General features: G+C 47.7%; 2 protein-coding genes across 2 annotated transcripts; one reads left to right on the forward strand and one right to left on the reverse strand.

Moving 5' to 3' along the window:
• Positions 1-22,297: 22,297 nt before the first annotated feature.
• Positions 22,298-84,172, forward strand: Pgbd5 (piggyBac transposable element derived 5). Its single transcript, XM_005064670.4, has 7 exons — positions 22,298-22,640; positions 68,971-69,398; positions 72,515-72,649; positions 77,465-77,645; positions 79,246-79,443; positions 80,905-81,010; positions 82,562-84,172. The coding sequence occupies exons 1-7, from the start codon at positions 22,313-22,315 to the stop codon at positions 82,755-82,757; spliced, it is 1,572 nt and encodes a 523-aa protein (XP_005064727.1). The 5' UTR covers positions 22,298-22,312; the 3' UTR covers positions 82,758-84,172.
• A 19,679-nt stretch (positions 84,173-103,851) lies between these two features.
• On the reverse strand, positions 103,852-232,593 carry Galnt2 (polypeptide N-acetylgalactosaminyltransferase 2). Its single transcript, XM_005064669.4, has 16 exons — positions 232,410-232,593; positions 162,642-162,735; positions 154,263-154,416; positions 130,127-130,225; positions 129,834-129,901; positions 129,577-129,642; positions 123,389-123,510; positions 121,560-121,647; positions 119,696-119,783; positions 119,197-119,300; positions 116,206-116,332; positions 113,784-113,876; positions 113,484-113,567; positions 112,026-112,152; positions 108,832-108,951; positions 103,852-106,350 (listed from the first exon to the last, which is right to left on the reverse strand). The coding sequence occupies exons 1-16, from the start codon at positions 232,530-232,532 to the stop codon at positions 106,195-106,197; spliced, it is 1,713 nt and encodes a 570-aa protein (XP_005064726.1). The 5' UTR covers positions 232,533-232,593; the 3' UTR covers positions 103,852-106,194.
• Positions 232,594-288,358: the final 55,765 nt, after the last annotated feature.

Raw genomic sequence — 288,358 nt, forward strand, 5'->3', positions numbered from 1 at the left:
TTCATCTTTTTATTAGACCAATCAGGTGCTTTAGGCAGGCTAGGTGAAACACATCTTTCCATAATTAAACAAATGTGGCATAATCAAATCTAAACACCCTCACCTACTTAAAGTAATATTCAGCAGCATAAACAAATGTAACACATCGTTACATAGTTAAAGTAACATTACACAACAGGGCATGAGGTGACCAGTCCATTTGGACCCATTCTGGGTGTCCGGGAGCTCTCCCCTCAATTCCAGTCTCATCCTCATTTGTAGCTTCCAGGCAAGGGTAAGAGACGAGGAACCAATAACTAGAACTCTCTTCTGGCATTCCCAGCCTCCAGCAGGGACCTTGTCAGAGTCACTGCTTTGGGGTCCCTGTCTTACCTGACCAGTTGTTATCTTGTTTTTAATCCCAGGCTCCCCTTCAGCTTAGCATGACCTTGAAATTCTGATCCCTGCTGCACCTCATCTGAATGAGTTTGGGGGGAATTGGGGAGGTCTGTGTTGGCATGTTTGGATTTACCTATGGATGTCCAGTTATTCCAGAACTCTCCTCCCTGAAGTTTACTGCTTTTGCTTCTTTGCCAAAGGTCAGCTGACCGTATCAGAGCGGGTCTGTTCTGGGCCCTCTGTTCCGTTGACTGAAAGCTGTGTTCCCTCATCCAACCATCTATTCTCTTGCTAATCCCAGGTGGTCTCTTGGTTACCGAAGCTACGGTAAATCTGAAGTTGGAGAGTTCTCTGAGTTGTCGTCTCCTCAGTGTTGCACTGGCTCGCCTGTGTCTTTTGCCTTTCTAAATGAACGTTAGGATCAGTTTGTCATTCCACAATCATTTGCTGAGGTTTAGATGGAGACTACACCAAAGCTGCAGCTCAGTGGGCAGATCTCCCCATCCATGAACATGGGATGTTGGTCACTTGTTTTTGCTCATCAGATCTTCGTAGTGTTCCAACATAGGTCTTTGTAGGAGTAACTTTCCTTGGTGCTGTAACTAAATACCTAACAAAAGCAACCTAAGGGAGGAAGCATATAATTGGGGTCACAGTTTGAGGGTGCAACCCATTAAGGCAAGGAAGACAGACATCAGGAGTGTGAGGCAGTTGACCACACGCCATCCACAGTCAGAAAGCAGAAAGAGATGAATGCTATGCTCAGCTCGCTCTCCCCTTTTTTGGGGGGGGGATTGAAGACAGGGTTTCTCTGTGTAGCTTTGGAGCCTATCCTGGCACTCACTCTGTAGACCAGGCTGGCCTCGAACTCACAGAGATCCGCCTGCCTCTGCCTCCCGAGTGCTGGGATTAAAGACATGTGCCACCACTGCCCATCCCGCTCTCTCCTTTTTATTCAGTCTGAGACCACAGCCCATAGGATGGTGCTGCCTGCATTTTAGGGAGGGCCTCCTCACATCAATTACCTCAGTTTTGATATCGCCTCACATATTTCCTCGGGGGTTTGTTCCCTAGGCAATTCTAGATTCTGTCAAGTTGGCAGTCAACTTTAACCATCACAGTCTTGTACATATTGTTAGATTTATACACAAGTATTTTGATCTTTTCCCTTTTCTTTCTTTTTTTGTGCTAAAATTATTTTTAGAAGAAAATGAAATTAGAAAGCTTAGCAATTACAAAGAACTAAAGTAAAAGGGGGAACATTAAGCTGCATAATTGAAGGCATAATTCCAAAGGCAGAATAGCACAAGAGCAGAATGCAGTTTGTTAAGAAGGCATAAAGAAAACCCAGAGGCTTCTTCAGTGGAGCAAACGTGGGAACAATCTGAGGCTCACAAGAAGAGCCTGGGAGCCTCAGGGGCAGTGCTGACTGTCCACAGAGCCGACTTCACCAGGCTGCCCCCAGCCCTTCACAGCACCACACCATACTCTAAAGGCGGAGACAGTGTGTGTGTGTGTGTGTGTGTGTGTGTGTGTGTGTGTGTGTGTGTGTAGCAAGCAAGAAGAGGAGACAGGGAAAGCAGAGCTCAGATACTGCATGTCTCCTCTGTTGGTCCCAAAGCTACCATGAAGAGCTGAGACACCACCTGTTCTGAGAAGGCACAGGCTGTCAGACAGACCCAGGGGAGGTACCAAACGAAGAACTCGGTTTGGCTGATGAGCTATAGATTGGTCAAGGTTGAACTCTGAGAGCAAGGGTTTCAGAAACGGAAAACAATGGGAGTTAAGCTGCAGTTTGGTAAAAAGAAGTGACATCCCAGGTGGTGAGTGCTGAGAACAATGGGCAGGAAGCTCAGAGGAAGGTTTAGTTTTGTCTCCGGTGGGGCAGACTCCAGTGTAGTATCCCGTGCCATGGTGTTAAGGGCTGGTGCAAAGGCCGTGGGGCTCTTACTTAAGCTGTATCCTCACCTCTCACCTAACTCATGAGAAATCAAAACTTGGGGTAGAAATCGAGGAAGGGGGGCTGAATTCCATACCCATGCCAGCCCCACCCCCCAAAAAAGGAAGGAGTCACAGGAAAGACAAGAGTGATCTCATCAGATCCTTCAGAAGTGATGTCTCAAACAGACCTACCCAGGAGGTTACGAGTCACCGGGAACACATAGACTCTGTGCACCAATTGGCTAGCTGTGAGGATCAAGTACTCAAATGGATCACATAAGAAACAAAGCCTGGGGCTGGAGAGATGGCTCAGAGGTTAAGAGAACTGATTGTTCTTCCAGAGGTCCTGAGATCAATTCCCGGCAACCACATGGTGGCACATGCCTTTAATTCCAGCACTCAGTAGGCAGAGGCAGGAAAATCTCTGAGTTCAAGGTCAGGTTGGTCTACAAAGTGAGTTCCAGGATGACCAGGGCTACACAGAGAAACCTTGTTTCAAAAAAGAAAGCCCAAGTCTCAATTTGTGTAGCTTTGACTGTCCCAGAGCTCACTTCCGAGACTAGGCTGGCCTCAAGTTTACAGAGATCTGCCTGCCTCTGCTGGGATTAAAGGTGTGCTGGGATTAAAGGTGTGCACCACCAATGCCAGGACCCAAGTCTCTTTTCTTGTCAAATGTGTATGTATGTTTGCCTATGCATATTTGCATGTATGTGGTGCACTTGTATGTACCTGTGGGGGTTCAGGCTTTACACCAGAATCTTCCATGGTCACCCTCTTATTATTCATTGAGATAGGTTCTCTCAGCAGAACCAGAGCTCCCCAATTTGGGAGTGTTGCTAGCCAGCTAACTCTGTCTTCCGAATGCTGGAATTACAGGTGGACCACCTACCCACCTGGCCTCTGATACATTGCACTCATGTGAGCACTGCACTCGCCTGGCATTTGTGTGAGTTCTAGGAAGCTGAACTCTGGTCTTTGTGTTTGTGGGTCAAGTACTTTAACCACTGAGTCATTTACCCATCCCAAGTCTCTCTTTAAAAAAATGACAAGAACAATTTACAAGTATAATTTTCTTTGACCTTACAACACAGTGAAGTTAGGACTATGTACTGGTGTGTGCCTTCATGTAAGTGCATATGTGTGTGCAGGTGTAAATGCACATGTGTGCATATGGAGGTCAGAGGTTAACTTCAGTTTCCTTCATAAGAAGTTGTCCACCTCTGTTTATGAAACAAGATCTTTCACTGATCTGGGACTCACCAACTAGGATGGCCAGCCAGCAAGCCCTAGGCATCCTCTGTTTCCACATGCCCAGTGCATCATGGGATTGCTGTGTATAAGTAGGTACTGAGGATCACACTCAAATCCTCATGCTGTGTGATAACTACTGACTGACAGACTGACTGACTGACCGACCCATCCCTCCAAGTGCAAGATCAGTACTGTCACCTCTATTTTTTCTCAAAATTGGAAAATTGGAGCCTAGAGCAAGTGACAACTTGCCAAAGGCTCAGGGGGACATAGTGACAACAGTATATGGCACAAATTATTGGAGAGATACAGAAGCCTGTGCTAGCCCACAGCCCCTTTGTGTGTCCTTAGGAGTATGCCATAGCCAGCTCGGAGGTCTCTTGACAAGAATGCCATTTCCCCACCATGAAATCTAGTGAGCTGACTTCTGTGTATGCAACAGCAGAGCCCAGGCTCTTTTGAAGAAAAGATAATAGTGGGACACTAACAGTCCACTAACCATGTACTCCATGTTCTCCCCACCTTGGAAGCTTGCTTTTCCCTGCAGCAATTACTGCGTTTCACATTCTGGATTTAGGCAGTTCATCTATCTATGGTGTCTTCCCCAGCCAGCTGTCTCCAACAGCAGAGATTTGGTTCTTTCTTTCTGAAAAGCTTCTTGATAATTGTTTGTCACATGAGCCTCAGTATTTAGTCTGAAGAGGACAGTACCTCAGAGATGTACTTGGTAGTTCCTCTAAAAGCAAAGTATCAGGCACAGGAGAGACAATAGCTCACCTGGTGAATAGAGTCCATGTTTGCTCTCCAGAACCTATAAATAATTAGATAAAGCCAGGCTTTGTGGCAGATGCTTGTAATCCCAGCACTGAGGACCCAGAGACAAGCAGATCCTGGGGCCCATTGACCAGCTTGTCTCTCCTGTTTGGTGAATTTCAGGCTAGTGAAAAAATTTGTCTCAAAAAAAGAAAGGAAAAAGAAAATGTGGAGCTGGAGAGATGCTCAGGGACCAAGAGCACCTGCTCTTCTTTGTCTGGTTCCTGGCACCCACATCAGATGCTCACAATTGCCTGAAACCACAACTCCAGGGCATCTGATACCCTTTCTGGCCTTTGTGGGCTCTGGTGTGAACACACACACACACACACACACACAGGTGCACATGCACACATATAAAAAATAAAGTCAGTATTTTTTAAGGTGAGGGATTATACTTGAGGTTGTGGTCTGGCCTCCCCATGCTTATTCACCTTTCTCCCTCTGTCTCTCTGTCTCTCTGTCTCTGTCTCTGTCTCTCTCTCTCACACACACACATACACACACACTCACACACACAGAGAGAGTTAAATGAACATCTACCTATGACATACCTTCTATGCCTATGTTTATATCTAAAAGAAAGGAAAACATATGCCAGAAAAGGCTCTGTCCAAGGATGATAATAATATTCTTGTTCCTGATAAATCCAAATGCCTATCAATAGAAAACGGGTAAACAAAAAGTCTCTTAAGTGGAAATGAAATGCAACAATAAAAAAGAACCAACAACTATCTAAAAAGCAGTTTTGGGAAAGAAGTTGGACACAAAATCCTATTTCAGATGACTTCACATAATCAGAGAGCTGATCCACAGTGACAAAAGCAGAAATGCTGTCCTGGGTGGGTGTTGCTCACCACAGGGCTGTGTCGCTTCTTGGGTATGAAAGTTCTTTGTCTAGTTTTGGATTAGGGCCCAGAAATATGACTAATGTTTAAATTAACAAATGGGTCATTCAAGACATGGGCATCATAGTGCGCAGAGATGAAAGATAAATTTTTAAAAAACTTTTAAAATGTTAACCAAGGGCTAGTGATATGGCTCCATAATTAATAGCACTTACTTCTCTTCCAGAGGACCTGGGTTTGGTCAGTGGCTCACAAACTGCCTGCAACTCCAGCTCCAGAGGATCCAATGCCCTCTTCTGGCCTCTGCAGGCATTGCATTCACATACACACACACACACACACACACACACACACACACACACAGAGAGAGAGAGAGACAGAGACAGAGACAGAGACAGAGAGAGAGAGACAGAGAGAGAGAGAGAGAGAAATAATTATGTTTAAAAAATAAAACATTAGCCCTCATGAGTCAGAGAATTCTTTCTTTTCTCTTGGAAAGCAGCACTATCTAGCCAAATGGATCCATTTTCTAGCTGGGGGATCTTGACACTTCCATTTCCTTGCGTGTTAGCTAAGAAATAGAATGTGTCCCTGATGGAATTTTCGTCAGGATGAAGTTAGGGAAGGTAGGAAATATAGTTAGTCTCTTAATATCTAGCACAAAGCAGGTGTTCCCTAAGGTCGCCATCGTGTCTCACAACTAAAAAGTAAGTTCTTCATTGGGCTTTGTTTGCTCCTACTCAGGTTGAGTCTCTGATCAGGCCTCTGATCTGTGAATGTGGAGAATGTTGTTCCATGAGACCACAAGTGCTTCTGACCTTGAAGCAAAACAAAACTGGGTCAAACTGAATCAATTTTGATAATGGCAAAGTTAGCCTTCGGTTCTGAAGTCTATTCCCTGAACCTCAGATCTGTCTTTTCTCTCACACAGAATTTACGGGAACCACTCATTGACAAAGCCCTTTAAAGCCATCGTTTTGATTCTCAGAGTAAATGTCTGCTAAAGGTTACGGATATGGTTGGTGCTGTCATTTTATTATCTCAGAAAATGAAAGTCATTATTTCTTGATTTTGCATTATTGACCTGGATAATGATTTCTGTCGCTCTAGACAGCTGGGCTTGCTCTGGGGAGCCTATGATTGCTGGCTTCATGCTGTGTCTCTCTTTATTCATTCCTCCCGGGACACCGTGACACAGAGGGGTTAGGATGTCAGAGCTGGCTCAGGCTGTGAGAACAAGCAGCTGTCTCCTATGGAGTCACATCAGCTGAGGCAGGACTCTGAGAGCTTCTGGCCAGCAGCCCAGTCTCCGAGTTATAAGCCCACATCTGAGAACCCAAGACATGGGTGAGGTAGGAGGACCTAGGATAAGTCAGAATAGACCCTGACTGCCCTGTTGTGTCCTGAACCCTGGCTGTAGAGAGCAGGTGGTAAGAGATAGACACAGCTCCACCCCTAAACTCTGAGCCTGCCTGCTACTCTGCTCAGGAGTTCCCCTACGGTGGCCTCAGCTCAGGGCTTCTAGAAGGATGGATATTCTTGTGAGTTACAGCAATGACCACATCTCAGTCGATGATAGAGGGCATGCACAAAGTAGTTCTGTATGTTTACATAAAGCTAGAAAGTACAAATGACTAGAAATACTGTAGCTAGGGCAACATTACAGATGGTGCCTTGGCTCCTTGGTATCAGCAAACCTACCATGCTGCTCCATCCAGCACATATAAGGATAAGGCCTAGCTACAACAGTTTGAATGTAAAATGTCCCCAAAGGCTTATGTATTTAAATGCTTTGTCCCCAGCTGGTGGCCTGTTTGGAGAAACCTTTAAAAGGTGGAGTCTCACTGGAGTAAGTGGGTCACTGTGAGTGGAACTTGAGGTTTGAGTGCTACATACCCCTTCCCACTTGATTTCTGTCCCTCTACTGTGAACAGCCTCATGTTCCTGGCACTAGGATGGAACATATCTCCTAATATGGGAGCTCAAATAAACCTGCCTGTCTTTCACATTGCCCCTTGCCAGGTATGAGGTCCCGGCGATGCGAAAAGCGATGAATTGACTAGCTTCTGTGTTTTCTTTCCACATTATTTTAGTGTGTGCTCCTACTTAGAAAATGTAAATTTACTGTAGAGCAATGTGTCACATCTCAAGAGCAGCTGTGCATGTTTCTTTTTTATTTCTGGGATCAAGACACCAAACCAGAACAACTGGAAGAAGAAAAGGTCTGTTTGGCTCACTGTTTCAATGTTTTAGTTCCTAGTGATGAGAGGGTATGGTGGAACAGAGTAGCTCAGACTTGGGTAAACAGGAAGGCAGGTGGGGTCAGGACAAGACGTAGGCCCCAAAGCCACACCCTCAGTGACCTCCTTCTTCCAGCCACGCCTCAGTTTCCACAGTTCCACCACCTCCCTACAGTCTCTTCTAGACTGCAACCTGTCAATCTAGATTAATCCATTTGTGAAGACAGAGCCCCCATGATATAATCTTCCCAAGCCTAGGAGCTGGTGACGAAGCCTGAAAGGACACCCTGAGTGCAGGCTATAACAAGTAGCCCTGATACACAGCATCCCAAAGTCACTCGACTTCCTGATCCTTCTGCCTCTGTCCTCTGAATGCTGGGACTGTAGGTGTGTGTTATCATCCCTGGTTTATATGGTGGTGGGGATGGAACTCAGGACCCTAACATGCAAGCAAACACTCCACCCACTGAGCCACATCCCAGTCAACCTTGTCTCTTGATCATATGCTTTTCTCTTGGGTGTGATTTAATCTCACACTGTTTCAGGAATGTAGGTTTAGGAGTCATTCATTGGCTATATCATATATACACTGTGTGGCTATGTGCATAGTTGGATATACCTTCTAGGTTTAGGATCACATGTGAATGAAATTTGTCTCATAATGCACTTCTTAAAGTGATTCCTGTGTATCCTGTCACTAAATGATACATGACTACTCTCGCTGACTATAGACAGTGTCTTCTGGCACTGTTCCTATGTGCCAAGGAGGCCATAGGAAAAAACACTGGCTCCACTACTCAAAGGGAAAGCTAGAAGTTTCCAGGCTGAGGAAGTGAGGAAGTGACTGCCACCCCAACTGTGACGGCAAAGAAATGATCTCCTGACCCAATGGCAGGGCTGAAGCTGTGGGTATCCCTTCCCAATGGCAGGGCTGAAGCTGTGGGTATCCCCTCCCAATGACAGGGCTGAAGCTGTGGGTATCCCTTCTTTCCCGGGAAAGTCCTGGTCAGAGCTGAAAGGAAATACAGGGGGATACAGGCTCATCTAAGTTCCTGTGATACTAGAGATGAGGCATGAGGCTGCTTCTCCCACACAGCACTAGATTACTATATCACCATTTCTCAATAATAATAGTGACCAAAGTCCAGTCAATCTGCAGTGTTTGAAGATGAAGTCACCAAACACAAAGTTACAGAAAGTCTGTATTTTAACCACAGTAATTGCAAACACAATATCCAGTCACTTGAGGTCACCAGACTGCAGAAGAATTACACATGTCACTTTCCTTCAACATTGACATGATGGTTTCATCTTTTACTGCCTCGGTTTTGTTGTGAGCCTCAAGCTTTTAAAATGCATTTTAACTCTGAGAAACTACATTGGCAAGGTTAAATATATCCTGAAAGCTCCAGAAGTAGACAAATGGCCTCTGAGAAGCTATTACCATAGGTATACTGAGATGCACTTACAGAACCATCCATGTCATCCGGGCTCCACACCCAGCCTGAATGTTTTATAAATCTGTGTTCTCAATAATCCTCAAACACAACTAGATCATTGCCGGCAGGCTATGCTGCTCAGTGTCAGAAACCTGTCTTTTAAAGACTGTACCTCTGTAACAAAAAAAGTAAGTTTATTTTCAAGTTATAGATTTGAAGTGGTGACATGTGCCTGTAATTCTAACACTGATGAGACAGAGACAAGAGGGTCTCCACAAGTTTGAGGTCAGCCTGGACTACATGCAGAGACCCTGTATTGGTTACTTTTCTGGTTACTATGACCAAATACTTGACAAAAGTAACTTAAAGAAGGGAGGGTTTATTTTGGCTTATGGTTTGAAGGGTTACAGTCCACCATTGGGGGAAGGCATGGCAGGAGGCTTGTCAGGCACATCATCCTATCCACAGCCAGGAAGCATAGAGAGGTAAAAGCTGGTGCTCAGCTCGCCTTCTTCCTGATGACAAGATAACTAACGCTGCCTACGTTCACTGTGGGTCTTCCCATTTCACACAAACCTCTGTAGAGACAAGTACACACTCAGATGAATCCAGAGGTGTGTTTTCACGGCGATTCTAAATCCAGTCACATTACCATAAAGATTAGCCATCACATCTTATCCCAAAAACAAACAACAAATTAATTTTGAATCACAGTTGGCTTAGCTGAGTTTTCATGGCCTGTTGTTCTAGTTCGGTTTTGGCAATGAGAAAACCATGACTAAAACCAACTTGGGGACGAAAGGGTTTATTTCATCTTACAAGTTATAATCTGTTATCCAGGTAAGCCAAGGCAGGAAGGAACTGGAGGCAGGGACTGAAGCAGAGACCATGGAAAAATGCTGCTTTTTTGTTTGTTTGTTTTTTTCAAGACAGGGTTTCTCTGTGTAGATTTGGAGCCTGTCCTGGCACTCACTCTGTAGACCAGGCTGGCCTTGAACTCACAGAGGTCCTGTGCCTCCTGAGTGCTGGGATTAAAGATGTGTGCCACTAACGCCTTGCTGGAAAAATGCTGCTCAATGGCTCATATTCAGCTGCTTTCTTACACAGCCTAAACCCACATGCCTAAGGATGGTACTGTGGGCTGAGTCCTCCTACATCAATTAACAATCAAGGAAAAAACAACACAGAAACGGCCACAAACCATCTGGTCAAGGTAAACTGGGTTATGTCATTATGTCAGGTTGGCAAAAACTGACCAGCTTGCCTCTTTTCTTGTATTCCCACTTTGAGAATTGGGCACCAATGTACAGATTAATCCTGCCTCTTCACTTTTCTTCACATTTCTGAATCCCCTAATGCTTTCAAGAGCATTATGGACATCCAGTCTTGGTTGCTGTGATACTTTCCTAATGATATTACTTTTATTTAACACACCATACAAAATGAGAGATGAACAACTAAGTTGAAAAGTAGATTCTTAAAAAAAACTATATCTTTGGGGGAACCCTAGAATCTTAAACAAACAAAATCAGGGCTGGGGTTGGAGAGAAGGCCAACAGTTAAGTGGGTTTACTTCTCTTGCAAAAGACCCAAATTTGGTTCCTATAGCCCCATATTGACTGGCTCACAAGCCCTGTAATTACAGTGCCAGGAAATCCAGCACCTTCTTCGGGTCGCCATAGGCACCTGCACTCACACACATATTTGTGTGCATACTAACACATACACACACACACACACACACACATTTAGAGTAAAATATGTCTTATCTAGGTGTGGTGGCACACACTTTTAATCCCAGAACTCAGTAGGCAGACACTGTGAGTCTGAGGTCATTTGAGGTCAGCCAGGTCTACACAGTGAGTTCTGGGCAAGCTAGGGTTACATAGTGAGACCCTGTCTCAAAGAAGAAGCAAAAGCAGGATGTGGTATCTTAAACCATAATCCCAGCACTCAGGAGCTTAAGGCAAGAGAGTTAGAGGTCAGTTTATGCAGCAGCACAGTCGATTCTGGACTAGCCAGGACTTGGGAGGCTGGAACTTGAATTTTTATTGAATTTGCCTGTGGGGCTAATGAGATTGCTCAGCAGTTAGGAGTATTTGTTACTCTTCCAAAGAACCCTGCTGTGAGTCTCAGCACCCACACAGCAACTCACAACTGTCTGTAACTCTAGTTACAGGAGATCTGACACCCTTCCCTGGCCTCCAGGGGCACAGGCACACACATGGTATGCAGATATACATGGCAGGCATATATAAGAACATAAAGATAAAAATAACTTTAAAAATGTGCACATATACTTTCCAGTGTGTTTCACTTTCTTCCCAGTGACTTACTTTCTCTTGACCCTTGTGCTTTTAAATCTGTATTAAGATCCCTTTTTAATAAGTTCCAACACTATTTCGTACAGTCTCACCCTGAAATTCTTCTCTAGATTGAAGCTAAGGATCTGTTTTTACCTGAGTTGAGGTCACCAACCTCAGGCTGATGCAGGTGACAGCATGGGGCTGTGGCTCTGTGTTTTCAGCAACACTGGGGGGAGGAGGGGTGAGCACTTTATAAACATTCTGGATTCTTCCTGGAGAAAGGTTCCCAATGGAGACAGTACAGAGAGATGGGCTCATAGGAGCAAGCAGATGGCTATTATTTTTTTAACCAATTAAAAGTGTATTGGTACAGAAGATGTGCAGCAAATATCTTTCATTTGCTAAGTTTTGGATTCTGAACGAAGTCTGTCTCTTATGTGTAAAAATCACAGAAATACTAACAGTAATGAAAGAGACCCACAGTGGCTAGTGACATGTAATTACCCTCATCCTTGCTCTGTGTAGCCAGCAGCTAATTAGGTTTGGACGACTGCATCAAGTAGGATTAAAAACAAACTCCACGGAGATGCCCAAATGTTCAGTTTTCCTCTCCCTGTTAATTTTATGCTAGAACAAAGGAAAAGCCCCAGGCAGGTGTTTTCTGTCATTGAGCATAAGGTGGCCAGATCCCAAATTAGGGGCCGCTGGCTTGTTTTGATTGTGGACATGTGGAGTTATATGAAAACACTCTTTGTTCTTCTAAAGGAGGTTTCACTAGGAAGCTATAGGTATGTATTAGTATAGACCTGAGGAGCACAAAAAATGTAATATTATTTTTTAAAGGCACATCATTAGTTTCAGTGTAATTTGCCTGTTGTAAGCAGCTGAATAGTTACTTCTACCCCCACAACCATATGCTGAAGTCAGAACTCTTGACATTGCACAAAGTATTTGGAGACAGGAACTTTATACAAGTCATTAAGTAAAAGGGACCAAGAGCTGTAGCTCAGTTAGTAGGGTGCCTGTCTATCATACATGATACCCTGGGTTCAATTCACAGCACTATATAAACTGTGTGTAATGGCATAACTCTGTAATCACAGCACCCAGAAGAAGGCAGAGGCAGGAAGATCAGAAGTTCAAAGTCATCCTTAGCTATGTAGCAACTTTGAGTCCAACCTGAGCTAGAGAACTTGTCTCCTAAAAACAGTGGGGAAGAGTAATTAAGTTAATATAGGAGCAAATGTATAGTCAGGGTTCTCTAGAGTAGCAGAACCTATAGAATGAATCTCTCTCTCTCTCTCTCTCTCTCTCTCTCTCTCTCTCTCTCTCTCTCTCTCTCCCTCTCCCTCTCCCTCTCTCGTATATATGGAATTTACTAGAATGACATAGGCTATGGTCCAGCAATGGCTGCCTATGAATAGAAGGTCCAAAAATTTAGTAGTTGTTCAGTCCTCGAGACTGGATGTCTCAGCTGGTTTTCAGTATATGCTGGAATCCTCAAGAAGTAGGCTCTAATACCAGTCAAGGAATGAATAGACTTGCTATGGAGGTGAGAGCAGAGCAAAGCTTCCTTCTTCCATGTCCTTACATAGGATTCTATCGGAAGGTGTGGCCCAGATCAGAGGCTGGTACATCCACATCAAAAGATCTGGATTCAAGGTGTGTCTTCCCACATCAAAGATCCAGGTTAGAAGTGAACCTTCTGTTGCAAATTAAGCAAAAATCCCTTGATGGAGGATGTCCTTCTGAATATATGTTTCTCTTATTGGTTGGTGAGTAAAACACTGATTGGCCAGTAGCCAGGCATGAAGTATAGGTGGGACTACCAGAGCAGGAGAATTCTGGGGAGAAGATACAGAGGGTGAGCCACCAGAGAGACACCATGTAGCTGCCAAAGGAGTAACATGCTGGAATGTTCTCTGGTAAGCCAAGACCACGTGGAAATACTTAGATTAAAAGAAATGGGTTAAATTGATTAAATTGGCCAAAGAGTTTATAATTAATAGCCTCTGTGTATTTATTTTGAGTCTAAACATCTACAGGACCAGGTGGGACAGAAACTCCACCTACAATCCCTCACATGTGTGTCCCAGTTTTGGGGTCTTAGTTAATTCCTGATATAGTCAGGTTGACAACCAAGAATAGCCATCACAGGGCAGTAGGGTGGGTCCTGATCAAGTGTGACTGGTCTTTATAGAGACAGAGCAGGACATAGGCATGGATAAAGGGACGGCCACATGAGGACACAGAAAGAAGTTGCCATCAGCAAGGAGGAACCAGGTCTGCTCACACACACCTTGACCTGGAATTTCAAATATTCAGGCTACATTTCTGTTCTGCCTTTTTTGCTGTTGTTATAACAACAAATACCTCTTGGAAAAGAGAAGGCTGGGATCTGTCAATGCTTACATCTCCCTTCACCCCTTGCACGTGCCTCCCTCAACACTGGATCATCAACCTCACTGAAATGACACAAGCTCAAAGTTAAAATGCTTACAATTGCAAGACAAAACCAGCAGAGCACCACCCCAGCCCCTGCCCATCTGAAGGGTAGACCTGAACCCCCGTGAAGTTGATCATGAAGCAGGATAGAAAGACAGGGAAAATTATGGGGACATGAGGAGAGGAGCCCTTTCCCAGGACTATTTTGAAGCCTTTAAAGTAGCTGAAAACTCAAGAATTCCAACACAGTTAGCCCTCTCCCCTTTTCAGCTGTCAGCCCACAGTTTTCTATAACCTGGATTGAAATCCCTAATACTCTTGTTCTGGAAGCTAGGGTCCTAAGCACATGACATTTGAGGAACACATTTAGACTGCCGCTCATGCCCTGAGGTGATGGGGTACATTAGGAAGGTGCCCGGGCACTTGGAAAGAACAGGGAAGTGGACTCTGAAGTCACCATCCTGTATGCTGTCATTATCTTACTACACACGTGTCCCAAAACCAATGGGGATGTCCTTAACAAAACATATTAACATCTGAAAAGAATACTATTTGTTTATTTCAAAGGACAGTTATGGAGACAAGTGCTTATGTTTCAACCTGCAGTAAGATTTCAGCTTGGGAATGGTAGCGGCCTGGGGAGGAGGAGGTCAGTCATGTAGCCTTTTAGGATCCAAAACCCTGCCACTGACACCTTTGATGGCACTTTTCTTCACAAGAGGGACTTCATGTGCTGAGAGGCCTAGATCAGACAGCCAGTATGCTGTTAAGGAATGGCTGCGTCTCTGCTTTGGTGAGAAAGTACTCTGCTCTGGGCATTCTGTGCCCTGCAGGTCTCCCAAGGCAGCATAGGATTCACCCTCAGTTGCTGCTGGATATTCAGCTACCTTAGGCACTATCAAGACTCATGGAGGTAGAGAGGGGTCTTGTGATGAATATAAAGACATTTGTTAATTTTTTAATATGTTATCTTTGCACATATACTTTTATGCCTATATTTACATATATTTGCATGGGATTTGCATGTGTGCATGTAAAGTATAACAAGTATCTAAAATACTGATTTGCCCTCCATTTTGATAAGATGGGACATGTGACAATTAAGAACATGTGGCATTTTCCCCAAGTCTGTGATAGCATCCCTACCTTTTGGATACTATAATTACGGTCCAATCTCTTGTGCCCAGCAATTATCAGTATGTGGCTTCCAGTTTTTTTCTAGCAGACAATACAGGGCTTCTAGCCAGGCAGCAGAGGACAGGAGGAGCAGAGCTCCTGAGCAGGAACAGAGGTCTTGGTTGAGGGAGTCTTGATTTGTCTTCTTGGACCAAGTATAGTATGTATAGCAAGAGTGTCAAAACCAAAAGAAGGAATGGTCCCACTGGTCCTGCTTGTCTATGGGGGGCTGTGGGAAGTCTAGGGATGTATGTCAGTGGGGAACACCAGCTTTCTGTTCTAGAGGGATTGTACCTGACTCCCACCAGAGCCTTCTCTGATACTTGTCACTCTGTCCTTAAATGGCTTTCACTGAAAAAGGACAGTGAGTGCATCCAAACAGTGGAATTTTGGGAAGTGGGGTGATGTGCTGATCCGTCCTGGGAGCACTAACTACATCAAGGCTGCTGTTTGTGACCCCAACACTAATGTTCTTAAAAAGTTATCGGGAATGACGCTAGGAGAATGGGCAGAAATCGAACTAAATATTATGAAAGTCCCAATTTGAGTGTTTATATTTCTTCTTTTTCTCTTCCATGAGGGTGCAGGTGGAGGGGAAGGCCCACCTAAGCTTGGTGGGTGTATTTTTGTAGGTGTCTGGCCTTTTACCACAAGTGAATATGAATTGCAGTTCAGTAATCAGCATGGGGGTTCCAGGTAACATAAGGGCTGCTTAACCTGGAGTTTCTTCCTAATGTCCCTTATCCTTTCTTCTCATCTCCTAGTGAATGCAATGCTCTCTGGCAGTTCTTAAGAAAATATGTATGACACAGTACACTGAGGGTGACCCCTGCAACTTAATTGGTTCCTGGATAACAATACTGTTGACTTGAAAGAAAGTTCTTTTCCCGGGCAGAGCCAAGCTCTGAATCAGAGTGTAGGGGGCAGCCCTTCCACTCAGGACACAAATAATTACTATGGGTAGTCACCTTTGCTGCATGATCCCTCCTTAACTTAGGTACTGGGAAGGGAATGAGGTACAAACCACACTTAAATAAATCATAGGTAGCCACCATTAAAAGTGTACTATGAGGAGATGGCTTAGCAAACACCTTCTGGGGTTTCCAGGTTCTTGTGCCCAGGAACAAAGGATTGGCCAGAGACGTGTATACAGTAGAGAGCAAAGAGACCCCTTTTAAAACTAAGAATTTCATATGCATGTATAACGAGGTTTGGCCAAATCCCCCCAACCCCTCCCCTCCAATCCCTTCTCTATCCTCCTCACTACTACTTTTCTTGTCAAACTTCACGTGTTCTTTTATTTGTTTTTGAAAACTCACTGTGTTCATGTGTTAGTGCCCATGTGTGCATGGATATATGACCATTAGGCCTTATCCCTGGTGAGAGAACTTTTTGTTTGTTTTTTAGACAAAGTCTCTCTATGTAGCTCTGGCTGTCTTGGAACTTGCTATTAGACCAGGCTGGCCTTGAACTCACAGAGATCCATCTGCCTCTGCCTCCTGAGTGCTGACATTAAAGGTGTGAGCACAGTTGATGGCTTCTGGTATATGTGTGGGAGGACTCGGTTATCTTTAAGGGGGTGACCACTGGGAATTTGACCATGCTCCAATGAGTATATGGGCAACATAAACTGGACTTAGTGATTTTTTTCCTTTTGCAGGGAGGAGGGAACAATGGTGGGAAGGTTTATTGGGTGGAATTGGAAGCAAGTATGATCCACATGCATTGTGTGAAATTCCCAAATAATCAATTAAAATATTATGGTTTTTTTAAAGGTATGCATCACCACACCCAGCCCATTAGAGAACTCTTAAAGGAAAAGCAAGCAAGCAAACAAACAAACAAAAAAGCACTTCCAAGGTAAGAAGCTAGCCAGAGATGGGCAAAAGCTTAGCAGCTCAAATGGGCATTCTGTACAAAGAGCTGGGCTTTTATGTTACCGTAGCTAGGTTTTTTGGCTTCTTTGCATAGTAACACAGACTTTCTCAAGCATGAGCCACTGTCTAAATCTAAGATTCTATTTTTAAACTTTTATTTATTTATTATTTGTTTGTATGTTCACAGGTGCTTGTACACACACAAACCACATGTGTACAGGTGCCTATGGAGTCCAGAAAAATGTGTTTGACCTCATGGAGCTGGAGTCACATGCACTTATGAGCCACTAGGCATGGGCTCCTGGAACTGAACTCATGTATGTCCTCTGGAAGAGCAGAAAGTGCTCTTAACTGCTGAGCCATCTCTGCAGCCCTCCGGTAATTCTAGATATAACTTCCTGCATCAGATGCTTAATTAGCGTTTTAAATATCCACCCAGTGTGGCTACCACAGTGAGATAAAGATTGCATTCAGAGCTCTAATGTGCCTCTGTGCCTGGGCCAGCAGCTCCAGAAAATAGACAGGGAGTTTTCTAGCTTTCATCTTTTCCAACTTGTGTTTTCTCAAATGTTGATTCCCTAAGTTCTGTGTGAGGCTTTCTGGACCTTACTCTTCACCTTGTTTATCTGTTGTAGGAGTATTACTAGGAGTTCAAGGCCAGCAGCATGGGCTACATAGGGTGATTATAGCTTAAGAGGAGGAGGAGGAGGAAGAAGAGAGAAAGACTGACAGATTTACATCTAAAATCCAACATGGGCAACATAAATGACAGTAGTGATGTATTATTTATGACGTATTAAAGCTTGCCTGAGGATTCAGAAAGCAAAATCAGTCACAAGCCATAGAAACTAGGCACACACCTTTAATCCCAGCAGCCAGAAACTAGGGGGTGGTGGCACACACCTTTAATCCTAGGATTCAGGATTAAGAGGTAGAGGGATCTCTGTGAGTCCAAGGGCACTACACAAGATCAATCCAGTCCTAAAGAGAAACAGCTCACACAAAGATGATCTCAGCACTTGGAATGAAACCCCTTTAATCCCAGCACTAGGGAGGTATATAAAACAGGAGCAAGGTCTCAGTATCAGGCATTCATTCTCCAGCCACGATGAGAATAGCTCTGTTAGAGTTGAGAGTTCTCTATAACTTGGCTGCTTTGCTTCCCTGATCTTCAGCTTGAACCCCAATATCTGTCTCTGGGTTCTTTATTTTTCTTGTTACAAATGGCTTATCTAAAAACAAAAACAAACTCTACAGAGTTTTGGAATCAGCACAGATGCTTCAACTCTCTCTGTTATCGGACAATATAAAAACCAAACTTGGCAATATTTATTTTTTCTTCATTCTAAGCATTTCATAATATTCACTTGAAAAAATGATTTCAAACCCTGGATTAAGGAAAGTGGGTTGAAACACTAATCAGTTATGTGTGCTGCCTGGCAGGAGTCTAGCTGCCTGAGATTAGGGCATGGATATGTAAATTTAACAACTCAAGGAGAAAAAAAGCTACTTCACCACCTTTTTCATATCCTTCCCTGGATTCTTGCTACCAGCCTCACTGGTGTTAACCCTAAACTCCCAAGTCTGAGAGGGTATCTCTGTAATAAAAGAGCTTATTGATTAGTTTGGGTGCTGCTCAGAAAGGAACCTGGCCCTGAGAAAGGTTCCCTCAACTCCTATCAATTTAGCTCTATCCAAGGTGAGTGGAGGATGCAGCAATTGATCAGCTAGTAAAACGCTTGCTTTACAAGCATGAAGACTTAAGTTTGATCTCCAGAACCCTTATCAAAAGCTGGGCATGGTGGCACTTAGCATGTGCTGTCCCTTAAACTGTGAGCCAGAATAAGCCTGTTCTCCCTTAAATTGCTCCTGTCAGACTATTTTATTACATCAACATGGAAAAAAATAACCTAAGGAAGTGCACTATAAAAGGAGATGGATGCAGGTGCTGGGAATGGAGCACAAAAGCAGAGCTCTTGCCCTGAGTTCAATCCCAAGTACTGCAATCAGTCAACCAATCAATCAAAAATATAAAAAGTAAAAGAAGAAGGCTCACACACAATAAAAATGACAGGTTTTTAATTTTTTAAAAAAGATTTATTTATTTTTATGTTGTGTATGAGTGTTTTGCCTGGATATATGCATGCCTGTTGCCCCTGGAGGGCAGAGGAGGACATCAGATTCCCTGCAGCTGGAATTATAGACAGTTGTGAGCTACCATTCGGGTGCTGGGCACTAAACCAAGTCCTTTACAAGAGCAAGTGCTCTTAACCATTGAACCATCTCCCCAGCTCCATTATGGTTTTGACATAAACACACATACCTTTGGTTTAACAAAACCTAAGAAGTCTACTATAGATTAATTGCTTTCACTGCCTGGAACTCTTTCAGAAACCCTAAAACTAAAAATTCAATGTTAATCTAAGATTAATTAGTTTTGAAGTTGTTATTTGGAGGATGTTTTCAAATGACCCAAAGGAAAACAACCTCTGTGTAATATCCTACAGTTATGCTCACAAATTATGTTCCAACTAAAGGTAATGACAAGGAACCAACAGTGGCATTAAGCAGAGGGTACTGGACAAATGAGAACTTCTTTTTCCTTAACTGTTTTGTCTTCCTCTCTCCTATATTTTGTATAAGAAGCAGTTGTCTGCATCCAAAGGTTGGCATATTGTCACTTTTTCTTGCTTGGAGAACTTAACAAAATAACATGTTAAGTGCTTGACTATAAGCTGAAGCAGTCATCTAATTTTAGTTTTTTTAAATGTATTTGTTTAATGCTATAGGTGTGTGGTAGTTTAAAAGAGAGTGGCCTCCACAGGCTCAGGCGTTTGGTTATTTGGTCCCCAGGACGTAGAACTGTTGGGAAAGATTAGAAGGTTTGGCTTTGTTGGAGGAGACAGAGGTGGGCTTTGAGGTATGAGAATACTTCAGACCTTTCAAGCTAGTTCTCTCTACCTTGTGCTTGTGGCTTGAGATGAGAGCTATCAGCTGTCCCTGCTCTGATGCCTTGTTCCACCATCAAGAAATCTAGCCATCTGGAAATGTAAGCCCAATTAAATGATTTCTTCTATAAGTTGCCTTGGTCATGATGGTTTATTACAGCAATAAAAAAGTAACTAACACAGGTTGTTTTGTCTGCAAGTTGGAGGACAGCCTAGGCACATCAGACATTGTCTCAAAAAGAAAAAATAAAGAAGAGAGAGAATATAGGGAACAATAGTTTATTGAATAGAAATTAGATAAGGGAGATGAAGAGATTTCTCAGCAGTTCAGAGCAGCAGGTGTTCTCCCAACGGACACATATCGTGTGAGTGCCTGCTGCCTGCAGAAGCCAGAAGAGTGCATTGGACCCCTTGACACTATAGTTAGCCAGTTTTAAGTTGTCATGGAAGTGCCAGCAATTGAACCTGTGTCTTCTGGAAGAACAGGTTGGCCTCCAACTTGCTCTCTCACTATGTATCTGAGGATGTCCTTGAACTTCTGATTCTATCACCTCCATCTGCCAAGTGCTGGGATACAGGACCGTACCACCACAGACAGTTTGTACATTCCTGGGAATCAAACCAAGGGCTTCTTGCATGCTTGGTAACAGTTTGCTAACTGAACTGAATCCTCAGGCCGGTAAGCCTGTTTCTTTCCTGACCATGTAATCCTCTTCCCTCTGTTACTCCCCAAATGAGCTACTGGAAAGCACAAAGGTCCTGTATTTCCTTGGTGTGAGCACCAATGAATGACTGTGCTTTAGCTGTTAGTGTTTTGTCCAACGCTCCCATGCTGACAAAGCAACCAGAACCATACTCATATATTAGCTGCTTTTGTCATCCTTGACTGGGGAAGGATAGACTCTTTCTTTAGACTGTACCCTCTAAGTCACCCTCCCCTTTGGGGGGGTCACTTCATTATTTTTAAGAGATATATAAAATCTTACAGGAGTCTTGGCCAGGATTTGAATTTGATCTATGAGGTCTTATTTTGTTCCTTTAACCTATAATTTCTCATGGCACTTTCTGATTAAGTCTGCTTATAGGCACCCTATTTTATCAACCTCCCTTTCCTGCCTTATTTTCCCCCAAAAGTTGTAATGCTTTGCAAATACTTTCTTATTTATCAGCTAATACACACAGAGGGGAATGATATGTAAGTCCCTTCCTTTTCCCATCCTGTCTGCTTGTGACTATCAATGGATTCATGCCTATGTAGAGACCTGGTTTGGAGGTCACAGGATCTGGGGATAGGAAGACATGAGTGAAAGGTTCAGCTGGTGGCAGATTGGTCCCAGCACCTTCATTCCATATGCACACTTAGAAATAGCTAATACACTTTTGCTTTTGTGTAATCATCATTTAGTATACCCAGTAGGGTTTTCAAACCTTTCATATCTCTGTGGATTTATTTTATTTCAGAGTGAAAGTGACTTTATGACCCAATTACCATTAACGTGACTTATTGCATCATGTTAGGGAGGAGGAGGGGAGAAGACATTCTGATGAGGGGAGGCTGGCTGGTCTCATGCTCCTGCCCCAGAAGAGGGGAGACCGAACTCTGCTCCATTGTTATAGCGCTGAAGCCCTGGCGACCGGCTGTTTCTTTCCTGACCATATAATCCTCTTTGAGATTGCGTGTTCCAGATTCTATCAGGTGTGTGTGTGTGTGTGTGTGTGTGTGTGTGTGTGTGTGTGTGTGTTCAAGGCCTGCGCAAGCAATACCAGAGCGCAGGTGGTGATAAATCTGGGAGCAATTTTGTGTTCGGAAGGTGTCAGTGTCAAGGACTGTGAGGAATGACGAGCCACTTCAGTTCAGTGTTGTCGCCCTTACATGACAGTTGTTGAAGGAAACTGTTTTAGTGTCTGACCGAACAAGATTCGGGGAAGCCAGGAGAGTAGCCTGATCACAGGAGCGCCCGGCCCAGCCTGGCGGGCTGCCCACCTGGAGAGTGTTCACTGCGTGAATTTCAGAACCGCTGGGCGGACAGCTCCCCCGCTCCGGGCGCGGCTGCGCATGGGGCGGGCCAGAGCGCACGGACCATGAGGACCCGCCTCCCTCCCCACGCCCGCCGGCGGCTAGGAGCCTGTGGGATGTGATCCTCGCGTCAGACTGGCCGCGCGCCACGCCCCAAGAAGGTGGGGCGTTCCACTATCCCCGCCCTCGCGAGCCCCGCGATTTCCATTGGCCAGCGGCTGGAGGTGCTGGAGGCGGGCCCGGTCCGCGGCTCGCGCCCGGGAAGGTCGGCGGTGCAACGCGGCTGCCGCGGGGAGGGCGCACGGGGACGCGACAGAGCCGGGCGCGGCGGAGACGCATCGGGCGGGGGCGGCGGCGGCGGCGGCGGCGGCGGCGGCGGCGGCGGCGGCGGCGCCGGGCAGTGGCTGAGTCTCTTCCCGCCGCGGCCGCAGCTAGCGGCACCCGAGCTCCAAGGCGCATCCCGGGCTCGCGGCCCGAGCGGCCAAGACGGCGGGCCGGCCGGGCGCGGGGCGGCGCGCGCTGTGCTGCGGGCTGCGCTGGTGGGGAGCCGCGGGCCGCGGCGGGGGTCCCGGGCCCGGCGTGTGCGGCTGGGAGGCGTTGTGGGGTGTGGGCACGCGGGCGGCGGCCGGGGCCATGGCCGAGGGCGGCGGGGGCGCGCGGAGGAGGGCTCCGGCGCTGCTGGAGGCAGCCCGCGCACGGTACGAGAGCCTGCACATCTCAGACGACGTGTTCGGCGAGTCGGGCCCGGACAGCGGCGGGAACCCCTTCTACAGCACCTCTGCAGCGTCGCGCTCCTCCTCGGCCGCCTCCTCGGACGATGAGCGCGAGCGTCCCGCTCCTCCAGGGACCGCCCCGCCACCCCAAGCCGTGGATCCTTTGGAGCTGGAGGAGGATGAGACCGGTGGGGGCTGGAGCGCCGCGCTGCGGGATCGCCCGCCCCCGCACTTCGAGGACACCGGTGGTGAGGATCAACCGGGGACACTGGGATGCAGGGGCGCAGGGTGCGGCCTGAAGGCTAGAGTATGAGCCGGGCAGGTTCCAGACACTCCTGACCCACACCTGTGATTTTTCTGGAAGCAGATGGTTAGGGAGCAGGAATTTAAACAGATGGCCCTACCGCCCATGGGGGTGGTCCCAGGTTTCTCGTGGGTGGAGACCATGCGAGCACTTTGCCAGAGGTTTTCTGTCATCTGGCTGTGTCGCACCTGTGGGGTCAGTAAAGTATGGCCTTCCTGGTGTAAGGGATCCAAATGCATGGCACGGCTGAGACAGGGTCATTTGCAGTACACAGGACCAAGGTGCCAGGGGTGAGGCTGGTCGCAGCTGAAGCGTAGTGAGAGCCCGGTGCGAGGCCATCTCAGCATCTTCACTGGGCTGTTTTCCTGAGAAACTTCCTGTGGTGCCAGTCGATCTCTCACTGAGAGGAACGAAGGGCGATTCCTCTGCTTTAGGGCGCATGCTCTTCTTAGTCCGAGTTACTTTCAAGGTGTATAGACCAGACCCAGATTATCTGGAGATGACTGGAGTTGAGTGCAGTGACTGCTACTCCTGGTCTTCAGGCTGTTCTTAGCTTCTGCAGAGTCGAATTCTAAAATACCGCTGTTTCGCAGCAGCTCAGCCCTCTGCTTTCTGAGGAAGTGGAGGCTGCATTCCCATTTGACCCCCGGTGCTGTTGCTTAGACTCCATGATTTCATGGCAAGCAGATATTACACCATGTTATTCTGTGAAGTGCATACAAGCAGTGTGGATGGGCGCCAGGGGGGCGTCCTTTGCATGATCGCCCCCCCCCCACACTTTGGATTAATCCAGGGTAGTGTTCGCTTGGTGACAGTAGTTATTGTTCAACCCAGTAAGAATGAAGGTACACAGGAGGCAGGCCCCAGGGACTGGATCTGGAAACCTTGCTCCAGGGAGCTGGAGATGGGAAAGGTTGGCCCAGCCCTGGAGGGAGTGGTCTGCAACCTTGCCAGGCTGCGGTGTCTATGGGCAAAGTTGCAGCTGGTTTGGGGGTTTACCATCGTCGTGCAAGGCTCTAAGTGGGTATATTTTAGATGAAATCAGGCGCGTTCAGGGTGGTATGGCCGTAGACTTAAGTGGGTATATTTTAAAGCAGGGCCATTTGGCTGTGATTAACCATACTCTAAATTGTGTTCTGTACTATCCTACATTTCCCAGTGTGCCATTAAGGACCTCCTGCCCTGGACAGCTGCTTTCCATATTGACTCTTGGGACTGTACCAGCCCAGTGCCCTGGTTTATGCTGGGAGCCTTTGTGATTCCCATGTTGTAGCACTTAAGCTAGAAGTCTACAGAGGAAAACTCAGCAAACTCATAGATGTCAGGGCAAAATAAGGACATTGTGCTGGGTTGGGCCTAGTGTGAGAATGATGAAGATTCTGGGTTGAGAAGTGTAAACACGCCAATGTGACTTTTTATACAGTAGTTTACCTCTTAGTAACCTGTACTCAAGACTCTGTGCACTCCCCATCATGAAGATGAGTATTGCCTGCCTTTGGCATTAGATTCAAATCCTGCTTCCTGTCGGTGCCACAGAGTTTGAACCTAAGGCAAAGGCATTAGTAACTGTTTGCTGGTATTTGTGGCCAGTGTTGTTTTTCTGCTCTAGGAGTGGTCCTGTCTTTTAAATTTAGATCCAGTTTAGAAGTTCCCCTTTGTGGAACTGTCTCCCTGAGGGAAACACAGGGAAAGGGTAAAGGGGCAAAGTTGATAGCTTCTTAAGCACTGGGAATGTGATTTATCAGGGCTTAAAATAGATACTGATTTCCAGGATGGTCTGAGAAGATCCTTGAGCCCAGGATTGTGCAGAGAGATGGATGTGTTTATTAGGAGGCCAGTTGCTGCAGCTCTCAGCCAAGATGTTGAGCTACCCACCTATAGGGACACTCCAACAATTGCTCTGCACTCCAGGAATGCTGCCTGTGTCTCTCTCCCTTCTAGGCCATCCAGTTTCTTAACAGATGGGGGGTAGGAAAAGAGTGGCATTTGATGTGTCACCTGGTTTCATAATGGAACATTTGCGATTGCTATGGCTGCTGCAGTCTAGTGAGGACTGCATGGGACTCTAGGTTGATATGGAACTTACTGGATTGTCCATTGTACAGTTGGTTGTATCTGTGCATAAATGTGAGTATGCAGATCCTGTGTGGAAATGTACGCATTGCCATTGCTGATTGAGCTGGGGAGAGTTTCTTTTCTTGGGTAGAATGCAGCTGTTTGTTCTCTTGACTCCTTTGATAATCCGGAGACCTTTGCTGAGGCTTTGGTTAGGAAGGAGGTGCATGATGGAGGCCACTGTACATTGAGTACTGTCAGAGCGGTTCTGTGGCTCTGTGGAGATTGTGCACATAGTGGAGAGACAGAGGTGGTAAGCTGAGAAGAGGGGAGGAGAGATACCCGTGGTTACTGGCGAGAATCCTGACGCTTCGGGCTGTTCAAGTTGTCTTGGCCTCACCCTTGTTTTCCGTGGCTTCAGCTTGCTGGATGGAGCATGCTTGGGAAGCACAGCCAGCAATGGCGGGGGAGTGACTCTTTCACCTCTCAGGATCTGTTCTGAGGTGTGGATCCCTTGGGAAGACTTAGATATACACACGGCTGGCTGTCTGGTTGGCACACTTTAACCCTGGTGTTGATGGGAGAGTCTTCCTGGAAACTGAACTGCTTTCTGGGAGCACAGGGTCCAGACTTGCCACTGATACCCCTAAAATAGCCCAGCAAGCTGTCAGCCTCACTTGCCTTCCCACCGTGCTGACCACCAGCAGTGTGCCAAGGCTCCCCGGAGCAGTGGGAAGTTCAGGCAGCCTGCGTTTGGGGCCTTTGACCTTCAAGTTTCCCCTCTGAGCAGGCCTTGGATCACACCTTAGAGGAGGCAGAGGAGCAGGCAGTACCAATCTTGGTTCTCCTGTTCTAGCTCTGTTGGGTTTTTGTGGTGACTGTCTGAGGTCGGGCCTTTCGAAGGGAAGTTCACAGGCAGGTCCCTTCCCATCCAGGATACCCTGCCAAAAACTGCCTGAGACTCCCGTAGGAGCCTGACCTTGGGAAGATGAGAGCAACATATGGAGGTAGAAATTAACATTGCTGAATTTTTGCCCTTAGAGTTTACTGCTAGCTTATTTTATTATTATCACTACTATTACCTATGTTTATTGTTATTATTATAATTATTTTCGAAACAGGGTTTCTCTTTGTAACAGACCTGGTTGTCTTGGAACTTACTTTGTAGACCAGGCTGGCCTCCAATTCACAGAGATCCACTGCCCTCTGCCTCCCAAGTGCTGGGATTAAAGGTGTGCACCACCACACCTGGCTTACTTTGGCTTATTAATAAAGTCTTTTATTTTTAACTTTTTTTGTAATAATTATTTGTTACATATATTTATTCTTTGAGAGTTTCATGAATGAATGCAATGTATTTTGATCATATTTATGCTCTTTCCCTCTCCAACTCTTCCCAGACCCTCTCCCCACATCTGCCTCCTAACACTGTGCTCTCTCTCTCTCTCATAACCTACTGAGTCTAATTTATGCTGTCCATATATACAGGGATGTGGGGCTATCCACTGGAGGGTGGTCAACCTAGCAGATACCACAGCCCTAAAGGAAACTCTCTTCCCTAGCAGAGAAGCAACTCTCTATAGTGTCTTAGCTAGGGATGGGGCTGCTGTGCCCCACCCCCATCCACCCTGCAGTGTAGACTGGCTTGCTCTTGATCTTATGAATTCCTGACTATAGTGGTTCTGTCATGTCCAGTAAACACTGCACCACCCAGTCCTCCCCAACCTCTGGCTCTCACGTTTCTCCACCCCTCTCCTATAATGTTTCCTGAGCCTTTCTGGCAGGGGTGTGATGTAGATGTCCCATTTATGGCCGAGCACTCCATAGACATTCTTTGAACTCTAACCATTTGTGAGTCTCTCTAATAACACCATCTAGCAAAGCCCTTCAACTAATGAGTAAGAAGAGAAAAATGTTTCTTTTTAAGGCTAGAGTTAAGTGAGGTCTATGACCCGGGAGAGCGGGAGGCTATCCTGTGGAATCTGGGAATCAGGGCTTTCTGTCTTGGCTCTGTGCCAGGCTGTGTGGCCGCGGGAGGAGCCTGGGACTTCGGGAGCTCCAACTGCAATCTCAGGCAATGCTGCCTACCAGCTGAGCAGCCATGCAGGGTCAGTGCAGCAGCTTCCTGGGAGCTCTATGACCAAGGCTGCCCAAGATGGGGAACTTGGAGCTTCTGGTGTAGTGCACATCAGAAATGGCTCATCTGTGAATCGTTATCCGTCATGTTCACAGACTCTGTGGTAGAGAAGTTGCCATTTCTGCAGAGGAAGACAGGCTTAGCTTCCCAGCTGTGGCGGCAGGTGGAGGGACTTGGCCATGTGGACACGAAGACACCATCCCCGCATAGCTCCGGGCAGGCAATCCAACACCCGCTTTTGTTACTAGAACTTCCTTCAGCCCTGCCACCATGCCTGGCTTATTTCCATGTTACTACATAGAACTGCTTTTTCACTGGGTGGGGTTGTGGGTTACTGTTCTGTGAATTTTAACACATTAATGTACTTTTATAACCAACTCTTGTCAGGGTAGAGCAGGAAGAATTTCTACTTTCCCTGGGAAGATAGGGTTGCTTTTCAGGAGGTGGGACTTCCTGTGTCAGGAGGTGTGGCTATGGATGTTGACAGGACCTGTGTAAGGTTCCTCACTCTTTCTAGAGTGTCAAACTCACCTTTATTTCTAAAAACTGCTTGTATATTTTTCCTTTTTTTTTTTTTTTGGATTTTGGAGGCAGAAATTCTCTGTGGCTTTGGAGGCTGTTCTGGTAGTAGCTCTTGTAGACGAGGCTGGTCTCGAGCTCACAGAGATCCTCCTGCTTCTGCCTCCCAAGTGCTAAGATCAAACACCAACACCCGGCCTATGTTTTTCTTAACATCATAATAAACATCTTCACTTTAGAAAATAAAAATTTATTTAAAAAATTTGAATCCCACAATCTTCCATTATCTGGAGAAAACCACTTGTGATGCTAAATACATAAGCTGTGTGTATAAGATTACTTCATCATGGGTGAACTGAGTTTTAATTGCAATTAATAACTTGTGGGCATTTTCCATTAAGTTTTAAGGTTGTAAAATTTCAATGGATATGTAATACTCTGATGATCTCTCTAATTAGCCTTGAGCCTAAGGCCTTAAAAATTATTATTGTGCATGTGTGTGTATTTGATGTGTTGGGGGAGCCATGTGTGCCGAGGTGTGCATTTGGAGATCAGTGAACAATTGTGTGGAGTCACTTGTTGACTTCTACAGTACATGGGTTCCAGGGATGGAACTCAGGTCTTCCTGACTTCCCTACTGAGCCATCTCAAAGCTGTGATGACTGTTCTCAAAACTTAGTTTGTGGACACATCCTTTATTTGACCATTAATGTAAAACCAGCACAATGGTATCAAGGGGAATGTTTTTGTACATTTTTGAGCTTCTGGTACCTGTTGTCAAAGAATCTTCTAGAGGCATACCTGTTTACCCTCTTGCCAGCAGGGAGTTCCTGACTTGTCTACGAGAAGTTTTGGTCATGTGACAAGTCTCTCTGAGAATTTAAATCCAGATGTATGTTGACTCCTGGTTTCAGAGGTTTCAGTCCCTGCCTGGCGGTATGAGGTGAGACAGGCAGGGCATTGTAACAGAGCCGGTGGTGGGATTAAGTATCTCACCTCAGTAACATCTGGGACGCAGAGAGGGGACAGAGATGTGTGGGCAGGAGACAAGAAACCCTTAATGGCAGGCCTCCAGTGCCCTACCTCCTTCAGCCAGGATCGTCTCCTGGAGTTCGTATCACCACCTCACTAAAATGCTATCAGCTTGTGAGCCATAAGTGGATGAAGGCTGCTTGCCTTGGGGTCCATGTCTTCATATCCAAGCCTTTGGGGAGGCACTATTGTAGTTTTATTCAGTTGCAGTGATGAAACATTCTGACTAAAAGCTAATTGGGGGGAAAAGTGTTTATTTTCACCTTACACTTTCAAGTCATAATCTATCACTAAGGACAGGCCTTCCAGGCAGAAAGTTGTCAAGATAATATCCCCATAGGCATGCCCACAGGCCAGCCTGGTCTAGGCAATTCCTCAGCTGAGGGTCTTTTCTCCTCGATGACTCCAGGTTGTGTCAAGTTGACAATGAAAGTTAATCAGGACAGATGCTCAGCTCTAGAGTGATTAACAGTTTTCTTTCAGGACAGCAAACCAGCATGTGATTCTGGGGATGTGCCTTGACCTGTGGGGAGTCTTGCACTCAATAAAGTATATATAGAGGGTGTAACTCACATGGGGTACATGTGTCCTGAATCCCCAGCACATGCAGCATTCATGCACCCGCACAGATAAAAGTCAAGGGCACCTTAGCACCTAAAAGATCCTCCTGCTCCTCCTGGCCAGTGCCTCCCTCCTCTAGAGTTTTATCATCTAGAGTAACTTTGCTTATATTATGCTTTCAAGACTAAGTCACATTATTGCATATCTCAACTTTTTAAACAATTACTTGTAATTTTAAAGACTTATTATTTTAAATTATATGTAAGTATGTGCATATGGGTATGTGCACATGAGTACAGGTTCCCAAGGAAGCCAGAGGCATCAGATCCCCTGGAGCTGGAGTTAGAAATGGTTGTGAACTACCTGACATGGGTGCTGGAAACTGGACTCTGCTCCCCCAGGAGAGCAGCAAGTGCTCTGAACCACGGAGCCATCTCTGCAGCTACCTGCATGTGTTTTAATGGCTCTCTATCCCTCCATTTCTTTTGGGCACAAATACCTAAGACTAGATTGCTGGGCATAGTTTAGATGTCTGTTGAGATTTTAGACTAGATTATTCTTGATTGTGAGACGTCTGTCCTGTGCTTCATGTGACGTCAAGCAACATGTCAGGCCCACTTGCTTTTCCCTTCTCCATGGTAACTAGGCAGGTTTCTGGACTTTGCTGTGTGTCTCCTGGGGGACAGGATGACTACATGCAGAGGCCCACTGCTGTAGTGGGTGGTGACAATTTTTCTGTTTACTCTCCCTCAGCAGGGAGTGAGACATGTCGGGTATTAATTCATCAAGCACATTGAGCCCTGCTCGGATAGGAAGATAAGTAAGTTCAGTCTTCTGGGATCTGAGGGGGGGGGTGACAAATGGAGGAGAAAGAGATGAATCTTGGTGTGTGGTGATTAGGGGAAAGAGATTTACATGGGATTCCAGAACATGGTGTAAGAACAAGTAAAAATTAGTCAGGGATGAAAAGTCTCAAGAGAGACACCACAGTGGTTAATATCCTCTTGCAGAGAGGATCCAGGCCTGATCCCAGCACCTACTTAATGGCTCACAATTGTCTATAACTCCAGCTTCAGGGATCTGGTACCCATTTCTGGCCTCTGTGGGCACTGCGTGCATGTGGTGTACTTACAAACACACAGGCAAAACACATACAAATACAAATGAATGAACATTTTTTGTTTGTTTGTTTTGTTCTTCAAGACAGGGTTTCTCTGTGGCTTTGGAGGCTGTCCTGGAACTTGCTCTGTAGACCAGGCTGATCTTGAACTCACAGAGATCCACCTGCTTCTAGCTCCTGAGTGCTGGGATCAAAGGCGTGCGCCACCAATGCCCAGCTGTAAATGAACATTTTTAAAAAGAGAGAGAAACTGGGAAGTGGTGGTGCACACCTTGAATCTTAGGTAGAGGCAGGTGTATCTCTGAGTTCCAGGACAGCCAGGGCTACACAGAGAAACCCTGTCTTGAAAAAGGAGAGGCGGGGGGGGGGGGGGACGGGACTCCATCTTGCTGTGAGTAGCCTCCTCCAAATGACACTGAGTTTCCCCAAGTGAATGAACCCTGGGTGAGAATGCTTTGAGTTTGTGTAGCTGTATCTCAAGTAACCTTGATGAGCTGAACTCCAAGTTGATCCTGAGAAGCATAGGGCACCCCCATTGGGGGTGAGGGGGGGCATTCAGAATGTTTGTGGGAGTGAGAGTTTGGAGAGGGTGGGTGGTAGGGGCCCTTCCAGGAAGATGACTAGGAACAGGTAGTGTGGTAAAATGATCACAGTATACTGGCAGCACCAAGGTCTCTGCAGAGGGACTCTTGCTCTCTAAGCTGTAGTGTGCTGTACTGGTCTTTGGTTGATGGTATTTTTCTGGGGCTCCTTTTCTGCTTCTCCTTAGCTCTAAGAGTTTTGTTGATTGGAGTTTCTTCATTTATTTTCTATTTTGGTTTTGGAGACAAGATCTCACTCAGTACTTCAAGCTGCCGTGAAACTTGACATGTAGCCCAAGCTGTATGTACCACCACACCTGAATGGTATCATTAAAAAAAGTTTTGGCCAGGCATTGGTGATGCACACCTTTAATTCCAACCCTCAGAAGGCAGAGACAGAGACAGGTGGATCTCTGTGAGTTCAAGACCAGCCTGGTCTATAGAGCAAGTTCCAGGATAGGCTCCAAAGCAATACAGAAAAACTCTGTCTCAAACACAAAACAAAAAAACCCAAGACAACAAAAAAAGTTTTGAATTTGGGGGTATTTTGAATTTTACTTTTAGATTACAGGTACTCAGTTCATACTACATTATCTGTTCATTAGTTAATATTTGTTTGAGTTGTATCTACATTTTAGAATAAGAACCAAAACCTTAAATCTTTGTGTGAATGTAGTCTTCCTCCTTCTTAGGTCTGTACCTCAAGGGTAGAGTTGCTGGTTCCTACAGTAACATTTTGGGGTCTCCCTGACTATTTTTCTTTGTAGCTACGCTGTGTGCAAGTCTCAGGAGCAGTTGTGTGCAAGTCTCAGGAGCAGTATGTGGCTTGCTGGGGGCTTTTTTTCTTGTTCTTTCACACTTGTTATAGGGTTTGATTTTAGTCAGTCTGCTGAGGACAGAGTTGATCTAAGAAGGTCCTGGTTTGGGCTACCCCAGTGACTCATGGATCTGAGCATCTTTACTCCTGTTTGTTATCTTTTTAATATTATTTGTGTGCATGTGTACATGTTCGTGTGTATTCCAGTACACATGCCTGTTTGTGAAATGCATATGGATCCAGAGGTCAGCCTTAGGTGTCTTCCTTAGTTCCTCTATATTTTTTTAAAAAGATTTATTTATTTCTTATGTAAACAATGTACTGTCTGCATGTATGCCTGCTCATTATAGCTGGTTGTGAGCCACCATGTTGCTGCTGGGGATTGAACTCAGGACCTCTGGAAGAGCAGCCAGTGCTCTTAACCTCTGAGCCATCTCTCCAGCCCCAACCATTGTGCTTTTTCTAGATAGATCTCTCACATTTACCTGGATTTCACTGGTTCAGCTAGACTGGCTAGCCAGTGAACCTGAGGAATCCTCCCTTCTCTGCCTCCTCAGTGCTGAGATTACAAGTACACACCACTATGCGTGGCCTTTTTTATATGGGTTTGGGGAATTAAACTCAGGCCCATATGCTTGTATGACAAACTTTATTGACTAAATCATCTCCCCACCCAGCCTGCTCTGGACAGTCTAGTCCAATCTTTTCTTTTGTTTCCTTGTTTTGTTTTGTTTTTTGTGATTGAGTTGTAAGAGCTCTTTATATATTGTGGCTACTTGTTTTCTAGTAGAAAAATAACTTTCAAATGTGTCCTTAAAAGTAGACATTCTGGTGATGTCTCCCCTGCCTGTCTTATCTTTGTGCTTTTCATGTCATAGCTAGGAAATAGTGACAAGGTCAGAATCACTACACAGTGTCCCTGTGTTTTCTCCTATAAGTTCCTCCTACTTTTCCTGTTGTTCTGATAAATAACCTGGCAAAAGCAACTTAAGGAAGGCTCATTTGGGCCAAAGTTCAAGGGTTCAGCCCATTATAGTAGGGAAGTCGTGGCAGGTGGTCACATTGCCTCTGTCATCGGGAAGCAGAGAGGTGAACACTAGTGCTCAGCTTGGTTTTCCCTTTTCATGCAATCCAGGGCCATATTTAGAGTGGGTCTTACCCCTGCAAGCAAGTCTTCCACAGGCGTACCCATTGCTGGTGAGAGTCAGTATAAGGCATCACAGAACTAAATCCTTTTAGCTCTTATGTTTGCAGCCATTCCATTCTGAATGATGCTCAGAATGACCGATGTAAGGTACCTGTTTGTCCTTCCACATGTGGCTATCTGCCTTCTCAGCACTATTCTTTGGAAAGACCACTCTTTCTCCTTTGAACTGTTTTGGCACCCTCGTCAGATATCAGTTGGCTGCTATTTATAGTCGTAATATCTCCCCCACTTCTCTGCAGAGATTGAAGCCAGGCCTTGTGAATGCTAGGAATGTGTCCCGCTACTGATCTAGCCCCCATTTTCTATCTTAATTCTATTTATGTCTCTTTTTCTTCCCATACTTTGAAATGAAATGTCTATTTCTCCACAGTAATTTGAAAGTAATGTGTTGATTCCCCAACCAAGGTCTTTTTAGGCTGGTGGGATGTAACTTTCTGATAGAGCACCTGTCTACCATCTACAAGGTGCCAGCTTTGGTCCCCAGCACTGAGAACGTTTTTTTAAAAAAATAAGACCTTCTGTATCAGAAACTTTTAACTTTCTGTCATACAGTTTCAAGGTTTATAATTTACAGTCTTTTCATGTCGCACATTCATGGATGTGATCGCAGACACTCCTACACACACACACACACACACACACACAAAATAGATCAAATACACATTTTACCCAAATGGCTAAATGTTTGCTTAAGTCACGACTGAAGCTGACTGTAGATTGAACTTGTAAGATAAAAAGAATACCTTCTGAAGTTTTGTTTAAAAGCATTTACATTAAAACCTGTGAGTTTAGTGTTTAAAGGATCAATGGCATAGCTCAGAAGTAATAATTTTTCACCCCATCAGAGCCTGGATCTTGCCTGAAGCTGGTCTACTGAGAGCTCATGAAGAGAGAGAGAGATGTTCACTTTCAGCGGGTTCAGGGAGGTCCCCTCATCTGGGGTGTGCTTCCTTCCTCTGCTGGCTCCTTTCACAGGTTTGAGTGTAGATGTAAGGATTTGCTCGGTGGCATGATGCCATTTCATTCAAAGCCGGGAGTGATGAACCCTGTACACGGCCTCAGGGTGGTGTGTGTGTGTGTGTGTGTGTGTGTGTGTGTGTGTGTGTGTGTGTTTTAACTCAAGTTTCTGCACATAGTCAGTATTCCTAGGATCACTTGGAAAATCCAGGAATGTGGCAGTGGACCAATGTGCTTTTTTTTCAAGCTAACAAAATCATCGGTTTCCTGTCTTCCTGCAGAGATAAGTGGTGTGCAATGAGGAAGGCCTGCCTGCCCTCCCATGGCTGATCACTTGTTTCCCAGGGTTCCTGGGGGCAACAACGGGGCAACAAGGCTGGGAGCCTCCTTAATCTAGCAGGCTGTTGGCCACAGAGGCCTGTGTGCTGCCATGTCCAAATGTCTGCTGTTCAGGGGCAGAAAATGCACATTAACCTGAGGAAATTTTCTTTCAGTACCACATTTTCCAGGAAGAACTCAATAGCAATGAGTCATAGTCAGCACGGATCTCAGCGAGCCGTTGTCTCTTGGTGGACAGACATGTTGGCCTGTCTCTGGTGTTCACATCAGCCCTCATGTAGAGTGGGGCTTTAGTTTCTAGAAATGAAAATTACAAGGACTATTCCCGCCCTCCTTCTTTGACAAGGTCTCAGTGTGTGGTGTAGGCTGGTCTTGAACATAGGGCAATCCAGCTGCTTCAACCTCAACTTGCATCACAGATGAGAATCATAAGAAATTGACTTCATTTCACATTCCTATGGTTCCAAGAGTGAGGGCAGTTTTTCTCTAGGACTTTCTCTTTTTAATGCTTTGTGTATTCTTTTCAGGTCTAGACTGTTTGCCATGAGTGGTGTAATAAAGAGTACTGGAATTTTGACCTGTTTCTGAGTTTTCAACTTTTTGCTATTCTACTTTTAAAACCTACTCGCTAGATGAATTCCCAGATAGGACAGTTCTCTGAAATAGTTACATCCCAAATGAAATTAAATGACTATGAAATTACAGTAAATTCTTAAGGGCTATTTAGCTCAGTGTTATGCATTTTAATACATAAAACAGTTCTACAAAGATTATTTTACAATCTAAGCTATTTTTCCTACCTTGTATCATTGTCAACTCTGAAAGGATGTTCTTTTTAAAAGAGTGTGTATGTGTATGTGTGTGTGTGTGTATGTCTGTCTGTCTGTCTGTCTGTGTGCATGTGTGTAGTTCCCCACAGAAAGAAGCCAGAAGAGGGTGTTGGATCCTTTGGATCTGGAGACTTAACAGGCACTTGTGAGCCACCTAACATGGGTGCTGGGAACTGAACTTGGGTCCTCTGGAAGTGCTCTTGATTCTTGAGCCATCGCTCCAGCCCTAAGGATAAATACTCTCTATAAAGTTTATCTAGGCTTTGGGGCTGGAGAGCTGGATCAGCAGTTAAGAGCACTTCTGCTCTTCCAGAGGACCTGGGATCATGCCCACATAACAGCACATATCTGTTTGTAACTCTGGTTCTAGTGGATCTGACTCTCTCTTTTGGCCTCCAAGGACATCAGGCACACACATGGTTCACAGCCAAAACACCCATAGACATGCAATAGTAAACAAACTTAAAAGTTATCTGGGCAACATACTTATTATACTCTTGTATTGACTGTCTAATTTTCAGGTATGGAACCCTTTTTAGATTCTCTGTTTTTTTTGTGTGGTGTGTGTGTGTGTAGTGAATGTGGTGTGTGTGTGTTTGTGGGTGTGTAGTGGATGTGGTGTGTGTGTTTGTGGGTGTGTAGTGGATGTGGTGTGTGTGTTTGTGGGTGTGTAGTGGATGTGGTGTGGGGGTGTGTGTGGAGTGGATGTGGGGTGCGTGTGCACGCATGTGTAATGAACACAGGTGCTAAGAACCTGTTAAGCTCTTATTTCTGTTCTAAATTCAGCAGTAATGAAAAATTTTAATTATTGAGAACTTCTCCTTTGTCGTTGAGTACATTTATCCCTTTAAAAATTTTATTCCACTTAAAAAAGCCAGGCATGGTAGCACACACTTTTAATCCTAGCACTTGGGAAGCAGAGGCAGGTGGATTTCTGAGTTCGAGGCCAGCCTGGTCTACAGAGTGAGTTCCAGGATGGCCAGGGAACACAGAGAAACCCTGTCTCAAAAAACCAAATAAATAAATAAATAATGTATTCCATTTAGTGTGTGTGTGTGTTTGTGTAGGTCGGGGCAACCTGTAGGAGTCAGTTTTCTCCTACTGTGTAGGTTCCAGGGATTGAACACAGGATGTCAGGTTTGGTTGCCAGCTCCAGCTCCAGGTATATTCATTCTTTCAGAATTCCAGTCTGTCTGGAGCTTGAGACTGTCTTCAGTTTGAGTTATGTCTATAGTGCTTAGCTGTGTGTGAAATTGAACAGCCAGATAGTAGTACAGGCCTGAGTTAGTTGTCAGTGTGTGCTACTGAGGTAGGTTAATGCTGAGGCATGGTGGGGGGCTACATGGTTAAGTGACATTGATCCCCCATTAGGTAGGCTCCTGCTCAAGCCAAGTCTTGGCTCCTTGATGGCCAATTTCCTCCTGGTTCATCTTGTTTTCTCAGGCATGGCTTCTGCTGTCATGACCTTCCCTGCTGTTACCCCTAGCAGTGGGCCTGGGGTGTACACACAACTCCAAAAATACATTTCCTGCCTTGAGAGCTGTGGATTTGTAGAGGGAAGCAGACCCCGGGCATGCAGTTCTTGTCATCTGCCCAGAGCTGCCCTGGCAGAGACCTGGCAGGTCCATCCATTTTCTTTTAGGTTTGAGTTCACGCTGCCTGAGAGATGGACCTTGTTTCCCTTTAATCTTAGATCCAGAAGTGTCACCAGTGAACACCCCATGTCTTTTCTTGTCACCTCTGTGCAGAACTTGCCCCTGTGTTGCTGCTCCTTGGTTGTCCCATTCATCCCTGCATCTCAGAATGAAGGCCTCCTTACCTTTGTGCTGCTCTCTTCCTCCACCCCTGCTTTGCTCCTCTCAGTCTTGATCCCCCAAGTCAGTCATTCGGTAATCATTGTGCCCACCTTTGCTGGCAGAGCTGTTTAGTGGGGAGGTCAGCTGTCATTGCGGTGTTTCTGTCATGACACACACCCCCCCATGTGTTGCAGGGGAAACCCTTTGAGTGTTGTGATTATTTTAATTAAAATTCAAGCTACACCTGTACCCTCCAGCGGCTCTTTCTTCCGGGTGTGTGGTCTGTTTCTTCTGAGCAGGTTTCCGGCAGGCCTCTGTTCCTGAGGCTCTTAAAGTCAGCACTTCCTGCAGGCCCCTGGCATCTAGGTCTGGTAAGGAACTGGCACCGTACTCCCGTGAGACTTTGCTTCTGGCAGCGGCTTTGGAGTTAGGGTTCTGCTGCTGTTTGTTAAGGTAGATGGGTATCCTGTGCCAACTCTGGTTCCTGTCTACAGTCTGTGCACCTCTAAAAAGCTTCATTCTAACCCATTCCAAGTATGGTGAAAAGGTGGGGACCACTGAGGTGACTTTAGACATCTCATATGTTTCTTTGAAGAAATATAGTGAATGTATCTACGCATGTACACATGTTATGGCATGGGTGTGGAGGTCAAGGAGTTGGGTTTTTCCACCATGTGGGCTCTAGCGATGGAACTGAGGTCATCAGTTTAACTAGAAAGCACCTTTACCTGCTGAGCTGGCTGAATGGCACCTACTTGGGGTGTTTCTTGGCTGGTGAGGGAATCATACAGGTCTTGAATACTGATCAGTTATAACCATGACCTGATGCTTTGCAGCTGATAGGCATCTCTGATTCCTTCTGTCAGTGGTAAAGCAGAGAATGTCACAGCTGCATTTCCCAGGGAGCTGTGGGCTTTAGAGTGTAACATCACTGAGCCTGGCACTTGGGTGCCCCCCCCGGGGAAGCAGCTGGCTCTTTCCTTCACTCTTCTGTACCTGTGTGGTGTGTGGAGACGCACATGAAGGTCTTGCTTCTGAGTGCATTACATCTCAAGTACTGATCCAGGCTCTTGGGACATACTTTGAACAGAACCGAGGTTCTCCTGGGTGAGGCATGTGCTCCTAATGGGACCATCGCCAGCAGAAAACATGATACGTTGATGGCATGTTAGAAGGAATGTTCCAAAAGAAGCAGCGGGCAGGTTCAGGGTCTGGGAAGCGACACCAGGGGAAGTATCACCATAGAGTTAGGTGAACGGCAGGCCTTCCTGAGATGGCCACACTCACAAGTCATGAGGGAGTTAGCCAAGCACCCACGCAGGAATTGGACTTTGTGCCTACACAAGCAGGCTGAGTTCTTCCTGAGGCCTGGCTTACAAGCTCAGTGGCAGGAAGGCCCCAGGGGGGTTAGGAGCAAGACCAGGAAGTGGGGACATAGAAGAGGGAGGTCAGGGAGTTAAGGAAGGGGAGGTGTGAAGGGGCCTAGCATGGATATGAGAGAAATGTGTTGAGTCAAGAAGGTACCACAGGGCCTGGGTGTGACTGGACACTTGTAACCTGGCAATAGATGGTGGGGTAAGGAGTGTTTCTGGGTGTGTTTGGAATTCTGATGCCTTGATGGTTTGAGAAATTGACCTTGAGAACCAAGTAAAGGAGGGATCACCAGCACCATGGGCAAAGAAATAGTACCATCTTGGCAAGATTTGGATTTAGCAGAGGTTACGGATGCCATCAACAGCATACATCATGGATGTAAAATGTCTTTTTAATGACCAGGGGATGGTCTTGTAGGTGACTTAGATCTTGTCAGTTTGACAGTGTTAACCATCACAAGCTTATGATAAGGCTGGAGGAAGCTGGGTCTAAATGAGACTGTTCAGACTGAGTAGCACTAGTGTGACTCACCCCAGTAGCATAAACAACCTCTTAGTTAAGTTTGTCCCAGATGCTCCTCAGGGGCACACATACATAGGCAAACATAGACTGCTTATCGGATATTTAAATTGAACTGGGAGCTCTGCACTAAATCTGGTCCCTCTCCCTGGCAAGCTTTTGTTCACTGCACATGCCACCCTTGTAACCTGTCAGGTTGCTAAGTAACAGGACTTGACTTCGAAAGAGCTATTTGATTTTTGTTGGTTCCACTGGGCTCCCAGGTCAGCCTTTTTAACCAGTTGACTGGGCTGCATGTCAGAGAGTGGGAGTGATCCACGTGTCCTGACCACCCTTAGCCTCAGGCTCTTCTTCATGGACAAGCTGTTGGCAGGCCCGGAACTGGGTCCGCCATCCTGCTGCCTGTGACCGTGCAGGCCGCAGGGAGGGAGACAGGTGGAAGAAGAAGCTGCAGAGTCCTTGGTGCCTGGAAACTGACAAGAAAACCATGGAGACAGTCCCGAAGCACGGAGGCCTTCGGTGGGCTCTGCGTTGGGAATTCTGTCCTCAGCATTTGGTCTGCTTATGGTCAGCTCTTGTCCATTGAGGGCTGACCTGTGTGCGTCATCCTGTCTCATCACACACACACACACACACACACACCCCCCCCCCCGACCCCCAGCCACCGCCACATTGAAATCTAATCTTTATTTAGAGACGGGGTCTTTATTTAGAGTCAGGGTCTTAAAAGAGAAAGTGATGAAGTTTAATTGGGGTCATTGGGGGGGGTCCTAGTTCAGTCTGACTGGTGTCCTTGGAAAAAGGGTGCATTAGAAATAGACACACAAAGGGACGAGAACATGTGACCACACAGAGAAGATGGTTTGCAGGTCAAGGGGAGAGGCCTCAAGAGGACCTTACTTTGATCTTGTACTCCCTCCAGGACTCCGGGAGATTTCTTTGTTGTTGTTGTTGTTGTTTTGTTTTTTCGAGACAGGGTTTCTCTGTATTGTTTTGGAGGCTGTCCTGGAACTCGCTCTGTAGATCAGGCCAGCATCAAACTCACAGAGATCTGCCTGCCTCTGCCTCCCGAGTGCTGGGATTAAAGGCGTGCGCCACCAGTCCTTATGTGCAAGCTACCTCATCTGGGGGACTTCTTATGGTAACTAGGCAGTTGTCGTGTCATCCATGAGAGGAGGTGAGAAAGGTCAGATAGGTTTGCAGAGGGTTGGCTGACTCTAGGGCTTAAGAAGAGATGTTTTCAAGGGAGTGGGCCCTGGCCATAACCTGCTGGGATCACACTGCCGGGAACCTACAGACTGGTAGGTGATCTGGTGCTGCTAGCCTGCAGCTCCTCTGGAACACAGAGCCTGCACAGAGGATCCTCCAAATCCAAATCCGGTGTATAGGGTGGGGTGCCACCCGGAGTGACTCTGCATTTGCATGTCCACAGCCTTGGATGTGGAACCTCCCCTGGTTGGATCACATGAGGAAAATGTCACCCTACTCAGAAGCCCCCAACAATCTGTATGGGCTTTTTGTTTGTTTTTTAACCTAGGGAGAATGTTTTTTAACCTAAGGGAGAATGTGCAATCTGAGGTCACAGCTCTCACTGAATCTGCATGCGTATCACCCATGGTTTCCTGGGGAGGTTTGGAAAAATTCCCTAGAGTGATCCTTACAGCAGTGACATCTTTATGTCACTGTTTTAGGAGTCAACTTGATAAATATCTTACTTCCCTGGTGTTGCTTGGATTGGCATGCCATTTAAAGACGTGTCTTTCTCTATAAAAATGCCACATCAGATTCAGAAGCAAGACTTAGAAGTTAGGGTTAATTGGAGAGGACACCATCGAAGCTGGGTTCTGGATTTCCGGTTGGCTGTGCTTAGCTCTTGTGATGTGCTAGTCATCCTGGCTAGCGGAGGGCTGCTGAGGAGGTTTTGCTTTAGATTGCCTTTTTAGGGACTTGGGCTGAGAGATTTGACCAGTGAGATTGGAGCACCACTTGATAGACATGGAGGCTTGCCAGGTGGGCTTTACCTCACCGGTCTCAAGCTGGGATCGCGGAGGGACTCCAGCTACAGTGACCAGTTCAAGGCTCAGAGTGAGTGCTCACACAGGCGTGCATGCACATGTAGGCACTCCTATGGTTGTGCTCATGCAGGTGTGTGCTCATGCAGGTATGGACTTGTACTTGTGTGTGTCGGTGCAGTCGTATACCCCCGCAACTGTGTTCCTCGATGGGCTGGTGTGAATCATGGCAGACCGGGATTCCTGGCTCCTGGGACCAGAACAGACATCTGGGGTTTTGGCATACAACAGCCTGAAACTCTGACCCACAGATATGCGAAATTGCACGGAACCACTAGGTTTACAGAAGATTATTAAAACATTGGGGACCATTTTACTTGATTGGTGCAAACAGACTTGTGACATTCTTTTTTTTTTTTTTTTTTTTTTTGGTTTTTACTAGACAGGGTTTCTCTGTATTGTTTTGGAGGCTATCGGTCTAGCCCGGCCTCGAACTCACAGAGATCCGCCTGCCTCTGCCTCCTGAGTGCTGGAATTAAAGACGTGCGCCACCACCGCCCAGCGACTTGACTTGTGACATTCTTAAGTCTGATCTGACCAAGACCTCATGGGTAGACTCTTTCCTTTGGTGTTTTATGCAGGGAAGCAGGGCTCTGAGAAGGCGGTGACCTGCTTGAATTCTCAGGACAGTGAGAGTGTAGGCTTAGGGGTAGAGTTCATTCCTGTGGGCACTGACTGGGCCCTGTGGGAGGTGACCCCACAGGGCTCGCTCCTCCTGGTGGTCCATGTGAGGGACACCTTCCATGCCTGAGTGTGGAATGACCCTGACCAGGGGTTGGGTCTCCAAGGCAATTGAAAGGTAGTAAGCTTGTTTTGTTGAGCCCCAAATGAAACTGAGAGGCATTTGTTGAGGAGCTGTGGGTGAGAGAATCTGGTTTTCTGCAAGGTTCTCAGCCCACTCACAGAGTGATGAGCCAAGAGTGGGAGAGAGGTGGAGGCAGCCCAGACATCCGTGGGCCCCAGGGGCCTGTGGAATCTTCTTCCTCTCTGGGTTTGGGTTGGTCTGCTCTAGGAGGGACAGACCTCCTGTCCCTCTAGTCTTAAAGGTCTATGGTGGAAGGTCCCAGATGGGCTTCCCATTCTGTGTCTCCCCTCCTCACAGCTTCCTGTCCTGTCCTGTTCCCCTCTCTACCCAGCTGCCCCTCTCCTGCTGTTCCAGGTGCTTGACTGGGTGGACGGACCGTGAGATGGCCGCCATCAGTCTCCTTCCTTGACCCTCCTTCCTGCCAGCCGTTACTGTTCCCTGTAGCTCTGTCTTCCATCCTTGACCCTCAGGCTTTGTTTGGCATGCCCCTGCATCGACTTTTAAACCTCATCAGGAGACTGGGGGAGGGGCAGGAGCTAATAAAAGCCACTGCACTAAGGGACCATGTGGGCTTCACCTGGATGTGTGGACCAGGAGGATGCAGGGCCAAGGATTTGGAGCTAGGAAATATAGACAATTTTCTGGCTAGGGATGTGTTTCCATGGAGCTCAGGATGCAGCCATGTGAGCAGATGCAAGGGTAGGACAGAGCCACAGTTCCAAGGTACCCCCCCCCCAGTTCCTGTGAACGGAGATAAAGTGACAGCTTTGTAGCTGGGCTTTGGTGGGGGAAGGCGCCACCTGTAACTCAGTGACATTTGAAGCATTTGTGACTGAGGCTTGGATGGTGGCCTGTCTTATAAACTGACATCAGGGCTTTGCCTTTCTGAGCATTTGCTCCTACCCAGTGGGGTATAGGGAGAGGAAGAGGCTGCAAGTCTCTTGGAGGCTTCTCAGCCACACCCAGGTCCCCTTGTGATATGATGCCAGTTCCCTCCACCCCCTCAGCACAGTCCAGGTGTGGGGTGGAACCAGAGCCAGCTGGGATCAATGTCACAGAGGCCTGACAATGGAGACACACGCATCAAAGGAAGTTAGGTATCCATCTGCACATCTGGCTGGGAAGCTTTGCAGCCTTTAAGCCTCGAGCCAGCTCTCCCCTTCGAGACGTTCATTTCATCTCCTGCTCCTTTCTAACTTCATCTCTCCATGAAATGAGCGCATGCCCAGCAGGATGCGTGTCTGGCTCCCGGCACAGAGGAAAGCAGCTGGGTCCTCTCAGCTGGCTCTCGCTGCCACTGAGCACCGAGAGAAGGGGCATGGCGGGGACTCATTGAGTCTAATAGTGTCTAAGAGACGAACATCTTGAGCATCTGCCTTAAGCCTCTTCTGTTTATTGCCATTGGGAATGGCACGGGTGGAGATTATCTCTAGGGACAATGCATTGTCTTAATTGTACTCCAAATACCATGGAAGTGGGATTTGTGTGTGACTAGTACTGCTCTGTGTGCACCTGGGGCCTTAGAAACTGTTCCAGCTCATCAACGGCAGGTGTCAAGGATTATCTGCTGTTACATTTCTCACTGACACCAGCATTGGTTAAGGTATACTGTTATGTGACAGTGTACCCTGGGACAGTCTCTATTTACACAGATTCCATCACATCCTTGTGATAAAGCAAATTCATATTTTCCCTGGGACAAAATGAGGGGCACAGTGGGAAAATTGCTAGATTGTTGTTCCATGTGCAATTTCTGACTCCTTCTCAAGTGCTTCAGTGACTAAACAAGAGTGAGTCAGGGCCCACCCTGCACCTGCACTTTGAGCTGCTGCAGTTTCCAGGAGTTGAATGTCGGCCACCCCACCCACACCCATGACACTCAGGAACACAGTCTTTGGCTATGTCCTATGCCTTCCTGATAACTTCAGCATAGTGGTTAGTCAGTATGAAACGAGATGGACAAGCTGGCAAGCAGCCAAACCACTCTAGAGTGGGCCCTTTGGGCTGCTGCAGGCAAATGGCACCTTCCAGCCACAGGATTTATTTGTTTGTTTGTTTGTTTATTGAGACCCAACCTCATGTAACCCAGGCTGTCTTCAAACTTGCTATGTAGCCAAGGATAACCTTGAACTTCTGATCCTGCTACCTCCACTTCCCAGATGCTAGAACGATAGGTGTGCACCAGCATGCCTGGTTTATGCAATACCAGCAGGTAATCTGCCAGCTGACCTACATCCTCAGCTGATTCTGAGCTATAGGTACAAACCAGGCAGGGAGGGAGGGGAGGGTGGAGTCTGAGAACACCACTCTGGTGATCTTGACATCACATCTATGCTCCAGGTGTGAGGCCTGGGCATGGACTTGAGTTTGTCCCCCATCACACCCTTGCTCCAGGTAAGAGACCTGGACATGGACTTGGGTCTGTTCTCCCCAAATTTATGTATCTTGTGTGTGTGAGTGTTTTGCTGGCATGTATGTATGTGTACCACCTATGTGCTTGGTACCCACGGAGGTCAGAAGAAGGTGTCTCTTCCCTTGGAAATGGGAGTTACAAATAGTTGTGAGCTGCCTGTCATGTGGGTGCTGGGAACTGAACCCAGGTTCTCTGTAAGAGCAGTAAGTGATCTTAACCCCTGAGCCCACTCTCTAGCCTGCTGACAGACTGCCGGGAACATGGTGTCTCAGACATGCCTGGATTGGTTTTGTTTGCTGTTTCAGAAAAGATGTGTTCCAGACGAGCCAAGAAGCGGTTGAGAGGCTGGGACTTTTGCTGGGCGACGTCAGGGTCTGTGAGGAGGCTGAGGCCAGGGACAGTGGTTCAGGATGTACACGCAGGGTGTACATGCAGGTGTGTGGTGGGTTGTGTGTGTCTGGAGCTTTTTGCTCTGAAAGGCAGAGGGAACACAGACCTGAGTTAAAGACTAGTGGTCACTCAATTACGATGGATGCAGGGAAGGGTGTCTTATTGCTCTTCTCTACTCTCTGCCTAATGCTATCCTGTGACAGAGTGACCTCTAGGGTGGCTCGCTACATTACGGGGCATTGTTTGTGTTCAGCTGCTTCTATCCTAGCTTGGTCATTAGCTGCTGACTTCTGAGCTGAGGCTATCCCAGCTTGGCTGTCAGCTGCTGACCCAAGTAGTTTTCATCTTCTCATCCTCTGCCTCCTTGCTGTATGATTTGAGCAAGTCACTCTTCTCTGGGCCTCAGTTTCTCCATTTATTTATTGTTTATTTATGTATATGCTTGTTTGTGTGTATGTACATGTGTGCGTGTATGTGTGGAGGCCAGAAGACAACTGTGGGCATCATTCCAAGGGAGCCCTCTATCTTGTCTTTAAGACAGTGGGTCTCACTGCTCTGGAATTCACCTGGTGGGCTAGACTGGCTGGTCCCTGAGCCCCAGGGATCGGCCTCTCTCCACCTCTCGGTCATTAGGATTATAACCTCAAGTCACCATCCTGGCCTATTTTTAGACCTAGGCTCTGGGAGTTGGGTGCAAGTCTTCTTGTTTGTACAGCAAGCATTTTACCAACTAGCTGTCTCCCAAGCCCACTTTCCTCTTCTCTTAAAGGACAGGGTAAGGACAGCTTTCCCACTGTAGGTACCCCCTCTTTGGGGCAGGATAATGTCCTAAATCATTGCAAATGAGTTGTATTTTCCCACATCCCAGGTCACAGGTGAACCCTGTGAGTTGCTCTTGATTTGGTTTAGCGACTATGACATAATACCCAAGTTAATGACCTGTGAGGAAGACAGGCTTGTTTTGTCTCACAGTTTCCATTCATGGTTGGCTAGCTCCATCGCTTTGGGCCTGTGGTGAGGAAGAACACCATGGGAAGTACGTGTGGTAGAACAAAACCACGCACTTCAAAGCCAGGGGTCAGATCACTGGGGCAGGGTCTTCCCTTCTAGGACACAGCCACCAATAGCATAACTCCCACTAGACCCACTCCCTAGAGGCAAGCACACTGCCTAGAGCATACAACCCTCCACACAAGCTTTCATGAGACACTCCAGATCCAAACTGTAGTGTGTCTTAAGGCTGAATCTTGTGTATTGTTGAACATAGGATAAATGACTTTTCAGTCCCGTTTTTTTTTTTTTTTTTTTTTTTTTTGGTTTTTTGAAACAGGGTTTCTCTGTAGCTTTGGAGGCTGTCCTGGAACTCACTTTGTAGACCAGGCTGGCCTTGAACTCACAGAGATCCGCCTGCCTCTGCCTCCCGAGTGCTGGGATTAAAGGCGTGCGCCACCAACGCCCGGCTCAGTCCCTGTTTTTAATAAATCCTTTTGCAGAACTTGTACATTTCCACAGGTCCTTCTAAAACTCCAGCTTCTGGGCTCTATGCCCCAAGCCTGTAGGATGAACAACCCCCCCACCTCCAGATATCCTGAAGACCGTGGTTCTTGTAGGTGGAGGCACCCAGCCTGGGGAGTCTTGGCAACATTTATTTGTCATGGAAACGGTACCCATGAGAACACCATGTGTGTTTCTTTGCTTATTTTTTTGCATGTATGTATTTTACATGTGTATGATTGTGTGTTTGTCCATGTACTGCAGATGTGTGAGTGTACATGTGGAGGTCCCAGGTTGACATCGAGACTTCCTTGGTCATTCTCCACCTTGTTCATTGAGGCAGGGTCTCTCAGTTGAACTCAGAGCTCCTGATAGAGGCTAGCCATTGATAGCCAGCTGGTTTCAGAGATTCCCGTCTCTGCCTTGTGAGCACTGGAATTACAGGTGGGCCCATAGCCACTTGTCCTTTATGTGGGTTCTAAGGATCTCAACTCCAGTCTTCATGCTTGGGCTGCAAGCGCTTATCCCCAGGTCCTGTTTGTTTGCTTATTTCCTTTTGAGACAGGGTCTCATGTGACACAGGGTGGTCTAATATAGCAGAGGATGGCCTTGAACGTCCCGATCCTCCTCCTTTTACTCCCAAGTGCCAGGATTGGTGTTGTGCTCAGTTATGTGGTGCTAGAACTGAGCCAAGGACATTGTGCATGGTAGGCAGCACTGTTAACAACTGAGCCACAGTTACAGTCCCGAGCAGATATATTTATATGAGGAAAATTCCACTCACTTCCCAGAGCCACCAAAGGTTTGGAAACATCACTACAGACTTTTAGTGATGCCTCCTCTTGTGAAGGAATTTGCTCAGCAGGGGGCTCACCTCAGATTCCTTAGCTTCCTCCTAGCCTTTCCAGAAACCTGGCTAAAATGGATAGAGAACTGCTTGACAAGGTCTGCATAGGCGTGGGTACCCAGCTGCAGAAGTCCTTCCTTCCCATTCTCAGGTCTGACTCAACCACAGCCTCAAGCTGTAGATTCCCTTTGCTCCATTCTCTGCTAGAACAGTGACAGGTGGCTGGATCCTCAGGAGGTCTCATATTCTCCTGCTAACTCTGCAGTTTATTCCTGGGCCGATGTGGGTAATAAAACCAGAGGAAGCTGGGGTGTGTGTTTGAATGAGAGAGCGATGCTGGGCTCACTAAGCCCTGCTGTAGATGGCTGGCCCACTATATGCCAGAGTCCTACATCCAACCACACTGAAATAATACTCAGACTATATGGAGGGCCTAGTGTATCTGTCTCAAGGGTCCCAGCCAGTCTCTGTGCTTGTTTTTCTCATCTGTGATCTACAGATTTGGATGTATTTATACTTCAGCAGCCATGGTTGGGCAGGGATACTGGAGCTTGGTTCTGGGCAACAGGTCCCTGTGACCATTTTACTTCCTTCACTGAAGCTGTGGACCCACTGAGCCCTGACTGTCCCCACTGTGTGCCTCAGCTCTCTCACAGTTTCTGATAGCCAGAAAATCACGTTGAGGGCCAACCCATCAAGTACCCGGGAGAAGCAAGGTGACTTCTGTCTCCCTACATGCCTGACCCAGCCACCTGGCCTCAGGGCCCCTGGCCTGTTCACTGCTGATAAAGAAAATATTCCTTCCCTCAGGGCCACAAGACAAGCCCATCTCGTCCTTTAATTTTCATTGGGAACCACACGGATGACATCTTCACAAGAAATTGAATCAGGGTCAAGACAGAAAGGTGTTCTTAGTAAAACCTCATTTATCATTGACTCAGAAACACTGGGTCTGGAAATGAGGTCAGAAGACAGGCAGAAAGCTTACAGTGCGGCTCCTATATGGGTCTCTGCTCACCTTTCAGAAAATTTAAAATTTCATTAAATGGCTTTCTACATTAGACTGCCGGTCTGCCGGGCTGTGAGGTTATTAAAAAACAGAAAGTGTTTCAGGCACTTGCTTTTAAAACTGTAGCACCTGAGAGTGAAGAGGAGACTGTGTTTCTGTAGGGCAGTGAGGTCCTGCAGGCCCCAAGTGGAAAGAATATGTCTAGAGCTATCTCTAGATGAAGGGACTGTGTTTCTGGAGGAGAGCGGGGTCCTGCAGGCCCCAAGTGGAAAGAATATGTCTAGAGCTATCTCTAGATGAAGGGACTGTGTTTCTGGAGGAGAGCGGGGTCCTGCAGGCCCCAAGTGGAAAGAATATGTCTAGAGCTATCTCTAGATGAAGGGACTGTGTTTCTGGAGGAGAGTGGAGTCCTGCAGGCCCCAAGTGAAACCTCAAGCTCACCTTGATGTTTTGTTTTTTGATTCTGGGGATTGAACCCAGGACCTCATGCATGCTAGGCAAGTACTCTACCTACAGCCCCAGCCCTCTTGCCAATTTTATTTTGGGACAGGTTCTTAATGTTGCTGGCCTTGAACTCAACTGTGTAGCCCAGGAAGGCTTTGAACTTCTAATCCTCCTGCCTCAGCATCCCAAGTAGCTGGGTTTACAGTCCTACAACACCAGGCTCAGCTTCACCTTGATTTTTTTCAAATTTATGTGTGTGAGTGTTTTTCCTGGATGTTTGTTCAACATATGCACGTCTACTGCCCACAGAGGCCAGAGGAGGGCGTTGTATCCCTTGGGACGGGAGTTAACAGTTTGCAAGCCACTGTGTGGGTGTTGGGAATCAAATACATACACATGTATAACACACACACTCACACACACACACACACACACACTCACATACACACAGTGGGGGGGATAAGAACTTACAGCAATGTCTAGCACAAAGCTTTAGCAAAGCCATTTTTAATTTTTCAGCTCTTCCTCTTTGCCAGCTCTGTGCCAGGTGCCCACTGCCCTTGTTATCACAGGAAGAGTGGCCAGTGGTCTTAACTGCTGTACCATCTTTCTAGCCTCTTCAATTGGATTTTGATGCCAATTTCAGGAAGAAAGGCTCAGGAGTGAGGTGAACATGGCCTCCAGTTCAGCCTTCCTTCATAAAACTACTTCCTGACTTGGGGATATAGTCCAACACTGGGCAAAATGCCACATTTGAAATGTGTACTATATTTGTAATATTTCAAAAACATGTGTTCTTAATACATAAAAGCATCTTACCAATTCAAAAAAGCTAGTGACAGTCATCTAAAGGAAGAGACAGTGGCAGGCCTGAAGACACAGCATGGTTGAACGGGATTGGGTTTGGCCACCCTGGGGATTCTGCAGTTAAACATTCCCGATGAGCTGTTCTTGTGTCTGTCAGAGAAGACTTACAAAGAAGGTGGCTCAGCATGGTGGCATCCTTCTGCCATATTGTCCCTGGGACCTCAGGATTGTGATTCTGAGTCTCTATACTCCACATTAGGAAGGTAGATACTTACATCCTGGTTTTGTTTTTCTGGCACTAAAAGTGTCTAGCCTGGCTCTTTAGGGCTCACAATTTTCCCTTTAAAGCAAGACAGTGACTCGCCAGTTTTCCACTGTCTGGAGCAAGCCTGCTGATTACCAGGCATCTGTCTCTCTATTCCAAGTCAAGGACCTGTGAGCAGAGGCACCATGATTCAGCAAGCAAAAGGACAGGGGGTTGTCGGGGAGAGATGGGGCTGTGGAACCTGGAGGCTGAAATTCCAGCCTCAAGGCTGGGTGAGCATGTGGTTGGAGAGGAAGGAGCCGACAGTACATGAGACTGGCTGGCAGAGTCAGAGGCTTTCACTGTCTGTTTTGCCAAGGGCAGAGCTATGCTGAGTGGCTGAAAACACATTTATATAAAATCAGTTCTTTAGCCACTAAGAAGAGTAGATAAGCCAGCTGCCCAGGGCTGAAGTTTCATTTCTGGTGCCAGTGTTTTAGAGCAATGAGTGGACCAAACAGAGGCAGGGGAGTGAGAAGGGCTGCTGCTCAGTTCTGCTGGAGCCAGCTCTGTTGGAGCACGGTTCTCTAATTACAGGTTCCCATGTTAGGGAACAGAAGCGAGAAGTGGCCAGGCATCCTGGGAGCCAAACTAACCTCTTTTTGCCTCTCTGCCGAGGAGCCTTGAACAAGTTACTGCTAGGCTCTTTCATTTGTAAGACTGCACAGTTTATGAGACTAAGGGAAGACACATGTAGAGATGCCCAGCGGAGTGTCCAGACTCTGATGGCTTCTTAGTAGATGGAAGGCTATGAGAATCGAGGACAGCAAAGGACACCAGTCCCACATGTCAGACCTGGTTTAATCGGGATGGTGTCAGTCCTGAAGTCTCCATGCACCACACTGAGCCATCTAGCCAAGCTCCAGAAACATTCTCAAGCTCTTAGCCTCGCTGCTTTCCACTTCTTGTCAGAACCCAATACCCCAAACCAGAGTATTGGAAGGATCTACATTTATTTCTCTCTCCTCCACTCTTTTCTCAGCACAATACTCAATAACCTTAAACTTAGCAGTGCACCCTGCAAACCAACTCACTTAACACGGGGCGGGGGGCTTTGTGGTGTGCATAGGGGGGTCCGGCAGGTACACTCTTGTACACTGAGTCCACCTTCTCTGCTTATCTCTGATGTCATGGGAATTATCCTGGCATGCTCTGCTCATCTTTGTCTTGGCTTCTCACCATCTGGCCTCTGTCCCTTTCTCTGCTTGCCTGGCCAGCCCATGTAATCTTCTGTCCCCGAGGTCTGAGACCAGAGTTTGGGGAGCTGGAAATAGAGGTAGGAAAAATCAGCTAGGGGTCAGGCTGGACACTACAAGTATAGGGTCCTTCAAAGACTCCCCAGTCCCAGGCACCGTATCTGTTGCCCCAGGCTCAGACACCGTGAGTCAGCGGACTGGCACGCAGCCAGAGGGCACTGTGAACAAGGGTCAACACCCTTGCCCCAGTATCCAACATCTGACACTTGAAGAGACCTGGAAGCCTGAGACACACCTTCACACCAGACTTAGCACCTCACACTGAGCATCCTAATTCGCTCTGATTGTCCCGATTTCAGAGCTGAAGTCCTGGGGCCAGGAATATCTCTCAATCCTTTGCAAACCTGAATCTGGATAGGTGTTCATCCTGTGACCCTCCCAACAGTGACGAGCCGACTCAGTGCCATCATGACCATGCAGGGTAGAGGCTGGAGTCCCCACCTGCCATCAGGGACACTGCAGTGCTGTGCTGCCTCAGGAGTGGTCAGCTCTGGATGCCTCTTACCTGACCATGCGAAATATTGTCACTCAAACACAGGGTACCACATGTTGCTGATTGGTTGCTGCTGGCCTAGGACCCTCAACAGGAAGTGACCACTTGGTTACAAGGAATGGACTCATACATAAAAGTATTATGTTACAGTTGGAAATCAAACTTCATAGGAGAAAGACACAGAAGATGTGGCCTTTTCAAGATGAGGGCACTTTTGAGGTTTTTGAGAGCAAATGGCTGCTGAGTGAGGTTTGCAGGCTCCTTAGATGATGAAGAGCAGCATAGGGTGATATGGAAGGGGAAACGTTAGGTTGAGGCACAGAGTGGTCACAGGGATCCTCTGAACACTGAGGCTCTAGGAGTAAAAGACAAAAGAGGGAGAGGGGTCAGGTCAGCTCCACTCAGTCCTGTATGCCAACAGGGGGTGGCTCTGCCATGGACTCAGAGAGAGGCAGGGGTCTGGCCTGCCTGCAAAGGGTGCCCAGCTCACACAGCTGGGACTCAGGTCAGTGGCCAGGGAGGACTCTGACAGCGTAGAAGTTGATGGAGGTCTCACTTGCTACAAGGTATCTGCTAAGGCAGTTAACCTCCACAGAACAGAACAGATGTTGGTCTCTGCTGAGTAGAAAAGGGTAGCTCCCTCCCTCGTGGTATAAGTCTACCGCTGGCTTGAGAAGCCCTGAGTGGGAGGTGCTACTGTTCCTGTCATGGGCTTCCTTGGAAATGGCTGAGATTTCAGTGGCTCCAGGGTCCAGTCAACAGCCAAGTTACCTTTGCATGGAGATAGCCAAGGAGTGGCTGGTGGCTTCCACAGTCAGTCTGCTGGCCTTGCGTGCACTGTCAGGGTTTGACTGTGGCACTGCCTCACGGGCCAGGGTGGGAGAGCAGGCACTCTCCATTGACAGGTAGAAAACATGGCCAGTGTGGGTGAACCCTGCAGCCTGGCGTAGGCTTCTGCTTCCTTACCTAGTACCTGGGCAGAAACTTACACATTTTAAAGCCTGGCCATGTGAATGTAAACTGTAAGGCTACGCGAACAAAGAAGGAGCCTGCCCCACTCTCCCTCTTCCCTGGGGAAAATGTGGCAGTGCATACTCGTTTGCCCCACTCTGCTCTGCTGGAGCTCCACCTTCTGTGACCAAGGGCTGTGGCGCATTCCTTGCTTTTGTGTTTTTGAAATGGGCCTCACTATGTAGACCAAGGGGGCCTTGAACTTGTAACGGTCGTCCTGCTTCTCCTTCCTGGTGCTAGGATTGCATGGTGCATACCGCCATGCCCCGTCGGTACCCGTTCTGACTCTCCCTGTTTCTGCTGACTTGGCCCTTTGCTCTTTTGTGTCACTGCAGCTACACACTCTTACTTGGGACAGCTCAGCTCTTTGGTGCTCAACACTCCTCACTCTGCCGGCGTTAGTCTGGTGGCTAGGTGCTGAGAAGCAGGGTCTCTGCAGATGTGGCCTGGTTCTGCACAGTGCCTCCCCTGCCAGGTATGCTTTTGCTTGTAGGGCTTTCCTGGAGTTCTGACCCTCCCACTCCTACCCCCAGCCCCAGCAAAGAGCACTCACAGCTCTTCCCCCTTCTGCGGGGGCACAGATGAGCAGCAAAGCTTATATCAACATGTCCAGTCAGCCAGATATTTGTGGACTTCCACCAAGAGAGGCTGCTAGGTCCCTAGTTGGGGACACAATAAGCTCACAAGGTGACACCTGAACTGTGGAGGACATGATAACTGGCTATATATAGGTGCTGCGTGTCACATTAGGAGTAGCTGACCCTATAAGGTCAAATATAGGGGAGCAAGCCAGTCTTTGGAGCAGATGGGAAGGCTGATCGTGGACTGGGAATGAGCTTACGGGAGATTGGTTAACAGATGAGAGCAAAATTGTCCATTGCTCTGGTGAGCAAGTATCTTTGGCGTGGTCCAAACCATGAGAAGACATGTGAGCAGTGGGATGGGCTATGGAAGGGTAGAACTATCCCTCGAGACTCAGAAACTGAGGGTTCTTGATGCAGTTTGCAAAGGGTGCCCGTAGAACACTTGAAGCAGGAGAATGACTGAAAAGGATTGTGTTAAAAACCATCTCTGGGGGTTGGGCTTATGCTCAGTTGGCCCAAGGCCCTGGAAACTGGAGGCAAGAGACTCAGAATTTAAAGTCGTCCTTGGCTATGCATCAAGTTTGAAGCCAGCCTATGTAACACGAGACTTTGTCTTTTAAAGAAAATGGCAAACAACAACAAAATCATGGGGTTGTGGGTATGGCTCAGTGGGAGAATGCTTCTCGAGTATGCACAGAGCTCTGGGGTTGATCCCCAGCAGCTTATAAACTTGGCGTGGTGGTGAGCACCTGTAGTCCCAGGACTTGGGAGGTGGAGGCAGGAGCATCAGAATTCAGTTTCTCAGCTGCAAAATGAGTTCGAGCCCAGCCTGGGATGCCTGAGCCCTTGCCACAAACAAACCTGGGCCCAGAGAAATGACTCAACAGTTAACAGTACTTGCACTCCAGCAGAGAATTCACACTCAGTTCCTAGCACTCACATAGCTCAAAACCACCCAGTTCCAGAGAATTGGGCACCTTCTTCTGGCCTCCACAGGTACCAGGCTCACGAGAGGTACACATGGAAATATGCAGGCAAAACATTCATACTCATGAAATAAATCAATCTTTAAAACCAAACCCAAAAAGCTAATAATCATATAGGTGGAAAATTGAAATTCCAGCACTGTAGCTTCTCCTAAAGGTGCAGGACACCCACTGAGAGAACAGGAGTTCGGGAGAGGTAAATGAGGCCTGTTGACAGCAGCTAGAATATGGGTAGGAGACACTGAAATCATGGATCTGGGAGGTTAGTGGTTGGCGGAGAGCCAAAAGGTGGAGGGCTGGGAATGAGGTCCTTACACTCCCGTGGGTATGTCAGGGTCAGCTCAGGATGGCGCTAGACTTGAATGGGCATCAGAAATGACTGTAAACCATTTCTGTAGGCTTCCTAGACTGATGCAGAGTTTCTGGTCTTTAGCGTGGCTGTATGGACCAGGAAAGTTTTTTTTTTCCCATCGGTGCTGGTATAGCCCTGCAGGCAAATGATGCCATCTTGAATGTGTAGGATGTTGCACAGCTGCTCTTCCCATTGGGTTGACTCATGTAAAGGACGATAGCATCTGGTATGGTGATGCACATCTGTCATTCTAGCACACAGGAGGATGGAGAGTTGGAGGGCAGCCTGGGTTACACAATGAAGTTGTCTCATAAAAGGGAAGAAAAGGGGCGGCGGGGATGAGGAGGATATTGTCCCTGTTCACAGTACTGTTGACATGCTGCATAGCCCAAGGCCTTGAAAGGGCATTTTTCTCTTTTGGACACCACAGGCTGTGTCCACTTCTAGGAGGTGATGTGGCCTTGCCCGGTGCTGGTAGGTGTAGGAAGTGATGTGCTAGACTGTGAAGCTGCACAAGACAAGAGTATTTCTGCCCTCGTAGGGTGGTATGCAGGAGACAAGGTGCAGGGCAGTGGTTCGCAGGACTGGAGAGGCGTGGCAGCTTCGTGTACACAAGAAGAGTCCCAGCTCCAGGTCATACACCACGCTTACCTCTCTTCCAGGGTTCCAACCTTCTTAGGGCTGTGTGGGTGGGACAAGAAGCCAGCCCAAGTGTGGTCCAGGTGCTGAGAACTTGGATGCAGGGAGGGGAGCAGTGGGAGGTTTTCCTGTGTGCTTAGTGGGTGCTGGAGAGCGGAGCCTTTTGTGGAGGTGCCTCCCGGCCACCAGCTTGTCAACCAGCACACTGCTGCTCCTTAGTGCTGGGTGAGGTCATTTTAATACAGAGAACAGGAGGTGGAGCACAGTCAGAGACTGGAGGCATCCCCCAAACACCTTCTGCCCCCCAAATACCTTCTGCCCGTGTTGATGTTGGGACATGTGCTTGGTGTCTGTTAACCCCTGAGCCCCGTGCTTGAACTTGGAGGATTAGCCAAGAGACCTGAAGTGGGTATGTCTTTTGTTATGGGTTTGTCAAAACAGCATCCCTTCTCCTTGGATGCAGAGTTGGCCCTGGAGTGGATACCTAGTTTTTCCATGTAGTGAACCTTAGACAGAGTCGCTGTATGTGTGCTGAGGCAGCATTTCAGCAGATGACTTTCATAATAACAATAGCTAGTGGTTAGTCCTAACCAGTGTAAACCTCATGCTGCACCCTGTTGCCTGTACAGTGTTTTGCTTTATTCCCAAGACTGCTCTTTGTGTAGAAAACTCTTACTCTGCAGACGGCGGATGAAGGCTTTGTGATTTCTGTGCCCTGTCTAGAGAACATATTTGGAAGTTAGGGGTGCATGACTACAGACCTGGGAGCTCTTCTTACAAGATCGTCTTAAGGCTCTGCAGGGCAGCCTGAGCCACTGTGGTCAGCCTGGTGACCTAAGGGATCCACTCCAGGCAGCACTGTCTTGGCAAAGCCAGGACTCTGCATTCCAGGCCATCTTGTGGGTTGGCATTGTCCTGACAGCATCTCTGTGAGGCGTTTGTGTGTGCCTGGCACTGCAGGGTTCAGCACTTCACCCCAGTTGCTATTTCTTCTCTGCTTCTGTGGTCTTCAGATTCAGCAACACACAGTATTGGAGTTGGGAATTAGCTTCCAGGGGGTTGGAAATAGTACCAGTATTTCTTCAGCCTCTGCTTCTGAGGGCTGCTTGTACCCGGAGCTGGGGGCAGTGAGGGGGACTGCCCTCCAGGGCCTTTTGTATACCTAGAGTGGAAGGAAGGATCCAGAGACTTTGTGAAACTGGTGTCAAGGAGGAGAACCTCCAGGGACTGTGTGGACTTAAAGTCAGGAGAACCTGCAGGTCCTTGTACTTGGAGTCAGGGGCCTCTGGAGTTGGGGGACTTTCCCATCCTAGGAGGACTGCCAGGTCTTGTCCATAGATAAGTTGTGCCTTGGTTGGCTTTTGGCTGCTTCCTAGTCATGTTTATGACTGACCTTCTTTGAGAATGTAGTCTGTGCCTTCACTATGCTAGCAACTACTTTACAGGGACCATCTAGCCTTTCTCCTGTGCCCTACTGGTGGGGGACATTTTTCCTTTCCCACAATGAGAGCAGCAGCAGTGAACTGAGCCCACTGACTGATTGGAGTAGTTGTTCAGAGAGCCAGAACAGGCACGTTTTCAGCTTTTATTCTGTAGAGGAGGAAATGAAGTCCTTTGCCTGGCATCTGCACCGGGACTCAAACCCATCTGCCCATGTCTCCAACCTACTCTGTCCCTCTGCCATCTGAGAAACAGCTCTCCTCACAGCCCCTAGGTTTTGGCATGATGCCTGGGTTCTGCAACCTTAGAGTCAGAATGAGAATTCTGAGCAGTGGTGAGGGGAACAGACCATTAGGTGATGGGTGTGGCCAGGTCCTCAGCTTGCTTGGGGGAAGATGAAGCTGCTGGATGACTCTCTTCTAGATCCATTTTGACCCCAGGATGCAAGGATCCTGCAGCCTGAAAAGACAATAGAATCCAGCAGGAAAGATGGGTCAACCTGGCGGAAGGGCTGCTCCAAGGACTGTTAAGACAAGTTTGGGCTTGAAGGATATCCAGCCTGGGTCCTCCCCTTAGCAAGATATCCCCTCTCTAGACTTGTCTCGGAAATATGCCTTCATAATGGCACACTCAGTGCAGTCGCCCATGGTACTCTGGACACAGTGCTCTTGGTTGACTCTGGAGGAAATAAAAGTAGTAACACTGGCAGGTGGACCAAGGCAGACACCATGGTCAGCTGGGCCTCTAGGTACCAGGAGCTGTATTCACAGGCTCTCTAGTCACTGGGGAAGAATGAAGGAAGAAAGAAACGGTATCTGGGGGCTGGGAGACAGCCCAGCAGGCGAAGGTGCTTAACTTGAGTTTCTAGGGACACATGGTGGAAGGAGAGACTTGACTCCCACAAGTTATCCTCTAGTCTACACATGCACTCCATGGCATGCTCATGTCCACACACACACACATGTATACATGCGTGCTCACACATACACAAATAAACATAAAAAAGAAATCAACACGGTATGTGGGAGCTGCTGGTCCTCAGAAGAACTGTAGAGGAAGAGAACTGCCCTATTTGTGGCCTGCTACTTTACTGTGAATTTTTTCCTATCTACAAAAAGGGCCAGGTGTGATACCTCCCATTTGTGATCACAGGCGCTTAGGAGACTGAGGTAGGGGGGTTGCCATAAGTTTGAGGCCATCCTGGGTCTATGGAGTGAGTTCCAGGCCAGTCTGGGCCACAGGATGAGATTCTGTCTCAAAAACCAAATAAAATAGCAACAACAATGCAAAAAGTACATAGGGAAGGAAAGCTAAACTGAGCTAGAGTTTCAGAAAACTCAGTCCAACCTGATCTTATAGGCATTTGCAGTAGGGTCCAGGGTGGTAGAGTTAGTATTTTCCGTGGTACATCTAGGACATCCATGTAGACATTTTAGCTTGCCTGTGGGTCTGGGACCAACTGACAATCGTCTGGAAGCGGGTGTGTGTGAGGTGTGTCTGTCCTTGGCTGCCCCTCCCCTCACGTGCTCACCCATGTACAGCCCTCTCTTACTCTCACTTGTATTTACCAACATCTGCTAACAGTTAATATTTTCTTGCCTGAGTTCAGCAAACAATACCCTTGGTTATTGAGAGGGCTATTTATAACCAGTGGAAGGCATAAACAAGTATTTGACTGCCATAGTAACGTTTTTTGGGCTCCTTTATTTTTCTATAGCCTCATTAAACATGCATCTTTTAAGGTTTGTTGCTTTCAGTAGGCACTTACACATTTGGGTGATTTTACTTTCCTTGTCTGCTGTTTTATTCGTTTCTGGAAACTTTGTGCAGGAAGGAGAAACCAGAGACGTTATGGAAGCCTTTGGAAGTCTGAGAAGAGGAAAGGTGGTGAGCACTGGGAACAGTGGTTTCTGAAAGCTGTCTGGGGCTAAACACTGCATCTGCTCCCCGTGGGGCTCTATGGCTCCTGTTAGGGGTAAATGGGGACCCAGAGACAGATTGGTGGCAACACACAGAGTGCCCACTCTGGAAAGGATGGAGATCACAGCCTCCTGCACAGCTTTTGCAGGTAGAACCAGGCAGAATATCAGGAATTAGGACTGCCTGAGCACTTAGATTACATCGTTGGCTTGTGTACTGGTCGCTTTTCTGGGCACTGTGACAAAGGGCCTCGCAAAGGCAACTCAAGGCTTTATGTTGGCTCATAGTTTAAGGATGGAGTTAATCATGGTGGGGAAGACACGGCAGCAGGAACATGTGAGGTGGCTGGTCACATTACATCCACAGGCAGGAAGTAGAGAGCAGTATAAATTGATACTTGGCTCATATCCTTTTGTTATCCTGTGGATGGTACTGCCCACATTCAGGGTGGGTCTCCCACTTTAGTTAATCATAGCTAGAAGATCCCTCATAGACATGCCTAGGAACCTGTCTCTTGGGTGGTTCTAGTTTCTGTGGGGTTGACAATATTAACTGTTATACTGTGGCTTAGGGTTCTGGTCCCAACAACAACCCCCCCCTGCACCCCTGCCCGAGACACACACACACACACACACACAATCCATGGGGACTCTGTTGCTACCTTTACCAGACATATATTTAGTTGTCACAATGAGTTGCAAAAATCATAATCCCCTAGGATCCTTCTAGGCTGAAGCACATGTGACTCAGCCTTAACGTTTGCAAACCCACCTTTTAAATTTTTAAGTAAGTTTGGGCTGTTTTGCCCATATTACTTTATAATCTTTTTTAAAAGCTTTATTTTGTGTGTATGAGTGCTTTGTCTACATATATGTATATGTAGTGCATGTGTGCAGTGCCCACAGAAGCCAGAAGAGGGCATAGGATGCCCCTGGAATTGGAGTGACAGCTATAAGCTGCTATGTGGGTTCACCCAGCCATCTGTGATTTTAGTTCCTGGAATCTGGTGCCCTCCTCTGGTCTCTGAGGTCACTGCATGTACATGGTGTGTTTATCAGTGGTACACATAAAATAAAAATACATTGAAAACACCCAGATATTTAGGAAGAAACTCTCCTTCTGATTGTCCCCCCATAGGGAGCATGGCAAGAGCATGGCCCCTAGCACCCTGGTCCCCATAACTAAAGCAGGTATCGAGCTTCAGCCCCAGCACCAGATGGGCTTCAGACTCCTTGTTGCACATGTGTAGACTTGGTGGATTGACTCAAGGGCAGAGGCACATGCCATCCCTGCACAGGGGTCACCCATTTCACCATGGCGTGCCGAGTCCCGTCTGGCTCATCCCTGGAGAGTGTGTCTGGAGAGGGGAGGCAGGCTGACTTGGGAAATGGCTGTGGGGATATGTCCATAGACATCTGGGCACCCATCACAGCACCATGCATTCATTGCCCTCCTTACGTCATAGCCACTGTGTTCTCAGCCTGCCTTTGGATGAAGCCGTTGTGCCTGGAAGCCATTGTCCAAACAAACCCCTCCCTCTAGACTTCATCTGCTGGGCTTCGTTTTCAGCCAACAACTTGGCAGAGCTTCAGTTGGAGCAATGGGGTACTGTAAGGGAGGGGCTGCATCAGGAGATGGAGATTGCAGAGGGCAAGGCCGCCTGCTGCAGGCCTTGAAGTGGCATTGCTGACACCTAAGGTGGCCATGGTGGGACTCTATTAAGAAGCATTTTTTTTGTGCTGATCGGCTCTTGTTAAGTGAGTTCACCTGCACCAGGGCACATGGGGTAAGAAAACAGACCCCTCCCCTCTCCATGACTGTTGACTGACAGGCTGTTAAGACATCTCTGGAGGACGTGCTGGTCACTAGGAGGGGATAGAAGTGTCATGTTCCCGTTGTCCACTTCCATTCACAGGGCTTTACTTGGAGAGGTGTGTCCCATGTCCTTTGTATTTGCGCAAATACAAAGGAGGACCCTAGGACTACGGGAAAGAAGGTGGATGGTGGAAACGTCACTGGGGAGAGCAACACGGCACCACACCACAGCAGCAGCAGCCCAGGGAGTTCTCTTTAGAGATCTCCACTCTGGCCGGGCGGTGGTGGCGCACGCCTTTAATCCCAGCACTCGGGAGGCAGAGGCAGGCGGATCTCTGTGAGTTCGAGGCTGGGCTGGACTGATGATAGCCTCCAAAACAATACAGAGAAACCCTGTCTCATAAAAACCAAAAAAATAAATAAATAAACAAATAAAGATCTCCACTCTGGCAAAACTGGGATGTGGCTTAGACAATGAAATCCATTTCAGGGTGAGCTCAATAGGAAGCAGAGTTGGGTTTGTTGAGAACAAAAAAGGAAAGTGCTCTCAGATAGCGAAGCCATCTGATTTGACAAGTGTGGGCTCTGGAGAGTCCGATTCCTCTGCACATATATGTGGGATCTGTGGCTCTCCAGTTAGATCTCTGAAGGTTGCTAAGAAACCACCTTGTTTTTTTCTAACATTGCCCAGAGAGTGTAATTTGTAACAAGCTTTAGAGTTTTTCTCAGTAAACAAAATTGTGAGTTAGATTTATAAGGTATCTTCTATATCCGAGAGACTGGAATGCTAGCAACAGCATATCCGTAAGTAACCACAGCCTTGATTAATTACAGTCTTGTGACAGTCTTAATCGAAGTGTCTTGGGAAATGCTTCATCTGGCCCTTAAATAAGCACAATTTATTGTCTTTGATAAGACGCCTTTCAGAAAACACACATTGTCTCAGTGAGTCCCTGTCGGTGGAATCTGAAGACTGTCCCTTTTCATCAGTAAGAGCAGATCAGGTCCCAGAGCCTTCCTTCTCTCCCAGCCTTTTCTCCCTGTGTCACACCAGATCTTTCTGTCCTGCCTCAGAAGGAAAGACATCTTGCGTTTGCTATGGCTGGCTCATCGTGTTCTGTACCTCCAGTTGCCTTCCCTTTTGGTCACATGCTAGATGTGTGTATTCTTGTGTGTGAGATAAGCAGGGTGAAATATAGATTGGGGTCTTTCTAGGGTGGGATTAGCCCTAATAGGAATGGAAACCAGGGAAACCTAGCAGCGTGAGACCACTCCAGCCACCTCTAGTAAAGTCCAGCTGGGTGCAGAGACTGGCAGAGGGTGCATGCTCAGTACAAGGTCCCTGCTTTTCCACCACTCTCCTCCAGCTGGCTTCCTGATCTCACAGGAATGCAGCTGTCTTTGGTGTCCTGGGACAATCTCTGCAGGGTTCTGCTATCCTCGTTGTAATGGAACACAAACCTCCCAGTTGCTGTCCTGTCTGTAGGAGCCTTTGTCTGCATCCTCTCTTCCCTCATGTCCACCCAGCCACCTCTCTAAGACTTGGGTAGCTGGTTACAGGAGGACAGTGCCACTGGGAAAGGAGCTGGCCTGGGCATAGACTTTGTCACCTCCTTTAGAGGGTGCTGTGGGACAGTGTGTTCTGAGCCCTGTGCCTGGCCCTCATCTGTAAGTTTCCTCAGGGATGTGATAAGCTCTCACAGTCACTAACTGCCCTCCTGGTACACGATAGGCTGGCTGAATTAAAGCTAGTGTCCCACACAGCAGTCACAGAAGTAAAACGCCTCTCGGGTTGAAGTTACCACCTGTCAGCTTCCTTCCTGACGGGGTGTGAAAGTTGAATAAATTCACTGGGAGCAAAATACTTGCCCTGAGTCTGTAATCCTGTGTTTTTTTGTTTTAACACAATTTCTTTTTGCTTTGTTTTTAAAAAATTACTTATTTTACTTTTTATTTTATGTGCATTGATGTTTGTTTGCATGGGTGTCTGAAGATGTCAGAACTTCTAGAGTTGCAATTACAGACAGTGGTGAGCTGCCATGCGGGTGTTGGGAACTGAACTTAGGACCTCTGAAGAGCAGCCAGTACTCTTATAACCATTGAGTCATCTCTTCAGCCCAAATCCTATGTTCTTTTAAGTAGTGGCATGCATGTAGAGGGGATGGGTAATGGTCACTTTTGCGTCTTTGGTTCTTCAAAAAAAAAAAAAAAAGACTCTGAATTGTGTTGAGTTTAGGTCCCAGCTGGCTGTCCTTCTACTGGTCTGAGTTGGTTCTCAAGAGTGTCTGCATCCCAGATGAAAGCTCCAACCGGGGACTGTCCTCACCAGGGACTTTGTCCCATCTCTGCGTTTGTCTTTGTAAGAGCTCATAATTTGAAGCTTAGAAAAGAACACCTGTTGCCACAAGATGGGGCAATTAGAGAAGCTTTTGTGCTGGAAAGCTTCAATTGCAGTTTAAAATACTTGAGCAGACTTGGGATGTAGCTCCGTTGGTAGAGTGCTTGAATCCCCTGGGGTTAGCTCCCAGCACCACACAGATCAGGCATGGTGGTACATGCCTGTAATTTCAGTACTTAGGTGTGGAGGCAAGAGGATCAGAAGTTCAAGGTCGTCTTCAGCTACATAGTGAGTTCAAGGACAGCCTGGGATATATGAAATTCGTCTCAAAACCAACAAAACCTCAGGGGCTACTGTGTGAATGTCATTGTACTTACAAGCTTTTGTATAAGTCTCCCTTTTGAAGTGTGTGGGGACTGTGCCCTGGACAGGGCTGAGCACCCAGTTCCGTTTACACTCAGAAGGAAAGAGGAGGCCTTGGTTGCATTAGGGGACATGTCACTCTGTATTCTATATCTGCTGAACACGTTCGTCTTGTGCCTGTGGGTAATATTCCTAGGACATGGGGCCCGATCTCAGTAGATAATGGCCTTCAGAGTTGTGCCGTGACAAATACCTGGCAGGAGCAGTTTAGTTACAACAGTTTATTTTGACTCACAGTTCAGAAGTAGATGATCCACTATGGAGGGGAAGCCACAGAGGCAGGAGCGTGAGGCTGCTGGTGACACTGTGTCTCCAGTAAGGAGGGGAAGCAAGATGAATGTTGATAATCACTTTCTCCTTTTTTTGTGCATTCTGGTACCCTAGCCTATGGGGTGGCCCACCCACATCCTGGGGATGGTCCCTGTCTCAGTTAAATCTGCCTTGGAACAGCCTTGCAGATGCTCCAAGGGGCATTTCCATGATGATTTTAATCCAGTCATGTTGACGGTCAAGACTGACCACCACAACCACTACTAGATGCATGACCATGGAAATGTCCCTTACACAACAACGACGTCCCGCTATGACTTAGTCTCCCCTTGAGGTCAATGGGGTTAATAACAGAACAGATTGGAGCTGGTATCCAGGAACAAATAAATTATCATTTGTGAAGCAGACAGAGCACGCGCCTACATGTAAAAGCATGGCAAACGCTGTGTGTGTATTAAATGAAGTGAATTTGACATTCTTATATTTATGGATAAGCAAGTGAAGTGTTCCCTTGGCAATGCTTTTGGAGCTGATTCTCTTGAAGTATGTCGAAATGTGGATAGAAGACAACAGGCTAGATCCCTGCAATCCCAGCTCCTGTCCTGAGGAGACAGGAGTGCCCTACCTGCATCTCTTCAACCTGAGGAGACAGGAGTGCCCTACCTGCATCTCTTCAACCTGAGGAGACAGGAGTGCCCTACCTGCATCTCTCCAACCTGAGGAGACAGGAGTGCCCTACCTGCATCTCTCCAACCTTTTGCCCTGTTGATCTCCTGGGTCTGCTGCTCTGTCCCAGCCCAGTGCTCACTGTCGAACGAGGACACTGAAGTTTGTGCCTTGTCATTCTGAGCAATGGCACCGTCGCCTTGGGATCAGTTTCTGTACCCCAACTCCCCTTTCTCATTTTCTCCTTTCTCTTCTCTCCCAGCAGGATGTGGGTGGGCACACAAGGGATGAGAGGGGTATAGTTAGCACCCAGGGAGAAGCAGCTCCAGCCTGCATGCTTTTCTGGGACAGCAGTATGATGAGAAGGACACGGGTATGCAAGGACCAAACTCTCACTGCCATTGACCCCAGCTATCCTACAACTCTTGCTCCAGTGCATACCCAAAGTCAAAGCAAGCAGAGGGCCTGGAGGTGGGGCAAAGATCTCTGTGGGTCCCAGGAGCTGGGCTGTGTGTCCATGAAGGACCATTGGTCTGTATGAGCTGTGATGGGTTGTACCTTCGGTGCCTTCTAGCTGGCAGAAGTTAGGAGAATGGGAGGCAGCCATTTGTCAGGTGTCCAAGTGGGTCCATCTGGGAAGGAAGTCTGTTTCTGTCTCTGTTGCACACACACAGGCCAGGAGGAAGCAGCTCCCACGATGGGCAGGGAGCATAGGTCAGGTAGAAGAGGAGTTGCACCCACACCTGTCTGTTATACCATGTGATTGCCAGTGACAGCATTATCACCATCACCCTATCTCCCTCAGTCTTGCGTTGCTAAGGAGCTGTGTTTAAATGGGGGTCTGGCCTCAGTTCAAGGTCTTAGCTTTACCCTTTCATTTGGACTGGAAGAACCAGACCTGTTCCTTGAGCCTTGCAGAGCCTCTTGAGGTCAAGACCAGCCTGGGTTAACCCCTTTTTTGATTGTTTCTTTGGACCCCCAGTTATTTTTAAATGGTGGAGCAGGGTTATGAGAGTAGAAATGTGTTTTCTGTGTCCAGCCTGTCCTGTGAACACCTGTCGCCCTCTGGTTAAGTTTGAACATAAGAACAAAGATTTGAAGCCAGGGTTTCAGAGACTGAGGCTTAGACCAAGGGCACTCATGGCTTCTGCACACAGGCCCGCTTCTCTGTCTGAGGGTTCCTTCTGTGTTTCAGCTGACCCCCATCCCAGACTAAATCCCCAAACTACTGACTGCCCTGTTGCCTTCTTCTGTTCCTCATCACTTCCTAAGAAACACCTCTGTCTTTTCCTTTCCTCTCCATTTTCTTCCCCCTTCCTCTCCTTTTCTTGACAGGATTTCACTCTGTAAAGCACAGGCTGACCTATAACTTGCTATATAAATTAGGCTAGCCTTGAACTCACGGTTGTCCACCTGTCTGAATTTCCTAAGTGCTGGGATTATAGCACACAGTGAGCTGCAGGCCTCTTCACCACCCTTCACCGAATGAGATTCCCAGTGTCTCAAGAGAGGCAGTTTGTAGCGATACGGGGCATTCTAGTTATGGTTTTGAACTTACATGAGAAGTGATCCCAGCCTTTTAAACTCAGCGTTTCAAATATGAATTGAACTTCACCTGTGCTGCAAAGCTGCTGACCGTATCTTCCCCAAAACGTGTTCAGATGGCCATCTCTACCCCAGGCAGCCTGATTGCTCCGGAAATACAAGACACTCTTCCATTCCAGTGAGTGGAGCTGGGAATTCGTTGTACCTTTGGGGTATTTATTGACACCCACATTGATAGTCAAGAAATGTGTAGCATGAATGAAGAATGAGCAACCCAGTAAGTCCCTTGTAGCCAAGGTTGGTCCTGCCTGTGTGAGGCTGTGACTCTCCTCTTACTTGGAGACTATAAAGGTTGTATTATCTGCTTTTGGCTTAGTGTTTGAGATGGAAGGAAGGCAGAGGGAAGTCAGTAAAGCCAGGAGTTGTCCCCCAGGGCCTTCCCTAGCTGGAGAAAGGAGGTTGGGGGCTGGAACAAGACTGAGCCCATTGTTGCCTCCAAGCAGGCTATGCATTTACCACTTCCCAACCTACACCCAAAACATCCTGACTTTTCAGGTGGGCTCTTTCACATGCACTGAACCCCTACTTGTCCTGTCAGTCTTCTGTGGCACCCTTAAAGGTATGGTGACATGGCTGACCCAAACCTGTCACCAAGCAGTGACACAGGCACCCTGCTCTTCCTACAGAACTCAGCAAAGATGTCCTTTGCACTTTACGGAGTGTGGTGCCCATTCTCCCCTTTGTTAATCTCTAATGTGTTGAGCCCACCACATCCTAAGCTTGGAGATTCAGCCATGACCTTGGTCTTCTTGCTTCAATAGGAGTCAGAGAGTAGGTGGCATAGGCAGCGGGTCCTGGGACTTGTACAAAGAGGAAAGTCTGTGGAGTTGAATAGAAGACACTTCTTCAGGGGTTCTGAGCTCAGTAGGCTATCAGGAGAGCGAGGGGAAGGAAGCAGTGTTCAGGGGACTGGTTGGTAAAGGCTCGGGGGACTTGGTGGTAAAGGCAGGACCTTAACCTGGTAACCTGTGGTGGAAACTTTTGCTCTGGACTTAGGTCTGCTACTCTCACTAGATCCTGGTGACAAGTGGCACTTCTTCCAGATCTCCCAGCACCCATGCCCATGCCTGCAGTTATCACATAAGGTCTCTGCTTCCTTTAGTTACCCTTTAGGTATCTTTACCCGTTTTACCCCACAGCAGGAGGGTGTCATGGAGGAGATACATGGTTGCTGTTCCCATGGGGGCATGTGGCATCCTTAGTAATCTCCACAGACAACAGGCAAGTCCCATGCAGAGCTACAAAGTCAGCCAGCTATAAGTCACCTGGAGAACATGGGCTATGTCCTTCTAATATTCTGTCTGTATGGGGTCTGTATGGGGGTGGTGCCCCTTGAGGCTAACGTCAAGTTATATGGCCATGCAGAAAGCTAAGTGGCCTTATTGCAAGGCTAGAAGTAGGAGCTGGATCAACCACTCACCTTCTTCATGACAACCAACCTGTGTCAACATACTCCAAGTGACAGTGATCCCCGCAACCAAGAAAGACCAACAAGAGAGCCTGTCAATCTGAATGGGTCAGGGAAGCCAGCCACTTTGCTGTGTCTGTGAAGTGGGCTGGAGCAGGCCTTGGGAATCCATCTAGAAATGGCTTGCATGGGAAGGAAGATTGCTTTAGGAAGAGAAAATTCCATGCCTCTCAGTCAGCATGAGGCTGCAGTTACAATGCTGGTTTCCCCCTTGCTGAACGCCATTCTGAATAATTTATGGCTCCATCCACAGGAGGCTGCCAGCCTACTGCAATGCTGAGATGTTCACTGGGACAGTTGTGGAACACCAGTAAACATAGTCCTGTGTTTCAGTATCCCATGCCACTGGACCGCCTCCTGGGTCAGTGTGGTGCACTGGTGCCAGCAGGGCTACCTCTCAAAAGTGTCGCTGAGGACAGTGAATATGGTGGCTACCCTGATGTCTGGGTGACCTGAAAACAGGATTTGCTTTGAAAACTCGGTGATTTCCTATTGGTGTTCCAGAAATAGCTGCCAAGCCTTAGGTTTGTCTCCTCCTGTCAATGCTGTGCTGGGAATCTGGCATGTGGACTTGTTCATTTTACCTTGTGTCAGTCTTTTGATTTCACTCAGTCCATTCTACAAAGAAGAAACTGAAGCTGGAAACCAGTGGCAAATCTGATGTGAACTGACTTTTAAGGAATCGGGCTGGGGGTGGCTCAATGGTTAAACTGCGTACCATGCAAGCATGAGGATTAGAGTTCGGATTCATATCGGTGAGCTCTGAGTTTGATTGAGAAAGTCTGTCTCAATGAATAAGATGGAAATGAATGATTGAAGAAGGTTCATAATTTCAACCTTGGGCTTCCATATGCATGTGCACACGCACAGGTGTATGTGCACCTCTACATGTCCCACACACACATGTAAACATGCAGACACGCATCACACCCACCCATGTATGTGGAAACAAAATGTAGATAGTTACATCCCTGGATCTAGCCACTGCTCAAAAATCCAGCTGTCTCATTGGCTTTATCTGTCTTCGTTTTGCTGTGAACAGTTTGGTTTTTGACAGACCATACAAGCTGGTGGGAAAGGAAAGGAAGCCTTTGGAACTCTAGAGAATACATACAGTTTTTATTAAAAATTGCCACACAGAGATGCAAAGGAAAGCTTGACTCCTACAGATCAGAGCATGCTGCTTCAAGCCTATTTAATAGAATTGCAATAAGTAGATCCTAAATCACACACACACATACACACACACACGTAAACACACACATGTGTGCAGACACACACACACACACACAGACAGAGAAAGAGAGAGAGAGAGAATTCAGTTAAGAGTTGATTTAAGCAGGGCAATGGTGACACATGCCTTTAATCCCAGCGCTCAGGTGGTAGAGGGAGGTGAATCTCTGAGTTTGAGGTCAGCTTGATATACAGAGCAAGTTCCAGAACAGCCAAGGCTACACAAAACAAACAAACAAAAACATAAAAATAACCCTCTGTCTTAGAAAGAGAGAGAAAAGAGGGACAGAGACAGAGTTCTTGACTTTAGGGTAATGCAAAAGCTGTGGTGTATTTGAGTAGGAACCGTATTTGCATTTTAAACTTGGATCTTTTCTCTGCCTGGCAGCATGCCAGCTGATAATTCTCCTGAGGTTTGGAACAGTGATGTTGAGCTGTGGCTCTGGGTCAGTTGGTCAGTTGCCATTGTAAGGGGAGCAGTCAATACCCTGCAGTGTGCTGTGACTGAATTAGAGCAACCTGGTTAGGGTGGCACATGTATTTTCCACTTAAGATATTTTTAGTTCACGGTGAGAATGTTATAGTAAGTTGAAGAGTCTTGGTGTGTGTGTGTGTGTGTGTGTGTGTGTGTGTGTGTGTGTACATACATACACACACATGGACAAAGAGGCTGTACCAGTTAAAATTTGTGAGGCCTGTCTCCTAATGGTGAAACTCATACATTACTTCCTTTGAATTAACCCACCAATAGTTTAAAACTATGTGGGAAAGCTTAGTAAAGTTTGCTTTCTACTGGCTGCCGCTGAAGCATTGTAGTTAGAGTCCCCTTACCTTAAACAGTACATGCTAGAGAGTGACGGTGGAGCTGTGTATGTCCCCTCCCACCCATGTCTCTCCTCAGATCTCTCTACTGGGTGGGCTGCATTTGGCAGGACTCTTGTTTGACAAGAGGGTATTGCCACTGATGTCCTACAGGGGATATGTGTGGACAGCCTACGTGTGATTGGTTTTGGCAACAGGAGGACCAGGGGACGGGAGGTCAGGTGTGGAAGGAACAGAACAACAGGGCTTGGGCTATGGGAGAGAGGTTTGGAAGAAGGTGGGAATGGTGGGTCTGTTATGGGAGACAGAGAGATGTCTTCTGGGAGACAAAACAAGGGCACAAGTAGCAAGAAGCCCAGGGGATAGGAGAGCTGGGCCATGACCTCCAGTCGGGCAAGGTGTCAGATTCAGGAGGAAAGGGAGACTAGACAGGGCTGCTGGCCTGAGGCCCAAGGCCAAGAGGACCGCCCTGTCGGGTAGTAGTGGCTTTGGGAGTGAACATTTGGCCTCTCTTTGGGTTTTAGGTCCTACCAGAAAGATGCCTCCCAGCGCTAGTGCAGTGGACTTCTTCCAGCTTTTTGTTCCAGACAACGTGCTCAAGAACATGGTAGTACAGACCAACATGTATGCCAGGAAGTTCCAGGAACGCTTTGGCAGTGATGGCGCCTGGGTGGAGGTGACATTGGCCGAGATGAAGGCCTTCCTGGGCTATGTGATCTCTACCAGTGTCTCACACTGTGAGTCAGTACTCAGCATTTGGAGTGGAGGCTTCTATAGCAACCGGAGCCTCGCCCTCGTCATGAGCCAGGCCCGCTTCGAGAAGATTCTCAAGTACTTCCATGTTGTGGCCTTCCGGTCCAGCCAGACCACGCATGGGCTCTACAAGGTCCAGCCCTTCCTTGACTCCCTGCAGAGTGGCTTCGATGCTGCCTTCAGGCCATCTCAGACCCAGGTGAGGCCAGTGTGCATTTGTGTGTGTGTGCACACGTGCATGCATGTGACCCCACAAGTGTGTGTGTGTGCGCCAGGTGCCAGTAAATTCCCGGAGACTTCTCTTGGCTAGGCACAGGGTTTATGATGTCCTTTCTCCCTGTCCAGTCATACTTTTTCTAGTGACTTGAACAAGTCGCTTTAAGGTCACTAGCATACTGTTAATCTTATGATCCAAACATGTTTATAAGGGATAGAGGGGGCTTGAACTGCAACCCCCAGACAGTTGGAATTCAACCCTTTGCTCAGAGGTACAGCTAATTCCACCCCTTCCTGTTCCATGGCTCTTCCTGCACCAGGCTTTACACGGTCTAGCCTCAGGATCCCTGTTGTGTTCACTGAGGGCCGCAGACCTGGTAGTGTGTGTGCCTTCACCTTCTGGACAGTGAATGGGTGAGCTGGAAGTGCGGTTACTCTTTTGGTCATTGGGACTTCTTACATGCAAAGGTCCACCTGGTTACTCAGGGCGGAACTTGGAAGCTTTTCTAGGATCTGGTGGCCCAAGCACCCCTGGCACAGCCCCGTGACTCCTTCCAGATGTCCTTAACCTGTTCCAGGAGGCGGGTGCTCTAGTGGCTCTCAGTTCCCTGTCCACCCTGCCTTCCGTGTCCACCTGTACTCAGCGCTGTCACGCTGGCGCACAGTCTGACTCTCCTCAGAATTGCTCTGTTGATCTGGCACATTGAGGAGGTGGCTGGTATCTGTAAAGCTCTCTAATTCAAATTAAGAAGTTGTATGTCTAGGTAAGTAAGCTGAATGCCCTCTGTGGAGAGATCTGGTTACACAGATGCACCAATCTTTATGCCAATGGCCATCTTTTAAGAGGTTCCTGCTAGGCTCCCACTCCCAAAGTTCACTTCTGCTGGAGTCTGTAATGTTCCTCTATTCTGCACAACTGGAGTCTGTAATGTTCCTCTGTTTTGCACACCTGGAAACTTCAGGGCTTTTGTGGGAGATGTTATCATGTCTCAGGTCCATGGACTTCTGACCACTCTACACAGGTTTCCCCAGTGTTCTAGAACTTGCCAGCCACCTTGTGAGAGCCAGAGGTGGGGTGGCGGGAGAGGATGGCAAGCTACATTCTCGCTTGGGAACTTGTCTGCCTTTGTCCTGTTGACAGCAGTTGAAACGGTGTTCTTCCCCACACTCTTATCAGAGTTGGGGTCAGACTTGCTTTGGTTCCAGGAGTGACCCAGAGCCAGCTCCCTTGTACCATACCATCATGACCGCCTGAACACACAGATGCTCAGGCATGTGTGTGCAATAGCGCACATGTACACACACACACACACACACACACACACGTGCGCGTGTGCAACTCTCAGTGTGCAATCTTGAGAACTACCGTTCTAGCAAATGTTACCCTTTGCAGAAGGTTCTACAGAGTCCTCTGAAGACCCCAGAATCTGCCAACAAACAAAGAAGCCATTTTTGTGTATATTCATATACAAGTATAAAATAGGAGGCATTACTTTCATCAAACCTAAAGACAGATTAATCAGAGAACTATCCCTGGATAGGGGTATGCAAATAAGTAAGAGATGTTTTGTCTACCATACATGCTATCTGGCACACCCAAGTAGCTTGTCGCACAGAGGGGACTCAGGGATAGCATGGTATGACAGAGATGCTGACTGTTTTCCCCAGAGGAGGAGTGAGACTCGGAGGGTTTTGCTGTTCCTGCTGGGATTTGCTTATAAATGTGGTTGAAGATCATGTGGAGATGTACTCACTCGCTCACTGAGGAGGAGGACACTTGGCTGGCTGAGAAACAACAGATGCATGGTCTAGACAAGGAGATGGGCAGGGTAAGAGCAGGGAGCTGGGGACACCTTGATGCCATCTTCCCTGTTCCTATGACCTCCTTAGATATTCCATTTTTGCTAGATGGTTCCACATGGGGCTTTGAATGTTTCATAAACTGCAAGGAGTCAGGGACCGTGAGGAATTGGGGATGAGGGTCTGGGCTGCAGCACAGGCAGTCCAGCTTGTCTGTTCCCATACCAAGCAGAGGCGGGGCACATCCTGAACTCACTTTCATTTTTCCAACAGTAAAACTCCAAGGGACAGAGTGTGGCAGTGCATACCAGTGAGGTGTGGCTGATGTTTTAAAAGGGATCTTTATTTTTATTTTATGTATATGAGTGTTTTGCCTGAATATATGTAAGTACACTACATGTGTGCAGTGCCCACAGATCAGAAGAGGGCATTGGATCCCCTGGAACTGGAGTTCCACAAGATTGTGAGCCCCCATGGGGATGCTGGAAACCAAATATGGGCCCTCTGCAAGAGGAACCATCTATAAAGCCCTGAGGCTGATGCTTTTTTAAAAATAGAACTGAAGGCATTGTTACCAAAGGGATTCTGGGTCACCAGTGCAGAGCTCACCTTCCAGGGTGCCCATGCCAGGCCATGGGCTGATGTGGCTCTTTGGGAGGACCTCACGTCCTGAGCTGACTCAAACCTGTGGAGAGAGACACACTTAACCACCATTTCTAGGAGCAGAGCTCCTTGGAACCTTTTCTGCACGTGGCCAAAGACTGCTTTAGATGTTATGTGGTCTCTGTTGGGTCTTGTTCCGTCTTTCATGTGGCCACAGAGATGCAGCGGATGAGAACAGGGGATTATTCCAATACATTTTATGCAAAAATAGGCAGTGGTTTGATGATCCTCAATCTAGAGCATTGTGTAGTGTGGAGGTCAGTGTGTATGCATGTCCTCTTATCTAACTGCAGATATGCACTCTCATTCATAACTGTGGACTAGAACTGGCGAGGGAATTGCAGTGTGTACTGTATTGCCACAATGTTCTCAAAAGTCTCCAAAGCATTTTAGTTTGACAAACCAACTTGGAGTCTTTTTACTTTATTGTTCTGTCATTGAGAAGGTCCTAGAATCAGCTTCCTAGCTGAGCCCGCCCTAGAGTACGAGTATAATTACACTAACCCTTCCCAGGCCAGGAGACTCCCGGTCAGAGAAGTCAGGCAACTTGGTCATGGTCACACAGCCTTCTGAAGGTGCTGCTGAGAACTGAGCTTACACTGCCCTATGAGAACTTCCTTTCTCCCCCCCCCAAAGGTGCTACATGAACCCCTGATTGATGAGGACCCTGTGTTTATCGCCACATGCACGGAGCGTGAGCTGCGGAAGAGGAAAAAGCGGAAATTTAGCCTGTGGGTCCGCCAGTGCTCTTCTACTGGCTTCATCATCCAGGTGAGCCGGGGGCATTGTGGAGGGGTGAGAGGCGTCAGAAATGGGGGCTGCTGGGGATATGCAGGCACTGGGGGATGGGGAGGATGACGTGGAGTACCACGGCCCAGTTAGTTCACTTTCTTCTCACTGTGTGTAACATTTGGCCCCAGCACTCCGGCAGAGGCCAGTCTGGTCTCACTTTGCCTACTGTGGGGTAGCTGGTCCTTGGAGAGGACACAGCCATAGCTGACTCCACCCCTCTCAATCTCATGTAGAGTTTTTGGCATGACCAAGGGACCAATGGTGTCAGACACTCAGAGGCACCAAAGATGTCCTGGGATACTGGCTCTGAGTTTGTCTCAGTGGAAGCAAGCCTTGAGAAGGAGAATTAGGTGAAGGTGAGAGAGTAAGGAAATGAAAGAAAAGCCCCTGCGAGCTGGAGAGTTTCCAGGAGGGAAAGCCATCCGACTTCCTTGTCTAGAGTTCATCTAGGCCCAGGGCAGAGACTGGACAATGGCTGAAGTCATTGCTTTGAGATTGATTAGTCCTTGACTGTTGTGGGCTGAACCAATGGAGGGTCCACATGCCCCATGCATGTCTCCTGGCCCAAATATGGAGATTATCATATGCCATTCAGGCCATTAGGGGTGGTTGGAGCCCTGCTCTGTCTCTGGGTCCATCAACAAAGTGCTGACCTTGACTCTCTGCTGCCGGTTAGTCATTGCCGTTTGCTACCTCCAACCTTACAGGTGTCTCAAGCGCTGTTACTTGCACTGTGTTCTCTCTGCTCACATTTACATGACCAGCCCACATTTTCAAGTTCACCTGCAATGAATTGCTATCTGAAAATATTATGCAAAACACTCCAGAAATAACCAGCTCTTAAGTTCTGTGCCTTTCTTGAGTAGGGAGATGGAATCTAAGGTCCACCCTGAGAAGTGAGTCGTCTGTTTGCCCAATATATCTGTTCTGCAATATCAACTCTGTGTACTCTATCTTTTCACAAGTCCCCTTGCTGTTGTCCACATCAACTTGTGTCCAAAATGAGCTGTGTTTCCATATTGTAACCTCCAAACAAAAGAGTCATGATGCTCAGATTTGTCAAGAATGTAAGACAGAGTGCTTCTCCTAGATGCAAGGTAAAAGTTCTTGAATTGATAAGGAAAGAGAAATAGAGTTGAATACTGATTTGCAATGATCTGTGCTAAGAAGGAATCTCCCTGTGAAGCTGTGAAGAAGGGAGGTTTGGGCTCATTGTGTTGTCATATCTCAAACTGCAAAAGTTGTAGCCACTTTGTGTGACAAGACACAAATGTCTGCTGGGGGTCATGCAACAATCCTAGGATAGTGGTGATGGCTGAATTTAAAAAAGCACTTTTGGGATGTGACTTGATAGAGTGCTTTCCCAGCATACACAAAGCCCTGGATGTGATCTCTAGCACCTCATAGCCTGGTATGGTAGTTCATACCTGTAAGCCCAGCACTTAGGAGGTTGGGGCATAAGGATCAGAAGTTCAAGGTCATCCTCTGCTACATACAAGATCGAGGCCAGGCTGTCATACACAAAATACCCTGTCTAAAAAAGATATACTAAAACAAAACAAAACACTTCTGGGTGCCCGACTTCACAGTGGGCTTGTAGGCTGCATGCAACAAATCATTCTTATGAGCCAGGAAAGTGGGGCTCCAAGCATGCAGCCTGCTTGCTCACAACTGCACAAGCAGTGAGTGATGCAGCCACGCTCTTGCGTCTCCAGTATCTCTTGTGAGGGGCTGTATACAAGCCTCAGGGCTCTCTGGCGTGTAGGGCACCTCCGGCTCATTTTTCTAGAGGCCCCAGTGCACCAGGCCCCAGTGACAATGAGTGGAATGTCAGCTGGTGCAACTCAGTGGCCAGGTCAGTCGCCACAGTGGCCCTCATGTTATTTGAAGGAATCAGAGGGAGAGGCAAGAGGAATGCTGCTGAGTTCCAGGCCAGCCTGTGCTACAGAGTGAGACTGTGTCTCTAAACAAGTATAGAGGTTCTGTAAGATGGATCAATGGGTAGAGGTGCTTGCTGCCAAACCTGACAATTGAGTTTGATCCTGGGACCTACAGAATTCCCCCATGTTGTTCTCTGACTTCCACATACTCACCATGGTGCACAGTGGCATGTTCACAGGTAGGCGTGCATGTGTACGCACACACGTACACATGCAATAAATAAACCAATAAATTTAATTTTTAAAGCGTAGAGCTTATTATTGTATAGTAGTGAGTTCTCTGCACTTGGGAGTCTCTGAGCACCTCTCTGGTGCTGCTTCCACATGTCTTGACAGAGAGGAGATGGCTGTTGGCTCAGCAGAAGTCCATGTTACACCATGGCCACACCTTGAGAAGAGGAATGCCTGCACTTGCCCATGTGGGCAAAGTGCTAAGCAATTTCAGGTGGTCTTGCAGATGCCAGGGAAAACTCTCAGCTGCCCATTGCTGATGTTGGAGAAAATGGCCAGTCGCAGCAGGTTAAGACCCTGGCCATCTCCAGACCTGCACAGAAGGCAGTACACACCAGTGCCCACAAACATGTGTTTCCAGCTGTACTTATCAGTGCTGGTGGAGGTCTATCTTCAGCACCCCTCCACACAAAACCCAGAACATCTGTAATTCCAGTAAATGCTTTGTAAATGCTTTGTTTTTTTTTCTTTTCTTTCTTTCTTTTTTTTGGGGGGGTTTTTTTTTTTTGGTTTTTCAAGACAGGGTTTCTCTGTATTGTTTTGGAGGCTGTCCTGGAACTGGCTCTGTAGACCAGGCTGGCCTCGAACTCACAGAGATCCACCTGCCTCTGCCTCCCAGGTGCTGGGATTAAAGGCGTGCGCCACCAACGCCCAGCAATGCTTTCTTTTAAGATTGGTTTCTTGTCATTTTATGTGTATGAGTTTTGCATATATGAGTGTATGTACACCACATGTGTGTCTGGTGTCTGTGGAGGCCAGAAGAGAGTATTGGATATCCTGGAATGATTACAGACTGTTGTGAGCCACCATGTGAGTGCTGGGACCGAACATAAGAGTAACCAGTGCTCGTAACCATCTCCCCAGCCCTAGTAAATGCTTACCGTTCTTACACGACAAGCAGCAGCATAGGAGATGTTTCTGCTAGTTCAATGCTAGGCAGACACAGTGACAGCAGGAGCAGCTCAGGGCAGTGGCAGTGGGACATTGTGTTCACAGTCAGGAAGCAGAGAGCTCAATAGAAAACAGAGACCATGATATAATACTCCAGACTAGCATACCACACCCTTCAAGAAGGCCCCACCTCCAAAAGGTTCTGTAACCTCTCAGAACAGTATCACCAGCTTGGACCAACTGTCCAAACACACAAATGTGGAGAACATTTTGTATTCTAACCATTTTGCTCACTCTCTTGAGTACGTAGCCAACATGTCCATATAAACCAGACTGACTGAAGCTAGACGGGTAGAGATGTAGACAATCCTCATGGCTCCGAGAGTGATGGGCATTCTCAGTCTCATTGCCCCAGGAGGCTCTTGAGCTCTGGGTAGAAACACAGCAGCTGATGTTTTTACTTTGACCTTGTGGTCCATGAACACAAGGTCCCCCTCTTATAGTGTTAGGTGCAAGCATATACGTCTGCAGTACATGCAGTAATTTTTTTTTAAATCCTGGAGCATAGTGTTTCCAAAGCTAAGTGTGAATGCATGCAGAGTAAAAACGGCTGTGTATTACAGGATATCTGCCGGAGCCAGACTCAGGAGCTTACACTGGGTCTCACATCCAAGCCCTCAACTCAAGTCAGGCTCAGGAGCTTACACTGGGCCTTGCATCTGAGCCTTTTTTAGGCCCAACAGACATCCATGACAGGCCAGGACCCACAAGCTTCCTGACCATTGCTGAACCTGGCGGTTTTGTTATTCTACACTTCTCAGTGAAGTATTGCTCACTCTTTTGAAAGCGTCCGTGCTAAGTCACATTCCTGTGCATTGACCTTCATGTTCGCTGTTCTCCTCAAGGACACTTGTGCTTGGTAGATGACCTCCAAACTCATCAGACAGGATGGGTCTGGACATGGTAGCTGGGTCTTCCACGGGCCCCTTCTGGGTGTTCCTCAGAGAGCATTGTTGGTATCCCAGCTCAGCAGTTCTAGCAATGGTCAGATTGCTCCAGTGTCAGCATGCTCTGCAGGGAAGGGCAGGCACAGGAGAGTGGTGGTGTCTGTTGAGCATCTGTCTACGGAAGTCTCCGAGCACCTGCAAGAACATCTCCTCTCCTTAGGGGGAGGGTCTCGGCAGCACCCTACATCGGCTCCATCCTCTTCTCACATCTACTCCATTGGTAGCAGTCATGGAGCTGGTCTGGATTGTGTGTTAGGGACTGCCCCCTTTGCTTCCCTGGCCCTTGGAGTGTGTCTGACCTCCATCGTGTCTCTGGACCGGAGAGACAGATGAGGCCCGTTCTGCCTGTCTTTGAGCTGACTAATCATTTTGCCCAATGGGCAGTACCCATATACGAACATGCCCAGCCCTTGAAGTGACCCTGGCTTCTATGTTTTGTTTGTTTGGTTTGGGAACTTAGAAGCAGGTTTGCATCCCTTTTGACTGCCAGTTTTGCCATCTGTAACTGCTGCTTTCCCACCTAGATTTTTCCTAAAAGAAGCCTCCAGGCTAAACCACACCAGCTGCTCAGGTTTCGGGTTGCCATGGTGGTGACCTAGGAATGCATGAGGCTGATGAGACAGTGGAGTGGCTTCCCCGTGTTCTCTTACCCCATCTTTCCTGCAGCTTCAGGCTATGGTCCATGTTGCCCGTGGCTCTCTGACCTCTGTGCATTTTCATTCAAGATCTATGTCCACCTGAAGGAAGGCGGTGGCCCAGATGGCCTGGACGCCCTGAAGAACAAACCACAGCTCCACAGCATGGTTGCCCGGAGTCTGTGCCGGAACGCGGCTGGAAAGAATTATATCATCTTCACAGGGCCCAGCATCACCAGCCTCACACTGTTTGAAGAATTTGAGAAGCAAGGTTTGTCCCATGGCCAATCCAGCACAGCCAGCTCCTTGGGGGAAGTAGTGAACGGATGAGAAGGACAGGAGTAGTGGCTAACGCAGACTGTACAAATGTGTCCACTGCCCTGTGTCTGGGTTCGAGTCCTGGCTCACCATCTAGAGACAGCATTGGCATAGAGCTCTGCTAGTCTTCTGGGCACTCGTGTGTGTGTGTGTGTGTGTGTGTGTGTGTGTGTGTGTGTGTGTGTGTGTGTGTGTTCTTTGCTGTGTGGTTCTGGCCATCAAAGGCTTGGAGGCAAAAATCCAGTAAGAAGGGTCTGAAAGGTATGAGAATTGTCCACCATTACTAATGAGTCTCCTTCCCATCTGGCAGAGATCTGTGTGGTCAGGAACAATCCCACAGGCCTCAGAAAGGTCTTATGTTTCTTGGGGCAAGAGGTTCTGTTTGTTCTTTGTAGACTGGATAAGCCTCCCATGGCTTTGACAGAAGTTGGATGTAAAAATGAAGACCTAAATGCTAAGCTGTGCTTGGAGACAGCTCATAAATTATCACTTATAGACAGAAGCTACTAGAATTGAGGCATTTTGTTCTGTCACACAGTGGACATCAGTTTTTAAACCAAACCCTCGTGTATTGTGGAGGAATTAAGCAGCTTATACACTGGGCCTTGGAAGCTGTGTTGGAGTGAGGGAGCAGCCCAGCTCTGTGCATTGCGGGCTAGGCAAGGGTACTCCTCTGCACTGGCTGGTGCAGGCAGGCTCAGAACTCATCTGTGTCATGAGCTCTGCAAGAGGTCAGACTGAGGGGAAGCTACAGGAACTGATGGTCCTAGAACACATGACACAGCTGCTTTGGAGGAGGTCTGGCTCTCCATGAAGCACAGTGGAGAGCTAGCCTGCTGCCTGAACCCGTATGTCTGTGAGGCATGTATATAGAGGTGTAACCTTTGATGCTGTGTGCATATGTATGCGATGGTCTACTCCTGGATTTGCTATCAGACTAGGAGTTGGACTCGTGTGTGTGTGTGTGTGTGTGTGTGTGTGTGTGTGTGGCCATTGCCAGATGTGCAGAGCAGCGTGAGTGTTGGTACCAGAGCGTGGCCTGGACACTGGGGCTGTTTTCCCAGGAGTCAGAAGTGTTGCCTCTGAGATCCAAAGGTAAAGGCATTCCCTGGCTCAGCAAGCTAGGAGATGGGCAAAGAACTCTGGCTGGAAGAGAGTGATTGGATATGGGATTTTTGTCTTTTTCCAAGGTTAGGTAATATAAAAATGGCATCACTATGAACTTTTGGGAGCATGTAGGGTTACTGGGCTCTTTGCAATGGACTGTCATGTGCTTTGTCTACAGTGACAAGAGTCCTAAGAACTGTCAGGTATGTTTGTCCCAAGGACTCTGGCTACATTATTGGGCCATATTGTTGCATTTATCCATCGCTTACATTAGTTGTGGCCTTCGTGACCTTGGGGTGAGTTCCTGTAGAGGAAGGCGGGGCAGAGAAGAAATGCCTCAGCAGCTGTCCTGAAAGGGTTCTGCTCTCAGCAGTCTCTCCTTCCGTGGGCTGTGGCATGGGCGCCCTGACCATGGCCCTTGTGGGACTTTGCATCTTTCCTGCCAGGTATCTACTGCTGTGGCTTACTGAGCTCTAGGAAAAGTGACTGCACAGGCCTCCCTCCATCCATGCTGACCAACCCTGCTACCCCGCTTGCCCGGGGCCAGCACCAGATCAGGACAAAGGGGAACATGTCTCTGATCTGCTGGTACAACAAGGGGCATTTCCGCTTCCTGACCAACGCCTACTCCCCTGTGCAGCAAGGTGAGTCGGGAGCATGAGTATGGGTATAGGAAGCGGGGGAGGGGGGCATCTAGAGCACAAGCCTGGAGAACCCTCGTGCTGTCTGTGTCAATTGTAGTTTGTTGTTCTGTCCTGGGAAGGGGCAGGGAGGAGCCTCATGAAGCCCTTGACTTGCCTTGGCAGTCCGGCAGGATTTGACTGACAAGTGGCTTTGTAGCCTCCTCTGCTTGTTAGTGTGTAATGATTCTGTTGTTTGGGGCATAGTGATGGGCTACATTCTGGGTGAGATTTGTGGATCATTTTTATCATCACAGACTCCTGGAAGCAAAGTGCCTGTGTAATCCTGGCTGCCAGGCGGCATGCTGTTTTCCTCACTAATTCTCTGGGGACTTAAAATCGATTCAGAACAGAGGGACTTAATTAGCCTAGAGTCTGTATTTAAAGTAACTGACAGTTAAGACAGTGTTAAACTGCTGAGGAAAAAAATTGACAGGTTGCAAAAGAATCTATAGAGATGCTTCTAGTATGGTATGCACACAAGCAGTTTATATTCCTGTATGCATCCTTGGTGTGTGGCATGCATGTTCCTGTGGTGTGGTGTGGGATACATACACACACACACACACACATACATACATACATGCACACACATACATGTATGTGTGTATATATGTACAGTGGATGTATGGTTATTTACATGTGTGGTCCACATGTGCTTCTCTGGCAGTATGTATATGTTTACGTTCTTCATATAATGTGTGCTTCTGTAGAGTCACCTAAAACTACCCAGCACAGTGGGAAACCCTGAGCATGCCCAGTACACACAGTGCTAGGAAGGACACCTCCACCTTCGTCCCTGTGTCCCACAGAGGCTAGGCAGGCCAGGGGACAGGCTTCATATACCAGCCATTGGTGCAATGGAAGGTGAGGTCCCGTGGGTTTCCTGTGGTCCCCAGGCTCTGCTGGCTGTGAGTTGTGCCATGGCTTTGGAGGAGCACTGGCAGCACCCCCTTTGTGTGTGTAGAGAAATCACTCTGGGGTAGATGTGACAGTGGAGGGGTAACCGAGCAGGGAAGGGAGGCCCCAGGAGAGGCCCTTGAGAGGTGTGAGGGGTTGACCTGGCATGGAACGGGTGTCCTTGTTTCTCTGTGACACGGTCCCGCCTCTGCTCTAAAGGGAACGGAGAAACTGCCACTGTCCCCTCCCAGCAGCCCTGCTTCCCTCTGTTCCACTCAGGCCTGTCCCGGCAGGAGTCTATATGTGCCTCTTAGAGTTGCCTGTGGGTGTGTCCTTGTCCCTGTGCCCCCATTGGTGGCAGATGTCCTTGCCCTTGCTGCCTTCAGTGCCCCCTTCCCACTCTGCTAAAGCACCTCACGGGCGGTGCCCATCCAGTCCCGCCCCACCCCAAGGACCTGGGCGCCCAGGAACATTGGGAAGTGGTTAAGTGCCTGGAAGGGGACTGAGTTCCTGTCTCCCCCACAGGTGTCATCATCAAGAGGAGGAGTGGGGAAATCCCCTGCCCGCTGGCTGTGGAGGCCTTCGCTGCTCATCTCAGCTATATCTGTAGATATGATGACAAGTATAGCAAGTGAGTGTGTGGGCCACTGTGCGCATTCGCATGGCGGTGGGGGAGGCGTGGAGGGCGAGCAACATGGGCACAGCGGTGTGCAGGGAGGATAGTGTTGGCCCAGGCATGTTGAAGGACAGAAGACTGGCACACAGGGCCCCCTCCCTGCTCACACCCCAGTGGTGGGCATCCTGGCACACAGTTCAGCCTCCATCCCCTATGGGCATTGTCCATCCTGCCCCCTCCTATCTGTCCACATGCCAGGAGTCAGCTCAAGTCTTTTTCTGAGTCCTTGGCTCCTTTACACAAGGCCTGAGATCAGGCATGGGCTTGTGCTGTGCACACACAGGGGCAGAAGGCACGTGCAGTGTGTACAGTAGATGTGGGTGGCTTACGTGTACACAGAGCCAGCCTGCTAGGTGTCCTCATAGCCAGCGGAGGCTGCTGAGCACGCAGATGCCTCCCTCACAGCCTCCTACCCAGAGCAAAGCTGCTGCAGCTGGCCAGGTAGCCGAGCGCCAGCCTGGCTGCCTTAGGGGAATCTCCATTGTTTGGCCTGTGACCTGGTCGGGAGGGGAGAGCAAGGCCTGTGTCTTCTCTGGAGCATCGAACTGTGGGAAGCCACTCTTCTGCCTTGACAGGACTTGCCACATCAGTGTCACGGTGTTTCAAAGATGGTGGTGGTTTAGCGGACACGGGGGTAGAGTCCTGTGCTAGGCATGATGTGGCCAGGATGCAGGGAAAATACACAGGAAAAGAAAATCCTATGATAAGGCTCTGGGCATACATAGTGTCCTCAAGGCCAGTCCCAGGGTCCCGGATCTTCCCCAAGGAAGGACAAATGGGTAACGGAAACACATCTTGGAAAGAGGGAGCATACAGGACCCGGAGCTGAGGGGTCAAGCAGTTCGGGTGTGGATGAGCCTAGAGAAGGGCTCTGGGAAGGAGGGATACTGGGGACTGCCATTAGGCCTGTCAGAGCCCCTCCTTCTCTCCCATCCCTAAACAGCTGCTCCTTTTCTTCATTTTCCTTGAGTGAAATTCACTGTGATGGAGCCTACAGCTGGTCCCTGGTGCCCCCACTGAATAAAAGTCTGCAGAAACTGCAGAGTCCGGGCTCCCCTTCCCTGGGAGCTGTAACCAGCTTGCGTGCTGTGTGACTTCTCAGGAGAGGTGGACAAACGCCTGTCCACCCCAGATTGGGCGCTAGTGACAGATTCAAGAAATAGTTCCACCCAAGTCTAACCTGGTGAACCAGTGTGTTTATCATGGTCACTTAAAACAGGAGCGTGGGTGACAGCTCACAATACCTGCATTCCTGGAGCTCCCTCAGCTGGTTGGAAAGTCTCCCCTTCCCAGTATTGGCCAGCGCTGATGCAGCCTTGGGATGGGATCTTGTGAACCAACCCCCACCCCACGGAGTCTCAAGAGCTCCCTCAGCCTTGTGGGGTTTGTTTTTTGGGTTTGTGGATTTCATTACTTCCTGGATCTTAAAGAGCTCCCCTCCGGAGGCAAGGGAGTGTTTAACCTCGGGAAATAGCTACACAACCTCGTACCTCCCCTCTGTCCCAGGTACTTCATCTCTCACAAGCCAAACAAGACGTGGCAGCAGGTGTTCTGGTTTGCCATCAGCATCGCTGTCAACAACGCCTACATCCTGTACAAAATGTCAGACGCCTACCACGTGAAGAGGTACAGCCGGGCACAGTTTGGAGAGAGGCTCGTCAGGGAGCTGCTGGGCCTAGAGGATGTGTCACCAGCCCACTGAGACTGTGCTGGCCCAGGGGTGGCAGGGACAAGGAGGGAGCCTGTCACCTGCCTGCTTATTGGAGGGCCACATGTGGCCAGAGGGTCTGCTTTCAGCACCCCCTCCAAAAGAGGGGGCTCCCCAGAGCCTGATGCGGGTGCCTGGAGAGGCTGTGACCTCAGAAGGTACCAGCAATAGGACCGGTGGACCATGCTCTGCTTCCCAGAGCTTGAGAGATTACGATGGGCTCAAGTTCAGACCAGGCAAGCTTGCAAACTGGATCTGTCAGTGCCACCACTCAGCACCTAGGGATGTGTGTGATCGCCGTAGATGGCCCCGTTGAAAGAAGAGATGCAATGTGGTGCCATTAAAACCCAGGGTCAATGAGACAGGAGCGCTTGCAGCTTGCTGGCTACAAACAGGGTGTTCCCGCTGTGTCCTCCACGGGGCTGCTGGAGGGCAGGGCTGAGAGGGAGCCAGCAGGTTCACAGTGAAGAGCGATGCTGTTTTTTTATTTTTCAATATATCTTCAGGTTATTTTCCTACTGTTGCTACTGTAACAAGATGTGTCCCCTCCTCTCCCACGCCACACACCCTCACAGTTTCCTGCATGATCACAGTTCTGTGTCTGGCCTGTGACAGTGTAGGAAGGGCCAGATGTGGCTACACCTACCCGCCAAGGCCTGGGGAGCTGCGCACCTCGTCACCATGTCATTATTGGCAGAATTACTTGTTTTGAGACATATGTAGCATTGTGAAAACAAAATCCCCCATCCTTTCTCCATGTGTGGTGGTCCCCCAGAAAGGTACAGCTGGACTGGGAGGCCCTGGCTAGGGGACCACCTGGTGGCGTGACCCGGGGTTGGCGACGTCCCACAGCAGGGGCAGGCAGGAAGGCGTGTGTAGCCCATAGACCCAGGCCCTTCCTGCCAGAGGCCGACACATCCCATGGGGCCTCAGCCCCAAGGTGAACCCAGTGTCCCCACAGATGGGAGACAAGTGACTTCTGCACCTGTCACCTGACCTCCACAGCCACCTAATTCCTTCGGGTGCACCATGTCCTCGGTGGGGGCTTTGGGACACGCTTCCTCATCCGTCCCGTGAGCTGAGGTGGAGCCGGCAGCACCCTCCACACATTGTCACTTCTGTGTCCTCTCTCTCCACGACTGCCCTCACTTGCGGTGGGGCCTGCGATGCCACGGATCGTGGCCCCGATTTCAGATTATGTTTAAGATGACCTTTGCTGTACCCTTAATTGGATTGAAAGCACTTTTACCACATGGAGAAATATATTTTTAATTTGTGATGTTTTTCTACAAGGTCCACTTTTTCTGAGTTCAGGTGTTTCCAACACTTAGGGAGACTAACGAAGGCCAATGACTTTTTCTTTTCTGTCCAAACAAGAAAAATAAAAATAAAAGTCTATTTAGATGTTGGCTGTTAGTATGTGGCTTTGTTTCAAAGGTCAGGGTTAGAAATCTATTCTTTTGACCTTGATTTCCCATTGTGTGGCCAGGTACATGTGAGCTGAACTGTTTTTGGAATCCTAAACCACTGGACATTTTATAAAAAGAAATCAGTTAGGACTTGATTGTGAAATATATATATATATATATATATATATATATATATATATATATATATATGAATGACAGTAGTTCTGAGTGTAGTTGTCCACATCCCTCCACATTATTTTTAGTCTTGGTTACCTGAGGTCAACTGTGATGCAAAAATACTAAATGAAAAACTCTAGAAATAAACAATCCATAAGCTGTAAACTTTTATTATAACACATTGCAACAGTTGTTGTGCTTTATGGTTAACTTCTTACTCTGCCTAATTAAACTTTATCACAAGAGTGTAAGTAAAGGAAGAAACATAGTGTGTGACTCCAGCACCCACAGATGGTCTTGGGTCTCAGAAACATAGTCTATGCTGAGGGATGGATAGGGACTGCTGAATCTCCCCTGACTACAGTTTGTACCCAGGGCCAGCAGGTGGCGCTGTTACACATATTTCCTTCTGTGAACCGCTGGAGCCACCCAGGGTGGAGGTGCTGTTTGTGGCTCTGTTGCCACCTGTTTTCTCTAAATAATGGGGCCTGTGAGGCATGTGTGGGTTGAAGAGTTTTTCTTTATTTCATGAAGGTCAGAATGGCACGTGGTCTGGGGTTAGAAAGCCTTCAGGCTTGGGCCTTCCCTCTACAGGTGTGACTTGGAATGGCTTTAGGGATCCCACATCTTCATTCTGGACTCTGCAGGAACCTGCACTGAAACACACACACACACACACACACACACACACACACACACACACACACACACACACACACACACACACAGTATTATAGAGGCCCCTTGAGCTTTGCAAGGTTTGAAAATGGATGCATTCAGTTCCATGCATTTTTAGGTATCTGTTGAGGATCTGGGGTTAAGGGCTGTGCCCAGATTTTCATTTGAGGGTTTTTTACTTTTCTTGTCATTTTGCTCCAATACCCCAGTGTCAAGTAACATCCAGATCCATAGGAGGACAGTGTCCACTTAAACACGCAGGCAAGGTTCTCAAGGGGAGTATGAACTAAAACCATGAACATAGTCTGGACCTGAGAACAGTCTTCCAAGTGGGAGGTTCCTGCCCACTCCTCGGGAAGCAGCCGCGAGTGATGAGGAAACCTGTGCTCCGAGAAGACTGTAGATCTCAGTCTCTATTGCTGCTTCTTGGTGTTTCCCCTCATTGCCCCTTGTGCTTTGTGTTGGGCAGTTTCCCAGGGCAGACAGTCAGCTTCATCTGGATCTGCACGTGTAGCTCTTCAGGATGTCATAGCCGCAGTCCCTCTGAGGGAACATGCCCTCACTGAGATGATCCCCATTTGCACTCAAGCACACCTTGCAAGATTTATTTGTTTACTTACAAATTTCACAGACCATGAGCTAAGTCTGGGGTCTTCTGTGTGATGTGTGACCCCTGTTATGATAGTTCAGGTACCCAGTCATGCTTGTTTCTTCAACAGAGTTTTACAGTCCAAAACTAAAATATAATCACATCCATTGTGTTTTCCACTCTTCTGGTTTCTTTTCTGAGGACATGGGAAATATGCTCACCCACGGCACCAAGTTTGCTGGTGAATACAGCTGCTATTACAGTTTGGATGTAAGCAGTCATTAGGAATGGATGTATTGAAGGCTGGTTCCTCGGAGGTGGTGAACACAGCTGCTATTATGGTTTGGATATAAAATGTCATTAGGAATGGGTGTATTGAAGGCTTGGTCCCCTGGAGGTGGTGCAATTGGGAGGTGACTGAAGCATGAAGACACCAAACTGAGCAATGACTTAAGCTGTTGATGATTTTCACAGCTGAGGGGAGCATCAGACAGTGGGCTTGGTGAGAGGAAGCGGTCACTGGAGACATGCCTTTAAACGCTTTACCCTGTTCCTGGCTCCTTTATCCTTCACCCTCTGCCTCCTGGTCACCATTAAGTCACATCCTTCTGCCATGGTGTTTCTGCCGTGCCACAGGCCTGAAAGCAATGGACTGAAACCATGAGCCAAAATAACCCTCTCTTCCTTTAAGTGGGTGTCTCAGATATGTTGTACAAAAATCTGACCAATATATCTGGGGTCAGGCCAAGCTTGGGAACCCCACCCATGGCTGTGGGAGATGAGGAAAAGACAGGCCAGGGTCCCTCACTGCCCCCTTCTGCTGCTGGTCTCTGCACCTTCCTTGTCTCCACTTCCTGTCTTCCTGGACTCATAGACTGTTCTATGTAGGCAGCAGCTCTCTCCACCACTGGCCTGGCAGCCTTTGCATCCTCTGCCCCTAGGGAAATCTGGAATTGGGTGGGTAGCACAGTCAGAAGTGCAGAGACCCAAAGGTGGTGTATGTATGAGCAAAGGGGATGGGAGAGGGAGCCCTGTGCAAAGGCAGTGCCCAGTGTCCAGGTTCCCAAGTGACTTGGCCAATCACCAGGGACCTGAGCAGTTGCATAGTACCTTCTCTGGGAGAAACCCTGCATACTAAATCTGCCCAGGGGAGTCCTTCTTGACTGGAGGTCAAATACTAAAATGATGTGGAATGTGACTTTGACCTTGCTGGATGTCCTAGATGGTTACGTCGTGGGAACTGTTGTGTTGACAATGGATACGAAGAGGATGCTTTCATTTTCAGGATTCTGTTTTTATACTTCGTTTCAAGAGAACAAAAGATTTTAAGGGGGGCTGGAGAGATGGCTCCGTGGTTAAGAGCACTGTTACTCTTGTAAGAGGACCCGAGGCTGGGTCCCAGCACCCATATGGCAGCTCACAACCAACCACTTCTAGCTCCAATTCCAAGGGATCCAACACTGTCTACCTCCACTAGCACCAGACACACTTGTGCTTATAACCACATGCAGGGAAATAATTCTTGCCTCTTGCACATAAACCATAAAATAGGACATTAAAAATTTATTTTAATGGTAATGTGTGTGTGTGTATTGTGTGCCAGTACACACTGGGGCCAGAAAAAAAACATTGTATCTGTGAGTTCGAGGCCAGCCTGGTCTAGTGAGTTCCAGGACAGGCTCCAAAGCTACACAGAGAAAACCTATCTCAAAAAACAAAACAACAACAAAAAGACGTAAAATATTTTTTGTAACACATTATAACAACGCTTCTATTGACCAAAGATAGTTCCTTTAAAATTTCAATCTCCCAGTAAGGACAGAATTTACCTTCACTGCTTTCTGTGTATCCTGACATAATAACTTTTTAATAAAATGGTGACTTTCTGCAACTCCCATTTTTGATCCCTCTATGGCCCTTTGTCTCCACTATCCTCCAGAATTCTGTTTGAAGGAGAGTTAGAGGGACATAGACAGACAAGGAAAGGAAATGGGCTCTCTGAGGGCTTCTCGACCCCAGAAGACATGCGAGTAGATGGCATGGGGGTGTGCATCCAAACAGGACCAACAGGGGCAGGAGGAAGACCAGAGGTCCCACAAACTACCCAGGCCGGTGCAGACTCCCACCGGCTTCTAGCTTGGAGGAATGAAGCTGTTGCTTTCCCTTTCTCTGTGGCTTGGCCTCTAGTCTTCTCCGGATGTTCAGTTCTTCGTCCATCCCAGGGAATGAATTCAGTGACCCCCTCCCCAGGTGACCATCAGCACCCCCATCACAATTTTCTGGCCTTTGTTTGGATTTGAGACGTCTGCCTGACTAAAAATTCAGAAGGATTTGGATGTGGCATTACGATCTGGTAAGGGCTCCTTCTGAACAAGGGGACACCTCCACAACTAGCGTGGTGGGAACCCAGTAAGCCCCCACCTCCATTGTGAGTAAGGGAGCAGGCTTCAGTCAGGCACTTTGATTTCATAACTGGACAGAGATGGCAGGCGGATTTCTCTGGAAAGAACTGGGGTGGAGACTTACGCCAGGACTCCTACGCCAAGAGATACTGCAAACCAGACCTCAAGGAACTGATTGCCTTCCCAGGACAAAGGAAGGGGGAGGGCAGGCTCCCCACCTGGTGCTCCTGCAAAGACCTGGGATGGCACTCTCTGCTTAGTTGCTTCCTCACCCCGCACCGGGCCAACAGGGCCCCCGGACTGAGAATAGCAAAGTGCAGGCATCTGAAGCCAACTGGGGCCAGGAAGGCTTGCTCAGTCTTCTTGAGGCATCCTAGCACGTAGGCCTTGAAGTTTTCTGTGCAGAGGATAGAAAGTGAAAGAAAGCCCACTTTGAATTCAGGAGGGTGAAAGCCCAGAGTTTAAACACAGGAGGTTCCGAGTGGCCTGGAGGGCAAGTGCTTCGTTGGGGCTGTACCTCTGAGGGGCTGTTTGTCCAGTGTCCACATAAATACTGTGGGGTGGCAGGCAGATGCCTTCATACATACGTCCTTCTGCTAGTCTAGGCTTCCCTGTGTCCCTGCCCCTGTTGTGTATGCAACATTCTCTGCTGGCCTAGTGAGGCGCCTGCGCCACAAACAAGTCTAATGTATCGGCTGAAAACCTGGAGATTTGTGCTAAGAGGGTGTGTGTGTGTGCTCGTGTGCGTGTGTTTATTAAAAGGAGGGAGCAGCCTTATATACAGACTTACAGCACAATGGAGAAACCCCAGGTGTAAGGGTTCATGCTTTTATAATTAGAGGTTGATGCCTGTGGGGCAAGGCCAGGGCTGTAAGCCAGGAAACAGGATTCGTTTGTGGTTATTGGCTGACAAGCAACTCACAGAGATCCCGTGGGGGCTGGGGCCCAACATCTCCCCGTTCTTCATATATAAATTAGTGCCTGTCTAGGTGACTAGGACGTTAATAACAACCTTACCCATCACCATTTATAACCAACCCCATTTAAATGAAAACAAACATTTATAAACAATATTTGGGAATGTGGGCGTTGTTCTCTCCAAACTACTTCCTACTGTTTGGGGCTCTGAAATACCATGAAGATCCTAAGAAAATCCTGAAATCCTGGCTGTAGTGGTCTGCAAGGCTGCCTTGTCCCAGCTGTTTTGAATGTCGGATCACCTGGGTCACTACTTCAGGGGGTCTTGCTTCATCAAACCATATTAGTCTGGAAGGAATCCATAGCTTTTCATTTTCTGTGGAAACACAAATCTCTTTTCCAAAGTAACATATTCTTATACTTAAATTTTGAAGTCAAGGCATTTTTAAAATGTATAAGTTGGATTAACCCAGCAGCATTTCTTTTAGCAGTTGTTGCTATTTCCTGAGCAGTCAAACAATTCAAAGACAACACAATAGCATCAGTATCCAGACTCTGTGTATATTCCATCTTTACATGACTTATTTATTTATTACTCTATTTCTTTTATTTTTTCCTTTTATGAGACAGGGTTTCTCTGTTTACTTTTGCCTGTCCTGGGATTCACTCCGTACACCAAGCTAATACCAGTAATTTGTTTCTTTCTTAGAAGTTGAGGTACCCATTTTCAATTCACCCTCATAAATCCTTTCCTGCTGGCCAGCCTCCAAGGGTGATCTCTCAGGGTCCCCTTTCTTTCCCAATCTCTGTGGGACCTCCACTTGTGGCGCCTGTGCCACGTGCAAGTCTAATTATCAGGCAAAAGCCTGGAGATTTGTGCTAAGAGGATGTGTGTGTGAGTGTGTGTGTGTGTGTGTGTGTGTGTGTGTTTATTGCAAGGAATGGAGCACCCTTATATATAGATTTATATACAGACCTGGAGAAACCCCAGGTTTTTTTAAGTTTTATTTATTTATTATGAATACAACATCCTGCCTCCATGTCTGTCTGCCAGCCAGAAGAGGATATCAGATCTCATTATGAATGGCTGTGAGCCACCATGTGGTTGCTGGGAATTGAACCCAGGACCTCTGGAAGAGCAGGCAGTGCTCTTAACCTCTGAGCCATCTCTCCAGCTCCCTAATTCGAGTTTTTATAATTAGAGGTTGATGCCCGTGGGGCAAAGCCAGAGTTGTAAGCCAGGACTAGAAAACAGGATGCACCTGTGGTTATTGGCTGACAAGCAACTCACAGAGACCCTGTGGTGGCTGGGGCCCAACAGCCTCGCAAAACACCAGTAAGCCCTGGAGGTCTCCAAGCTGATGGGTGAGTGGGGAAGAAAATGGCAAGAGTGCAGGGTGTGGGCTGCAGGGCTGCAGGGCTGCAGGGGGCTCAGTAGTAGAAGCCTTGCCCTGGGTTCCATCCCCAGGCCTGCAACAGTCCATTCATGCAGCCAAGGGAATTTCCCCAGCCTATAGCCTAAAGGACTAGACCTTGGAAGCCCATGTGAATGTGCAGTAGCCCTGGACCAGGTGCTATAGATAAACTGCTGCCAGTAACAGGTAGAGGCCAAGAAGGGCCAGCCTGCTTGAGTGCCAGGCTGGAAAGGAGGGCTCCACCAGGCCCCAGTGTCTGTTCTTTCTGCCTGGAATCTCTTCGCCTGCTTTTCTCTGGTTGAGACGGAACACTCTCCCCCGCCCTTGTTGCCTGCCTTTGCTCTGTACCCCACTTCCCATTTTGTTTTTACTTCCCAGCTGCATCCCACACTCTCCGGATTAGGGCTACATGTGGGTACATGTGGCAAATTATTCATACTGGGTACATATCGTGCTTTACTTCCAGATCATGAATGTGCAAAGGGGTCAAAGGGAACACTGACTCCAGATTTTATTTAATGGTCGATTTTTAGGAGACTTGGAATTTTAAGGTCGTGGGGCATTGAAGAGTCACATCTGCAAGAGTAAATAAGCCAAACAGGTACCCATGCCCACATCCATAACGAAGTGACCAACCTGCCTAGCAGATGCCACCCTGTCGAGGGAGACACGGACTGGAAGATGCTCCTGCTCCAGTGTTTCCTTTTTTTTTTTTTTTTTTTTGGTTTTTCAAGACAGGGTTTCTCTGTATTGTTTTGGAGCCTGTCCTGGAACTCGCTGGGTAGACCAGGCTTGGTCTCGAACTCACAGAGATCCACCTGCCTCTGCCTCCCGAGTGCTGGGATTAAAGGCATGTGCCACCACTGCCCGGCTCCAGGGTTTCTTTTGTCTTACAGATGAGTAGTCATGGGCAGCTCCCCTAGACTGTGTCCTTACCCACTGGGGTCTCTTCGATCTGTGGGCATTCCTTTAGAAGGAACATCTGATATTTTTAGGCACCTGAGCCTGGCCTAATATAAACTGGATGTTAAGACATTTTGCCCGCCGGGCGTTGGTGGCACACGCCTTTAATCCCAGCACTCGGGAAGCAGAGGCAGGCGGATCTCTGTGAGTTCGAGGCCAGCCTGGTCTGCAGAGTGAGTTCCAGGACAGCCTTCAAAACAATACAGAGAAACCCTGTCTCGAAAAACCAAAAAAAAAAAAAAAAAAAAAAAAAAAAAGACAGTTCACCCTTGCTGGGAAATACCAGAGTATGTGAAAACCAACAAGATAGAAAGTTGCCAGGGCTGGGAGCAGAACCTGGTGTGGATTGAGGACTAAATGGACTCATTTTTAGACCATGAGGCTTAAGAGAGTTGCAGGCCCACGTGTTGTCAATAAAGGAAGCATGTTCATGAAAGTCATTTAAGTATAGCAGGGAGCTCTCACTGCTGTAGGGCAAGGGTAAGCCCTGTTCTCAGGACATGGGGGGATTCTCCCCCTAGTTAACCACATCTCATGGCTAAGAGTGGGATAATGTCTCTAGTTCTTTTTCTCCACCTCAGACAATGCCCTATTAGCCTAACACTGGCCTGGACATACAACCAAGGGATTTCTAGAGGTTGGACAATATTGTTATCTTTGTGGCCAAGGGCGTCCTAGCAGATGTCCACCATTTACACTGTGAAGCCTTCAGTCCTTGGGACTACAACCACTTCCCCTTTTATATACCTGGTGCCCCACCAGCGATGGCTTCAGACCTCCCCTGAGTAAGAATCCACTTTCTCTATGACTGCTTCCTATGTTACAGGTACTACTTGTTGGAACTTTGACCACTTGGCCTGATGGTCATGTTGTGAGGTAACATAGGGAAGGTGGATTGAATAGCCAGTTTCTGTTGAAAAATGGGGACAAGACCTAGCAAATAGCAGTGGCTGAATGCACGTCTGAAACCCTGTGGCCAGCCTGAAAGGACCCATGAGCTGGATGTATCCTGCTTCAGTTGGCTAACACTAGGTCTGGGGCCAAGTCTCCCCATGGTTTGCTCAGCCTGTTTACTTATACTACCCAAGAGCACCTGCCCTGGATGACACTGCCCCCTTCCACAGTGATCTGGGGCCTCCCACATCAATCACTAAATGAAGATAATACCTGACACTCGACAGATTGCCTACAGGCCAATCTTATGGAGGCATTTTCTTAATTAAGAGTCCCTCTTCCCAAATGACATTCTTGTGTCAAGTCAACAATACAAACTAGCCAGAATAAGGTCATAGATGAGTTCAGTGAGCACCCATGATCAAGGAGGACTGAGATGACAGAGTACCTGCCTTTACCCTCAATGGCTAGACTGAGGGTGACTGTCCTGGGTGGTTTTATGACACTTTGACACAAGCAAAAGTCATCTGAGAGAAAGAAACCTCAGCTGGAAAAAAATTCCTTCATAAGACTGGCCTATAGGGCATTTTCTTAATCAGTGATTGATAGGGAAGGTCCAGTCCATCATGGGTGACGCCATCCCTGGGCTTGTGGTCCTGGGTGCTATACGAAAGCAGGCCGAGCAACTGTGAGGAGCAACCAGTGAGCAGCACCATGGTCTCTGCATCAGCTCCTGACTCCAGATTCCTGCCCTGCTTGAGTTCCTGTCCTGACTTCCTTCTTGATAATGAACAGTGATATGAAGTGTAAGCAAAATTAACCCTTTCCTCCCCAGGTTTCTTTTGGTCATAGCGTTTCATCACAGCAACAGAAACCCTAACTAAGACAGCTGATACAGCTTAAAAGTTTTGACAGAGCCTGCAGAAAAACGGATGGTATTGAATTCTTCAGGAAATCTTGTCAGTCCCTGTTCCAGTCACCTGGACTCACCTATACTGGTTATGAGTTCAGTGCTTGGGTCCAGCCAGCCGTCATCCCACTCACAGAAAGTCCCCCGCTGAGTTAAACCACTGGGTTCAGTGTTACAGAGGAGCAAATACCTTTCCTATAAATTGTCATTCTTGGTTTGAGCTCCCTGAGAAGTGGGCTTTGGAGATAGGATTTGGCTTCTATTCAAGCATTTGTTATAAAATGTCCTCCAAAGCTCCCTTTGCTGGATTAGGCTGTCCCACTTCCTGTGACCGGAAGAAAAGAGGTGACAGAAGAAAATAGTCCAAGGGGATGGTACTCTAAGATATTATGCTTACTTGAGTATCAGAGGTTATTTAGACAACTATTTATCATTGATGTTTTCTTCTTGACAAGGAAAATGTGGGACACCATAACCTTGGCGCACTTCAATACTGAGGCACTCACCTGCAGCCAAGGAGGAAAGACATTGTGGCTATTATTTATCTCATGACATAGACCTTTATCTGCTGCTTTCATTCATTCGACATTGAAAGATCACTCCATGCACCGTATAATGACTACCTTGAGTTTTCTGTAAGGTTCACCCGAGGACTTACCAGGACCCATAGTTTAACCATGTGCACACAGGGATTATTATGTGTGAGTTACTATTCAACTTTTATCAAGGTGATGTTGCGCTGCACTGTCTTCCAAGCTAAACAGTGGCCATCTTTCTGACATTAGTTGTGCCAGCTTGATCATTGAAGCTAGGCTTGCTGGATAATTAGTTATTAATGTTATGATGTCTTGTAAGATTGCTAGATGTTTTTCCAGAATGGAAAAGAAGGTTGTAAAGCTTAAGCAAGTCACAAGGTTTACATAAGCAAGTTAACACAAACCATGTGAAAGATCAAAGTTACAAGCCATTGCTATCAAATCAGCGCTTAGATCTATAGAGTTGCTGGGCAAGTCTCTGTAACAATTAACAAGGACAGGATGAAATGGAAACATGGATGACTAATCAGTTGTAAGTGTGATTTATGCCTAAGCTTTATCTAAATATTACACAGAAGTTAAAGAGTGAGACTGGATCTCTATGACTGTACTTGGAGGCTATACTGATGTGGTCAGAGGAATTAGAGGGGAGAAGATTTTCCACCTTGCCCTCTAAGGTCAAGTAGACACCAAGGGACTGTGCAGCATCTCTCAAGATGTCTGTAACTATTGGGGAACCACCTGTTATTTTGTTTGTAGAGGCCACAGAGCCCCTGCTGAGTTAACACTAAGCAGTGTCCAGTCTACAAATGGCACAGTCAATATGGAAGGAAGATTTCCTTCCTGCTTTGAAGTGAGACCATGTTCAAGCAAGGCCTTCAACTTAACCTCACCTTGATGGAAAACCATAAATGGAGAGCTAGAGGAGCCAGAGGGTCCTTTTAAGCCCAAGTGAGGAGGAACAGGTCTTCAACTGGCCTTGACAGTAAAACAAAAAGTGATTCATTTTGCCACTGCCAGATCATAAATGCCCAGCAGGAATGTATAACCGAAGACAAAAATAATTGCTAGGCTTCTTCAACAGTCCAGAGGGAATCATAAGCAGATATTAGGTTTAATTGCACTAGATGTTTTAGACAATTATTTCTCACTTACAATTTTCTTCTTAATAATTAAAGTGCTTCCCAGATAGGGGACATCATGACCTTGTCTCAATTCAACACTGCAGCCCTACCTACAGCCAAGAGGGGCAGGCCCACTATTGTTTTAAAAGAAGCTGTCCAATTTGTAAGGCCTTGAATTGTCCTACTCCAAGGATTCATTCGGTCTTCTTCCAAGATCTCATGGACTGGTCAAGACCCCATGAAAACTTTGTTCCAACATGTAGACGACCTGTTACTCTGTGGGGCACCTAAGAAGAGGCTTGGGGACCCTCCCAACTTTGTAGTCACAAGGGGATATAAGGTCTCCAGAGAAAGAAGAAACCTGAGCTCTGCATAGACCCACATGCTGCCCTTCAAGAAGTGAACCGCTGCCCCCTGCACTACAGCCTGTCTCATAAGAGCCCCCCTCTCTGTCTCTCTCTCTTGGATCAAGACCCCCCACCCAAACTTTGCCCCTTTTCAAGTCATCACCCTTCCCCCTGACAGCAGTTGTTGAAAAGCCAGACTGAAGGAGAGTTAAAGAAACACAGGTAGATAGAGAAAGTGACAGCAGGTTCCCTGAGATGACAATGCCTGGCTCTCAGAGGACACTGTGAGGAGAAATGGCTGGAAGGCATGGGGGTGAGTATCTTAAACAGGACCAGTAGAGGAAAGACAGGCCTCAATGACCCTATAAAATATCCATCCCAGGGCTGCTATTCCAGAGGACCCAGCTATTTAATTCCCAGAATATACATGGTGGTTCACAGCCATCTAACTCCAGTTCCAGGGAATCTGACTCACTCTTTTGATCCTAGTGAGTACCAGGCACACGTGTGACGCATAGATATGTATGCATCCTCCCAGCTTTAGGCCCCTCCTATCCACAGGGATAATGCTGTTGCTTTCTCCGTGGCTTGGATTTCTGTCTTTCCTGGATGTTCAATTCTTTGTCGATCCCACAGAATGAGTGCTGCAATTCCTTCGATGACCACTAGCACCTCTGTTACATGGTGAGTGCCGGGCAACCAGCATCCTCCTCTTCCCCTCTGGGTAGAGTTCAGGTCTGAGTACTCACCTGGCCCTTCAGATGAGTCCTATGATGGGGGGGGGACTTTCACATCAACGATTTCCTGGGGGCAGATGCACCTTGAAGAACAGACCTCAGAGGAGACCTTGGAGGTGGGTGGGGTGGTGGGCTTTGTTTATTGTCCTGAGTGCCAGCCTTCCTTCCATGGTTACTAAGATCTAGTCATGTTTCACAGCAGTGTGGGCTTCTGAGGGCTGGTTTAGTCCATGTTTTGTATTAGAGTGATGTGCCTAAAGCCAGGCTGCTTTGTTCATCTTGGCTCACTATTCTGGAGCTCAGAGTCCAGGTGCTCCATCTGGTGGTGGTTTGTTGCTGGCAGCATCCCAAGGTGACCCAGTCATCACGTGAAGACAAGCGTGTGTCTGTGTGCCCCATGGCCAGTCTTCCTCTCCTTGTCATAAAAGCCACCACGATTCAGCCAGGGGCTGCACACTGGTGGATTTTCCTAATCGAAGCCCCCTTTCAGAGCCCTGTCTCCAAACACGACAGTCGGACTAATGTCCCGCCCTCTTAATGTCTCACAGTGGAGACTGGATTTCAACACATAGCAAGGCACAGTGGGACACACCTGTAACCCTAGTGTGTGTGTGTGTGTGTGTGTGTGTGTGTGTGTATGCACACAGGTGTGTACATATGTGTACAGAACTTTACTTCACTGTGAGTTTGAGAGCAGTCTGAATGTCCAGTTCAGCCTTGACTACAGAATGAGACCCTTTTTCCAAAACAGAATTTCAGCATGTAGACCCTGAGGGCCGGTGCAAACTGCATTCAAGGTACAGCTAGAGCTCATGGGAATACTCAATGGTGGCTGACCCAAGTGAGGACAGCAGCAGTAAATAGACTACTAAACAAAACAAAGCACAAACCTGTCACAGAGCACCACCGAATCCCAGGAAAGAACTGATCAGTAGAGAGCAGAAAACCAAGTCTCTTGAGCGACAGAATGATAAGAGACGAGGCTGGGGCACGTGGGCTGTCACTCCCTGTCACTGGGACAGAGTACTGTAACAGGTCAGGGATCAGAAGAGCGGTGCTACTTCACAACCTGAGTAACTTTGCTCCTGTAGCAAACTGTGTGAGGATGGAAAATTTGGGGCCAACGTCTCCGACTTTCACCACTGGTGGGCGCTTGAGCCCAAAGGGTATGAGGTAAATCTGCAAGACAAGAGTGCGCAGTCTGTGCCTGTTAGCTCTCTGAAGGGGAGGCAGCGCTAGACCCCGAAGAAGCCCACAGTAACCTCTGGACCAGATGTTATGGGAGGGTGCAGCCACTGAGGGAGGGTTCTTCATATTCCCATGCAGTCAAGCTGAGTGTCTGAAGAGCTGGAAAAGGAGTCATCCAGGTCACATCAAAACTATGGCCTCTGAGGACAGAACAGTATGGAGTATGTAAGAGTCGGAGACTGGGTCTGGAGAGATGGCTCAGAGGTTAAGAGCACTGATTGCTGCTCTTCCAGAGGTCCTGAGTTCAATTCCCAGCAACCACATGGTGGCTCACAACTATCCGTAATGAGATCTGGTTCCCTCTTCTGGCGTACAGACATACATGGAGGCAGGATGTTGTATTCATAATAAATAAATAAAATCTAAAAAAAAAAGAAAGAGTCAGAGACTGTTGTCCTGCTATGGGTGGCCTGAATTAGGCTGGGAGAGGGACAGGTTTAGGTGCTGCTGTCTGACTTCAACAGTGTAAAGGTATCAAAACAGCAGCAAATCTAACAACCTGACCATAACCTGGATCCAAGCATCTTCCAAACTTAGTGTTTGCCTTTCTTTCCGGGGAAATGTCCCCACCTTTGGATGAGGTTGTTCCCAGTCTTTCCAGCAGAGGGAACCAGAGTCTCAAGTTATCACAAAACAGAGAAACTAGTGTTAACTGCACTCGATGTGGTGAATTAGGGGTTGGAATGTGGGGCGGGGCAGCTGGTTCTATGGCAGACATGGCCCAAAGTGAGGTCAGCAACAATAAAGTCACTGGGACCAATGTAGGGTGACTAATGGGGAAGGATGCAGAGTCCTACAGTCCTTCACATGGCACTGATGTCTAGGTTTGTGAGGCACTCACTTGTGGGAACAATTAAGAGGAGACAGGTCCCTGGTCCTATACTATATTTTCCAGTAGAGGAAAAGCACACAGTGAGCATGAAAGACAAGCAGGACTTGGGAAGGGGGAGGGGTAGTGTGTTGCCCTCCAAGGTCTGATGGGAGCTCGCTGAGGAGAGGAACAGCAGCGGTAGCCCCGTGATCAGATGAACTGAGCCATGATCACAGGGACACAGACTGAGGCTAAGGACCTCACCTGGAGCCGGATGAGAGCGGCAGTGACACGGGCTAATGGCTCAGCTCCTAGGAGAAAGAGGTCAGGACAGGAGCTCAGGACTACTCACACTCAGAGCTCACTGTCCCTCCCACCCCATTACACCCTAAGCCATCTCTCTCAGAACACCCTATCTCATCGTACAGCTTCCTGCCAGAAGGAATGGCTGGGCATCCGTTGGCTGACTAGCAGGAATTCAGCCAAGCAGGTAAAGTGCTACACCTCCTGATACCTGACAGTCCACCCCTGTTCCCACCAGGGCACCGAGGGTCACTGAAGGACAGAGGACAACAGCTGCACTCTCTGCTCCACAGGTTGACCCAGCTCCTGAATCGTGTCTGCTCCCAACTCATAAGATACTGAGACCTCAGGGTGAAATCCCACCAAAGGTCTAAAGCAGGGTGTGCTCGCACCACCTCTGAAATAGCTGACCTTAGCAAAACCACAGCTTTTAGTGAATGTGTTTATCTACCAGTGGATGTGAGGAAGCTTACAAAAGGCGCCTATGGTAGGTGCCAGTACAGGGACCAGAGGGGGGCTGCCTGATCCTTATACCGTCTTCCCTCTTAGCTGCCCTTGCATATGCCCTTGAGGGCTTGGTCACCCTAGTAGCGGCAGCCACAAACCTAAAAGGAAGGAGTTGCACTGGGTAGACAGAAGAGCTGTAGCCATGACTCAGGGGTTTAGTCTGTGATCCTTTGCCATTGTAAAGTCTGCTGTCACTTTTGGTGAGGTTGCCACCCGGGACCACTTCCTAGGGCATGTGGGTGACAGATGGGACATTCAGGAGAAGGCTTTCATCATCCAGACAATATTTCCAGACAGACGCTACCTCCGGGCCCACAGCCCAGCAATTCAGCCTGTGTCCACAAGCCTTCCCATCTGGTTCTTAACAGTCTGACTCAACGACACATCAAAGAAACACTTCGAGGCCCGGATGCTCCTTCACTCCCAGGCCAGGTGTCTTCTGCTTCTTGGGCTAAGTTTGCTTTTGACACACTTGGTATGAAAACATTCAGTTGAATGAGTTCCCTGCCTCTCTACTATCTTGCTTTCCCTTGTTTTTTGAGACAAGGTCTCTGGAACTTGTGATGTTGCCAAAGATGACCTTGGATGCCTGATGTCCTCACCTCCATCTCAAGTGCTAGAGGTACAAGTATACATCACCAAATGTGCTCATTTTTCCAAACGAGAGAGATAGCTAATGAAATTCGGGTCTAGTATATGAGACCCACCCTGGATGCCTGAGCAGCTCTTTGGTTATGAAGAGATCCTTGACAGAGATGTCTAACCCTCTGACAAGCTGGGCAGGAGCCCTGCTGTTGCTGGCCAGGGTGTGTGCAGATATTTCCTTGGTGAAAAGTGGCTTACCATCAAGGCTCAAACCTCAGGCACCCTGCCCCCTTTGAGCCCAGGAGCACAAAACCATGCCCTGGTGAGAATAACAGAGGATTGGTAGGGGACACATTGTGGGGATCACAGACCCTGGCCGGAAACCCACCCCTCCATCAGCCTGGGAGCAGGCAGCTGTGAGACAATGTTTACTGAAAACAATTCAGTGCCATAAGCTCCTGATAAGGGCTCCAATAAGGGCTCGCTCACTGAAACATCATGACTTTGATCTTCCCGATGGCTAGCTACTCCCTGCTGTTTTCTGATTCTTGGGCCAGAGATTTAACCACCAGCCAGGAGGGTGAGAGGTCTGTGAGAGGTGTGTGAGAGGTTGTTGGAGATTTGTGCATGTATGGATGACAGAAGTTTTTCTGAAGGGAAGCGTTTTTCTTGGGAAGTTCTCCTAAGCCGATTTGGGGAGCATAAAGTTTTCTTAACGCAACCGACTGGTCTCTGTGTCATCTATCCCGACCACCTCGCTACATTCTCGGATACAGGCTGCGCAGGAGGCACGGCAACACATGTTTGCAAAGCCACTGTCCTACTGAGAGTGTGTGCCTTCGGACTGAGAAGCAGTGCCCCACTGATCTCTGCCGGGCCCCTGGTGTGACACAGAGACATGCTAGTCCTGGTGTTTTAGGTGCATTCATGTTGGACTTTCCCGAGACCTATGGTTCCCAGGCTGAAATTCATCCTTCCAACTCTTACACCTTGGGGCCCTTACACACTTGCTAGGTAATACTGATGGATTCCAAAGCCTTGGAGAAGAATAGGAGTAAAGGGTGCTGCCCACATTGCTCCTCAGGGAACCCTGCAGTCACAAGGTTCAGGAAGCTCCACTCTCAAGACCAAACCCTTTCTCAAAGGTCTTGCCTCTATGTGCCCTTCATTACCCTGGGGAGGAGTCACATTCCCACCCCCTGGCAACCCCACCATGTCCTTACCTGTTCCAGTACCCATTCCTTACAGGGGCCTAGTATCTCTGCAGGCTGTCCAAGGAACTGGTTACTTTTCCCACTTATTTAACATCCCAACTGCAGTTTCCCCTTCCTCCTCCTCTCTTTCCCTCCCCCTGCCTTCCCTCTGTCCCCCTATTTACTCCTCCTTTGTTTCTGTTAGAAAGGGGCAGGCCTCCCATGGGTGTAAACAAACCATGGCATATCAAGTTGAGGTAAGACTAAGCTCCCCGCCTTTCTATTAAGGTTGGGCAAGGCAACCCAGTATGGGAAATAGGTTCCTAAAGCCTAAACAGCTCAAAAATTAGGGACAGGTCCTAATCCCACTGCTAGGAGCCCCATAAACAGACCAAGCTATATGACTGTCACACATATGTAGAGGGCCTAGTTGGTCCCATGCAGGCTCCCTAGCTGTAGGTTCAGCCCAGGTTAGTCGTTTCCGTGAGTTCTCTTGTGGTGACCTTGACCCTCCATAGTTTATACAATCTGTCCTCTCTCTCTGCCCAGTGCTTGGCTGTGGATGCCTGCATCTGTTTCCATCAGTCACTGGATGAAGGCTGTCTGATAACAATTGGGGTAGTCACCAATCTGATCACAGGACATAGCCAATTCATGAACCATCTCCACTATTACTAGGAGTCTTAGTTGGGGTCAACCTTGTGGATTACTGGGAGTTTCCCTGGCACCAGATTTCTCCCTAAACCTGAAATGCCCCCCAAATCAGGACATATTTTTCATTACTCTCTCCCTCTATCTTGTGCCCAACCCTCCCAACCCTATCCTTCATGTCCGTCCCTCCTCACCACCACCCCCAGTTTACCCAGGAGATCTCTTCTATTTCCCCTTCCCAGGGAAATCCATGTGTCCCTCTTTGGGTCCTCCTTGTTGTCTAGCCTCTCTGGAGTAGTGAACTACAGCCTGGTCATCCTTTACTTTACAATTAATATCCACTTATGAGTGAGTACATACCATATTTGTCTTTCTGGGTCTGAATTACCTCACCCAGGATGATTTTTCTAGTTCTGTCCATTTGCCTGGAAATTTCATGATGTCACTGTTTTTTTTTTTGTTTTTGTTTTTTTACAGCTGGGTAATACTCCATTGTGTAAATGTAACACATTTTCTTTAACCATTCTTCAGTTGAGGGGCATCTAGGTTGTTTCCAGATTCTGACTATTAAGAATAATGCTGCTATGAACACAGTTGAACAAGTGTCCTTGTGGTATAATTGAGCATCCTTTGGGTATATGCCAAAGATTGGTTTAGCTGGGTCTTGAGGTAGATTGATTGCCAATTTTCTGAGAAACTGCCATATTGATTTCCAAAGTGGATGTACAAGTTTGTACTGGCACTAGCAGTGGAGGAGTGTTCCCCTTACTCCACATCCTTTCCAATATAAACTGCCATTAGTGTTTTTTTTTTTTTATTATATCCAGGTGTAAGACAGTATCTCAGTTGTTTTGATTTGCATTTCCCTGATGGCTAAGAATATTAAACAATTCTTTAAGTGTATCTCGGCCATTTGAGATTCTTTTGTTGAGATCAGTACATTTCTTTAATTAGATTATTTGGTATTTTGATATCTAGTTTCATGAATTTTTTATATATTTTGAAGATTAGCTCTCTGTCAGATGTGGAGTTTGGTGACTATCTTATCCCATTCTGTGGGTTGCTATTTTGTCATATTGACAGTGTTCTTGCCTTACAGAAGCTTTCCAATTTTAATTGTTGATCTCAGTGTGCTACTGGTATTCTATTCAGGAAATTGTCTCCTGTGCCAATACATTCAAGGCTACTTCCCACTTTCTCTTCTATTAGGTTCAGTGTAACTGGATTTATGCTGAGGTCTTTGATTCACTTGGACTTGAGTTTTGTGCAGGATGATAGATATGAATCTACTTACATACTTCTACATGCCAACATATAGTTATGCCAGCACCATTTGTTAAAGATATTTTCTTTTTTTCTCCATTGTATAATTTTGGTTTCTTTGTCAAAAATGAGGTGTTCATAGGTGTGTGGATTTACATCAGGGTCTTTGATTCAATTCCATTGATCCACCTCTTTTTTTATGTCAATATTAAACTGTTTTCATTACTATAGCTCTATAGTTGAGCTTGAAGTGAGAGATGGTGAAGCCCCCTGATGATCCTTTATTGTTTAGGATTGTTTTGGCTATCCTGGTTTGTTTTTCCATATGAAGTTGAGTATTTTCCTGAGATCTGTGAAGAGTTGTATTGGAATTTTGATGGGGATTGCTTTGAATCTGTAGATTGTTTTTGGTGAGATGGCAATTTTTACTTTGTTAATCCTACTAATCCATGAGCATGGGAAATCTTTCCATCTTCTGATATCTTCTCCAATTTCTTTCTTCAAGAACTTAAAGTTCTGTCTTATAGGTCTTTCACTTGTTTGACTAGAGTTACCCCAAGATATTTGGTGTTGTTGTGGCTCTCGTGGAGAGTGATATTTCCCTGATTTCTTTCTCATTTGTATATAGGAGGGATACCGATTTTTTAAAGTTAATTTTGTATCCAGCCACATCACTGAAGATGTTTATCAGCTGTGGGAACTCCCTAGCAGAATTTTTTGGGTCGCTAATGTATGCTATCATATCATAAAAGTTGGACTTCTTCCAGCCGGGCGTTGGTGGCGCACGCCTTTAATCCCAGCACTCGGGAGGCAGAGGCAGGCGGATCTTTGTGAGTTCGAGACCAGCCTGGTCTACAAGAGCTAGTTCCAGGACAGCCTCCAAAGCCACAGAGAAACCCTGTCTTGAAAAACCAAAAAAAAAAAAAAAAAAGTTGGACTTCTTCCTTTCCAGTTTGTATCCCCTAGATTTCCTTTTGTTGTCTTATTGCTCTAGCTAAAACTTTTGAGTACTATATTGAATAGATATGGAGAGAGTGGACAGCATTGTCTTATTCCTGGTTTTAGTAGAGTTTGAGTTTCTCTTCATTTAGTTTGATGTTGGCTGTTGGCTGATTTTTAAATTTAAATTAGAAACAAGGTTGCTTCACATGTCAATCCCAGGTCCCTCTCCCTTTCCCTCCCCTCCTCCCACGCCCTTTTTCTTACCATCAATAAAGTGCTGAGCAGGTACCTGGCAGAGTCTAACTGCTCCATTCCGCTAACAATTGTCATAATGAGAACAGGTAGACAATAGCAGGCACAGCATTAGGGATGTGCTTTAGGGGAGTGAGGAGTAATAGTAGTGGAGGGCACCCAGAAGCAAGACCTGGATCCCGGCCTTCTGCCTGGTCCTGCACCTTACGGAAACCACGAGACGATGGCTGAGTGTTATCTATAAAGTATTTTCTCTTTATTTAAGTTAAACAATTTCAAGGATGGTTTCCATCTATAAAATGGACAAAGTACAAGCTCTGTACAGCAGTTCTTTTTAAAAATTAACTGGAAAAAAAATTACCAAACTATATTTTGAATTTGCAAAACATACTCACAGATACCATCATTTTCAGCTTCACGGAGACTCAAGGACCACCACAGAGACGACCACCTTTGCCTGCGTGTGCCCAGGGCTCCTGGGAGTTTTTAGTTTTAAAAACAGGAGTGGGAGGGCGGGATAGCCCCGATGACTACAAAACAATGCAAGCACGGCGAGTCACTTTGGCACACTGTCATGTAAACATGGCTCACCGCAGGGTCTTGCCCAGTCCCTCTCTGTTCGGAGCCGGGCTAAGTGGTACCCTGGTGGCCAGACAATCAGATGGTACAAAGATGGTGAGGGCACAGGGTGGGGTGGGGTGCAGGTGTGTGGGTGGGAAGCTCCACCTGCACACCGACTTAAAACAGCCCGTGTTGCTTCACATCTATGGTTTTCACTCTGATAAAAGTAGTGCAGAAGTGTCAGGGCTTAAAAGCGTGGATTATGCTTGGACTGTACTCTAGCAAACTCCTGCCTTGTCCCTGACAGCCTTGCATCCGTACCTGTGAGTGACGTTCCTCAGAGCCTACCATGGAAGGTGGACATGGGTGGACTTGACCAGACACAAGGGCACCCTGTCTGTTATAATGCATCATTTTTTTTTTGGCTGCTTGGCAGGGGTTAAAAAGACAGAGGGTCAGCACCTGGCCAGGCCTTCCTTCACAGAGGGTCCGTGGTCATGGTGTGCACACACATGGAGCTCCTCAAGTAGAAGAAAACTAGCTACGCCCCCTTTTGGCGCAAGTGGGAAGCAGAGCATTCACTTGCAGGCCCTCTGACCACCTGAAACTCTATGGTTCCTCTGATCTCTGGGACACCTGAGATGTGTGTGTGTGTGACGCTTGTAGCCCTATCAGGCAGACATCCAGGCCACCTCTGTGGCTGACAAATGCCTGGGTCCCCCATGTAAATGTACAGGTCCCACGGTCCTAACTCTACCCACAGTTCCTGCAGCAGCCTGTGGATATACCTGGGGTATCACCTGTACCAGGGTTGCAGACAAAATAGGGTTCACCCACATGCTAAAGGGCTGGTCCTCTGTGCTCTGCAGGCAGCTCAGTGTCAGAGACCCAACATACAGGGTCTCAAACCACTATGAGCCTTGGGATAGCACGTGACAGCTTTCCAGTGTCCCTGGTCTGTCACAAGGCAGTGGGGTCCTGCTGGCTCACATTAGTTAGAAGCTGTGGGATTGAGTTTTCCTAAAGAAAAGAAATCTAATTTTAAAAGAAAACTCCAAAGTAATAACTTGCCAAAAGAGGTCACCTATTTAGGCTTATGGATGACGATGGGCACAAAGTGGACTTTCTAACCCAGCCTCAACTCCCTCGCTGAAGTTAAACATTGATTCTTGTGCGCTGGGGCCAGTGGTTCAGGGATGCCTGCAGCTGGCAGAGCAGTATGGACTGGCTGGTGAGGCTCCAGAGACAGTGATGTCACCTGTGGCTCTGGGAGTGCAGGCCCCTCTGCATGGCTGCGCTGCGCTGTGGGGTTCACAAGATGATGGTGTAGGGAAAGCATAGGGAACTGACCATCATTCTCTCTGTTTGTATCTCTACCTAGTGTCCCGCTCAGAGGGAAGTTCATATTCAAATACAGTAGGTATGTCAGTGAAGAGGGGCAGTGGTTGGGAGGCCAGTTGGCCCAGAGGTGCAAGGACAGGGGAAACCAAGGAAATCTGCAAGGAAAGGTGAGCTTTGTGGAAATCACTTTTTTCCTTAGACAGGGTTGTGCCTGCCTCCGCCTCCTGAGTGATGGGATTGCAGGCACTGACCACCATGCCTGGTTCACACACATGATTTTGGATGGGTAAAAAAACAAAATGGAGATTTTTGAGTTCTTGCTGTGAGGGCAGCTGCCCCTGCTTCCTCTGTCCTCAATATAAACATGTTTACTGCTTGTCCGCTTGTTCCGGCCAGCACTGGGATGCTCCTCTGTTGAGGAGCGAGCAGAAGGTAGAAAGTGGGAGGCAGAGGATTCCAGCCTTGGGAGGGACCCTCTGTCCTGAGCCCCAGAGACTCATTTCCTCTTCTGCACAGTTGTCAGCCCGGCTCACGCCTCGCTGCAGACTTGAGCCTTAAGACTTTCAGACCATGATGGAACACTGAGGTATATAGTTTTGCGGAAAGTTTCAGAAACATAATGGTGATCACCAAACTGGGCCGGTGTGCAGGTGGACGGCGGACCCTTGGGGCCTCTTATTGCTGCAGGTTGAGTGAGAATTTCCACTGCTGTGACAGGGCCGGGCCACACACCTCCACACTCAGGCCTCCGCTCTTGGCTGTGCGGCTATCCAGGCACAGGTTGCTGCCCACGTGTCGCAGCTTGGAGTTGCCCTCGATCTGCTCCCACTTCTGCAACAGACAAGAGCACAGCAGGGGGAGAGGCGTGTGAGGCAGTGTGGGGTCTGCGGCCTACTCTTGGGCACATGGCTGCTATCTGCACAGTCTTCCTCTGCTCAGGAGTCCCCACTGCCCTGCATGCTGCGTTCTCAATGCGCCACTGCTGGGGCATAGGTTACCATAACAATGCTCCTGTGAATGCTAGCACACTAGAACCAACCATAGCCAGCAAGTTCACCAACCCACTCTGCCAGGCACAAAGACTTCTGAGGTGCCCTTGTCCTATTGTTTAGCAAGTAATGTAAACATTCTATTTAAACATTTATGTTTTTGTCTAAATAACACTTTTCTTTTTCTCCCCACAGCTCCTCTTTCATTAACAAGGACTATGGCCCTAATTAATTTTTTTATGCATGCACTGAAGTTCCTTGGAGTTAAGTATTTCTGAAAATTCTACTGACACTGTGGAATTAAATATTCTCACTCCTCCTCTCCCCTTTCGACTGTGCAAATGCACGCACACACACACACACACACACACACACACACACACACACACACACACACACACGTGTGCCTGGAAACCCAGTGTTCTCACTGGTCACACGGTAAAGCACCACACTGAGACATGCCAAGGAGCCGACTCTCACGGGGGTGGGGAAGCTGTAAAGCACAATCCACAACAGGAGGCTGACCCTCAAAGCATGGGTGATGGGAGCGCCTCTCTCCTTTCCACTGCTTACTCCGATTCTGTGCCAACAGTGGGAACCAAGGGCAATCACGGCCTGAGAGAGGCTCTCCACCTTCTCACTCCCTCCTTGTCCTTGATGATGTCAGTTTTCTCATGTCCCCTGCACTGACATGGAGAGCGTGCTTGGGTCTGCCAAGTCCTTTGCGCTGCCTGACCAAGAGTGTGGAGTGAACAGAATCTGACTCTGGCTCCTGGGGGGACCCTGTCTGTCATGTGTTGAAGCATCAACTAGATAGAGGGTGCTAAGAAAATAATGAAGTCACAGATGTCCCTGGAGGGTGGTCCTCAGCGCTAGTAGCTATCTGATGGGATGTAAGCACAGTGGATTTACTGAAGCCGTTCCCCCACACCCCGACAAGGCGAGGCCTGAGGCTGTACTCGCCACACAGAAGGACCAAGTATATACCCTTCCCTGTCTTAGAAGCTCAGTTAAGGACCCCAAGAATAACAATGGCGTAGGTGTTCTTATCAACTCTTATAGTAATGACTTGTTTTCTTTCTTTCTCTTTAGCACTGCCTTATGCCACAGACACCTCAAGGGCACTTGAACTGTGGCCAGAAACTATCCTCCATGCCAGCCTGGATGAGTTCTAGGTGTTTGGGTGCAGGGGACAGTGGTTTTCCCTGCTCAGCATTCACAACCTTCTCCTATAGGGTATGGCTCAAGTTGTACAACTCCACCGAGAGATATCTCTGTTTAGAGTGAGCACAGGGTAGGCTGGCATTCTGAAGACAAGGACAGGGGACCTAGAGATGGGAGCAGCGCTTTGGAGATGGACTGGGGAGAGAGGACCCTTTGTAAACGTTTCCCAGACACCTCAGATCTAAACAGGAACTGGATGATGGCTGTGCCCCCACCCCTAGAGGTAGTGGGTGGGGAAATTGAGCCTCTGTTGCTTTTCGGGAAATCAGGTGGATGGAAAGTGGCTCAGCTGTGGCATGCCCACATGCCTCTGTTTCTCCATTCATCATCTTCTAGGGAGGGACTGCGGGAAAACTGGCTGCCTCCTCCTGCAGTAGGCTAGAAGGGCCTGCCTGCACTGCTGTTGCTAATGCCAATTATCACCCTAGGGCTCAGAAAGGTGGTGTGTCCAAGATCCCCAGGGAATATGCTAGACAAGACCAGCTTCCAAGGCTTCCAGTAAGCTCTGACCCAATGTTAGAAGCAATAAACAGAGAGGCACCTCAACTCTCACCAGGGTTAAGACTGTGATCTCGAGTAAGACATAAATGCACCTCCTGGTGCTTAGCCACGCAGCCCAAGGCATTGTGGGTGGGCTGCTGCTCCCTTTACGATGGGCTGACAGGGAGCTGCAGAGGCTGCTGTGGCCCTGGACTTCAGGAAAATGTCATACTACATATGGCTAGCCATGGAGAGGATCAGATTTAAAGCCCTAAAGCCCACTTTCTGTGGAATGTGGGTGACTCTACTGCTGAGTCTGTGCGCTTGCAAGGCTGGTTCATCTGATGAGCCTGTCAGATTAGGATTTTGTAATGTTAAGCAGGAAAAACAAGTAATGTTTTTGTTAAAAAAAGTTTTTCTTAAAAAAAATCACACAATTTCACATAAAACGCTCAGTGGTGCGAGGAAGGAAATGAAACTTGAACACTGTGACATGAGACCTCCAGGGTTTGGATGACAGCAACTGGACCTGAGGTGTGAGGTGGATAAGCCCGGGGCCCTTGTCACTGAACCCCATGAAAGCCTGGGAGCTGTGCCACCTTGTTCCCGAGTGAGGTACCTGTCTGCTGTCATTCTCCCGGCACCCCTGCAGCCTGATGAGCGAGCCAGGCGAACGGTCTACCACAGTAAGGCATAGGTCCATGTGCTTCACCGACTTCTCCTTGGTCAAGGCCCATTCCTAGGAGAGAGCAGTCAAGAGGCATGCCTCAAGTCAAAGTGCTATCATTTGGGACACTTGAGTCAGGACCCCAGGGCTAATTCAGAGGTAGCCAGCTGCCCCCAACTGAGGCGCAAATCTACACCACCCGACTGCTAAGCTCGCCTTGAGAACTGTTATGTTTTGGTGGCAAATGTGTTTGAACATGTGGGCCCCAGCTGGTGACTCTGTTCTGGAAGGCTGTGGAACTTCACACTCCTGCAGCCTCAGCTGCAAGCCATGCATGCTGGCAAGCCACCCCAGTCACGATGGACTGACTGTATTCTCAATCCAGGAGCCAAAATAATCCTACCCTCAAGTTGTTTCTGTCAAGTATTTGGTTAGAGCAAGAAGAAAAGGCATTAATATAGTGACAAAATGAACCACATCAGAAATGTGACTAAAAAAATCACCAAGAAAAGTTACCTAGCAGAGTAAACAAGACTAACCGTATTACGTATTTTTAGCTCCAAGTGCAAGCCAGAGACCAGGGTCAACTGTCCTGCTCTCACCCACAATTGCTCCCACAAGGTTTTGGAATGGCTCTGGTTTGGAAACAGATTTATGAATGTAGGTTGAATTTGTGAAAACTATAAATGACGTATTCTAGCTTTCAGCAAATACCTACAGGGATGAAGTCTGCAGGAACCTGCTTCCTATCCTCACGAAGTCCCCTCACTCTGCTGGAACAATCTACATGTCAACACATAGTATGGCTCCCTCTAACTGGATGATATATATATATATATGCCAAGCTTTCTCAAGCCTTTCACAAGAACTGCATGAGGGTTTCGTATGTCTACTCCGAGAACAAGAAAACTGGGTCAGAGTGCATTTAAACAGTCTTGCCTGTGCTTTTAACAATTCAAACACATGTACATGCCTGTGCACACAGAGGGCAAGGCTGTCAATCACCTCTCTGAATGCTCAACAAGATCATGTAGAAGCATGGAAGACTGGGGACAGAGGGAGTGACATAGTTACATGTGGCTGTGGCTAGGCAGAAGGTTCTGTGTAGGGCCAGAAGGTAGGGTTTCCTAAAGTCACTTAAGACCCTGATCCATTTAAGGGGACAGTCACCTGCACAGGGCCTCCAGGATTCAGAATTGGAGGTGCCAGTCAGCCCAGCATCCCATGGTGATACTGAGCTGCCCCAGCCCTGGGGCTTCTCGACTTTCCTCTGGTGCCACTGACCTGTGTCCCTCAGTGGGGAAAACAGAAGATGCATGATGTATTCTGTAAGTGCTACAAAAATTGCCTGTTCTTTTTGAGGTCACAAGGACAGGGTGACAACAGTCACCAGAGAAGCCTCGCTATCAATGTACAAGTAGTATGGTGGCAGCAAGACGCTGAAACACAAAGGGGACAACTTGTATTTCAGGGCTTTCACTGGGACGCGCAGTCTCCTGACTCCTTGACAAGTGCAGAAGGTGTGGGGGAGGGGCTGGGAAGGTAGAAGTACGGGGGGGGAGAGATGAGGGAGGGGCTCAGGACAGAGGGGTTGGGGAAAGAAGAGCAAGTGAGCCCGGGGGCAGAGTGGTCTGGGGCTTTGGTGTGATCTTTCCTTGTCTCTATTCCTGCCTTGAGATGGGTGTGTTTGCTCTGTGTCACTGTACATTAGCAGGAAGTAACCGGACTTTGAGTCATTGGGGGTCAGCCCTTCTGTAGTCTGACCTCACTTCCTGTCTGCTTCCAGACACTAGGTGTGAACACAAGAAACCCTTTCTCTCTTAAGCTGTTAAATATTTTGCCACCACAGTGAAAAGTAACTCATACATAGTTTGTCTGCTATTTATCCAATGCGCTTGGTTCCAGACGTGTCCAGGGTGTGGAGATGCAGCTAGGTGTCCCCGGTATACTGCAGCTCTAGGATGTGGAAGTCCAGGAACCTTTGCCACTTCCACTCCATGTCCACCACACCTACATGTGGGCGACAGCTGGAGACACGCTTGTTTGTGGCCATCAGAGTCACGGGAACCTCTGAGCACTGAGGGTCTAGACTGTCTTCATATGACAAGTGTGGGAAGATGCTGGGAGGCCGATGGCTGGCCAGGAAGATCACATGAGGGTACTGTGTACTTCATTACTTTAAGAAGGACAACACCCTGAACTCCAAAAATCTGATTTGCCTGTGCAAGCAGCCGAGCCGGCCACCTGTGTGCTGGGTCCTTGAGCAACCTGAATTTGTAAAGCATTTAAGAGATGCTTTTATGAGTTGCCATCCTTAAAAAGTGTGACCATTAATGCTCTCATTTCCTGTGTGCTGCTGAGGCTGAGCTGGAAAGCAGGAAACAGAGCCCCAACCATGCTGCAAGTGCCACACAGCTTCTCTTTACCCGAAAAGCTCCACTCGCCATTAACCCAGAGAGGACTCAGTCATGGGAGGGACTGCTGGTGTCATCTTTGCCTCTGGGTCCCCTCCAAGCACTGGAGTGCTAGCCACCAGCAACACATGTGACAGCCTGAATTTAAATTCGGCAGATTTAATAGAACTGAAGACTCAAGTCACAGTAGGCACATCGTAAGAGCTCCTGTGCACGGGCGGCTGTTGACTGCAGTTCTACATTTCTAGCAAGCACATGCGTCCATGGACAGCAATGGGGAGGGGGTCATGGACCCCAGTTGGGTCTGCGGGGTGAGGCATCCCAGGATGAGTGGCAAACTGTGCCAATCATCAAGCCTGCCAAGGATCAGAGCCCAGCACCTTCTGGACTTCACCATCAGGCACTGTCCTCAACTTGAAAAGGCTGGAGCGAAGTTCCTGCTAAGCAGGGACAAACACGGGTACAGATACAGGTCTGGTACCGTGGGAGTGGCTACAGCAGGGGTGACGACTGAAGTCAGCCTGAGTAACAGGTGCTGATGTCACCTTCTACCCATGTGTCCCTCACCACTGCAGCACAGCACAAAGCAGATAAGCAGCTCAAGGTGTCATTCAATACTGCAGCATCTCAACTGATTCTGAGGTTGATGGCAGGGCCAGGGCTTTCCGCAGCAGTCTAAGGCTTCCAGCTGAGGATTCTGGACCTGCAGGTGCAAGCATTTTGCCCACTTACCTGGTTTCCTCCAGCGTTGTGACACTCATAAATTCCAACGACTCCATCAGCAAAGTGTCCCAATGTGTCCAGGCAGTTGGTTCCCTGCTGCAAGGCCCCAAAAGCTATGTCCTGGTGGTCTGGAACCCTGAAAGGTATTCACTGTGAAAGTCAAGGGCTCCTCTGCAACTCTGTACTTCCTGTCACCGCCCCTCTGCACACACACAGTCTCAAATTAGGCAACAGAAACAGAGAACAGCTTCCTGTCACACCCTGACATGATATGGCTACAGCCTCTGGGTTCCTAGGACTATAAGTGGGCCAGGCATGATGGCACATGCCTGTAATTCCAACATTCAGAAGGCTGAAGGAGGATGTCTCTGAGAGTTTGAGGTCAGCCTGGGCTACAGTGTGAGAGACCCTATCTCAAAATGATAAAAACTGTGAATGGAAGCTGTATAACAGGTTGGTTTTGGTTTGCTGGATGTCCCCTAAAAAGTCACTCCCAGGTGTCAAGTCCGGTTCTTTGTATTTCTCAAACGGACCGAGACCTTGCCCAGTAGGGCACAGCCTGTGAGGATTTAAGTGGTCCAAGGTACAAAAACAGATAGGCTGTATGGTAAGTGTGGTGTGCTTAGGAAGGGGACAAAACCTTGGCCTCACCTTCCAGAGACTGTGGTTGCCTGAGTAAGGGCCATACTCTAATCCTTAACTGGCTCTCCTGTGTGGTAATGATTAAATGGGTGGGCCCTTGAAGATGAGAATGACCTGGCAGCACCTGTTGCCAGAGGCCCACTGGTCCTACTGGGCTATTGCAGCCCCTAGGATACAGATCCTGACGGGTTACGGGGTAGTGATGCTGAGGCAAGGCTCAGCGGAGAGTTTCTGTCATTCACTCTCCAGTAGGAGGTGAGACGCCATCATTGCTAACCCTATCCTACACTCGCTAAGAAGGCAGGGACAGCTGAAGGGTGCTGTGGGGAGAGGACAGGGGAGCAGACTAAACTCCTGGAGACAGTGTACTCACAGGGAGACAGCCTCTGCCTCGCTGGTCTACCTCTTAATAGGGGACAAAGCACACCTTTAATCCCAGCACATGGGAGGCAGAAGCAGGTGGATCTCTGAGTTTGAGGCCAGCTTGGTCTACAAGAGCGGAGTTCCAGGACAGGCTCCAAAGCCACAGAGAAACCCTGTCTCGGAAAAACCAAAACCCAAACCATAAATAAATAAATAAATAAATAAATAAATAAATAAATAATAGGGAACAAACCAAATCAGGGGTGCTTTGGGATTCTCCCAGGCTCTTACAGACAAGGATAACTCTGCAAGAGAGTCGAGTCTGTGGGCATCTGTGGTGGTGGGACCACATGGTCTCCCTGGTAGCAGCTTCCAGTCTCGGAGCAAGCATGAGGCCTCTGCAGCCTCTATTCATCTTTGTCCCTCAGCCTTCGCAATATGCACTCGGGCCCCAGGACTTACCTTAGCTCTGGGTAGACATTGTCCAGGTACCACTTGAAGGGCTTGCAGCCCAGCTTTTTCCTGAGCTCCAGCCTGCTCTGAATACTGGAGGAAAGGGAGATACATTCAGTTCTGAATTCTGGGGAGACTAATGTGGTCTAGGTGGTATGGCATGCATTGGACTGTCCAGCTCTGGTGCCTATGACCTGCTCAACTCCCACCAGGGCCTTGCTGGCAAAGAGCAGAGGCCCTGATGACACAGCAAGCTACCCCACGTGCTCCCAACATACCCACTAGAAGGAGCACGCAGGAAGCACTCACTTTCCATAGGGCACATTCCGGGCAGAAGGCACTGCTGCATAGTAGAAGTTTTTGTATTCATCCATCCAGACCTCAGCTGCCCGTCGGGTGTTCCTGAAAACAAAATCAGCTTCCTGAGCTGTCGCCTCCATCCTTTCCCCAGATCACCTGGCTGCGCATGTCCGCTGAAGTGTGAATAAGGACCGTGCCCACGGGTGTGGCATGGTGCAGCGGCAGCTAGCACAGGGTCTGTGGGAGGGTACTCAGTTTAAGCCCATGGAACCACCATCAATCTCTACAGCACAGGATATCCCCAGGCAGAAGTTGCAAGGACAGTGCAAACGTGTGCCGAGACGAAATCCCTGCTGTGCCACGGAGAAGGAGCCCCTAGTGGAGGCCACAGCAGGAGACTCCAGTCGCCCCAGCCTTGCACAGCATGAGCGGATGCAGCTCCACTAGCATACGGGGAGAGTGAAGCTGGACCTGGCTGAGGGAAGTCATGTGCAGATTAGAACTGACAGCATCAAGAGGTGCGGACATCATATCCCAGATGTGGGGTTCCCCTGGTTCATGAAGAAAGCCTGCAGCCATGACACTTAGGAAGGGCCACTGTAAGCACAGACACCAGCAGACCTTCTGCTAGATGAAACATGGCCTATCATGCTCTTCCTAAATGAGCACAGCAGGCAGGCAGTGGTCACCCTGCAGGTTAAAGCCTTTTCTCTGCAGTAAAGCCTTTTAAATGCTGAACCTGTCACACTGTCTGAGTTGTAATTACGAATCCATCTCCATGTGGGGCCTCCATCTTCCCCATAAAGTGATAAATATTCCTGTTGTTCCTTGATGGGGGAAGGGCCAGACAGCTGCTGCTGAGAGGAGATGTAAATGTGCCCATCCTCCTACTCCTGGTGCTAACCCCGGAAAGTCACCTCAAGGTCGATTGATAATCAGAAATGTAATATATGTGAAAATGTCCTCACTTCATACTATACAGTGAAAAACCTAATAACACTGATGAGTGGTTGTGGAGTGCACACTCACAGACATGTAGGTTTGTTCACTGAGACGTGCCCAGATGATGAAACCACTCTGGGTCTCTAGGTGTGTCTGTAAGGAACAGAAATGATTAGATCAAGGCTCTGACCATATCCTTGGGAAGAGTCACAGAATTGTGCCATTGTTGGATGTGGTGAAAGGTGGGGGAGGGGTGGAGGCATGCTGAATTTGCCCTCACTGCTCCTCTGCCATGCAGTGAGAGGCCTCTTGACATGACATGGCCGCCCGTCCAGAAACATAGGCAAGTGACCATGGGCAGAACCCTCTGAAACATCCTGCAGACTCTAGCACCGATGTTCCCCTGTGTCTGACCCCACCTCAGCAGCCCAGCAGATCCTGTGCCATCTCCACAGGGAGCTCTGTGTGTGTTTAACCTGTCAAACCTGACCCTCTGCCTGTCCCAGTTAGCCCAATTGCATTTCCCCCTGGTGCTGACCAGATGAGCATTAGAAACATCTTGTCTGGCTTACAGGCTTTGCTGTCTATTCCCTAAGGTCTAATTCCACACTGCCCCCATGAGGTCTGACTCAGTTTTTTTTTTTTTTTTTTTGTTTAGACAGGGCCTCACTATGTAACCTTGGCTGATCTCAAACTCACAAATGTCCACCTGCTTCTGCCTTCTGAGCACTGGGATTAAAGGTGTCTGCTCCCATGTTAGAACTGGAAAAGATTCCCCGGAAAAATCTACTAACATCTATTGCCAATCACTAATCAGTTATGAGCCACGATGTCTTCTGGCTGGAGTGCAGTGACTTGCCTTCTGATATGGTTTCAATGTCTACCCCTTCAGAACTCATGCTGAAATTTAGTTGTATTGAAGTGACACCAAGAGGCAGGAGCTTCAAGCAGTGGCCAGGCCATGGGGCTCTACTGTCACAAGACTTGGGCTGTTCCTATGTCCCTCCTCCTCTCTTACCCTTTATTATGTGGAGCACCAGGACAGCCCTTGGCAGGGGTGGACACCTTGGCTCCAGATAGGTTGCCATCAGGACAGTTAGGCAACAATGCACTTGTTACTGCAGCATGTGAAGAAAGAACACAGTACTGTTCTTACCTGCACCGCGAACCAGTTGCCCCTTTGAGATATTTGTGTACGTTTTTGTGACTATCACATGGTAGTCTTTCCCTGGTGCCCCAGTGCTAACTCCCCTGCCACCCCACCTTTAGTGGCCACATCTGCACCCCTCGCTGCCATGGTGCCTTTCTGAGACCTCCATCGAGCACAGCGAGACAGTTTGTTTTCTCACTGGAATACCCGCTTGCACACCGGCTACTGCGCCTTTTCTGAGCTTGGGGGCCATGCCTGTCAAAGGACATTGTCCCCACACAGCTCCAGGGTGTCTTGTGAGCAGACAGCAGACAGCTGGTCTGGCCTCTCACTACTTACCGGGCAAAGACAGTGCCACTGCCACCTGGGAACGTGTAGGGGTGCTGCTTCCGGAACACATGCCCCACACGGCTACATGGAATGATCTCAAGGCTGCCACCGCACTGCCACACTCGGAATGAGATCTCTGATAAAAAGAAAATTGGGCAACCATCAGTCTGTCATAGCTGCTGTCTCCATGGAACAGCTACCCCTGACCTAGCCACCTACCATAGTTCACTTTCAATTGCCGAGGGAAACTGATGAGGGGCTACTTCTCCAGAAACCGATCTGGAACTTTTTATAGAGAAAACGCTGGATGCATTCCAGATAGGCCAATTCCACAGCACACCCAAAATTAAATATGCATGGAAAACACTGGACCAGACATCTCCAAAGGAAGATTCTTGGTCTGAAAGCAGATGTCTCCTAGACCAAGACTACGTGCTTTCCAGTAGCACCGTAGCTGTCAACTGGAGATGAGTGCACAGACCATGATCCTCCACATTATTTACTGGAAACTAACCAAATATCAGGATGCATTGGGCTTTTCTTTGGGACAGGGGGAGAAGCCTTGCCTATTGCCCTCATGTATCAGCAGGTTCAAGTCCCAACCAAGTTCCTCAGGTAGAGGCCAGGGACAGTCCCCTAGCCTTAGCAAGACAACTAAGTTTAAACAGGAAAACCAACAAGTGCCACTCTGAAAGACACCATGTAAGAACGAGCTTCTCTCTAGGCCATTGGCCCCTTCGGCACATGCTGGTATGATGAGAAATATACAGAACCAGCATAGCCTCTGAAGGGAACAGCAAAAAAAAAAAAAAAAAAAATAAGGTGGGATCTTTGCAAACTGTAAAGCTAGTGGAGACCTAAATCTTCTAGAGCAGAATGCTAACGTGGCAGCAGTGCTGGGAGTCTGAATGTCACTTGGTCAGTGCTGTCTGAAGTCCTGCCTGGGAGTGGAGGGAGAGGAGGGCAAGCTAAAGTCATAGGAGTAATTCCCTTGGAAAGAACAGATTCCATTAACCAATCCCCTTCCATTGTAAGGCCAACCCCACCTGAATGGATGCAGGGGGTTGTTCTCAACTTTTCTAGCATCCAACAAAACTTTGAGTAAGACCCTATCTCAGAAGGAAAACTCCTATGAATGTGCCTATACCAAGACTCAACAGTGAGCATTCTGGGCAGGGCATGTGCTGAGCTACCAAGGGACAACCTGGAGGCCAGATAGGCTACTTCAAGGCTGAGCACATGACAGTTCCTTTCAACCGTGACTTCACATGAGTCCTGGGCATCCTCACTCTGCTGTTGGCCTACGGACCCCGGGCATGGAGTATGCCTCCCATAGGCCTCTCCTTTATGGTACTGGAAGCACAGTGTACCCATCCAAACAGCACCATGCATAAAGGACAGCTCTATCCCAAAGCTCACCTTTGCCCTTTTGCAGATGCTTCCTACATAAGATATTGTAGGCCAGGAAAACAGGCAGTCTTGTCATGTGAGCATACATGGAAGGCATGGCTGTGATGTTTCTCAGGCATCCTCTCTCTCCTTCTCCCAACATTAGAGCCACCAAACCTACATGGATTGTTAGCTGCCAGCAGTCTGTGTGGCACTCAGCAAAGCTCTACAGAAGCCTGGTAATCCTGCTCAAACCCTCTGTTCAGCCTCCAAGTGTCCCCAGGGGGCACCTGCCAGGAACCAGAGGACACCAGACCTCCTAGAAGGGAAGGGTTTCCACTCAAGGGTCTTGCCTTCCCCAACCCCTCAGTTTATCAAGTAGAATATAACAAGAGCCCATGACACCAAACCTATGCTCTCCTCTCTCTGGGCTCCAGGCCAGGTCACCTTAGATATAAATCAACCTCTGTAGGGTGACACACAAGAGGCTGGCTGAGTAAGACTGTCAATCTGTGCTCTCAGAATCATACCAGTTCCTGAGATGTGGCCTCTGGGGCTCATGACACCTTGCCCCACTGGGTGGCTCTAGTCCCTGGAACCTATAATGCCAAGAGGCTCAGGGGCCTTTCAGGTTCACTAACTTAAAGCCTTTCTTGCTCACAAAACTTCACCCAAGCCCACCCAAGAGCAACATCACACTGAAACATGGGAAAGAGACGACTCATGACCCCTCCCTTTCCTACACCATGGAGCTTTTCATCATGCTGGGCAGAGGCGTCCTACCAGATGAAACGTCTCCACCAACTCCAACTTCAAAAGACACATCCTAACGACAGACTAGCTGAAGTGTTCTTTTAAGCCAACAGAAACTATCAAAGTCTCTGTCACAAGAAAAACTACTCAAAGTGACAGTAGTGTCACTTTCCCTCCCTCTCCTTGTCCCCTTTCCTCCCAGGGCACACCTGTGTAAGAACAAAAGAAACTAAACTCTCAACGTGAGGGGAGTTATCTCTGAATGACAAGCATTTGAGATCAAAGGCTTCAAGTAAAACAAGAAACAAACCCCAGACAAGCTGACTAGAGTCTTTTCATCTGTCACTCAAGACAGTCAATACAGCTGCCTATGTAGACCACCACCTGTAAAATGACCATGTCTCATTTCCAGGCAAACACGACCTCCATGGGTCATTAAAAAAAAAAAAAGTAGTGAAGAAGGATCTGAACTCAGGGCCCATTTATGTGACATGCATGATTACCATTGGCCAGCCCAGCAGCCACCCGACCCCATTACCATTCCACACAGTTAACTGGAGCCCTGGAAACAGCCATCTCTCTCCAGTTTTAAAGGCATATATTCTGAACTCCCAGATCAAAGGATGGGACAGAACCTGGTGTCTGTGCAGGGATGACCTAAACTTTAGTCTCTTCCCCCTTGACACCAGGAACACATCTTCCTGTCATCCGTGTGGTCAGAGTATGTGCACCCATATATGGGAGTTCAGGGGCTGGTGTGCCCACTGAATGGCCTCCCTAACTGCTAACATGCCACCCTGCCTCCCGCACTTCACCACGGTGACATTAGTGGACTTGAGGCCAGAGGGTTGTACATACCCAGGTTCTCTCCTCCCCACACATCCATCATCATGTCGTACTTCCCCAGCTCTTCAAAATAGAGCTTGTCCATCACAAACAGGCCACCAGCGATCATAGGGGTTCTGCAGAGGGAGAGCAAGGGTATAGTTAGACTCACACCATGGGCTGGCATTGGTCCTCTGCTCTGCTCTGTGGAGTCATCATTCTCCACTGGAACCCTCAGCTTTCATGTGCCTCAATTTATGAGGTCACCACAGAAGTAACACTTAAGGCCATAGCACACAGTTCCACTCTGCTACAGAAAACACTACATCATAGACAGGAGACAACACGGAGCCAGCAGAGATGCCTTGTAAGCAAGCGACGGGGAAAGGACCTAAAATTTCCTCACTGTATGACCTGGTGGCAGATGTTGGCCTTGAGGGGAGGCCAGGGACTCAGAGGGTGGGAGGCACAGAGCCCCAGTATCCTGGAAGCACATTGCCCAAGGAAGGCATTTGCAATATACCGCACTTACTTTATAGGGGCGACTGGGTTCCCCTGCCGGGATCTCCTCTGCTCCGGCGTCATGTAATCCCATTTGAATACCAAGTTCCAGTCAAAACCTGCCGACCCAGAAAAGAAACAGCAATGAGGAGACAGAGTCTCTCACACCTGGCTGTCCCACCCTAGTAGCATGACAATAAGCACATGTGGACTCTTGCCAACCAACCAACCAAATCAAAGAGGATGAGGAGGCAAGGTAACACCTGGGGTAGGCCAGGGAAATGGGTGGCAGGGTGGGTATGGAGCACAATGAAATCCTTTCAACCCTCCAAAGCAGGTCTGCTTTTTCTTTTTTTTTAAATAACCAAAACAAACTACACATATGGTTATGTGCCTGTGTGTGGTTATGTACACATGGGTTAAGTGCCCACAGAGTCCAGAGGAGAGTGGTGTAATCCTTGGAGCTGGAGTTACAGGTTGCCTGATTTGAGTGCTAGGAATTGAACTCAGAGCCTCCGAAGTACAGTGCATGTTCATTATCCCTGAACCATCTTTCCTACCCCTCTAACCTCTTAATTTTGACATAGGGTATTGCTATGTAGCCTAGGTTGTCTTACAGCAGCCCTCCTGCCTCAGCCCCTCTGAGAGCTGGATTGCAGACATATGTCATCACTGGCTTGGATTTTCTAACATTAAAATGTATTAGAACAAGTGTGAAATATGAGAACTGGTATCTGTGTGAGATGCCACTGTACCTACAAGGGCTGTGCACACAAGATTGGGGATCAAGGGACAAGCTAGATAAATCACAACTGGCTCTCAGAAACAGTGGAGCACATAGTGCTTCCATGGGACCCATGGCTCTCCAGGCCTGCACAGGACCTTCTAGGGCCGGACATAAGATCTTACAGGCTGAATGCTGTGGGGTGATGGTACAGGCCTGTAATCCCAGCACTCATGAGGACTGCTAAGGCAAGAGGATCTTAGGTTCTAGGCCAGCTTAGCTAACAGTGGGGGAGGGGAGAGAAGCTGTTTTCCACCCTACTCCTTGCTATTTGTGGAGTTAGGGGGAGTGGGCTGCTAGATTGGGGGACAGTATGACCTGCTCCATCTGTGTGTAGCAATGACTTCAGTCTTGTCTAACTAGTCTCCCTCCCACCTGCAAGCACTGGAGCCGCAACAATTCTTATGAAGCAAAGGAGAATCTTGGACAAAATTCTCTTAGGTTCCTGGAGGGCAACCAGAAGGTAACATCTGTAAGCTGTGTGGCCCTACAAGATGCTGGTCCATTCACAGAAACAAAGGCTACACGGTGGGGAAGCAGGCTGTGGCTGGATGGCTGGGGAGGAAGGGCCAGCATCCGGGCTGAGCACAAAGGTAGGATTGGTGCCTGGTGGGCGGACAGTAAGGGGGCCAGCAGCAGGATGGCAGGACTCCAGGGCAACAAGCTGGTAGGGTAGCAAGCTGGCTGGGTATATAGGCTATAAGAGGAAGGGCTGGAACAGGCAGAGGACACGAACACAGGTTCCAGGCCCACCCTGCAGCTCTATGCAGTGTCTAAGGCTCTGACTCTTGCTGGTAGCAGTACTGGAACCTCTCAGCCCAGCCCATCAGAGGTAGAGGCTCCTCTGCTTCCATCTGCAGGGACAGCACATTCCACTAGCTTTAGGAGTAACAGCTCCAGGAGAGACAGGAATGGGATAACAGGATGGTGGGTGGGGCTGGTGTTTCTGCCAGGGAAGCAGGGCCAGTACCTTCTGTGAGGTAGCAGTCAGAGCCCACACTATAATGTGAACTCAGCTGTCAATGTCACTGCTGACCACAGGACAGCAGTGGTCAGGAACCTAGCAAGACAGAACAAGCCAGCAGGTAGACCAATCACAGCTGACACCTACCACCCTTGAGGTCAGCAGAGGCACCCACATACTGGAAGTTGTCCATGTTAATGACATCAATAATGGGGGATACAACCCGGGTCCTGTCCTGAGCAGGGACAAAGGAAGGAAAGAACACTTGTTATGACCCCAGCAAAGCAAAAGCCACCATCCCAACAGGCCTTCCCATTAGATATCACTGTTGCAAAATGGGTAGGGGTGGTGGCATGAGAGAGGGCAGCTGAGGCCTGGACACTTTTGCTACTTCTCCCAGCTAAAGGCCCAGGCTGTGCAGTGGCCCTGAGTCAACTCCTACATGTCAACCTTGTGTAGACTTCAGTGTCACACAAGCTGAGCTCAGCGACTCTCTGCCGGCCATCCTCTCATGGGATGCACCAGTGTGGCTCAGGAATGAACTCATGGCTGAAGTGCCTACAATATGAAGTCAGGAATGACTTCTGGGTACAGATGGCAAGAGAGGTGGAGGCCCTCACCTCCACAGCAACTGCCTGGAGATTTCAGATCCTAACTCAACTCCAATGTGATTCCACCCGACACCCCTACCTTCCACTGACCCCTTTTTTCATGCCACTCTGCTGAGACCAAACACAAGGCCTTGGACTTCCTCGGACCTTCAAATTCAGCTCTGCCTCATGCTGACAGTTCATAAAAGAGAGGGTGTGTGGGCTCTGAGTCACAGGGAGTATTGTTAGCTGAAGACAGACTCAAAACCAGTTCAGCAACAGGATGGCGAGCTTGGCACTCTTCATCTCTCCATGGGTGTTCCAAGGCCCGCCCTGCCTGCTTGCAGGTTAACGGGAAATAAACTCTGGGCCACGGAAAACAGAGCAGCAGCCTGTGTTGCCACCCTACCCCTCCTATCAAGCTGGCCCCGAAAGGCTGGCCCTCATCTGCTTCACATTCCTTCGGCTGAGAAGACATGACAAGAACCCATCATCTTGGCCCACTCCTTCCTCAGCTATGGGGGCTGGGGGAGGGGAGAGGGGACTGTGACATCCCTTGAGCTGGCAACCCCATGACTCTCTGACGTGGAGGGAAGTTAGCCCTAGCTCTGCTTTCTAGTGTGATGGCCCAACAGGGTGAGAAGCTGTGGGGTTGAGACACTAGGATGGGCTGTGTGACACGGATGACCGTGTAAGGCAGGGCACAGTCAAGGGTTCAGTGGAGCCCACACAGCAACCCTACCACACGTATGGTTCTGGATGTTACTGAAGTTCCCTGAAACCCAGTTTCCTCATTTATCAGATGAGGGAAAGCACCTTGTGTGCCATCTGAGCCCAGTAAAGGGCAGAGATAGAGATCCTGCAGCTTTTGGTCACTTAGTATTTTGCAACTTGTTGCCTATTGCTTCTCGTGCTATGTGGCAGGCAGAAATGTGTTCTTTCTCTGTTCTTTCATTACGTTTGTTTCATTGCCCCCAGGAAAGCACTTTCATAGCAGCCAGGAAAGAAAGTCAATAAGACAAGAAGAAGGCAAGAAAAATAACACTAGGCTAAACACAATACCAGTGGTGATGCTTCCAGAAGGCAGAATGTGCCCGAGATCAGCTGACCAGCCCACCAAGGGCACTGTGGCAATCAGTTTGCTTCTCCTTGTAGGCCTGGAACTGGTGGGTAGTCTGCCCTTACCAGAGTCAAGGACTGCCACTGCAGCCACCCCAGTCCTCCCCCGTGACAGACCACTTCTTCCCAGGCTCCTGCCAGCTTCAGGGAACCTATCTTCCTGGGGCAAAGTGACTGTTCTGTACCAACCCGACATCAACATCCTTCCCAGGGTCAAGAAACCCCACAGCCAGTGTGTGCGGCACCCTCCGTGTGACCGAGGCTCACCTCAGCAACCCGCTCCAGCAGCGGTTCCAGCCATCGCTCGTTGCACTCGCAGTGACTGTCCAGGAAGGTCAGAACCTTGGCCTGCGCAGCATCGGCACCCCGGACTCGAGAGCGCATCAGACCTGGGAAGGTAAGTTCAAGGTGCATGAGGGGAGAGAGCTCCACCTGACAGCCTTCCTGGCATGGCCAGCAGCACTGTTCAGCTGTGGACATAACAGCACTGCTCTGTGGTCACTGGGACAGATTCCCAGCAGGACTTCCAATAGCTCATCAGATGATGGGAAAGGCCTTTCCTAAGTCTACTGTCCCCGAGAAAGGCCTTCATCTAATGGAAGTTACCCTTAGCAAAATACCCAAGGCATGACTTGAGAGCATTTTGCTGTTATGACACTCTACACCTGGACTGGATGACCCCTCATGATGAGCAAGGGTGAGTGCGTTAAGTTCTTTTTACAGTAACAAGATGGATCTTTGATGAATCTTATTACAGTGGTTTGAATAGGAATGGTTCCCATAGATTCATATGTTGAACTGCTTGGCCCATAGGGAGTGGCACTATTAGGAGGTGTGGCCTTGTTGGAGTAGGTGTGGCCTTGTTGGTGGAAGTGTGTCACTGTGGGGCAGGCTTTGGGGTCTCATATGCTCAAGCTATGCCCAGTGTGGGATATAGTGCCCTTCTTCTGCTTACTGATCCAGATGTAGAACTCTTAATTCCTTCTCTGGTACCATGTCTGCCTGCACACTGCCATGTCCTGATGATAATGGACTAAACCTATAAAACTATAAGCCAGCCCCAATTAAACGTTTTCCTTTTTAAGAGCTGGAGTGGTCATGTTGCTCTTCATAGCAACATAAACACTAAGACATTAACTTCATGTTACATCAGGGAAAAAAAGACAAGATGTCCAACTCCAAGTCATACCCGCTCACTCAGGTAATGGCTATAACTGTGGAGCTAGTCCTAAGCGGAAACTGTTTGAAAGGGCTTCTCAGAAGTCACTCCGGAAGAAACTCGAGGGGACTCAATGTTGAAAAGGGAATTGTAGAGTGACACCCAGCATACACGGGCTTGCCCTCACTTCCCAAAGTCCCATCCCACGTCCTGCAGCACAGTCCTTCCAGCTTGAGACACAGGGAACCAAGCGCAGGACTTCTAGAGTGGCTGGAAAGGAAAACAAGAAAGGCCATAAATCTGATGACAAGCCACTGACGCCTATGGCCAACTCCTGGCTTTGGTAGCCACAGGAGCAGACAGCTCGAGAACAATGGCCAGAGTAGCCAGATCTCAGCTGCTTTCTCCAGTGGACACAGGGTTTTGGAATTTGAACCTTGTCAAGTAAACAAAGTTTGGGAAACATCTCTGTCCTCTACAGAAATTACAAAAGGATCACATTTAGAATACAATTGTTTTGTGAATAAGGATCTACCCAAAATGCACTTGTCTGAACAAGATGTACAGAGAAGCACCTACACATCACGTGTAAGTCTGAGGTCTTTAGCCAGTGTGTGACTTGGATATTAAGTTCACCTGCACCCTGCAAAAGCTAACATGCTGAAGCCTTTGTCCCCAGCTAAGAGGTAAGTGAGCTGTACGGCTTCCAGACTTATCAGTGACTAATCCACTGATGTCAAACTCATCATGTGGCACTATGGGAGATGGCGATGGTGGGAAGTAGAGGGGCCTAGCTGGAGGAAATGGGTCACTAGAAGGGTATAGACATCTTCCCAGACCCTATCTCTTTCTGACTGCCATGAGGTGAGAAACCCTGCTCCACCACAGTCTTCTACTCTGTGGTGCTGACCTGACCTCAGGCCCAAATGACAATGATTTAAAGCCTGAAGCTATGAGCCAAAATAACCCTTTCCCCCCTTTAAGTTTCTCTTTCTAGGTATTTCATCTCAGAAGTGAAGAACACAGTTGGTGATTGCACTTCCCTGAATATCAAAGGCTAATATCTTTGGAGAAAAGTGAAATGACTCAGAATAGCTACAATACATCATTCAGAACATCCATCGTACAGTGAAACATCAGTAGACGAGAGAAAGAATAAGAGAATGTGAGCCGCACCCAAGGGGGGAGTAAAACAAGCCTCAATTGAAAGTCACCCTGAGATGACTCAGATGTTGGAATTCAAAGATGAAGATTTAAAAATGGCTATTACTATGTTCAAGAACTCATGGGAAATGATGGCTGTACTGAGTGAACAAGTGGGAAATCTCAGAAGAGAAATGGAAACTGTAAGAAGAGTTAAATGGGTATTCCAAAAATGAAACTATCTCCAATGAAAATCTCACTGAGTGATCTTCAAGGCAGAAGAGAGCTGGCAGGAGGACCAGGGAACTTGAAGACCGTCAACAGAAATAGATCACCCAGGAAATTGAAGACAAAAATATGAGGCGCAAAAGGCATTAAGTGACTGAGAGAATATGGTTACATTCAGTCAGCATTGAAGAATGACACCAGATTGCACCTAAAGATATGATGGCCAATCATTTTCTAAATCTGTGGAAAATATCAACTCTATATTCAAAAGGACTTTGACAAACCCAAAGCAGGATAAATATAAAGAAAATGAGGGCTAGGTGAATCAAATTTGGCTGCAGAGACACCAATAAAGACTCAGGAAGGCAGCAGGTGCCAATGACCTGTCACATGCATGGGATGACGATGCATTATGACAATGTTCTGAAAGGAAAACAGGTGGGAAAACAGATCAGCGGTTAAAAGCATCCTCTGTTCTTTCAGGAGACTGGAGTTCTGCTCCCAGCACCCATGTCAGCCAGATGTCAATCATGTGTAATTCCAGCTCTAGGGAATCTGGTGTCCTCTTCTGGCCTCTGAAGGTACATATGGGTGGGGGAGAGAAAAGAAAAATAGAAGACAGAGAGAGACCCTGCAACAACATTCTAAAGGGTGAAAGAGAAACTCACAGTCAAGTCAGAACTCTTGGCTGAGAAAACACCCTTACTACTAAAGGAGAAAGATAGTGAAGCTGATTGGAGAGTACTGAAAGGAACTATCTGAGCCAAAGGGCAAACACCACGGACACAAGTGTGAGCATGCAGAAGGCAGCAGCAGACTTGGGGCAGAGCCTCAGTCTACCTCTCTACTCTTTTCATTTCTGTAAACAGTAACTGAGGGCCTAAGGAGACATTTCTAACATTGCATTATGGGATTTACAACCTACTAGAAGAGAGGTGACAGCAATGATACATGGGACAGGATGGGAGGGGAGGGAGACTGGGGACTCCCAGGGCTTATGGACAGTGGCACCAACCCCCAGCTGCTAATTAACTGTCATTTGTGCCAGGGTTCACACACTGGGCTTGACAACGGTGTGCTTTGTCATGCATCTGAGCTTCATGAGTTTTTCTGCTCAGTGTCACACATGCTGCTGTTCCACACAGGCCATGATCTGGCTTCCCAATGTCCCAGAAATAGCCAAAAGGCACGGCTCTTACAAAGGAAGTGCCTTAGATAAAACAACGCAAGGGCTAACATTTAGATGCACTGTTCTGAGTAGACACAAGCGCTCTGGCTAGCTAAAGTGATTTACCAGTAATTCTTTCTTCCCCTACCCTCCCTACTCTTCCTGCTTCTTTTCTGACCCCTTGCTGACCTCCCTTTTTAGGTAGGAGAGTAGGGTGAAAAAGATAGAAACCAGTTATTTGGTAGGTTGTTTGGGGAAGAACTCGGGGATCAGATGCTCTTTGATTGACCTGTTCAGGGTGAGGATGACCTCACCATCTGTGTGGTATGGTTGTGACCTTGGCTTTGGGTAGTAGTGGGCTCAGGCACTGCCCTGATTTGAGTGCAGGGAGCCTTCTGTTGCTTGTCTCTGTGCCTTTCTCATGAGATGCCTTCTTACCTAGTTATTCTTGGGCCCCAACTGAAGGCTGTCCTTCTCTACAGAGCCTCATTTCCTTTGTGTCTGCTGAGTGAGCACTTTCTGACTGATGTCACCACTCACTGAGCCCTCCATATACTTACTGATGCTGCCCTACAATTTCAAGCAACTGCATTATAGTTTCACATTCATATTTATTTTCAAAATTAAAATGCAAGCACCCCAAGGGCAGGAATAATAGCCTTGACATACTTATCCTTGTGCCCTCGGGTGTCTAGCAGTGTAAAGCACATATTGAATGCTTAATACGTGCATTTAAAAAATATTCTGGGGGCTGGAGAGATGGCCCAGCAGTTAAGAGCACTGGTTGTTTTTCTAGAGGACCTAGGTTTGATTCACAGCACCCACATGGTGGCTCACAACTCCCTGTAAGTCCAGCTCCAGGAGACCTGACACCCTCTTCTGACCTCTGCAGGCACCAAGCTCAAATGCGGTATACAGACATACATGCAGGAAAAACATCCATACACACAAAGTTAAAAAAGACTTTCCTGTCTTGACTGTAGCTTTGCATGGGGACCTGGAAGAGTTTGTACTGATTAGGGATACAAATGCCACTCCTGGATCCATGACAATCTCGTACAGTGGACTGACAAAGTGCTATCACACTGACTGCTGGAAACTGGAAGAGGGTTAGTGCAAAACAGCCACACACCTGAGTCGCCCTGAGAAGTTCCCACACCCTGCAGTGGGAAGGCAGACTTTTCCGTAACTGCCCACACAGATGAGACTGGCAGCTGGTGAAGGCCTGGCATTTGCAACATCACGTCAACACGAAATGACAGCTCTCTCTCCCTGTTTGGGACGGTTCTCCTTCAGCAGGCTGTCAAACTTGAATCTGTGATTATATCACATGCCTGCAACATGGAGACATTGGACTCCTCATGGCTAAGCCTTACTGCTTTTTCTAAACCTTTGCTGCCAAGAGACTGATGGGACTTGTCTGGCCGTGAGTGAAAGACAGTAGCTAATTTCCCCAATGTGTATATATAGCAATGTGGTTTGAAAAGTTGGCCTTACATATAAACAATTCCAATTAGTTACGCTGTGACTTCCTTCCTGCATCTGCTGGGACAGGGCTACTGGCTGGTTCTGGTGGAGGGAGAGAAACAGACAACTGTCGTTCCCCTGAAGTGGCTACAACTGGGCCAGGAGAGGAGGGAACTGGAACTCCTGAAGGAGCTGTCTATGTAGAAGGCCGTGCAGACTGCCTGACTGACTAGAACTTCGTGGGAAGTTCCAATGTTGCAGATCACAAGCCAAAATTATCTTGGTCCCTCTTGTTTGTTATTAAATTTTAATTTAATTTTAATGTGCATGGCAGTTAAGGTTTGTCTTTTTGTATTTAAGTCAGTGTACCATATGCCTACTACCTGAATAGGATGTTGGATCCCCTCAAACTGGCAATTATAGACAGCTATGAGCTGCCATGTGGATGAACCTGGGTTCTCTGGAAGAGCAGAGGACCTGGGTTCTTTTATTATTATTATTTTTTATTTAGGTTAGAAGCAATCTTGTTTCACATGTTAATCCCAGCTCCCTCTCCCTCCCCTCCTTCCCCGCCCTCCCCACCAGGTCCCCCAGTTCCCCACCCAATCTCCACTCCGATCCCCAGGGAGGGTGAGGCCCTCTATGGTGGACCTGGGTTCTTAACTGTGGAGCCATCTCTCCAGCCCCGCTGGCCTGTCTCTCAGCACCAAGGTCACCAATCATCCTGGTGACTGCAGATTTACAGCAGGTCACAACCTACCAACCTCAAAGCCAAGAATGTCATCACACAGCCTTTGGTCCCTCTGCTCTGCTGACACTTGTCGAATTAATGTCCCCACCGATATACTTTGTAAGTGCACAGACCTATGACTTTAAGCTCATGACACTCTTCCACAGTAGATGTCATTCAGAACACTCTGACTCCCTCTGGAGCAAGCGTGGTGGGCAGCACTGACACAGGAGTCTAGGGTGTGATGGTCAATCTTTATTGTCACCTTGACAGGACTTAAGAGCCACCATGGAAAAACCTCTGGGTGTGTCTGAGGGGAATTTCCTAAGATCAGGTCAAAAGTGGGTGGCACCATTCCACGGGCTGGGTCCTGGTTCCTAAGGAGAAAGTGGGCTGCGCACAAGCTCACTTTTGTCTACATGCTGTGGACCACAGTGACCAGCTGCCACACATTCCAGCCACCATGATGGACTGCATCCCTTAGAACTAGGAGCCAAAACAAACCCTTCCTTTATCTGCATCTGTCATGCCAATGAGAAAAATAACTAAAACTTTCTTACCTTCTCGTCGGTCGTTTCTGAGGACCCTCACTTTCTCGATTTTTCCCAAGAGGGCCCCGTCCTCAGCTAAGGAGAGAAAAGAGGTAGAGAGTTGTGAACCCCAAGTCTACACTGGGTTCTAGGCTGGAAGGGTGCATCTCTGGAGGACATGTCTCCCCTGCCCCACGTGCCTACTCTACTCTGTACTGTATTAGGTCACTCCTCCCAGACACCCCAAACCAGGGAGGCTGATATCAGGGGTGAGGGTAGGAACTCACGGTCATTGCTGTAGTCATCCACCAGGATTATCTCCTTGATGAGATGCGGCGGACTCCTTTTAAGAACACTGAGAACAGACAGAAGGACAGAGCCATATAAGGGCAGAGCGCCACTTGGAGCCGTCTCTCTCTTGTGGTCCCCAGCCTTGGCTAGAGGAGCCAGCAGCTACCTCATGCCCCAGTCTTGGCAGCTGGATGACCTCATCTGTCGCTCCTGCTGTTGCCTGAGGTGCAGCTGTTGTTAGGCATCCCCACCCTTCCTGTGAGATGCTGGAGCTATCTGTTGGCCTCACCTGACCACCGTCCGCAGCAGCGCTGACCTGGCTTCGTTGTGAAATGTGATCACCACACTGGTGGCTGGCAGGTCCACCCGCCACTGCTTCCGCTGACACCTGAGGGAAAAGAAAGACTATCCTGTGAACAAAGGACACAACCTGCCAGGGATCACCCCTGACGGACAAGCAGAGTGGGCTGCCACTCCTGGCATAGATGGGACATATGGAAGCAGAAGATACAACAAGGGAGCTCTGCACTTTGTATGAACCCAGAGCATGTTTCTAACATGTCAAACGTGTGTTCTAAAGCCCTGAAATCCTCCCCCATTCAGACAGACACCTCAGTCACACGCCTGCCTGCCTCAGTTCTCAACAGTTATTTCTGGGGACTGGGGCCATTGTTTTTTCCTCACCTGTGCTTTGCCTGTGACAGGCTCTCACAGTAACAACCCACTGACTGCTGTCCTTCCCACTGCCTGCCAACCCCAAGTAACCTGGTGACTGCTCATGAAAACAGGACTGGCATGTGGGCCAGCACATTAGGACTACCTCAGGCACAAGGACATAAGGACCTAGGCCTGCTAAGATGCCAGGTGGCATAGGACCTCTTCGGATGCCTCACACGGGACTCTCTAAAGATCAGTCTTAACGACACACCTCTCTGGGTCTTGGCTGACATACTGAAGTATCACATGGCCAAAATTCCGAGCACAATATACGATCCAGCTCAGCAGAAGCCATGAGAGGACTCTTTCCAGGCCAGTTTGGGGGTGCCAACACAGAGCAGTGTGTCCCGGGGTCTCCACATGGTCCTCTGGGGAGGGTAGGGGACTAGGAAACTGTGAACTGTGTCTGAGTGCAGCCAGAGTCCTGAGTCGCCAATGGCTGCAGACTGCAGGAGCCCAGCAATGCAGCAAGGTAAGGGAGTACTGAACTGAGGAGGAAACTGTGAACTCCAAGGCGATCCAGTTCCTGGCCCAGGCCCAGGCTCCCCCATGCTCATTCTTGTCATCTCTTAGGGTGCAGAGCCTTCCATGGCCCCACACACTGAAGACTTGGTTTACCTGGCAGCTTCATCATCAGTTCCAATGAGTATCTATCTTGAATGGAAATAAGTGGGAGAAGGAGATGGATTTTGGAAGAACCCGGAGCTCAGTCACGGCTCAACATTCAACCTCTGAGCATGAGGTGGATGCTAGAGTAGCAGTTGTCAACGCCAACAGAGACGTGGAGAGGACAAGCACCAGGACACATGCGCTCCCTCAGGACTGACAAAATGAGCCAGACCCACAGATTTTGAGCATAAGCAAGAAAAGCAGCGCAATTAGAAGGTAATTAGGCTAGGATTGCAGAAAGGGTGCCTTTGGTTAATTTTAGTCATTATAGTAAGTTCCTTTTAATTAATCACCAAAAAAATGTGTAGCAGTTGTTTGGGGGATTAAGGGAATGAATTCTACAGTTAGTATCTGGTCTCACTGTAAATGAGTCTTCATGGATAAGCAAACTGATAAAAAATAGCTGAATGTTATATTAAAAGCTTCAACTATAAACAAACCATCAAGTGATGTCACTGTCAAGAAGCCAACCAGTAATGCTACAGGAGGGAGGGCTCCGTGCTTCGAGGCCCACTGCAGCCAGGTCTCCACGTAGACCAGCAGGAATGACTGAGCCAGCAGATCTGTGCCAAGAAACTCAATAGGGCTTACAGGCCTGGTGGGAATGTCAGAAACACGGGGCAGCATTTTTCATCCTTAAACTGCTGGATTCGGGGCCCATCCAATCATGCCCTATTCTCTCATTTTCCTTTTCTCTGCAGGAAGCTCATCTTCCAGGAGCCTTTGGAAGTCTCCTGGGGCTCTGGAAGCATTTTCTGGAACAAGCAGGGCTGCTGCTTCACATCATTTTATTAAAACTCCTCTACATATTCATAAGGCATTGAGCGCTCAGTCTTGGCAATCATGCGGCTTCAGCAGGATCCCATCTTAAGGTAGAGGAGTAACAAGTAGAAGCTGAAGGATCTCACACCCCATGGGTTGAAGTGTGTGCATGAATCCAGATAAGCCTCACCCTCAACCAAGATGGGGCCCCAGGGGAATCTCTTTAAAAAGAAAAGTCATGAATTTTGCATTTAAAGAGTGTTTTTGGCCCCACTGGCCAGTCCTTGCTGCTCCAGAGGAGTGGGAACCAGGGTGGCAGCTGTGGGGAGTCAACTGTGGGGTGCTTCCTCCCCAGCCATGCGGGACTGAGCAGTTGACAGCAAGAGGAGGCTGCAGCTGGGCTCTCTTTTCCCAGAGTGACACCATTAGAAACCCACTCTGGGCTCACTTGAGGCTCCAAAGACGTGTATGACAGCCAGGAAGCTTCCTGTCCATTAAAACAACAACTTGACAAACCAGAAAGAAACACACACACACACACACACACACACACACACACACACACACCACATGCACACTAGAGCAACAACACTAAAGAGACTCAGCAGGTTGTATTTACATATATTCATAAATAGTAACAATAATAATAATAAAGAGAAAAAGGTCAAGAATTTGACAAGGCTGGGGAAAAACCACATAAATGCAGTTTACAAATATGAATTTAAAAAGTAAAATTAAAAGTTTTTAAAAAACCCGTAGTTTAGCTAGAAAGAGGTCAAGAAGAGCCCCGCTTCTCCAGGACATGACTCTCACCTTTGCAAATACCAGGCCTTTCCCTGCTCTGCTTTACCTTTTCCAACAGCAAATCAAAGCTACAGCTGATTCTCAGGGTCAGACTGACGCTACATTCAGACTGAATGATCCCAAATACTGTAGGGTCATTTGTAAGCTCAATACACGTCACTGGGACCAGATCTCGATATGGTGGCCTTACTGATCCTGGCATTGTCCATGGGTGTCACCAGGGTGAGGCTGAGGGCACACAGTAAGAAGTTGATCAGAACATGTCATATGCTAAGGTGAGGGCCCAGTTCTAGGTACAATAAGGCCACCAGGGAGATGAGGGCCCCTAGGTCTCCTGGCAGGCAACTTCGTCTCATGTAACATCAAGACACTCGTAATGTAATTCACTGGTTAATGTAGAGACAATAAGAAGCAAGCAGGCCTTCACTCTGTAGTCATGTCTTAACTGTCTATGGTGCTGCCATTTGGTTTTTTCAGATGAGATGGCAGGATAATAGTTATTATCCTTTCTCGTCCCTTTCCACCTCAACTCCCACTGTCAGGGAGGGGCCACTACCCCATATTTGGTGCTCAGTCATTCCTAGGTACGTTTTCAATAAATCACACACATAAAAGACATACATACATACGTATTCCCGAGCGACACATGGTATCAATCTACAGGGGCTCAGAGTTGATGTGGAGGGCACACAGAGAGGCCCTGCTCGCCTGGGCACATCAGCTTTACCACACAACCCTGCTGTGCTCGGGTCAGAGCGCAGATTGCTGTGAATAATGTGGTTACTGTCCCTTCCGACCCTCCACCAGGAGTAAGGAGCAGCAGCGATCTACGGCCTGAGTCGCGCCACGCTGCTCACTGGTTGGAGACACCGCTTGACAGCTGAGGCATTCCCTGCTCCTGTTCCACTCCTTTGCAAAACTGAGGTCACACGGCCTCTGAAGTCTCAACCCCACGTGCTGAGACGCAAATGGGCACCACCATGCCCGGCTCGTGTCTTCTACTTCTTGAGTGATTTTGGTAATTACATTTCCCTGGAAAATTTCCCATTCCGTTTAAGTTTCAGATTTCTTTGCACAGAAATGTATTTGCAATTTTCTAATGGTCTTGGCTGCTCTGGTCCCTTCCCAGCACACTTGGTTTAACCGTGTTTTCTGTTTTTGTTAACGGCTGTCCTTGGAGACACGCTTTTGAGACGAAGCCACACACAGACCTTGGTGCTGTTTCACTTTTCTAGTTTGCTCACCTTTCCTCCCTGCCTCCCTTCCTTCTGTGTCAGGGTTATCCCTCAGCTCTGCCACCTTGAGTAGGAAGAGACCAGGCTGCCCATACAAGGAACAAAGTTGACTCGGATGGATTTAGGACCCACCTGGAAACATAGGCAGTTCTGCTCTGGCCAAGAGGAAATAGGGGCTCTGTGAAGACAGTAGGGAGGTGTTTGCCCCTCTCCTGAGCTCAGGTCTGCCCCTGCAGCCAAGAGGGAAGATAAAGGGGCTAGGAGCCCCATGGCTGCCCTGACTTCACTCACCCGGCACTTGTATGAATGAGTCTCCACAACACGGTTAACAGCCAAAAGTCTTGAAAATCGGAGGAACTGAAAACAGATCCGCTGCCTATGGGATGCAGGAAGATTGTTGCCACCCTGACACTGGGACACTGAATGCTCGGTCCTTCTGCTGCGTTTGCCCACACACATCAGCGTGCCATAGCAATCGCTACAATGTTCCCCAAAGTGTCTACCTGCTGTGGCTAGAGCTCTTGCCAAGCCAGAGCTGACCACTGACAGGGCTGGAAACTGTTCTCCACTCAGGGGCTGGCACAGGGTAAGCAGCTGTTGGAAGACTGCAGACTGCTAACCACCACAAAGCCCGAGTTGGTCGGGGTCACCAAACTTGTGCATGGAGCTTAGTAAAATATGGGTACCTGGCTCTGTAGCTTCCCTGACTTGAATAAGCAGGCCAAACAAAACAAACAAACAAACAAAAAAAAAAAACCCCAAAAACAAAACCCTAGGCTATGCTGAAGCAGTTCTCCTTAGATTTGTTCTTTTAAGTTTTCCTATACGCATGCATTTGTGCTAAACCTATTTCCCACATACCCTCTTCCTGCCTGAACAGATTTGTTTCCACTTTTGTGCCATACATATGTGATTTTATATATTTATATAAAGACTAAGGCTCCGCTAATGAGAGAAAACATGTGATGTCTTTCTAAGATCAGCTTTATTCACTTATTATCCCACATTGTACCCATTTTCCTATAAATGGCATGACTTTGTTCCTTCTTTATGGTTGAAAACAAACCCAGTTTCCTTGTATTTTCCCATCCTGGTGATACCCGGACTGCTCTGTAACATGTGCTGTGACTAGAGCTGTAGACACCAATTGCAAGTGTCTGTCTGTGTGATCTTGACTTGGATGTCCAGGAGTGGTGTGGCTGGGTCACCCAGACTAGTTTTGGTGAGACCTCCATACTGAGTTCCTTTTAATAAACATCTGGAGGGATGCTATTCATGGCATCTGACCACAGTCAACAGCACACAGAAGACCCAGCCACCAGTTAAACATACAGCCTGGGCATGCTGGAAATGGTCTCACCCCATCCCTACCTGGGCCAGATGCATGTCTCAAGCTCTTTACTCTGCCTACCAAAACAACAAAGGCAGCTTCATATTCCAAGGTGGTTGCTATGAAATCTTCTAGAAGCCTAGGTGAACAACTGGATAACTTGTGAATCAGAAATGGAAGTAGAAGGGGAAAAACAGTTAAGAGAACCAAATCAACTGTTATATAATGTTTGCTTAATCAAAATGCTCTTAGTGACCCTCCCAACAGCAGGGGCGGGACATCCAGCCACTAGCTGGCTCCCAGCCAGCCCTGATATCTACCCAGACTATTCTGAGTCTTCTAACACCAGAGAGCCAAACCCTAAAATATTTAATGACCTTTGCAAGCTGCTCCGAAATTAAGCTTCTTAAGGTTTGGCTGCTAGCAGGTCTGACAAAGCCCTATTCACCCTGGGTTCGTTTGTCTCATGTCACCATTATTAACCTAAAACGGCTTTCTCACGTCCTGTAGCCTGGCACCACACACTGCAAACATAAGAGCCAAGTTCAAAACCACAACACTTGTCATCCTATGACACAAGACACAGCTTATCTTACTGGCTGCACTGCCTCTGAAAGCTTCCCACCCTTTGGGAAGCTAAAGGTACAAGAGAAGAGCACACACACCACACCCTCCCAGGACACTGCCCCCCACACACACACCAGGGCTGGTAGACCAGCTGAAGGTACAAGAAGAAAGCGTGCGCGCGCGCACACACACATACACCTAGGATACCAGACACACATCAGGTTGGACAGCTGAGGAGGTGGCCCCGGCTCACAGAAGAAAATGTGCACCTGCAGAGCCTCATCCGGTGCTCTCGGCAAGTCAAGCTGTGGTGTGAGGGAGGCTCTTTCATGAGGACTATCATCTGCACTCTCGCCATTGTCTCATGTTTTCTAGACACTAAATTTTAACTGAAAATCTTCTAAAGAGTCAAAAGCTATTGGAAGCTGAGAAAATAACAGCCTTGGACAGAGCTGTGTGAGTGCTCCCTTAACCTAACCAAGTACAGCTCACCAGCATGTGCACCTACCCTCAGGGCTGTGAGTGCTCCCTTAGCCTCACCAAGTCCAGCTCACCAGCATGTGCACCTACCCTCAGGGCTGTGAGTGCTCCCTTAACCTCACCAAGTACAGCTCACCAGCATGTGCACCTGCCCTCACGGCTGGAGTCATTTCTGAAAGTCAAAGCAAGAACTGCCCTTTAAACTCACTCCTCCTGAAGCTCAACTTCGGAGCACCAACAGGAACCACAATGCATTGCTTCCCCTTGCTTGACTAGATGCCTACCTTGACCCTCGGCTGTAGATGCCCTCTAACTTCAGCTTCCACAGTGTGGGACAGCCCAGTTCTGATTCCACAGAGCCAGCCATGCCTCCATTTGCTCTACTCCTCTGGTCTCCAAATGGCTAAGCACCACGGCAAGCTTCCCAGGGACTACTTGGGCGAGCGGCTTACTTTCCCTCCTACACCTAGCTCCTCCGGGTCAAATGCCAGTGCCTCGTGGAAATGGCAGTTACTCTCCCCACATGGAGCTGACAGGCAAGATCATGAGTTCTGCCCAGCAGGTGGTCTGGGAACCAACTGACCATAGATGGCCTTAATGTTCTGTATTTGGCATATCTGGTAAACAGATCAGCTGACAACTGCGGCTGTGCTGGCCCCTCCATTCTCAAAGATGAAGGGCAGACAGGCGTTAACGGCTGAGTGTGTGGGGGTGACGGTGACGCAGAAGGCTGTCAGCATCTACTACTGTGGACAGGACAGCATCACTGCCCATCTCTTCAAGCACAGCCCGGGATCTGCTGAGCTCTCTTAACCCACTCACAGTGAGTTAACAGCATTTCTTTTGAGTTTTGGGGAAGATCAACCTTCCTTTGATGACAAAATGCAAGTACGATAACAAATAAACTGGACCTGGGCTCCTGGACATCAACAGTTGCTGTACTTCAGACCAGTCGTCACCCGTGACACCGGGAGCCTCTATGTATCTGCAGGCAGGTGTGCCTGTCCAGCAAGACAGACTCAGTCCTGTCACCCCTTCTTGTGGGCTCCTGTGGGAGGGTGAGCCTATGATCCAAAAGTTCACTTGCTTCCTGGGTCATATGCAGCCACAGCTGAAGTCTGGCCCAAGAACTATAGCAGCAAGTCCTGGAGGCTTCTGGGACAGATCAGCTTCCAGATCAGGGAAGAGAGCCACTGAAGAAAAGCCCACTTCTGCCCTTTGTGGTTTGTCTGGAAACGATCATGGTGTATGAAGCTGTGGCAGCCCCTTGCAACCACTGAGGCAAAAAACAAATGCCTGAGACCCGGCTGAGGAAAGCTGGAGCGTCCCCAGCCCAAGACAGTCTCAGATGGCCACTTCCAGATTCCTTGCTCAACAGGGTGATAAAGTATCTCTTTTGCATCAAGTATCCCATACCATGAGTGCCCGCAGTAGGGATGGCCTCAGGCTTCCCTGATAGTGTTCACTGGGGGACAATGATACAGTGGAAACGCACACCCTACATTCAAGGAAAACCACTGCTTCTGCGAATCTACCCTATGTACTGTGAACTCAGTGTTTCCATGAAGCAATGGAAAGCCATCGTCAGGAAAGCAAAGGCTCCTAAAGCATGTCAGTGATGTGACGAGAATCCTACAAGACCACATGAAGCTCCAGACTAAACCAGATAGAGGAGTCTAGGGCACAAGCCAGGGGGATGGCTTAGGTAAAGGCACTTACCACCAAACCTGGCAACTGGAGTTCAATTCCTGGGATCCATACAGTGGAAGAAGAGACCTAAGTCCTGCAAGCTGTCCTCTAAGTTCTACACATGCATGTGCATACACACACACACACACACACACACACACACACACACACACACACACACACACACACAAATAAAAAATCAAAAAATCGAAAGATGTTCATGAAGTAAGTCGGGGTTCACAACAGAAGGAAACATAAAACGACCTCACACCAGTGCATTCTAACTCGCATGTACAAACACTGTGCAAATAAATATTTAAATTACATGTATGTGCTGTGCCCTTAGAGGTCAGGAGAGGGCATCAGATCCCCTGGAGCTAGAGTTACAGGCCTTTGTAAGGCATCTGGTGTGGATGGTGACAATTGAACTCAGGTGTTCTGCAGGAAACATGCATGAAATCCCTCCACTCCCCAGATAAAAATCTCTTAAAAGATGATCACAGACAGGTGGAGAGGTGGCTTAGTGATTGTGAGCACTGGCTGCTTGCCCAGGGGACTGGGGTTCAATCCCAGCACCCACACAGTAGCTCACAGCTCATCACCGCCGGTAGCTCCAGTTCCTGGGCTCTTGAATTCTGGGCCCTCAGCAGCAGTGTTCTCAAGAGTGATGGAGACAGTGCATGCAAAACACCCAGACACATAAAAAAGTCACAGAATTTATCTAATCCCGGGCATCAAACAAAACAAAAAGTTGATCCGATAGAAAAAAGCATATGTGCTCCTCTTTAAGAACAGGCACAGTTTTATTCTCAGTATTAAACCAATACTTGTCTACTACTTTTGCTAAAAAATGGCAACTGAGTTATGTAAGTAGGAAACAAAACTTTGCTAATCAATTGGGGAAAAAAATAAAGCAAAGAACAGCAAATAAAACAAAACCGTATCTGCAGATGACTGAACTGGCAAGAAAACATGGGGGAGGCACAGATCCATGACATCCAGAAGAAGGAGGAAGAGGCCAGAAGCATGGGTGTCCTGCCCACTTGTCCATGATGGCTGCCTTCTGTCACGACTGAACCAGCACAAGGCTCTCAGAGGCCAAGTGGCAGCCCCTCTGTGCTCTTGGATTGGCAGCCTCCAAAACCATGGGCCAAATAAACTTTCATCTTCAGAACTTATTCAGTCTCTGGTACTTTGTTATAGGAACAGAAAAAGAATCAAGATATAAACCCAAGAGAAAACAGCTGTCAGAAATGGAAAAATAACAGAAAACATAAATACATAGGACAAATAAATGGCAGGGCCTGTGAGACACACTGCTGTCTCCATTACGGAAAAGGCTGAGGCAGAAGAATGGCAAGCTTAAGGTCTGCCTGGGCTACAGAATGGAAAATCTAGTGGGCTCTGTCTCAAAATTAAAAGTAAAACTTTTAGCTCGGTGGTAGAGTGCTTGCCTAGCATGGGCAAGCCCTGGCAAAACCCCCAGTACAGTGCGAAAGCAAAATAAAGAAAAATAAAGCAGCCTATTAGTGCCACGCAGGCTAAATCATGTGGCAAAATGAAAATGTTACACAAGGGGTAATTTTATGTTGATAATGATAACCCATGAATATATCCTCCCTATATGCCAGATTACAACACTGCAGTAGGTTAAACAGATGTTCTTAGAAATAGGCAGAACCCTGTGATGATGGAGGGGAGTGCAGACTGTCAGGAGCCAGGTTTACAGTGTGATCAGCCAGGCTGTGGCAGTAGGGCTATTTTGGACTCTGAAACAATTCTGTGTACTTTAAAACATCTTGAACATACCTAGAAAATATGCAGAGGGAGGAGCCATGGAGGATGTGAGGATGGCTCAGTCAACAAAGTGCTTCTGCACAGGCATGAAAACTTGACTTCAGTCCCCAGACCTGTGGGAAAGCCAGGAGGGGTAATCCCAGCACTGGAGGGAAGACCCATGGACCTCAACAGTGGGCTAGCCTAACCAATTCAATGAGCTTCAGGTTAAGTAAGAGACCCCATTTCAAAAAATGAAGTGGAGAGCAATTAAGAAAGACTCCCTACCTCTGGTCACTACAAGTTGAACACAGGTGCATGCCTGTATGCACACATAAACACATGTGAATCACACACACACTCACTCACTCACTCACTCACTCACTCACTCACTCACTCACTCACTCACTCACACAGTGGGGGCATTAAGACATGGCTCCTGCAGTCAGACATGTTCATGCTATCCTCACCAGCTTAACCAGAGGTATGCTATCTTTTTTTTTCAATTTTTTTTATTTTAAATAGCTTGTTTTACATGTCAATCCCAGTTCCCTCTCCCTCCCCTCCTCCCGCACTCCCCTTTCCCCCCACCCTCCCACCCTATTGCCAAATCCTTCCACATAGGGGATATCAGAGTCTGTCATTTTACTCTGGGTAGGGTCCAGGCACTCCCCTAAGAGTCCAGGCTGAGAGAGCATCCCTCTTTGTGCTATAGGCACACGAAGACTGTTTGTATATCAGGGATAGACACTGATCCACAGCTCAGGGCCCCATAGGTTGCCCAGGCCTTCTCGCTGACACTCACATTTGGGGGGTCCAGATCAGTCCCATACTGGCCTCCTCACTGTCAGTCTGGGATCCAAGAGCTCTCCCCTGTTCAGATCAGCTGTCTCTGCTGGTTTTGCCAGCCCATTCTTTGCCAATTTGCTCATCACTCCTCTCTCTCTGTCACTGGGTTCCTTGGGTTCAGTTCAGTGATTAATTGTGTGTTTGTCTCTGCTTCCATCAGTCACAGGATGAAGGCTCCCGGATGGTTATAGACATCAAGTTCATTATCAGGAATGGGCATTCGAGGTGGTCTCTCCACTATTGCTTAGCTTGCCAATTGGTGTTATCCCTTTAGATCACTCGAGGTCACTCTGGTGCCTGATCTGTCTTCGAACCTATGATTCCCTCTTCCCCCTATTCTACCCCCACCCCCTCAACTTCCTTTTCCCCCATGACCAACTCGAGGTATGCTATCTTGATTCTCAATTTTCTCACTGATACCGCGCAGGAACAATAATGAACGCGCCTGCCTCTAAGGTTGCTGTGGAAACCAAGTGAGAAATATGTCAAATGTCTAGTGAAACATCTGGAACAAACCCCCAACTACAGATAGCCAGAGATGATGATGCTAAGGCCACTAGTGCCAGGCAAGAAAATAACATCACAGAGCAGGAGCATCTACCTCCCGACTGATAAAATGAGGCAAAATACCAACAACTTACGTTTAAACTGACAGAAAGGAAAAAAAAATCATACAGTTGTGAAACTGTTGCCTAAACACACAGTGGCTTAAAAAAAGAAAGTCAAAGCAGAGCTCCAGACACATGGGAAATAACAATATTTTTGGTAATTTTAAATTAGGCTTAAAAAATAACTGAAATGATAGCACTACATTTCATAATACAAGGAGAGACTCAGCTAACACAAAGCCAGCACTCAGCACCCAGCAGCCACAGGGTGGGCATATGGCAGACCCCAACGCACTGAGAAGTGAACAAACATATTCACCCCAAATAAGGCACCCACAACAGACCAAATTCAGGTGGAGAACCAGAGAGTTACAGATTGTGGGCAGCTTCCTGGAAGCTATACAGCTGAAGAGGTCTCCACCTACCTACTTCAGCTCCTAAGTGCTCACATTTCATTGCAAGCTCCTCCCAGGGAGTATTAAAGGCCTGACCCTGTGAGGGTCTTGGAGTAATCAGAGCTGCTATGATTTCAAGATGACAATGGCCATGTGAGGACCAGAGGGCGTTCTGCAGAGGGTCACACACAAACACGAGACTGCATAGGCGAAGTAGAATCTGTATGGAACCCAGTGGCATGAGCAGGGCTTCCCCTTCCACTGTGGGCAAATCTGAGCCAAGTGTGAGCTTGGTCCTCAAGGATGAGAGAAAGGGAGAGGACAGAAGGAAGGCGCACTCTACACATGGTGAGACAGGTTTCATGGCTGCCGGAGACCTCACTGCAGGTATGTACAGGACCGTCAGGGAGGCTTACATCTGGGAGGACACAAATCTCCAGAGCTAACAGATAGAACAGAAGAGTTCATCCTATGTCAACACCCATGGGTGAGCCTTTAGAAGTTATCAAAGGGTTAGCATGACAAAAACAGCCACAGGTGTGGGTGACGTTCACAGGTGGTGTGTAAAAAACACGTCCTTTGCAAAGACTCTGTTCTTGAGCACCTAAAGAGATGTGTGTATGCCTTTGTCCTGCATTCACTTCACAAAGTTTACCAACATGAAACTGAAGAGGAAGAAGGCAAGGGTGTTGGCACCAGAAAATTAGCAGCTGGGACCTTGTCAGAACCAAGCAACACACTTCCCTTTCAAGTGACATCTTCTTTTGAATCAGTGAGCAAAAGACACCATTAAAAAATATTCACCCCACATAGTCAGCACTGAAAACAGAAAGAGACATCACATACACTCCCACAGAGCCACTTACATGAGCGTAGCTGTGGGACACAAAGTCACAGGGAATGGAAGCTGCAGCTACAGAAAGACCCCAGCAATCGCTTGCCACTGAGGCACAGAAGCAGTGGGCACTGAGTTTTCCTGGCAACAAGCAGCAGGGGAATGGGAACAAGTCCGGAGGAACACGTAAGTGAGTACTTTTTAGCTCTCTGATACGGTTTCCTTTCTGCTTTTTAAAAATACAACAGATGCACCTACTTAAAAAAATATGTTCTCAAAATAATAGTTTAAAAAGCAGTCTAAGAAACCAGGAGTATTTAAAGACAGGAGGACAAGGGGAGGCTGCTCCACATAAGATGTGAGATCCAGCTCGTATCTTCCCAAGACAAGGTCTACGACAAGGGAGGCTTCAGCACCCTTGTTACCAACTGTCACTGCCATCATCTTATCCTGATTTCCATGGATTGGCACTGCTAAGCCCAAGCACGAGACAGGATATAAACCCTCAGGTGAGGACATGGAGCCTCTGTCTGAGGACACTACTGTGTGCAAGCCTCCAGGGGGCATGCCATGACATAGGAACTAGAGTCCTGGGTGGCTGAGGCACTTTGTTAGTGTCCAGAACAAAGAAACAAGCTATTAGCAGGTAGCCATCAAGGAAGACCTCAATGTGACCTCCAACCCACAAGTTTTCTGCCTTCCCTTAGAGGTGATGTTTGCCATTCTGTATAAACCAGAGATCCTTTTCTCATTGACCCAATAAAGCCTCACCAGTTCTTCTCTTCTTGTTACCTAATAAGGAATCATAGTTTTCCATCTACAACTACGTTGTAACAGAAAGAAGGTGAAAAAAAAGCCATTAGTGGGTAACTCTTATCATATTTGATAGTGAATTCTGAGTCAATCCAAACACATGAGAAGGGCCTGGGATGCTGGGAAAAAGCCCTGCATACAGAAGCAGTGCGAGCCCCATGTGCCTACACTATACTATCTGCCACCCATGTCACATATGTCAGCCCTAGGAAATGAGCAGGTCACCACTGCTCTCACCATACATTATTTCACAGAAAATAATGCAACCCTCTACCATCCCAGGAGCAGAAACCAGCTCTCCAGACAACAAACCCATATGCCCTGATCTTGTGATCCTCTGGAACCGAGAGATAAACACTTGTGCTCCTGGCAAGCACCCAGCATTCTCTGACTATGGCACAAATGGTCCTAGATGGGCAGGGCAAGCCAACATCCTCACAATGGACCTCTGGTTCTCACTTCCCCATGTCCATGGCATGTGCATATGCACACACACATTCATGCACACAGTATACATGTATATGCACATACAGTCCAGCTTCCTGTGGGTGCTTGGATATAGTTAAGGTAAATGGATGTTATTGTATTAGTCTGAACCTTTTTTTAGACTGAAGTGGGGGTTCTGGGCACTCATGGACTCCATCACCAAGACCCAGCATCTCAAGAGCACATAGTCTGCATACAGAATAGTCAGATGCCATTCATTAACTAGTGTCCTTGACTGCGCACCAGCAAAAGACATGTAACTCCTAAACCACATCCAAGTGTGGGATGCATCCCAATTGTCCCAGAAAGGCAAGACCCTTATGTCATGCTGTCACCTTCCTACATTACATGAAGCTTTTCCATTTCAAAAACAAGAGGCTGAGGTAGAAGGAACTCAGGCTTAGGGTCCACCTGGGTTATACAGTAAGTTCAAAATCAGCCTAGGCAGGTAAGTCCCTGTCTCAAAATAAAAAAGTTAAAAAGAGGGCTGGATAGACAGGTAGACCAATGGAATCGAATTGAAAACCCTGAGATTAATCCACAAACCTATGAACACCTGATTTTCGACAAAGAAGCTAAAATTATACAATGAAAAAAAGATAGCATCTTCAACAAATGGTGCTGGCATAACTGGATACTGGCATGTAGAAGACTGCAGATAGATCCATGTCTATCGCCATGCACAAAACTTAAGTCTAAATGGATCAAAGACCTCAACATAAATCCAGCCACACTGAACCTCTTAGAAGAGAAAGTGGGTGGTACCCTTGAACAAATTGGTACAGGAGACTGCTTCCTGAACATAACACCAGTAGCACAGACAGTGAGGTCAACAATTAATAAATGGGACCTCCTGAAACTGAGAAGCTTCTGAAAGGCAAAGGACCCAGTCAGTAAAACAAAAAGGCACCCCACAGATTGGGAAAAGATATTCACTAACCCCACATCTGACAGAGGACTGATCTCCAAAATTTACAAAGAACTCAAGAAGCAAGTCTCCAAAACACCAAAGGATCCAATTAAAAAGTGGGGGGCTGAATTAAATAGAGAATTCTCAATAGAGGAGTATAAAATGGCTGAGAGACACTTGAGAAAGTACTCAACATCACTAGCCATTAGGGAAATGCAAATCAAAGCAACTCTGAGATATCATCTTACTCCTGTCAGAATGGCGAAAATCAAAAACACCAATGTCAGTTTGTGCTGGAGGGGATGTGGAGAAAGGGGTTCATTCCTCCACTGCTGGTGGGAGTGCCAACTACAGCCACTATGGAAATCAGTATGGAGATTCCTCCGGAAAATGGGACTCAGTCTACCACAAGACCCACCAACTCCACTCTTAGGCATATACCCAAAAGATGCCCATTCATACAATAAGGATGTCTGTTCCACTATGTTCATAGTAGCATTATATTTAATAGCTAGATCCTGGAAGCAACCTAGATGCCCCACAACTGAAGAGTGGATAGAGAAAATGTGGTACATTTACACAATGGAGTACTACACAGCAGAAAAAACAATGGAATCATTAAGTTTGCAGGCAAATGGATGGCACTAGAGGAAACTATCTTGAGTGAGGTAACCCAGACCCAAAAAGACAAACATGGAATGTACTCACTCATATATGGATTTTAGATATGGATCAGGGGAGTGTCAGCCTACAATCCCAGTACCAGTGAGTCTGGGAAACAAGGAGGTTCCCAAGAGAGATGCATGATACACCAGAGAAGTGGAATGAGGCAAGATCTCCCTGAGCAGATTGGAAACATAGGGCAAGGGGAGAGGGAACCAAGAAAAAGAGGGGGGGATAAGAGGAGAGGAGAAGAAGGCATGGGGGAGCAGGAAGGTTGAGTCGAGGTAAGACTAGAGGAGAGCAGGATGAGAGATACCATAATAGATTGAGTCAAAGGCTTGAGGAGAGAGCTGACACTAGTGAGATCTCCAGAGATCTACAAGGATAACACCAACTGGTAAACTAAACAATAGTGGAGAGACTACACTAATAGGCCCTCCTTGATGATAGGGTTGATGACTACCTTATATGTCATCCTAGAACTTTCATCCAGGGATTGATGGAAGCAGAGACAGATACTCACAGCTAAACACTGAACTGAACTCCTGGAACCTAGTGACAGAGATGGAGGAGTGATGAACAAAGGGGTCAAGACCATGATGATGAAACCCACAAAGACAGCTGACTGGATAAGGAGGAGCTCTTGAATCCCAGACTGATGGCTGAGAGGCCAACAGGGGACTGATCCAGATTCCATGAATGTAGTGCCAGTGAGGAGGCCTCAGAAATCTCTGTAGCCTTGGGTAGTAGATCAGTGTTTACCATGGTGTATGAATGATCTTTGGGAGCCCATGCCAAATAGAGGGATGCTCTCTCAGCCTGGACACATGGTTGAAGGGCCTAGGTCCTTCCCTGGATGAAATGACAGACTTTGGAGATCCCCCCCCCCAGGAGGGCCTCACCCTCCCTGGGGAATGATGTGGAGATGGGGTGAGGGGCTGGGAGACTGGTGGAGGGACAAGGGAGGAGGGGTAGGAGAGGGAGCTGGGATTGACATGTAGAGCATTCATGTCTCTAATTTAAATAAAAACATATATTGAGTGGGAAAAAAAGAGGGCTGGAGATGTCCCCCTTGAGGAACCTAGCATGTGTGAGGCCCTCGATTCAATTGAGGTACTGAAAACAAACCTACATCAAGTCGCCCCTTCTCTGGTGCTGATGAAGTGAAGGCTGTCTTAATGGGCAGCTGGTGGAGGACAGCTTGTATTGACCTGATTTATCAAGCTACCCTGCTGAGTCTGTTTTTCCTGCTCTGATTCCCTTGGTAGTAGGCAGGTCATGGTTTCAAAGGTGCTCCCTCAAACTGCTGCTCTGCTGCAGAATGAGCTGTATACTCATGAGCAACACAGCCGACTCAGGGTCATGACCTTGGCATGCCACAGGAGTTCAGAACAAAGCTTCCCAGAGCACAGCTTGGTCTGCTCAAGCTGGTTCACACAACACAAGCTGCTGGTCACAGGGCAGCACTGACCAACACCTGCACAGTAGTGAGGGGTTCACAAGTCTTTCATATTTCCACAGATGTCCAAGCTTACGGACAGCTTTGCAGATACAAACCAAGGGTCAGAGATCATCTCCCCCTTGGTCTCAGGGTAACAGTGACAGAGGTACTAACAAAAGTTGTATCATCCCTCCCTGTGTCCATGACACTTCTGTCTACTCATTCACTCTCATCTGAGACAGACACTGCCGCACGGGGTGAGACGAAGGAACCATTAACTTGATACTGGATTAGGATTCCAAACTAAACACTCAGATATTCCTCCACATTTAGTGACAATAAAGTCATTTGCTCTGGAAAAAAGTGCTCACAGAATGCAGAGAGGTATGGATGAGATGCATAAATTGCCTTGAAATTTCTGAAGAGACTGCAGACAGTCAGATGCACCTAGAGAGTGGGGCCAGCACCTATGAAACCACCAGGGTAAAATCCATCCAACAGAGCAAAGGCCTTGTAGACAGGAAGCCAGGCCAAGTTTTGGAGGTACCCTGGGCTGGGGAGGACAGAACTCAAGTCAGGACTTGAAAACAAAGGGACCGAAATTAGGGCGACAATCCTGGGGCTGCTTCCTAGAATGAGAAAGACCTGGAAACTTCCAGCCTTTTCCTGCTCAATGGAACCTAGCCTATGATTCAGTTCTGCATAGTACAAAGGTAATCTGCCATCCTATCTGCTAATTATATCTTCCTTGGGAGATGGAAACAGCAGGGATGGCCTTCAAATATCTCCACACCTGTTCACTACCAGAACACAGCAATTCAGCCGGGCGTTGGTGGCGCACGCCTTTAATCCCAGCACTCGGGAGGCAGAGGCAGGTGGATCTCTGTGAGTTCGAGGCCAGCCTGGTCTACAAGAGCTAGTTCCAGGACAGCCTCCAAAGCCACAGAGAAACCCTGTCTCGAAAAACCAAAAAAAAAAAAAAAAACAAAACAGAACACAGCAATTCTACGTGGAAATTCAGCAGACAAATTTCAGGCAGACTTAATACTGACATGCAGGAGTCAGGCTACACGGAGACAGAGGAATAAAAATAAAAACATAAGAGGGCAGAGGGCCGGTGGAAATACCCAATAAGAACGTGGTGAGGGACTTACTGGGAGAGAAGGGGCACACAGGGTTGGCAGAAGGGAGGTTACAAGTACCCAAACCCCTCGGATCCCAAGATAGACTTAAGGCACAAAAAAAGCAATGCTCACAAGTTCTTACAAATTACTAAAAAGCAAACAGAGATATATCTTAAAATCTAACTGTAATCAAAGACACAATGACCTTAAGAACAAGTCACAATTAATTTTCACCAAGAACAGTGGGACACAGAGTGACTGAAGGGAAAAGAAAGATTGCAGAAGCAACTGCCATCCAAGAATTCTGCACTCTTAATTGGGGAGAGAGGCATCTCAAAAATGAAAGTGAAACAGATGTCTTCAGAGGAACAGATCAATAGGATCTACTGCCAGTGAACTGGTACCAAGAGGAGCCGCTGTGATACGTTTGTGGGATACAGATGGACGGCTGTCCCAGGCAGGAAGAGGAAGTACAAAGAATGAGGATAAGAACACAAATACTATCTCAAGGGTATTCACTGAAATGAAGGACATTTAAGATGTCCTGAGACATTCTTTCTGTCTGTCTGTCTGTCTGTCTGATATACACACACCCTTCTTAAGAGATGGTGTGTGTGTGTGTGTGTGAGTGTGTGTGTGTGTGTGTGTGTGTGTGTGTGTGTGTGTACAGAAAACAATGGGTGGGGAGTGTGCTGCTTAAAAAGTAACAAATGCTCATTCATCTTGAACTCTACTAGTTTATCACAGTTGGAACTTTAACCAGCTAATAAGATAGAAACACCAGGAAGAAGGTCAAGAGGACTTGGGAAGCAGGCAGGACTGGGAACACTGTGATACTGGCGTTAAACTCAGTTCTCCAGAGCACACATCAAACACACAAGAACTAAATGCTCCTGCCACAAGACAAAGCTTGTCAGGGCAGATAGAGTCCAGAAGTGAAGTAGAGGCTACTTTACATACTTCCCATAGAAAGTTCTAGGACGTGTACAGGAAACATAACCAATGATGGAAAGACCTTGTATGACAAGGATGTTGGCCCACCAGGAAGAGCAGACACTCAGCAGCAAATCGCAGACAAAAGACACAGGGATCCAGGCAAGTGTCCCCAGTGCTGGTCAAACTTAGAAAGTGATGGCTGCTCAGCCATGAGCTGTTTCACTAGGCTACAGAACTTCAGGTGGGGGCTGGGGGCTGGGGTCTGGGAGATGTACTCACTGCTATCACAAAGCCCAGGACCCAGGAATGAAGGGAGGACCAAACAATAAGAAACCTAATCTGCATTACTGATGAAGCATCACCTATCTCTGCCCAGCATAACAGATAGAGAAACTGAAACACCTGTGTAGCCATGCATATGGGGATAAATTCTGTAACCCTGCTGACAATCTTGGGGGTGGTGACTCCCTCCAGGTCTTCAGAGAGGCTGGCATGGTCAAAATGAAATCTGCTGCCCAAACCACACATTTCCATGGCCAGATACTTTCCCCAGTGCCTGTTACAGCTCAAAGGGTCCAAAGGGGGGGTGGCTTATATAGGAACAAAAAGGAAGAACACACTGATGGATGGCAGGCCCTTCCTTACTTTCCTGGAGGACCTGAAACGGACAACAACAGCCAGCCCTCTGTAGCTTCTCAGGACCCTTCCATCTGTGCCAGAAGAAACAGCTTACCTTGGGAGTGAGTTCAGCTGCCAGGTGTCAATACTCACTGCTTCCTGATTTTTAGGTACATGGAGATCACATGCCAGAGGCTCATGCCTAAAGTTAAGATCATAAAGTATTCTGGAGCATGGCATCAAGGCAGTTGCATCCAGCAGCGGAGCACCGAGATAGCACCTGGAAGCTGGGAACTCAGATTCATGTGGGCATTGGGTTAAACACTAGCTTGGTGTTTGTAGCATACCACAGGCATATGAATAACTTCATAATCCTGCTAGCTCCTCAGGCTAGAGGGTACTGAGATTCAGGGTGGCACCCTAAGAGTCTCAGTTTCCTATGCTGGCCAAAACCTACTGGTGGCATCTGTCAGTCATCTGTTACTGTGACAAAAAGACCCACAGAAGTAAACCCCAAAGGGGGAATGTTTATTCTGGCCCCAGTCCATGGTCACCTGGCCTATCACTGAGGGTTTGTGTTAAGGCACTGCAGGAGAAGAGCAGAGTGAGCGAATGCTCACCATATGGCTGTCAGGAAGCATGGGGAAAGGAGGGGGAGTGGAGCTGATGAAATACTGAAGAAAGTCAGTTTCTATCCCCTCCCAACAGCCCGACAAACTGTGAAGCCATCCACAACGAATACCTGGACAAAGTCAGAGTCCTCATGATCCAGTCACTTTCCCCATGTCTCCACCTGGCTACATTGGAGACCAAGCCTTTAACACACAAGCCTAATCCAAACCACTCCACAGAGGGGGAGAGATGGGAAAGCCACCTGGGCTTGCTCACTGAGGCCTGTTTCCAGTTTGCTGCCCAGGTGATCTCTGAGTCCAAGGCTTTGAGGAACTTAGATGTGAACTAAGATATGTGTGAGGTACAAGCACATTTCAAAGTCCCAAAGATAAGAAGGAACAGGAGGAACTGTGAAACTGACTGAGCACATGAAAGCTGGGGGAATCTGCCTTCAGCAAACAAACTTCATTTTCATGGAATTTAATGAAACAAACACAAAGGGCGGTGATTGATCAGCAGGGAAAAGAATTCCTGACAGTGTGTTTCCATGAAGGCCTGTTGGTTTCCCAACAGAAAAAAATTTTAAAGTGAGCTCCTGGCAGGGAGGAGACACCCCAAAACTTCAAGTTCTGCATAGAAGCTGCATACTGTCCTCACAGAAGCACTTCTAATGGCCCCACAAGCTAAGAGACCTGACTGGCTCACACCCCATTGCTGGGGGACACGAGGACTCAGGGATGCACAGACAAGGTGCTCTCTGATTCCTTCAGGGCCTGCTGGGCCACTTCCACCCACAGCTGCCCATGGAGGTGGCCTTCTCTCTGGCTGCTTCTATTCTGCTGGGTACTTTATCTCATGTGGACCTTCCCACGATCAAGGGCTGGCAGATGGCCACCTTCCCATCATGTCCTCATATGGTCAATGGGAAGATCTCACTCTTACTCCCCCTCTCTCTTCCCTACCTCATTCCTCCCCTCTATCCTCTTACTGGGATATCTGTCCCAGTGAATCTGGGCCCCATTCTTACAACTTTATTTAATCTTAACCCTATCTATCTAGTAAAGAACCTATCTCCAAATACAGACACATTTGAGACTTAGGACTTCAACATTCACAAATGCCCATGCTTCCACTGGCTGCTGGCCAGAGGTAATGGAGACTTCTGGAGAGGTCCTGTGAGACCAAAAGCACACAAAAGAACCAGTCATTGTCACTTTGGAGGGGACAGGAGTCACAGATGGAAGCACGGAAAAGGATCCGGGGATCATTCCAGGCCCATAGGGTCCCGGGCACCACATGGGGAATCTGCTTTCACCTGCTCTCTTGCAGCTCCGTGGCCACAGGAGAATGGTTTCTGCTGTGTCATGTCTTCAGCCCACACAGAAGGATACTGCAGAGTCAGAAGCCAGGCATACACATGAAAGTTCTCACTGCTCTCCCCAAAACTTTACGGGGGCCAAAGAGAAAGCCTGGTGTCCTCCACTGATGCCATGAGATGGATTCCTGGGGCCAACTTAAGGAGAGTGGTCAAAGTTCCCTTCCAGGAGCCTGCCAGGGTTTGTGCAGGACTTAATTTATCCCCATCTAATCAACAGGAAAGGCTCCCAGCGGCTATGGTAACACAGGTAAAGGAGGCCAACACAGGTCAGGTAGAAATCAACCCATCCTGGGAGAGGTAATCAAAGATCAGTTTGGACAATCATTCCAAAAATACTGAAAAGTAATATGTCTGTAGAGTTTGAGGGAATTTGAGAAGCTCACAATGGAGGCAGCAGTTGAGAAGCCCAGTCTCATGCTGAAAGCCCCCATTCACACCTTTTCCTGCTCTAAGAAGAGTATGCCACAATGAAATCCTGGTGTGAGAACCCGCTCAGCAACAGCTAGTGACACAAAGCTCAACGATCACGTGGAGATTAGAGTTCCATCAGCTCAAGTGAACAGGTGACATTTTTACCCTAACTCTACTGGGCTCTATTCCCAGAGGCTAAACCCTGTATCAGTTACTTTTGTCACTTCTTTGACCAAATATCTGACAGCATAAGGAAAGAAGGGTTTGTCCTGGCTCACAGTGCAGTTTACCAAAGCTTAACATGACATCTGCTGGTCACATGACATCTGCTGGTCACATGGCATCTGCTGGTCGCAGGACATCGCCAGGCAGCAAAGAATGTGGGTGCTCACCTTGCTTTCTCTCTTTATTGAGTCTGGGATCTCAGCTCATGGGATGCTGCTGCCACATCTGAGGTAAGACCCCCTCAATTAACCTAATCTAGAAACTCCCTTGCAAATATGGCCAGAGCCTTGTCTCCTAGGTGAGTACTATCCTGTCATGTTGATAATCACTGACCCTTGCAGCCTTATGGTAGCAGTTCCCAGTCCAGAGCCTCTGTTTCTTCTCTGGGATATGAAGAAAATGTTGCATGTCCCATCATGGCTTCTGAGGATCTTCAAGTGGGTCCCCGAAGGTCATCTAGACATCATATGCTATTAGCTGGGAGAAAGGCAGTGGGGACAGCAAGGGGCTGTCCCCAGACATGCATACACCGTTGACTCTGTACAAGACTTTGGCGTCAAGGCTTACACAGTCTAAAACTCCACTCAGAGCTCCCAGTGACAGTTGGATGGAGGCCTGCTGCCCTTGTTTTAGAAACAGGATGGCTATGACCAGAAGTACAACAAAAAAGCTGAACAAAACTGCCTTTAAAAAAAAAGAAAGAAAGAAAGGCAATCATCTGATGTGGATGGAGAAGGCTGAAAGTTGACACCAGGAATCTGTTTCAGTGTGGTTACACGGGTCACATGTTAAATAATCCACAGGCTTTTCCCTGGTCCCAAAGGACAACAAAGCTGTGTTTTCTATATAAAACTGTGGAATAACAGTGGTGACCACTACCCAAAGATGGCTAATTAGGAAAGGGCTGAACCCTAGCAGTATCCACTACCTGCTCCTAAGAATGAGGCAGGAGGGGAAATCGGCCCCATCAGGGCACAATGCTGTCTGCCAGACTTCTAGGTGGATGCGTGCTGCCCGCCTCCCTGCTCTGCTTTCTTCTTCAGTCTCTGACTGTGATGGGAGATAAGATGAACTCAACAAAGCACATCTGTGGTGAGTCTATCAGTGCCCAGAGATGACTGGCACCTGGATAGCAGCCGGGCAGAAGACCAGCCCCGGATGAGTGTGGTACCACCTGACAGGCTCCTTTTCCTGGGTGTCCCAGACCCCTGTCCTGACGCCTGTGCCTGGCATGCAGAAGAGAGATACGGCTCAGGCAGACGGTGTATCCCCTGGCAGAGCTTCTGAACATGTAGCTAGATGGGACCAAGGATCTGTACCCAGTGTGACCACTGGCACATGGGAGACCCACTGTATGCTCTACTTCCCAAGAAATCAGTGGCTCTGGAGGCAACTTCATTCATAGAAAGATCCACCGGCTCAGGACAACAGCTGCCTTCAGGGTTCAGAGGTATGAGAAGTGGCTCCTCACTGCTGAGTGACCCAACCAGCCCACCTCGAGCTGCCAGAGTGAACAGTCAAGGATCTTACAACAAACTCCAGGGCATGGAGGAGAGGACCAAGGCTGTGAACAGCACTTTCCTTATAAACGGCAGCTGACTAGTCTTCAGTGTCTGAGGATGCCTTGGGCTGAACTTGGCGGAGTCAACCCACCCTCGGCCCAAGTCTTGGAAAATAGAAGAGTGTGTGACAGCCCTTCTCCCTTAGTGTCAGGAGTGATGTGTTACCGCCCGCCTGCCTCCTGGTTCTCTCCAACTCTGCGGAGAAGTCAAGCTCCTCTCTGATTTCCAAAATGTGCCTCCACTAGAGCTGGCCTAGGAAGTGGAAGTTTAGATTTTCTTCTTTCCAAGACTGTGAATGGTGTCTATCAACGCAGCTTCAAAATACTAAATGATCAGCAAATACAAGGCCCATACAACTTTCTCTTTCTGATTCCGCTGCTGGCCAATAGCCTGCTGCCTCTGCAAACTGCCAAGAGGCACGAGCCTCTCTTTAGTGCCTTTCCTGCTTCGGCAACACCACCTGAGTGAGGAGACCAGTGGCACAAGGAACTGATCCTCCGCTCTTTTCCAGCGTGCCTGGAGGGACTTACTGGTCATGTCGAGTGTCAGGGATGCCTCTATCCATGCGCAGCTTGTCACTCTCCACTTGGTTAAACTTGTTGCGTGCGTAGGGGTCCTGTCCAGAGCGAACCATTGTCCCACCAACATATGCCTCCTGGTTAAAGTCTGGCCACCGGACTTTCCCTGGAAAAAGCAGAGCAGAGGGTGTGGGACAAGTGGATACAAATACAAGACCGGAGTATTGCCAGAGACAGCAGTGAGTGTTAAATCAAGAAAGAGTGGTCTTGCCTTGTTCGCAGGATGACAATTTGAATCGTAAATGTATCTGAAAACATCCAAAGCATTGTCATATGGGAAGCTGAGTCTGCAGTTCAAAAATGAAAGGCCTGACACTCAGGCTCTACCCAAGGCCTGCCAGACATTGCTGGCAACTTTGGCACCATTTCTCTCTCTGGGGAGGGGACAGTCTCTGTTTGTCTACCTTGGTCATGTCCCCCAAAGTACCCCAGGCAGGCAAAAGAGATAGTGTATGTATACATGAATAAAGTACTCCACTGTGCCACCAGGCACAAGAATAAATGTTTGGACTGTTGGGGTCCAAAACCAACGCCCAGAGCACAGCCACCTGGAGATGATACTGAGGGTGCCAGCAGCAGCAGAGTTGAGAGTCAAGGCACTCCAGCCCACCTCCAGGAGAAGGTCAATGGCTACGGTGCAGACGGCAGGGGGGAGGTGGGTGCTAAAGTCACAGCACCCAGGGTGCTGTTCTTTCGGCTAGTTGGTCTTTTAGGACAGTATCTATCTCATGTAGTCCAGGCTGTCCTTAAATCCACGAGGCAGCTAAAGATGATCTTACCTCCTGACCCTACTGCCACCATGCTCAGCTCTGCTACATGTTCTCTGGCTAACTAAAATCACGTACTCCCTCCCCTTTTCTCCCTGTGAAGAGGGTCCTAAGATGCTAAATGCCACTGGGCTAATGGTATCCATTAGTCATTCCTACAACGCCCCGTGCATCCAATATACCTAAACATGCCTACCTCTGAATCCCACTACTGTCAGCAGAATCACTGGCCACCAGGAGAGGGACATATTTCTACAGTGTAGAAAATACCACACCCTAAGAAAGGGTATTCCCAGAGCCTCCTGTGAGGCTTCCTTGGGGTCCTCTCTGCAGCTGTCAGAATGCCTGGCCTTATGGAAAAGTGAAGAGTGTGGCTATCAGAGACACCTCCATGACAGACAGGACCCAGTCATTCCTCATATTCAGGTCTTTTCCTGAAGAGAAGGTCACTAGAATAGCCTGTCCACCCTCACCCCCAGACATTTATTAGTTTTGTTTCAACTCCTTCCTGCTGGAATCTTCCCTATAGTCCAGACTCCTATGCCCTCTCTGGGGGTGGCATGAGGTCATGGAGAGGGTTTTATGTGGTATATCAGGCCATCGAATTGTAGGTCACCTCACAGTTTTGTCTCAGTGTCTTTGAGGCACTGGTCCCATGCTAGGTCCATAGGCAGAGGCGAGCAAGGCAGGCTCATGCCTAGCCCCACTGAAGTATTCATGTTCTGAGGGCGAGGGACAGACTTGGGAACATATCTAACCCTGGGGACCAGAAAGCCTGTGTGAGCCGAAGTGAGGAGCCCCCGTGATACCTCAATGAATGTCATTCCTCTGCAGCAGATACTCCCTCTGACCATGACCATCTCCAGCTGGACACACAGACCCCACCTGGCTCTGCTGTTGACTCTCTCTAGGGTACAAGCCACAGTGACTGGTATATCCTTTCTTTTCAGAAACTGTGGTGGGTGTGAGAATGCCATGGGGGCTGCAGATGTGTTCCACGGTGACATGCATCACTTCATGATCAGAAGTCGCGAGGCATTCATACACATGGTCAGAGCCCTTGCTAAAGGGAAGGCACAGGTGCAGTCTGTGTTTTCATGTGGGTGTGACATGAAATTGGTTTCTTCATCTAATAATGGTTCAAAACCCATAATCTATAAAACACTGGGCTCAGGAACATCTTAGAAATTGGTCTGTATCATGCAGAATTGTCAGGCTGGAGACTCCTGGGGCTGAGGCAGCAGAAAGCAGAGGAGGGAAGCTCAGGTGAGGGTGCTCCAGGCTGGCCCGGCCCTGGCTGCCTCCACTCCAGCCTGGCCTATGCCCTATAAGGGAGGCCCACACCTGAGCCAGTCCCTGAGTCCGGCCCAGCCCACATGGACAGGCGGGCAGCCAGGTGCAGAGAGCTAAGCAGCGCAAGTCACAGGATAGAACAATGAACCAAATTCTCATAGACACAGGCCACCTGCACTCCCAACGGCTTAAAATTTCAGTTTTGGAAATTAAAAGTTTCAGAAAACAAAACAAAACACCTTCAATTTTGTGATAAGTTAAGAAAGAGGCTTATGGAAAAGGCTCCAGTCTCCAGTCAGAGCCCTGCCCCCACACACCCCCACCTTGAGATGATGGAAAAGCCCAAGATAACATTTCACAAGAGGCAGCAGGAGATAGCTTCATCACCAAAGATGACAGGAAAATAAAGTGCGCATCCAGATAGTGTGAGAACCGCAGAGCACATCACGGTAAGCCGGCTGTGGAGCAGCTGCTCACCGGGCAGGGCTATGAAAACATTAGTCAGCAGGCAGAGCTGAACACTGTAGTGCGTACTGAGGCCAGCCATACAGATGAGGTGCAACAGTGACCCAGAGGCAGGAGGAGCTGTCTGAGACCACACTGACCAGGCTGGAACACGAAGGGCTGGCATGTCTTTACCTGCACCCCAGGCAGTCCTGCAGGGCTCCCTGCCTCTCCAGAAATTGTGCATGGCTAGTCTAAGGGCACCTTCAAGGCCATGGCCTCTGAGGAGCACTGGCCCACGCAGGTTCCCATTCACCCTGGTGCTACTCCAATCTGTCACTCCCTGTAAGATGGAATCCAGGATTTCCTTGCTCACAGCCCAGGCACCTGTTGGCTCTCACTCTCAGCATCCCAGTCACAAATCCCTGCCAACCACTGCTTCACTACTGTGGTCTCATCCTGGACGAAGCTGCCTGAAGCCGAGTGTAAAACTGGCCAAAGCTTCGGCCTGGCTTGGAAGAGCACAGCTTCCTTCACACTGGCTCTCACTTTCCAGCTGCAGCAGACCAGGAAAGTCCTCCAACTGGCAGTCAGGAAACAGGAAGCCTACAACCAAAGCTCAGGCACTTCAGGATGAAAACAATTGCCACCTACCAACTGTCCCTCCCTTTCTAATGCCATTCCCAGGGATTGGAAATGAGAAGGGGTGGCCTTCCTCTCCTGTCACTCACTGCTGGACAGTCTCTGATGGCCAGTGGAGGCAAGCTGAAGGAAGGGCTGGGCTAACAGCAAGAGGAGGCACGAGTGCTCCTTCCCCAACACTCGCAGCCCACAGCCTGCAGTCATGGAAACAACTCAGTCAGGAGGGAATGAGTCAGTGAGCACAGATCACCATGCCCTTTTGGGAGTGAGTCTGTGGGCCCTGAAGAGGGGACCCTAGGGGTGGTGATATGAAGATGACATCCCCCACCTCTGTCTTCTGGACCATTCTATACCCCTAACTGTTTTGTTCTAGCCACTGCCTACCCTTGCCCACTGGCTGTACCACCCTCCAGCCACCCATATCCTCCTCCACTCTCTTCCCACAGATGATTTCCCCAGACTTCTAACATTCAGACCGCAGTAGGTCAGCCCTGCGTTAGACTGCTACTCAACGTTTTTAGTTAGACATGGCTGGGTTCCAGAGAGGCCTCTATCTCAGTGCCGCCTGTGAGGCTCATGAGTCACTCCTCTGGCTGCAATCCTTGGATTCCTAGTTCAGCTCAAGAAACTTCCCACATCACCGGCCCTTGGGCAGGAGCACCCACAGGCCTGTCACACACAGGGGCAGAAACCCTGGGAGGCTACCTATGCAGCTCAGGGCTTGGGTGGCCTCGGGGCCAGAGGAAAGCTGATGTCAGGTTTCTTACAACTAATCTATAAATGAACTTGAAAAGACCACAGAGCTTTGCAATCAGGATGTGCCAGCCTTTACACAACTCATATCAATACATTTTAACTTAAGATCATGTAGATTTCTTTCTTAAACTTTTGTTTTTATTGAACCCCACCCCTGACAGAATAATTACATCAATCTATAATGAGTTTTCACAAAACCAATATGGTCTGGTGCATGTCTGAAACCAGGCACTGAAAGGCATGTGCACATGCTTTTAAGAGGCTTCTGGGTGCAAGGACAGGGTACCTGACACACACTTGTGAGGATGGGTGCACCACCTGTCACCACAGGTGTCAGGGAGACAGGAGCCTGCAAGTCGGGGCCTCCGAGGCTCCGAGTTCTGCGCAGATGTGGACTCCCCAGCAGAGGCAGCGCAAGCAAATGCTAGCACCCTGGTGGATGCTTGTCTAGAGCAGAAACCACCTTCTCCTAGGACAGCATGGGAAAGGAAGCAATAACCCACTGACAGACACCTGTGTCCATGAAGCCCTGAACTCCGTGGCTGACCTCAAGCTGAACCTAATATTCCTGTGCTTGAGAGAAAAACCTCATGATGTCCTTGCTCTAGCAAGTGCCAGCACAGACGGGAGGCCAGGATTGCAGCACACAAGCCTACTCCACAATGAAGGATGTGAATGGTATTACTGCTGGCTATCTGGTATGGGAGGAAATCTCTTTGCACTATGAGATATTTCTCTTGAAATAAGCATCCTAAAACAACTCATTATTAGGGATGAAAAAAGCAGGAAATTCAAAGCAATGAAAAGTAATTTATCAATAAATCTAAGGAAATGCCAGATGTTATGGGAAAGATACATAGACTTCGTTCAGAATTACCGATGCTATCGAATGAGCAGTTTCAAACAGCATTGTGCAGGGGCAGCTGCTCTAGATTCATGAGGGTTATGCCCAGCTCCAAATCTTCATGGATCAATCTTCAAAAGTTCTTCTCTGACTTGTGCAGGGTTTGTAGTTGTTTGCATGTCTGTTTGGGGGATAAAGTCTCACTCTGTAGCCCAGGCTAGCTTGCATGCGGTCCATTTTCCCTCCTAAGCCCTCTGCAGAAGCAGTCACAGTTACGGCAGGATCCTCACCCAATACTGCCTTTATCCACCTCAGTCATCACCACCCAGAGCAATGACAATCCACCAGAATCTCTGAAAGTCCTGCTCCTAGAGGAGAAGGCCCTGGGAGTGGGTCAGAGTGAAATCCTACTTCTGCAGGGAGTTGGACTGAGGCAGTTTCAGTGTGTAAGTGAGTGGCTCTGGGAGCCTGGTGGCACCTTGGTTCTGTGGTGGACACCTAGCAATTATGGGAAGTAAGTGGAATGAATTGACCTAACACCAAAGCCAGAGGACAACAGAAGAAAATAAAACTACAGAATACATTTTTTCCATGAATATATAGCAAAAATCCTCAGTGAAATATTAGCAAATCTGATGGGGAAGAACTGTGTATATGTCAATAAAGCACTGTTGGCCAATAGGGAAGCAAGATAGGTGGGACTAGGAGTTGAGGAGGATTCTGGGAAAGAGAGACATAGGCAGTCATGATGTAGCCGCCATAGGAATAAGAGGTCTGGACCTTTTTCTCCGGTAAGGAAATACTTAGATTAGCAATTATGGTTTAAATACTTCAGAGATAGCCAGTAAGAAACCAAGCAAACGGCCAACAGCTTCATAATTAATATAGTGTCCTGTGTGTTATTTGGGGACTGCAACTGTGGCAGAACCCAGGTGGCTGGTGGGGGGAAAAACCAAAGCGGCAGGCAAGGAAGGCTACACTCTGCACAAATCAGATCTAGGAATGTACAAAATTCCATTCCATAGGTGGGACTTATAATAGTTATTCAAGGTTGGATGGACAAATAAAAATCAATGGAGCACATATTAAATGATGTAGAAAGGGTCCCTGACAAAACCCAACACCACATGACAGAAACTCTTAGCAAACTAAGTCAATGAAGAATGTCTGAAACAAATCTATAGCTCAAATATAAGAAACTCAACTGTCTCACTGATGAGTAACAAGGTAAGAGGGCCATTCCCTTTCACACGCACCAAAAGTCCTAGTTAACACAGTAAGACAAGAAAAGGAAATAAAAGCTACATGGATTGGAAAGAAATAAAAGCATCCTTGTCAAATGCTATGCTTATCTATATAGAAAATGTGAAAGAAACAATGGAAACAGAATGGAAGCAATTTCAGCAAGACTGTAAGCATGAGGCTTATTAATAGAGAAAGGTTGCATTGCTACATATCAGCAATAGACAAGTGGAGTTTGAAGTCAGAAACACAGTATCATCTACATTGATACTCTTCAAAATGAATTTTCTATTTAAGTCAAGTCAACTATGCAAAAGAACTATATGAAGAAAACTACAAAGTTTTGATAAAAGATACCAGAGAAAATGGAAAAATGGCTGTAAATTCTATGTCTGTGGACAGAGGACACAATATTGTTAAATGTCAATTCTCTCAGCTTGATGCACAGATTCAATGCGATACCAATCAGAATCTCAGTGAGCTATTTTGTGGCCACCAATAAACAAATTCCATTTCAAATGAAAGAGCAGAAGACCCAGAAGGGACACTGCTACCCTGAAAGAGAAAAATGAAGTCAGAGGACTGACATCACCCAAATTTAAGACTTTTATAAAGTTGTAAAAATTATGGCTTTGGTAAAATACACAAATACATCAATTGATCTGAATAAAAAGCCAGAATATACACACCTAGTCGTTTGACTTTTGACAAAGGGAAGATAACAGAAAAAGTAACCTTCTTTCCATTTTGGTTTTTTGTTTGTTTGTTTTGGATGCTGGAGACAAACATCTTTATTAAAGATATTACCAAAATTTTGACAAACATTTCAAAACAGATTTGTAAACATAATGCTTCCCTTTTCAACCAGCAGCATCTTGAAAAAAACGATACAGGACAATACAACCTGAGTCAACATTAGTTCAAAATCCGTATATTTGACCACATAAGTTCCCACACGAAAAGACGAGTGATAGTTTAAATCAGTGTTAACAGGTAAACTCCATGAAATGAAAGTTTGTGCTGTTTGCTGAATCACAGTATATTATGGCTAAATACATCCATTTGTTTTTATACTCCTGGTACGCGGATTAAAAAAACTTTAAATATACATCTAATGTGGGTAATAGCTTCTTTGCAAATCTCTCCTTAAAAAATACTTTATAGCAGTATATAATTAGGCTACCTAATTTTAATTTATCATTTTTCCACAAAATTATAAATCTGTTTCATTTTTATAACGTATCAATTTTTTGCCCAACATTAATAAAGCTGACACACTGTTGGAATGGAAATGCTTGTCTTCCACAACAGAAGTAGCAATTTGACAGAAACAAACAAATAACGCTGACAGCCTAAGGTAACACTCATCTGTTGTTTAACCTGAGTGTCCCGCCCACTGAGTAGCAGCAGCTTCTTACATTCATGTAGCCCACATCCACATCAGCTCACAGACACACAAGCTAAACACACACGTTCTGACGCTGGCAAGCCACAGTGTGCTTCCCACGGCTGTTAGCTAATCAACCACACCATGTGAATGCCTTAAGGCAGCCATTGCAATGGGTGTTTAACCGCAGGGCCAAGCAGCCCGTACGTATAGTATGTATATATGTGCATAGAAAACTACACACATATTCTTTCACACAACTTTAAGTTTCTTAATCCTCCACAACATTTTATGCAAATGTCTAAATATTCTACCATTTAAGGCAAACAGTTTGCATTTTAAAAGGTCAGAAAACAGGCTACATTTATCCAAATACATTCATCTGGCACATGACTATTTTGTTTTGTTCTAAGCACACGCAGCTCCTGAGTGTGGACATTTGCATCCCTGACATTTGCATACCTAAAAGTCATCTCAAATGACAAACACAACTTTTCAAGGAAAATCTTATTTTATTCATAGACACTAGCTCCCCAATCTCTAAAATACTGCTTCTAATAACAAACAATTTGGAGGGGGGCAGAAAAAAAGCAGTTTCAAAATGCAGGGAAGCAAAGTAAAATGGAAGGAAAAAAAGTAACACAAGTTTACTAATACTGAAACTTCCAACAATAAAAGTTTCATCTTTTAAACCTAAAACCCCTTTAAAAAATTAAGTCTATTTAAAAATTTTTCATGAACTAAAACTTCAGATTCTGTGTTTATACTTTACTTTCTTTCTATAAATTCTGCTGACCCCCACCAGTGTCCTGACAGGAAAAGCAAAAGCATGCTCTTGGGCAGCATCCAGTAGCTTAAGGAATGCATTCTCTGCCCCAGTCACTGCTCCTAGCATACATTCAGTCGGTTCACAGTTAGGAGGCCATGAAAGATTGGCCCCACCCCAGATACAGTACCTGGAGGCAGGGTCTCCACACTCTGTGCTTTCTCATCTCCATTTCTGTGGTTAAGGTCTTTCTTTTTAATGGAGTCGATGTCATTCCAGTCATCCTGGGGAAACAAAGACACCGAGTGAGTCGTCTGTCTGTTGGCTCTCCTTCACCCACTTTCAACTCTGTGTCTCATGATGCCATCACCCTGGTTGTGCTCCCAGCATAGGACAATCTTTATAACCACCCAGAAATCTAGACTATACTTAGGAAGAAAGCAGGTGACAATGTCTGCAGGACACACTTGACTTCCCTCTGGCTGTGACCTGACTGCACGCCAACGGAAAGATGACTCAGAATCCCAGAATCCCAGGCTCTGTGGTGAGGATCACAGCAACTTTGTGCTGAGCACAGCACTGTCATGGTGGTGGAGTCGTGGAACCAAGGTAGGCTCTGGGAAATCACGAAGGTTTGGGCCTCTGAGCTCCTGATATATCAGAGGGCACATTAATTCTACTAATGGTAAACCAGGAGTTCTCAGGGGACTGCCAGGGAGCCAGCCTGCAGAGCAAGACATAAGCTCTGGTGGAATTTATCCCACCCATATGGGCAAGCAATTGACTGTCATTTATCAACATTAAATCAAACTAAATAACAGCTCTACAGCCATATTGCCTGATGCATTTCCACCCACTTCAATCTGATTCCTGTGAATAAAAAGTGTTTCTGTGTATAACCCAAATAGGAACCCTCCCATGGGCCCAGTCTTGTGGAAAGCCACTCAGGAGCAGATGAAGAGGCTGCAGAAGGAACCTTCCCTGGCAGCCTAACCTGTTGTCCAGGTAGCCACACTCCTTGGACTGGCCTGCTGTGTGTTTCCTGTGCCTTGCTGGCTTCAAGATTTCCTTGGGCCGTGGGGAACAGACATATACACCCTCCAAATGTTACTTGCCCTGCCCATAATCTGCATTTAAGGGAAGTCACCCTGTCCTGGGCTCCTCCTCTCTGCGGCCTTTCCTTCCTTCTATGGCTTCTGCACCAGTGATATGGCTGGGTTTATCTTGGGAAGGGCATGCAAAGGTAAGGGGAGGGAGGACAAAGGACACACTGACCTCTCCTCCAAGTCATGTCCAGAACTGACTACCTAGCACACAGTCTCTCAGCTTCCACTGACCCCCAGTGCTTTCTGTCCCACACAGTAATGAATTTATTAACACACATCTGGACCGTTTACGAATTTTCTTGCAGCCAGAAGATTTTAAACTGATTTTAATCAGCTCTTCTGATTATTAGATTATAAATAAAATTTCAACCTACCACTGGTGATGGTTATGCAGTGACCGAAATGCAGCAGACTGTACTAACTGACTGTGGCTTTGCAGTAAAGGGAACATTAGAAACTAAACCAGGCTGCTACAGCACTGCAGGGCTGCACAGAGCCATCTTTTAATTAAGTGCCCATTTCTATCTCATAGCTGGTTTGTCAGATTTTGTGACTAATAATACTTCCCTCCTACCAGCGCATCCGACCTGTCAAATACTGGATTAAGCTATTTCACCTTGAATAAAACTGAATGCTGATGCTGTCTCTGGAGATGGTGGCTCTATCAAGCCCTTGTCTGTGGCAGTCACATAACCAACACACCCAAGTCAGCTATCCGCATTTTGTTTTTCAAAATACACTTTCTCCCCATCCAGCCCCCAACTTCCTCATGGCCATACCTTCCCCATAGCCTCTGTCTACCATAACCCTAATTAATCCTGGAGGTGGTGGATAAGCAGAGTGCAAGTATAAACAATGAGAGAGCTCGGGCACTTTGTGGGGGTGGGGCCTGAGGAGAGAGAGGAAAAGATTACTAAACTGTACACTGTCAGGGAATACCCATCCAGTACCGTCACTGCTCATCTGACAACAAACTGGCAGTCATTCCTGCCTGACTCATAGGGTTGGAGATTTTAAGCAATTACAGAGGTTACCCAGCTGCTAAGAAGCTGTCCCAAACCCTAACCCTCTAGTTAAACAGGTCACCAGGGGCTCATTCTGAACCTGCCATTAAAATTCAAAAGTACTTTTCTAAGGGTCAAACAGGACTGCTTTGTAATGGACTTCCACTCAAAATCTCCAGCAGTGAGAAGGAGAAAGAGGAGGGTGGGAGGGAGCAGGAAGAGCTATATACCTGAGCTGCTGTCCCTTAGAGGGACCATGTACGCAGGCACTGAGGATACAGCCATTAAGAACTCTACTGTCAAAGACCAAGCTGAGGCACTCTCTCAACCCAGAGCCAGGAGGGCTGGGGTCCAGGCCAGGCCACCTACTGTGCCACCTTCTATTATTATTGTTATTATTGTTATTGTTATTATTATTATGGTTTTTAGAGACAGGGTTTCTCTGTGTAGCTTTATAGACCAGGCTGGCCTCAAACTCAGAGGCCCACCTGCCTCTGCCTCTGCTGGGATTAAAGGCGTGCGACACCACCACCACCAGGCTTTGTGCCACCTTCTAAGGAGGTAGTTTCCCTGTCCACCAACTAAGCCACAATAGTGAAGGGGTATGGTTCGTGAGTCCACATCTCAGAACACATGGTTACAGTGACAGGCTCACTGACTGAAACAGGAAACAGGTTCAGACTCCTGGGCTGTTGTTCAGCCTCCCAGATACTTCTGTCCCTCTCTCCTTTGAGCCGATCGGTTGTGGGCGCAGCAGACACAGGTGCACCCCCATGCTTATGAACTTGGCAAGAGCAGAGAACCAGCAAGCACTTTGGGAGGACTCGGGAGAGGTTATACCCTGTGTACAGAGGTAGGTGTCAGGGAAACCTAAGGGAGGAGAGAAAAAAAGATAGAGAGGGTGTTATGCATGGTGGCAGCCCCATGAAGCAGAAGACAAGGTAGACATGGGTACCTTGAGGTTGTTCTAAAAACTCTTCGAAGTGGCCAAGATGCAGATGCAGGATAAATAAAGGTCACACTGGACAAGTAAGTCTAGGACAGAAAGATGAAGTTCAACTCCCATTAGGAGAAAAGAGATCAGAGGTGGTACCAGGAGTCCAACTGGACACCCTGGACCAGTGATGGAGCCAGGCTCTGGCCTGGAAGCAAGGTGCTTATGAAGCCCCGAGGGAGGAACCTGGAAAACGGGTAGAGTTCAGGGACATCTATATCATCCATGCTACCCCCAAGCAGAGGTCACAGGTGGGTGAAAGTGGGGCAAGAAGGGTCAGTACCCACAGATAAGCAGAGGACAAAACACGTGGTGCAGGGAAGAGTCCCAGCTTAGTGTCTAAGTCCAAGTCTGGGGTTCTAGGCAGGCCCCAGTCAGTGATAATGGAGTCTCACTAGCACTGAACTTCAAAACTGAGAGGCTAGGTAAGTTACCGTGAACCCATGGCCCAGGTTTGCTGTCCTTGGTGGCTTTTCACACTAGCTACTTAGTCACAAGTATAGTAGCACATGACATGTAAGCCCTCCAGATCCTCTGCATTTGCATCCCTTTTGTGTGTCCTTGTGTGGTAAATGCCTGATGATGAATGTAGCTGTACATGCTCCACCCTCGCTGGTCTGCTGTGATCACTTTAAGGCTCCCCCCATCGACATCCAGACCAGCAGCACTGTTCAAAGAGGAAAATGTCCTAATGCCACCATGTGGTGATGCCCTGTGCTCAGGGTGCTTGTGTCCAGGCTGGAGACCAGGCGCTGTGCCTCTCCCGCTATGAGGGAGGAAGAGTCTGCTTAGTGATGAGTATATGCCCGTGAGGTGGGAGCAGGAACCACATGGTTTGTGCCATGTTTGTAACAGGCATAAAAATATTCCTCTGCAAGAAAAGAGAAAATAAACAGCCTGTTTTAAATCTCCCCTCCTGAAACACATTTTGTCAATGTTAAATCGTTTCAGCTACTAGACCATATGCTCAGGCACAGAACCAGTCCCCAAAATACTCCTGAATGTCGGGTTCCTCAATGTCACCTGTCAGCATGGTTTAGAGATTATTCAGTAGTTGTCACCAAGGCTGATTAGAACGGCAACACTTGTGTTTATAAAAAGCCAGGTTTCCAGATTCTGAAAGGGGCACTTACTCAGCCTTGGAGCTCATCTCTCGTAACTCAGATGCTCCCTACCTGCTGAGGTACCATTCAGCCAGAAGCCAGGCTGTCAGAGCAGACCAGCTCCCAGTCACAGACCACACCTCCCACAGCCAAGCATTTCCACAAGGACCCAGAGGGACTCAGGGACTGTGGACTGCTTCTGGTTCTCTCATCTTTCTTAGTCATCTCTCCCAGATGAGTAAGGCACCTGCTGCCCACTGTGTCAGGGCCTCACTTTCACAGCCAGCTACTTTTCTTGTTGTGACCGAATACCTGACAGAGGCAGCAGCTTAGGGGAAAGAGGACAGACTTTGGCTCAGTGTTAGTGGATATAGTCCATGGCAGAGAAGGCATGGCTGGGACAGAGGGCTATCTGCCCAGATCTCCCCAGGGAGCAGACTCAGGACAGGAGAAAGGCTAGGTTGTAATCCCCAGGGCTGCACCATAGAGATGCACTTGACCATCTCCTAAAGGTTCTTCAACCTCTCAAAATAGGGTACCAAACCAGCCAACCAAATAGACAATGTACTTCTAATCCACTGAGAAAGGGGGCCCACAGAATCTGGGAGAGGCCCCTGGGCTGGAGACCACATTGTGTATTACAGAATTCCCAACACAATCTCAGCACACACTGATCCCTCTGCCTTAGGAAGCAGAACGAGCTTCGCTTATGAGTAAAAGGCCTGTTGGGAGCATGGGCTGGGCTGAAGAAAAGGGGCGGCCCTCCTACCCATCACTAGCTGTTGAGGGGCAGCCCAGCACCACAGTCATGCTTCACAGATCCCCGCTCCATCTCTGAGGCTGTTTTGTACCACACACAATGGAAAGTAGTGAATTTTCTGATCCCACCATGCAGGAATGACACTGGGACACATCTGTAAGAGCCCACAACAAACTTCCCAGCCCACACTGACAGCCCTAGAACCTTCACTTGGCTAATAGTCAAAAGACATGACAGTGCAGGAATCAGGAGTGGAAGGGAACTGAAAACTGAGTTCTTAGACTTAGTCCCAATGGATGGTTCTAGTCGACCACACCTTGAGGGTGGGACCTGCCTGGGGTTTGAGTGGTCCCAGGCAGTCTTGAGGTGCAGCTTCTCCCTTATGCTCACCGTACTGACCACCTTGTAGAACTCTGTCCTGCTCGGATGTGTGCTCGTAGGAAAGCTGCCACGGAGTAACATGGGCACTAGCCCTCTGAAGTACTGTGACCAGTGCTCCAGGCTGTAACCTTTGTCACACATGGAAAAGCTGTGTGGTACCCTGCATGCTCAGCACACAGATACTGTCAAAGCTCCACTATCTAACTGTTCTCAGACACATACAACAGCAATGCCTGACAGCACCCCAGTCTGCCTGGTCCAATAAGCCAGGGGTACCTGAGACACACTGGGGAAGGTCAGACTTGCGCTAGTCTGTCACCTCAGGCAACTCTGGCTGCATTCTTGAGCCTCAGTCTCCTAATACATAACACATAAATTAAATATGACTTTATCCTTTCTCCACAGATGCCATACTGACGGGGCTCAGTGACTGCAACCTAGACCACACTGAAGTCCCTGCCCTGACTTCCTCCACTTGAGGAAGGCTTTGCTCCTTGTGCAGTGTCTATACAGGCTATTCTAGTTATCACACTTCTTCCTTTCCTACTCTGACTTGTTTTTAAAAGGATGTATATTTTACTTCTATAGTCTTCTCTCCCAAGTACATGACCTCATGAGAAAAAACACCAGACAGCATGAGGGACATTCTTCAAAATCCTTGACTGGGACTCATAGATCAATAAGTAAATAAATAAATGCAAAAAACACAGAAGGAAGTGTAAGGAGTATCACAGCCAAGAGGAGCCTCAGAGGGTCAAGGTTAGATGTGTCCTGGCCACATGAGGATCAAGGTGCCACAGGGACATGATGCAATGCCACCTTGCTCCCAGTAGGAGCCACTAACTACACGATGCCTCGTCATGCCCTGGCTCCTATAACATGGTCCTTGTCTGGGCAGTTCTGTGGACTGTAGGTGACTTAAAGAGCATCTCTGAAGGAAGGAGACTCTAGGTGACATGCTAGGAGCCCAGGGGTCAGGATTAGAAACTAAAGGAAAAGGTAAACACAAACATGGTGTCCAAATACACACTCCTCATGAGTCATCACACCTGGGTGTGTATCTGGGCATAGAGACAACTGAATAAAAAAGAACTGAATGCGGAGTATGTGGGAATTCTGCACAATAGTCACAAGATTTAGATTCTCCAAATCTAAAGTTTTAAAAATTACAAGTAAAATGCTCACATGGACCTCATTTGCGTAAGGGAAAGTGGCTCCTAGACCAGTATCTGTCACCTGCTTATTTGGGGGGGGGGGTTCCTGGACATTCTGAACGGCAGTTTTAAGCAATCTTGTCCCCATTCCCCTTCAAAGACGCTAAGATACTAAGACAGAAATTTCTTGAGAAAAATGCTGGGTTATTCAATGTACTATAAGACAGATTGGTTAGCCTTAGGAGACACAGGGGCAAGGCCTAGGAGTGATCTATTTCACAGTGACCCTCTTTCTAAAAAGAGCAATGGGTACATCCCAACCACGGCCAATGACGTCCACAAGAGGCCAGTGTGAGGACAGCACAGGTAAGTGGCTCACATGCAGCGTGACTTCATTCTGGATTCTGAGTAAGAGTCTGGAACCAAGTCAGCTTGCAGTCCCTGTCCCTGAGGGCAGGGGCATTGCCCCAGGATAAGGTGATGCGGTCCATGGGTGAGTTGGCATGGCCTAGGCTCAGCATCCATCCCCTCCCGGTAAATAGAGAGCCTGCATATATAGCGATATGGACAGCCCTTTCTTAGCCTCAATTCTGCTTGTTCTGGGCTTCCAGCTCTAGCCAAGCTAGACACTCTTACATTACAGATGTGACATATGCCAGAAGCTTGACTAGAAAATGTCTTTCACATAAAAAGGAGGGATTTTAGCAAATGCTTCCCACTGTGACTCATATTAGTCAATCACGTCTTAAAATAAAGTGGAACTTCCAAACAGATGACAGGAAAGTGGTGGAAAGGCTCGGCGTTGAGACAGCACTTCAGTGTACAGCCAAGGGGAGGGTGGCAGCACAGGGCGACAGCGCAGGAGAGAGGGTCTCCCGGCTTGGTGTGCCCATTGCCTTCCGCATCATTATCCTGCGCATCTCACACCATGCTGCCTCCTGCCCTACTCACCCCCGGGATCCTGTCTGTCCATGTTGGCCTCGAACATCCACAAGGCTGTCCTACTGTGTCTTGGCTGATCAGGTCCCATGTGGCCACAGTGCTATGATCCCTTGTCCCCAGTGTGCACCACCATCTATGCCACACCATGTGATGGGACTGGCTTCTACACCATGGTCCTTGCCTGGCTAGTTCTGTGACCCAAATCTGAACCAGCTGAAGACTGTGTGTGCCGTACAGAGTATCTCTGAGGGAGAAAGTGAGACTCGGGAAGAGCTGGGAGCCCTGGGAGCCAGAGGTTAGAAACAGGAACATATCGTCCCGTTCCTCACAAATCACCACAGGAGCAGACACCCACAGTAAAGTCCAGGAAGCCATCCCAAGTGAGTAAAAGGGATGGGTATTTGAAAATGCCCACTAGTTCCAAGATGGCCCCAGTGGGGCCTTCCAAATAGTGCCCTCTTCAGAGGACCAGTGCTTTCCCCATGGATGCTGGGAGACAGAAGTTAGCAGTGTCAGGAGAGCATTGGGGAGGGGGGCATGCCAACACTGCTCACGGAGACAGCAGAGCCAGCATATTATAACGGAGTCACATCTAAAAGGGGGAGAAGGTTCATGTGTACTTGGCACCACATGGCTGTCATGAACACCATGATGTTCTGCAGTCAGGTGGAGGACTAAGAGATGTGTGAAAACCACTCACAGCAGAGGGAGTAACCTTGGGAGTCTTCCAGAAAGACAAGGAACGCAGCAGAAGAGCAGAAGCAGACCTGAGGCAGGCCCTACAGAGCAAGCACTGCCTGCACTACGTAAAAGACAGGAACACCTCAGGGGCGCTGTGGGAGAGGTTTTCATGGAGGGGACTCAGTATATGAAGCCTGAACACCTAATTTCTTTTTCAGTTCCCAGGAAGACAGGCAACACCCGGCTCACAAAGGACGCTGTCATCACGGATTTTAAAAATCCAATAATTTATCAGTCACAGGATCTGACAATCTCGCCTGATGAGCTCTGTCGGGTTGATGTCATCATTGCGGGCGACCAGGTTTTTCGAGACAGGGTTTCTCTGTATTGTTTTTTGGACCATGTCCTGGAACTCGCTCGGTAGACCAGGCTGGTCTCGAACTCACAGAGATCCGCCTGCCTCTGCCTCCCGAGTGCTGGGATTAAAGGCGTGCGCCACCACCGCCCGGCCCCCTGCAGTCTTTCTATTATTATTATTATTATTATTATTATTATTATTATTATTATTATTATTGTTAGAAACAATCTTGTTTCACATGTCAATCCCAACTCCTTCTCCCCTCCTCCCCCCGCTCCTCACCAGGTCCCCCAGTCCCCCACCCAATCTCCAGTCCAATCCCCAAGGAGGTTGAGGTCCTCCATGGTGGATCTCGAGTGACTGTCATTTCATCCAGGGCAGGACCTAGGTCCTTCCCCAAGAGTCCCAGCTGAGAGAGCCTCCCATATTGTGGCATGGGCACTCAAAGTCTATTTGTATGCCAGGGATAAATACTACCCAAGGTCCCATATATTACCTAGGCCTCCTCACTGACACCCACATTCAGGGGATCTGGGTCAGTCCCATGCTTTCCACACAGCCATCAATCTGGGGTCCAAGAGCTCCCCCTTGTTCAGGTCAGCTGTTTCTGTGGGCTAAACCAGCCCACTCTTAACTCCTTTGCCCATCAGTTCTCTCTTTCTGACACTGGATTCCAGGAGTTCAGTTCAGTGTTTGTCTGTGGGTATCTGCCTATGCTTTCATCATTTGCTGGATGAAGGTTCTGTTTCCCAGACTCTCTGGCAATGGGATTGTATGCTGGCACTCCCCTGATTCATGTCTAAAATCCATAAATGAGTGAGTACATACCATGTTTGTCTTTTTGTGACTGGGTTACCTTACTTAATATGGTTTCTTCTAGTACCTTCCATTTGCCTGCAAATTTCAAGACCCCATTGTTTTTTTTCCGCTGAATAGTGCTCCATTGTGTAAATGTACCACATTTTCTCTATCCACTTTTCAGTTGAGGGGCATTTAGATTGCTTCCAGGTTCTGGCTATTACAAATAATGCTGCTATGAACGTAGTGGAACAGACGTCCTTGTTGTATGAATGTGCATCTTTTGGGTATATGCCTAAGAGTGGAATTGCTGGGTCTTGTGGTAGACTGATTCCCATTTTCCCGAGGAATCGCCATACTGATTTCCAAAGTGGCTGTACATGTCAGCACTCCCACCAGCAGTGGAGGAGTGCTGAACACCTAATTTCTTATCAGCCTCAGCTAACAGCTATTTCCCTCACCCAGTCTGGTCTTCTTGTACTAAATGCAAAGTCTTCATTCACAATGGGCCTGAGGCTTGCTGGCCTCGTTTTCCTGACCAGGAAGCACATGGTGAAAGGTGGCTGACACAAGGAGGATCCACCACATCTGATCTGAAGACTGGCCTCTCCGTGTGCCAAGCTTGCTCCCTCAGGTGGTGGCTACTCTGCAGTGCTCACATTTTTTCTAAGGGAGTGACCAGTGACAACCCCAAACAAAGACCCAAGTCCTTCTAGGGAACCCTGAGATAGGACCTTACTCCCCCTCCCAGGTCTACCCAAGGGCTTCTGCAGTTATCATAATGAACTAATACCAAATAAGGAACACATTCTATGCACAAATACTACAGTATTGCTTATACATGTGGAGAAGAAACTTAAAATATTCTCCTCTAAGCAGTTAATTTATGTTACAGCCCCTTAAGAGGATATTATGGATTCATTAAAAATTATAATGATAAAGACCACATCAAATATGCAAAATGCTTATGTTAAGTAGGAGACAAATTTTATGTACACAATAAAACAACTATCTAAAAATATGCATCCATATGGACTAGCCTGGAATGAGATGTAGGGAAGTAGAAACGCTCATGCTGGCTGAGAATGCTGGGTGGTGGTTCTACTTCTCCAACTTTCTTTCATGTTCTTAAATTATTCTCATGAATAATTTTAAAAATCCAGCACAATATGTTACTAGTGGAATTATGAATCTACACGGAGTGCAGTATTATTAAAGCAACAGAAGAGCTGGCAGGCCTGGCCTAAGGTTGCCAACAGTGCCTGGCTGGAGAGCTGTTTCTGGAAATGCTGTGAGCCCAGCCTCTGTTCCTTACATGTAGTCCACACAGTAGCCCAGCCTCCAAAGGTCCCTAGAATTCCAGAAGTATCCAGAAGCCTGCAGCCCGAACTTCAGCAATGCTGAGCTTGTCTCTATGTCTTTTTGGTAAATACCACTTCCCATAATAAATCTGTATTCTTCAAAAAACTGGCCAAGGAGAGGTCAAAGAAGCCTTGTGAGAACATAGTCATTACTAGGAGCTCATGGTCATTGCCAAACTAAACCTTAGAAATGCTGGGTACTGATGCCCTGTGAGCACACAGTCATTGCTGGACTAAGTGTTAGGGGAGCACTGGATGCTGATGTCTTCACAGGACGCTGGTCACATGCACCGCGAGCCAGATGCTCCCACCATGTTTCAGAATGACAACACTGCCTCCGTGAAGCTGCTTCCTGTGAGCATCCCACCTGCTGGAATTATCAAGCTCTCAGTGTGTCCTTTAGTCAGTGTGGGATCGTTACACACCTGTGGAGCAGCGCCAGCATCCCATTCAACAGAGGAGAAAACTGAGACCCAAGTAACAGAATTGAGGGCAAACAAGTATATAGTGAAATCAAGGCTGCCGAGGCCAAGGTGCCAGCTCTGTCACATCACAGGGACAGTTCTGGGATTGACTGGCTGACCAGATGCATGGTCAGACCCCAACACATGCTGGCCATAGCCTGGGCCACAGCTGTTCTGCAACACAGGGTCCTGCCCATCTGCTCTCGTTATTCTCAGCAACTCTGGAACTCTGTGATCCACTCATGCTGCCTCGTAAGCCACCTCTTGTGGCCACACTTACCATGTCTGAATCTCATGATGCAGCAGGGGTGATCTGCTTAGAAGTGAACTCAAATTCCTGCCCCAGGCCCAGAGCCACAGGGGTCATGTTTTCCACCTATGGTGACACTGGAGGAATGAGGATGACATATATGATGATAGCAGGGGAATGTTACAAAACCCACAGAGCTGAAGCCACAGACCCAGATTCTATTGCTCAAATGAAGTCAGAAGTCCCCAACCCAAGATTTGATGTCTGGCACTAAATCCTAAACTGTGTCATGAAGAATACTAGTTTGAAGTAATGGGCTGCAGTGAATTAGAAATGGCCGTGTTTCATGCTTTCCCTCCATGCACAGTTGGGGTGAGAAGTTGGATGTGGCCTCCAGGGCACTCTGGCAACTACACCAGACTAAGTTGCCACAGGGAGAGCTGTGAGACCCACACAAGAGCGGGAGAGTACTCGGGTGTATGGAGGTATCTTGGATGAGGAGAAGGATGGCACACCAACCAAAAGGCTATGAAAGGAAACCTGACTTTACTCACATCTAGGGTGGTTTGCTGGGTGGCACAGATAACTGGGTCTGGGTGTGACATGAAACTGTGCAGGAAGTTATCAACCACAGCTGCTCCACAAGTAGACGCAGGTCCTAGACTGTCAAACAACCTGCTTGGAGTGAAGGCCAGTACCATCCACACAGCTTAAGTCAGCAGCCCTACTCTGGGTGCTGGGGGACCCACGAGAGTGGGTGCACATAGAGGCTGACAACAGTCCTTATGTGCAGATACTATGTCTTATATTACCAGCTGGGAGGAGAGGCCAGAGACTCCCATCAGTCTACCCTTGAGCTGTCTGAGAGTCTAAGCTGTGCTGTGTGGTCCTGGCCACCTTGACGCCCTCCCTGGTCTTGTACTCCTGTGACCAAATGCAGATGAGGACTAATAGTCATCACATAGGATTTCTACAACTCCAGGTACTATGTACCACATGGCAGTAGTGCCAGGTGCTGTGACTCCCATGACAGAAACCCCATACCTGTTGGGGAAGTCTTATGCTAATAAAGCACTGTCTGGCCAGTAGGAATCTAGATAGGTGGGGCTAGGAATCCAGGAGGATTCTGGGTAGGAGAAACACAGGAGAGTCGAGATGTAACGCCATGAGGTAGGACCCCGGAACTATTCTCCGGTAAGAGACATACTTAGATTAACAATTATGGGGTAATTACTTTAAGGCAGAGCTAGCCAGTAAGGGACAAGCAAGGCCAACAGCTTCATAATTAATATAGCCTCCTGTGTGTTTATTTGGGACTCATGCGGATCTCGAAACAGGCTCGCGCGGCAGAGCCCAGGCGACTGGCAGGGGATAAACCAAAGCGGCTAGCAAGGAAAAAGCTTCTCTTAACACATACCAAGAGGAACACTCCTTGCTGAGGCATGGACATTGGTGGGAGGAGGTGAGGGAGAACCATTAGAGGTGGTGGTGGTCCTGGGACACATACAGGGTACCTGATGGGTGACATCTTCAGATAGCCTCCCCTGTGCCTCTTGAATGTCATTTTGGAAGGTCAAACACCTTCCAGAGGCAGCAGTTAGACTCTGACAATTAGGGATCCCACCAAGAGCCAACCAAGCTGGCTTGGCCTCAGCCCAATGCACTGCCTGTTTTCCTAGTGTCTAGTTACCCTTCAGGAGTAACGAGAAGGGAAGGGAGCCAGCCTGCCTACAGGAAAGTGGGGGGCCTCACTGTTTCGCCTCAGACTGATATATTTAGCCACACTACCAGTGACCAGAAGTTCAACACATCAAAGAGCAGTCTATCTAGTGCAATGGTTCTCAACCTTTCCAATGCTGCAACCCTTTAATACAGTTCCTCATGTTGTGGTGACCCCCAACTGTAAAATTGTTTTGTTGCTACTTCATAACTAATTTTACTATTATGACTCATAATGTAAGCATCTGTGTTTTCTGATGGTCTTAGGCAACCCCTGTGAAAAGGTCATTTAACTCACAAAGAGTCATGATCCGAAGGTTGAGAAACACTGGTCTAGTGGGAATCAGAAAGATACTGGGCAGGGTGTCATCCTGAGGTCAAAGTACCTCATATCCTAGATGTGACCCTCAGGGACCAATCGAGAAGCGGAGAGGGAGACCACTCCCTCTCCCCCACCAGGAAAGCCTGGAGCATCTGAATCTAATCAGCTTAGATCCACCTGGCTTCTTCAGACTGCAAGAAGGCAGAGCAAGAGCTAAAGACATGAAGTAACCAGGGAAATTCCCGTTATCCCTGGGCTCATTAATTCCTGAATGCCACCTTTTCCTGATGCTTCGAGTGAGCTCCAAGAAGCACTGAACATTTCAGCCTCAACGATGAGAAGTCAGACGACACTAAAAGCAGAGAAAGAACAACTGGCTGACAGAATACAGGTAACTTCAGAGCCAGAGCTCACAGGTGACAGCTCAGGGCAGCAGCCACAGTGTGGGGCAAGGCCTGCCCAGACCAGACAAGTCAGAGGGACACTGGCAGCTGTGCTCTGGATGCTCTGCTTTGGTCAGTCAGCACCCACAAATGGAGGAGGCCCCTGGCCAACCTCGCAGCACTGCCCAGCAGCTCATCAGACAGCTGTGGGAGAGAGCACAGCCTCCTGAGGCTGAAGCCCAAGGCCAGTCCTTATCCTTCACCTGTGTAACAATCCACCTTGCTAGCAGGCTTGCCGGCAGGCTGATGACACTCCACCTTTATCTGTAAGCAGTGGAAAACCAAGGGCTTCTTGGAAGAGACTGGATGGGGCCTGCAGGCACTGGTTCACAACCTAATTTGGGTCTTTCTGCAAGAAAAATGACTGTCACCATGGCAGGTCTCACCTTGTAACCACTGGGAGCTGCTTGATCTGGACAAGAAAGCAGATACTGCCAAGGGAGCTGTTACACACACGGCCCTCTCTCTACTGCTCCAGAACCAGGCCCCTAGTAGTCCTTCCTTCCACTCTCCATCCTCACTCCCTGGCTCACACACACCACCCGAGTGGGGGTAGGCCTCCCTGCATTTCAAGTCAGCAACCAGCCCTCCCCGGGAAACAATGGCAGCCACCTCTGTGGTTACACTGTCTCACCCACGCGCCTCAGGTTACCCCAAAGCATCATGTACTCCTTTCCCCACAAGCTGTTGTCCTCTCACCCAAAACGGGGCGACCATACCACAGGGCGTCCCTGTTCTAACGGGCGTTTGTCTATGCTCTGACATGGCTTTCCCGATGTGTACACCTTGTTTGTGTGCGTGCATGCATGTGGAGCACCTCCAGTCCTACCTATCCTTGGAGACAGGCTCTCTCGTTGACTTGAAGCTTGTCCGGCTGGCCGCAGACCCCAGCAATCAAAAGGATTACAAGCATGTGCCACCACGCTTAGCCTTTTCATACGAGTTCTGGGAACTACACTCAGCTTTTCCCACTTGTAAAGCAAGCACTCTACCGGCTAAGCCATCTCCTCAGGCCTTGCGATGGGCTAGAATGCTCTTCTGTGTGACCTGTAACTCACCCTTGGGTGCTGTTTTTGTGGAACCTGATTTGGCCCTCAGAAAACGGTATTTCATAGAAAAACTTAGGATCTCAACAGTCATGTTCTGCCCATAGCTGGGAAGAGTCCTCCCAGCCCAGAGAGGAGGCTCTGTGTGGCTATACGTACAGCCTGTGGCACTAGTGGGAACGGAGACCTAGACACCAACACCTCCAATTCCCAATCTGTTTTTAAAGAACATGGAACCACTGAGAATTTGTTTATCTTAACCTCTGAACTAAGTGGGGATTATATTCTAATTTTCAGTTCATGGACAGGTCACCTGCAGTGATCCCTGGGAGTGAGCGGCCATGACATCAGAGGCCTGTCTTCTAAAGGACGGGCATGGCAGAAACCAAGGACCCGACCCAGCGAAGAGACCTGGCCGGGTACCAGAGGCAGAACCTCAGCCAGAACTGAGTGATTCTACACTAGAGAAGCAGGCTCCCTAGGACCCGCACTCAAAGCTGGACAGAGCTGCTTCCTGCCCAGAGGCTGTGCTAGGACAAGGCCCAGACAAAGGTCCAGCCGGCAAAGGCTCTTTTAGTTTGGGTTCAGGGAGACGCTGTAGTCATGCCAAATGGTGTAACTACCTGGTTCATGTCTTGAAGTTAATTTATAATCCAGAAGGTATTACTTGTATCTGGGGCTGCCCTAAAAGGACCCCAATCTAGGAGGCTCAAAAAGCAGCAGTTTTCTTTCAGAGCTCTGGGCACCCAAGGCCTGGGGTCACAGAGCTGGTTCCTTTGGCGGCTGAAATGTCTGCTCCAGGCCCCTGTTCCTAAGCCCGCGATGGCAGCCTGTTCCTCATATCTCATCACAGCCCTCTATGTGTGTCTCAGTGTCTGAGTCCTGCCCCCTATATAAGGACACCAGTCACATGGCTTAGAGCCACCTTGATGACCTCATTGCAACTAAATTTCTTCTGCAAAGACCCTGTCACTAAATATAGCCCCATTCTGAGGCACTGGGGATTAAGGCTCTAACCTACATTTTTATTTGGTAGAATCCTGACTACCCCAGAGATTTTCCTGAGGGGACAAACTATATGAAAAGAAGGTCCCAGGGACCTCCCTTGGCTTTGGCTTCCTTCCCATCCTCAGTAGCTTGATCTTAAAACACCTGGCAGTTCTGGCTGTGGACCAGCCCTGGGAGGGCAGGTGCAGATAGATGCCAGCAAGCTCCAGGGACCACGCTCCTTCTCTGTGCAAGTGGCCCCACACAGAGGAGAACACAGCCCCATGTGACTGACGGTCTCTGCCCGCTTGATTTCTGCCAGGACTGAACAGTAAAGTATTTAAAATTCTCAGAATACACTTTTCGGTTTCAGGAGGAGGTGAGTTTTTGGCCCAAGAGCTCCACAGACAGCTACTATTCAGATTTGAGTCCCAAGAAGCTAATCTGACAGAGACTTATTATTCTCCCCGAATAATGGATGAGAAAGAACCCATTTTGTTGTCTTTAATAAGTTAGACACTCAGGCAGACAGACCCACACAATAAATCTGCATACGTGCGTAAGCGGGGCTGGGCACTGGGGAATTCTATTAACGTATCAATTCCAGGCTCAAGGCAGAGGCCAAGTGAATGCAAACCAGTGCCTCTGGGGAGCCTGGGCCTCTGCCTAACCCTGCTGTCAGCTGTGCCAGGAGGCCTCAAGAACAATGGCTGTAATCTATCTCCCAGGGTGGGGAGCAGCCCTGACAGCCTGAGCTCATAGGTCTGACAAAAAGAACCTCAGACACAGACCTCTGAGGGGAATCAGGAAAGCAAGCAGGGGAGGGCTGGGATCGGACTTCAGACTGGTGACTGAGGGTTCAGAGGCTTCCTCAGGCAAAATGGGATACTGGTTTTCAAAAGGATAGAACAGCAAGGTTGCTGTAAAGCCTATTTATATATAGAAAGTGCTGCGGGTGTTGTTGCTTTGTTTTGTTTTCCTGCTATGTAGAAACATGCTTACAAAAGGAAAAGGACAAGCCAAGTCAGGCCCTGTGGGTCCAAGGATGAGCTACAAGCGGTACTGCTCCCGTATACTTTCTATACCCATGTCTAAGACAGCTCAGAAACGCCCTGTGGTGAAGGAAGACATGAAGGCTCTCTGCTGTGTCTGTCCCAGGCAGAGCACAGCATGCTTCTCTTGATTGTATCATTTCATTTTAGCCCATTCAGGGAGATTTGAAAGACGGTCCATACTGTGAGGATTCACGAATGCAAAGAGGGTAACTTTTCCCCACCTCAGGGCCAGTGTGGAGGTGGTAGGCACAAGGGAAGAAGGGAAGTGGGAGGAGGGTCCAGGAAGAAAACAAAGAGCCCCCTCCTGGGTGTGAGCCTGGGTAGAGGATGAAAACGCCCTCCATTGCAGGAAGACACGGGACATGAGAGCTCAGGATTCAACAAGACCAAACCCTGGCTCACTGACGACCTGTCTCCTTGGTCCTCTCTTGAGATGCACGAGGCAGAGCCGGTCAGACTTTTCACCACAGTGATTCATATGTGACGCAGAAAACAGTGGACACATGGAACAAGGCCCAGAGAGCACCGCCTACATCTATACACACCATGTGCTCTGGGCTTATGAGGTACTTACTGGGTCACAACTTTCAACTGGAAAACTTTGCCCAGGTGTCTGGATAGCATGTGAGGTTCCTGGCTGACATCAGTTGTGGTGGAGCCAGGAGGCAATGCCTGAATCAAAGGGGCAAGGGAACAGAGTGCACCCCTCCTAGGGCTGGGGGTGGTGAGCCCTCCCAGCCTCTGTTCACGAGAAGAGCCATCCATGAAGTATGGGCTCCACTCTTGCTCCCGGAGTCAGGGAGCTCTGTAACACATTCTCCCAGGGCCACCTGTCTGATAAGGAGATCTTTGCTTTACAAAGGTACTTTAGCACGACATCTCCACGGTAACCTGTGCTGACATTCCTTTAGTAGGTATCATCTGGAGCCTCCTGGGACACCAAGGTGGACACAGACCACCATCCTGGCCCAGATCTAACCACCCAGGGCTGTATTCAACAGGTGGCAGCTAGGAAGCAGCAGTCAAATTCTATGAGGACACAGCCCCACTGGTCCTCTATCAGGAAGATATTCTAGAACATTCTGCAAGTTGCAGGGCACAGAGAAACTGGCCCCATATATGGCTGTGGCTCTGAGGAGTGATATCAAGCAAGGAAACAGGCCTCCTGAGACTGCTGCCCTGGAACTTTAAGGAGACCAGAATCTGCCCACTTAGAAAAAACACAAAGTCAAGCCCTCTCTGGTAGGCCCACAGGAGCACAAGTGTCAAGCCAGAAGGTGTGCAGAAACGATCAGCAAGCAGACAGCAATATCCTGTTAAAAGCAGGTCCCACTCCACCCAGGGAGGCAAATCTTAGATCTCTACCTACACTTAGCAGTGACCTGAGCTACACTCACTCTGTACATCCAACAGGGAGTGGTCACTCAAGGTTAACCAACAGCAAAGCTGACTGGCAGTCCCTAACCTCTGAACCACACAGCCTGTGCCCAAAAAGCATAGGCTCACCTCAAAGATTGTTGGGTAAGTACCACACTGTGCTATGTTTATGGTAACATATGGTTGCAATGAAGTCATGAAGAGAAGATGTCTTTGCTGAGCTCCTAAGGCCCATTGGTGGGGTATCCCACTGATGGAGAATACTGCCACACAGATATGTACCTTGCCAGTTGTCTCTTCATACAGATATTCCTATGGATGTGCAGAATTCATGACCACAGAACTTGCCTCAAATCTGTTCTGGACTTGACTGCCCAACACATCTTCTTTTCCTGGTTACAAAGCCTGAGTCACCTTCCCTCAGCAAATGCAAGTGGGTTCAACCATACCCATGCATCTAGAGTACAAATCATCTCTACGCCTGAGTAAAAACCCTTTTTATTGAGATATCTTGGTTCATACCAGAAGCAGGACACAAGTGTAGGAAAGAGAACTGACCAGGAAGAGAACAGGTGCCCCTGTCTGACATGGGTGTCTGCAGAACTTTCTCCTCCAAACCCCTGTTCAGAGTAGCACCTGCCCCGAAGTGCAGCTCACCTCTGGTTGACAAAGTGACAAGGACTTCCCTCCCTGTCTGACTGACATGATACCAAGAAAACATGGGAAGAATGGACAGTGTCTAGAAGAGGACCCCATGCTATATTTATAGTGGAATTATACCACAGCCTGGTATCCTTCAACACATGCAATAAAGTGCACTTCTATAGCATAGTATTATCCGTGACTAAAAGGAGGCTAAACACACATGAAAACACACACACACACACACACACACACACACACACACACACACACACACAAATTGCAGGTGAACCCTAAAGAGGCTGATCAGCAAAACATACCTCAGAAAAGGAAGCTGTGTTCACCCACACAGGACTTAAGACTTACTCAGTCAGACAGCTATGAAGGATGAGCATAGTCTAAGGGACCACAGTAATGGCAGCATAACAGTGTGAATGTGACTAATGCCAGACAACTGTGTACTTAAAGACAGCTGAGATGGTCTGATGGTGTGTGTGCTTTAGCACAACTTTAAAAATTGTGCCCATGCGTGCACGCACACACAAAAGCACACCAGACCCAGACGTACCAGAGCTAGCACAGCTCATATCCATGCGCCTTAAATAATGTCTCTTCTTCTGGTTGTAGTACTAGGTACCCACATTTCTAAGACAAATCAGCTATCCAGTCTCCTGGGGTGACCCAATCCTGTTCACTGGCAGCTTCTGCAATTACAGGAAGTGACGTCAGAAGCCTCTTCATCCATACTCTGGGGCATTCCTGCACAGCCTGTGGTCTGCCCAGATGTGTACAGATTTCAAGAGAAGTTAGAACTTTTTGGTAACATGTGACCATAGACAAGAGAGGACCCCACATGGATGTTATTTTTCTCCCTTCAGCACAATCCTCTGGTAAAGTAAAGGAGGCCCCAGAAATGGACAGACACTGTACCAGTGTGTGAGGGCACACACTGCTGTAGGTCACCTCGTTTTGTTATTCTGAATGATTTAGCACTAGGTGAACATGGGCTGTTCCTTAATAGTTAAGGAACAGGGCATGAAGGAAGCAAGAAAAGATACATAGCCCTTGACAGACAGAATGCAGAGTGAGAAAGAAGATGAAATTGTGACACATTTGCAGAAAAGCCCTCATTATGGGAATGGGTCATTGCAAGACACCCAGGTACACTGTGCCTCACTTCTAGAACTGACTCCAAATTTCTACAGAGACAGGAAGTGGGTCACATGGGAAACCATAGCTACCAAATTCTCGTTATCTCTGGAAGGGCAGAGTCCAGGCACAGCTACCCAGGCACTCTGTGCAGAGGTGAGGGTTGTGAACTGCATGGCAGAGCCAGGCTTTGGAAGGAGGAAATAAACACATGACTCTCAGCTGAACCTCCTTCCACACTGTTACTGACAGAGGTTGTCTAAAGGCTGTGCTTTCACAGAACTGCCTACCAATGTGGACAAAGGATCCCCTAGACTGGCCTGTTCCCTGCTCACTACACAGCCCACAATCCTATTAGAGGGGTATACTGTTAGGAGGCTAACACCCAAGAAGGATGGGAGGTGTGGAGGAATGGCCTGTTGGGGTGGATTAGTCACGTGGTCTCTAGGGGATGCTAGTTTCTTTGTGGTCCCTTCCAGTATTCTACAGAGCCATGAGCCTGGGAATCCACAAGTTACAGGCCTCCAGAGAGCCATGCTGAGAAGTTATTTCCACTCAAAGCAACCCAGTTCTCCAGGAACCTCAGTCATCTTCAGGTTCTCAGCTAGCCGTGTGAATCCTGTGGTTTTGTTCCTAGCTTTGCTGCGATGGTGGGAAAGGCAGGCACTTTTTCAACCTGCTTTTGCCCATAGGGCATGGAGGTCAGTGGGTGCATCTCCTCCAGGCTGAGGGCAGTGTGCCATGGGCTCCACACACAGTGCCAAGGAGGAGGCAAAGACCTGGAAGTTTGTGTCATCTGTGTCATGCTGCACTGATTCAGCCCAGGGCCCGGCCTCATCCCGGCTGGTGTGGCACAGAGGCTGGACAGGAGCTCACATGGTGAACATCTCATCTGAGAGACATGGAGGGAGAAGAAGCAGGCCTCCACACGGCCACCAGCACACCCTAGCCGTAACAACTGAACTTGGTGCTCTCATCCAAATTTCCTCATTTCAATGCATACCCAGAAACAGGGATTGACAGTGCCTCAGCCAGGGAAAATGACTGCTGGGAATCTCCTAGGGCAGTAAGCACTGGCAGCACAGCAAACACTGGGCACTGTCCCCACATACAGTGTTGCAGGAAGGAGAAGGCAAGTAGCAAGTTACAAGTGGGTACTGAAAGCTTCAGGCATTATGCTGGCCTGCCCTGTTACCTGGCAGAATGCATTCAGGCAGCACTCTGGTCAGCCCAGGGTTCCATGAGAACCAGTCTGCACACAGGTGCAAAGGACCCCTTTAAAGGACTGATCCCTGCATGCTTATGCTCTCGCTCTCTCTCTCTCTCTCTCTCTCTCTCTCTCTCTCTCTCTCTCTCTCTCTCTCTCTCTCTCATCTTTCTCTCTCTATCTCATCCTCTCTCATCTTCCTCTCTCTCTGTCATGTTTGTCTCCCCTCTTTTGATGTCCCTATAATAAACTATGATTAATATGCTCTCCATGGCTTGTGCCCCATCTATCATTCTGGTCCTTATTCTATAATTAACCACAGGTACACATTCCCATTACATCATCTGTAAATAAAAACCAGGGAGGAAAAGGTAAAATGAATTCATGAGGGATCAGAATGGGGTGCAATTCTAAAACTAAGAACCTAGGAATGAGAATATCAGAAGGAAATTTCCATTTTCTTCCTAAACTTAGGCAAGCATATACCTCCACTTTTGTTAATGAAAGACATAAAAGCTGAGTCACACACAGCCTCGCTCCTAAGTCAAATGCTGCTTTCTCTCCTCTTTGCTTGTCAGTGTGGACCGAAGACTGGGTAACAACACAGTACTGGCCCATCCTGAGAGTCTGTGGTGAGATGCTGGGCGGCTGTCCAGATCGGCCCTGGTGCTACAACGGACGAAGGAGGAATCCATGAGGCACAATCCAATCTACCCTCAAAGATTACATTCTCTCATGGTCACCCAGCAGAGAGAACCCCCTGTAAGTGTTCCATTACCTCCAAGGCCAACAAGCCTGTGGTCCATGTGACAAGTGGCACCCCTGGGTAATGGGCCCTTCTCATTGGGACATCTGCTGATGCTAAGAACTAGCCTTTGCAGATTTTCTATGTAGCAGAACCAGCCCATCTATGTCAGGTTCCCAGGAGTCCTAGCACAGCAAGACAATTAGGAGCCTCCCAGTACCCACTTGTCTCCAACAAGCTCTGCCTGACTCCCCCCGCAAAGCCTGGGGACTCCCAAGGGGGAAGGGCTTTAAAATAAGCTGGGTAGGGAAGGATCTGTCTGCCTTTGCATTGAAGGAAGTCCTAAGGAAGGGCCCCAACCCCCCTTGGTGGCTGATAGATGTCATGTGGGTCACTACACCACTCCCTTCTTGAGGCCAAGACCCAGCCCTGCCAAACCCTGAGAAGATACATAGGTAGGCACAGCCAGCTGGAGAGGTGCAGACCCAGTTCCACAAGCTTCCCTGGGGCCCTATCTCCTCTGGGGCAGTGGTGACTACTTGGGAGTAGGGATATCCACAGAACACCCACTTGGATCACTCAAGCCCTTGCATCTCTCTCCAGGCCTTACTCTCCACCTTCCTGTTCTAGTTGCCAGAGGTTCAGCCCCAACACCCAAGGGCCCATCCTTCTCTGACTTTGAATCCTGACCTTCCAAGTTCCTGAGTCTCTTGAACTGGACTGCCATTTGCTGCTATCCCATGAACTCATAGGGTAGCTTGACCAGGGCCCACCACACTTGACTCTGAACACACAGGAACCTGTCAATATTTAAGTCTGAATTCCATAACCCCTGTGGGCACAGCTGTACTGAAGCACCCTCCTGCCTGTCCCACTCGGCACACCACTTCCCTATACAGAAAGGCATTGTGATTCATGCTGGCTGCCTTTCCAGTGAAACCCAAACGACTCTGTGTCAACTGCTGTCTCTAAGGCACCTTACCCAACAGTGGAACTAAACAGCAGCTTCTGGATCCTTCACAGCAAAGCATGAGCCCAGCGCATCTCTAGCTTAAATTATGGCATTGCAGCACCTCAGAAGCAGATATTAAATGAATGTTGCTAACTGCTAGGACTGATGAATGCTGATCCTGGGGAAAGCAGGAACAGCCCTAGAACCCAAACAACACTAACAGGAACTAACGACAATACATACTGCACAGCATACAAAGGGCATGCGCAAGGCATTAAGGTGCTATTGCCAGCAAGTGAACCACTGAGCAGATGGAATTGGGGTTTATTGTGGGATTGAAGGTAGGGTGTACTCAAATGTCTCCAGAGAGTTGAGAGGTTTCTACGTACAAGCAAATCGTCAGTCTGTTGTGGTAGTTTGAATGAGAATAGCCCCAGAGGCTTATATATTCGAATAGTTGGTTCCCAGTTGATAGAACTGTTTGGGAAGATTAGAAGGTGTGGCCTTGTTGCAGGAGGTGAGTCACTGGAGGTAGGCTTTGAGGTTTTAAAAGTTCACGTTAGTCCCAGCTAGCTTAGCCCCCACCTTGCCTCTTAGTTGTTGTTTCAACACATGAAGTTCTCAGCTACTGCTCCAATGCCAAGCCTGCCTGCCTCCTGCCATGCTCCCTGCCTTGATGGTCATGAACTCTACTACCTTCTGGAACCGTGAGCACCAAATTAAATGCTTTCTTTCTTAAATTGCCTTGGTCGTAGTTCTATTACTCTTTATAGGAACAGAAAAGTAACTAAGACAACTGTGGTGAACAGAAACTACCAGATGTGCTCTCAAGAATCACCTGCCCAGTTAGAAGTAGGAATGCAAAGGTCATAAAGATCTGTTTGCAAGGCTCTGACCACATCCTGCTTGTTCCCTAGCCTATCTACACTCAGACTTTGGCTTTGATTCCTGGCAACATAATCTATTTTGAGCATGAGACGGGTTGGGTTCACTAATTCCAAATGAGCCAGCTTAAGAGCAGACTACAAACGATCAGCAAGCACACATGAAGCTGTAACAGCACCCCAATATCCCCGTTTCCTGAGGATGTGAACAGGGGCACAGGACCAGGGGAAACAGAACGGCTTCATATGGGCTGCAGACTTTAGGAAGGGGTCGATTGGGGACCCCTCCTGACTAAAACATCAGAAACATGCCAGGGTGGGTGGTTATGACCATGCAGAGCCACTAGCTATCCCTGGGCACGGCTCAATCACCAGCCCAGAGGGACAGTGGTTCAGCAAGGCTGGTGATTCAATAGAGAAGAGGGGCTTCTAGCCAAGAGAGGGCTGGGCAGAGAAAGACTCATGAGACATGTGAATCCCACCCAGCCACAGCTCAGGCTTCTCTGACACTTCAGGAAACACACGTAGGAAAGACTTAAGTCCCACCAAAATCCTTGTCCAATTCCCCTATCTGCTTATAGACCCTTCTGCTTTTTTTGGAAGCAAACCCAGAAACCAGTGGCCCAGCTTGCCACAGAACTGAGTGGGGCTCTTATTTAACAGACACATGCAGCACTGGGTTCCACACACCCTAGACTCACAGCACAAGGCCACCCCCTGGTGTCTGGGGGAGCTCTGGGGAAGGCCTCGGGGCCCAAACCATCATTGTTTGCACCTCTACCCCTTAAACATGGTAGTAATCAAGGCCAGGTTACTGCCAGAGCCATGTGTGGGTTCCTTGCATTCATGAGCTGAGAAGATGGTTCAGATGGTAAAGTTTGAGCCCCAGCATCCATGAAAAACTCAGGTTGGTGGCACACATCTACAGTCCCAGTGCTGGGGAGGTGGAGACGGGCAATTCCAGGGCCTTGTCGGCCAATCATCCTAGCCCAACTGACAAGCTCCAGGTCTGTCTTAAAAAACAATGTGATGCTGCCAGTTCCTCTAGTGTAGAGGAAACTATACTCTGGCTTCCATGTGCACACATACAAAACCCAAACACATCAATAACGAGCTGGGGTGAGCGGCCTGTGGAGAAGAGCAGCACCTGTGGTAGAGGACGAATGTCCCTGGGCAGCCAAAAGGGCAGTATTAACTCCAGAGACACTAGAAAGGACTCAGAGGCCAGTTTTGTAACCAACAAATTTGCCATGAGCAGCTCCCGAGAGGATGAGAAAAAGTGCATGTATGTGAGCCATCTACTCCGTCATGCATCCTCCCCACCACAGCATGTCCTGGGGCTGCAGCATCCTCACAGGGCACTACAGAGTGGGGCTTTGTCTGAACTCATCAACATGACTCGTGTTTCATGCCATGTAAGCAATACCGCAGTAACAAGGAATGAGTTATAGCGCCAATAATTCACACCTCACAAAGGCTCCCACACCCAGCAGCGCACACAGGGCAGACGACAAATCCTTCTGATGGATTCTAAACAGAGCGCATCACCCAGGAACATCACAACCCACCGCAAGGTGCTCAAATACGTGCCATTCTTCAAATTAAAAGGACCTTTCATCATGAATTTTAAATAAACTATTAAGACGCCCTCCCAAAGCAAGCAAATAAGGAGAGCCTGGTGTGTGTGGAGAGGTGGTGACACTCCAGTACATCAGCTGGGCAGAGCTCACAGAGAGTATGGGGGAACCTCGTACCCCTACAATGACCCTCTTCCCAATAAATTAGGAGAGGCCTGCATCCCTGCCTCAGCCACCAGCAGGAGACATTAGCTTAACAAATGTGCAGCACGAAACACTAAGGCTTATCCTGAAGAGGGAAAGACTATCCCTGCATTCCCACCACTAGGCTGAACCACCAAGCTGTGAGTTCAGTGACAGCTTACATATGGGAACAAGGTCAGCCCTAAATAATTTTCTCCCCATTCCAAGTTCTGAGGGGCACAGGCTGATCCATAGAGTACCAGAGTACCAGGCTGTAATCTGTGCTCTGTCGCCTGGTCAGCAGGCTCTAAGGCTGCTCCATTCCAGCCCTCCTCACAACGCTCCAGTTATCTCCCCCATCCCCCGACTATATATCACACTCATGCCTCTCTCTCCACATCAGTGTTCCCACCTGCTCTCACTGGTGTCAGCTATCCAAGCAGTAAACACACTCCCATCCCTGTGGCCCTTTGCCCTCTGAGGAGGCTCTGGGGTCCATACCCAAGCCATTCCCCTGCTCCTCTCTCAATGAACACCTCACACACCAACCCTGAACCTGACCTAGCTGTTTCATGGGGTTTGCGTGTATGTGGATGTGTCCTCCATCTAGTTGAGCACCAAAGAGGCCACCTGTCAGTTTTGTTCCTGAAACATGGGAGTAGGTCCAGGAAGGCAAACAGGAAAGAAAGATGAAAACCCTACCAGAAACCACGTAGGGCCCAATTTTGAAGACAGAACACAGTAGAGTAGACATAAGTGTCAAGAGCATTTATCCATTGAGACAGAAGCTGGGCACCTGGCTCCACACTCTGAGTGCCATCCAACCCAAAGTTCTGCTACCCTTCACACCAGACAATGTCCTCCTGCTTGAGGGAACTACCAAGCCCTTTAACACGGCGCTCTCTCTTGCTGCCCATCAAAACCCACAACCTCCAAGGACCAAGCCCTCTACAGATCTAGGCTTTGTCAGTACTTCTGACATTCCCTTTTGATCACACGGTCTTGGCCGAAAGGCTCTTGATCCTAACAGCAATCCCTCCTGTCTCCTTATTCCATCTGCCTTTGATTTAAAACATGCAATGCTCTCAAACTCAAGCCAAACCAGCTGGCACTCTCAAGAGGGTGACTTGTAAACTGTGAAGTGGACTCAAGCAGTACCTTCTGCAGCTGCTTCTGCTCCTCTGTGCCATGCCCTCCTCCATTACACATGGGCCAGAGACCCACACTCAATGGCTTGCAGGCTCCATGTGAGCTTTGACCCAGCAGTGGCTTCTGACCTTTCCCACACTGCAGTGCCAGGCAGCCAGCAGACACGACACTTGGACCAAATCTCACCTGCTAAGAGTATGTTGGCTCAGCACATAGCAGGTCATAGGTTACAGCTGGCCCTCTAATATCCTCAGTTAGGAAGGCAACCTCTAGGAGTCTGGCTGAGAACAGTCCATACAAACATAGCCAAGAGTGATCTAGTGTGAACAGTAGCCTGTGTCTAGCCACCTCTCACCAAACCTTAAATAATGCCTCCCCAAAAAATCTGGGTACTCAGGAATGAGACTAGATCCCCGGAGCCAACTGGCTGTACTCCATCCTGTCAGAGTGAGTCCAGGTTAGTGTAGACCACCCAACTCTCACACCACTGTGATGATTGACTCCACAGAAGAGTTCAGGCCAAGAAAGCAGGGGACTCATGGTTTCACCCCTCATTTCTTTTTTCTATTTGAAGGAACTGAGTGTACTGTGAACCACAGGGAAAACACAGCCTCTCTTCAAATCTCTGAAGACCATGCCTGCCTCGTCTGCACACCACAGTTTGGGACAGCTCCTGTCACTCCCCACCAAGGCTGCCTCTGAGCATGACTCACATCATGGACAGATTTTGAAAGAAGTCCTGCTTACATTTTTTTTCTGCTTCTTCATAATATCAGGCATACCACTAGCGACAACAGGATATGCTGCCTTGTTATAAGCCTAGAATAATCAAAGCTGGGGCCAAAGGGGTAGCTCCTTCAGCAGTATTTATTCACAATCTAAAATACACATTCAGGTGCTGATGTCTTTCACTTTCCTGTCTTCTTATGTATGCCAAAGTTAGAAACAGAAATGATAGAATAAACTCCAAGAAGTACCTGGCAGGCAATCGACTTCATTTGACAAACCTTGTTTTTCTTTGGCTAGCTGGGTTTTGTTTTGTTTGTTTGTTTCAGGTAATTAGCTGGTCTCAAGAGTTCAACCTGCCCTTGCCTCTCAAATGCTGAGATTAAGGGTGTGTGCTGTTACATCCACCAATCTCTGCTGCTTGTGAGGAGTCCAGAGGACAGTGAGCAGAAATTCTCTCAGGTCAGCTAAATCACTGGAGACTGAACTGTGTGGAGAAGGGGGGAGGGTAGAGTTCACCGTGGATTATCACATGACTTTTTATTCTCAGAATGCTAGTCTTCCCGCCAGCCACCTGGTCCCGAGCTGTTTCAGCCCCCAAATAACACACGAAACACTATATTAATTATGAAGCTGTTGGTCGTTTGCTTGGTTTCTTATTGGCTAGCTCTGACTTAATTATTAACCCATAACTGCTAATCTGAGTATTTCCACGTGGTCTTCTCTTACCCATTTTATATCATGCCTGTGTTCAGGCCATTTTCAGCATTACAGGTGCCAAGAGTCTAAAAAACTGTGGCCATCAGTCTAAAGTAGAAGAAACCCCAAAATAGCAGTTAAAACACTACTATGGGGCTGGGATATGGCTCAGTTAGCAGAACACTTGGCTAACATGTATGAAGTCCTGGGTGCCATCCCCAGCACCATATAAAAGGGGCATGGTGGCACATACTTGTGATTCTAGCACTTGGTAGTTGGAGGCAGTAGGATCAAACTTCAAAGTCATCCTTAGCTGAATAGCAAATTCGAGATCAGCGTGGGATACAAGACTATTTCAAGGGGGGAGGGGGAACAAGAAATTTCTATGACCTTTAATACAGGAGGATACAGCCCTCCCATTGCTTTATAATAAATGCATTTTCTCCTTCTATGAACAGCAGAAAACCAGGAAAAGGGGTCTACTGAGTGAAGTAAAGGTTTATCTCCACAGGTGCTCCAGCATAATCATGCTGATGGGAACAAGAAGAAAAGGCATGACCAGAAATGAAAGGTGAGAGTTGCAAGGCTCAGATGTATGAACCTCACTGTGTGAGTCACACAGACAGGATGGTATGAGTCAGTTTTCTTCAAAGACCTGAGCATCAGCTGTGCCCGCTATGAGGGTCCTAAGCAGTGAACCATAATGGTGTCATTAGCTGAGAGCTCCTGAGATGGATGGCCCCAAAGCCAAAATCATGACTGTTGCTCTCAAAGTTATGTTCAATTTTGGAAATTTCTGGCATTTACCCATACCTAAGAGCCATGGACACAGGGGGTAATCAAGCTTGGTAGCTTCATTTTGATCAGAAATTCACAGAAGAAAACAAGCCAGATAACCAGCACTCCAACCTGCTCTGAACTGGACAGTGTCAGTCAAGCAAGAGGCGGAGCCAGCCTCCCAAACAGGGTCTATGGAGATCAACATTTCTCCAAAGGCATACACTGCTAAGAGGACAAGACCCAGTGTTCTGATTTCATAGCCACCTCCTCACAAGTTGTCCCTGGACATACCTCATGAATATTACCCCAAATGAGCTGTTACTGATGCAAGACATGGGGCATCTCAGCCAACCAAGATGACTATGAGTAACTGCCTACACGGAGACAAGTGCCAGCACTCTGTGAACAGATGCCAACACTCAGGAGTGGGGCAGACATAAATATGCATCCCATGTGTGCAGAACACACACACATACACACACACACATACACACAACCATGGAATCACAGCTTATTCATCAGCATCATCCTAAATACAGGTAACAAATTCATGTTAATAATACCAGAGACCTTTAAAACTGCTCTGGAGGAAAACACACCCACATGCCCGGGCACACATTCCTGTAGGCCGACTGAGCAGGATGACTCCAGGCCTCCTACTCTTGAGAGGAAAACTGTTAAGAAGTATAGCTAGAGTAAAGAAAAATTAAATCATCAGCTTTGCAGGTAAATGGATGGAACCAGATAGCATATTGAATGAGGTAACTAAGACTCAGAAAGACAAACATCACATGTTCTCTCTCATCAGAGGCTCCTAGCTCCAAATGATGTGAGTACATAAATATTCTGGAATAAGTACAGAAACCAGGAAAGTAAAAACGAGTCATTGTTGGGGTGAGGGTGGGGAGCAACAGAGAGGGGAATAGTGGGGTACAAGTGATCTGATGGGAGAAACTGGGAAAACACAGTAGCTCTATGTAGGTAGAGGAGAGACTGTTGTTCTTTTGTAGACAAATATAGAAAAAGGAGGGTAAAGGTAAAATAACAGTAAGGAGTGTGAAAAAGTCATAGGGAATCATAACATTAGCCAGTTACCTAAAAATACCTATAATACATATTAAGTCCCCCTCGTGTGTGTGTGTGTGTGTGTGTGTGTGTGTGTGTGTGTGTGTGTGTACATGTGCAAGTACATAAAATAGTTTAAATTAAACTTTTGTTTCTGGGCTGACAATGCTCCCTCCAAGATCCAAAGACCATCTAATAAAAACCCCAGCACCAGGCCTGAGAAGGCCTCTTGACCAAACATTATAGGCTATTGCTATTGCACCCCAGAAGTGGAAGATAAGTCCCTATTACTGAAGACATCACATACTTCAGACATAGGGCCCACAGGCCCCTGAGCTAGGACCAACCTGAAAGTCTCCACCTTAACAACTATCTTTCTTGGTACCAGAAGGCACCATGAAAGCTTCTAGAGGAAAACAACCAACAGTCCCACCCAGCTATGACACTTACAAACTCCAACTAGCATGGCACAATAATCCTAAGGGTACAGTAGTGGCACATAATACCTTGATAGTGACCAATAGCTCTTTAAAAGGACTTAAGACCTGCTCAACAAGAGAGAAATCACGCCTAGTACTGGAAACATAGCTAGCTACCCAGAACTAGTGAAGTCATGGATCCTGGAGAAGAACCCGCTACTTTAGAAACCAGCATAATTCCTTACTACATTCTAAATATTTGTCCTTGTAGTCACAGAGAAGTGACTTATCCTTTATCAAGGAAGCTTCTCTTTGCAAGAGATGGAGACCATTTGTAGAAAACCGCAAGCAATCAAAATGAAGAGTCATGGAGCCCAGTCCCAGTGAACACATCTACAATGCAACGTCTGCCTAAGGCATTGCAAAGAGTGGGGCTGCAAGGCTGCAAGAGCCAGAGCTGTGAGATTGTGTCTTCCAGGAATGTCAGAAGCTGCACCCATAAGGCCTCACCGCCAACAGCACTGCCTAAACAAGAACAATAGACATGCTAAGGTGAATGGGGTGGGGCACAGGGCTCAACCCTACACCAAGAACTAAAGACAATTCAAGAAAGCTAAAAGCAGGGGAAATAAGTCTCCCCCAGGGAAGAGCACAGCAACTGCGTATCCAATACCAAATAGTCAGCCCTGAAAAACATGCATACAAGTAACAAAATACAGACTGAGCAGGTTGTATTTATATATTTATGAACACACACACACACACACACACACCTATATATAAAATAACAACAAAAAAGAGACCATGAATTTGAAAGAGAACAAGGTAGGGTATATGGGAAGCTTTGGGAAGAAAGAGAGGGCAAGGAAAAATGATCTAACTATAATCACAAAAAATGAAACGAATTTTTAAAAGTACAGCTAGAAACATTAGATGAAGAAAGCAGCAATAGCAGCAAGGAGCACAGACTGGCGGGGAGAGCGGAGGGGAGCGCATAGCCACTACCAATCAGCCTCAGGCTTGTGAATTGGCCCCTAACCCTCAATCCAGTGAGGAACAAACACTGCTGAGGGAAAGCTATGTAGCTCACTTTTCCAAATAAAAGCAGATCTGGTCCCCTAATTCATGGAATATGCCTGGGAGAAGCACCTACTACCCAAGGGCAGCAGGGGGGCAGGGGTTGTGGTTAAAGGTTTGTATGGAATACAGACAGCACTCTGCAATCCCACAATCAATCTGTTTGAGGAGGTCACCAACTGCTTAGGAACTCAAGTGTGTGCTTGACCACAAACCCAGGTCTGAATTCAGCATCCCTTTTCTGCTTCTCCAAGTTCCTGTGGGGGGAGGGGGAGGGGGAGGGAGGGAGGGAGGGAGGGAGGGAGGGAGGGAGGGAGGGAGGGAGGGAGGGAGGGAGAGAGAGAGAGAGAGAGAGAGAGAGAGAGAGAGAGAGAGAGAGAGAGAGAGAGAGAGAGAGACACTGGGCTTGGCTTGAGCACCTGAAATCCAAAAGCCTACCCCCCAGTGATAGACTTCTCCCAACAAGGCCACACCTACTCCAACAAGGCCACACCTCCTCTTAGTGCCACTCCCTATGAGCCTATGGGAGTCATTTTGATTCAAACCACCACAATGGGTGTTAGGGGCGCTTGTCTAGTGGAGCTCATGATGTTACTGAGGCCCACGCAAAAGGCCTGGAAAGAGTTCCAAACACAGGGTGTTGGATAAAAGCAATGACTGCTGCAAATGATGGCTTTCACCCTCTCACTGCAACTCTCCTCCAGAGGAGGGACAGACACACACATGAAGAGACAGCTACCCACCTTCAGGAAAGTCTGAAAGAGACACCTGCCAGGACTAGGGTGGGCACTAATATACAGCAGCAAAACAAAGCCCTGCCAAGTATACTCCTGCCAGGGCTCCTGGTGCCTGGCTGCGTACCTGGCACTGACACGTACCTTCCTTAACAAGACGGAAACTGATGGGAAGAGGCCAAAACCTGAAGCAACAGTCAGCACAGACAGACAGAAGAAGCCCAACAATGGGCAGGTGGGAAAGCATGGGGCTATCTTTGTACATTTGGCTCTGCTGGCATCTCTTCTAAGCCAGGAGCACAGGTGCTATTCCAGTGCAGTTCTGAGTGGAATCCATGGATCTGTTTGAATCCCGTGGGCACTCCTGGGCTCTAGAAAGCACACAGCAGGTACATGGAGGACCACAGCTCCGGAAGAAAGAAAAGAAGCAAAGGCAACAGCTGGCCTGGAGCTCAGGACACAGGTAAAAGGCTGCATCCATGTGACTACTGGCTCTTTTTCATGGCTCTGGGGATGACCACAGGGGACACAACACAAGGCAACAACACTGGTTTAAGTCTAAGAGATGCTCCACCGCAATTTTGGAAAGCAAGCAGAGGATTTAACCAGCCTGAGATAAACTGGTTTATCTCCAGCTTGATATACACAGGATGGTGTTGTGTAACACTTTCCTCCTAGATTGAAACATTCCATCCTTTAGAGAAACTCTTTAAATGAAAGGGAAACAAATCAAAATAGTTTCAGGAAGTCCCTGAAACTGGCCAGATTCACTAGGCCCCTCCCCGACAGAGTAAGCAATAAATGCTGCAAGTTCCCCTCAGACTGAAGGAAGCTGAGCTGCAAAGACTCTGGCTGGGATCACACCAGCTGCCTGGAAGAAGCAGAGGCCAGCTAACTTGCCTGGAAGAGGTTTAGACCAACAGAAGCACCTGGAAAGGGCATGGCCAACCTGCTGAGCTGCCTGCAGGCTGGGCAGTATGCTCCAGGTCCCCTGCTTTGTGATCTGTCTCTGTGCTGGAGTAGGCCTTGATGATGCAGCTGTTTCTGAATTGTTTCTGTTCCTGTACGCAAGCCCTCACCCACATTCTGTAAGGAACCCCAGTAAAACTCATTGGTTCACTGAGCTGGGCTTTGGTGTACTCTGGTCTGTTGTGGGCTCCCTATGTGGGGTGAGTAGACATGTGTTGCGTCTCCCCAGGAACAGTTTCGTCACACACAGATGCTCACTTGTGAGCCCCCAGCCTATCAAGAGGAAAGGGTCACAGGGATAGCTCAGTCAGCAAAGGCATTTGCTGTGCAGTGCCAGAACCCATGTAAAGGCAGGAGAGAGCCGACTCCACAACACTGCCTTCTCATCTCTACACAAATGTTGTGGCCCCTAACCATAACATACACACATATTCAACAGTAGCAAGGCTGAAGAGATGGCTCTCAGGTTGAACACTGGCTACTCCTACAGAGGACCCAGGTCCTCAATTCCCAGCATCTACATGGCATCTCACAACCATCTAACTCTAGTTCTAGGAGGCCCCAACAAGCTCTTCCCACCCCACGCACCAGGCACATCTGTAGTGCAGACATACATGCAAGCAAAATACACATACATATACACATATACATACACATACACATACACATACACATACACACTGGTGGCGCACGCCTTTAATCCCAGCACTCGGGAGGCAGAGGCAGGCGGATCTCTGTAAGTTCGAGACCAGCCTGGACTACCAAGCGAGTTCCAGGACAGCCTCCAAAGCCACAGAGAAACCCTGTCTCGAAAAACCAAAAAAAAAAAAAAAAAAAATTTTTTTAAAAGTTTCTAACAGCTGAGGAAGCTACTGAAATTTTACTGTAACTGACGACTGACGGGTGGAAGCCATGCCAGCATCAGATGGTCCGGGTACAGCACGCCTGGTATGAGTGATGACAGGTGACCCTAGCCCTGGACAGAACTTTTGAAGGCTCGTGTAAGTGGAAGAAGAGCAAGAGGGAAACAGTCAAGGAAGCATCCCCCGGAGGAGCAGGCTCCTGTCCTCAGGAGAACATGGAAGGGCTACAAGCCTGTCTGCCTCATGACTATGAGCCACAGCGTTTGGTGTTCGACTGGCACAGAGACATGGTGACCCAGGGAGGGAGGCACGTGGATCCCACTCAGAGCCCAGAGTTCTGATGGGTGGAGGCACCATGAGAAACACCCAGAGGATCAGAGGCTGGTCCTTTCCAGGAAGGACTTTGAGACAGCTGGCTACCCTGGCCACAGGTGAAAGCCACGGCTGCAGAAGCCTGACCTGCTCTAACAGACACCCATGCACCGCTGGGAGTCAGGGAGAATGGGTCACACAACTGTAGTCTCGTGTGACACAGGCTGGCAAGGTGTGAACAACTAGTACTTTCTTCCACTCCACAACACCTGCTTTAGTAAAGGTTACATGCTATGCAACTCCCGAGGCCAAGAACCCAGCCCGAGCCACCTAGTCCTGACAATGGTCCTGCCCCTTATCCTTCCCAACCCTTCCACAAGGAAAGGGCAGAACAGCAGCAAATGACAGCCACAACTGGTGGTGGCACTCTAACTGGGGCTTTGTGATGGACTCCTTCCTGTAATTAAGGTCACACAAAACAGAAAGATATAACTCTGAACTAGAGGTCACCAGACAAATCCAGGGCCACCTCATATGGTGTCATAGACCAAGGCAGGAGCACCTCCAACATTGGGAACAGCAATGCCCAGAGTGACTGCAAATGACTAGGTCACCACTGCCTGGACCCTGACCAATGACGGCAAAGTACCCAGCTGTGTGCTTACGCCCTTCACAGACAGGACTGCACAGCACACTGCAGATGGCAGCAGGCTTCACAGGTGCTGTCCAGCAGAAAACCCAAGCAACATGGGCAGAGTTTAAACAGCACCACAATGAAAGCCTGAAAGCCCGGAGCCCCAGCCATCGTCCACAGGGCTACCTACAGCACAGAAAGCCAACCAATGCCAAGGGGGCCCCACCTAAGAGGAGACACACCTCCTGCGGGAAATAATCCTGCCCACCACTGACAAAGGAAAGGGGGACTTAAAATAATTTCTACTCTCAACAAGCCTCAAGTCCAACTTCCAACTTGCACAAATAAAGGAAGGGTTTGAAAGACCACAAGAAACTACACCATGGGGATGCCACCCACAAAGGGCAAAATCCAGGTCCCTAATCGAAACCCACAAAAGCCCACCAGCAAACAAGCAGCAGGTGTGGAGGGAAGAGAAGACTAGGGCTGGGATTAACCACAGAGGGAGCCTGATATGAATGCTGAATTAAGAAAAGTTCAAAATATAAGTTATAACATGTGTGAACTGATACCTTATGACATACAGTGCTCACTCATTATATGGCAGGTGCATCTGTGGAACCGAATGATTTAAAGTGTCTTTCAGACACACAGCAAAGCACAGATAAAATCCCAGTTTGGGAGTCCACTTCAGAGGGGCAGGGACAGGGTACAAACTGGCCACCAGCTACTGGGAGATCGAAAGGCATCACAATTCACTCACGTCTACTCACATAGTACATTTGAACATCTCTGTGAGAACATCTTTCCAACAGTATGAGAACTCTGTAGAGCCAGGTCTTGCATGATGGGGACACAGGGAGAGCATGTAGAAAGGGAATGGCAGTCAGTCCTTGCACAGTAAAGGCAGAGAAGAGCAGCGGATGGGGGCAGAGAATTTGCTATACTGTCTCCTTCATTTTCCTAGACCTAAAAGTGCTCTAAAAAACAAACAAAACAAAACAAACAAAAAGCAAAAACAAAGCCTATTAAAAATAGGTGTGTCTTTTCCACAGGGTGCATGTCATATATCTTTACTGTTCTCATGGAGCTGCGTTGACTACTTCGTAAAATCAGAGCTCATCAGCCTGTGGGCCAGACAGGAAGAAGCGCCAGGCATCAATGCAATCGCAACACTTCAGGGCGGCTATACACCCCCATCCGGCCTTCCAGGCCATTTAGCAGTTCAACACGCTTACTCTTCACGCTCATGGCACTGTGCTGTCTGTCTACAGGAGTCTCTCCTGCCTCACAGCACTCAGAGGCAACAGCAACAAGGTCAAGGGGGGCAAAAACCTGGGAATGAACCCAATGCAGCCCTCAACTTAACCAAGAAATTTCCATCTGGGAAAATTCCTCCACAGGTAGCAATTCTGAGGCTACCAGGCAAGAGCAAGACACAGGCAGGCTAAACTTCCCCAGTCAGGCATGGACATAGTAGGAAACTAAATAGAAACATATTCTTAACAGAGGTCTAAAAAAGTATCATGGCCTGAGAACCTGATGGCCAGGGACAGAGTGAAACATGAAACAGGTCAAAGACAGCTGGAACTCAATTAGCTTTGCACTGAAAAAAACCTGTGTCAACCCCGGCCTATCTTAAAATGAGACACAGACCCAGGTTTAGAACAAGGTTGATGGTCCTCATGTCAGACATGCAAGAGAGCCCAGTCTTCTGTCCACTGCCTCTCTCTGAGTCAGACACCTGGCATATGCTGACATTACTCTGCCAAGAATGGCATGAGACAACTTGCCTCTGGCCACATGATGAGAAATAGGTATGTTCCAATCTCTAGGCTGCACGTCATATACTAGGCCCTCCCCAAGTGCCCCACACAAAGATAGTGACTTCCTCCATCTAATCAGGCCTAACATGCAGTGCATTACTCCCTGGGTCTCTGAAGACAAGATCTCAGTCCTGCACAACTGACATGGGAAAGGCCTGCAGTTATCATCAGAGCCCGAAGACCTTTCTGGCTCTCAACCCTTTTGGTAAGGATTATCCCATAATTTACTCAACACATCACAGAGATGCCATGCCAGCCTCGCGTATGGACTGTGCCCAAGGTACACAGCAGCTTCACTGTGCTGGCTTTCTGGTCCCAAGGAAGGCTGGTCACAGCTTATCCCCACACACATAGCCACAGAAACAGCCTAGATCTAGTGCCCCAAGTGCACTGCAAACCAGACAGTTGAGCTGGGAAAGAGAGGCATGGGGGAGAATGGGGCTGAAAGAACAAAGCTCATCTTGCTGCCTGTTCAGAGTGGGTGGCTGTTCTGGGCACCACAGGAATTGTCCCAACAAGGTCTGTATCATGGCTTGGGACTGTCTCTCTGGCCAACTGTGTTGGGTGGACACCTCTTCATGCCAGAAACACCTTAGCAAGTATGCTCACAATGTGCTCAAAGGTTCTCAGGCCCTGATGCCATGACTCTGGCTCCCTGGGGGTGGCCATTGGTCAATGCTGAAGGGGCAGCAGGATTCAGAAGAAAATCCAAATGCAGCAAGACTCCTGCATACTCAAAAGTCCATGAGGACAGCTGTTTTCTGCAAAAGATGCTTACTCAGTAAGTTTTCATACTGATCCACAGAATAGACCAGGGCTAGCCTAGGCTTTACCAGATTACCACCCTGAGTACCCCACAAAAGGCAAGCATTGACGGAATCTCAATACAGTATGCCTCCATACACAGATGACCCCCTCACTCTGACTTGCACTGTCCCCAACCCCATAGAGAAGCTCAAAGGTCTCCGTTTAACTCATGTAAGAAAGAGCAAGTCCCAGCCCAGAAAGGGACCTCTCAGAGCAGACTGCCTGCATCTTAGCACCTGTGCTGCCAGGCCCTTCTCTCTCCCTCTACCATATCCAGGCTATGCAGGCTAAGAACAAAACACCACACAGAACAAAATGTGTTCCTGTCTGAGGGAACCTTCTCTACACAAGCCACCTGATAACCACAGTCATGTCTTTAACAGCTAGCCACCATCTGCATGACACATACCCCCTTTTCAGATGTGCCAACAGCAGAGGCCCATATTAAATTAGGCTAATGGGCTCCCTCAAGGAGGCTCAGTCCACACTAAGAAGCTGAACTGGAGACAAACAGATGCAGGGTCCCTGAGTAGAAAATACATCCACAGAGAAAAGGAGCAGAGCCACCTGTTCTGGGGGCACAGAGCCAGGCCACTATGACTGTGGAGGCCCAAGCTAACGCCAGGTCCCTGTTTTCATGCCTTCTTGGTCTGGTAGCCAGCTTCCACCCTAAACACTTCCTCTTTGCCTGTCCTAGATTGTTTTCACTTGTAACCAAGAGGCTCTACAGGGAGATACATCCAAAACAAAGAACAAAGAAGCTTGCAGGCTTGTGTATCCTGGCTTGGGGCGCAGAAACAGACAGTGTATCTTGAAGCAAGCCCCAGGTACACAGCCCCAGATTCTGCATTCAGGTGATCCCATCCTTCCTCCATGGAAAATCTTCCATTCTTCATCTTGCATAAATTTCCCAAGTGAAACAGTTTTCATTTTAAGAGGATTTAGTTCCAGGCAAGCCGACAATTAATTTAATCAAATGAGCTAATCAAAGCGAGAAGCATAACAGCAAACATTTCCATTCAAGTACAGGCGCTGGGACTTAACGAACTGGAAATGGGGAGTTACGACTGAAAGGATCCCTGGTGATTTCTGCAGGAAGAGAAAGCCAGCTCGCTCAGGCTTCTGCATAAACAGTGTGGCCAGGCTGTCTCCTGGGGGAAGGGGGGATTTCACCTGGAATGTTAGTACATGCATGCACATATGTCACAAACACGTATGGGTCTGAGCATACACAAATAGTGCATGTACATGCACTAATATATGCTGTGTATACACATGAAATACATGAACATGTGTACAAGCACAAATGAGAATACTGAACACAATTGCATACATGTATGTAAATGCACTGTGTCCCACATGTGATCACCCACAAGCACGTGTCCATGCACATGAGCATATACATCACATTTTCACATGAATTAAATGCAAATACATGTTCGGTATGAACCCACTTTGGTGAATATGTACAGCAAATACATGTGTACACATATGCATCCCCATGAGCCAAGCATGACCACTCCTGCTTCATTATATTGTGCCTGGTGTAGGTGTTACTGTGTATTTACAGGAAGGAACCTGAGTTCTCAAAGGTCAGGGGACCTGGCAGAAATTCTGCAGTCCTTCCTAGTTGCCCAAGGTCATCATTTCAGTTTATTATTAATACCACATCTCTAATAGTGTTACCTTGCCACAAAAGTCCCTAACAAAATGTGTTGAGAATAAAAATACCAAAAAAGTACAGCTAAATGGGAATGTTAGGCCTAAACATACAAACACTCTAAAACTCAGATAAATAAATGAATAAATAGATGGGGTGACAGTAAATAACTGGCCACACAGCCTCCACATGTGCCTAGCACTTGTATTTTCACTACTGCACCGGATCCTCCCTCAAGGCCAGTCAGCCCCACTGAGGTTACCTGTGGAAACAGTGCGGATCAGGCATGACAAGACAGGACTGGGATCTAGTTCCATGCCCTGCCCTGGGGGATGACAATGGGCTTCCCAGCCCTTGGTGTTGGTAACAGCCATTGTGATATAGACAAAAGCAGTCTTGAATTTCTCTTTAGAGCACAGACTGGACACAGATGCTTTTCACCCCTAACACACAGGAAAAACACAGTCAGGAAAGGAGGATGGAGTCACAAAAATTAAAACCACCTAAATATTTTATCAATGATCTGTAGGCTCAAGTGAGATAAGAGGAAACATGCTCCCTTGACCTTGCAACTGTATAACATGACTGTCACTCCCAGCAGGCCTAGGGCACACAACAGAGTTGGCCCCTTTCCCATCAATAGCACACAGAAACAAAACCACAGGCCCTGCATCCAACAGCAGCAAGCACCAATAAACTTGAAGCATTATCATCTGCCCCTGAAGGTCCCCTCCCAAAGTGGACTCCAGCCTCATTAGCAGACGTGTCAGCAGGCCGTAGCACCTCCTTCTCTAGTCACCTCAGCCATAACAACAGCAGCCAGGTTTCATGACAGTCGCCTATGCCCAGGCCTTTCTCTGTGGTCCACCTTGTGGCCTCAGTCCTCCACACACAGACATCAGCATCCAAACCACACCCCTGCCTCCCAGCACTCTTCAAACACACCTCCTGCTTCTTTTGATACCGCTGCTCTCCTCTGGGAAGCCATTCTCATCCCTTGAGTGCACAGAGTGTCTGGAAGACTTCCTGCTTGCTCTTTGTGTGACAAAGGTCATTTCTACCAACGACAGAGCAAAATGTAACCTTCTCCATGTTCCTTCAAACAGTGCCCTCAAGCTGGTGACAGGTGTGGTGATACACTCCCATAATTCAAGTAGGATCAAAAGTTAAGGATAGCCTCAGTTACATAGCAAGTCCAAGGCCAACCTGGGCCACACGACACCTGACTAAAATGTCAAAATCAGGCTGGAAAAGATGGCTTCCAGGATTAACAGTGCTTGCTATGAAGCAATAAGAAAGACCTGAGTTCAAATATCCAGAACCCATACTAGGCAAGGCTGCACATGCCCAGACTTTCAGCTTTGAAAAGTAGAAACACATGGAATCTCATTGGCCTGCCAGCCTAAACCAAACAGCAAGCTTCGGGGTTCAGTGGGAGACCCTATTTCAAAAAATAAGGTGGTAAGCAATAGGGGAGACACCCAACATCCTCTTAAGGCCTGTGCCTAGTCACACATGCATGTACCATACGCAGATGTGCACACATACATCAAAATCAAAACAAAACCAACCAAATACAGTGCTCTCTATGGACAGTGTAGAGGCACAGAGATGTAGAATCAACATCTCTAGACCAGCACTCACAGCAAGTTGGGGGAATTGGGGGGGGCTGCCAAGCAGCCTAGGATCATTGACTCTTGCAACCAATTCCTAGTCTCCACGTATCCTTCCACCATCAGCATGAGGGCTGATACCTGCAGACTCACCTCTGCATGTGAGAGAAGCCCCTCAGCATGTTCTGCTAGCTGATAAACACTGGCAGAAGCCACCGGGAGCCACTGGACATCAGTGACCCTGTGCTGGGGTTAGGATGACTAGTAAGGGTCAAGACACTCCCCACCCCCCTATCCCCACCTTGGCCTCAGAGTCAGCTCCTACCATGCAACCTAGCATGGGAGGCCTCATTCTGCTCCCTGGGATCTAGGTATGGCAGCTTCCATTAATGTCACAGTGACAAGAACGACACTGAGAATCCTAGGTATCTTCAGCAAAGAGCCATGGGCTCTTCAGATGTGATGCACATGGCTACTGACAACCATCTTCAGTGAGGAGAATGAAGCCCAGGCAGGTCACACTTCAAAACCCACTCCCGAAGCAGCACATCCACTACAGAGATGAAGGTAGGGTCCCCAGCTACACAACAATAAATGGCCACATTCTATTAGACATTGACCTCTCTAGCAGCAGGATCACCTGTCCAAATACCCAGTTGGGATCCTGTGCCACAGGAATCAGAAGAAAGTTATGAGGGGCTATAGGAGGGAGAAAGGAAGAGAACTACAGAAGTCATGGATCCCACACATTATTCAGGCTTCCTATTTAGTGGTTCAGCCCCAGGGAGAGTTTGCTACTCCAAATGCCAACCTCCAAACCCAGCCAGACTCACTGAGGAGAGAGACAGGGCGGAAGTGGGTGGGCAACTGTGCTAGGGACGGTAACCAAGTGTGAAAGAGAAAGCTCTTCAGCAGCAGAGGGAAACTGACAGAAATAAGTACAGTCAGCTGTGCATTCTTGTGTGTGTGCACCACCCTACAAATATGCACCTCATTCTGTATTCTCTCACACCATGTTTTAGCCCTCCAGACATCATCCATTTGCACAGCTGGTTTTCCTGTAGGAGAGTCTCTCCTGGCTGCCAGCTAAGCAAAGCACCTCCCTTTAGACCTAAGGCTTCAGTTTTCAACACTGCCATTCTGAAGGGACACAGTCTCTGGCTGAGAAGGTCCAAAGAACCCAAGCCTTGCCCTGCTACAGGAGCTACTTTCTCCTCTAGTCCCAGGTCCTCAGCAGAACCCTCCAGTGCTATCTAACCACAGGAACTATGGAGTAACTATTGCCTAGCTGGTGTTGTTACCAGAGTCAAATGAAATGACACACAGGATGGAATTACTAGTTCCATCCAGGCTGGACACCCATTCCAGCCCCACTGAGGGAAATGACACACTCATTTCTCACTGTGGCAGCAGCCACACTGCTCTGCAGCCTGCCTTCTGAGGCTCAGCAAAAAGCCAGGTAAGAGCAGCTTATGGTTCCACCCACAGGCCCCAAGCAATGAGGAAAACATCAACGGTGGCACTTTTGCTCCAGGCCACTACACGGCAGATTCCCCAGCATTATTCATTGCTGGTATATGGTCCTGTGCCTTGCACATATGAAATGAACTATACCTGCTGCTTCACAGGGGACTGAAGCTAAACAAAACAAAAAGCTCTAACTCACCACCTCAGGCAGCTGGATTTCTAGGCAATGTGCCAAACCACTGTCAACTCTAGCACACTGCAGGACTCAGAGCCTCAGGTGTACAGAGATGCACAGCTCTAAGGCAGGCACTCTGCCCAGCATTTCTGCCTATCCCTTTCTCCCTGAAACCCTCCCACAGTGGCAGGGTGCCTCTACAGGCCTGGCTATAAGAGACTTGACATGCTACCCAGAAACACGAGGCCTGAGCAAGGACTAGATGCAGAGCTGTGAGCCAACATCCAGGAAACCATGGGCAAAACCTGAAAATAACACCTCAGAGTGAGCATCCAATTGTGTGTCCACATAACCATGCAATCATTGTACAAGCTTTTGAGAAGGCAGGCCCCAAGAGCAGGCTGGAAAAGTGAATAAGCCTTATTGTACTTACTATGATCACTATGGAGACCTGGAAGGCCAGAGACTCAGGGGAGCAGACAGAGGGGAAGGACAAAGGCCTGGAAATTAGGAGACAGGAGAGGACAGACATCTGTTGACTCTTCTCTGGGACTGGCACATGGACAAGTGTCAGCCAGATGCTGCCCCTTCAGGGAGCTCAGAGGCAAATATCTGAATTGTGAGGATCCTGGGGGAACTGGCAGGGCCCTAATCACTACAGGGCTGCACCTCTGCCACTCCCCCTCAGGCTGCTGACAACCATGCAGGAGAGGGTGGGGAAGGGAAGAGGGACCACTGAACCTCCAATGCAACTGCTGTAGGGCAGGTGCTTAGCACTACTTTCTGGAGCAATGTGTAAAAACACCTAATACCAGCCACTAAAAGAGGCTGCCAAAATGTGGGGTAGGGAATACTACTGAGAACCTGTGAAAGACCCAGCAGGAGCTCCAGGGCAGCCCAAAACTCAAGCTCTGTCCTTGCCTGGGGAGGGTCAATGAGAGGCAGCACTCTGATAGAGTTCTCCTCATTCATCCCTGGGTGAGGCTGAATTCAGATCCTGATCTCAGAGACCTGCTGGGCTGCTATGGATAAGCTTGGAGACTCTCTCACTACTGGGATGATACAGTGCACGGGGCCTCTACTTCCTGAAGGGACCATGGAAGTTACTGCTTCCTGCTGCCCACCCCTTATGCAGATGGCCCCAGACTGATACATCAGAGTGCTATTTGTGAAAAGCCAGGCCAACTAAAACAGCCAAATGCTAAATCATCTAAAGCATCAGGCTACCCTCCCTAACCAGCTCCAGGACACACCTCAGGAAGGGCCACTGAGCAAAAGGGTCAACAGATGGTGTAGCCCTCGACCCACCAGGGCATGATGTCTCCTCTGCGATTCATTTCCCAAGTATGTACTTGTAAATCTACACTTCAAACACAGGAACCCTGGATGGTATGTCTCCAGCTCCAAGTGCCATCAAGAGCAGCTTCCTAATGAGGTCAGTGGTCACAGGCCAAAGACTGCTAACAACACAGGCCCTAACACTTCTGCGGACCAGATGAGGGAAAGCTCAAGGTCTGCAGGAAATGTGGCAGACCTCCATAAGTCTACATTTCAGAGTTTCAGAAACCAATTAAAAAAGGCCGGTGGCAGAGTGGGCAGTTGCACAAAACAGTCTTGGCCATCTGTCTCGCTCTCCTGTACCTGAAGAGGCCGGTGTCTCCTGAGGCACACAGAGCAGGGTAAGGGGAGTCCCAGGAGTAGGAGACAAGACCTTCGGGCTGGAGTAACAGCAATCACCCTCACCAGAGGCTGCCAGGTTATCAGAACTAACAAGCTATCCCATAGCAACAGAAAGGCAGTTTTCTAGCTTCCTCCACCATCAATCCACCATTTTATTTTATTTTCCAGAGCAGTGATTCTCAGCCTGTGGGTCACAACCCCCATCTCCAAAACTATTTGCAATTCATAACAGCAAAATTAGAGTTATGAAGTAGCACCAAAAAAATTTGTGACTGGGTGTCACCACAACATGAGGAATTGTATTAAAGGGTTGCAGCATTAGGAAGGTTTAGAACCACTGTTCTAGACAGTAGTTCCACTGAGGCTTAAAGTGGAGGGAGAGAAACCCCAGCTGTGTAACAGCCACAGGTGACCCCTGCCTTGTGGCCCAAGCAGGTCTGGGGTCTTTATCTGCATCCAAAGGACAGGTACAGGATTAGCAGCTGGAGAAGCACACACCTGCCAAGCATGGTACGACCTCAGCAGGGTAACCAGGCTTTACATATATGGGCTTTCTAGTGGAAAACCCTAACCATGAGTGAGGGGGAAGGTATGGTCCTCTGGAGATGCTACAGCCAAGAGCAGCCTCCAGTTAGGAGGCAGCAACTGCTGAGAGTTAAGGGCCAGAGGAGAGAGCAGCACTCCAAGAGTCTGAACCAGCAGGGTCATTCCAAAATCAAGGTCCAAATCACAGCCAAGTGATTACCTGCTGGGGGAGGGGCACTGTCTAAACTGCCCACCATTTGTGTTCCTGAGCCACACACTAGGCCTGTCAGAGTTTCACCCTTTCTCCCCAGCCCTGCCTTTGTTTCATCTTGGTTCTAGAGAACTTTGCTTATGGTACTCAGGACTGAACCTGGAACTTCAGCCTTGCTACACATGCTCTCCACAGAGCTCTCCTCAGTCTGTCCTGTTTTCACTTTGATTGAGACTGGGTCTTACTAAGTTATCCAGGTACCTGGAACTCACTCTCTAGTCCAGATAAACCTTGAACTTGTGATCCTCCTGCCTCAGCCTCCCAACTAGCTAGAAATTATAGGCCTAAGCTGCCAAAGTCGGCTTCCTGGGGGCAGAAACCCTCTTAGAGAAGCAGATGGCTGCAGCCACCTACATCTGCCCAGAGCCAACCAGAAGACTGCATTTTTCTTTCAACACCCAAGGTATACGAGACAAAGCTGGACACCCACTATTCTGTACAGTTACTATATGCTAACAAAAGTGGTTTTAAAGCTGGAAACATGTTGGGGGTCAGATTTACTAGGGAGAGCAAGCAGCCCTTCAGCCGGAAGGCATTTCAGTTCTCATTTCCAGCTAATTCCCAGGAAATGAACCACCTCCCGCAACAGCTGCAAGGGAGCCACAGAGGCAAGGTCTCAACAGCAAGGGAGAAGAGCCACACAAAGGTCTCAGGAACATCATTAAAATCTACACATTCTGGACTCCCTGGAACCATCACTGAAGTCCAAAGGCCCACACCTGCTGCCTTTGCCAGCAGCCCCTCCCAGGAGTCGCTTTCCTGCACAAGGCTGGGAGGGAGGCAAGGTGCTTACCACGTCTCCAGGTGCAAACCTAACGAGTGTAAAACACCGTTTATCAAGTGCAGCTCTAAATACAGTCTTGGGAACGCCATCATTGCTCAGGGTTAGATCAGCATGGCATGCCCACATACTGCCACTTCTGCCTTCCGAGCAGTTCCTCTGGCCCACCCTCAGTGAGAACTGCCCCTCAAAGGAGGTTTTCACACCTATACCGTCATGGCAGTCAACCACTTTCAGACTCCACCACCCAAGACTCTGCTGTTTGCTATAGAATCTTCATCTTTGCCGGTGGCTATGAACCAACTGGAAGGTGTGTGGTTTGGCTGCTAAGAAAAGCCACATGAGTCCTGAGTTGCCACCCTGGGTGTCTGTTGCTCTAACTGATTGGGGGAGGAGTCCTGTCACTGTGTCAGATGTAGCAATTATTACTATCTATACTTTGCAAACAGTGATATTCTAAGATCATAGGCCGGACCCCTTTAGTGTAAACTCCTCACAGAGCCACACCCTCCCTCCCAGGAACTGCACCCAGAACTTGAAACTGAAGGTGAATGTTCACTTGGGTCTCTCCTCTAACTTCAGACCCAAGTCTCTGTGTTTCTCTGAAGCTGTGGGTTGCCTCTGGCAGGAGCCAGAGACTCCTGCCCCGACACTCATCAGAATCAGGTCTACCTGCAGGCAGCCAACATGTCAGGTACCAGCCAGACGCAACAGTGGGCACTGAAGATACCTCAGTAAGCAAGTCTCACCTGCCATCATCGAGTTTCATCTGGTCTCCTTGTTTCTGTTTTAAAAGGACAGGGCAAGCTTGTTTTCAGAAGGGGAAAAGTGCTTCTTCTAAAAGAACAACAAAGTTTTGGAGTTTTGTAAGCTGCTCTGACCCATGACCTGTCTTCAGCCCAACACACATCACTGGAAGGACCATGCAGGTTGGCTCAAGTGCCAGCAGGGGCGGTACTGGAGAAATAGAGTGGCCGATTTGGGAGGTGGTGCCTTCACTGCAGTCCTCTGCACTTCTTCAGGCAGAGATAAGGAGATAAGAAAAGCAGCCCTTAAATATCTGCAAGGACAACTCTTACCACACATCAATTTACCCTCCCAGGCTCAACTGCACCAAACTGCTGAGAATGAAGGCCTACTGCAGGTATCCAAAGGAACAGAAGGACGTTTCAGGAAAAACACAAACAACTACATGTACCAAGTAGCATGAAATTCTGTCACAGAATTCTACAGAAGCTCTCTCCAGAACGATCCATCAACACTGCCTTCTGACCCAGAGATCTGCCAGCTAGGGCTGACACTACCGGCATGCCACTAGGAGACTTTCATATCAGGATACTCCAGGCTTGGGAGTCTTGCTTACACAAACACGACCTGGAACACATGTAGTCAAGGTGAGAATCCCCCTGTGGAGATATGCAACTGAGAGAGTCAGAACCATGGCATCTAGAGGGAGCTGGGCACAAGCCAGGGACCTCAGTTCCCCCAAAGGAAGGAAAGGGTGGGGGGCAGGCAAGAATTACACTGGGCATTCCTGGGATAGCAAGCACTTAGGTGTTAAAATATACCCCCACACAACACACACACACACACACACACACACACATGCACACATATATGTATAGCCCCCTGCACTTCCTCAGGGTGTCTACATGCATGTATATAGTTATCAGGCTCACAGTTGCTGCAGACATGGTAAGTTCCACCCACGTCTTTTGGACCCATTCAAGAACTTAAATACACTCAAAAGTCTAGACAACACGGTGTTTGGGCAAGTTGCCTAGAATTATAGCAAATTAAAACTGCTGCCAGGACCAGACTCTTCACTTTTTAATCATTTGCTGAACAATCCGGCTTTGTGATTCAAACTGCAAAGGCCTGGAATACATCCATAGGGGAGCATGTGGTGGGAGGATGGGGGTTACCAGAAGGGCATAGGCATTTGAAGAAGCGAATACACTGTTGGATAACTGGTCGGTCACCTGTGTCGTGCCCAAGACACCAAGCCCAAGGAAAGCAGCTCCTTAGAAGGCAGCTATCTCAAAAGCACTGCAGGGATGGCGGTGCCCTTCCCTCAGGCATCAGTCCCTGAAGGACACTGGTATGTTGACAGTTTCTGAGATCAGAGGAGCAGAATGTCTACCCAACTCTGCACAGACCAGATTCCCAAAGATACCTGGTCACAATACTGAAGACTAAGGCCAGCCAAAGGCTAAGACTGTAAAAGTAAAATAAAATACAATAAAAACAGGAAGCCCATTGCTGGAGAGCTCCAACTTCAGTCTATGTATCTAGACTAGGCAGACTGACTGTTCCAACATGCACGCCTTATCATCTGGAACCTCTCACTTGCCTCACATATTGGTTTTGGAGTGAACTCCCATCTTGGTCAGCCATGTGCATGGAGTCAATGATCAATACACACACCCTGGAAATGGATTCAGCAAACCAACAAGCTATACAGCCTGTTTGTAGGAGGTCCCTCCTTATGAATGTTGTACTTGTAAGGACAGAGTTACATAAAAAGAGAAAGACAGGAGATAAAGAAAACCAGTTCCAAGTAGGCACCAGTGGTCCTTCTACTCTCCTCTTAGACAACACACAGAATTCAGACACAGTTTCAAACTCACTCCACATACAGTCCCAGATAGTTTAAGCCTAGGCTAAACAGGCAGAGTATAAAGTGCTTGAAGTTTCTAGAAAAATTAAACCATGCCAAATTTCTACTGCAAATATTTATGGAACACAAAAAAATAAGAATGTATTATCTGGTATTAATATTCATAATTAGTCATTTGGTCAACTAGTCATATAGGTTACCTTTAAACATGTATATACGTCTTTTTACACAGCATACTTACACATACCAAGTCATGTGGATCCCTGAAACCCAGATACATAATTAGTTATATCAACTATTTTGGAGAAGTCAAACCAAAGATTTTGAATATACTTTGCTCTACTTCACCAACCAGTCTCATGATACTGATACAATGTATATTTGGTATATATTACCTTATTTCTCCAAAATAGAGATACTTTAAATTTTTCTAAGATAGTAAGGACATAGAACATTTCACTTTAATGTGAAACTATAAAAAGTAGTGTAACTATTAACAGCCAAAAAGAAACAACCCGAGTTAGTGTCCAGAGTTGGGTCAGCTGCATAAACAAAGGAATACAGCCCATCTACAAGACATTGTAATCACCCTTGGGGGGGACCCTAAAAGGCCTACCATTCATGATTTTTAAATGACATTTTAGTTTATTTGTGTATTTATTTCCATTTATTTATTTTGTGTGGCTCAGTGTTATAGCGCTTGCTTCATACACACAATGGCCAGACAATTTCCATCACAGCAAATAATAGTAACCATTTGGCGGATGTTGTTTCAGAAGCCATCTGTGACTCTAGGGTAGAATTCTGCAAAGCCCAACAAGCCCTTTCCCTTTCTGCCACTATCTGCCTTTTCCACAGGCTCTAACAGCACTCAGCGTGATTTCGAAATCCTCACAGCAAATGTGATAGTGGGAGGAGCCATTTGTTTGTGTCTCAACAACCATCAGATACAATAAGGAACCACTCACTGTGGATGCACTCATCAGCTGTCTGAAGCAGCCTTTCTCACAGGCGGCCGGGCGAGAGGAGCCACGTGGATCAAAGCCAGAGAGAAACGTGACTTCTAGGTTCAGTCACCAGGATCACTCAGAGTGACTGCACAGCTATCTCTGAACAGTGCTCAGTGAGGGGAAAGAGGTCCTGGTGAAGACAGAAGGGGAAGAGAGGAAGGAAGGGGGAAGTAGAAGAGAGAAGCCCAGAATAGAACCAAGGAGTAAGAGAGGGAAAAGGCAGAGTGGATGGGGTGGGGGAGGGGAGGGAGGAGATGTAGGAAAAAAGGAAGGGGGGGAGGAAAAAGAACAGAAGGAAGGAATAGAAAGGGGAGGGGGTGGAGAGGAGGAAGTGGGACGGGGAAGGGGAAAACATGAGAATAAAAGAGGAAAAAGGAAGAGGAAGGAGAAGGAGGGAGGAGGAAGGGAGGGAGGAGGGAGGGAGGGAGGAGGGAGGGAGGGAGGAGGGAGGCTGCCAACACTCCTCTAGCTGCCCTGCCCTGGGGTCCCCAATAAGCTGTGCATTCACTCTCCCGGTCACTTAAGCAGATGACTAAGCTGCATGACCAGACTGCTTTAGTCCTATCACCGCAGATAAGCACAGTTAATATTTCAGCTCAGCAATTAGAACCTTCTTAAATGAGAAAATTCTCTCTCCACCTAATGTGGCAGGTGCTAGAATGAGAAAGCTCATGCAGCTAGCTAAGGTTCCTTAAACCAAAAGCAGCTAGGTAGCCCCCAGGCAGTGAGAACCCCCAGGAATCCCTGTATGTCTGGCTGAACAAGGTCCCATTTTGCAGCAGGACCACACCACATCACATGAGCTCTGGAGTTCAGCACAGCAGGCAGGAGTTCAAGCTCACACACACACACACACACACACACACACACACACACACACACACACACACTCTCTCTCTCTCTCTCTCTCTCTCTCCATCCCTCCCTCCCCTTCTCCCTCCCTCCCTCTGCAAACAATCTGGCTTGGACAAAGATCTGTATCTCATATCCTTTGCAACTGGGCGGACCTGGAATTCTACCAGAGAGGCTGCTGGTGCTGACATTGGGCCTCTCATCTAAGGCCTTAACCTACCTGGCCCTCCACAGGGTTTCCTTCCCCATTACAATGGTAGAATGCCGAAGCATGGCAGCTGTGCTCCTAGTTATCAACTCAGGGCAGCTGGGCCCAAGGTCACATGCACTCAGACAGGCTGTCCCAAGTCCATAGGACCTAGGTGTGAGAAGGAGCACTTGGATAGAGGAAGCAGAAAGTGCCAGACCCAATGTGGCAGACCATCCATCAACATGGGACCCCAAGGTCACCACCCTCTGAGGTTAGCCAATCCCCAAAAAAGGCACAGTACTCTGGAATACCCTCCACTTGCCTGGGATGCAGACCCAGTTACCTCAGAATTCACACTGAGGTAAGGAGCAGACCAGGCAGAGTGTGCGTCCTACCCTAATACCACTTATGCCCCAGGCAATACCATGGAGACCCCTTCCTCCCTGCAAGCAGTGTTTTCCATTAGATGAGCCAGGGACTGCAAGAAGGCCTCCCAGGGTTTGGTTTGGTGAGAGATTTTTCTGTGAGGTTTTTTGTTTTTGTTTTTTTGTAGGCAACAGGTTTGAGACAGGATCAGGCTGGCCTGGTACTCACAGAGATCCACCTGCCTCTGTCTTCTGAGTGCTTGGATTAAAGGTGTTTGGGATCTATCTGACCCCTCATGCCCATGGTCTTCCATGAACATGTGTTATTGACCAACATTTAGTCATGTTCAAAGTTGCAATTTTTTTTTACTATATCCAGATACAGAAAGGCCAGTTATACCCTGTGACTTGCTGGTCACTGCCCAATTCAGGGGCAGCTCTCAGCTCCAGTGGCTAACTCACTGCCTGCCGACACTAACCAACTACTTGCATAGAAGAGTCGTCTGTAGCAGCCAAGGCAGCCAGGTGACCATGAGTTCTGGGTATCTCTAATCTGTGCCCAGTTTTATCTGCATGGTGTCACCCAGCCCTCACCACCTCACATAACTTGCCTGGGATGGTGTGATTCAGAATCTACTTCCCATCTGTGAAAAGAGACCACAGGCTCCTGGCAGCCCAGGCACCTTGGGCAACCAACGAATTTAAATACAAACCATCAAGACACTGTTGCCCCAAGTGAGCAACAATTAATGAGCCTAGGGTTTAGAGTTAAGAGGCTTATGAGCCTCTGACTGGTCCCCGTGCTGATCTGTGCTATTCACCAAAGCTTCCTAGCTTACTAGAGTCAAGTGGCAGCAAGCTTCACCCTGGCCTGAGGCAGAGCTATAGTATCACACCCCGGCACTTTCTTAAATGAACAGGCTACATGAGCACATCTTCACTCTGTATCATCCCCCATCAACAGTAACCATTACTATGTTCATGACCTTGAACTCAGTACCCACAATGATTTTTATCAAGTTGAAAAGCTACCAAAAATGTCTTCACATGGAGATGCCTCATTTTCTGAGAAAATGTGAATTGTGCAGCCAACATGTTGCCTTACTTGTTTTGGCTACTCATATACACTATGCTTAACTGAAGCTGCTTCTCTGACCCTGTTGGCTGATTAAGTCAAAACCAGGAGGGTCCCGGAGTCCCTCGAGTTGCTGACTGACCTAGGGGACAGTATATCGTGCTGAGCGCTTAACTAGAGATGGGGACCTTCATCAGTTCTCCATCCTACCCTCTTCAGGCCCATGTCAGATAGTCCTGCAGTTCCTCATTTGATTTTAATTTGTATAGGTTTTAATTGTGTTGTGTGGTACACGAGTAAGACGTGTGTGAGTGTGCACATGGACACCAGAGAACACCCTTCAGGAGTTGGTTTTCTCCCTCCATCATGAACACAGGCTTGCGCACTGTGCTAGTCAATTTGACACAAACTAGAGTCACATAAGTCACCAGTCCTTCAGTCGAGGGATTACCTCCATCAGACTGGCCCACGAGCAAGTCTGTGGGGCATTTTCTTGACTAATGATTGATGTGGGAGAGCCCAGCCCTCTGCGGGTGGTATTATCTCTGGGCATGTAGACCTGGGTTATATAAGAAAGCTAGCTATGGGAAGCAAGCCAGTAAGTAGTGTTCCTCCATGGTTAAGCTTCAGTTCCTACCCCAGCTTCCCTTGATGATGGACTATAGCCTGTAAACTACATAAACCCTTTCTGCTCCACATTGCTTTTGTCCAGCATCTTACTGTGGAACAATCTTTGTACACTGTGAATATGTATTACTCTCACTGATTAATAAGGAGCTGACTGGCCAATAGGTGGGCAGGAAAAAGTTAGGCAAGTTAGGCACAGGGAAAAGAGAGCAGAGTCGCCAGGAGACGTGAAGAAAAGCAAAATGGACATGCTGAAAAAAAGGTACGACCACATGGCAAAGCATAAATAAGAAATATGGGTTAATTTAAGTTGTAAGAGCTAGTTAGTAACAAGCCTAAGCTATCAGCCAAGCATTTATAATTAATATTAAGTCTCTGGGTGGCTACTTGGGAGCTGGCTGGTGGGACAGAGCTGACTGGCAGAACAGAGAAAGTCTTCCCAGTGTTTGATCACAGCAACAGACATGTACTTTTACCGACTGAGCAACTGAGATGGTTAGCCTTATAAACTCTTAGTGAATCTGTGTTTACTCAAACATATTTTTTCCCCTAACAAGCTACCTGGAGTCTCTTTAGAAGTAATTTATAGTGTGCTGGGAGGTGGAAGTACATGCCTTTAATTACAGCACTTGGGAGGCAGAGGCAGGTGGATCTCTGAGTTCAAGGACAGCCTGGTCTACAAAGTGAGTTCCAGGACAGCTGAATGCTACACAGACCGAGAAACCTGTCTCAAAAAATGAAAATCTGTAGTTTAAGCATCTGAAGCTGACATAACTATAGTTACTGAATGGACATGGACTTTGCTCTTTGAAAGCAAAGCCAAAAAAGAATGGATGGCGGCAGCAATCTGTAGTGATCCTTTCCAGGAAGCCACCCAGTCTCACTGAGGCTCAAGACCATGGCTGGAGAGAAGAGAACTTATCTGAGACACACTAGTAGTCCTGTAGGAGGAGCGAGCACAACTGCCCACATGAGCCACATCTAATAAGTGTCAGTCACCTACTGTCCACTACAGTAGTGGACAGCCGGCCACACAAACCAGCCAGAGTCTAACCAGAGCTACAGGTATTTCTCCAACAGAGGGGTTTCCGTATAAATGGTCACCTGGGTAACAGTGGCAGCCAGCTGCAGGAGCAGCCTCCACCTGAGTCTCAGGAAACTCAGGAGGAGGTCAAACTGAGCCTCCATAATCTACCCCAGGACTGGAACGTTCAAGGTTGAGGCCTTTGGGACAGAGAAGCACAGGACAAGATACTCCTGGCCTGAGGCTGGAATCCCCAAGGGTGAGGGGCCAAAGTCTATTAGTGCCAAGAAAACTAAAATCCAAGGCATGGCTACAGCAAGGGCAACAGGAACCAAAGAATCTTTACCTCCCACCTCACTGGTCCTTCCCTCTCATGCCCTCTTCCAGTGGAGGCTGCCAAGGTGCTGGGACAAAGCTTGGTGTAGCCCTAGCTTCAAGTCACAGCAGGGCCAGATGCGCTGGGGCTGCAAACAGGACAGGATAAAGGGCACACCGAGACTCTGAGGAGGAAGAGGAGGTATAAGATCTTTGGGAAGGAGCTCCAGGAAAGGAAGCGAGTTCATCAAGACTCCAACAAGAACCCAACTCTGACTGTAAAAGCCAGTAACCAATTCTTCCAAACCAGAAAACCAAACAGCATCGTAACAGCACAAGGGCATCACACAAGAAAGGCTCCAATCTAAGCATTCCCTCCCCCAAAGATGAAGCCACAGCAACGCATCCCAGCTGCTCCACACCCAATAATACTGGAATCCAAACATGGGGCATGTGTACAGAGTACACACAGTGGCACAGGCAGACCTGCTTGCCGAATTGCTCAGGGTGGGTTCTGGGCCACTGTATTTTAAAGCCCTGCCCAGGTATTTCTAAGTGCACCCAGACTGAGAACCACAGACCACCATGGAGGCTAACAGTAAAAGAGCCAAGGGAAGGGCAAGCTGTGAAGGAAAACCAAGATGAGGTGAGACAGAGAGAACAAGAAAGGACGGCAGGAGGGGATAGGAGGCTCCTGCCGGTCTTGGGGTTCAAGTACAGCCAAAAGGCAGATTCTTCACCCTGCTTACCTTCCATTTGGGAAAATCAGTAGTTAGTACTGGGCATTAGATGAGGCAACTCTTAAAGTATGGAGACAAGGCAAGCTTTGGCAGGTCAGGTCCCTGCCCTCTGGGGAGAGCTGCACTAGTTAAAAGGGGTTGTATCAACACTGGCTTAGAGTCTGCATACAGAAGAGCAGATATCAGCAGGGTGCCAGGACCGTCCCTTCACAGGTGCTGGGAGGAGACCACCCATGGTCTCCCTTTACCGGGGGGGGCTTTTCTCTGTAACATGTTATGTAACAGCTTCCTCCAAAACTGAAACACTCCATCCTCCAGGAAGTTCCTTAAACAGGAAGGCAAACAACTCAAAATAGTTACAGGAAGTTCCTGAAACTGACCAGATTCACTAGGTCCTCTCTGACAGAGTAAGCAATAACAGCTAAGGGTACCCGAGTGCACTCCAGGTTCCCAGCTTTGTAAGCGGTCACCTGTGCTGGGGTGGGCTTTGCTGATGCAGCTATCTTTAGTCATTTCTGCCCCTGTAACTAACCCCTCACCCATACTCCTGTAGGTAACAATAAAACTCACTGGCTTACCAAGTTGGACTCTGGTGGTATCCATACTTTGGTCTGTTGTGGTCTCCCTATCTGGGGTGAGTAGACATGTGTGTTGTATCTCCACAAGAAGTTTTGCAATACAACACTTGGATGTCCTTGGCACACATAAGTGCTTGCCAAGTGAAAACCAGTGAGGCCTTCAGCAGCTCTGAGCCCCCATTACCTGCATCTTACTCTCAAGGAAGTAGCTGAGACCAAGGAATGCATGTATGTATAAATGAGTCAACTTCAAACCAGCTGCTCATGCTGTCCCTTAGCAGCAAGACTCCAGACCCTCAGGGGCTCTAACAGAGGGGTGAGCCTGTATGTGGGCTCCAAGTACCCTCTCATAGTGTCCCCTCACACACACACACACACACACACACACATACAAACACACACACACACACACACACACACCTTTGTACTGTTCGAAAACTTTATGTTGCATCAACAGTTTAATAAGATCAGACAGGACACTAAGAATTCAAAGACACAGACAGAGGGAAAGGCAGCCCTGAAAGTAATGAACAAAACGTTACCCTGTGCCTGGCAGTACTTCCTGACCCAGTTCAGCATGCTGGTGCCATCTCTTCCCCCTTCAGGTGCGGATTGCAACTCCACCTACAAAAGCACCAGGAGCTGACGGCTTAACGCACACACAACAGAGGCAGGTCAGCGCAACATCAGTGAAGGGTTTCAAGAGACCTCAGGTCTCCCTAACCTTGTACCTACTGCACCTGCAGAGAAAGCCAAACTCACCTCAAAAACAAACAAGCTGATTCCCTACTCTGGCCGCACTAAAGACCACCTCACACTGCAGACCCCAATATAAAGAGTAAAATGACTTAGAACCCATAGACTGGGTCCAGGGGAGGGGGACACAGCTCCTCTGGGAACTGGCAGTGCCCCTTTTATGCAGGTTGGAGAATGTGGACAGTAGGGCTACCAATCACCTGAGAAAGGCCAACAGGCCACAGGGATATCTACCACTTTGGGACGCAAAGTTACAGATGGCCCCAGGCAATCCAGATGTACTGAGTTGATGTGGGAAATCCTTTTGTGTATGTGGTTGTTGAATAAAGCACTGCTGGCCAATAGGGAAGCAAGATAGGTGGGACTAGAAGTTGAGGAGGATTCTGGGAAAGAGACACAAAGGCAGACACCATGTAGGCCACCAGAGGAGTAAGAGGTCGGGACCCTTTTCTCTGGTAAGAGAAATACTTAAACAATTATAGGTTAAATACTTAAGTCAGAGCTAGTCAATAAGAAACCAAGCAAACAGCCAACAGCTTCATAATTAATATTGCCTCCTGTGTGTTATTTGCGAATTCACACAGCGCGGCAGGGCCCAGGCGACTGGCGGGGAAAACTACACTCTACACTGAGTAAAGATGGTGAGCCCACACTGCCATTCCTTGAACACATTCTCCCCTCAACACAGCATCACTTCACAGCAAGGCAGCTTTCTGAAGGACACAGCAATGCCTTGGAGTAGTGATCTAAATCTTGAAAGGTTTTGGCACACTGCATGCACTTCATGCTGCAGATCACTTACTCAGCCCATTCCCCTGCTCCACTGGCCAAGCTGCTAACTGGCCTCTTACTGCGTGCCTTCCCACCTATGGTCTTCTGTCAGCCAGCCAGGATGGCCAACTTTCCAGACTCTCTCAGCTACTCTTCTGTGTGCAAAGCCCCACTCCTGACAGACATCTGCCACATTTTCATGGAGTAAAACAGAAAATATGAAAGCTGTCCAAGCAGCTCAACGTTGGGAAGGGACAAAAAGAGCCACTTGGGGGAAGGACACACAGATGTATAAACTTCCTTGGGGAGATGTAAACAGACATCTACACCCCTAGACAAGGCACCAACAACAGACAAAAGGTAACCAGACCATCTAAGTCAAACTTGGTGAACAAAGGAGTTTATTATTGGGCTTACTTACAGAGCATACAAAGGAGTTTATTGGGCTTACTTACAGAGCATACAAAGGAGTTTATTGGGCTTACTTACAGAGCATACTTGCCGCCCAAATCAGTCGAACCACCATGATGTCTCACCTTAACATAGATGCTGACTTCCCTATGACTATACAGACAGAGTTGACGTTCAGTTAACCTTCCACACTCAATCTAGTCTATCACCTCCAAACACCACAACACACACATGCAGCTTGGACAAGATTACATACAGCTAGCTGGGAGGAGTGGCTGGAATCTCAGATGCGGGTCATTATCTAAATAAAACTTCTTCCAGGTCACTTGTAAGTGATCACAGATGCTCAGATTAAGATGGTAATGGTTGTTATGCTTGAAGGACAGTTCTATACTGGGCTCTCAGGGGTGGCGTAATGCATTAAGGACCCAGAGGGGCCATCTAGAGGCAGGGTGGGAACAGAGAATCTCAGGAATGGGCCACCAAAGGGGTGGGCATGGACCATTGGAGAACCTCAAGGTGGGAGAGTCCCACCTGTACTCTGCAGCCCTTGATAATTGTAGGACCAGCAAGGCAAAGCAAGTCACCCAGTCTACTCTCCAGAGCCACCTACTAACCTATGAGGCCCTCAATCTTTATTGTCCTGGGCCATCACTACACTTTGACTCATGGAAATACCTTACAATAGGGCCCACAAATGACACAGCCTCACAGAACCACAGCTTCTCTGTAACACAGGAACCTTAATAGATCCAAGAAAACACCAGGAGGCCCAAAGGAGACAACCAAGGAAGATTAAACTATTCCTCATCTGACAGCTCACCACATCTGCTCCCAGAAAGCCCCTCTCCATCAGATGGGAGAATGAGCACATGTACAAGGAGGGGCAGCAAAAAAGCCTCACTATACTCTTGGGTACCACCTCCATCTATTTGACCCCATCACACCTCTCTTCACCAAGAGCAGTACAAACAGGGATCCAGAGTCACACAGGGGCTGAATGATGACTTTCTCAGATCCAGCATCCTCACTGTGGTGGTCTGAATAGTTATGGCCCCCATAGATTCATGTGTGTGAATGCTTGACCCAAAGGGAGTGGTACTATTAGGAGGTGTGGCCTTGCTGGAGGAAGTGTGTCACTGTGGAAGCGGGCTCTGAGGTCTCATACGCTCAAGCTAGGTCTAGTGTCACAGTCTCCTGCAGCTGCCTGAGATCAAGATGTAAAACTTTCAGCTTCATATCTGTCTGCACACTGCCATTTTTCCCACCATGACAATAATGACTTCTAAACTGTAAGCCAGCCCCAATTAAATGTTTTACTTTATAAGAGTTGCTATAAGCCAGGCATGAGTTCAAGGTCAGCCTGATCTGCAAAGTGAGTCCCAGGACAAGTACAGAAAAACCCTGTTTCAAAAAAGAAAAAAGGAAAGAAAAAGAGTTGCCATAGTCATGGTGTCTCTTCACAGCAATAGAAACCTTAACTAAGACACTCACCAACATTCAGATTTTAGATTATTTTTTATTAGAATCATTACACAGTGAAGTTTGTTCATCCGCGATCCAGGAGTAAATGTGGAAACTGCACCAAATGACAGAACCTTTGCAGGTGGCTGTGTTGTATTACTTCAATTATTAATCTGTCTTCATGTGTCACTCACCTACAGTTTCAAAGGCAAGCAGAAGCTGAACTAATAAAATGAAAAGAATGTTTACCAATTAGAACCTTGTGGGAAAGTTTCAAGTAGCAAGTAACACTTAGATAATAACAACTCAACATGTTGAAATAACCAATTAAAATTAGTTTTAAAAATTAATTATATAGCCCCATAGCTAAAACACACATCCTGATACAAATTTTCAAAGACAAGTTACAAGGAAGGAAGGGAAGAGATGAATTGGGAAAGAACTTTTGAGAAACCCAGCGCTGGGTATGAAGGCTAAGGTCTGTGCGCTGGCTCTCACAATGGGACACTGTCCAGCCTGCTATCGTCTCTGGACTCAGTTTCCTCAGGGGAAGAGTGCAGAGTTCTGTCATCTGAGTTCTCCCGAAACAACCCACTGTGTGGGACAACATCCCCACTGTGTAGCGGTTCCCTTCGTGGTGTGTCACCCGGCTCCCACCTTTAACAATACCATTTAAAACTAACAACAGCCGTCACACTGCTGAGCATTTGCTGTGTGCACACCAGGACCAATCCAGACAGCTGATACATACTAACACGCTCCTCACTGGAAACCGCTGAGACAGGCACATGAGGAAACCACACAGAAAGGCTAAGTGACTTGCCTGAGGTCACAGGGCCACCCAGGAAGCCAGAATTCATACCCAGGCAGCCTGGCTTAGGTCCAGGCCCAGGCTCAACACTTTGCTATGTCCTCTCTGCCACATCACACCAACCCTACAGAGGAACCCAGAGCCAGCCCAGTGCAGTATCCAGGTTGACTTCAAACCACCCAAGGTGGTCTTTAGAGTTTCTGTGCAATCCTCTAGTATTGTGATCCCCAAGTGCTGGTAGCAGGGAAATCACTGTTTGCAAGCACTGGTTGCTCTCAGGTCTCACACTGGACCAGCTTATGAAGATGCTGGCAACTTGGAGGTCAGAATAGCCAAATGACATTTTGTGCCATCATGTCCTGTTAGAGAGAAAAACTCTAAAATAAAACACTACTGCAATGATGATACCACCAAGCCAGGAAGGGGAGATAATCCATTCTTTTCTAAAACAAAGGATATGAACTAGTTCATGCCATTGTAGGCAGATGATGGTGGCCCACACTATTCCCTAATGCCTACTGCTATGTGTTCTTGGTTTTCTCTATCAGGAATGAGACACCCAGCCCTGACCTGCCTCTGAATTCAATGGTAAGGCTGGGCAGTTGCAGCCACACCCCTTTCACAATACCAGCCCTGGGCCTGGGCCTCAGACCACCCAGAAACCCAGACCCTCCCCCTCTGAGCTTTCTGCTCATCCACATCAGCAGTTTTGATAAGCAGACAATAGCCCTGTAATCAGCACCCTCCTGGCCTGAAGCTGTGGCTGAGTCCCAGACAGGGAGACCTGCTATTTGTACCTATCTATGTCTCAGGGACACAGTTGGAAAACAAGCCAGCCAGTACTGGCTTTCCTGGAAGCCTTACTTTAGGCAGCTGTTGGGATCTTACAATAGCCTGCCTTTGCTATTGCATGACCTGAGGGACAGTCTAGTAACCTTCAGGTTTTCTACAAATTAAATGTGTACAAAGGAAAAACTTCCCAGCCCAGTATTGCCCTAGGCCTAAAGAGAAGCAAGACAAATGGCAAGGGCTCAGAGCCTTTCAGGAACTGCAGCAATAGACTGATATAAATTGAAGTCACCAGGAATTACACCTTACAGAAAATATGCAGTATCACATCCTTGCCAAAATCACCAGTTACAAATTCGACATAATATGTGGGACTTTTACAATAACATCCTGGTGGAGGAACAAAAAGGAATAATATATATTTATTAGTCGTCTCCCACTCCAGCTTCCTGCCCATGATAAGGCAAGGTGTTGACGCAGATATACAGGTCAATCAAGAAATCACCATTGAATAGCCAAGGCAGCTACTGGGTAAGGGACTGTGAGCTGCGGATGGCAGCTTAGGTGACAGTGGCTTGTGCCTACCTTGATTCACACTCTGCCACCAAATGTTCCTAGAAGGGTATCAAAGGCAGCCAGGTGATTCTTACAGGGAAAAAAAAATGTTGACAAATGTCGAATGCTTTCTTGTTAGGAGGACCTTACAGCATTTCAAAGCAACCCTGATGAAAACCACATAAGGGACTCCTCAAAGTATGCTAGCTGCTTGGTAACTGCAATCTCAATATAAAGGAGGACGGTCCCTCTGCAACCTGGCACCCAAGGTGACCTCTTACATGGTTAATACTCCAGAATGTTTCTGAATGGGCATTCACTCACAGCTACTCTTAGAAATAAGTAGTCTATCAGGATTCTAGGACTGGAGTAGACAAGCCTCCTCTGTCAGAGAGAGACCCAGACAGCAACTGGGCTCTCATGGGTGAGGAAAAGCAGGGCCCCAACTGGTCCATTCTGAGATAATCCCTGCCCACAGTTGAACTTGAGAAATTCATATGTCTCCCCCAAAACACCCAAGTCTCTCTCTGTGAGCCAGGTTAGGGCCCAGTGCACCACTGCAGGCTCAGTGTCTCAATTTGCTGGACATGTCAAAAGCTTAAAAGAATCCAAAAGCAATAATCCCTAGAAATCCCATCAGGATGAGATGGGAACAGACAGTGAAATGGAGGACTCACCAGGATTCAGGGGAGGAGTGTAGGGTTGGGAGTGGCTAATTATACAACTGTCAAGCTACCTTAAGGGTCCAGAGTCAATATCCCTTAGCACTTTTATGGCTCCCCCTCCCTTGGGAAATGCTGTCACCAACAATTTTGGTGATACAGTGGACAACTGAAAAAAACAGAAAGTGACTTAGAGTGGGTAGACTCAGAAAAAGTTTTGGGAACACCTTATCCAATATATTTCACTTACGTTTTCCTTTGTGTCTATGTACAAGAGTGATACATAGAAAAATCAATGTCTAATTAAGTCTGAAAGGGCTTTTTCAAGGAGTAGAAAATAAAAACGTTAACTGATAGAAACCATGTTATTCATCTCAATGCATTTTTTTTCTTTCCTAGTGGCATATAAACTACAGAGTATTTTACAAATAAGGGAGTCTTGGAGTTGATGAAAAAGGTTACAGATGGAGGGGAAACTAATGGTGTCCACAAGTGAGCTGATAAGCAAACTCCCAAGACAAGGTGGGAGGGGACAGAGAGGAGGTGGCCTCTGGAAGCAAAGGTTCAGCAAGTGGGTCAACAGGAAAGCCCCAGGCCGTCAGAACAGGACAGCCAGGCCTTAAGACACCCCATGCTGGGCCAAGCAGCTCTGCACCAAGGCAGCAACACAGATTCCCAGTGTGAACGTCTATACTCGCCCTAGACCTAGAGAGAGCTTAATTTATAGACAGTTTCAAGTCCAAGTCTTTAATTTGCAAGAGCTCCTCAAGCTCCCATCCCAAGGGATTTGCTGAGAAAGACCTTTCATCTGAAGCCTGTCAGTTTTCCAAAGCAAGGAATCAAAGGTCACACCTGGGCTGGCCTTCCAGGAAGACAGCAGGAACCATCACAGCACTCCTGAGCCTGAAGACCTTGGTACTGCCCGTCCTGAGCTGACACGTGGCCACTCTGCTGGTTCCTTTAGAAGTACCCAGAAGCCCCATAAAACAGCCCCTTGCCCCAAAGATACCTGAGAAACCTGCAAGTTATGTTTTTACCAGTTGATGTCCCTCGGCAGCTCCAGACAGTGAGGTCACAGCTCCATCTTGTTTTTCACAAACACCACAGATCCCAGAACCGACACTACCAAGTGCCACCTCTCCAAAGCAGGGTGCCAGTAGGTTTCTGCCCTCTTGCAATCGTGAGTGATGAACAACACCATCTGTACCTCCAGCTGTTCCTGGGGATGGAGCAGTAATGGAGATCCTTGACTGCAACAGGGGCTCAAGACCCAAGGATGACTTCTTGAGCTCTGACATGTGGGGACAGCTCTGTAAATTCATGATGTCCTTTCACAGACCCTAAACCATGACCTGCCTCCCTGCCTGCCCTGATGCACCTCAAAGACTAGCTCAGGAATCTAGACACTATCCCACAACACAGCCTAGCCAATCTACCACACAATGAACCACAGGTTATGGAACTGAGAAGCACACGAGGGTAGGGGGCCAGGGTATGGCAGATAACTTAGCATTCAACCAAGTGCATGAAGAGAACAGAAAGACCGGGCCTCCCTGTGACGGAAGAGCCACTCTTCTCGCAAACTATGATCAGTAACCCCTGGAAACTGGTTCATTCTATTCGCTGAGCAGAAGGTAAGGACAGGCAGAGGCTGGACACTGAGGAACCCAGGGGCCTTAGAAGCAAAGGAAGCCAGAGGCTGGATTCATTCTCTCCATGGTCCACGTGTCCTCTGCCACGGCTGCATCCCAGCATTGCCCACTTACGTTGTACTGTCTGCTGTCTGCCCCACCCCCGCCCCAGTGGAGTGAAGTGTCACAGTCTGCTGGGTTCCCAGGAGGATTCCAGACACAGCTGTGCTAGGCATCCAGTGAGTCTCAGGAGACACTTGGTAAGAGAGCTAAAGGCACAGACCCTGGTATCACTCTCCTGGCCAGTGCAGCATGGAGGATGGCTACTTCAAGTCAGACCAAAGCCTGTGGGTAAGAGGGTAAATCTAATAGTAGACAGGAAGAAACCTAATATAAAGCAAGCAACCTGCCACTACCATTAGAACACTCCTAAGCATATAGGCCACAGGGTACCTTCCCAGAGTCACCACGGCAGTAAGGGAAGGACACTGACAACCAAGGAAAGGGTCTAGGAAGCCTGGGGGTCACATCCACATCCTGACAATGGGAAGACCTCAGAGACCGGTACCACAACAAACCGAGTGAGTCTCTACCCACAAGCTCTGTGACCCTGGGTCGGGCTCTTGCCTTCCCTATTCTTTAGTTTCTTCAATAATATGGTAAAAGTTTTAAGGACATACATGGTGTGCAGCAGGTGCTAAGCATGTGTCTGTTAGATTTTAAAACTTACTACTCACCTGAGTACCTCCTAAAGGAGGCCCCCATAGACTCAGAGAGTGGTTGTTTCCTTCTAAGAAGGCCCAGCCGCAAAGGTACAGGGAGAAAAACCAAAAAGCTAATAGCACCCTCAGCATGTGGGTCAATTCTGTCTCACATCCTGGCAGCACCTGGTACAACCTATGAGGGGTGCTGGCACCCACTATGCAGAGGTTGGCAATGCTGTGAATCTCCCACCATGGAGAGAATGGACCCGGGGAAGATAAATCCTCCAGCCCCAAAGCTAGCCCTGCTGGATGTGAGAAACCAGAAACAATGCAACCACTGTCCCCTGCAAAAACAGACACTACAGTCCAAAGGCCCTGCCCCATCCCTTTCCAGGAACTCCTCCTCCTCAAGAGACCAAGAGACAGGAGCTGCCTGACTTAAAGGACCAGGTGGCCAGCAAGGTGACCTGGAGGAGACTGCTTACTCCACAGAACACTTCTAGGAGGAAGGAATCAAATGGAAGGGGCCATTCACCAGGACAACAGCCTGCAAGAATAGGTCAGGCCATGGGGACAGGTATGGGTTGGCCCCAGACAACTGCTCTCCACTGCAGTTCTCTCAGTCTTCAGGGTGTCACATAGCTCCCAAGAAAACTCAAACTACAACTCCATAAATGAGAGTTCTAGTAAGAGGGCCTGTTTCTCCACATATTGAGCCCAGATGAATCACGGCTGTCTACATGTCAGCATGCTGAGAAACTCAATCTGTTCATCATAACACACACTCCCTAGGCCCACACTACTGGACAGGACTAAGTATAGACATGTCAGCTTTACAGTCCAAACCAAGTCAGAAGAGGGCTGGGCAGCTCCGGAGCCACTCCAGGCACTGAGCCACACCAGGCATGGGAGCCTAATGAAGTAAAGGGTTCCAGCAGGTGAGTCAATTGGTGTTGAAGCCTGATACATCACCCCCACCTTGGAAATGGGCCTGTAGTCTCTGGGGAGAGAGGTATACAATGCTCAGGGTCAAAGGTCAGGAGTCTTCTGACCCAGAGAGAACAAGGTCAAGTTGTGCCCAGGTCAGAAGAGGCTGTGGTGAGCTCCTCTGCTGTATCAGAGTAACAGTGGCCATCAGCTAGGACAGCCGCTTACCTGGCCCAGCCTGTCCTGGAAGCTCCATGGGCAGCCTTTGTGGAAAGCACTGCTGGGCTCTTGCATCAGAAAAGACCTCACCAGGAAGGAGCTGAGACCATGTGGGTGGAGTAGGCTATAGTCACTGACAGGGGTGAGGGCACCAACACTCAGCACCTGTTTTGACACACAGGGAAGTGACAGGAACCCTACCAGGTGACAGGGTACACCCTTAGCTGCTTAATGTGGAAAGAGGAGCCAAGAAGGAAACTGACTTTCTCAAAAATATAGGGGGCAGTGGACAGAGAGACAAGCAACTAGAGTTGGGGGAGCTGTTCTAGGTGCTTAAGACCAGAGCCCCCTCCCCAACTGTATGACATGGCTACATATATGATTCCCCTCTGCCTAGCTAGCAATCTCAGTGTCGCCCTCAAACACGGCTCCCCAACGGGCTGCACAGGGACGAAACAACAAGCTCTCAGGGGAGTGGGCTTGTGCATCCAGCCGGGTCTGCAGGAGACTGTCCAAAGCTACCCCAGGAACACCTGCAGCCTGCCTGGCCTCTATCTGAGCCCAGTGCAGACACTTCTGAACATGACTCTGGGAAGAGGCATGGCAGCAGCCTTGGGCTGACATCATGTTCCTCTCAAAGAACACACTACCCAAAAACCTGAGACTACAGCAGCAGCAGAGAAGCTACAAGCATCCCTGTCTTCCCGACCTAACTTCCCTACCACCTCTCACATACCCTTAGATACAAAGGGCAGCAAACAACTGACCCCACAACCCCCTTTCTTCCAGCCATGCTAGGGAGATCGCAGAAAGCTAAAATAAAAGCCTTGGAAAGACTCTCTCTGCTCCCAGGGCCTTGCCACCCTCCACGCCACAGCAGTTAGCCCTGTAAGCTGAGCAGACTGAAGGCCACAAGCCACTAGTAAACACGTTCATTTTCACTTCTGCTGGGGGGCCCAGGGCATAGCTCATTATCTTTGTAGTATTTACCGGTCACAATCTGTTTCTGTTGTGTTTGCACTCCCAAAGGCAGCCCCAACAGAATCCTGGAACAGGGGACTTTATCTTCTTGAAGGAGGTTAATCTCACAGTGTGGATGAGGCAGGCTATTTATTGCTGGGCTTCCCCTGGCAGTCTTCCCACCTCCACTACAAGCCTCATTACTGTTTCGAGGCAGGATTTCATATAGCCCAGGCTGGCCTGTACTTGAATGTGATATGTAAGAAAGGGTGACCTTGAATTCCTGATCTTCCTGCTAGGCCTATGTCATCATACTTAGTGCAAATGGCCTTTCTTAAATTGCGCACTTATCTTTGGTAACCTGCTGATACAGGTAACAATACTGTGGGTAGCAGCCTCTTGATAGTCTTCAATAATCACAGCTATACTTCCTGACAAGGGATGGGGGAAAGAGTGGGCAACTTGGAACCTATTCTGCCAAAACTCAGGTGCACCTTCGGCCCCCTCACCATCATGGACTTTACCCTACACACCTCACCTACTTTCTTTGCTGGCAGCTGGCTACCGGGAACTCTATTATGACACCACAACTGGGTACAGAGCTGGTATGAGTGTCCCCAGGGTTTTCCCATAAATGGCTCATTCACAGCATCCAAGATTCTAGTGTAAACCCATAAGGAACCCTGCAGACCCGTTCTTCAGGAAGTATGCAAGGAAGACATCAAGGCACACAGTTAACCAGAAACAAAAACCTCACAGGATTCTGGCTCACTTCATTTTCAGGGGTTGGGGGATATTTCTCTGCTGCTTTCTTTCTTTCCTTCTTTCTGTATCAGTCATTCAGCACTAATCAAAACAAACAAACAAAAACAGCCATGGTATAAGGATGCTAATCTCCTAATGTTTTGATGAGAGAACTGAGAGGCAGAGACGAGCAGTGTTCAAAGGAAGGATTGCTAATCAAAAAAAAGAAAACAAGATGGTACTCGGTACCAGTGGGGCCACTGTGCCACCACCTTCCGGCTGCATGGCTAACTACCTACTCAAGATGGTACTGGTTCCCTCCAGATCAGCTTGTTACGGGAAGCCCTCTACGGAACAGCACAGACCCAAGTCCCTTCTCTACTTTTACATCCTACTGTTCTCCCACTGAGTATCCCCGCCAGAGGTCCCACCTTGTTCTAAGAGAAGCCCCTCCCCTAATGCTTCCTGCAAGATCCCAAATGCCAAACACCTGCACCTGAGGACCAGCTCGAGGGCGCAGCATGGGTACCAGCTCCCAGGAAGAGTGCTGGGCACCTAAAGGACTTAGGCAGTCCGTGAAGGGGCCCTGAAGTCTCAGCTCAGCTCACTGCTTTCCTACTGGGAACCCTTCCTGTAGCTACACTTCAGCCAAAGGCAGCTACCTTTCAACAGAGATCCGTTCCTCTCTTCTGCAGCTCCATCCACTGCCAGCATACCAGGGCCCCAGGGAAACTTAACATGATTAAAATTTTAAAGCATTTAAGATGCTCAAAGGGAAGGCATTCTTGAAGTGCAAATCATCAGTTTAGGGAGGAAAGAGTAAATATGGCAGGGGGAGATACCTATACAAATGAAATGCAATTTTAAGCATTATGCATAAATTGCTTTAACATGGGGCCTCAGCATTGCGGAATCACAGTATTGAGCCCCCAGTTCCCCAGCAAATGCTGACAGTTGCTTTTCAATTCCTTAGTTCATTCAATCTGTAGTCTGAGGTGAGCTGACTTTCTGGGTTTTGCTAAATGGAGAACAGCGGTTCTGAGAGGAGGTGTTTAGCAGGCAGGACACACAGTGCACAGCCTGGCCTGGCTGCTAAAGCAGCAGAAATCCTAACAGGGTGTCCTCAGACAATCCCCAAAGCACAATCCTGAGACCTGGGGCCACATGGGAAAGAAAACACCAAGGCATGAAGAAACTAACTGAAGACAGAACAAGAGCCCGGCTATGAACGGTGCCAAACACAAGAAGAAATGCAGCCAACCTACTCACCTGGGGGGTGGGGAGCTACAGATTTTCAATAACTCCTCTCTTCTTTTCATATTTCACATTCATGTTGTACAAGCTAAAGAAACCACACATTTTCTCTTATCATGAGGATGAACTAAATGTGGGGAGCCTTCTAGTGTTTAAACCCACTAAGATGGCACTCCATGGCTTGGGGGCATCCTCTGCCTCTATCGGGGTCCACCCTGCTATGTTAATGAGAGCACTACTGAAATTTCAAAACCTACTGCGTTTACACACCTCTTCCTCCCCCTGCAGACCACTAAACCACAGTACTTCCAGCCAGGATTACATTTTATGGCTCACTGACAAAACAGAATCCCAGGTCCTCAATCCATGTATAACTGTTTATTTCCCCCAGTTTTTTCTGCATGGTCTCCATCACATCACAAAGAGGTCTTGGGCTTTTCTCCAAACCTAAAACATATGCCTCAGAGGCATCCAGAGGACCACTGTGTGTGCCCACTAAAGCCCCTAGAGGTAGGGCAATAACCCCTAAGAGGCTAATGCTACAGGTGCCTTTCTACATACCATAAGTCTTTGTCAGATTGCTTTGTTTTGTGTGCATGGGAAAAAGCATTGTCGGCAGCCAGGCTATTCCCAAGGTGGGGGGGGGGGCATCTACTGGGGAAGCCAAGTTGGTACAAACCACACCTGCTCAGAGCCACTGTCCTATTTAAAAAAATAAATAACAGACTGCTACCACCAGCCACATGTACTAGACTTAAAAACTAGCAAGGGCTCCCAACACTCCAACCATTCAGAAAGCCGAGCTGGGAGTCAGTGTCAACTCCACACAAGCCAAGCACAGAGAAACACTGTTTCCACTTTCTCTACTGCAAATAAAAACGAATCACAAAATCCTCCAAGAGCCGAATAAGACACTGCCATGTCCCTCCCTCTACACCTGCAGCTGGGAATAACTTGAAAGTGCCAGAAGGAAAGGGAGTCAGCCAAGTGCCCTTGACATTCAGGGTCTGACTAGGGGTAAAGTCGGCTCAGTGACAGTCCTTCCTACTCAAGACCCTATCCCCTATCTCCCGCAGCCGTGGTCTATTCCAGTCTTTTCCGGTGGTGTTGTGGCAAATTCAACATCAAGCCAGGAGGGTCACAGGGCTTTGGAAAAGATAACTATGCTTTGAAGCTCATTAGCTAGTAAAACATCACAAGCCCCTGCTGCCCAGAGCAGACAGCACCAACACACCGGTAAGGACCTCACGCTCTGTGTCCACCCGGTACCCAAGCCGAGATGACTGCCAAATCAAGACCTATGAGCTCTAAGCGATCCGTGGTCCCCACGGCCTCACCACTCAGCCCTTAGCGCAGAACCCATCAGAAACACACATGGAAGACTTGGGGTTAGGAAATGCAAGTGCAAGAGGCTAGGCAGTTCCCGCCGCCGTGCGGGGCTAAGAGCTGAGGTTGGCAGTGTAGCAAGTAGGAGAGATCTGGCAGGACCGCAGTCCGTCCTCACTCCCTCTGGGTGCAGGGTGAGGGGCATCGGGTGGAATGACTCCTCTGATCGCTCGAGCACAGGGTTCTGGTGGGACAGAGATCCCCACAATCCAGGAACAGGGCGTCCAGAGTCGGGATTCGAGTGCGGATGGAGTGTGGCTCAGGGAGCACAGGATCTGGGGCGAGCTGGACGGAGTGAGAAGCAGGGGACAAGGAGTCTGGTTCCTTCGATCGCGGCACAGCGAGTAAAGCTAGAGCGCAGTGGATCCATCGAGACAACAGTCCCCAAGATCCTTGCGCAAGGCGGTATGTGGCTCGGGTGCTCGCGCCCCCCGTGCAGGAGGCAAGTCGCTGGACCCAGTGTCCCTGGTAAGCGGAGCAGGGCCGGGGCTCGCACTACTGGCCTGAGGGCCCTTAGGAAACTTGACTCGCGCGTCCGGACCAGGGTCCCCGCGGTTCCTGCCCAGAGCCAGGAACCACTCTCCGTGCACGGCGCCTCCCAGCCACAGGCCCGGGTTGGCGCACAGGCCTCGCGGCACTCACCTTCCTGCCGGCGCCACCCGCGCCCGCGGCCAGAGCGGAGCCGCCCCCCGAGTACATATAGTAGGCGATGCCCAGCACCCAGAGCAGCGCGAAGCACAGCAGCATCCGCGAGCGCCGCCGCATCCTCGCACTGGGCGGCCGCCGGGCAGCTGGCGGCGCGGCGGGCGGAGCGCGCGGCGGGCGGAGCGCGGAGCGGCGGCGCGGGAAGACGCGGCAGCGGGCGGCGGGCGGCGCTCGGAGCCCGGCAGGAAGCGGCGGCCCGGCGGCGAGGTCAGGGAGCAAAGGGCGACCAATCGACGCAGAGGGGCGTGGCTAGAGGCGGGGCCTCGTATCCATGGCAGCGGCGCCCCGCCCACCGCGCGTCCTCGGGAGTGGCAGGTGGCCGTCCCGAAGGCTTGCACGCGGGTTCCCAAAGACCTGGAGCGGTCCTAGTCCAGTCTGCAGAGGTCGCCCCGGTCCGGCGTCCGTCTCATTTACTATTTGGTCAGTAGTGGGTTATTGGGTTTTTATTTTTTATTTTTCCTTTTTTTTTTTTTAAGTACAAGGTTTCTTTCTATAACCCAGACTGGCCTCGAACTCACTATGTAGCCCAAGCTGGCCTCAAGCTCACAACACTCCTACTGCATCAAACTCCTGAGTCTTGCGATGACCGGCTTTCGCCACTCTGAAGTCCGAACAAGATTAAGACAAGGAGGGTAGATTTCAAGGAACTTGTTAGTGAGGATGACCCCACCTGCTCTTAAGAGCAAAATAGTAGTAGTTTTAAATAAACATGAAAATGAGGGGAGGAGGGAGGCGATTTGTATTTTTAAATCTTTTCTTTTTTGTTGTCTGCTTTCTTGAAGGAGTGAGGTGAGCGGAGTAGTCCACTTGATAGACCAGGCAGCCAGTTCTCTGATAGCAACTCTGGTGACTGTAACCTTGGCCCTGCCCTTGTGACTCTCTAAGTCCCTGTGTCTGAAAAAGATTTCCCAGTACTTGAGAGACTATAAGTATTTCTGAGATCTGCACAGACTTCAGGAGGCAGGGACTGACTGCCTGAGAGGTTGTCTACCCAATCCTGAACAAACCAAAGGCACAAACAAGCCTTTGCTACTAGGATTTTGAGCCTCTCCTGAACTCCAGACTTGGAAATGAGGAGGAAGAACCACTCAATTTCAATAGACACCCCATTCCAGACGATACCCCATTCCAGCAGATACTCTAGACACTCTATTCCAGCAGACACCCCATTCTAGAAGATACCCATTCCAGCAGTCACCCCATTCCAGCAGATACCCTAGACACCCCATTCCAGAAGATACCCTATTCCAGCAGATACCCTAGACACTCTATCCAACAGATACCCTATTCCAACAGATACCCCGTTCCAGCAGACACACCATTCCAGCAGACACCCCATTCCTAGCAGACACCCTATTCCAGCAGACACCCCATTCTGAGCAGATACCCCATTCCAGCAGACACCCCATTCTGAGCAGACACCCCATTCCAGCAGACACCCCATTCTGAGCAGACACCCTATTCCAGCAGACACCCCATTCTGAGCAGACACCCTATCCCAGCAGACACCCCATTCCGAGCAAACACCCCATTCCAGCAGACAACCCATTCCGAGCAAACACCCCATTCCAGCAGACACCCCATTCCGAGCAGACACCCCATTCCAGCAGACACCCCATTCCAGCAGACACCCTATTCCAGCAGACACCCCATTCCAGTAGACACCCCATTCCGAGCAGACACCCCATTCCAGCAGACAACCCATTCCGAGCAGACACCCCATTCCAGCAGACAACCCATTCCGAGCAGACACCCCATTCCAGCAGACACCCCATTCCAGCAGACACCCCATTCCAGCAGACACCCTATTCCAAGCAGACACCCCATTCCAGCAGACACCCCATTCCAGCAGATGTCTTTCACTGCTGCCAAGACCTTAAGGAAGACAAGCTTGTCGCCAGCATAAAGAGAAGTCCAATTCCAAGAACGAGAATCTGAACACTGTAATGAACAGGGAAGAGATTTGCAAACCCTGAACAACGGATGACAGACTTGGAAAAGCCCAGAGTCTTGTGGAAAGTCAGATAAGTGGAAACAACTGTCACCCTTCAGAGGCCAGGTGGTGAAGGGAAAGAGGGAAGTGGGGAGGAAACATGACAAGCTGAGGAATGAAAGGGAAGGCGAGCAGCCCCTCTCCAGCGCTGCCACCATCTATTAAAATTCACCTCAGAGGAAGACAGAAGAGAAGCCTCTCCACCTGGAAGCCTGGCCCCAAATGCTTCCTGACTGAAAAGCCGAAATGCAGAAAAAGTGTCACTGCAAAAAGAAAACAGTAAATTAATCATATTTCTGATTGTTGAAAAGGAGCTCCAATATTTCATCTAATACCCACACACACACTGCCTGATAGTGGTTGTGTTCACCTGTAATCTCAGTGCTCAGGAGGCTGAGCCAGGAGGATTGCTATTAAGACCAGCCTGAACTGCAAAGTGAAAGGGGGGGGAGTAGAGAGAGGGTTCTGCAGTTAAAGCACTTGTCATGTAAGTGTGAGAACCAGCAGTTTGGATCCAGGAACCCAGCTAAACGCTGGGTAGGCTTGGTGGCCTGCCTGTAACGCAGTGCATGGAGATAGAGGGAGAAAGTCTCTGGGGCAAGCTGGCTAGCTAGGGAAGCTGAGACTCTGCATGTTCAGGGTGTAAGTGAGAGACCTTGTCTCAGTATGTAAGGTGGAGAGCTATCAGGGGCCACACCACAGATCAATCACCAGCCTCCACACACACGTTTACATGTGTTCTCATCACCCACCAAACAGGAACATGCGAGCTCTGGCCTTCACACATGCATACTACATGTGCGTGCACATGCACGCGCACGCACGCACATGCACACACACACACATACACACACACACATATGGACACCACACAGACATTCACATGCAAAAAAAAGTAAAAAATGGGAAAGACAAAAGGAGGAAGGAGAGAAGAAAGAGAGAGGTTTGGAAATAAAATAAACAAGTACAAAGTTTCAGATAAAAGTTGTTGGAAGCCAAGAGAGAGGAGTAAAATACATTGAATTGAAATCCCTAATGAGAAAACTTCAGAAGTAAAACAAAGTCACTATTAAAATATTAATCTCTGAGATTTAAAGCCTTTATCGCCTTTAATGCCAGCACTCGGGAGGCAGAGACAGGCAGACCTCTAAGTTCAACGCCAACCTGGTCTACAGAGGGAGTTCCAGGACATCCAGGGCTACACAGAGAAACCCTGTATTGAAACCACCACACCCCCCCATAAAAGTTAATCTCCAATGGACTGTAACTCAGAAGTAAGTTCTTACCTACCATGAGTAAGGCTCTGGGGTTAAGCCCAGCATCATCACCACCCAACAGTACTAACCATTTTAATAGATATTTTTCAACAACTACTGTCTGGAAAATATTCCAGGAATAACGGAAATACAATACTATACATGAAAAGTGACTTCTATACACGTTGGGAAAATGATGTGTAATAACCAAGACAGACCTTAGCACTTCTATTAGATAACTATCACTTAAACTAGTAGAAGTGTTGTGTGCCTCAGTAAAGAGGGGTAAAGTATTTGCTGCGCAAGCATAAGTTTGGATCCCCAGAAGTCAGACATGGTAATGAATGACTACTCACAACTACTCCTATGATGAGGTGGGATGGAGATGGAAAATCCCCAGCCAGCAACAAAGAAACCCTATCGCCAACACAGGAAGTTGTCTTCTAGCCTTCCAATGCATTCCATGACACACACACTCACTTACACACACACACACACACACACGCACACAATTATAATTCAAAGGCAAGAAAGATATAAAGATGTAGGCAGGAATCAGACTTCCTAAGACAATGCAAAAAGTAAAGCAACAAGAAAATGCATTTACACAGCACTCAAGGAAAGAGTGCCAGCCAGGGGCCCTCACACCCAGCCTCCAGGCATGCGTATGAACAGGTATGAACCTGTAACAATTCAGAAGTCCCACACTCAGGGTCTTTTCCTCAAGAATATCAGCAATTGGATCTTCCCATCAGGAGACTACAGAGGGAACCCACAGAAGGAGAGAGGGACCACACCTTTTGTACTGAAAAAGTCAGAGACAGTTTCTTATAAAATTAAAACTAGAATTATGATATGATTCAGCTATTCCACTGCTTGGCATATACCTAAAAGAATAAAAAAGGGGACACCCATGTCCATAGCAGCATTATTAACAATAGCCAAAGAGGCAGGAGTGACACCAGTATCCATCAAAAGACAATGGATGGCATAGTCCCACAGTGGAATGCTATTCACCCTCAAAAGGGAAGGAACATTTGCTATATACTACTATGTGGATAGCCCTGAAAGACATTGCATGAAGGCAGGCACAAAAGGAGAAGATCTATGGCTTCGTTGATAGGACAGTTAAACTTATCAAAACAAAAGGTAGAATGGAGATTGTTAGGGCTCGTGGGGGAGAGGAGTTACTGTTTAATAGGAAAAGAATTTCAGTTTGAGAGGAAGAAGTTCTGGACATGAATGGTAGAGACCATTGCAGAACAATGTAAATGCTCATGATGCTACAGAAATGTCACTTAAGAATGACTTAGGATTTAACAGATGATTCAATAGATAGGAGTACTTGCTGTACAAGCATGGTGGCCTGAATTCAAATCCCCAGAATCCATATTTCAAAAAAAAAATACCCCAAGCTGGAGAGATGGTTCAATGGTTAAGAGCCTGTGCTGCTCTTAATGAGGATTAGAGTCTGATTCTCAGCACCCACATTAGGCAGCTCACAACCACCTATTAACCCTGGCTCAAAGGAATCTCATGCCTCTGTGGGCACCTGCGCTTGTGTGCATGTGTGCTCCCACACGTATGCACACACACACACACACACACACACACACACACACTCTTTAAAAATATGGAACCCCCCTGTAAAACAGGCTGGCCTACAACTCAGAGATCCACTTGTCTCAGCCTCCCAAGTTCTGGAATTAAAGATGTGAGACACCACCACCAGGCTAATATAAATCTTTAAAAGAAGGAAAAGAGAAAAAGTCCAGATAGACTATGAGCCTGTAACCCCAGTGTTCCGGGGATTATATAATCAAAATAATAATAATAATAATAATAATAATAATAATAATAATAGCTAGAGATGTTAGTTAAGTGCTTGCCTAGCATCTCAGTACTGCACAAGCCAGGTGTGGTGACACACATCTACACTATAACCCGTAATAGTGTGGGGACAGGAGGATTGCTGGGCCTTGCTGGCTGCTGCCAGCCTAGCCGGAGTTCAGTGAGACACCCTGCCTCAAGGGAATAAGGCAGAGAATGATGAAGCAGGACACTAGATGTCCTCCTCTGGCCTCTGCAAGCACACGCATGTGTGCATATGCCATACTCACATGCACATTTTTAAAAAGTGATTGAAATGGTCAGGTCTGGCTCTGTGTGTCTTAAGAAAATGAAGGGACACACAAATGACAAATTGAAGGGAAATTATGTCCACAAACGTAGGAAAGATATGCTTGGTATGTAAAAGACTTAGACACTAAGTGGGGGGAGGGTTCCTAAGAAATGGGAGAAGTGGGCTGGAGGGATGGCTCAGCTGTTAAAGGCTAGGCTCACAACCAAAAATATAATAAATGGGAGAAACTATAAACAATTGCCAGCAATGTTCCAAGAAGAGCCCGTCAGTGTGTGCAAAGATGTTAAGTTTCACTCCTTTTCAAATTAAAACTACAGAGATACTATTTATCCCCCTACAAACTGGCAAAAATTCAAAAGCTTGACAAAACTCTGTCAGCAAGACTATAAAAAAGACTAAGGCAGACTCCTGTGAACAGATACACAGTGATTTCCAGGACATGCTATGATAGGAAAAAACAAGTGTCAGAGAGCATTATCATATGCTGCTTTTTATATTAAAATGAAGGAAAATAAGAAAACATAAATATATCTGCTTGTTTGGGTAAAACACACACACTAATGATAAATCAGAAAACATTAAAAATGGTGAGCCAAAGTCTGGGTGTAGTGCCTCATGCCTGTGAATTCCAGCACTTAGCTAAGGCAGGATTGAGGGCAGCCTGGACTACATAGTGGGTGCTTGGGATATTGTATGAGACCCCTGTCTCACTAAAAAAGAAAGAAAAAGATTAGTGAGCAACAAGGACCCCTAGAGAAAGACACATTGCCCCTTTTCTAAGCTTGATAAAAATCTATGTATTCAAAATCACAAATAAGGGCTGGGTCTGTAATTCCGTTGGTAGAGTGCTTACCTCGAATGCATGGCTTGAGCTCCAGCCTAGCCACATATGAATCAAATTTGGTGGCTTATGCCTGTAATCCCAGCTCTCAGGATGGGGAGGCAAGAGAAGCGGGAATGCAAGGTCATCACTGGCTACACAAGCCAATCTGGGCTACATGAAATCTTGCCTCAAACAGAGTTATGGAAAGGCAAAAATAAACCAATGGAGATGGGGAGGAGAATGAAAACCAAATCCCAAGCCACATATTTGAACCCAACCATGTTTCCAGTGAAAACGTAAAGAGACCAAAGCACAGATGTTTGTCATGGTTATTTATTTTTGCTGTGTAGCTGCAGTCCTGATCTTTCCGTCTCAGACTTTTCAACTTCTAGGATTGTTGGTATGCACCACCATGCACAGCCTTTTTGTAATGCTTAAACAAGGTGCTTGGACTTTACATCTCAGCCTAGAGATGAAAAGAACTGCAAGGAATTTTAACCCTCATATTGTCTTTTCCTCTAGTGTGATGGGTGTAGAAATTAAACTATCTTATTTATCATGCATCCAGAAAATCATTAAAGGTGCTGTTTGGGGAACTAGGAATTTCATTGTTTAAGAAGAGAGGTACAACATGAAATAGAGAAAGGCAAAGAATGTTCCTACTGACTAGATGCAAAGCTAAGGATGAGGGTTTGAACTCAGTCCACACACATCCACCCCCTTGCTCAATATGCAAGCAATATGAGTGTGTGTTATATAATGTTATAGATGGGCTTTGGTCCGAGGCAGCCAACAACAATGAACACATCTCCCATTCTGTGACGGTTGATATTCTCAGCCTGACACACCCTAGAATCACCTCAGAGATCAGCCTCTGCATATAATCTTAGGTATTAACTTGATTACATTAATTGATGTGCCAAGACCTATCTTAATTGCAGACCTAATGTTTCCTGGGGAGGGGACCTTGGACTGTGTATAAAATAGGCACAGATTTCTCTCTGCTTCTTGACTCACTCAAGTTCCTGTTGCTGTGGTTTCCCTGCCATGATAGACACCTGAACTGTGAGGCAAACAGACCATTCCTCCCTTAAGTTGCCTTTGCCAAAGTATTTTATCACAGCAACAGGAAAAGAAGCCAAGACACGCCAAGAGCTCCATGCCCCAATACCACACTGTGCTCCACTCTGAGCTTTGATTTCTCGGAGAAATGAGTGACTCTATACCTGGAGGATACTAGATGAACCAGGGACATCTTGCTATAATAGAAAGTCAAAAAAGGCCAGGAAAAGAAAAAAGGAAAGAAACTAGATTGCCAACGTAAGAACAATATAGGAGACAGTTTGTAGCACCAATCACCACCCACTAAACCTAGGATGTGCTCCACAAAACAAGTATTGAAGAAAATCTAAATCTTTGAGTCTACACTGGTCAGAAATCGGGTAAATATATAGGGGAGAGGGAAAGTCTCTTTCAGTGACAGCACACTGACACGTGAAGGAGCGGAGTGTCACCACTACAACAGACACAGTGAAGGGGCTGTGGAGATGGTGGTGGGTAAAATGCTGACTACACTAGCATGAGGACCTCCTTTTGGATCCATGATCTCCATACAAAAAGCCCGGCAGGGCAGCACCTATCTATAATGCCAGCTCTGGGAAAAGAAAGAGGAAAATCCAGGGGCTTGCTGGCTAACCAGTCTCCAGGTTCTGTGAGAAACCCTGGCTCAAAAGTTAAGGTGGAGAGGGCTGGAGAATTGGCTCAATAGTTAGGATCACTTGTTGTGCCAGGTAGTGGTGGTGCACACCTTTAATGCCAGCACTCAGGAGGCACAGGCAGGTGGATCTCTGTGAGTCTGAGGCCAACCTGATCTACATAGTGAGTTCCAGGACAGCCTTGGCTGCACAGAAAAACCCCATCTCAAAGAAAAAAATCACTTGTTGCGAAGGAGCCAGTATCCACATTGAAGTTCACAACCATCTGTAACTCCAGCCTCGGGGATCTGAGTAAAAGGTGTTACAACTTTCCTTCAAGTTTTAAGACATTTGCTTTGAAAAGTGGTTTTACTTACAGTGTGCTGAGTTCTGATGGCTTGCTTCATTTGAAACATGCTTAAGATGGAAACTATCATGTTAAGGATGCATAGCCTAGGCCTCTAGATGGAACATGCACATTCATTCTCTCATGCGCGGTTTTCCGTAGATTCTGTGGGTCACACAGTGAGCACTGTTGCTTTGCCCTTTAGTCCCCAGCAGGGCACTGCTCTACAGCTGTCACCATTGTAAGGTTTTCATGCTAGAAGTCCAAAGGGCTTTGCTTCCTGGCTGTATAGTAGATGGGTGGAAACTGCTGTTTGTGTTTAGTAACACATGAACGTAGTAGCTCCAGTATGGTTGCTGCCAGCTCACTGACCACTTGCTGTTGTCTGAGCCTCAGGGCCTTAAAACTGAGAATCAAGAATGAATGTGGGGATCACCAAAAATCTGGCTACAATGAAAATTTTCAGAATGTACAATGATCAAAGACTGAAAATCAAATGTGTAATAAATCTGAGGTGTTTTTGGAAGTGCTCACCCATGTTGCATCATGAGACTTCTCTACGGCCTTGGTTCTGGACTGGTACTGTGTGTGGTATCATGCCGTGCAACACCAAGCCCAGGAACACCTAGGCTTGTTCAAGACTTCCATATGCTAGGAACTGAAAGATGTTTTCTGTACATAGTTTTCTGATTCAGTAGAGACATATGGTTTAATTACCGAGAGCAAAGATTTAATATTTTCTACTATGTTTCCTCGGCATGGGTCAGATTGGTGTGATCTTTGGGCTACGTTAGAATGTTGATTTTAAAAATTGGTGTTTGAGCTTCTAACTTGAGTTTCATTTTTAAAAAATTGTTAAATGAATTTTGGCTTAGGGTTAGGACTGATTTTCCAACCATTTCTGAAATGTTTCCAAACATGCTTCTACCATTTTGGACTGTGTGTTTATGTGAAGCAGAATTCTTAGTATTGACTACTGGAAAATCAAAACATTCATCAACTCTGAAAAACCCTGGAGATGCTCAGTGTCCTGAGGTATCAAATATTCCTCCAAAATTCAGTCCTTATGAAATAAACTAACACAGTAATCTCATTAGTATGAAAGTTTTCTTTTGTTTTTAGTAAATGGAAAGTTTAGATAGATAATTATTTTCAAGTAAATTTAATTATGATTTATTATTAGCAAATGTTTGAGGTGTATGCCTATTTTATGTATCTATATCTAGGATTACACAGAAACCTCTCAGATGAAAAGGGGCCAGTCACAAGTGGAAAAAAAATTGTGGTCCTGATATGAGCTAGGAGGATCCCTGAATAAATAGGCAACAGAGTCTTTTCATAATGGTTGTCTGATTTTTTTTTCCTTTTTCTCAAATATTGCCATGGAGGAAGTAGATAAAATTATGCTTGTGTAAATAGAAACAGAATATTTTGTATGTGTGTAGGAGTGTGTAGAGGCACACATCCCTGTGGAGACTAGAGGTCAACCTCAAGGTCTTTCTCAGGTTCCATTCACCTATTTATTTATTTTTTTATTTATTGAGATGAGGTCTCTTACTGGGACCTGAAACTCACTAAGTGGGGTAGGCTGGCTGGCCAGCAAGCACAAAGGTTCCGCTTGCCTTCATTGTCTCAGCGCTGGGACTTCAAAGATACACCACCACTCCTGACTTTTTACCTGCATACTGGGGCTAGAGCTCAAGTCCCCACACTTACTGCTGGGCCATCTCCCTAGCCTCTAGAATCAGAATATTAAGCACTGTTACTGGGTAATCCGAATTCTTCCCCCTCAGATTCTAAGCCATGTATACACAGAGGCTTTTGTCAAGGTATTCAAATGTCCTTCCCAGGGTCTACCACACTCCCAAGAGCCACTGTGGCTGGAGTTCACAAAGGGGATCCTTTAATATCTAACTCTTAGTGACACCAGCCAAGGTGTTGACCACCCTCTGTACTTGCTCAGAAACTTCCTGACATGCTGTGACTGAGAAATGCTTTATCACAAGGATTTAGGCTAAAAAAAATCCATCGCCCTGAACCTGTGGACATGGCTGATGGATTCACCATTTGCTGGGCACTATTTGCAGTACAATGTGGCCACTGTTGTTGTTTTTAGGGCAGTGTGGTACTAACCCACCTCCTGAAATCAGCTCTGAGGGCGATAGAGTCAGAGAACTATGTTGCAAGTGAGCATCTTGCATGGTATTCTGACCAGAGAGACCTGGAGCTGGTGCATAGAGCCCAGAAAGGTCAATGACCTGTACAGTGAATTGATATGCACTTTCCATGACAAACTGCTCTTCAGCAAAATGAAGGGTGCTAAATCCTGCTCATTTCACCCCAACTGTCTGTGAAGAGCCTTGAGAAAAGTTACTCTGTGTACTGGAGTCTGAAACCACATGGGCAGTTAGCCAGTCACTGGCCCCCATTCTTGGAGCCCTTCAACTGGATCTATCTGGTAGGCATACTCTTTCCAGCAGTGTCTGCAGCAGCCTCCTGGGATCCTGGAAGCAACATTGCTCCCCACATGAGAGCTATCAGGTCATTAAGGGTGTCAGGTAAACCCCAAGAGAGGGCTGTTCACACATTGGAGAGTTGCTTTATCTCTGGACTTCCCAGTGGCCTTCCTGGAGCCTCCCTAGGTTCAGGGCTGTTGGGGAGGGTGTGGGTGGAAGCTAGGTGGACAGCGCCATGGTCTTTGTAATTCTGAATTGCTCTTTTCTCATTGAATCATCCAGGACTCAGGCCAATGGGCATGAGATAAAAACCCATCCACAACAGCCCAGCATTGTAATAAGACAGGGCAGGTCATCAAGAGCAGGGCAAAGCAGATTTACCCCATCAGAACTTTCTGGATTCTAGGAGGTGACCTACAGGCCCCTCTATATCTTCACTAGTTATTCTTGCTCTCCCTCAGGGTTAAGTTTGCAGTTCTGAGGGGTGGTCTTCTTGTCCACTCTCTTCCCAAGACTCATCCCAGCTGTGTTCAGGACTCAGCAGTTTTGCTTCCGTGGTGCCCAGAGGTCTGGGATACTGACATTCAAAGATGTTTTGCTTGTACAATGTCTTCCTTTTCTGCATTCTGAAGCAGAGGCTGACCCCCCCCCCTTGGTTACAGACTGATATTCCCCCAACATCAGGAGACTTTCTACCTTCCCCCACCCCAGTGTAGTGCCACCCCCCTTGCAGGATGAGCTTCTTGCTGGAGGCCCTAGACTATGCAGTGGTCTGTTTCTCCAAGTGGATTTCCAGGTGATTCACGGAGGCTCGCTTGGACTCTCATTCATGCTCTGTGCAATGCTTCTTCATAGTGCAGAGCCTTCCTGGAGGGTGAGGAGATGAGGCTCCATTGGGGCTTTGGGCTACCATTCTGGAAACTACTTACCTGAGTCTGAGCAACTCTTTGTCAGCCCAGAATCAGAATGTGGCTGGCCTGAGATATGCCCCTGCACACTAAGGGATTTGCAGGAACCAGAACTGATCTCAACATAAGGTTGTCACTGTCTGACCCAAAAGCTAACTTCTCCAACTGGAGAATAAGTGGAGGGCTACTAGGTTATGTTTTGTTTATTAGTTTGTTTATTAGTTTATTAGTTCCTCGGCTGGGTCAATGCTACTGTGGTTATGCAGAAAATGTCCTCATTCTCAAAATCTGTGTGTTGGCATATTTATGAGTGAGATGTCTTAATGCCTGCATCTTACTTTCAAATGGCCCAGCAAAAAAAGCACATTTGTAGAGAACATTGTGAATATACTATGTAGAGACAGAGAAAGGAAGAGAAAAAATGCATGTGGAAAACATTTACTGTTGAGTCAGGTAGAGAACAGAATGGAGTCATCTGTATTCCACTCTTTCAGCCTTTTATCTATGCCTTAAGCATTTCAAAATGCAAAGTCAGAAGAAAGTAAGGAACAAATGTGGGGAATCTGGTGAATACTTGCAATGAAAATAATTACGATTTTTACTGAAAATGAAAAAAATCTCAGACATTGTGACCAGACAGAAACATCCAGCATGCCCAGCTGGCTGTCAATCAATTATTTTAACAGGTGTTTATTACTGGTCTGTGCTGGGCCTAGAATGTCTACAAATAATGAAAGGGAAACAAACTACACACAATGGGCTTCTTGTTTTGAAATGCTGATGTTCAAATTCAACTCCTGCAAAGACTTTGCTCTGCCTCACATGCACTAGAGGCAGGGCCAGGGATGGTTCCAAAACCCACAAGCATTGCACCTTTCTTGGCAAACAGGCTTCATTCCCAGGATAGAGACCTTTCCCAGAAGCTGCTTAACCAGAAAATGAAATGATCCAGGTTGTTTCAGGATGCCAGAGAAGATGGGTTTTATTAGGAAGAGGCCTTCAGTCTCAGATCCTAAATAGGCCCATCATGGACATTATGTCCAGAAGTCTGAAGCAGAGGGGGGAACAAGAGGGTCATAGTTACAGGCAAATGAAGAGAGCATTTAGCCTCTGCAGGGTGGTGATAGTTGAGAGCCCTGGAGAGAAAATGGGCAGTGCCACAGCTGGTTCCAACCAAGGAACAGGCAGTGAGCCCAGAGCCCCCTTAGAAGCCTTGGTGAGCGGATTCATCCAGAGCGGCGTCAAAGCAATTACAAGATCAGTTTAATGGGGTAATTACTGGGCATGTTTGCTTAAAGTGGTATGGAGAGAAGACATACCCATACCAGGCACTCAGAGCTGACTTCTCACTTGCCTGTAGGGTAAATAGTTACAGGATGAAGCTTGGCCCACTATGCAGCTATCCCCCATACTTTGGGTCACCTGCTTGAGTACAGGCACTCATAGATAGAGCCTCTGTCTAACCTACCTCACTTCCCTTTAAGGCAAACATAAGGCATTGTCTCAAACCTGTCACCCATTCTGGAAACAGTAAAGTCTCAAAGGATAGATAACTCTGCTATGAGGGCAGTTATCTATGAGGGTGAGGCTTCACCAGGAGCAGAAGTAATCATTTCCTAAGAACCATTGTCCCTTCAGGCAATAAGGGTTCCTGTGGTCCACCTTGATGAAGCAAAGCTGAGATACTGGTGGGTGGGACCATACCTTGACCAGGACGGTCTTTCTCTATTTAACCTAGAAGTTCATGCCAGTACCTCCAAAGGCAAACTTGGGGACCAACAGACCTTTATTTGTTTACTCTTCTCACACAGGGATTAAATCTCTGCTCTCTTCTCTTTGCCTTCCACTGCTGGATTGTCTCTTTCATTGACTTTCGAGGACAGGTGGCTGAGTCTTGCCTGTTATAGTGGCTGGAGTCTGGTCTCTTGCCCAGACTCTTGATTTGTTACAATTCTTGAATGTTTCTTTGAGTAGCTAAGGGTAAAAGATTCAATGTATCATTCTGCTGAGATAACACCAGATAACTGGAGGAGTAGTTACTAAGTATCTGTCCAGTTTTAGTCTGTTTTGTTTGGTTTGGTTTTTATTTTTTTTAAGATAGGGTTTTTTGTTTTTCACTAGGAAACCCTGCATGGCCTGCAGCTAATTAAATACACTAGGCTGGGCTCCAATTTTGGGTGAGCCTCCTGCCTGGACCTCCCAAGTACTCGGATTATCTATGTGGGCTACTATGTCGGCTCCAAATTTCACTCTATGTGACAATAATGTATCAGTGAAGATTGCAGAAAATAGACTGCTCTCCAGGTATGTACACAGGCAGGCAGGGTGGGATGGTGGATTGGGAAGAGGGTCTTCTCTAATTCTTCAATAAAGACTAAGGGCATCCTCTCAGATTCATTCACCATGTAGGAGCCAGGTGCCTGAGAACCAGAGATACACATCTTTGAGATGCTGCACTATGGTTTTTCCCAGGCTAAAGATGGAGAATTTGGAGACTGAGGTGCCCAGGGCAAACCCCCAGACTGGAGAATCCACATGCAACAGTCCTGTTGACAGAATCACTGGAGACAGGTAGACACTGTACACTGAAATGCCGACATGCGGCGGTTTATGAGCAGGCAGACTGCTTAGAACAACAGGTGCTGATGTCCTTTCTCTCCTCCCCCTCCCCCTTTTCTAACATGGTTGACTTTGTAATAAATGAGTCTAAGGTACCACTTGATAAAACAGACCTTTTCCTCTAGGGGCTCACCTTCTGGTGCCAAAGATAAAACCTGTACAGAAACAGATTATGGTGATGCATAAGTGTCAATGCTGGATAGGGACAATGAAGAGGTGAACAGACTTTAAAGTGTCATCAAGGGCTGGGGATGTGGCTTGTTGGTCAAGTGCTTGCCTAACATTCTCTAGGCTTTAGGTTCCACCTCTAGCACTGCACAAGCCTATATGTCATCCCAGCACCTTGGAGATGGAGACAGAAGGACCAATAGTTCCAGGTCATCCCTGGCAAAACTATCTAGAGGTCAGTCTGGACTGTATGAGAGACACTCTGTCTCAAAGACAAAACCAAGGTTTGGTAAAATGGCTCAGTGGGTTTAAAGGCAACCTAAGTCAGTTTGATTTTCAGGATCCACACAGTGGAAAGAGAGAACTGACTTTCACAAGTTGTCTTCTGACCTAGATATGCATGCTGTGATTTGTGTATCACCCCAACAACCACCACTGCATATATAAATAAACACCATGGAGATGATAGGGTACAAGGCAGGTTGCCACCTGCCTCTCTATGGGATTTCCCGTTGAAGAAGGGTTCCCTGCACCTAGCACATTCTACACTGACCTGGACTTAAGTCAGTAGCTGGCCTACCATGTCAGATGTTGTGGTGGTTTGAAAGAAACTGCCCCCAGAGGGAATGGTACTATTAGGAGGTGTGGTCTTGTTGGGGGAAGTGTGCCACTGTGGGGTGGGCTTTGAGGTCTCTTTTGTTCAAGCTTCCTTCAGTGAGACTCTTAGTCAACTTCCTGCAGCCTTCTGGTCAAGACATAGCCTGCGTCGTGTCTGTCTACATGCCACCATATTCCCTGCCATGATGATAATGGACTGAACCTATGAAATTGTAAGCAAGCCACCTTCGGTCATGGTGTCTCTTCACAACAATAAAAACTCAAACTAAGCCAGATGTTGTCTAGCAGGAGCTGAGAGGGACTCTGGCATCTGATGCAGATGCCCATGCCACAGGACAGGGAGTCCACCTTCTGTGATGCTCACTACTCCCTCAAACACGCTCTGCGTGTGGCATTGCTCGTTCTCATTAAGTTAGAAAAGGTAAACCCGTTCTTTCATTTGTATAATAAAGTGGGTCAGGGGGATAGATCTCAGTTCCTCAACCTGCTGAGCCATCTTGCCTTTTCCCCCCCTTTGAGACAAGGTTTTGTTATATTTCAGGAATTGTACTCAGGTTGTATTTGCATAGCAAGTACTTTACCATCTGAGCCATTGCCCCAGCTTTTTGCTCTTTACTTTTGGGTAGCAACGGAATGAAAGATCTAAAGATAGCTTCACAGTTAGACCTGGGATGGCTGGAGACACAGCACCATTCATGGATGGCATTTTCTCTCTGGGTATCAGTTTCACTCTAATGTCAGCCCAGAAATACGATGTTAACAGTGTTTCGGTATTGAATCCTGGCGGTATGGTCAGATGCTCCATTTCAGACTATATTGCTTTCATTTGAGTCTTGTTTTAGGTTGGTGTTCTGGCTGGCAGTTTGAGGTTTTGTTTCCCTTCTTTTCTAGTCTTTTCAAACTCCTGCCTCCTACAGCGACCTTTCATCTTCCACAATGTTCTCAAACAGCCCGGCCTCCCACATCATGGAGAGAATAAATGTCACCAGGAAGTGCTTCTCAAAGTTTTCTGTCAGAACCCCAAACTGGAGCTCTGAGAACATCTGTCTGTCACTCTTGCCTCTATCTCCAGATGCTGGGGTTATCACAAGAGTCACCACACAGGTGTGTGGAGTAGTGGGGATGGAACTCAGGGCTTTGTGCATGTTAGGCAAGCACTCTATCACCTAAGCTACATGCTCAGCCCTTCAATATTTTTTCAATACAGGTTCTTCCTGTGTAGCTCAGACTACTCTTGAACTCAATTCTTCTGTTTCCTTTGATTCCCAGTTCTCCAGTGCTGGGATTATAGAAAGTACCACCATATGCAATTTTATGTCTCCAAGAGAAGTATATTTTCCATCTTGAATAAAGGAGTCCATAATTCTGCCTGACCTTTAAGATGCTTCTTTCTCTGCCAAGAAATGTTCTCAGTGTATTATAAACTTTACTTCTGCCCATGATGAACTACAGGGGTAGACCTCCCCACTACACAATAGAACTGGACAAAAGCATAATATAAAGTTTTGGTAGACAGTGGAAAGCAAACAGTAGAAAGACTGCTTAGACTACATCCAACTCTGCAACTGCCCAGCATGGCACTTGGGGCAGTTTGCAGCTGTAGTATAGGGTGCTCCGGTCTGAGGTCCTGATGGCTAGAACAGAGACCAGACCTGGGAAGGCAAGGCGTCTAGAATCTATGAGACATGATCTTAAAGGAGCAATAGCATCAACTGCAACAAAGAGCATCCAGAGAAAGTTCTGGAAGCATATATAAGGAGCCAGTCAGGTTGTTAGATGAACACTGATCTTCATGTACGTAGAAGACTGTGGAGTCTGAGAAGAGCTCTGCAAAGAGTAGTGCAAGCATCCCTAGGTTCACATGTGGGAGGAAACAACCTATGTCCCACTAGCCAAAGGAACCTTGTAGCACACAGGATATCAGGCATGGTCCTCAGGAAATGCCACCTCAGAGGTCAGCACGAACCAGCCTGACACTCAAGGCTAACCACGGGTGCTTAGCAGGAAACTTAGGAGGCAGCAAACTGATTTGGGGTAACTTTATTTTCTTCCAGTAGGAAGCCTAACACTTGAGAAGGAAAAATAAAAAAAAACCCAATACATCAAAAATAGGAATTCAACAATGTCTGCCATGCAACCAAAACATCACTAAGCAAGCAAAAAGCAAAAGCATCCAAAACCATTTCCAGAGAATAAAAAATATCAACAAAATAGAGGAACAACTGGGATGAGGAAATAAGACACTGTTAAGTAAAACAATATCCATACAATATATAAATATAGTCTACTCTATAGGAGAGTAGAAGAGAAGGCAAACATAGGCATGAAATTAAAGAGATAAAGTCTGAATGGACTTGGAGAGATGAGAACACAACGTCTGAAATAAAAATGTACTATATCCAGGCAATTGTGATACTTGCCTTCGATCCCAGCATTCGGGAGGCAGAGGCTAGCAGATCTCTGAGTTTGAGGCCAGCCTGGTCTACAGAGCAAGTTCCAGGACAGCTAGGGCTACAAAGAGAAATCCTGTCTTGAAAAACAAACAAATGAACAACAAACAAAAACCCAACGGAATACTAAAATGAGCAAAAGTGATTGCTTTGTCATAATAAAGAGGCCAAGGGATCAAGAGGAAGCCATAACTCTGCTTTAATTCTTTTAAAAGTGAAAGTGGTAAACCTGGAAGGTGAAATAGAGGAGTTCACAGCCACAGTTACAGCTTCATTGTTCCCGTGACTAACATAGCTAGAAGCAATAGACATACAGATGATTTCAGCAACACCATCTATCAACCTTCTTTTAGATAGCACTCCAGCCAAGAATAGCACAACACAGCCTGTCTTCTGTTGACCAAAGACTGAGCAAGACACAAAGACTTAGAAAAGAAATTAGAACTGGGCCTGGTGTTGCAGCCCTGTAACCCCAGTAAGAGGGGAGGCTGAGGCAGGAGGATCCCAAGTTCAAGGTCTTCTGGGAATCAGAGTGAGTTCAAAGCCAGCCTGAGACCCTGTCTCAAAGATAAAAGAGAGAGAGAGAGAGAGAGAGAGAGAGAGAGAGAGAGAGAGAGAGAGAGAGAGAGAGAGAGAGACCTGGGATGTAGTTCAATGACAGATCACTCTCCTAGAACGTGTGAGGCCCAAAGCTGGTCCCCAGGACCTGGAAGGAAGAGAGTTTTGGTCCAAGGTTAAAAGGATACATATTGGACAAGTCCTTTTGTGGGCCAGGGCATCCCCCTTTAAATTAGTATTTGAAATCTCATTTAGAGAATTTAAAGTACATTAGAAAAGTAGGGTCAAAGAGGAAATATTAACGAGGAATTAGAAAACTCAGGGCATAGCAGGTCAAACGACTGTCAACACAAGCTGGCTGACTGAGTTTGATCCCCAGAACCCACGTTAGAAAAAGAAACCTGATTACAAAAGCTGTCCTCTGATTGCTATACCTTGCTGTGATATGCATATCCTACATGGTCATACACACATTCACAATTGTAATAAATAAAAAGTTTAAAAGGTTCATCTGTAACAAGACTTCATTTTTTGAGAAGGGGTCTCACATAGCCCAGGCTGACCCCCAATATGCTATACCCTTGAACTTCTGACCCTCTTGTCTTCACTTCCTGAATGCTGAGACTGCAGGTGTGCTCCACCTCACCTGGGTTGTGGTGCTGGGCCTTGCGCATGCTAGGCAAGCCCTTGACCACCTGAGCTACACCCTCAGTTCCCACTTGACCTTCCTAATGCAGTCTGAGGATTGCCCACCTTTTGGCTGCTTCTGGGCTGCCCAGCCTCCTCCCTCTTCCATTCCTTCTCCTGCGAACTCCAGGCATTCAGAAACTCAGAAAACGACATCACAGAGCAGCACAGCTGCAATCCTGCTTGATTCAGAGCAGCATGTCACCATGAATTTAAGAAAATAAAGTCACAGCCCAGAGCAAAGTGGATTTAATAGTCACAGAGGTGTCCATAAGCCCTTCCCTTCGCTTCACAGGCTCACACTTTAATAATTTAATGCTGTTTCTGCATGACAGCAGGGTTTTATGAGCCGGGAGAAAACTACAATAAGACAGTCTCTCCCTCACATTTTCACAGCTGCAGACACCATGCCATACCCACCACCTGGGCAAAGAATGCCCTGGCTGGAGAACCTGCCTTTTCCAGTCTCTGTGCTGGAGGACCTTCAACCCCCATCTATGGGGGGCGGGAAAGCTCTTGTGCTCAAAAAGTTTATCAAAGAAAAAGAGGTGTCAGCTCTACTTGATGTAGTGTGTTTATTACATTCATCTGTTTGGGGAATTTCGTTCACACTGTGATGCACCGAGACTGTTAAATAAAGTTTACCTTGAATCAGGGGGTGGAGTTAGTGACTAACTGTGACAGGGTAGCTAGTGACAAACCGACCTTTGCTTTCTGGCTGGAGGCCCAGCAAAAAAAGTGTCTCTTCACTCTGCCCCAAACCAAAAGGAAGTGTCCAACTCAAGTCCCCGCCCTTTCCTTTCTGTGGGTCTTCTCTATCCAAATTGCTGACTTCTCTGTGGTCAATTCTGGCCAGCTAGTCACTAGCTATGCCCCCTAATTCAAGGTAAACTTGAACAGTCTCAGAGTGTTGCGGTGTGATCAAAATTCCCTCAACATCCATCCATCCACCCATCCACCCACCCATCCATCCGTCTATCCATCCACTAATCCACCCATCCATCCATTTCGTGGTGCTGGGGATTAAGCCCAGGGCTTACATGCCAAGCAAACAGTGTACCACTTATCTGCATCCCTACCTCTCTTTTCACTTTTTATTTGAGACAGGCTCACACTAAGTTGCCCAGACTGGTTTGAAATCACTCTGTATCCTTGATCTTACAATCTTCGTGCCTTAGCCTCTGAATACCTGGGATTACAGAGTGTATCACCAGGCCTGGCCTTATCTAGCTTATTTTAAGTCATTTTATATCCTAAAATCATTTTCCTATAGACCAAATAGTTAACATGTGACAATATTAAAACAAAACACCCTCAATCCTGGCATACTGACCATATTAGCATATTGACCATAATGGCCATAGTGACCACCCCCTGGTGACTTTATTAATGGTGCCTATCTGGGATTTTAAGAGTTTATCATTTTGAACTTTATTTTGTTTGTCATTATTATTGTGTGGGGGAGAGAGAGGAAGGGAGGGAGGGAGGTGAGGCTCATATTACTGTGCATATGTGGAGTCAGAGAACAACTCTGTGGAATTGATTTTCACCACTTTCATATGGGTTCTTGGGATTTAACTCAGGGAGCCAGGCTTGTGTGGCAAACACATTTATTTGTCAGTTCCCCAATTTTCTTACATAAAAAGCAATATATGGGGCTGGAGAGATGGCTTAGCAATTAAGAGCACTGGCTGTTTATCCAGAGGACCCGGGTTTAATTCCCAGCATCCACATGGCAGCTCACAACCATCTTTAGCTTCAGTTCAAAGGGACTCTTCTGGCCTCTGCAGGACCTTCACGCACGTACATGTACACAGACACTCACGAAGGCAACACACCCATACACATACAATAAAAATAAATAAGCCTCTTTTTAAAGCAGTTTATGTATACTCTGAAATTTTGCAAAATGAAGTGTACTCAGTAGGAAACTAAAGCTACCTATACCTTCACTAGCCAAGACTTGCGTTGGTGATTTTTTTTTTTAATGTAGCTGTTTGGGCCTTTAAACATTTGCTCCCAGGTTTGTGGGTGTTTGAGTTCATTCTGTATACAACTTTACGATTCACTTCTTCTTTGACTTTTTGTTTATTGGATGGTTTGAGTTTTTGTTTCGTTTTGCTTCTTTTTTGTTTTTTTCTTTTTGAGACATAATTTCTCTATGTAGCTCAGGCCGGCCTCAAACTCCTGGCAACCTTCTTGCCTCAACCACGTCGTGGCCTCTCCTTCCTCTCACATCCACGGTGTTCTCTTGCGCTTTCCATCAGTCTATCTTGTTAGAGTCCCGTGTATTCCTGTAGCCTTCCTCCTAATCCAGATGCTCCCTTAGGGATGATAATTGTTCCAGGGACCATCAAGAGTCAGAGGTCAGCAAGGTGGAGTGAGGGAGCAGTGTTTACTCTCCCGGCCAGACCTGCGCTGCTCCCTTTCCTACCCCAGATAAGCTGTTGATCTGAGTATAGCCATTTTTCTTCTGTAACGGCCCTGCTCTGTGGGGTTGTTGGAAAGACCGGGGCATAAGTCCACGCAGATCTACACTGGAGCACAGTATATGCTCAGTAAATGACATTTACTACAACATTACATAATGGGAGATACTGGGGCGGGGGAGGGTGTTGGAGGAAGGGATCGAGTGAACTAACCAAAGCTATAATTTTATATAGTGAACTCTGGGAGAGGGTGACTGGATTAGGATCGTCCTCTCTCTCAAATCTGCACATGAAGTCGGGCACACTCTCTGGTTCCTTGGTGCTATTAGGAATTATTTCCTGTCTGAGGTGGTAACAGAAGTCAGAATGGTGTAAGTGTTGCCTGTTAGTGACCTTCTCGTCATCGTGATAGAATGCCTAACTTAAACAACTTAAAGGAGGAAGATTTATTCTGGCTCGTGATTTCAGAGGGATCAGTCTATGATTGCTTGGTCCCCCTGCTCGGGCAAAACCTGATGAGAAACTGTGCAGCAGAGGCGCTCCTTCCTCTCGCAGTGGACAGGAAGCTGGGAGCAAGGAAGAAACAGTCCACAAAAGCTCACCCTAATGGCCAACATCCTCCAGCGAGGCCACACCTCTTAAAGATCCCCAAACTTCCCAAAGTAGCACTGTCTGCTGAGGGCCAGATATTCAATAAGGACATTCCAGATTTAAATCGTAAGAAGCTGGGTGTGGTGGTACACATGTATGGTCGCAAGCACACAGAAGGTGGAGCCAGAAAGATCAGGCGTTCAAGGTCAACCTTAGCTACACAGTAAGTCTGAGGTCAGCCTGGACTGCATGACCCCCTGTCTCTAAATAAACTAACTAAAGAAAAGGTAACTGAAGAAAGCTCTTGCAAGGGAACACTGGGCTCTTGGGTCCAATTTTGAGTTGCAGTTTTCAAATGGTGACAGACAAAAGTGATGGAAAATCTTCAGCATAATAGAGCATCTTTCTTAGTTCCCTGCATCCCTGCTCCAGCTGTCTCACATTCAATAACTAAGGTGTTCCTGCAGCAGTCAGCTTATTCTGCCTTTCACCTGACTAATAGTATAAATTTAATTTAATTTAAAACCTAATCCAGGCAAATAATTGATAAATACGGAAAGCCAGGATTTCCACCCTTTGCATAAGGCATACACAAGAATAAAGTATATTTATTAGAATAATTATTAGTTTCAAGAGCCTAATAATTACTTCTTGCTGGGAGCAAGCTCTTGGAGAGAAGGGGAGGTGGAATTAACTTGGGCAGACAAAGATCATGCTGTTAGTGGGTCAGTTGTCTAGGAGAGATGAACATCGCTTGCTGGCCAGAAACCTGCTCTAACAGAAGAAGAGAGTAGGAAATCCTGGTGGGAAAGTTGGGCCTTAGACCAAGGGACCACACTCCTCAAAAATTTCCGGAGAAGCAATCAGCAAGAGAGACCAACGGGTACACAGAAGGATTGCACTGACAGGAGCTGGCTCTTAAGAACACAGGCTAAGAAGGCAGTTCTCGCCATTCTCAGGGTGGAAGGCCAGTATGAATATGGGGCCTGGAGACCAGGGTGCCCGTGGTACCTGTGCCAGGTGGTCAGCGTTTGACAGAAAAAAACAACAGGTGAGAACTCCAGCAGAGAGCGAATGCTCATCCCGCTTTCCCCCTCCGCATTCCGTCTGGGCATGCGCAGGGGAGGGGGGGCATGACTAGATACTACCATGGCAATGAGGGTAAGCTTCCTCCCTCAGTCCTCCAACTCAGCAGTTTCTCCAGAGGGACCCACAGACAGACTCAGAGGTTATGCCTCACTACCAGTGTAGATGACACAGAAAGAACCATCATAGTGGCTATCTATCTGCTCTTGTCTGGCCCATAGTGTGAGGGTGGGCTTTGCCTCTGAAGGTTGGTCTCATCACCAGCTCCTTACAGCAGCCTCCAGCTCACCCACAGCTGATGAGAAGCCAATCCCAATCACCCTCGGTTGCTAGAGGGATCCCTTGGGAACACTTCGAGGCTAAGCTCACTGCAACCCCAAAGCATTGCACACACTCCGTGTGGTTCTTAAAGGATAATGTTTTTGTGGTGAGCAGTCATGGAAAGCAGTGGAATAAACGGATCAACCACGGGTGCCCGGTGCTGGTAAATTCCAAGAACATGGACCGTTCTGGATGGTTTGCCTAGCCATACTGTGAAGAGATGGTAAAACCTGGGGGAGGCATGAGTGTGTTCTATCTGTGAGATGATGAAAGAAGTCTTCAGGCAAGTCTCCATCATTCATTCATTCTAAAAGCACGTTTGCTCCATATCCGCTATAGAAGCACATGCCTTATGATGATTGCTGTTGAGTGTTACCCTGACAGGCTCTGCAATCACCTAGGAGACAGACCTGTGGGTGTGTCTGTAAGGAAGTTTCTCCAGTGAGTTAGTTGAGGTGGGAAGAACTACCCTGAGCATGACTGGCACTGTCCCACGATCTGGTGCCCATGAACAAGAATGAGCAAGCAATCTTGGCCCCAGGGTTCTTCCTGCTTTGTGACTGCAGATGCACTGTGACCAGATACCTCAAGCTTCTTCTGTCAGGCCTTCTGGTGTGGGATGTTTGCACACTGTATGAAGATGTATTGTTGTGACTGATACAAGAAAAAGCTGGACAGTCAGTAGCTAGGCAGGGGGTATAGGTGAGATGTCTCCCATCTGTTCACAGTGGCTGCTGGCCTCAGAAATGCAGCTGCATTTGAAGAGTGGATTAAAAGGCTCTGCACAGCATGGTGCTGGGATCAGAGCTGCCTTTGAGCCCAGGAGCCTGGGAAGGTCCCAGAGCCAGGCTGGCTTCTAGCAATGGGATTACAGGGGAAGGCAGCTGGTAACCCTGGTCTACCTCTGGGACCCTAAGATCCTTTATACAGGGGAGGGGTACTGTTCCAACTCCCTGAAGCCTCTGATTAGTCAAACCTTCCTGGAATGGTGAAGAACAAATTCAGGAAGGTATCCTGATGCCAATTTCTGGCCTCCACATGTGCCTGCATAGGTGAACACATATACATACTACACACACACACACACACACACACACACACACACACACACACACACACACACGAATGCCTGAGGGAGGAGATGAAACATGGGAAAACCAGGTTCTGCAATTATTTCACTGCTGGGCCCACTGGACTAGCAGAACACTGTCCTATAAGAAGCATGCCTGGTGAGTCCAAAACAGCCTGACCTGAAACTACCTAAGTATTTATTTGTTGTCTCACCATCACTATAAGGACTTTCTTCCTTGGCAATAGGCTGGATTGGATAACATGAAGACTACCTGCTTGTAGACACATATGAATTAGTGATCAGAACAGGACAAATGTGAAAACTACAGCTAAGCGTTCAAAAGGGAAGAGACTCCCAGAGGCCAGGCATGATGTACACCTGTCACTGCAGCATTTGGGAAGCTCTCAAGTTCAAGGCTAGCTTGCACTATATAGCAAGGCCTTTGTGGTAAAACAAACAAACAAATAAATAAATAAATAAATAAATAAATAAATGCCTTCTAATAAATAAAAATAAGAACAAATTAAAAATGGTGGTGACCCAGAGGTAAAACTAACAGCTAAGCTGGACTGGTGACACATGCCTACAATCCTTGTACTTGGGAGGCTGGAATCAGGAGGGTCAAAAACCCAAGGCTAGCCTCAGCTAGCCTGGGATACAGATAGTTTGGGATATGTGAGACCCTATCTCAAAACGAAGCAAAACATCAAGCAATTGCGCAGACAGCGATCGCTAATCTTTATTACCTGCAGGTTTCTCATTGCCTACTTGCTAATATCCAGTCGCAGTGGCCAAGGCCAAGGCTTGCAGCATGTTTGCAGTCACTCTCGCCCTGTGCTGAACTGTGAAAATTGACGTCGGTTCCAGCTGATGTCCAGCAGAGTGGTGCTCTGTCTTCCGGTGCCAACAAACGCGTCCTTTGCGCAAGCTGCTCGGCATATGCATTCACACATCTATGCTTTGTTTTGGCAGCTTCTGTGTTTAAGGTCTCCCCAGTAGGTGCCAAAGTGCTGCTTAGTGTCCTCGAGTACAGGAGGCTGTGAGGTGCCTGATGAGGGGAGCTGTGTTGGCCCAACTTTGCTGAGGTGGGATTGCAACCCTGCCAGCTGTGACTTCAGTCTTCCTGAGTTGACAGTTATTAATGAATTCACAAGCATAAACGCACACAGGTCCAGGTCAAGTGCTGACCAGTCAGGTGGGAAAGTTGTGAGTAGAGTCTGCAAGGCCCTAGCCCCAGGCTTCACGAGGAGTAGAATTCAGTGGGCTAACTCAGTGTGGGGGTGACTTGGGAACACAACTACTTCCAGTAGTGAAAAATACCAGCAGAGAGTAGGGAGAACGGGGAAGATGAGTGTTTGAAAGAGAACTTTCTAGACTTGCCATAGGACACAAATCTCAAATTCACAAAGTGCAGTGGGACCCAGGCAGGATTAGTAACAGCAAACCAACAGGCCTGGCACAGTGATCCTGCAGAGCACACCCCAAATCCAAGTTATTAAAGCAAGAAGATGATCTCAGAAACTCAGACCGTGAGCTGAGTGAGGTGGGACACACTACAATCCCAGCACTCTGGTGGTGGAGGTGGGAGGACGGAGAGTTAGAGGCTAGCCTGGGCTACATATAACTTCTCCAAAGAAAATAAAGCACATCAAAACTAAAGTAATCAAAGAAGTCAGAATTACATCCCATGAGACTGAGGACAGGGTTCTCAATATCAAAAGAGGAGGGTCAGAACCCATTCATAACAACTAATAGCCTAGTGACCTCTGCTTCCAAACACCATGCATGAATCAGTGGAAGCCAGACTAGTGTGGTTGCTCATGTAGGTAATCCTGGCATTTGGAGGTTCAGGCAGGAGGATAAGTGGGGTTGGGGACCAGTATTTCCAGGATACAAAGCAAGCCCCTGTCTCAACAAACACATCAGAGGAAAATGAAGTTATTTGCAGACACATAAAGGTGAAAACAATTTTCTGCTAAGAAACCTCACTGAAAAGATGAATTGCAAGAGTCAGAAATTGAACTCAGACAGAGGAGGGACCTTCATTTGCTTTCTGATGCTGTGATAAAGGCCAAGAGCAATTTGGGGAAGAGCAGGTCCATTTCAGCTTACAGTTTATAGTCCATCAGGGAGGGAAGTCAGGCAGGAATTCAAGACAGGAGGAACCTGGAGGCAGTAACTGAAGAGAGGCCATCGAGGGGCACTGCTTACTGCCTTGCTTTTCAAGGCTTGCTCAGCCTGCTTTCTTACATAACCCAGAACGACCAGCCCAACGGTTGCACAGCCCATGGTGGGCGGGGCCTTCCCATGTTAATCCATCAAGAAAATGTCCCACAGACTATCTGATGGAGGCCTTTTCTCATTTGAGGCTCCTTCTTCTCAGATGACACTAGACTATATCAAGTTGATGAAAGCAAACAAAACTCACCATCGCTTACAACAACCACCACCACAACCCACAACCCACAACCAGCAGAGGAATTCTGCAAGAGAGGAGGGGAAAGGGCCATTCATGAGCAGATGTGTGAAGAGATAGATATCTTCCCTGTGTAAAGCAAACACAGACAGAGCTTGGGCAATGTTCTCACCACGCAGCATGTGGCAGACAGAAGCAGGAGGATGAGGTATTGAAAGTCATGCTTGGCTACATAGGAAGTTTGAGACCAGCCTTGGGTACATAAGAGCCTGACTTTAACTCTCACTCGCCAAATAAGGCCATAATGATATAATGTGGTGAGTCTGAAAGCCATGGCACCATAGTCACTTCCTTGGCCACCATTGAAAGGGACAGCTGGTAAGGGTAGTGAAGGGGTTCATGGGGGAAATCAGGGAAATCACCTAGCAGTGGGATGGAGGATAGTTTGCAGCCAAGCTGACTTTACCTTTGGAGGAAAGGCCATCAGTCTAAAGGACAGACACGTTAGAATTGGTGCATTGTGTTTGCACAGCAATTCACCAATCTCTGTTGAGATCCTGGGATGAGAGACTATGGCAAACAGGAGTGTTATCCCGATTTAGGAAGAAGTGGATTTAAATCCACAACCACAGCAGTTAAGAATGTAGGCTATTCTTGCAGAGGACCCAAATGGAGTTCCCAGCACCCACACTGGGTGACTCATAACCACCTGTAACTCCAGCTCCATGGAGTTCTGATACCTCATGTCCCTGCAGGCACCAACACACACACACACACACACACATTAATATTTTAAGTGGGACACAGAATTTGGAGTTGTGTCCAGGTATGCATTTAATGACAGAGGTTTCAAAAGTAAGTTTTACAATCTATAAATTAGTTTTACTTATGAGTTTAAATTTGATCTGTTTGTTCTCCTGTTTCTCTTCATACATAGGCCGAGCTTGCTGGTGTTTCTTGGGACGATTATGCAACACCAGAGATCTCAGCTTACTAAAGTCAAAGCGGCCTGACTTATAAACAGTTGTGAAAATTTCCCTACCCTGTTATCAGGCCACTTCTGGGAAAGACTCCTTCTTGAGCCCGGAGAGGCGGGTATACCACTACCCAGCTCACAGGGACTTACCCTATGACCCATCACTGACCTCAGCAGAGAAGGGGACTTTTGTAGGCGATGCTGGCATCTGAACAGGGGATACACTGGGACATGAACTCAGTTATAAGCAGCAGATTTAATCCATGCCTGAAGCTCACGCCTACGTGGGATGGATGCAAACCAGATGGCAAGGATGATCAGGAAGAAAGAGGCCCTACTAGGTCTAGAGAAATTAGCCCTCTCCCCACCACCAGAGAGCACTTGGTTTTCCCATGAAGAGCTGGACTTGGTTCAGGGTAGTACAGAAACTGAGGCCAAGGTCAGAGGCAGTTGTACTAGGAAAGAGGAGGAGAGCCACTAACTATCCAGAGCTGGAGCCTGGAGGCTGGCCTTCTGCAAGGAGAGGCAGGCAGAACAGGGAACCCTGAGCTGAGCAACTGCCATCTCTGAGCTTAGGTCATGTAAGTGAGTCTACCTGGCCCTTGCTCACATGTCCTCTTCCTGAGATAGCATCCTGGAAGGCCACAGTAAACAGTGAGAAGCTTGATAGCATGGACCCTTTCCTGTAGCCCACACAGATGAAGACTGGCTGTGTTGATTGTTGATAAGCTGGACATCAAATAATTTAACTATAAGCGTCCCCTGGAGACTTCTACAAAGAAGTCTGAAGAGCTGAGGATGGCAATACACACTCTAATCCCAGCAGGAGGAGCAGGAGTTCAAGGTCATCTTCGTGTGTGTGTGTGTGTGTGTGTGTGTGTGTGTGTGTGTGTGTGTGTGTGTGTGTGTTGAGTTGGAGGTGAGCCTGGGTTCCTGAAGTCCCTGTCTCAATAACAAACAATAGAAACAAAACTCAAATCCGGGATGCCTTCAGGTCTTGGTGCCCCACTCAATGGTCAGGAACCTGGAAGAGAATCCAGGAATATGGCCTTACTAAGTCTTCTGATGACCCAGATGACTATCCAGGACAGAGAAAACCAAACCTAAGGGATTAAAAAGGAGGCTGTTTTGAGTTCACTGTTTTTAAGTCATGAGACCCCTTTTTCAGTATCTAACTCTTCCAGACCAATACAGAAAATGAGACAGGGCCATCTTCCTCTGAAAGAATGTTTGGTCAGGAAGACCTGGAGCTGCCAGACAGCACTTTACACAACTGGAAAAGTTGAAAATGTCCTCTGCTTCTGAGCACTGCTCTTAGGAAGAAGCCCACACACACCCTTGCACCCCGTTGGAGGCAGCACAAATTGATGCAATATGTTTGCAGAGAAATTTAGCAGTGTCTGTCAAAATCTTATAGGAATGTGGCTCTCACGAAGTGATTCCAAAGCTTTTGCTCTGTTAGATTGTGTTTGCAGAAGCAAGAGGCATGTATGCATCACAATGGCTCTCCCAGGGTTGTTTATAATAGCAGACCCAGAAACAGCCCTCCCCTGCCAGCAAGACATTTGTGCAGACTGCGGTGCAACCACGCCGTGATGCTTGCTGGCTGCCAGAGGAACCATCTAGATTTCTATCTGTTGTCTCTGGGACATGTTTTGTGGAGGGAGAAAAAGCACTTACGTATGGTGAGAATTTATTTCAAGTAAAACAAAAATGAGTATCTGTGCTTTTATGTGCATGGGATGTTTAAAAGGAAAGCAGAGTCATAAAAGGAAGTTCCTCTGGCGCTGGGGTAAAGGTCTGGGGAGAGAATGTCTTTTATTTACTTTTTATCTGTCAATCATAAGCTACTTAAATCTCTACCATGAGCTTGTATTACTTTTGCAAATTAAAATTGAGCAAATAAAGCTAAAATAAAGAAGCTGAGGACAGGACTGGTGATGCAAACTGTAATCTCAGCTAATTGAGAGGCTAAAGCAGGAGGAGTGTAAGTTCAAGACCAGCCCCAGTAACTTAGCCAGAACTTGCTTTAAAAATAAAAGAAAGGCCTGGGGATATAGTCCCAGGGCAAATTGTTTGTCTTATAATAACGAAACCCCAGGTTCAGTCTCCAGATCTGTAGTACTGCAAAAAGAAAAATAAATAAATAAATTGAAATGTAACTTGCAACTGGTGTGTACATGGCAACCTTACTTCCTGGTCTTGGTCACTATAAAGAGCCCTGTCATGCAGCATCTACTAGGTACACCTCCATCCCAGGCTCATGGACTACATACATGAACTTACCTGTTAGTACCTACCCAGGCCCATGTTGGTCCTGAGTCTCAGTATGCACTAGAGAAGTACACACATTGCAGAATTTTCAAGGAACAGCCATGAGTGGGCATAGGAGATGCTATCGGTGCCCAGCTCCATCCTCCAGAAGAGTATGTGGGTATTCTGTGCCCTCCTCCAGATCAGAAATACAGACTCTGGGTACCGCTTTCCCATAAAGCATGGGCAAGCCATGTTGAGAGCTGTGCTTTCTCCAAGCAGCAGTGGCACAACACTGATGCCCCATGCTGGGCTTTACAGGCACCGCCCATTTCTTCATCCCAATCACCTGCTCAGCAGAGATGCTAACATGATTCCTATTTTACATTTGAGAAAACTGGCTGGTCAGTGGTCCTCAGTCAAGCAGGTCTTTGTTTCTCATGGGCTGCCCTGACTAGTTCCTAGGGCCCATCGTGTTTCAGAGCATGGAGCTCACAGACCCTTCCCGTGCTTTACAAGTCTGTAGCGGCAGATGATGGCTGCAGACTCTGAGAGACACGTCTGGACTGCTAGAAAGAAAACAAAGCAGCAAGAGCAAGAGGCAAGTGCCAGTGGTGTGGGGGCGGGGGTAATGAGCAGAGTCCTTCTTAACTAGGAAGGGAAGGCACTCTGAGAGAGCTGGAAGCCAGGGTCACCTTCATGAGCTGCTGTGGGAGGCAGACACCATTCACTGAATACTGCCCTCCCCCAGCAATAATTCATATCCGAAAGCCCTCTCCAAGGTGATAGCATGAGCAGGTAGGGACTTTGCAGTGGCCTGTGATCATGAGGATGGAACCTTACGAACTTGCTGTCCTTAAAGAAGACCTCAGAGAGCCCCCTGCCCTCTTCCCGCCATGTGAGAACCATCATGCAGGCACTGCCTCGGAACAGGAAGCAACCGCACCAGATGCTGAACCAGCCTAGTTCCATGTGGGACACCAGTCTGTTGTGAAGGTTCAGCTGCTCTTTTCTTTTTCCATTCCAGAGACTGAACTCAGGGCCCAGCTCATGCTAACTGAATGCTCTCCCACTCAGCTACACCCCAACACTCTTTTTATTTTTTTGTTTTGAGACAGAGTTTCACTAAGTTGCCAAGAATAACTGTTAAACTCACTATGTATCCCAGGCAGGTCTTGAACTCAGGAACCTTTCACTTTTGCCTATTGAGTAGCTGGGATTGCAGTCTTATGTTACCAGACCAAGCTTCAAACTTGTATTTTTTAAAGATTTATTTATTTATTATATATACATTGTTCTGTCTGCATGTATCCCTCCCTGCAGGCCAAGAAAGGGCACCAGATTTCATTATGAATGGCTGTGAGCCATCATATGGTTGCTGGGAATTGAACTCAGAACCTCTGGAAGAGCAGCCAGTGCTCTTAACCTCTGAGCCATCTCTCCAGCCCTAAACTTGTATTTTTTTAAGTGTTTTCGAGACAAGGTTTCATTGTGTACACCTGGCAGTCCTGGGACTAGCTCTGTACACCAGGTTGGCCTGGAACTCACAGAGAGCTGCCTGCTTCAGAGTCATGAGTGCTGGGGTTAAAGGCTTGAGCCATCACTGCCTGCTAAACTTGTATTCTTTAAGCTGCCCATCAAAGGTGTTTTGTCATGTAGCCCCATCTGGCCTTGAACTCACAAGAAGCTTAGGATGACCTTGAACTTCTGATCTTCCTGCTTTCACTCCCCAGATACTGGGGTTACAGGCATATGCCACCACACTAGTTTATGTAGTGCTGGGGACTGAATCCAGGGCTTTGTGCATATTAAACAGACACTCTAACAACTGAATTAGCTCTGAGGACAGCATCCATGTTTTTCCCAAATGACTGTACTTAACTGCTCCCCAATCAAACCTTCCCTCAGCACCCTCATCTTTCCGTGCCTGGCTCCTGGCTCCTGGCTCCTGGCTCCTTTTGCCTCATAGGAGGTCTCAGTTGCAGTGATGGCAAATCTTGTTAAGACCCTGAACTTTTCTGGTTTCTTTCCATTCCTCATGGCTTCCCTGGAATCTGGGTCTTCAAGGGTCTCCCTCGGGTGTCTCTGAAGCCCCCAGACTTCACTGCAGGTGGGTGGCCAGCTGCCTTCACCACGGGGTCGTCTTCAGCAAATAATAGCCTGGGGCTGGGGCTGCAGCTCAGTGTGCAGTGCTTGTCCAAATGCATCAAGCTCCAGGTGCAGACACAAAGAAAAAGAAAAACTAAGTGTTTTAGTTTGCTTTCTACCACCGTGGTAGGACACTGCGACAGAAAGCAAGGTGGGGAGCAAAGGGTTTGTTTCAACTTATAGTTTACAGTCCTATCATCCGGCGAAGCTGAGGCAGGAACTGAAGCAGAAGCCGTGGAGGAACGATGCTTACTGGTTTGTTCTCCATGGCTTGCTCAGATGGCTTTTAAAATACAACCCAGGACCACCTGCCCAAGGGTGGAACTGTCCACAGGGGGCTAGACCCTCCCGTATCAACCCCCTAATTAAGAAAATTTCCCACAGGTTTACCTACAGGCCAATATGATGGAGACATTTTCTCAGTTGGGGTTCCACGGATCCCCTGCTAAAAGACAAAACCCGAAACCTAGCAAACAAAAACTCCGGAAAGCACAGCTGCCCTGGGACACTGCAGTCTGCACTCTGTAGGCCCTGAGATGCATCTCAGCTTGTGTAGTAGATACAGGGCCCCCATCTTGCCAGGGCTTTGGCAAGAGGAAGAGAAGACTGTTGCCTCTAGCTCTGTCCTGCCCAGCATGTGCAGTGGACGGTGGTGGTTCGCTGCTGTACTGCTCAAAGGCATCTTTTAGAGCACATGGGCTGAATGCAGGAGATGCTTGCCAGCTCTTGCTGCAGCTGCACTTTAGGCCAGCAAGCTGTTTAGAACTTGAAACCAGGGAAGCCATGGGCCTGGCTGCTTTCTTGGAGGATGCCAAGCCCATGGTAACCCAAGCAGCTTGCACTCAGCAGGGGACCATCCCTGGGATACTTTGTGCACTTCATACAAACCTGATCTTAGTTTTCCCAGTGCTAGGGGCAGGGGCAGTACTGAACATGTGTATTAGCTTTGTTTTCTGGACCAGGAGTAAGGCTCCCCTGTGAGTTAGTTATAACACCACCACCCATGTGGCTAAAGTCCACCTTCACCCCAAGCCAGGACCCATTTTTTCCAGTCTGGGACACACCATGGTCCCATATAGTCTTTAGGGGTAGGTTTCTTGGTCTGTCTCATCTTTCTTATGGAGCAGCAATGACTCCATTCTGAGGCTCTGAGACCAGAAACACAGATGATCTGGATCATAGCCAAATTGTCTGAGACCCCAGTGCAGCCATGAAGCTGGAGACAGTAAAACCAGCCTCTGGGGCCTCTTAACGGACCACTTCCCATCCCCACTCCTCTGAAATGACGTCTTTATTTCTTTTCAAACTCAGCTTTCACAAACCACTGGAGAGATGAAATCAGTCTGGAATTTTAAGCCTCTGGGTATTTGACCCTGCCCCTGATGGGGGTGGACCACAGCCGGGCCTGGATGGCGCTTCAGGGTCCTCTGTTGGCCCTGGTCCTTGGGCACTATGATTCAAGTCAAGACCTAAGGCTGCACCTGGGTGTCACTGTCCTTGCTTCTTCCCTTTCTCCTTCTCCTGAGGGTCCTGGGAAGAGGCATCAGCCACAGAACTTAAAAGGTGGTTCTCACAGAACGCTCTGACAGGATCAGATACTGTACACTGACCTACACATGCACTTCTGAGCCTTTATCCCAATCAACTGAGTGCCTAACAGAAGGGTGTAGGGTGCAGAGGTTCTCCAAGAGGCATCTGATCCTGAGAACCTTGTCTTTTGGAACCTTCTCTTTGTCCTGCCTCAGATCTGACAGATGATCTCCTGAGGCTCTTGGTTCATTTTCTTACCTTGGATAGAGATGGTGAGCTGGCTTGTTTCTGCACCATTGGGTCTCTATTCATCCATTTCCTAATGGCCAGCATCGTTGCCTCAGGAGGAATGGGGTCCCTAGCCCCATGTGAAAGCCTGTACAATAGGGTAGAGGAGAGCGGCCACCTTGGCTGGTGTGTCTGGATCAACTGCTGTGTGATTTGTCTGCCCTTTGGATCTTTTTCATCATCTGAGAAATGGGTGCTATGGGCTGAATTATGTCCCTCTGAAGTTCACACACTGAAACTTCAGAAACTCAGAATGTTACTGTACTTGGAGACAGGGTCTTTGCAGGAATTATCTGATAGTGTAAGGTCCTTAAGGTACCTCTAATCCAATGTGACTAGTGTTCTCATTGGAAGAGATCAGAACAAAACATACACACATAGGGACATTGTGTGAAGGCACAGATAGAAGGTAGCTACCACCCACAGGGGAAACCAACCCTTCTCACCCTTTGGATTTTCAGCTTCCAGGACAGTGAGGAAATGTCTGTTGACTAAGTTCCATTGACTTGCAAGGCTTTGTTATAAAATCCTCAACAGAGGACACAGAGGGTGTTTATAGTCACAACTATTCTACAGTCTGGCTATGTTCACTCTAGAATTCTACTTTCTTGGATCAAATTGCTGTTATGCTTTTTCGAAGTCTGGAATTCTGAGTAAGTAAATTCCAAGCATTAGTTGCCTAGTCTGGGGAGTGGGTATACACACAGTACCTGCCTTGTAAGGAGCTCTGGGACACTGAGTGCTGAAGGCCACAGCAACGGCAATACAGGATTTGACAAAAGCAACCTGATGCTAAATTGAATAAGGCCAGATCAATTCTAGGTAAGCCTGTATTTTTGCCACAAATTGTACCAACCCAGACAAACCACAGTGGATATTATAAATTGTAGGAACAGACTTTGCTTGCTCTTTGGACATGATCCCCAGTAAGGGCAAGCTTCAGCAGAGCAGGGCTCTGAGTCTGGAGGGCTTCCCACTGGCTTTGGCAGTCTGTGTTGCATATGGCACCCCCTGGACACAGGCCCCTGTCGCCTTCCATCTAATCCACAACCCAGAGCTTCCAGAGAAAACAACAGCAGAACCCCAGGATAAACAGCAGTGATTTACTAATGTTAAGCAAACACTGGAAAGGGGACCAAAAATAGCATTGGTCATTGCTCATCCATCAAGTGGAAACAGCTTCTCAAATGGCTCCTCGGGTGTTTGAGTGTTAGAAGCCGGGCTAACTCTTCCAAACCATCTGTCAAGGGGGTTCAGGGGAACCTTATAGCAGAGGTGGGTATGAGTCCTGTGTTGCCTGAGCTGGGACGGGGACGCCGGTTTGAAACAAGCTGAGTTCCTGTGAAGTTAGGGCATGAAGGCAGGGCTAGCCCTTAATTAAACACTGAAGCCATTTGTATTGGTCACTTTTCTTCTTGTTGTGACCACACACTGGAAGAGGGCACCTTGAGGAAGCAAGTTTTATTCTGACTCAAAGCTTGAGAGGACACAGTCAATCATGTTGGGAAGGGTTGGAGGTAGGCGCTTGAGGCGATTGGTCACATTGCATCTACAATGAGGATGCAGAGAAATGAACGCTGATGCTCTGCTCCCGCTCTCCCTTTCTTTCAGTCTAGGACCCCAGCCCATCGAATGGTGCCACCTGACAGGGTGGGTCTTCCCTCCTCAGTTAAACATTTCTGGAAACACCTTTATAGACATGCCCCGAGGTGGTTACCATGGTGCTTCTAAATCCTGTAAAGTTGGCAATAAATATTAGCTGTCACCCTGTCTATTAGCTGGGAAACAGCAAAACCCAACTCTTTCTCAGCTCTGCCAGGCAGGTTCACAGTGGAAGACTTATATCCAGATATGGAAGCCGAGCCTCTGCTTGCTTGCCTGGGATGCCGGGTTCCCCAGGACCTGCGCTTCGGCTGACTGACTACATCCTGGCAGGTAGTGCCTGGCATGTTTATAAACCCTCAAGTTGCTGAGGGTGGTGGCTCAAGTTTGCAAGCCCACTACTCTTTTGAAGCAGAGGCAGCAGGTTTGTGAGTGTGATATCAGCCTGGGCCACATATTGAGACCCTGTCCTAAAAATGGAGAGGATTGTGCTGTTAATGTCCCCTTATATTCATGTTGTTCCGGCTTCACTCTCAATACATAATTCACCATGGATCTGATGAATATATGTAGTCAAACTATGGAATGCAAGGAAGTAGACATCCTATGGAGAGAACCACAGCATTTGCTTCTGCAGCACCAAGACAGGATCTGTGTGGGCGGACTGCCACCAGCATCCCACTGTCCACAGCTTTCCTCATTTTTGGCAATGGCATTTCAGACAGATATTTCTGGAGGAGGTTTGACCAATGTGTTTGACCTTTAGGAGAAAAGCAAGAAAGCAGGAGCTAGGAAGAGGAGAAATACTTCAGGCTCGATTCCCCTCCTGCCTGAGGGAGTGCAGAGAATAGCAGGAGCCCCTTGTCAACTCCAAGTGTGGAGCTTTAGTACAAATTCACTATTTCCTTCCTCGGCTTCCGGTTCGGTTAGTCATGGGGAGGTCTGAATTTTCCTTTTCCAGAATCCTGGCCCAGAGCTTGTCTTGGCAGCTGGTCACAACTCCTCTGAAAAGTCTTGTGTTTCTGTGAGGCTGGGCTCTGGAAAATGGCTCCTACCCAAAGTGACTCAGGGCTCCTGGGACAACTGGTGAAAATTATTTCTGCCATTTCACAGCTGCAGATGAGAGACAGGGCCAAAGCCTGGTACAAGCAACTCCAGCTCTCACACCCGAGGTTGGGTGTATAAGGGGAGGCCACAAGAACAAGCCCTGGGTCCCGGAGATTGTCACTCGACAGCTTAAGCTCCAGGGAACCCTTGTGGAAGGGCAACGGGGTTTAGGTGTGTTGCTCCACGAGATGACTGCTTCCACCAGGAGACCACAGAAGAGCCACTAGGCACAAGGCTGGGGGACCTTGCTTGGGGACCATGTGGGGTCCCCAAGCCTCTCTTTTGAAATCCTAGAGAGACTTGAACCACACACTACTTCTTTCCTCACCCTGCTCTAAGATGATGGACCATTAAGAAGCCCAAAAGATCTAAGCAGGAGTTGTGGGACACTGAGATATAGCCCTGCCTGTCACCTGTACCAGTACCATCTATCTTCCATCTATTTATTATTGGGGTTCTGGCTGTTGCTGTTTTTTGAAATAGTCCTCTGTGGCCCAGGATGGCCTCAGACTCGCTGTGAAGCTAAGGATGACCTTGAACTGCTAATCTTCCTGCCTCTACGCCCTCAGTGTGAGTTAACGAGCACGAGCCCACTCCTGGTTCATCCAGTCTTTTTCTTGAACAGCTTGTCATAAAAACACCATCTGGGTTCTGTGCCAGGCCCCACTCTAAAGCAGTGTAGTACCTCATCTAACCCAGCAGCCCAAGAGAGGGTTGTCATACGGCCAGCATTACCATTGTATCTTTAGAAGAGGACATTTGGGGCACAGGGGATCCCACTCCTAAGGATATGGCTGGGAGGAGAACAGGGTTTCCATGGGCCACATCACTCTAGGACTCTGTCCTTCAGGGCGCCTACCCTCTGGACAGCTATTGTAAACCATGGCAGCTGTGTCTCTTTCTGAAATTCTGTGTGCATTTGCCACAGTTTGGGTGGCTGGGACTTTGTGTGTTGACATCGAACCCCACTGTGAGGTCCTAAGAGGTGGAGATTTCATCTGGCCAGAGCACCTGGGAGCTGATCAGAGGGAAAGGCTTTCTGGTTGAGCAACACACCGGAAACCTAGTGACTTCAGAGGAGGGAGCAGGACCCAGGGGCATGTTCCAGTGCTTTCTCCTACCCTGTGACATCCTGTACCATCTCTGGACTCTGCCAGCAAAAAACCACCTCCATATTCATCCCCTCAACCCTGACCTCCAGAATCATGCACAAAAATAAACCTGTTTCATTGTAGAACGCCTGAACTGAGACAATATCGTTGGCAACAGAAAACAAACACAGCACTTATAAATATGCCTGCATGTACAGAGTGTGCTATCTATAATATAGATCTATAGTCTTCTTTAGATAAATAGCATTTATGCTTTTTTGTATCATTATAGAAACATTCTTTCCACAGATACTCATATACAGCTATGTTCCTTTTTAAATTATTTTTAAAGTGTGTGTGTGTGTGTATGGTCACACATGCACTATGACATATGTATGGAGGTCAGAGGGCAACTTGTGGGAGTCAGTTCTCTCCTTCCACCATATGGGCTCTGGGGATTGAACTCAGGTCACGAGACTTAGTGGCAAGCATCCTTACCTGCTGAGCCACCTCATTGGCCCTGCCTCATTCTTTTAATAGCTGCCTAATGTGCCCATCATGTGAGCCATAGTTTGTAAACTGTCCTTCTGACATGAGTTTGGGCTATTCCCATTACTTCAAGTTAAAAAGTTGTATTTAACACTTAACCAACTCTCCTCTCAGATACAGTTTTGCACGGTGAGTGTTGTGACAGACAGAGAGACCACCTCAATGATATTCACATTCTAGTCCTTAGAGTTTTCCTGTATTATGATATGTGGCAGACAGGATTCTGGAATTGGAATTAAAGTTATGGACTTTGGGCAAAGATTATTCTAAATTACCTAGATGTAATTGCTGGAATCCATGATATGACCTAGGTGTTTATGCAGTTTGATTTCATCTGCTGAGCTTGATCCCTAGGTGATAGTATTGAGAGGTATTAGATTATGATGGCAGAACTCCATGAAAGAGATTGGTGCTGGGTGTAGGGCTGCACACCTGTAATTCTTGCACTTGGATGGCTGAGGCAGGAGGATTGCTTTGAATTTGAGGCCCTCCAGAGTTACATAGTGAGTTTCAAATCAGCCTGAGATACAGTGTGAGACCTCTAAAAATCAGAGAAGGAAAAAGGAGAGGAAGAGAAGAGGGAGGGGTGACGGAGAATAGGCCTTCCAAAAGCCCGGGACTTTTCTATGAAGTAGGGCTATGACCTTGCGGGTCCAACAAGAGGCTGGGACACAGCTCGCTAAGAACAGAAGCTCAGCACTCATGGAGGGTGATCCAGGAAGGTGTTGGAAAGATTATCCTTTATCCAGCTTGGCTGGGACCAGGAAGCAAATGGAAGATGAGGAGGTGAAAATGCATGATGGACCTAAAGGGAGGAAGATGAAGCCAACACAAGGCAGGAAGGAGATGGCCCCATGTGAGGTGCTGCAAAGGGCGGGGCATCTTAGGCCGCAGGCCATTCGGGCAGCAGCCTTGATGCAAGGAGTGCCGCAGGTGCAGCCATGAAAGCACATGAGCTGGGACACCCGTAATGTGTCCACTAACTTTGTCTTTACACTGAGCTCTAGCCACAGTCTGCCATGAGTACCTGGACAGAGTGAAGGTCTGAGGAAGAAGGCCCCTGGTAGTGGATCTAGGAAGCATAGAGAATAGAGTGGATCTATCTTTCTGGCTGACTGTTGCTTGTCTGCTCCGAGCTCTGCTTGGAGACAATGCCATCCTCACAGATTCATTTTGGGTATCAGAAAGATGGAAACAAGCCTGGCAGTGGTGGCGCACGCCTTTAATCCCAGCACTCGGGAGGCAGAGGCAGGCGGATCTACGTGAGTTCGAGGCCAGGCTGGACTGACAGCCTCCAAAACAATATAGAGAAACCCTGTCTCGTAAAACCAAAAAAAAAAAAAAAAGAAAGAAAGAAAAATGGAAACAAAAGTTATGGGTCCCTAAGGATAAGGAAAATATGTACACATGCCTATATTGATAGATAGGCCTCAGATGTATTAGTAACATGTGCTCATATGTGCACATACATGCATGTGTGGAAACGCATTTGCAGCATACGCATGGAGTCATTGTATCCTTCACTCAGACCACTGCTGTAATTTCAGGACTGACTAAAATGCATCTGAGAATTCATCCTGAACCCCCACTAATGGAAAATGAAACTCAGGTCAACAAGATCTGTAGTCCCTTCTGTCCCAGTATGGTATATTTTTTTTACCCATACAAGGAACATTATGCCCCTCAGAGGGCCAGGGCACAAGTCCATCTGAGCTCTGGCACTGTGTCAGAGCTGTCCTTCGGGAATGAGAATGCTCCCCTGCCAGCTCAGCAGTCTCACCTTCTCTGTGGATTGAGTACTCGAATGATGAATATGGAACTCTAGGAGAAATGTTACCAAGATGAGTAAAGGTTAGAGATACAAGACCTTTCCTGTCTCGGAAAGAACCAGAACCGATTGCTATAATTTACCTCTCCTCGGGGCAGCAAACGCTAGGCAGAACAAAGCCTTTAAAGAATCATTTAAGGTAATTTATCTAAATGGTTCCCAAATGTCATCTGCAGGCTGCTGTGACAGTCATCTGGCCTTTCAGAAGCTTGAATTCTGGCTACTGTGACCCACTAACTCTGAATGTCTGAAGTGTGGCCTGCAAAGCTGTTGTCATGAGCTCCTTTGGGTGTGGACACTGTTGTCTAGCATCCTGGATAGAAGACAGTGATGCAAGATGCTTGAGCTGAGAGGCAGAAGTACCTATACCAGGAACCAGCATCCTGAACCAGCATCAGGAACCTGGGCCATCCTGAAACATTAGTGGGCAGCTCCTTACCTACAGCAGGTCACCCCCTCCAACCACTGTGGAGCATGTCTTTCTGAGAAAGATTCAGTATGTATACCGCTGTGGTGGCCTTTTCAGCACCCGAAGGCAAGCACACTGCCACATCCACACTGAGCGTGCCTTCCCTCACACAGCTCAGCACAGCACAGCTTCCTGCTGTGTCTCCTGTCTACCTGAGGTGATGGTACAAGCGGTTAGCTCATTACTGTCTCATCATACAGTACCACCTGCCTTGGTCACCACGCTCTTTCTGTCACCTTCACTGTTCTTCCATGGTCCATTTTCACTTCCTCCATCTCTAGGTCCAGACATGTCTCTGCCATTCATGTCCCTCTCTGCCTCCACGGGCACATGGTGGGAACATCTCCTGAAGTGGACTATGGGTCACATTTGCCAGGGACTTCTGGCCCTGTTAGATACAAGACATGTAATTCAGGAATAGGCAGAGTATGACTATTTTGAATAGTGAAGCAGATGAAACCAGAAAATGCAGGCTGGCGTGTAGACCAATTAATGGTATTTTTCTTTATTTAAAATGTATATGAGTGACTTGCATATCTGCATGTGTGTTTCTGTATGCACATATGTTTGTGTCCACATACATGTTCATATAGATGACCTGTGAGGACCTAGAAATCAAAGGTCAAGAGATATCCTGCAAAGAAGAGAAAACAGAAATCCAGAGAAGTAAAAATGAGATTTTAAGGAACTCGGTAACCAAGTCAGAATCAGAACATGCAAAACTGTAATCTGTTGTGTTTTTACTGTATCTCTTACTAGATGGTAAATGCATGTGGTTCAAAGTCAGTGTGGTATAACTAAGAAGACATCTGATGGCCCATCCCTGCCTACCTCCTTACTCTGCATCCACCCTTGAGACTTTCTGATGCTGTGATAAAACACCAACCACAAGCCACTTGGGTAATGGAAGATTTATTTGGTTTATACTTCAGCATCTCAGTCCACCATCGGAGGAAGCCAAGGCAGGAGTTCCAAGCAGGAACGTGGAGGCAAGGAACTGAAGGAGAAGTCGTGGAGAAACTCTGCTCACTGGCTTCCTCCCTGGCTCACGCTCAGCTACTTTTTTTATTTTATATTTTTGGCTTTTGTCTTTTTGAGAGAGAGTTTCTCTGTGTAACAGCCTTGGCTGTCCTAGAACTCTCTTTGTAGGTCAGGCTGGCCTTGAAACTCACAGAGATCTGCCTGCCTATGCCTCCCGAGTGCTGGGATTAAAGGCCTGCACTACCACGGCCTGCTTGAGCTATTTTTCTTATACAGCACAGGCCCACCTTCCTAGGAATGGTACCTCCCCAGTGGCCTGGGTCCTCCTATATCAATTAACAATTAAGAAAATTCCCACACTGTAAAATAAATGAAAAAAATTTAACTAAAAAATGCCCACAAACATGTCACAGTTCAATCTGGAGGAGGCAATTCCTCAGTTAAGTCTCCCTTTTCCTAAGTAACTCTAGGTTTGTGTCAAGTTAGCAGCTGAAGCTAACTATGACACCATCCATCCACCCTCATGTTGGATTCTTAGGTATCCATCTAAGATCCACCTGTGCAGATATGTATCATCTCCAACTTCATTTTCACACCAAATGCTGAATGCTGTGAATGCTGACTACACTAATTTCTATTTTGTTTGGTCACTTAGGACTCTGTAGGGAGCTTGCTCTCTCTGTCTCTGTCTCTCTGTCTCTGTCTCTCTCACACACACACAGAGAGACCCGCCTGTGTGTGTGTGTTGTATGTGTTTACCTGTGTTTGCATGTATATGCATGTGTGTGGCAGCAGATGTCAATGTTGGGAGTCTTCCTCAATTGCTTTCTACCTTACTGTTTATATTTTTCTATTCTTTGACAATTTTATGAACTTATACAGTGTATTTTTGATTACAACCATTATTACCTGGGACCTCTCACTGAACCTGTTGCTCACCAATGTGGCTGGACTGGTTGACAGTGAGCCCCAGGGATCCTCCTGCCTCTGCCTCACAGTACTGGGGTTCATGGATGTGTTACTGCACTCAATTTTTCATGAGGATGCTGGGAATCCAAACTCAGGTGCTTTACCAATTGAGCCATCTCCCCAGTCCCCAGTATGTTTTTGATTTTGTTTTATAACAGTTGCATTGCCTTATTGTTATCTTTACATTGACAGTAGTAGCTTTTTTTTTACAGCAATGAAATTGAGATATAAGTCACAAACCATAAAACTTACCTCCTTAAAATATACAAAGCCAAGTGTTAGTCTATTCAGAGGCATGCAGCCATATCATAGTATCAGAGCTTGCTAACCAGTCACCTGCGAAGAAACAGCTTTAGCTATTTCTCACCTGTTTCTATCGCCCTCCCTCCCACAGTCATAGCCAGCATTATAGCTTCTGCTTCTTCAGGCATACCCCCGTTCCTCCTTGGGTTATATTGTTGTGGGTAGAAAGGCTGTAGGAGTAAGCTGGGCCACGCAGGCCTCCTGTCCACTTGGTCTCCTGCTCTGCTTTCTGCTCTGTTCTGTGCGACCTGTTTCTGGGGTGGGCATTTCTGGGTTTGTGTTGAATGGGAGCATACATTGACATGGTTGTTTTCTTCCAAATGGGACAGGGACGGTTTCTGCTTCTAACTGCCTCAACCCTCTTCTCCTTCCCCGGACCTGTCATCTCTGGCTGCTTTCTGTGAGGTGTGTGCCACAGGGTTCATGCTTATGTGTCCAGCTGACCAACAAATGAGCGCAAACCCGGCTGTCCTGGAACTTTCTCTGTAGACCGGGCTGTCCTGGAACTTTCTCTGTAGACCGGGCTGTCCTGGAACTTTCTCTGTAGACCCGGCTGTCCTGGAACTTTCTCTGTAGACCCGGCTGTCCTGGAACTTTCTCTGTAGACCCGGCTGTCCTGGAACTTTCTCTGTAGACCCGGCTGTCCTGGAACTTTCTCTGTAGACCCGGCTGTCCTGGAACTTTCTCTGTAGACCCGGCTGTCCTGGAACTTTCTCTGTAGACCCGGCTGTCCTGGAACTTTCTCTGTAGACCCGGCTGTCCTGGAACTTTCTCTGTAGACCGGGCTGTCCTGGAACTTTCTCTGTAGACCCGGCTGTCCTGGAACTTTCTCTGTAGACCCGGCTGTCCTGGAACTTTCTCTGTAGACCCGGCTGTCCTGGAACTTTCTCTGTAGACCCGGCTGTCCTGGAACTTTCTCTGTAGACCCGGCTGTCCTGGAACTTTCTCTGTAGACCCGGCTGTCCTGGAACTTTCTCTGTAGACCCGGCTGTCCTGGAACTTTCTCTGTAGACCCGGCTGTCCTGGAACTTTCTCTGTAGACCCGGCTGTCCTGGAACTTTCTCTGTAGACCCGGCTGTCCTGGAACTTTCTCTGTAGACCCGGCTGTCCTGGAACTTTCTCTGTAGACCCGGCTGTCCTGGAACTTTCTCTGTAGACCCGGCTGTCCTGGAACTTTCTCTGTAGACCGGGCTGTCCTTTTTTTGTTTGTTTGTTTTGTTTTGTTTTTTGAGACAGGGTTTCTCCGTATTGTTTTGGAACTTGCTCTGTAGACCAGGCTGGCCTTGAAATCACAGAAATCCGCCTGCCTCTGCCTCCTGAGTGCTGGGATTAAAGGCGTGCACCACCAACGCCTGGCCCAGGCTGTCCTTGAGCTCAGAGATGTGACTGCCTCTGCCTCAAGTGCTGGGATTAAAGGTGTGCCACCACTGTCCGGCAATTTTGCCATGTCTTAAAGAAAGCCGGCTTTCAGACTATTGAGTTGACTGCGTTTGTTTGTTTGTTTATTTATTTATTTATTTGGATTTTTCAAGACAAGGTTCCTCTGTGAAACAGTCCTGGTTATCCGGGAGCTTACTCTGTGGAGTGGCTTGTTTGCTTTTATATAAAGAATTCAGTCTTCATTGAGGGCAGGTGAAGGGGTTCGCTACATAAAGGTGCTTGTCACCAGGCTGACAACCTGAGTTCAGTCCCTGGGACCCACATCACATGGTGAAAGGAGAGAGCTAACTTCTGTGAGATGTCCTGTGACCACATGTGTGTCATTGTGCACAAGCACCCATACAAACACACATGCAAACACATACATTGTGACTGAATATATGATACTGTAGGACCCAGAATTGTTAATGTTTTTCAGTTTATTGATATTTTAATTTGTAATTGTCAATGTTGAGAATGTTACTTTGCATAAATATATAATGTAAAATGACAAAATTATATTTAGGGCCATTTCAGAAATTGGAAGATTCTGTCCTAATTCCTAGCCAGAACTCATTTAATGATTTTTATGAAACTCTAGCCAACAACTTAAATAGCAATTTTTAAAATCAAACATCTTTAACATAGAGACTTACTAATTTGACACTTACATACTGAGAATTTAGGGTCATTGTTGTTTTCTGTAATTAAATCATTATGTTTCTATAAGGGCAGAAAACTTTGTAAAACACTACAGTTCAGCCATGCATGGTGGTACACACCTGCTTTGCCAGCACTTAAAATATGAAGCTAAAGCTGGGAGGTGGCAGCACACGACTTTAATCCCAGCATTCAGGAGGCAGAGGCAGGGAGATCTCTGGAGTTTCAGACCACAGCCTGGTCTACAGAGCAAGTGCCAGGACAGCCAGAGCTGCACAGAAAAACCCTATCTTGAAAATAAAATCCAAACAAAACAACAACAGAAAAGAGGATCAGGAGTTCAAAGTCATCCTCAACTACACAGTGAGTTTGTGTAGTTGGCTATACAAGTCCTTGTCTCAAAAGGGAAAAAAAATCAATAAATAAGCCCACTGAAATTCATAACACACAGCAGTTTTGAGTTTGAGCTGAAGTATTTTATGCAGCTTTCACTGACATCACAGGGCATGAAGCACTCCGTGCAAATTGCGTGTTCATAAGGAAGGCTGCTCAGGTGTTGGGACAGCCAAGCCATTCCAGGCTCTGACTCAAGGCAACAGTGATGTTAGTAGTGCCTTGTATTCATTATACATTTGATTTTTAAATTGATTTTTGGTCCTTGTGCACTCAGAAGCCTTATTTAAAGTAGCCACTTGCTGTATGAAAGATAAAGGGTTGTGACCCATAACTTAAAAACTGGAATTTGGTAGCATATTCCACAGTGAAAAATATTCCAAGGGTGGAGTAGCCTGGTGAAGAAGTGAGTCTACACTGGAGTTCTTGGAGCTACAGGGACCTGCTTGAAGCATAGTCCACCATCCTGGAAACAACTCAGTGTACCTAACACTGCAACCCCATCATCCTGGAAACCTCAGTGTGCTGACACTGCAACCCCATCATCCTGGAAACAACCCCAGTGTTCTGACACTGCAACCCCATCATCCTGGAAACAACCTCAGTGTGCAGTGCACTAACACTGCTACCCCCGTCATCCTGGAAACAACCCCAGTGTGCTGACACTGCAACCCCATCATCCTGGAAACAACCCCAGTGTGCTGACACTGCAACCCTATCATCCTGGAAACAACCCCAGTGTTCTGACACTGCAGCCCCATCATCCTGGAAACAACCTTAGTGTGCTAACAATGCAACCCTATCTTCCTGGAAACAATCTCAGTGTGCTAACACTGCAAATCATTCCCAAACCTGACAGTTCTGAAGATGTTTCTAGTGTCATCAGATGTTTCTGTTTAAAGGATCTAAGAAGCTCTTTTTAAAGGCCAGGCTTCAAGAACACAAAAATCAAACCAAACAACCTTTCCTGAGCTTAGAGATTTTTCAGGTGGGAGTGAATTGTTACATGGATGTCTTATTGGATCCTGATCCTTCATAGAGAGCAGACTCCCAGATTTAATAAGACTTTGCAGCTCATGGCTAGACAGCCCCAGTTTGCCTCTTGATCTAGCATTCCTGTGGGCTTCAGGAAGTTTGCCACCATCTTGGTTTGCTTATTTCTAACCACTGAATGTGAGTACATCTCCCCAAAGGATTTCTTGAGGTGTAGCAGGTCCTATTCTCCCTCAGGTCAGTTTCTAAACTAATTTGAGCTCTGGTTTGACTGAGAAACTCTGCTTCATTGAATAAGACAGAAGAGCAATGTGAGATGATTTCTAATGTCAACCTCATGCCTCCAAATGCTTGTGTACCCACCCATGTGCTTGTATTCCCACACACACATGCAGATGTGCAATACACTACACAGAATATATGTGGGAATGGAAATGGGGGTACTCTGAGCTCTATTTTAGCCTTCTTTATCATTTCCTGCTTTAGCGTCTTACAACGGGGACACAGAACCAGTTTGCTTGTGGCTGTGATTCCTATTATCCCCAAAGATTACTTCTTGCTGAGAGCATGGCGGCTGCCAGCCTCATGTGGCTACTCAAACCTAAAGTCAAAGAAATTAATGTGAAACTAAGTCAGACCCCTAGCCCTGTGATCACACATGCGGCGTTTAGAGGCTCAGTCGCCGTGTGGGTGGAAGCTGGTGTTCTGAGGGCAGCCAATGGTTCTGAGGGCACCACTTCCATTGTGGTAGATGGCTTTTGGTCTCTTTGTCACGAAAGCAGAACGAGATATTCTCCAAGTCCAAGGAAGCAAGATCTCTGGGGTCAGACTTCTCTGTCTGAGATTTAGCTAAAACTTCCTTCTTAGGGAGACTAACGGTTAAAAATTGGTCAACTTTTGAATTTTTTTTTCAACAAACCCATGTGGAGTGTATTGAAGGGAAAAGGAAGAAGAAAAGGGGGAAGGGGAACAGAGAAAGAAGTGGAGGGGGGAGAAAGGGGCGGAGAAGGGGTGAAGGGAGAGAGAGAGAACATGTGGAAGTGACCACTTAAAATGGGAGGCTTGCACATGCGTACTGAGTCCTTATGCAGGCCCCTTAACACATGATGTAGCCATGATGTGGCCATGCAACACAGGGCTCTTTGAGCTGCCGAAGTATCTGCCTGAATGTGGATATGTATGTCCCGCCCATTGTCAGGGGGTGGGGTTAGCATAATGCCAGGTTCCAACAATCTCACCTCTTATTATTAAAAAGGTGGGGAGTTAGGCATGGCAGGTTAGGGAATAAGGGCGTCGAATTCTCAAGACTGCTTTCTGCGGACCTGGGGGGCGTTAACCATCTTTGGGGGACCCGAGAAAGCTGGGTGTTTCATCGCAGTCCTGTCTGTATGGAACTCTGGCCCTTCTTCAGACCCGGCAAGATGTTTGCAGAGCAGAGGACAAGGTTATGTTTAGGAAATTTTTTTCCTTAGGTCCTGGTTCTTGAGGGGAAGATTGTAGGATGATGGAGGGGTCTCAAAGGAGGTCCCAAGATAAGAGAAAGGAGTTCCAGGACCAGGGAAAGATTGAATGAAGTTTGGAGTGAATCTGACCTGTTTAGGTGGGTCCAATTCGGCTCCCTGGAACTTACAAAATCCTTTGAGTTTGTGAAAACATAAGTTTTAGACTCATTACCAGTATGCTCATGCCAGAAATGATTTGATTGAAAGCATTGACACTTTTAAAACTGACAGATATCTTTAGGACAGTGAAAAGCACCTTAATCTTGACCTTGTAACTATCATATAGTAGTATAGTATATTGTTAGATTAATAGTTTATCAGAACTTTATTGATTAATGTTAAGTCTATGAACAGTAGCATAACAAGAAAGATATCTGATAACTTGTATTTGTACACCTTAAGTAAGTTTGTTATACCTTAAAACATTTTTAGGTTCATATACCTTAGGCTTTTTTGTTCTTACATAAACTTTACACCTTAAAACATTTTTAAAACAAAGGAATGGTAAAAGTTATATTAAAACCTACCAGTCGTCAAACTGCACCAGAGTTCTTGAGAAAGATAAAATTTTCTCTAAATTATTAGAGAATGAGAGAGGATTGCTATCTGGCTGCATGGACAGTCACCCCCAGGTCCTCCACAGTTGTTGAGGGCAGAGGCTTTAAGGACACCTGCCTTCTGCTGATAGCGTGAGACCTGAGGATTAGGAGCTGTAGGAAGACTTGCCTACTGTTGGCCCAAGCAACGTGGAGTAAGTCGATTCCACTGTCCTCTTGTCCAAGGTCCAAAGAGTCCTTTGCAGCAATTGAGGTAAAAAGCAGGATTGTTCAGTGGCTAGCGTTACCACTTTTGTGGGTGGACAGTCTTCTTTGGAAACTGCTGGCCTGTCTCTCCGTTATGGAAAGCTTTTTAATAAAATATTTTAAACGCCATATTCTCTAGATCTCTGAGCATTTGAAGGCTGTCTGTCTGTTTTGTATATCTCAGCAAACAATATTTGTCTTTAGTTACTTGCCTTAAGCACATAGGTGACTAGGTAAGGCTTTATCCCTGTAGTTAATCTGTACTTAGTATGGCTACAATGACATTAGGGTAGGATCTGTCTGGAGAACTGGATTGAAGCTGAGAGGCTGTGGAGGGATGTTTTACTCAGAGCCCTCCAGCTTAACTGTAACTGGTTTTAACTTAGTAGGTTAGATTTATGCCTGTAAAGAACAAAGAAGTAAGAGAAGAATCCCCTTTTGTAATAGAAGCTTGACCTTTGTAAACAGCTTAAAGGAAGGAATGGGTGGTATAAATATTTTGTTAATTTGAAATGGATCTTTATAACCTTAAATGCCTACCATCATTTAAAGATACATAACAATTTAGAAATACTTGAGACTTAGCGCAGTTGAATTTAAGTTGCATATAGAGCTAGCGTACATTCACATATATAGAGTTAAATTTAAATCACAAGTACAGATGCACACAGATATTATATCAGACAGGACTGGGTAAAAGTAAGAAGGAAGAACCAGTGTGGTCTCTGATTCTCATGTTACAGCAAACAGACAGGACATTCAAAGAGACAGAGTAGACTTAAAACTGCCAGTGACAAGAAAGCAGATCTGCTGCAGCTGGAACAGGCCAGGATTTATGCCTGGCAGTAACGTTTGTTGGCAGAAGCTGGTTAGACTGTCTAGATCGTCCCTTTGCATAGGACAAGGGAAGGGAGTGGGTGGGTCTACAGCTAGGCAGCCATCATAAACATGCTCTCTCCCTGGGATGGGATGCAGCTGCAGCAGGCAGGAAAGTTTTAGCATGCTGCAAAGAGGAGGGAAGTAGACAAGTTTAAGGAAAGAGATAGCTTAGCAGAGAGGTAGAAGAAAGCTTGGATAGATGGTAACTCCTTCCATTTAACTGTCCACTGGCAGTAATTGGAAAGGTCCAGAAAAATATCAGGGTCTAAAAAGCTGTTAAGTGGCCAATTTGACTTGTAGCTCGGCAGCTCAGGAGCAAGGGCAACGGCCAAAGAGAGAAGGCAGTAATCCGTAACTGCCAGAGGCATGAAGAGGAAGTCAAATGTACTGCTCAGAGAGGATGGTGTTAGATCTGGGCAATCTGCCAGAGGTGATGGTCAGCGAGAGGGAAACAGACAGGTGAAAAAGCAGAGGCCTACTTCCAACTATGGATCACTGGTAGAACGCAGGGTGCCAATCAGTGGGCACATGGTTTGACATGGGGGGCCCAGCTTCCATGAGGGAGGTAGAAAAGATTCAAAGCCTATAATCTCCAGCATCCCAGAGACTAAGGGAGGATTGGATAGGAAAAGCACTGACTGATTTTGTGGTTTGTTGAGCACAAATCAGGGGCCAGGGTTCCCAGAGCCTGAGAGACAGGTGGTCGCCCAGTCCAGAAACCAGTCTCAATACAAGTCCTAACTCATGGAAGCAAGGGCAGAGGTAGAAAGAAGGGACGGGCTTACCAGACATGGCAGTGGTGGATGGAAGAATCCAGAGATCCTTAGTTGGAGAAGTGACTGAGTTGAAGGTTACAGGGTCCCAGCATAGCTCAGACTGTCATGGGCAGGAGCAAATACCAGGAAAACCAGCCAAGTCACCTTCACCAAAACATTGTTCTTTTGTTTCAGTTACGCGTGCAAGTAGAGTAGATGGAACAGGAAACCAGTCACAGGTAGATGAAAATGCAAACCACAGGACTCAACAAACCCATGTAGAGCTTAGTGAAGGGAAAGAGAAGAAGAAAAGGGTAAGGGGGAGGGAGAAAGAAAGAAGCGGAGAAGGGAGAGAGGAGGATGGAGAAGGGAGACAGAGGAACTTTTGAATATTTAATAATATTGAATCTATACAAGAGCTGAGAAATAATTCTCCTTTCTTGGTTTAAAAGAAAATAACAGCAAAGGGCAGTGAGGCTCCTGGTGTGTGTTTTGAGGTATCTTGGCAGCTCAGACACAATGGCTTGCTGGCTTGGAGGTTCAGCTAATGCTTGTAAACCCTGTGAGGCCAAAAGAGCAGCTTCCCAAGTGCCAGATGCTATTTCATTATTTATTGACATTTGTATTAATATCAGGAAAGTGAAGTCCTCTAAAAATGGGGTTTTCTTATGATATGTGAGCTCCAGAATATATTTTGTGCATCTAATTATTTTTAGAATTTAATAGGTAAAATGAGTAAGAGAACACATGGGGGGGGAATGCCAGGTATTTATAATGTTGGAGGAGCTCAGAGCGTCGTTCTGTCTCACAGCACCTCAAGTGACATTCGAGCAGTACTCTCTGTGATGGTGCTGCTTACAAGTGCTTTCTGGCTTTGCCTTGCTGGATGGAAGCAAAGCTATATGAATGGTGGTCCCAGGCTAGAACAGGGCAATGATGGTCCGCAGCCGTGGAGGTGACAGCCATGGTCCTCTGGGGAATCATTTGGACTCTCAGTTGAAGAACTTCATATGTGTTTCTAGTCTAGCCACACACTCATTCAGTCAGGTCCTCTAGCCTGGTTGTATTACAGATGGGCCAGTGGAAGCAGTACATGGCCCTGAAGGCACAGACGACAAGGAGTCCTTACTAAGTAGCACTCTTTGTTCTACAGAGGAAGGTGGTTCTGGAATCTTCTGTCGAAGTATTGATCAGAGACAAAGCAGCACCGTGAGATGCATAAGAAACGGCCATCTGCTTGGGACCCCAGAGGAGGCCGGGTAAGGTAGTGAGGGCAAGAGTGAGGTAGTAACTCACAAATGACAAAAGTCATGGCTCTCTGGAGTCCCAGAGGCCCCAGCTGGCTAAAAAGGAGGCTGTTTGAAAACCTGGAATCGCTGCAGAGGGAGCCTGGAGTCCTCGATGACAGCTGCTAGCGCTGATGGGAAGTGGAAGCTGGTGCTGAGAGGCAGGGTGCTAAGTAACTGATCACAGCCCTCAGAGGAGCAGCCAAGAACCATTCTAGAAACTCTTTCTGTGGCAGATTTACTTAACAGCTCAGCCTCTCTACCTCTGGAGGCCCAAGAGACGCTAAACACTACTCAGATTTGCCAGAAGGCCAAGCGTGGTAGCATACTCCTGTAGCCCAGCACATCTGAGGCTGAGATAAGAAGACTGCTGTGAGAGCCAGGCTGGGCTGGGCTACACAATAAAATTAGCCATGGTGGCAATCCGGTAATTCCAGCACATGGGAGGCAGAGGCAGGCAGATCAAGAAATTCAAGATCATCCTTGACTACAAGACAGTTCTAATTCGATCTGAGTTACATGAGGCATTGTTTCAAAATAATAACAATACTTTATTTGCATTAATTTTTAATAATAATATTCACAAAGCAAGACTCTCCTGCATGGTTGGTGGATGTTTGGGAGGCAAAGTCTGAAGAATTAGAACCAGCAGCTTGCCAAGGTATGGATCAGAACGAACTCCCTCCAGAGAGGCCAGTGGGTGGTGTTCACAAAGGCAGTCTGAGGTCCTCCAGCAGGAAGGGCTCAAAGAGGAAGACCTCTCAGATGACACCCACGGTGCTCCATGGAGTTAGAAGAGAGAGGGCTGGCCTTCCATCTTTTCTCCTTGAGGGGCTACCTGCACCACCAGGTAAATAGCCTGGGTGGTGGGAGGGAGAGCTTGGACCTTTCTGTCATGTGGTGCATTTTACTTCTTCTGGTGTGGGCTCTGTGCTCCAGGACCTTGCATTAGGACACAGGAAATGTGTTTTCTTGCTTCCTCAGCATTGTCCAGCTGCAGTAGGGGGTTCCAAAAAGATGAAGAGGACCTGGCCTACTGCCTGCCTGTGGCTAGAATGTGATCAGTGGCAAACTCAGCATGTGGTTGGCCATTGTGATGCTGCAAAAGATCTAAGGGAGAAGACAGAGACAAGAGAGAGATACATGGATGGTGTCCTAGAATGTAGCAGGACAAGCTAGCTGCCTCTGTGACAGAAAATTTGCAAAGAAGGTAGCACCTGGTGCTCTAAGAGTCTTACCATGTGAACTGAATGGGCCACTCCTTAGTGATTCATGAAGCTCATCAGTTCAACAGCCTTGTCACGTGACATTCCAAGAACCCATTCAGAAGCTCTAGGCATCTTCATGAATTCATGATCGCTCTGATGCCATGCTGTTGGATGAATGTGTTTGTCCATTTCCTCTAAAACTCATTCCAAATCCTTCCCATTTTATATTCCTAACTTGTAGGTTACACAAGCTGTAAAATGTCTATGTCTCTAAGACTCAAATTTTACCTGTGTCACTGATGAGTTAGAGCAGAGGCCAGAAGGCAAGCTCATCCAGGAAGGCCTCAGCGATCTGGCAGCTACCATTGCTCATTTAGGAAGATTTGCAGTAAAAAAGCTTGCAATGAAATGGAGTTCTGAGTGCTGTGGCGTCTGTGCTTGCAGTCAAAGTGACTTATCTTTGAGTAGCTGCTTGAAGCAGGGAAGATGGACAAAGTGACTGTCAACTGTATAAGACAAAAGGGTATTACTCACTTGAGTCACAGAAACCAAGTGAGCCACAAATATTTACCTAACACTATGTGACAGGCTCGTGCTGTTCCCCGAAGAATACACAGGAAAGATTGTACGATCTAGCCACTGCCTGCAGGAGCTCATGCTGCCAAACAACACTGCATCCACAGGTCACATGAAGTGGCAAATGACAATTAGTCATGTCTGTCACCACCAACTCTGTCTTCTTTGCCCTTACCACAGCTTCAGGCTCACTCAGGCTAGGAGCTCTTGCTGATGGACAGGGCATGTGTAAACAGCCCTCTCTTGGGCTCTCTTCCAATCTGTGTACATCATTGCACAAAGCCCTTGAAATGTCTGGCTCGGAATATACACTCAGCAAGGGAGGTATGAATGAGCCCGTGTGTGGGAGGCAGACAGCGACTTAAATAATGCCAGTGTCACATGAGAGTGGGGTGACAGTATCTATGAGGACACACAGAAATCATGCTAATAGTGGCGTAGGCAGGTCAGAGAAAGCCTCTGCAAGGAAACCGGCTAGCGCCCCAGTCTTGGGAGGTGTTGCAGGGGACGATGCCAACTGTGAAGTAGAAGGACATGAGTGTGACTGAGCCTAGACATGGTGGTGGGTGAGTCGGGGCTTCATACCCTGAGTCACCGGTGTTGCCAGAAGGGAGACATAGAAGCCTCTTTCTTCACAGGCATTTGTGTATAGGGAGCAAGAGTAGGAGGGAGGGGGTATGGAACATTCTAAGTAAGTAAATGGAATCTCTCTTACCCTTCCCCACCCAAGTCTTCTTGATTGACAAGCCCAGGTGAGGCCCATCAATACAAGCTGAAGTTTCTACAAAGCTAATGACCCTTAGCCTTCAGGCCTCTCCTGCACTGAGGGAGAGGCTCCAGCAAAGTGTCCAAGTGTATTTTTATAAATATAAGGTTATTTTTTGTATTCCTTTTCTTGATGGAGATTTTTAAAACAGTGTCAGCTTTAGCCCCAGCCCCTGATCCATACCTGGATCTGCAGTGGGCTGTGTGCAGGGGTCAGACATTTGTCAGCCCAGTGCACATTATCCCTCCCCTCCTGATGGTTGGTTTGGGACTGAGTGCCTGCCTGAGCTCCCCTAGAAACCCATAGGTCACAGACATTACCCCAATAGATCTGTGTACTCCATACTCCGAGTTTCTCATTTCCTGCAGGTAGCTGAGGAGGAGAGGAGGAGAACAAGTGGGCATGAAACTACATGGCTGGCAACCCCATCCTTGGGTGGGAAGAGGGCTGTTAACCCCCCCAGTCATTAGTCCCTTGTGGACTAGAAACTGGAACCAGGTGCCCAAAGGGGAGCAAGCTGCAAATGAACACATGCTGAACTCACAGGATGCATCGTGCTGCTGTATGCTCATACCGTGTGTTCAATGACAAACCTGCAGACGCTGCTGTGACCCAGCAGAGCCATTTGGAAACAGATGCCCTGTAGAGCTGACCATGGGACAGGCTTGTCATCTGGGGGGAGATATTTGAGGTGGCAATGCTAGCCTGCTGTGGCGGATCCATCACTGCCACATCCCTTGGATGGAATCCCAGAGTGGGGGCTCATGAGGGAGCAGACACCCTTGGGAGAAGCATTATAAATAAACTGCTGGAAGGAGACTCTTCCAGACTTCAGAGCTGGCCTTGTGGCTTGGTATTGATCACTGCCGCTACTAATTATTCTTCTGCCTAGAAAATGTGCTTGCTTTTCCTCTGTCAACCCTTTGTCCTCACCTAACCACACAGGACCCCACTGCCCTTGGCAAAATTCATCATCCAGGGCTTTCTGGCAGCCAGCCATTTCCAGGGACCAACACCGCAGGGCCTAACGCATGCTCACCCTCCATCTTGTGTCTGACAATTGTCCTGAGCATGGCAACTACAGCCCCTGAACTATTCTTCAGCACTGCTCAAACCTTGCTTGGCACGCCCCATTCCTGTTTCTGAGTCTATGAATCCCAAAGGCCAGAAGAAGTCAACTTCATTCATACATTATAACCTTCCAGAATGTTTCACGGGATCCCCAGAGTCTTCCATTGCCAACTGGGGACAGAACAGAGGTACAGGCAACCAAGGACCAATATGTATCTTGCTATAGCTTCAGAGTTTGTTCTTTCTTTACGGAATTCCCAGGCTGGTTAGGTTGGATAATGGTTCCCAGGCCAAAAGCACTTGGAGAACTGTGTATCTAGCTGGGAATACAGAACACTTTCTGAGTCTGGGGGCTTTTTTGTGTTTAGGAAAAGGAATTATGTGGAGACTGTGGCAGGAGAGGTACTATATTTCCTGACTAACTCACAATATGGGAATTCTGGTTAAAATGAGATTTCCAAAGCATTTATCACTCTCCCACATATGTGCACTACACAGGTCTGTGTGGTAGACACTGTGACATAGCTCAGGTCTTTGTTGCAAGAGAGGTTATTGCCATTATCAGGTGTCTGCAGCCTTCAGCCCCTATAGCTACCATGCTCAAGGTCACACTCCTTCTGGTCAACTCTCAGATGGCCGCTGATTCAGTATGAGATCCAAGACCTACCACAGGGGCACAACATGGCCAGGTAGGTATGATGGGCCTCTCTGGGGGTCTTCAACTAAGTTATGGATTCATTGATCACACTTCCCAATCCAATCTCCTTCCCACAAGTCCTGTTGAGCCCTAGGCTCTTCCGGAGCACACCTCACATTTGAGGCCCCCTCAGCACATGCTCTCTGAGAT

This window comes from Mesocricetus auratus, unplaced genomic scaffold (genome assembly GCF_017639785.1).
Source record: "Mesocricetus auratus isolate SY011 unplaced genomic scaffold, BCM_Maur_2.0 Super-Scaffold_100013, whole genome shotgun sequence".
NCBI classification, from domain to species: domain Eukaryota; kingdom Metazoa; phylum Chordata; class Mammalia; order Rodentia; family Cricetidae; genus Mesocricetus; species Mesocricetus auratus.

What these genes read in the sequence shown, in the direction of transcription:
- Galnt2 (XM_005064669.4), bottom strand. Translation starts at nt 232,532, where the DNA reads ATGCGGCGGCGCTCGCGGATGCTGCTGTGCTTCGCGCTGCTCTGGGTG. An exon ending in CCTGACACTCGACATGACCA is followed by an intron (nt 130,226 to 154,262) that starts GTAAGTCCCTCC and finishes CTTTTCCCTCAG; the next exon opens with GTGTCAGCGGAAGCAGTGGC. An exon ending in AGTGGCACTGTCTTTGCCCG is followed by an intron (nt 113,877 to 116,205) that starts GTAAGTAGTGAG and finishes TTTTGTTTTCAG; the next exon opens with GAACACCCGACGGGCAGCTG.
- Pgbd5 (XM_005064670.4), top strand. Translation starts at nt 22,313, where the DNA reads ATGGCCGAGGGCGGCGGGGGCGCGCGGAGGAGGGCTCCGGCGCTGCTG. An exon ending in GCACTTCGAGGACACCGGTG is followed by an intron (nt 22,641 to 68,970) that starts GTGAGGATCAAC and finishes TTTGGGTTTTAG; the next exon opens with GTCCTACCAGAAAGATGCCT. An exon ending in TCAGGCCATCTCAGACCCAG is followed by an intron (nt 69,399 to 72,514) that starts GTGAGGCCAGTG and finishes CCCCCCCCAAAG; the next exon opens with GTGCTACATGAACCCCTGAT.